The sequence below is a fragment of the Oryzias latipes genome, chromosome 20, assembly GCF_002234675.1.
Source record: "Oryzias latipes chromosome 20, ASM223467v1".
Classification (NCBI taxonomy): domain Eukaryota; kingdom Metazoa; phylum Chordata; class Actinopteri; order Beloniformes; family Adrianichthyidae; genus Oryzias; species Oryzias latipes.
The window spans coordinates 24,287,886-24,576,243 of NC_019878.2; the positions used below are offsets into that span (position 1 = coordinate 24,287,886).

The 288,358-nt window shown below is 41.2% G+C and overlaps 1 protein-coding gene and 1 long non-coding RNA gene across 3 annotated transcripts; one reads left to right on the forward strand and one right to left on the reverse strand.

Moving 5' to 3' along the window:
- Positions 1-11,873: 11,873 nt before the first annotated feature.
- On the reverse strand, positions 11,874-140,001 carry LOC110017287. Of its 2 annotated transcripts, none has more exons than XR_002292650.2 (3): positions 139,460-140,001; positions 137,162-137,210; positions 11,874-12,494 (listed from the first exon to the last, which is right to left on the reverse strand). It is a non-coding gene; the product is annotated as an uncharacterized LOC110017287 (long non-coding RNA). The 2 variants fall into 2 exon arrangements; XR_002292649.2 differs by lacking the exon at positions 11,874-12,494 and adding an exon at positions 25,156-25,634.
- A 51,263-nt stretch (positions 140,002-191,264) lies between these two features.
- Positions 191,265-223,434, forward strand: LOC101175517 (cadherin-10). The gene is made up of 12 exons (XM_023950286.1): positions 191,265-191,546; positions 195,888-196,201; positions 205,374-205,668; positions 208,113-208,232; positions 212,061-212,228; positions 212,379-212,560; positions 214,061-214,314; positions 215,073-215,209; positions 215,287-215,408; positions 217,460-217,571; positions 217,711-217,962; positions 222,170-223,434. The coding sequence occupies exons 2-12, from the start codon at positions 195,992-195,994 to the stop codon at positions 222,658-222,660; spliced, it is 2,343 nt and encodes a 780-aa protein (XP_023806054.1). The 5' UTR covers positions 191,265-191,546; positions 195,888-195,991; the 3' UTR covers positions 222,661-223,434.
- Positions 223,435-288,358: the final 64,924 nt, after the last annotated feature.

The window sequence follows — 288,358 nt, forward strand, 5'->3', positions numbered from 1 at the left end:
TTTGCCAGATTTATTAGAGTTTTCAAATCTTTCAAGTCGTAGCCTTTGTATTTGAAATTGTGTTTGTTTATTAATGATGTCATTTAACTGCAGCTTTAAATTTTTCAGATCTCCCAGTATGTGTTCCTGTGCAGAGGCAGCATAAGCAGTCTCCAGGGTTTTGATTTTATTTTCTAATTCTAATAAATCTGCTTTCTCTTTGCGTTTTTTGTGCGTTGAATAAGAAATGGTTTTCCCTCTCATGACTGCCTTTGCTGTTTCCCACAGAATGCACGGTGAGATCTCTCTCAGTTCTAACAAAAGTACCAGTTAAAGCTCGTCTTTAGCGGTGTAGCTTTCCACAGAATCCGGTGTCAGACCGTGGAACAAGTGAACAAAACAATGAAGCTTAGTGAAGCGAGTCTTTCTGCCAACAGCTGCAGTTTTTGCACTACATCTCCCATGATGCATTGGGTTAAAGTGACAACGGCTCAGCATAAAATGAGTCCTCCCTGTTTAACGTCTTTAAACCAGTAGCTTTCCACAGAATCCGGTGTCAGACCGTGGAAAAAGTGAACAAAACAATGAAGCTTAGAGATGCTAGTCTTTCTGCGTTCGGCGGATTTTTGCACTACATGTCCCATGATGCATTGGGTTAAAGTGACAGCGTCTCAGCGCACAATGAGTCTCTCCTCTTAACGTCTTGAAACAACAAGGAACACACATCAAACAGTTTTAAATATTTTAATTCCACTTTTTTTTACATCTTTTAGAAAAAACAGCTGCAGCTTCCAGCTTTTTCTGCCACAATTATCACAAAAATGCATGTGAGATTGCGGAGGGGCTGTAGACCAATACAGACTATGATTTTCTCCTTTTTTTTAAATTTTTGGATGCTGGTGTGCCGCGGGATTTTTGTCAAGGTTAAAGTGTGCCGTGACTCAAAAAAGGTTGAAAAACACTGCTTTAGGTAACTCTGTGGAAACAGGTCACAACACATCAAAATGATGCGGTAACACAACATCCAGTCCTCAAATAGTGTCATGAAATGCGAGGCGCATGTGGCGGGGACATCTTCTTTTCAGTACTAATAAAATGTCATTGCACATGTGATGAAAAAATAATAAAGACAGTTCCTCTTGAAGAACTGAGACTGGCTGTTTGGTTTAACCCGCTCTGGAGGCTCTGAGGGTTCGAACGCGGAAGTGAACCCCGAAAGAAGATCAGCCTCACTGTCTTGTTCTGTTCTGAATTCAGCGGCTCGTCTAGCAATGGATCTCTGCGCACGCTAAGGCAGCTGGGAGGGGAGGGGGTGTGGGCCGGTTAAGGTGATTAGAGTGACACGGCGCATGCTGGCTGTGCATTTGGGATGAAATGCATAACCGATGCTACCACAGTTTATAGTGGCTAGTGGGGTGGCCATGTGTCGGCCAGGGGTGCCGTGCCCACCCCTGGCCACCCCCTGGTGGTGCCACCGGTGGAACTATGAGCCCTTTACAACACCACAAGTTATTGCTCAGAGCGGTAAATGTTTTGGCAGAAAATGGTTTTAAAGGTTATGTGGTGTTTATCCAAGAGGCTATTAGGCTGAGAAAATCTTTCCAGTTTGGATCTTTTTTCAAATTTGTATTTACTGAGACACGGGATTTGTATAATTTTAGAAACTATGGAATTGTGGGAACTTCTTCTTTTGAAACCAGCTAAAACCCACCTATGGAAAAATCAAGCAGTTCATTTTAACTTTACTTTTTCTGTGAGGATTGTGTCTTGACAGGCTGGGTTTTCATGCCTCCCAGGACCTAGGTGACAAGTCAGGGTACAGCTGTTCAAATGCCCCCTGAGAAAATAAAGAAAAGTTCCGCTTTGTTGCTCTACTGACATCACCAGGGACCCCACCTTGGAGCCAGGCCTGGGGTTGGGTGACGGGTCTTGCTAGAAAGGCTAAAACCATGGAAATGGACTCCATCTTAACATGGAATGTCACTTTATTGAGTGGTAACGTTTTTGAGCGCATGACTGACTGAGGGGTTCTGATTAGAGGTGGAGATAGACATAGTGATAGCTTCCCTCTCAACACACTGAAAGCTCTGAAACCAATCTACTTGAGAGGGGTTGAGCTCTCTTCCATTTTAACCTAAGTTCACAGGCGGCAGGTTGGTGTGGGTTTGCTTATTACCACAAAGTTCAGGGGTCATTGTTGAGGTTCACCCAGGAGAGGGAGAGGGTTGCATCCCTGTAAGTCTGGGTCAGGAACACGTCTCTGTGGTCCTGACTTCAGGTAAAGAAACAGTCCATCTGCTGCCACTTTTTACTTTTTATCTGGCCTTCATGGGGTAACAATAAGCTCTCAGACTGGCAACTCCATTGTTTGGTTGGGAAACTTCAACACCGCTGTGGACAGGGACAGTGGAAGAGTAAGAATCAGCAGTAACAGCTTCCCTGAAAGTTTACAATCTATGTTTCTATCCTCATCTATGGTCACGATCTTTAGGCTATGGGCAAAATAATAAGACTCCATATGCAGGCAGTTGAAATGAGTTTCCTTTGCAGGGTAGCTGGACACACCCTTAGAGATCGGCGCACAAGCTCAGAATAGAACCGCTGCTTCTCCACATTAAGAGGGGCCAGTTGGTGGTTCAAATGTCACTTTTGGATGTTTCTGGGACATATGAGTAGGAGTTTCAGGCATAAAGGAGGCTCTGGGGAAGACTCAGAACACATGGGAGGGACTTTGTCTTTAAGCTGGTCTGCAAGTGTCTTGGGGTCCCCCCAGAATGATGGATAATAGATCCCCATTATACCATTTCCTCACAGCAGTACCAAGCCAGGCTTTTTCTTTAAGCTGTAGTTCTTCGTTTCTGTTAATGGCTAAATTAGGGGAACTGTGTGGGAGGAATCTGGTGAGGGAGGGGGGCCAATTTTGTGTGATTGTCCTATGTTTTCTGCTTTAATTAATTTTTAGATTTTATGACTATTTTATTTGTTTGTATGTAAGCTCTTTGTGTTTTTGGTTGAAATGAAAGACACTTGACAAATAAATAAAGTTTGAGTTTAGGTTTAGAAGTACTGGAAGACATTTCTGTGTAAAGGGAGAGTCTGGGCATCTTAGAGGTACACAAAAAATTGCAAGTCACTTGCAATTTTTTTTCACAGAGAGTGGCAAACCTTTCTCTAAACATACTCCAAGGAAATTACTACAAAAGTGTTTGAAGAAATTCTATCAAATGACATGCTTAAAAAAAAGGTGAGCTGGATGTGGCATGTCATAAAATGTAAAAATCAACAAAGTTTTGTTTTCATTTCGATAATGACCTCAGACATGGTGATACACACGAGTCAGCTGGATCCTCGAAGAGTGTCTTGAGGATGTTGTGATTCTTCTGCAGTGATCACAATTGAGCGGTCTCCAAACTGATGATCTGCCAATTGGCAAGCAGTTAGAGGTCAAGTGAGAAATTATCGGCATTTGCATTGCAGGTGCTGGAGGCGCAGACAGCAGCAGGTGGTCTCATCAGGTTGTTTTGCTCTACTGTTGCTTGTAGCAAGTCATGTGGAAAAGTGGAGAGGAGCACTTAGGGTTGTCTGTGTCTGATTAATAAGGACACAGAGAGGCAAATATGTGCACACAGTCACTAGGTAATGAGCCGCAAATGTGATTAGGTCTTTACGCTGCACCTGCTTCCAATTGAGCACAGAGCTCGGCAACCCAACACAAAAACCTGTGCCTACACACCCAGTGATAAACAACATTAGGTGTTTGTTACCTGTGGCAGGTGTGAGTTTTCTTAGCGCCTTTAAGACCATGACAGGTGAAAAGTCTTTTTTGACTTAACCAACAGATGGGAGCTCGTTGGCAATTGATGCTTCGGTTGTGCAATAATTCAATAAAAAGCTGTTATTACATCCTATTCACATGCATTAAAATCACACTAAATTAGTATTTCACATTTTGTTAATGGTGCTGTGCACATGTAGGATCTTTGAATGACATAAATTACGTCCTTTCATGACAGTTTTCAGAGCTTTGTGCCAATCTCGGTTAGAGAATTTTATCTACCTTTCACACCTGATAAATTGAAGCCAGGGACCATTAAAAGTTGCCTCCTGTGAACGCCATTTTACATCCATGAGATAAGCAAGCCCGAGATTACCCCCTAGTTTAGCCCAGACAGGACCAAAAAGCTGTTAAATTCATTAAGAGCTTCCTGCTCTGGAAGCTATCAAAGGTTTAATTGCAGGCCTTTCCCAGGTTAACACCATCTGACCCCCCACACCCCTAAACTCCTCCATGGTTACTGTTGGTTACAAAAAGCAGAAAAAACAGAAGTGTTGATTGAACCGCACTTATCTCTGCGTCGGGTGAAATATTTTAAGAAATCTGTGGTTGATTTTTTACCTTTTAAATTACAGACAAGCGGGATTGAGGCTTTGCTGAGAACACAGACAACAACTGTAATTATTGAAAATTATCAGATGTGAAAGCACTTCAGTGGGAGTAGAGCTTTACACAACATTTTATCTTTAGCAGATGCCATATTAGAAGCCATGATTATCTTGAACCTACATCATTTTCATTTGACAAGGCTTCCCGTTACCTGAGCCTGTGGCTGACTCACTTGTTCAGAGTTGAAAGTTGGAACAGGCTGGTCTCAAAATGGCTTAATGTTGCACGTTTTCACAGGATCTGTCTTTCAGAGCACGAGACACAAAAAATATGCTTTCTTATTAGCAGTTTCAATTATTTAATTCATGCTAACAATTGTAATTCCCCCCCTTTCTTCTAACTAATGAAAAGTTGACCTCAAAGCAACATTAAACATTACATACCTGAGGTCTTCTGGGGTTTTCTTTCTTTGAGCAGGGCTCCATCCACAGTTTCATCATGGTCATGAAAGATCATGACCTTTAACCTTCATACTTAAGTGCCCATAAACATTTATCTACAGAATCACATCAGCAAACATCACAGCATCTTTCCATCAATCAGAGTGACATACACCCACGAGCATCAAAATGTTAAAATTCACCTCTGGGTTGTGGGCGGGACCATTGGCACAGAGTAAGCCCGCTCCTCTTCCTATCATCCATCTGTTTACATGCTTTCCCACTAGCTTACAGCCACTCACATCCCCAACCTAACATGACCGGTGCAACAAAAATAGTGAGCAATACTAAAGCTATCCAGTTTTGAGCCAGATTCCAGCTGGGACGAAGAAACCAAGACGTACAGGGATCTAGTCGTCTACAAGTGGATGCATCAGAATGGAGAGGAGCAGGGAGCTTGTGGCTTGCTGGTCATAACACCTAAATCACTGCTAAAAGCTTTAGAGCATTATTTCATTTTCTCCTGAATTTTTATAAGACAAACAGTAGCTGTTTTTTGTGACTCCAGATAAAAATAAAATGATGTCCGCTCCGATGGCTTTGTACAGTTGCCATCACAACAATGTGTGAGGACCTGGTGTTTTTCTTTTTTTTTTTTAATAATTAGAGACTGCAGTCTAACGAAAATCATGTTTTTCCCACATTCTTTTTCTTTTTTTGCCTAGATAATATAGTGCAGTCTGTTAAAATGGATAACAGAGCTTTGGTTATGTTGTTTAACATTTATAGAAATGATAATTATTATCCTGAAGCCAAACTACTTTTAATTTCTTCACAAAAAAACACAAATACATATATATTAATTTTTACCCAAATTATTGTGAAGTGGTCCATTTGATTGCACCGTTCATAAGCATGTAGCTTGTCGTGGTTAGCATGTCTCGTCTGGCGGTGCCTTTTGATTTTAAACTCCATGAAAACTCTGCAGCCTTTTGGCATAACAGGCAGACACAGCTATTTCATATTTCACGCTTTGGAAATAGATCAAAAGATGATCGGAGTGGGACTTTAAAAAAAAACAAACAGACAGGGGAGGCAAACCCCTCATGAACGGAGCAGGGAGACCACAACGACTTTCCCCAGAGACAGAAACTTCAACAACTCTTCCCAGGAACAAGAATCACGAAAAAGGAAATAGACCAAGGACCATCCTCTGACACAACAAACATGAAGAGGAGCAACCTGACACACCTTCCTTACGGAGAAGACACAAGAACAGGAGCAGCCCGTCGTTCCTTCTCAGGGGCAGGAAACATGAAACGGTGTGACTTTCCCCTGAGAAAGAGGCAGGATCTTGCTTTTGCTTGGATTAAGCTTAGCTGAAGGAAAACCTCCTGGCATGGTATGGTATGGCATGGCATGGTAGTAATATGAGAAATGCAGCAAACCATCTCTTACTAGGTCCTGGTTGTTCTGGTCCTTCTGCCAGAAATTGGTGGTTTAGGACCCAAAATGCAGGATTTGTTCTGGGGACTTCCAGGTTTTAAAGCTGAACTTAGAGGTTAGCAAAGTGTGAAATAATTGAGAAATCACCTGAAAAAGATGAACTGAATACCAGACACACAAATACACTTAAGATCATTAATTGAAATTAGGACAGCTGTGGATAATGAACAACTTGAACCAACTGTGACAGAGAAAACACACAAACCTGACAACAGATCAGGATTGTTGGTCTAAATTCCACCCATGTTGAGTCAGTTAACGTGTGTGCGTATATGCCATGGTAAATGTGTTTTAGAGTGTGAATGTGTGTAAATATTTCTGTCACTCAGAGTTTGACCATAAATGACTGTGTGTAAATCTATGTGTACATCTATGTGTGCGTAAAAATGCAAATGAATGTGTGTGTGAGAATGGGATTGTGACTGTAAACCACTTTGGGCCTCAGATCCATACTGCATGTTTCTTGCAGGTGGTGTGTGGTTTGGTCCTGAAGGTTGGAGGCACCTGTGTAGTTCAGTGAACCCCTACAGCTTATGAAGTTACAAGCATTATCTGTGTGCATCTGATTTGGCAAATTAATAAACAGATTAAACTCTTGCAAACTTAGAGCTTCTTACTTTGGAATTGAGCATCACATGACCATCACAGGAGTGTTTCTCCAGTTTTTTTTGTGTCAGCCACTATTCTGCCGGTTGATGACTGCACAGCTGACATTCTTATGACCAAAAATGGCGTATAACCAGGAAGAAATGAAGAAGAAAGGTTACTTCTCCATCGCTTATTGATCTCATCTCAACAGATCATCCCTCCCACCACAACCAGACATAACAAAAGGTCCACAGATCACATGATCTTTGAGCTGCAGTGACTCTAAAGCTGAACTCTGAAATTTGCTGTTCCTCCAGTGACTTCCCATGACTCCCAGTGGTACAGCCTCTCTGCAGGTGAAGCCATGGACAGCAGTGCAGGTCAGAGCAACTCAACATTGATTGGAGATCCACCACTGAGACCCAAATCAAACAGATTTTTTTTCTGTACTTCACTAAAAGGCCATTTTCTAGCTGCTCCTTTCATTTTCCTGTCTCCTTTTGTTTCCATAAAAACAGAAATGGAACTGGAAACCATGCTGGTCTGGAAAATCTGGAGAAGTAAAGCATGTTTGCTTTGCTACATAGTATGGATGCAGGTTTTTATTTATTCAGGTGTTTTCTTTTTCGAGCTGTAAAATAAAGATTGTAGGGGGAGTGGAATGTGGTAAAACTACCACCGGACTGTTGTGAGAGAAGTCACGTTTGAAACATGTCCGTCCAAATATTGTCGGTAGATTTGACTGTCACTTCTGCTTTGTTAGATTTAGGCACACAGGCTTAGAATGAGGTTTAAGAGCTTTGCCTCACATCATGTAAAAGCTGACATTTACCAAACAGGTGGCAGGCAAACATGTCAACATTTCACGGAATCTCAGCTCCCATTTGTTGCACTTTTTCTACTGGAACTGAATAAGTTATGTATTAAATTGTTGTAATGAAGTTGTTCTTTTTTTTTTAACCACAACATTTATCAAAATAGTTTGGGTCTCACTGTCAAACCACTGGATTCAATTTAGAATAGAATTTTTACTTCAAAATAGAAAAAAATAAAATAAACAAATCAAATTTTACTCAAGATCGGCATTGCTTAATTTATATATATATATATATATATATATATATATATACATATATATACACACACACAGAGATTGAGAGATAAAGTTGGAGAAAAAACAGCATAAAACACAAAAAATTGCATTAAGTAAATGTTGATTTCTGGATTTTACGGAATTTAAATCCACATTTAATAAAAAAAAAAACATTTTTTAAAGCTCCAGCAGTATAATCTTTGTTTTTTATTTTTACATGAAGCACAAGTTGTTTCTTGACTTAGTCTCTATTGCTGCAATCAACTCACTCTGAGTCCAATTGCCAGGTACAACTGTTCATTAGACCAAATCACATCAGCGGGGCAACAAAGTGTGATTAGCAGCTTTCAGCCTGTGATCATGGAAATCTGAGCTGTGGTCGACCAACAATTATGCAAAGTGGCTAGTGCACAACCTCTCTGGTGCCCGGCTCAGGACCGTCTCTCCTGCTGTGTCGCCGTGTAAACTGATTTGGTTTATTTTTCTGATGTCGGACAGAATTTTTAGGTCAATGTTGTGTCCTTGAGAGAAAAGCAGCTCATTCTGTCCCATGCGGATGCAAAGTGAGGGATGCGCTTCTGTGATGAACCTGAACGTCTACACACCGACACTAACACTGCCGTCTGTTCGGCTGATCAATGTCAAAGCAACCAGAGTTCAGCTTCATATATGTTTTACATCATCTTCCAGTGGCCATGTCATTACTCAATAATAAATGATTGTTTTTCCTCACATCTCTTCAGTACAAACATTGATGTTTCCGGGCCTTTGTTCCGTCCTGTCGCTCCTGTTTGTCTGGAGGATGCCAGGAAATTGTTGGACCTTCTGTTTGTTCAGAAATGAACAAAGTACAAAGAAGATGCGCTGCTTAAAAAGGATGTGTCGAGCTTTGATGTTTTTCCTTCTGAGCGGCAGGGTTAAAGAAGTCCAATAAACCTGCTTTTATTGAGTTTTAGCAGCGTTCACGCCCACACAGAACACACCGAATGCAGCTGAACTTGGGAACCGCAATACTCAGAAATCTATTTTTACCTGGGCTCTACATGTCACTGCTGACATTAGATCATGTTCACCAACACACGTTTTTCCCTGGATTTAAGAAGACACTTAAAAGAGCAACATAAATGTCCCTCACTCCACTCCATAGTTTTTTTTGTTTTTCATTTGACAGCACTTTCATGAAGTTTGGAGTTTACTTGGAAAAAAAGAAGCAAATCGATCAAAAAAGTGAATAGTACTATATATTTATTTGTTGTTCTCACCATTTGGCCCTTCCCCCTGGGGGAGCAGTGAACTGTTTGGTGGCTAAGCCCCCCAACCCATTCATGCTTGGTGTCAAGTCTACTTAGTATTCACCCATTTACTTGGACGACAGGACAGATTTCAGTACTGAACTGTCTAATTGACCGGGTGCCGTTCTATTCCTCCTCATAATCGTGTTTCAAAAAGGAATTTAAAGCAAAATAAAATTAGCTGCAAACTGAATTTTGTACAAAAGACCAGATAAAGTTCGACTAAGGTCTGGGGACTTTAAAATCTGCAACGAAGAAGGAAATGATGGTCAAAGAAACTGGAAGTAAAGTATGTAAAGCATCAACAAGCGCGTCCAAAAACCTTAATGCTCAACCCCTTCTCTGCTCATCCTAGTTCCTCAGCTGCACCAATCACAACACAGAAATTCCCTGTCATTTAATGGTATCTAATGTTTCAGGACGGCGGCAAATCTTTGCTTTCCTGAACACAGCCTCCATATCTATGGTCATACCGGGAACAGATCTTCTTACCCGATGTGTTAAAGAGTGACTCGGACAAATCTATAAAATAATCTGAAATGAAACAACCTTTTCTGAAGAGCTTCTTTAACGTCTCATCAGTGCCACAATCCCGCTGTGATTAAAACCAGCTGACTCTGCCTCAGCATTATGACGTGTCTTCAACCATATATTCATTCTGAGCATGCAAACATAGAGCTGCAATTGATATTCTCCTAATAGATGCCGCATCCCATAATGTCAGTTTTTATGGGCTTCAGCGAAAGAGACGCCAATATCTGCAACCAGTACACGGACATAAATATCAAAATGCAAATCAAAGCGTTTAGCCTCGTCAGTTGTGTATTGGCAGCAGAGCCTGGATGCACGAGTAATTTGCCGAGTTAAAGAAGAAAGCCTTGGACCGGTGGGACGGCCTGTTTAAAATCTGAATCTATCGAAAAACAAGGATGCAATACTTAAAGCTGATGAGATCACTCTTTAACTTTAGACGGGAGACATGCAGCAACAATTCAAATGAATGGAAAAAAGATGATTGACTTAAATGTCCCTCTGGAGTTCACACTTACTTTAGAAAACAGTTACACAAGACGGTGCTGCGTGGTTATTATTGGATGATTTGTTTTTGAAGAAACCTCAAAAAAACAATAAAGATCAAAATTACACACATAAGCCTTACTTCAGATAAATACATTAACTATTGAAAGGCCTTTAGATATGAAGAAACTCCAGACATGCTCAGAATTTTACGATTTATTCGTCAAAGAACTGCAAATATCAAATGAAACGTCACCGCTGGCATAAAGCGCTTCATGGTCTCGTTCCAGTTTACTTAACAGATCATTTAAATGTTCACAGCCATTCTAGAGTTTTAAGATCTACCAACCAGGACCTGCACCAAGTGCCCGGACCACAAGACTGGATCACTGGTGTGGCTGTGCTTTTTCTGTTTTTTGGCCCCAATTATGAGATCATATTCCTCCAGATGCTGCACATGATGTCAGACCCATTTAGAATGAAGACTGAAAAATCTCCGTCTGCATTTTATCTGTGCTGGGGGAACAGTAAAAGTTTTAGTGCTATCTTTGACAACAATCGTGATCTTTTTGAATAAAAAAAAGACCATTTTTAAAACTGCAATTAAAAGAGACTTTTTTTTTTTTTAACAAACTGGAGTCCTGCTGCTGTGATGCATGTTCAATCAAACACTCCAGAGATTCTGCACAGGACAAAGCTGATAAAAGAAAATGCGTTTCCCACTTTTATTTAGTGTCATGTTTATTAAAATGTCATGATATTAAAAATCTGTCAAGTAGGAAATTTCTCACTGAGACTTTCAGCGTTCTTGCACCAGCAGTCCAAAAAGGGAAGCCCAACGGCAGAGGAACCAGAGAGCGACCTCTCTCTGCATCTGTTTAACCTTCGTCTGCAGTCGGTCCCTGGAGGTTTGAGACTCACAGGAGAGCAGCCTCACTCCACAGTTATCATACCTTTGGATCGGGGATAAAGGCAGCGATTGATTCATTATCTCTGTGCAGCAGCTCCCTGCAGCTGCAACGCTTACTTTCCTGAGCTTTGCTGCTTTTCATGGCTTCAAAGTCAAAGCGGCAAAAGTAAAATGACAGTTTGGCCTCTCAGATTCAGGAATCCTGACTGTGTGATACTTTGAAAAAGGAATTCACCGAGGATTTATGATGTGTTTCTACAGCGAGGGAACACATCAATGACTTAGATGCAAAAGAAAAATAATGATAATTGTACAACAGCAAACCTCACAGAAGTTCAAAGCAGCTGTGATCCAGTGACCCCAGGAAGAAAACTTCCTTTGAATTTTCTAAACAAAATACATTTTACTTTCTTTTCCAGCATCAGTAATTGAAAGTATTTTCATGTATGTGCAACAACAATGACATCCAATAACTGATCAGAATATTTTAAGCTCTCCCTCAGGTCTTCCGTCGGGGGGGGGGGCATGTACGCGTCTCTGTTGGCGAACGGCCTCCACCCGGCTCAGCACCAGCTCCTCACTCCGGTCGTTTCCACCGGAGCGGACTGCTCTTTTATGTGGTTAATCAGAAGGTCTTGGATTCTGTTGCAGACGGAGTGGGGGTGGGGGGTGGGGGGTGGGGGGGGTGGAGATCCATTTTCTAGTTCAAGGGAGTTCAAATAAGGGGAGGAAACGAGAGGCTTATCTGATCAGAACGAGGCCTTTGAACAGAAATGCTGACACCGTCATTAAATTTTAGCACACAGAGACAGTAATGGAGTACAGTACTGATACTTTTGTTCACCTATTGGAAGCATAAAAGATTAGAGGAGCCCTCAGACTCGACATGCTCAGCTTGCAGTTTTAGTTATTTAAAAGCTTGTGATCAGTATGTTCTGCGGATGGTTTTGATGGAATATTCATGTCATGAATACTTAACTTCCAAACTCTCTGCAGTGGATGCTAGCGTGGCTGCATGCAGTCCTGTCTCCGTTTTCCTTCCAAACGACCGCCCCCCGTCTGCAGACGGTTTCTGTAGGTGTGGTTTGTCTCTGCGAGCTGGAGACTCGTGGTGATTTACAGAAATGTGTTAAGATGCGCCGGTTTGCCGATTTTCTCCGTCTCGCTAACAACTTCCTGCAGCGTTCTGCGACGTCAGCCCTCCTCCTCTTCCTCGCTGTCCACTTTAATGAGTGCTGCTGCCACTCAGCGGCTCTCACCACTGGCTTTGCTTGTTTCAGTTTTCCTGCAAATACCCAGTAAATCAGAGTTGATGTGCATGCATCATGCAAGGAGAGGGCTTTCTAAATGTGAGGGAAAACACTTATGTAGTCAAATTTCTTTACAAAAGCAGTAATGAAAAAGTATATGAGCTGTGAGGAGGCAGTAATTCTCCTGGTGCGGTGGCCTCAGAGCCGATCTGAAACACATTGTGGGAGATGATCGAGTCTTAGTGTCAATACATCAGCCCAGAAAATTACCTCTTCTCTGCTTGGCCTACTTTAATCTCTAGCCTCCTATTGAAGCAATGAACACTCTCTCCTCCGTCCCATTGACAACGTAAAATGGGTTTGCCAGCTTGATTGACAACTTTGTCCACCTGACAAAATGTAATGCAGTGGAGGACAAAAAACAGATCAGGAATTCTTTGGACCCAATCTGGTTCTGCCGATTACATTTTCTCTGCTGGCTTCTGCTTTATTGTATCAGAAACGTCTTTTGAAGTATTGAGGTGGAGTGTGTTTGTGGGTGTGTGTGTGTGTGTGCGTGGGTGTGTGTGTGAGAGTGTGCGTGTGTGGAGTAGTTTGCAGGTGTCCATGGTAGTGTGTGCATGTGGGTGCATGATTTTCTACCTGTGTGCACATGTTTGAGTATACTTATGAGTGTGTGTGTGTGTGTGTGTGTGTGCGAATGGGTATGTGTGTATATTTGTGAGCATTTGTATGTATGATTGTGCATGTCTGTTTGTAAGTGAGAATATTATGAGTGTATATGTTTGTGAGGATATTGTTGTGCGTCTTGTCCAGAAGTATTTGGGAGGATCTTTTTTAGAGTACAGGATTCCACCAAGTCAAGAGAAACCATCAGCCTGACATCCCAGAGACAAACTCAGTGTTTGGTAGAGACTTTTATCCGGAGCGACGGCGAATAACAGAAACAAAACTCTATTCTTTTGCTACATAAATTCATTTGATAAAAGCAGCACTCACAGCTGAGCGCTGGAGCTCCAGAAACCTTTCTGCTGCGGGGATTTATTTTAGTTTTAATCGAATGAATTCTTCAAATCACAACAGTAAAACATCCAAAAACCCGTTCCACCAAATCCAGCAGGACTCTCACAGTAGCTATTCCAATTTGAGGAGAGTTTTTTGTTTTACTCTTATTAATATTTCTTTGGGTCAAGTTACAGAATCAAGGATGTTTTCAATCAGAAAATGATTATAAATGGCTTTCCTTTCACAAGAAAATCCATTTTCATGGTTCTCAACTTTTAAGAAAAAATACTAACTTTTTAGATCTGACAATGTTTCAATGTAAAAAGAAGAACTTTAGGTTTGTTTAAAAATGTCTCTTAGCAGCAGAATCAGATAGGAGAATCTTTTTCAATGTTCTAATGCTAATATAACAGACAATTTTCCTTCATCTTTGTTCTTTTATGTTGAAACGGGACATTTCATGTGGAGGAGGGGGCGTATGTAACACTGTTTACCTTCAGCTGTTCTGATGACAGGTTCATGACGTAATGGGACAAACGGACTTCTGGGTGTGTGAATGAACAGGAAAATAAAGTAGTGGTTCTTTACACCCAAACGTGTCTCTGAGCTCCTTATTTCACATTTGAAACACCGCTTTACCGACAGCAGACCCCTGAAAGCCGGCTACACTGACAATAATTTAATTTAAGTCCCCAAAAGGTTCAGAATTTCTTTGTTTTTCACAAAAGGCTCCACATCTGTCATCTTGAAGCTAGGCTAGGATAAACAGACAACGTTGTTGTTCTATCCTCATTAATTTATAACTTTTTCTGTTAAATTATGACTGTTGTTCTTGTAAATGTACAACTGTATTCTTGTAATATAACAATGACATTACTCGTAAAAGTACAACTTTAAAGTCATAGTTTAAAAACTATTCTTTCTTCGTAAACTGGTCCTAAAACTCTGTCGTATAGAACTGTAACAACCTGAGGAAAAAAAAACCAGAGCGATGAATCAACCTCTGGAAGCTGATTCTCATCAGGGTTTTCTATCTGGTTCTTTGAACAAGACAGTCCAAGAGACCCTAAAGATAAGTTTCTGCTCGTTCTTGGACGATTCCTCAATGAGGTTTCACACAAAGTGCTCACTCTCACTCTGCCAAAGCTGAAAAACTCTGCATTTAATGTTAAACTGGAGAGCAGAGAAAAACACAGAAATATCTGCTCATTTCAAAGGTCATCTTATTGATCGGTACAGAAATCTGTAATCACATTAAAGCTTAATTCAATCCACTTCCCATTTATTCCACAATAACACTGTCTGGTCATTTTCCCCCACAGCACCGTAAATACACAGAGCTTTTATTAATTCTGTGGATTTGGGAGCTAAACTGTGACTTACTCATCTGTGAATCTTTGTTACGATTGTTTCTCATCGCCATTTCTGAATTGTACTTGTGTTTGTTAAAGCTGCAAAGAATGAACAGCTTAAGACCAACGGTCACTTTAACTGTTAAGCTGCAGAACTCTATAAACTGGGTCATTTAGGATTTTAGGGTTTCTCTCCCCCCCGGCACAATCATGGACCCCTGGGGGGGGGGCTTCGGTTTAAAAAATACAGAGTACACTTTACTGTTTTAATCTGTAGAAAAGGCACAAAGTGGAACAGTTCATCAACAGGGAGATGTCCACTAGGAAAGAGTCACTGCAGAAATGACAGTGGAAGGCCAACACAAACCCCCCTGAGGAGGGCCCCTCCCAAGTGAGAGGATTGAACAAAATAAAAATCTCAAATTAATTTCTCATATATATATATTTTTTAAATATATATTTTTGTATTTGTGTCAATATATTTCCTAAATGTCCATAATTGCGACTCCAACACAAGCGTGTCCTTTGGTGCACGTCTTCCTCATGAAAATCACCAACCGATCATGTAAAAAAAAGGTAACACTTAACAATGAGGGTCCCTTTGGTACTGTTAATTTATGCATAATGAAGTAGTAATGTAGTAAGAAGGAAACTCTGTAGTCTGCAGTGACAATATACTGTCCTTCTTATCAAAGGGTCATCTACAGGAATCTAATGAGTGCAAAGAAAAAAGAAAGACTTTCATCATCTTTCACCTGGATGAACAACACTAACATCCTGGAAATAGTGAATGCTTTTTAGACCAATGAGGTGACACTGAATAACTTCCCATGATGCACCTGACCACCTCTCAAAGCACGCAGGTTGAATACCACAGCTTTAAATGACAGCTATGTAAAACTATGTTGTAGTAATGCAGTAAATGAAATGTATCGCTTGAAAAGTTCTAATACAAGAAAAGCCTTTTCATTCTAATTCTAGACTGTTATTGAATGTTAATTTATTATCACCCTTCACTTTTAGATTTCTTTGCATCAGGATCAAAAGATGCTGTGATGCTGTCTTTAAATCCTAATGAGGTTCACATTGATTAAACGTCATATGTTTTTATGTGCATATAACACTGAAGTGGGCCGTAGCATGAAGTTCTGTGCTGGTTTTATTTGTCAGGTCAGTTCAGTCCAGCTGGAATGGAGCCAGCATCATGTGGTTGTATTTGAATTGGATTTAGTTCCTCATAAAAACTAAAGAACTGCTTGGACTTTACTGTCAGAGACACTTGAAAGCACCAGTTAAGTGAGAGGGTTTATTTCAGGGTTTCTGCTTGCTCCACTCTCTGTCCCAGAGTGCTTTACCTGCAATATCAGTTTAATGACTGATGCTTTTGTTGTTTCACCTGGGAGAACCGTGACGACCACGGAGACGCACTAACCTTTTGTAAAGGTCACGAAATAATGAAAGCGGCTCAGCTGTAAACTGGAGGAAATGGTAATAGCGATCACGTTGACGAGAAATAAAGAGAACACGATTGGCTGACGCCGTTCCGGCTTAGCTTTGAGAACATTACGACTGAAAGCCGTTTTTGTTCAGGATTACATTTCACAGCCGTTTCTTTTAAACCTCCAACATCACATGACCCAGGAAATATCTGCATTTCAAATGATTTACTTTAACATTTTCATAAGAAGCTCCAAGACCTATAAGATTTGAGTTAAAACATGTTTTTTGTGTATAATGCTCCTCTAAAAGACATTTTTTTATTTCAACACATTTCTGCATTTATGTCTTTGACTTTTACATTTAGAGTTTGGTCAAAGATAACCAGAACTGAGCTTCAATAATTGACTTATGTTAAAAAAAAAAACTTGATTTAGGTTTTTCCTGAGTTTATCTAATATGTTATCGCCATTTTGAAGTTATAACCTTCTTTGTTGTAAAGTATCTTGTGTTTTTTTGTGAAACGTTCTCTATAAACATACTTTTTCAAAAAATATTTACATAGATATCTTCTTAAAATTGATTTTTTACTAAAATTATTATTAAATGAAACGTGGAGTCTGGTGACAGTCAGTGAACAAATATACGGTGTGATGAAATTAGTAAAAGTTGCACAAAACCAGAATGGACGTAGCATAAAACAACACTTTCTGTGAAAAATGTCCTGTTCTATTCTTTATGTCCTTCTGATCTGTTTAGGGGTTAAAACCGGCCTGTACCACCCAGAGGGCAAAGGGGGCAGCAGGGTCAGAGAATTGATCAAACCATAAAAAAGGAAAAAAGAGTATTTAGGGTCTGGTTTTCAAGGAACCTTTATCATTGTTTGCAAAAATGTCTTCACTTTTCAATCGAAAAACATTTCAATCTAAAAACCTTTGAACATTTTTCCTGCCAGTTTACAGCAGAGTCCTTTTTGTCATGAAAAGATACTAAAATAAATCCAGACTGAAAGTTCTTGGCTGTACGTCTCTCCAAAAGTATGATTTAGTTGTTTTTTTCTGTGCTTTTCTTTGGCCTGAAAATATGTAAACATATTCACTGGGAATAATCCTACTTTGGTTACCATTAAATCTCCAAATGGTTCCACTGCCCCCTCGGGGGGTGGGTCAAATGTGGGGAGCAGATTTCCACACTCAATCATGGGACTTTCTGCCACCATATTGCAAAACTCATTTTATTCCAGCAGACCTTCAGGTCTGCGAGAAAAGCTGTCTTTATTTGCTCGTGTGGGAATCTTCGGCAGCAGAGTCGGCCCGATCAGGAGCGCCTCCGGCCGGCAGAAGGTGTTGCGCCCCCCCGTTCATGCTACTGTCTTCTTCTTCTCCTACTGTTAAACACCAGAAGGCATATTCATGAAGGAAGCATAATTAAGCAGTCAGAGTTTGGATTGCTTCCAGATGGATGAGTTATTGTTGCCATTATTGATGCTGGCTGCCATGAGCCCCACTATCTGGGATTAATGCCGTTAGAATTTAGAAGCCCGACACCATTTTACCACTTAGTCCCATGATGAATAGTGTTAGGCAAAGTCGTTTGCTCTGACACTCACTCACTTCCCCTCATTTTATGTACTTTGCTTGCCTTATTAAGGCTCTTACCACTAGCTTAATTGCCTATTTAGAATTCTCCTCTTTGTGACCTGGATGTGTGTTATTTGGTGAATGTAATTAAGTTACCTGTAAATTTCCCAGTAAAGGCCCCATCCATCTCTGTTATGGGGGGCACTTATTTTTGTTTTCATTAATTTAATGGCCAGTGTGTCTGGATGCTCAGTGGAACCGAGAGGAGGATCGGGTTCGGTTGAGCCAAATTTAAGGAATCAAAGTTAAACTGGAGATGAATGTTTTTTACAAACTGTGCTGCCAAACTGAACACATGATTAGCAAGCAATCACAGCCTCTCTGCTGAATAATGCATCTTCCTGTGTTAAAAATGGGGTTCTAATCAATGTTGGAAACTTTTATAAACTGTTTCACTTTTAGTTAGTGTGTGTTCAGCCACTGCTCTTCAACCCCTTTAGCTGTGTTTGTCACAAATGTGCCGCTACTAAAACAGATTCAAATTGTCTGCTGTACTTTGAAGGACAAGCTCAAAAAAGTAGGAAAAGCTGTGATTTTCTGAAGGCGAGAGCTTTTCGGTTTGCTAGTTTAAGGGCAGCACTGATGTATTTTTGTAGGGCAACTTGTTTGTGGGGGCTAACTTTGGCTAGGAGGCATCATTTACGAAACACAGACACATTTAGGACAAAAGATTAGAAAATCTGGTGAATATTTGGAGGGATTGTCCACTGGGGAGCTGGCCCCGACTGGCCCCACGGGTTGTTGAGTTAGAGAGAGATGTTCTGCAGCTGTTCTCGTTTTGGTTTTTCCTGCCTGTTTGTTAGGAAGCATCAGACCAACGTGATCCAAAACCGACGTGAATGAACGTTGAGCTGAAAGTAGATGAAGACATTATGAAGGTTTGTGTGAGAAATAGTCTGCACACCATGCTGCTCTCAGCTTTTGAAATGAAGATGCCGTTAAAAAACACTTTTTTATATGTGTGTAGCCCTTTTATACTCGTAGATTAAATGAGTGGGCTCTGGGTTCTTATTCTCTGATCAATTTTACTGAAAGTAATAATATTTTGGATCGATGAAACTATTTAAAATAATCGTGAACTCCACAGTGAATATAAAACCAAATAATCAATAAAATCCCAACACAAGTTATAATGTGAACATTAACCCCTTTTTAATGAAAATTAAATGAATATAAAATAAAGCAATAACAAAATGGTGATTTTATACCAAATAAAGCAAAATATAGACTCTTCTACACAAATAAAAATCACACACTCACAGTGTAGGCAAAACGCTCAATCACAGTTCAGTAACTTTGTTTTATCTTATGCTAAAGCCGGCAAACCCCCTTTGAACTCCTACGTTGCAGGCCTGAATCGATGTTTGTGTTCGTAGGGACCAAAAACTCCACAGTCGCTTCACTGAACCAGCAAAATAAAATAAGGTACCTTGTGCACTTGAGTATTAATCCAACCAACTTCTCTTCTCCTCGCGAGGCTCCTGTCCGGAAATGGCATACTCCGACTCACAGCTCCGACTCCATTTTGAAACAGGCGTTGCCGTTAACAGTCACCACTTCCTCGTCTTCGTCTCGTTTGGAAACGTCCTCTGAGCTTCCTGGGTGGCTCAGAGTGCTATCTGGATCGAAACGCTCGTTCTCCAGTCCGGGAACAGTCTTCTCAGAGTTTTTCAATTCAGCCGATCTTGTGGACGGCAACTCAGTCCTTTGCTAAACCTGTTAGCGTCGGCTACATACGAGGCTAACGTCACAGTATCCAACAGTCACAAGTCCTGGGCGAAGACTTACTGTAATCTACCAACGTTTTCAGCCCTCGATCATTAAGTGGACCATCTCGTGGACGAACCACGGCACAAACTTATATTACTTGGGCATACGAACGAACGCATTCATTAGCTGCTCAGTCCTTCTCTGCCAAAACCGGAACTCTCCTCCGCTCTCTTTTTCCGCTCTCCCCCTCCAAACTCCTCATGCACGTAACATAACTTCAATCAAAAAAACTACAGTCAAACACTGTTAAAAGTACTGCAAATAACATTTCACTCATAATGCTTCACAAAGAACAACAAATGAGCTTCCATAAAGAAAATAAATTAACTAACAAAATAATTTATTTATTTATTTATTCATGAAATTTTCTATTTGTCCCATTTTTTACCCTGGCTACATGTGTATTTGAAAAAAAAATACCAAAAATTGTTCTTTAGCAAAAGGGAAACAATTGGTTCTGAGGAGGGCTTTACTCAACACAACACACGAGTCAACAGTGTTTGGATGTTGTCACTCTATCAGGTGTTTTTGTGAGTTCCTCACTGTGACGCTCTGCGATGGTTGCAGCAGAGAGCAGCTCTGTAAACAGCTGAGATGACCTCTGCTGAGCTGGAACCATCTTCTGAATCAGTTATTGTGTCCGTAATGCAAGGAGGCGATTGCATATTTTCTCTAAAGGGAAAACAAATAAGAGCTAACACATTGAATGTTTCCATCTTTTTTTCGGCGCCCGGCTCCATACCAGGCCTCCGCCGCTGCTCTGCTGTTCCCATCACTTTTTACTCAAAACAATTTAGCTTTTATTTTACATCTGTGCCAGCGGCAATGCTGAGAAATGCCAAACCAATTTGAGAATAGGTGCTTGAGCATGACTGGAGGAAGAAAACTCTCCAAGGCCGATAAAAAATATGTGAAAAATGTTGGTCTGTCCACTTTACACAGACCTAAAAACATCATTCAGCTGCAGAGATTGCTTTGAATTTAACATATATATATATATATATATATATATATATATATATATATATATATATATTTTTTTTTTTTTAAACAAATCACTTTGATAATCATTATCAAAACTGGAGTATAAGCACCCTTCACAAAGAAAAACAATAGTTCAATAAAAAAATATTGAAAAATATTGTTTAAGTAAATTTTTCTTTAAGTAAACTAGTGAGCTCTTTACAAAATCATCTGCAAAGATAAAAAAAACAACATGCATCGCTCCTCGAGGGAACGGTGATGTGTGGAGAATCCATTAAGGAATAGGACATATTCCTACCTCCAAACCCAAAGAGCGTGGAGGACATGGTGGATGCCCTCCAGAAACACTTAAACTACACGAAGGAACAAGCTCTTTCCTTATTAATGTGCTCCTTTACAAAGCAACACACCATGCACCGTTCCCCCAGGACAAGGCAGAGCAATGAGTGGAGCGAGCAGGTCTGTTCATTTTTTAAAGCCTGGTAACCTGTCCTCAAAGGTACTGTAGTACATCAAGATGCTACTTAGCTGCTACAGCGGATATTACTCACTCTTTTGCTTAATGCATGCAGTCGTTCATCAAGCGCTGATAGGAGCGACGAGAGGAGCTCAAAACCTTTTTCGTTTCACCAAATCAACTGGCAGCTTGGAAACAAACTGAACTTCTCTCTGAATTAGTGAGCGCTTGTTGAACAGGCAACAAAACGATGCTAATTTTTGGAAATAACAAGTGGGATCGATTGGCAGCTTTTGGTTAAGGCGCCTTCACAGTCAAGAGGACAGGGTTTGTGTCTCGGTGGTGTTGTAGCCATTAAAGGTGGTGCTTTGAATGGAGGAAATGCTTACTTAGACTTCCCCTGGGCTTTCTGCTCTCTGAGCAGAATGAGAAAAATGTACTCCGGCAACATCAGAGGAGCATGAGAGGAAAACACATTTATCCTCTAAACACTGACGTTTGGTCACGTGCACGCGGGCAGGAAGGCTTTATGGGCCCGCAGATTTTTTGCAGTTAAAGGATCTCTTCATTACACGGTGACCTTGAGTGCAATATAAAGCATGATGGATGCAGGGATGTGGTGCAGCATGACAACAGGATGGATGTGTTCCACCACAGAGTTAGTTTATGCTCTACTTCGCATTTCTGCTCAGGAGCTGGACAAGAGGACGGCATCAGAGATCCGTTTCGACTGCGAGGGGCCCTGTTTTTTGGCGGTCGCCAACTCTGGGGTTTCTGCAGATCAAAATGTCCAGACGTGTTGGTGTGACGCCCTGATCTGAGGTCTCTGATCCCTAATTGCGCATGGGCAATGTGAGCAGATGTGCTGCGAGGCCAGAAGCGTTTCAACTTTGAGTTTCAACTGGTGGTGGTGGCGTGTGGAGGGGCCGTGTTGGCTACTGGCAACTAACACGAGCTCACGCACCGCAGGTGGTGCAAGTTGTGGGAGTCCAAAGGTCTTTGTTTGCATGAGGCAGAAACGAAATGGCAGGCAGAAATTGCTAATAGCCATTCCCTTTTGTCACATCACACATAGAGCTACAGGCTATTATTAATCATTTAGCAGGTTTCATAGCTGGGTTCAGCGCTCATACACAGCACCTGTCAGGCCGCGCCGCAGCAGGCAGGGTTCCATTTGATTAAGTCTCTTTAGCCTCCACACCCTCGCAGCTAAAGGTCACCATGCATTCTCCTCCGACGCCGCCTCGCATGCCTGTCCGTCATTTACATTTGGCCTAAAAGTTGAGCTCATTTGTAGGATAAATGCATTTTTATGGTCACATGGACAGATGCAGAAAAGAAAAACATGTTTGTTACGACGTTGTTAGGGAAACTTTTGGATTTAAATGATTTTAACTTTCACTCTTGATGGCTGATTTGAAGTTTAGGGACAATCAGTCCACCTAAATTCATTTGTTCTTTCCTTTTTTTCAGATTTTCTGTTTTTTGTTTAATTTTTGAAATGATTCCTCTTCAAATATTGATGTAGACATACAACCACACGGGAGCAACTCTTAATAGGAAAATGGGAATATAGTATGTTTTTAAAAATGCTGTTTCTTTTGGATAGAAAGAATATCTTCAATTTTTTGATTAAATAAAACATGTCACATCATTAGACGAATCAAATGAATAAGAAACAACCACAACAAAAATAAATCTAGATTAAATTAATCTAAGGTTGCCCTACGACGGAGTTTTAGGGCCACGGTGAAGAAAAAAAATTCTGGCCAATGTGGCAAGATTAAAGTGACGAGAAAAAACTCGACACAAAGTTTCAAGAAAAAACTCATCTTGTCGAGATAAAAGTCGAAATAAAGTTTCGAGATTAAAGTCGCAATGTTGCGCGAGAGAGAAAAAAACTCTTAAATTCACGAGATTATTGTGGAAGTGTGCACGCAGAGCAGCAGGTGAACGCCGTGCAGCAGCAGAGCTGACCGACTAAACTTTGTTGAACAGGTGAGCTGAATGTTTATTGATAACGTTCCAAATGTCTGGAGGCTCATTTGATTGATTTACGATTCATCAAAGTCTTATTTATTGATGGTTGGTTTGCAGGATCACTGCAGCCCGATGATGAAGCCATCGGGTGACCCTGCAGCTGTTTGCTTGAATCCTTTCTTCCTCCACCAAAGACCAGATCTCTACGTTTGTGTGACGCTTCCGTCTGAGGAGGAGAAGCACTTTTTTTCATTTTCAACGTTGTAATGCTAATAAAACAGACTATTTTCATTCCTCTTTGTTGTTTAATGATGAAATGGAACGTTTCATCTGCAGGAGGGGGCGTATGTAACACTGTTTACTTCCGCATTGGTGATCGGATGACAGGTTCATGACGTGATGTGACAGATGAACTTCAGGTTATGTGAATGAAAAGGAGAATAAAGGCTGCAGCGGTCCTCTACACCCAAACGTGTCTCTGAGCTCCTTATTTTACATATGAAAGTCCGCTTTATCGACACCGAACCCCGGAAAGACGGCTCCACTGACAATAATCTGATTTTGAATCGCCAAAAGGTTCAGAATCTCTTTGTTTTAAACCTATAATCCGGAAATAAAAGCTTCACAAAAGGCTCTACATATTTCATCTTCAAGCTAGGCTCCGATAAACAGACAACTTCGGTGTTTTCTCCTTTTTAATCTATTAATTTTTCCCCGTAAATTTACTTTTTTTTGGTGGCCATAAAACTGTGTCGTAAACTCTTAAATACAAAGCCAGTAGCTCACTAACATTAGCCATAACACTGAATACTCCTGAAAGACTCAGCGCAGGGGGGGGGGTTCAGCGCTAGAAACTTTGTGTCGAGTTTTTTCTCGTCATGACGAGATTAAAGTCGACATGACGACTTTAATTTCATCATGTTGGCCAGAATTTTTTTTCCTCACCGTGGCCCTAAAACTCCGTCGTAGTTGCCCAGTCTTGCTCAATGTCAACAGTAATTGCTCCCTAAACCAAAACTTTTCTTTTTCTGTGAGAACTTTAACGTTTTTGGGATTAACTTTCCTTTTTTTTTTTTAAGATAATTAAATTGACATCATAGTGAATGGTTTAAGATACTAGTGATAACGAAACATCTCAGTCTGACTACTTTAGATTCAACAGTTTTGGAAGCGAGCCCATCTTTTCAGGTTTTCTCCATCACTCAACCGGTGTTTGGTTTGACTCATTTCTGCAAATTCATGGTAAGTTTAAAGATAAAAAATATAATTTATTTCAATAATCTCACCAAAACAAAAAGGTTTAAAAACACTAAAAGAGGAAATTCTTTTTTTTTAACCAGTTTTAGAAGTTTCTACAAAATTGGGGCTCAGTTCTTCTCTGCTCCACTGAAAGGATGAAATGTTACAGAAATATATGTTTATTAAGGCAGATATTCCTTAGGAGTGGAATAAGTTATCAATCTATGTTGGTCTGTCTGATTTCAAAGACGCTCCTAAAAAAGATGTATTTCTTCTTTTGTTTGTTCACAAGCATTTTAAAGCAGCAGCTCATTTTTCTGCAGAAAAAAGAAAAGAATGTGCAACTGAAACTTTGCATCACTGCTCCCTAGGGAGAAGGGGGCGGGTCTTCTGCTTGACCGTATTCCTTTAAAAAAAATGAACTCATCAATAAAATACAATAAACAATAACTTGTACTTTTGATAGTGTACAAACAATACCAGCCTCATGGGTAGAAAAATGCATCAGTTATTCACTTTTTAAAGTTACTTTTTTAACGTGTTTGGAGAATTGTTTTTCTTTATAAGAGATTTTTTAAGTTAAATAAACACATTGTGTAAAATATTATGATTATATAATTATTTTTGCAAAGTGAACATAATTATATTTGAAGTAATAACATTATTTAAAGTTGGCAACTCTACAAAACATATATGCTTACAAAAATAAAATAAAAAAATACATTGGAGGTGCAATAGACCAGGGAAATAAATTAACAATTACAGTCAAATAAAGTTGAATATTTGGAATGAGAGATAAATGGGACCAAAGTCTGTTTATTCCATAGATTTTCTAAAATTATTTTTATTCAAGATCATAGTTAACATTTAAAAAGGGAAAAAAATATTGTTCTTTTTGATCTGATCTCCCATCCAATCATCTGCACTGACTGAGTTCATTTACCTGCTTTATCTGAGACTCATATCTGCGTCGGTGAAAAGGACGAGGCCTTTGTATTCCCTGTGAAGTGGGATCAGAGAAGCTGCTCCATAAATGAATGAATAAACACCACACGCATAGATCCAGAGCAGCCCTGCATCATACTGATGCAACAACAAAGCAATCCCACGCTCATGCGCCGGAGCGGCGGTGCGCTGACGCGAGTCCAGGGGCTCACGTGTCGGGAAAGGATGGCGGCCACAGATGGAGTCACAGGGTGCACGAGTCCCCCTCCCCGAGTGAGCCGCTGACTGTTTCTTCATTTGGGGTTTTGGGGGGAGCAGAGGTCCACTCAAGGTGATCGCTTAGTTTATGATGTCATGGAGGGTTCACTTTAGAGCAACAGAGACAAAGAATACACAACAGAAAGAAGGTTGCAGGATTTCTGCCTTTGATCATGCTGACAGCTCAATCATCAGCTTGGCACAGTTTCAAACCTATTTAAAGATCTGCAGCTTAAGTTGAAGTTGAACTTTTAAAGATGTCCAGGTAAAGAAAACATCCTTCATCAGTTTAGCTTACCCTACAGTTCTACTTATTACACAATGTATTTCTAGATCTAACTACATTACATGTGAGCCTTATGGCTCTGCAGTAAGAAATGTCATGAACATGAAAAACACAAGTTAACATTCAATGAAGAAAGAGAAACTGTTTCTGGGAGGTTGGACCCTGATCTGAAGCCTTTACAAATCCTAAAACGCTCACTAATTCAAAAATAAACCACAGGACGAAGATGGGGAACAAGTTTGAATTTTTTAGTTGAAAGTCTTTTCCTACATTTTTTTTTACATCCCAGTTCATATCTAAAAAATCCTGAGTACCACTAAAACCAACATCAGAGGTCCAAAGAGTCGCCATCTTTTTATTGTCACTTCATTTTCATGTCCATTGATCTCAGGACAGTTTTAAAAGCGACATGCCTGCTTGTGTTTTTGGACCGACTTCCAGACAAAGTGACAAACCTGTTTACAGCTCCACCTAGACACTTGACTTCACGGACGCGCCGCCACGGTTTGATTGCAGCCCTGACTGTCATCACCGCGTCATCAACGGCTGCAGAGTTTTTATCTGGCAGGACTCACTTCTGCTGGATAATTCTGCATTTGCCTGGACTCTGCAGCCACAAATCAAATCCTTTACATTCCTCCTGGCTCTGATTGCATTGCTGATGTTGTCTGGAGACTGCATAATAAATCGTAAATTGATTAGATGTGGTCGTGTTTGTCATCGCGATATCGGGCTGTTTGAAATGCGTATCGTAAAAGTCGGTGTAAACTGCGATAAATTATTTCCTGAAATGTTTGCACACATGCTAAAACATTCTCAGGGAGTAGTATATTGAAGTATTCCACAGATCAAACAGACCGCTTTATACATCTGATCAATCAACTGGATCCCTTTGCATCATTGATCTACTGAATAGATCCCTTCATGTCGCTGACCAATCAAATAGATGCTCACCTCCATATAAATGTGGGTCATTTGCAAAATAGTTTAAGTTATGTTGACTTTTATTTAAACCAAACTTCTGAAGTGAAATGGAAATGGCGCTTTTTGGTTTTCCTTTTTGTTCATTCATTGTAAGCCACATTGTCATATTGATCACTATCACCGCACATTGGAAGTTTTCCCCAAATCATTCAGCCCTACCTGGAAGGATGGATTTTTTTAAGGCGATGTCTGTTTTGCAGAAGACATACATTTTGTGTCTGAATAGCAGGAGGACATATGTATTTTTGATTTACTATCAGTGCTAGATTTTTCCTGAATAAAAAGATACTTTTCTTGTTGAAGTTCACCTTTTCAGTTTCTGCATCATTTCTGGGTAATAGCATCTAAGAAGTTATCATCTGAAGAGCTTATTCTGAATAAGAAAAAAGGTTTTTCAGACAGCCTTGAGTTCATCACAAAGGTATTCAGTGGAGCTCAGATGATGAATATTGTTTCACAACAAACTCATCTTATTTTTTATATATATATATATATATATATATATATATATATATATATATATATATATATATATATATATATATATATTTGTTTCCCATAAATGCTGCTTTGTTGTCCCCACCTGTTCCTAAAAGGTTCTTCAGGGAATGGGGCCACTTTCAAGCTGACCTGCTTACTCAACAGTAAAGTCTGTCTGCTCTTTGTTTGGCAGCTCCAGAAGCTCCCCTGAACTTTGGTGAAGAACACACATGCTAACACGGATCCACATGAAAGGAAGGTTAGCTTGCAAGTGAACCCTGGTGTGGTTCACCAACAATGTCACAATAATCTAGAGGTAGAAAGAGTGGAAGTGAACCAATGACAGTGAGTGTCAAAACCAACAATGTATTTAGAAAATTAACAGGTGAGGAAAGCCGGAGTTTAGCCTTCAGGGTTGGATCGTGGAAGTTTACATCATTGACACCGCCGGTCAATGATGGTGACCACCATGGTGTTTATCAATGAGAATATTTTATATTTTTGCAGCTTTCTCTTATTCGTCTCCGCTAAATTGTTTAAAGCAGATGATAAATATGCAAGGATATTCTTTTCTGCCTGGTGGTGACAGAGGGTAAAAAGACTAGACAACTAATCTCTTCACAACTATCTGCTACATATCAAATCTTATTTAACCCTTGTGCCATCTTATATGACCCCCCCCCCCTCACATTGACGTGTTCTCCCTACCATGACAAAGGTGGATAAAGGTGGAAAGATTTCATGTAATCCATGGACACCAGTGAAGATCACAAATCATTGACCCACTAGACCCACTGTCTAGTGGGTCTAGATGACCCCACTCCCAAGGTTAAAGTCCCTAGGACAGAACAAGGGTTACAGAGTAGATAGGATGTGTAGGATCATCACACAAGGAGACAACAGCCATGTCTGCTAAAATATTTTCAGTTTGTCTCCTCAACATAATTTAAATGACATAAAAACGACTTAACTCAAGATCACGGAATGAAATAAAGCACCTATTCTTGATAATAAATAAATAAAAAAAGTTGAGAATACATATACACATGATTTTCTTTTTTTATTTGTTAAGTCTTAGGTTTAATTTTTACTTTTATAATGTATAATTATTTCTTTTATAATTTTCAATTATTCTTTGATTTCTTTATATTTTTCAAATAATTCATTCAAGTTTGCAATTTGTACTTTGAAGTTCAAAACTGTTTTCACATTTCTTAATTTTCATTTTCTTCAAATAGACAATGTCTTTTTCTCAAATTTTCTTTTCAAATTTACAATCTGGTTTTTCGTGTATTTTAAACAAATCCTAATCTGACCTATAGCTGCAGGTGAGGCAGACTTGTTTCTCCAAATCACCAAATAAAAATCTACTTCAGGGATTTCACCCTGCAGCTTTCTTTAAGTGTCAAAGCAATAAGTTCCTGACACAGGTTTTGAGGTTTAGATTTCAGATAAAGTGTCTCCAAAGCAGACGTGGAAATGCCGGCGAGTAATGAATATTTCATTGAAAAGAAAAGATCAAGCCAAATTGAAAGTGAGAGACGAGCCTGAGCAGTGTGGCAGTACAGGGATGCACTCATAAAAAAACTCAGGGCTAATGTTGTTATGGTTTTTATTTATTTAATTAGCACAGCACTCAATGGAAATCCTTGTTTGCCTACCTGGGGGGTTTCCGGATGCAGGAATGAATTTTATCGGATAGCTGTCAATATCAAACCCTTTCATTATACAGTAGTTTACCTCCAGTGATCTCTGAAGGATTCATCAACAGTCAATCAAAGAGAGTTTATGCAGAGCCCTGATTTTGCTTCCTCCTCCCTGCAAACACACTTGAATACCCGAGGCATCAACACACTGAACGGCATTATACATTCATGTTGCCCTTTCTCTCAGCGCCGTCAAAGACTCCCACTTCCTCTTCCAGTCATTTAGGGACGGTCGCAGAAGCTTGTTCATCTGAGCCTTGGAAGAGAAGAGGAAACTGGGCAGATGTGGTGAACAGGAAACAGAGCAGGGCTTTTCCTTACGGATGCATGGAAAGTTTAGGAAAAATTAGCTTACAAGAGAGCGTAAAGGCTCTGATGGTATGCAGATGTCTACTCTTTGATCGAGTCTACAATTTTGTTGTCATCCAATGCAAAAACAGCCCCCTCAGAAATAAGTCAAACATTTTTACCCCACTTGTGGAATTTATCAAACAAGCTAGGACATAAATAAATCTGCCAAAGGGGTAAGAAAAATGGTCCTACCAAGAATTCAATTAAAAGTCTTGTCCTTTATGCTACAGTCACAAACACAACTGCCACTGTGCGATGGGGAGGCATTGGCAGAATCAGATTTCATTGTTTTGTGAATATTGTTGGCATGGTCTTGAATGTAGACAGCGGTAGTCAGTTGGGTGAGGATGACGCCTTTGTGAAGCCACAGGGTGGTTGCAGCCAGATCGCTGGCTGGAGGTCACCTCAAGTTACAAAACTCCAGGGGCCTCATTTATAAAACTTTGCGTAGGATTTGCGTCAGAAGTGGCGCACGGATGAAACATAAGACGTGCGTACGCACAGAAATATTCGGATTTATAAAACCGTGCGCACGCACATCCTACGCATCTTTCCCTTAATAAATCCCAACCAATCCTAAATGCAGCGCAGCTTTTGCGGCTTCATGACACGCCCATAGCTGCCCATAAATAGTCCGTGAAACGCCCACAAATGAATATTCATTGATTGCGAAACCATGGCAACACAGAGAGGAAATGAAAAAAACGTAACTTCACTCAATGTGAAGTAGAAGTTATGGATGGCTTGGTGGAAAAGAGGAGAAAAGTGTTGTTTGGAGGGCACAGTGTGGGCATTACTAATGCCAAAAAGGCACTTGAGTAGCAAACGGTGGCAGTCGCCGTAAATGCTGTAGCCTCACGACCTCGGACCGTGGCCGAAATAAAAAAGAAATGGTCGGACATCAAAGTCAAGTGTTACGGCTGTGGCCGTATTTGATTTTGTTTTGTTTGTTTGTTTTTGTGTTTTGTGTAGTATTTCTGTATCAGAGTGGGACTTGTATTTTTTTGGATCTTTGTCTGTTTTTGTCTGATTATTTTCAGGTGTGGTGGAAAGGGTGTGGCCTCCCATTGGACCAGCTGGTGGAGGCAGCCTTTAAAGCCACCATTTGGACATCCAGTCAGGGGGAAGGGAGCCTTGCTGCAACAGTCTCCACTGCAGCTTGGCACTCTTCTCCATTTTTGTTTATGTCTTCTCCACTTGTTTTAGTTTGTGTTGCACTTCGTAGTTCTTTGTAGTTTTGTCTGTGCCCACTCTGCTTAGTCCTTTGGTTTATGATTTTGTTTAAGTGAAGCTGTAGGGGTGAACCTCCATTTTGTTTAGTCCATGTTTTCTCCTGGTTTTGTTAGGTTAGGGAGGTTAGCGTTCTGTCTTTGATTTCCCTTTTCTTTCTTTGCAGGTAAGATTACATGTTGCAGTTAGTTGGGGTTTTGTTTGTTGTTTTGGCCTGGGTTCACCCTGAAGCCTTTTAGCTTCACTTTTAGTTCTTGTTGGTTGTTTATTTGTAAATCAATTTGTCATATTTTATGGAGACATTCGTTTGGTGTTTTGTGTTGCAGTCAACTTGGTAGCCAAACCTTTACTTTTTTATGTTATGCCCCCCCTAGCACCCCTAGACACACAAGGGGGCGTAACACAAGGCAAAAAAACGTCTGGCGCTCCATCGCCAGAGTGTGTCTGCCACGGGTGGGCGGGGGGACACCGGGGCTGAACCCTCTTGATGAGAGACTGGCGGTGTAGGTACCGGATGTTCTCGGGTTGCCGGATGTTCTCGGGGTCCTTCAGGGTCCTTCAAATGAGTTATATCACTAGAGGAGACATCACATGGTTCCTCATGGGAGGAGAGCACCGCCATCTTGGTGAGGTCAAGTTTTGAAGACCAAATCACTTTTACAACATTTAATAAAGAGCTCTGTTTTTGCTTTCAATCACTTCATTATATGAAAAAGAAGAATGGCTTGAAATTGCTTAGTTTTGTTCAGAAATACAAACTTCACGAGTACCTCTAACTTAACTAGTATTAGACTACTTAGATTTATTTCTATGTTCCTTTATTTTATTTTACTTATGTTTTTATTTATTTGTATGTTATGTTCATTGTTTCTTTTTTCCCCCTCTATTCTTTATTTTCTATGTCAATATTTTATATTTGGCAATGGTGACTGATCTTCGAGGCAATATTGATTACATCGTTATTGTTCGTTGTTAACGTTAATGTCATTGTTAATGTATGATACCGCAATTGTCAATAAAGTTTTTTAAAAAACTTAGCGACGTTAACTCATTGGTCGTGGCAACTTACAGCCAATCAAATAGTGTGACGTCATCATCGGTCGAAGGACCCCGAAGGACCCCGAGAACATCCGGCAACCCGAGAACATCCGGTACCCACACCGGCAATTATTGGGGAATCCCTTTTAAGTGGAGTGGTGACTTAGGCGCAGGGGGACGCCGACGCGCCAGATGCACCGGGTGACACACCCCCAAAAGCCCGCAGAGGTCCAACAGGACGGATCGAGGAAGTCGGAACCGGCTCATAAGACACTCGTCCTCATTTTCCAGCAAGTCTTCTTGCTGTCTAAAGATGCATTCACACTGTCTGTTTTGTGTACATGTCGACAGGTGGACATTTTTGCAGCTAGCAGGTGTGTTTATAACATTTGAGTGTGTGTGTGGACAGGCCCCGCCCTTTTTGTACTACATTTGAACCTTACCATAATGATTAACAACCAGTAAACCTGTCTGCTCTATGCTGCTTCATGGTCTTACCCCCCTTCCCCTCCTATTATCACCCTCCTACCCTCCCCTCTCTAACGTCCCTCTCTCTTCTTCCCCTCTTTCCTTTTCCGTCCGGTCCAACACCAAAGATTTTCAAACATGATTGAAATTAATAAAGTTTGGCCTCAATTACAAAAGGGGTTTATTCAGACATACCTTTGGTTTGTCTGAAGATGAATAACCCCTCTTGTTAAAGTAAAATATGTCCAACCCAAGAGGCCCTCAGCTCTCATCTGTCTGCCAAGCTGTTGGACAGGACAAGTAAAGAAAAAAATAAAATAAAATAAAATAATCCACGTGGAAATGGGAAATTGATCAGCGCAAATGTAATTGGTTGAATGCTTTAAAGCATTCAACCCTTTGTTTTCCTGTTATGCTATCTTCCGCCGTTTTTCAGCACTTAACTCCTTCTAGAATTTTTATCCTATTTTAACCATTCAGCTTTTAAAATGTTCAGCTCCTTCATCTTATTGATGCTATGACTTTTGGTTTTTCAAATCCTAGTACTTTTTAAGATATTCCAGGTTTTCCGGGAATTCTTGCCCTATTAAAATACATAGGGAAGTTATGGTTCATGAGGTCGCCGGTTCAAGACCCCGTTCGGACATTTCCAATTTTTCCACCATTCAACTATTAAAATGTTCAACTCTTTCAACTTATTTCAGCTATGACTTTTGGTAATTCAAATCCTTCAACTTTTCAAGATATTCCAGGATTTTCCAGAATTTTCCAATATTTTTCTCCATTAAAATACATGGAGACTCCTTGAAACCTTTGTTTCTTTCAAAGATTACAACTTCAACATGCCTTTAGCTAGAAACACCGTTCAAACAATAAACTGCTCAAAAGATATTGGACTTCAAAATAAGTTTTGAAATTATTATGGGATGGCAACACCAACTACTCTTTGGCAGCCATTTTGTGCCTAAAATTGAGGCTATTTTAAACTTCAGTTTTTACTTATTTTAACCATTCAACTATTGACATGTTCAACTCTTTAAGCTTAATTCTTTCAGCTATAACTTTTGGTCCTTCAAATCCTTGAACCTTTCAAGATATTCCAGGATTTTCCAGGATTTATGCTCCATTTAAATACAAGGATAATCCTTGAAAACCTTTGTTTCTTTTAACCATTGTAACTTCAACATGCTTTCAGCTAGAGACACCAGTCAACATTTAAATGTTCACCAGGCTTTGGATTTCAACAGAGGTTTTGAAATTATTATGGTATGGCAACACTACCTACAGTTTGAAAGCCATTTTATGACAAAATGTGAAGCAAATATTGCAATAAACTTCATCCATGGCTGGAACTGAACATATTGAAATTCACTGGATCTGGACATATAAGGAATGTAGGCGTGGTTATCAAATAAACTTCGTTGCTAAGGACGTCCAAAGGTTTACTTTTTCCGATTTGTCTGAAACTGACGTTGATTTTTTCGTCATCCCCAGGCGACCCAAACATAAAATGGTTGCTATGGAGATAAAATTAATAGAAAAGCCGCCATTTTGAAAAAAGTGGATTTTCTATCAACTTAGAACATGTAGCTTTTACCAATATGATACTCACAATGTGTTTTTTTGAGTCAGTTGATGATGCTGATGCTAGCACTTTTAGCCATTTTAGCGTCATCTTCAAATTTTCAACAGTACGTCCATTTTTTCAACAATTTCAGCTTTCATGCTTAACTCCGTCTACAAATTTTGACCTGTTTTGGTCATTCTACTTTTACAATGTTCACCTTTGACTTTTGGTCCTTTAACTTTTCAAAATATTCCAGGATTTTCCAGGACAGTTCAGCCATTTTTTCAACAATTTCAGCTTTCATGCTTAACTCCTTCTACAATGTTTTTTCATCATATTTCTGCTTTCATTCAGCAATACAGCATTCAACCCTGCATTTTCTTCTGGAAATGCAGCTCCTTCTAGTTTCTTGTTGCTTTGTGAATGGTTGAGACATACGCCATACATTGTTTTATCAAAAATAAAACAAACTGAAAGCATATGCATGAACACCATAATTCCATAGCTTATGAAGAAATGTTTTACTATGAAAACAACTTTCCCCAGTGGACAATTAATATGTCCGTCTGTCTGTCTGCACCTATATCTGCTCCGCCAGACGGACACATTGACGGGAATATCAGTTTTGTACATTATTTCGTTCTGTTAACTATATTATTTATGAGGATGAATTGCACAACATGCCAATATTGCAGAACATATGTCACTTTTCTTTCTGCAAATAAGTGTTCATTTGAATTTCTGTTGTAATTTTCGTTTGATTTTTTTGTTTGTCTCACTGCTGATCGATCAAACGGGTCTTCGTGTAGGCTGTTAATTGTAAGACTTGCTTTGTGAAGTCGTCATGTTATTTCTGAGAGGCAGTATTGTCATTTTCACTTTCACGTCTTTCTTCCATCTGCCGACGGCGTCGCTGTTTCTCATTTCACCCGTTTTTGTGCGTACGCCTGGGTCAGAGCTTGAGTGAAGGACCGCACATTTTCCTGTCAAGTTTGCTTTTTATAAATCTCAATTATTGCGTAGAGAGTGGCGTCGGCCTTCTTTTGTGCGTACGCAACGTTTAGAAATGAGGCCCCAGGTGACTTTGATTTCCAAGCAGTAGCCCGAATTACTCGCCCCTTATTACTCTTATTACCTCGTCTGACTGACAATGTCGAGTCTTTTAAGGAACAGCTAAAGAAACTGCTTTTTAAGAGAGCTTTAAGTTCATAGTATTCTGCCATGTTCAATTTATTGCTTTAATCTGTTTTACTTTGCCTCCTTTTTTTCTGCCATGATGAGTTTTGTGCAGCATCAATGCCGTCTTCCCATTTGAAATCACAGTGGCCGTGATCGCCAGGTTGTCATTCGGTCATCGCCGGGCCCATGTCAACAGCCCTGCTGAGTGCCGCTCTGCTACCGTACGATATCTAACAATCAGACGGTGGCAGTCTGATTATTTTGGGAACCTTAGAGACCCTCCTATTAGTCCATTATTACGGTGGGGTCTTCCTACCACCCGCCTGCCACTGTGCAACCTTGAAATGTGCCTGTGCGGCCACTGACAGATGTAAAATAAATAAACAAAAAATAATCCAGTCGTCATACAAATTTAACTTTTTCTTAAAACGGCTGCTATGTGGGGTGTGAAAAAAGAAAAAAGAAGAGGTCTAAGACATATTTTCTTAAACCAGTGCTTCTCAATTATTTTTTGCCAGGCCCCCCCTAGGAAAAGAAAATGTTTCGCGCCCCCCCTGACCCCCCCCCCCCCCATAACCCCCCCCCCACACACACACACACACACAGACACACTCGCGCGGTGACAATACATCAGGTCAGTATCTATAAAATTTGTATACCTAAAATTGTATCTTTTAACACTAACAAAAGAAAAAAGCAAAATAAATCCACTTTCAACAAATATTAACTTTATTTAGCCACAGAAACCCTGTTCTAGTCTAAAACAGAAAAGAAGCTGAAAGTACCTGAAATAAAAAAAATCTGTCATTCCTTATTTAAACTAGAAACATTTTGACCAACTGAACCATTTGATGCTGAAAAAAATAATTCAATCAATAAATAATATTAAATCTAAATTGATCTGAAACATTAACACAGCAGCACCAATATAGTGTAGCGACTAACGTTTTTGGGACTCTGTTAATGTGTTCTGGGTTACATCGTTGCTCCAGTGTGATTGGATGAGCGGGAGAATGGGCGGAGGAGCAGACAATAAAGGAGGGGTCGTGGGTGCACGAGGGGGTTGGGGGAGGATGGATGCTTTGATGGAAAGTTCTGATTATCGTTGTGCTGTATTTGGCGTGGTTACGGCCGACAGTAACTGTTCCTAAGTCATTAAAAAGCCTCACGGTTAGAAACGGTCGCCTCCGCTTCATTATTGCGTCAGTGGGACGCTACACTGGTGTCAGAAGTGAAACAACGGCGTTTTCGGCTAACTCAGTCAAGCTAGCGCGGCGCGCGACATGGCCGTTCAGCGGGACAGGACCGGCGCTCGCCCAAAAATCAAGGAGGAGATGGAGTATGGTGATTATGCGACTTCTCCGGGACGAGAGACGGATTTTTCCCGCGAGTATGACCACATGCTTCGGCTGAAACAAGCGGCCAGGAGGATGGCCGCGGACGCTGGATTCGGCGCGCGCGCGGCTCACGTTGGCGCCGGCGCGAACACCGCCGCCGGAAGTGACAACAACATACCGGATGTAAATAAACATGGCGGCGCCCTGTGCAACCAGCTACCAATGAAAACGCCCAAATACTCCGGTAAGGCTGACTGGGAGGCTTTCTATGCACAATTCGAACTGTTAGCTCGGGCCGCCGGATGGTCGGAAGACACTAAAGCTCTCCAGCTGGCTCTGTGCCTCACAGACGAGGCCTCCCATTGTCTGTTGCTGCTTAGTCCAGAAGAACGGGGCAACTTCCAGGCTTTGGTTGGAGCTCTGCAGCAGCGTTTTGGACAGTTTGGCCAGCCTGCTATTTTGCGCTCAGAGCTAGCAAACAGACAGAGGCGAACAGATGAGCCACTGCGGGTTTTGGCTTCTGACATTGAAGCTCTTACAAGAAGAGCCTATCCCCACATGCCCGCTGCGGTCCAAGCTGAGCTGGCGAGGGATCAGTTCATCCGAGCCCTGTCTCCGAGGGACCTGAGAGTACAGACGCAACTGGCCCACCCCTGCACCCTTCGAGAAGCTTTGGAGACGGCGCTGGAAAGAGAACTGGTTGGAGCTGCTGCTGAGAATGGTGCCATTGGCTGCAACCCTGTTGTGAGGGTTGTAGAAAAAGCAGCCCCCGACCCAGAGGAACCAGGATGGGTCCAAGAGCTCACAGAACTGATCCGAACCGTGGCCGTGCAGCCCCCGAAAAAGGGTAGCCGCTTCCGCCGCGACGCCCCTGTCTGTTGGGTGTGTGGCCAGGCTGGACACATCAGTGTGCGGTGCCCCAAGCGTATGACTCCTCAGGGAAACGGCCCGGGGTCTGTGTAGGAGGGACGTCACAGACCCGTTTTCGCATGTCCCACCCTGATGATCTGCTAGCAGATGGAGCCCACCTTGACAGCCGGGGGAGGGAGGCTCAACTCCCCCCAGAAGCAGACGACAGTGCGGAGTGGACCAGAGTTGTGGGCTGGACCCATGTTGGGGACTTTTGCCACGTTCCCATAACCATAAAGGGGGTGTCCTGTGTAGCACTTGTGGACACAGGGTCCACTGCCACCCTGCTCAGGCCCGACATGGTCCCAGCTGAGATGCTACTGGAACCCACAGCTGTCAAGCTACGAACTGTGACCGGGGACTTGACTCCCATGCTTGGCCGGGGGACAGCGAACATTCGAGTGGGTGGCATGACGGTGGATTGTAAGGTGTGGGTTGCAGCTGTGCAGGATCAGTGCATATTGGGCTTGGACTTTTTGAGAGCAGCCCGATGTGTGTTGGACCTAGGGGGGAATACCCTGGAGTTCCCTGGGGGGCCTAAGGTGCCCATGGTCCGACCCATTCGGGCCCAGTGCTTACCCCGAGAGACATCAAGGGCGGTAGAGATGCAACAGGACCTGTCCCCGCCCTACTCTATTCCGCTGCCCACCACTCCTCAACCTAAGATCGAGACGCAGCCACTGCCCTCAGATCAGCGGAACGCAGTGGTTGAGGCTGACAGAGTGACAGCTGTGAAGGAGATCTGGAGGCGCAGCTGTGATGGGTTGCAGCCGGGACAGAAGGATGAACTGTGGAAGGTGCTGTTGGAGTATAGAGACATTTTTGCACTTTCTGAGGATGAGGTGGGGCTGACACACCTAGTTCATCATGAGATCGATACTGGAGATGCCCGCCCGATTAAAACACGCCCCCGCCGCCTCCCCCTTGCCCACCAAGTGGCTGCTGACAGTGCGATTGAGGAAATGCTGCGTGGCGGCATCATCGAGCCGTCAGACAGCCCCTGGGCTTCAGGGGTTGTAATGGTCAAGAAAAAGAAGGGTCCGAAAATGCGGTTCTGCGTGGACTACAGGCCGCTGAATGGGGTGACCAAGAAGGACTCGTACCCGCTGCCCCGCATAGATGAGTCTCTGGACTTGGTGTCTGGCTCATCTTGGTTCTCCTCATTGGACCTGCGCAGTGGATATTGGCAGGTGCCACTCAGCCCCGCAGCCAGACCAAAGACTGCTTTCTGCACCGGGAGAGGGTTGTGGCAGTTCCGCGTGCTCAGTTTTGGCCTGTGCAACGCTCCTGCCACGTTCGAGCGCCTGATGGAGAAGGTGCTGGCCTCCATCCCCCGTCAGGAATGTTTGGTCTACTTGGATGACATTCTGGTACACGGGGGGTCTTTCAAGGCTGCGCTGGAATCGCTGAGGAAAGTCCTGCAGAGGATTGCTGCAGCAGGTCTGAAGCTGCACCCTGACAAGTGCTGCTTCATGAGAAGAGAACTGGAGTTTTTGGGTCACAAGATTGGGGGCGAGGGCATCAGCACTTTGGAGGAGAAAGTGCAAGCTGTGAGAGACTGGCCAACGCCCACCACTCTAAGAGACTTGAAGAGCTTCCTGGGGTTAGCCTCCTATTATAGGCGGTTTGTTCGCGGGTTTTCCTGCATTGCTGCCCCTCTGTTTCACCTGCAGAGGAAGGACTGTGACTTTGTTTGGACGCAGGAGTGTGAGCAGGCTTTCAGCTCTTTGAAGAAGGCTCTGACAAACTCTCCTATCCTGACCCCCCCAGATCCCAAATTACCCTTCATTCTGGATACGGACGCCAGTGATGTGGGAATGGGGGCCGTGCTGAGCCAGATGGGGTCAGCAGGAGAGAGGGTGGTGGCTTACTTCAGCAAGACCCTCAGTAAAGCGGAGCGGCGCTACTGTGTGACTCGCAGGGAGCTCCTGGCTTTTGTGAAAGCCATAGGCCATTTCAGATACTATCTGTGCGGCCTCCCCTTCACAGTCCGGACAGACCACTCTGCTCTGCAGTGGCTGATGACCTTCAAGGAGCCAGAAGGTCAAATCGCTCGCTGGCTGGAGGAGCTGGCTTCATTCTCCTTCACAGTGGAGCATAGACCGGGCTCCCGCCATGCTAATGCTGACGCCATGTCTCGACGCCCCTGTGCCCTGGCAGGCTGCCAGTACTGTGAGAAAAGGGAGGCTCGGGAAGCAGTAATCAGCAGAGAGGAGCAGAGCCACACCGGTGAAAGCAGCTGGCCAGTTTGCAGACTGGTGCAGGGTGTGGACTCCACTGAATGGAGAGCGCATCAGGAGCAGGATGTTGACCTGCAACCAGTGCTGCAGTGGGTGGAGGCCGGCCGCAAACCTGAGTGGGGGGAGGTGGCAGGGTGCTCCCCCGGCTCCAAAGGACTCTTCGAAAAGTTTGATGCTTTGAGACTGAAGGATGGAGTACTTCAGAGGGCCTGGAAAGAGCCGGCTACCGGAGAAGAACGGTGGCAGGTGGTGGTCCCTCGTACGCTGAGAAACTCAGTCCTCCAAGGTTGCCATGGAGCTGCAGGGTCTGGACACTTTGGCGTGTCAAAGACCCTCCGTCGCATCCGCCAGGGGTTCTACTGGGGCCAGCTTAGGAGGGATGTGGAAGACTTTTGCCGCCGCTGTGACATCTGTACAGCGCATAAAGGCCCCCCTGATCGGTCCCGCGCTGAGCTCCAGCAGCTGGCAGCAGGGGCACCAATGGAGAGAGTAGCAGTGGACATCATGGGCCCGTTTCCACGCACAAACAGAGGTAACCGATTTGTTCTGGTTGCCATGGACTACTTTACAAAATGGCCGGAAGCATATGCCATCCCAGACCAGGAAGCAGTGACTGTTGCAGATGCCCTGGTGGAGGGCATGTTTTCTAGGTTTGGCGCTGCTGAGGTCATTCACAGTGACCAAGGGAGGAACTTTGAGTCTGCTGTGTTTTCCGCCATGTGTGAGCGTTTGGGCATGCGGAAGACACGGACCACCCCCTTACACCCCCAAAGTGATGGCTTGGTTGAACGTTTTAACAGGACCCTGGTGAAGCAACTAGCCATCCTCACCTCAGCACACCAGAGCGACTGGGACGAGCATCTTCCACTCGTTTTGATGGCATACAGGTCTGCAGTGCAGGACTCTACCTTATGCACACCTGCTTTGCTCATGTTGGGACGAGAGCTACGCACGCCAGCAGAAATGTCTTTTGGGAAACCCCCTGATGCCCTGGGAGCTCCGCCTGGACCTGAATATGCCAGGAAGCTGCAGGACAGAATGGACACGGCTCATGCCTTTGCCCGCAATCAACTAGAGAAAGCCGGCATAAGGCAGAAGAGGAACTACGACCTGAGGGCCAAAGGCAAAGACTTCAAGGCAGGAGACCTGGTGTGGGTGTACAACCCGAAAAGGAAAAAGGGTAGATGCCCTAAGTTGGACTGTCAGTGGGTGGGGCCCTGTGAGGTGCTGGAAAAGCTGGGAGAAGTGGTTTATAGGGTTGAGCTCCCACCTGGAGGAAGGCGTGTGACCCTCCACAGGGACAGACTGGCTCCGTATAGGGGTGATGCACGGCCACAGCAGTACTTTGGGAGGTCGTTGCCCCCCTCAGCTACCCCCACCCATGCTAGGGCTGGCCCCCCCGCCAATTCCCCACATGCACCCCCACAGCAGCAGGTGGTCTCGGGACATCACATGGCGCCATCCGTGCCGGCTCCACGGAGGCCCAGGAGATTGAGACAGCCTCCCCCCCACCTCCGTGACTTTGTGTGTGACCCCACGGGACGTGGGACTTTGTAGGGGGGAGGCAGTGTAGCGACTAACGTTTTTGGGACTCTGTTAATGTGTTCTGGGTTACATCGTTGCTCCAGTGTGATTGGATGAGCGGGAGAATGGGCGGAGGAGCAGACAATAAAGGAGGGGTCGTGGGTGCACGAGGGGGTTGGGGGAGGATGGATGCTTTGATGGAAAGTTCTGATTATCGTTGTGCTGTATTTGGCGTGGTTACGGCCGACAGTAACTGTTCCTAAGTCATTAAAAAGCCTCACGGTTAGAAACGGTCGCCTCCGCTTCATTATTGCGTCAGTGGGACGCTACAATATTTAACGTTTTTAGTCTGAAGAAATAGGTAAAAACGTGCTGATTTTTTTTTTCTAAATGACGGATTGTTTATTTCTGATCTCATAAAAGTGCAGCTGTTTTCCTGCATTACCTGCTGTCTTTATGTCTGTCTGACACCAACTAAACCACAGGCAGACAAAGAAAACATGGATGGAAAAAAGAGACACGTCATCAAAATGTCCACAATAGTTCATAAAGAATGACATTGTTAGCATGAGCTTAGGAATCTAAGGGCAGCGGTGATCTTGGGCAACAGGCAGCGGTAGCAGTGGTCCGCGTGCCCCGATTCCCCTGGCAGACAGGGCCCACACCACCCCTCCCCTTTCGTTCTCACTCGCGCAGCCGCGGACAGACAGAACAGACAATAGGAACCGAATAGTGGACCAGATTATTTTCCAAGCACTGAGCCGCTGTCACCGCTGCCCCCACGTTAAATTTGCGCACCGGACAAACCTGTGCCTAAAACCGCCACCACCGCGCGCCCCCCCTGGCATCGCTTCGTGCCCCCCCCTGGGGGCGCGCCCCACTATTTGAGAAGCACTGTCTTAAACTAAGATTGATTTGCTTTTGAAAACTTTCTTAATAATATTAGGTTTCTTGCAAAATAGAGAATAAGACACTTTTTTCTTGTCTGTTTCACTTTCTTAATATTCAGATTTGGCAGTTTCACTCTGGTGCTGCTTCTCTGAAGAGTCCTGCCCTGCACGCTGCAGGACAGTGAGTTCTGGTCAGGTCCAAAGACAGAGTCCTATGTGTAGATTTTTTTGATGCTCGTTATGTTGAAAAAAGAAATCAAAGGTAGATTTTTTTCAACAAAGTTGTAAAATGAAAATAATTTAAAAATGTCTGAATTTCTTTCATTTGTTCTGTCAACAAATATTTCTCCATTTGTACTATTGAACAAAACTGAAGTGATTCAGGTCAATTTTGTAGGCACTACCAAAGAAAAAGCCTCTATATATTTTGATTTCGTAAAAGTCATTATCTTTTTGGATATTCCTTTAACACTGTTCACAGATTCTTCCTCCAGTGTTTTTTTGTAAGAAAGGATTTTGAAAAGATCAGCCTTGAAAGTGTTTTTCTACAATTTTGCCATTAGAAGGTCAACAGATAACTTCCCTCCAACTTTCAGAGCTGCAGAGGTCCCTAATGCTTTAGAGAAGTTGTAAGAGAAGCATGTAGCCATTATATTTCACAGATTTGAGCCTTGAAGGCGATGAAGACATTGTCAAGGTTTCTCCCTGAGAAGCAAGCTGTCAGGCTGCTTCACCTCCTCCAAGGTCTTTGCTTTATGAAGTCAAAGATCTGCAGATAGATAGTTTTTTTTCCCCAACAATCATTCAATTCAGAATGTTCTGTTTGACACGGTATAGAGCCCACGAGGACAATGAAAAGGTATTTGTTGGGAAGAGACCAAGCCAGTTTTCTTGAGCTAAGAAAATTAGTTTTCCCATTTCTGAAATGTATTACTGTAATTGCATGGATATTATTTGAGAAAGACAAACAACAAATAGCATGAATGTAATATTATAACCTTGAATGATTGTCTCTTGGCGCTCACACATAAGACCGACTCAAAAGCTCTGAATGGGGGTTGAGAAGGTCTTTACATGGACTCTTTTGTGCTGTGAGGTTAAGTGACGGGAATATATTTCTTTATGAACACGAAGCTAAATAGTCATAAAGTACAGCTGCATAATAACCACACACAGCTGTGCTTTAGTATGCCTTTTTGTGATAATAACTTAACAAAAAAAAAAGCAGAACACCATAAAATCTGCTCAAGGACACTCACAAAAGTCACTTTTAAAGAAAATGGAAAACAGACCAACAAAAAAAAAGAAAAAAAGCTGTTTACAAAAATGGGGGTGGGGGGGGTGGGGGAGGCCACAATATTCTCTTACGTTGCTGTGGTCCCTGCATCCCTAATTTGATTTTGACCCGAGTTCATTTCTCGACACTTCAAACAAACATGGCCACTTTGGGCTGATGCTCAATGTTAATGGTGTGATTAGTGCTGGGTCTTTCCCTTGGTGTGGCAATTTATTTAGCCCCATTAAGCCTTTGAAGCTATGCCCTGCTGACTCAGGCGCTCTTAGTAACAAACAGTAATATTAAAACAGCTATTACCACCAAAATCTATCATCTGGACTGGCCTGCAAGGTCATAACAAAGTGCATCCACATTGAAATGCTTGAACAAAAAAGTAATAAATCATGTTTCCATCTATCGGAAATGTCCTGTTTTTTCATTAGAAAAGCAAACAAGAACTTATTACTTTGCCAACTTTAATAATTTTCCCAAGAAATGTAAAACAAGTGAAATACATAGGAGAGTAATACAAGTCAGAATGTGCAGTGACAAATTGATAAGAAGCAACTTCAGATGAGAAATAAAAGTGAATTATCACAGAGGAAAAAAGAAACACAAAAAACAAAACTTCAAACCAAGTGAAGATGTAAGAAGTTTTCTATTAATGATTGGGTGAAACAAAGATGGAGAATGTAAGAAGTGTTGTTCGCACCAGATTTGCACATGAAAATAAGACTTATCAAATCAATAAGTTGGTCTTCTGCTGGAGACTATCGGAGTCTGCCTTCCATAAAAATCAGCATCCTTTTCTTTAAACCACTTTTTGTAAACCCTGGAAATCTGAGCTTCAGAATCCCTTTCTATCATTAATTAGTGAAGCATTGTGGGATGAATAAAGTATCTCTCTGTCCGGCAGAACAAAAGTGTTGTCATGCACAAAGAAAATAGACGTTCTTAAACTTTCTTGGACGGCTTCCATCTTTAGTTTTGGATGGTGATTTTCCATAGCCAGTGCTTACACAGAGCTTGGAGCTATGGAGTTAATTCAGTCTCAATAATCAGAAATGCACACAACCGGTTTTACAAATGCACACGCTCCGATTCACAAATGTCATTTTATGCAAATGTGAAAAATAAATTCGGAAATACACACCCTGTGTTTCACAAACACACAGATTGTGTTTCACACATGCACACTAAATGTTTTACAAATGCACAATAAGTGTTTCTCACAAATGTGCACACTGTGTTTCACAAAAAACATTTTAGAAATTCACAATAAATGTATCAGAAATACACAGTAGGTGCTTCACAAACATGATTTTTAGGTACACATGTGATGTGAACTCACAGATCATTCGAATTGCAGAGTGTGCATTCAAAATCCCGTTCTCGTTTGTGAATCTCCCCGTGTGTGTGAGAGATTTTTCTACGGTGAATATTGAGACTCATCTGACGGAGCGGGTCGACTAATCTCACCATTGGCTAGTGAATCTGTCAATCAAACTCATCGGCAAAGCAGGCGGGTTCGCTTTTAGCCAATCGAATGGCCCCTTACACTCCTCACTTTCAAAGTGACGAGGGAGGGAGCTGTTCAGCACAGCAGTTGGGAGGACGCGGGCGGCAAACATGGCGGAGAGGTCTTCTGAACGGGATCAGTCTCAGCCCGTAAGTAATGCATTTATTTGATCATTCCCTCGTTGTACGTCCTGTAATGTTATTGAACACTAAGTTGAAGTGTTCTCCTTTGCCAAGTGACATGTGTGAATGCTTTATGAACACTGCAGCCGAGTCGTTTGCAGAGTACCCCCACCGCAAATTAGCTTAGCTTTGTTTTGCTTAGCCTGTGCAAGTTGTGTCTGTGTGAGTGTGAGTGAAGTTCAAGCCGGTGTCGGTTCAAGCTAGCGTCTATAGCCAATGATCTGTAGGTTCTTAACATGATTCATAAGGAACTAAGGGGAAAAGCATGCCGGATTTACAGCAGCAAAGAAAGTTTAATAAAAAGTATTGATTTGGAGACGGCGATTTGTTTAAACACTGATGCTATGCTATGCTAACTAGCTAGTTGTTCCGTGTGCTGCCTTTATGTAAACGCGATCCGGGTTAAAGTTAGACACAGCATTTTCACAACCCAGACTTTAAGATGGGGTGGATTGTGCAACAAAGTTAATTCATATGACATTCATGAAAACGGCATTTTTTAAATATAACAGACATGAATCCACTGTTGAATGAAAGAAGCCTCATTAAGTTTCTAACGTTAGAACCCGTATTGTGCTGAAAAGCCCTGTGAGATTGTGTCAGAGTGACAGACACTAAATTCCCCGTATCTTTACTTCCTTTAGTGACGTAATGACAAGAATCCCAAACATTATGTTTTTAGGCTGTTTTGTAGTCTATAAGTAGTCACAGAAAGGGTGGATGGGAGAAATCAGCTGTCAACAGTGATTTGAGTAGAAGTTACTGTAAGTATTACACACAGGCTTCCTGTGATCAGTGTCTTGTCTCTGATTTTTTTTAAAGGTGTTCTTTACTACAAGCTCAAGTAATCATAGCAAGAGTGTTTTAAAAAATTCCCCTTTCATATATTTGAAAATTATGTAATTTAAGATCAGACAGCTAAATGATCTAATCCATGTTTGTTGTGTTTTTATTTATTCTCTAAGAATTACTGAAGCGTGACAATCTTTTGTTCCTCGTGCCATCAGGCAATACAAGTCTCTGGCAGGGCATCTTACAAGTAATTTCTTTTAATTTTACCCACTGATTTTCCAATTATTTGCCTTTTTTTATCAATCTTTTTATTTTGTGATATTTCTATTTGTAATGCGTGTGTGTTTATGTATTTTTTTAAGATGGCCATTTAAAAAAATTTCCTCAGGGATTATTAAATACCCTTCTATTCTATTTCATATTTTATCATCCTATTGTATTACTGTTTTACCTGTCAATTGGGAATTTAGCATTTTTGCCCCTGTAAATATCTGTCAGTTGAAAGTATTTGTACTTGTATTCCATGTATCCTGTACCTGAAGATAGCAGACAACAACTGTGCAGACTTGGCCTTCTTCAGTGACGCTGTGAACGTTTATGGCTTACCTCTGAGGTATTCATGTTATTCATAAAGAAATATTTTATTCACATATCAGGCAGTATAAGTACTTGGTTTTTTGTACAAAAATAAAATTACTTTTTTTAGACTCCTCTCCATAAACAAAGGCAACTCTAAAACTCTTTCCCCTCATGAATAACATTTTACCCCCCCCCCCCCCCCCCCTTAACAGTCTCTCTCACCTCAATTTTTCCCCCAGTGATACATGTAACCCACTCCTGCAATTTTTTTAACCTAGAAATTCTTCTTATTGGCATCATACATAAGAACATTACATTTTAAACCGATGTGTACCGTATTGGCGATGCATTTGTAATTATGTGTTTGAGACATGATTTCCATGTTATTGTCAGGGTGAGAGGAGATCACGGAGGAGAAAACGTGGGCATAGCCGAGTTAATGCTCACAGTACGTACAACTGACACAAACGGCTTCATTGTGGGAAAAGTGAACACACAATCAACGGTGAGTTGAACCTAGTTTTAGAAGCTTTAATATATACACAGGGCTCCAGACTGCGTCCATTTGGTCGCATGTTGCGACCAAAATTTGAGAGTGTGCGACTGAATTTTACACCCAGTCGCACATGTGCTACCAGTAAATTTGCCTCCCCCACCCTCCGTATTTTTTATACATTAAACATGAAAGGAGCACGTCAATGATCGATGAAATGATCAATGAAATCATCAATGAGACGCGAGCGCACACGCACGCAGGCAGACACACACACTCGCGCGAATACTCATGAGACTGGAGCACACGCGAGCACACACTCGCGTTTCATTGAGTGATGCCTGAGGCGGCCAATGCGTGTGAGAAGAATAGGGAAAGTCACTGCAAGTGGCTAAAATATGTGGAGGGGCGGGGCCTAGAGATAATCGAGCGCGCGTAAACATCCGTGGGAAGGAAACGGAGAAAAATATCATGACAACTTGATATGTGCGTCTGAGCTATGAGCAAGCGAACTATTGAGTCGTTCTTCCGACCTGCAGCTAGTGTACCAGTGACAGAGTGTACAGCAGGGGTCTCAAACTCGCATGAAATCGAAGCTGCAGCGAGACTGAAAGAGACCAGGAATTAGGAGTTGTCCTTAACATTCAATTTCGTTTTAATATGCCTCTCCCCCTAAGTATGAGCTGTGATATTACATCTTTTATAATTATTTTAATGTTTTGTAATGGATGTAGCCTTTTTTTAATCAGTTGGTATTTTAAATTATTTTAATTGATCAGTGAACTACAAAAAAACCATCAGGACGCATGTCCCATAATGCATTGTTTTGTAGTCTGTAGGGCAGCTTTTAGTCAGTTCAATACTAAATTTCCAGCTGCGTTCGCTCTGATTGGTGTCTTGCTCTCACCCCTTTCTCGTGATATTTTTGTTTTGATTGACAGGTGATGTTGGAGCAAAAACAAAAATATACGTCACACACCAGGTGATCTGTGCAGTGTTGCGTCCATCTGGGTGATCTCAAACACGCTTATTGTGCATCTTGGCTGCACATATTTGGTGTCACCAACATGAATTTCCATCCTCTAATATTTACATACATTTAAGTATTGTTTGAAACTGTGAAATTACAAAAGGTTACTACGGTAATCACTTGTTACTAAAAACTTTTTTTTATTCTAAATGTATGGTATTTTTTTTACTATTTTTACTTAGTTGTACTGTCGTGACAGCGATGGTGATGTCAGTTTACCTTCATGTTGCATCTTCAAAAGTGCAGAATAAAATATGACACTGAATTAGAAACAGCACATTGTAATTTCTGCATCTATTATTAAAGTATTTATTCATAATACAGTGGAAATTAGTAGATTTGGTTAGAATGTTGATTTACGGTATGCGCCCCTAAATTTTCTGGTTGTGCCCCTAAAATTTTCAGTTAGGGGCCACTATGCTCCTAGTGAAAAAAGTTAGTCTGGAGCCCTGATACATAAAAGTGAATGATGTATTAAAAATAAATCTGACAATATAATATTTCTTTTTGCTTTTTTCCAAATACAGGATTGAGCTCCTCTGGTGTGATGTCTTCGTGAGTGTTACTGGTTTATATTACAACATCCTGCACTCTCCTGAGGACCAAGACTTGCTCAATATCAGTCACATCACGTATTCTGCAGCCATTACATTTTTCTACCACGCATTCAGGCCAGTTTGGATGTCTTTAGTGACGCGTGGGACAGCCATCCAATCAGGACGGAGCAAAGCATGACACCAAATCAGCTGTGGCAGTTGGGCTTGACCCAGAACCCTGTTTCTGATCCCCGGGTAAATGCTTTATTTAATCTCACTGTACTGGACAACTGATTTGTGTGCAGTTTGACTAAAGTGGAAAGTATCAAGAAGAGTATCATGAAATCATAATGACTACAGTGAATTTTCATCGAAAATGAATGAAAAGGATTTTTGTTGTGTGGTGCAAACAATTTCCCTAAATTGTTTGTTTGTAGGAAGAATAGCACATCTGCAAGTTCAAAATGCATCACAATGCATGGCCTTATGAGCCATCAGATGTACTAATGTCACTACTTTGTTAAGAGTCACTTATTTGCAAATTATAATCAGTTATGGAGATATGAGGTCTGCCTGCCAGCAACAATATAAGTTATTATTAGTCGGTCACTGTTCCTACATAATCTAAAACACAAAAAAACAGTGCTGTTCATAAACAGTTTTTTTTTTTTTTTTTTTTGTCAGGGTATGCTGGTTCCAGAGATTGAATGGGAGGAGAGTGGATCCATGACTGAACCTCATCCTGGGATCAATGTCCTGGTATGGGACAGTCCTCTTCTGGGTCCACAAATGTTGGAACTGCAAGACGACATCAATCCATTGTGGAATTCAGACCGTTTGGGAGTTGACCTACATCTTTACTGTCCAGTGTGTTTAGAACTTAATTTAGGCGACATAATTACATACAGAAGAAGAGAGACTGAGCGGGGCAAGACAGAGTTCAAATCAATACTGCTGTATTGTTCAAGGGACTTCATTGTATGTAAGGAAGTTATGAAAATTAGTTCCAGTTTAAATAAAATTCAAATCAGTAGAGATCCCACATTTGCTTAAATTTTGATGTTTTAATCTGTCCATGTTTTCACTTTTACTCTGCAATAAAGGGTGAATGTTTGCACTTTGTTGTTCTATGACCATCTTTTGTTGTGTAGTATTTAACCAGCTATAAAACCCAGAGAGATGAGGATCTTTTTGCAAGGGTGACCTGGCCAAGAGGTGTATATGTATATGGTTACAATATAAAATCAATGACATTTGAGTTATTAAAAAAATAAAATTAAGGTCAAGCAAAGTGACTTCGGGCTGAGCAGGGGAGGTGTATATTGGGCGTCTGTGATTGACAGTGAGATGAACTTGAGGTAATGTAGTCCCACTGCGTGGTACGGAGCAAAGTGATGCCAGTTTCTCCACAAAACCTTCTGTGGAAGTTGAAGATTTTTCTCCTCCACCTTCATAAGATCAAAACCGTGTCTGAGTGTTGAAATGACGCTAGCATGAAAGCTAAGAGAATAACGTACAAACAATCCCGAGTGAAACATTCATTTTAAATCTCATGACCAGTACAGAGTTCGATGGATTCAATGTCAACTGCATTCAACCACTGTTGCCTTGCTTCCAGGTCCACTGAAAAGTTGCACAAGCCAGTAATTTTTGACAACCGAAGGCAATAAACCGACAAGCCATGCTAAGGCTAACACGCTAACGACCGACTGGTACAGAATCAAATATGGGCGGGGCTTTTGCCACCCGCAGAAAGCGTAGAGAAAGTGTAAGGGGCCATTCGATTGGCTAAAAGCGATCCCGCCTGCTTTGCCGATGAGTTTGATTGACAGATTCACTAGCCAATGGTGAGATTAGTCGACCCGCTCCGTCAGATGAGTCTCAATATTCACCGTAGAAAAATCTCTCACACACACGGGGAGATTCACAAACGAGAACGGGATTTTGAATGCACACTCTGCAGTTCGAATGATCTGTGAGTTCACATCACATGTGTACCTAAAAATCATGTTTGTGAAGCACCTACTGTGTATTTCTGATACATTTATTGTGAATTTCTAAAATGTTTTTTGTGAAACACAGTGTGCACATTTGTAAGAAACACTTATTGTGCATTTGTAAAACATTTAGTGTGCATTTGTGAAACACAATCTGTGTGTTTGTGAAACACAGGGTGTGTATTTCCGAATTTATTTTTCATGTTTGCATAAAATGACATTTGTGAATCGGAGCGTGTGCATTTGTAAAACCGGTTGTGTGCATTTCTGATTATTGAGACTGAATTAACTCCATATGGAGCAGGCATTTCACTTTTTTCAGGTAATTTTTAAAATAAAGGTATTCCAAGTGAAACAAACACCATTGAACGGAGGAACATTGTTGTGTAAAAAGTCAGTAAAAACTGATTCTATTATTTTTTTCTCTACTTTTTGCTAATAGTTTTTCCTGTTGTCTTTCTACAACTGAGCAGATTCCTGATTTTGTGATTAGTTTTTTCATTACATGTTTGTAACTGTCACATAACTATAAACAAAACATCTTATATAAAGAAAACAAAAAGTAGTTTATGTGAGCTTTAGGACCGGAGACTGTATATGAAATCTGCATACAGCTCCTGCTGGGTGAAAACTCTGAAAACTGGTCTTCTCATCTTTATGTCCTGAGCTGGGCTGTCGCACCAGACCCCCCCCTCTCCCGAACATTCTGCTTTTCCAGTAAAAAAGCATCAAAGACTGCATGTCAGAGTCACCAAAATGCTCCAAAAACAGCAGTAAAAGTGGCTCATTTTGATGCTGCTCTGTTTTGCAATGTTTAAATGGGTCAAAAAAAGATTGTAAAAAATAAAAAAAACGCTGTTTTCTTTGTATTTTTTTTATCTTTTGTATTTTTTTAGTGGATGTACGATGAGTTATTATAAAAAAAAGCACTCCCTGTAGCTCATCAGGGTTTTTAATATCAAGCAGATTCCAAATGGCCCCCAAAATGGGTGAATATGTCCACAAACTCTTGTGGGTAATGAAAAAAGGGGCCTTTTTAACCCACTGAAACATTAAACCACAGGACAAAAAATAAGTCTGAATACGGACGCAGTTCATCTATTCACATGAAAAACTAAATTGGTGCATCTTTAGATTGTACTTCCTAAAACACACGACCACTGAATAAAAAAGAGCTTCATTCAAGGAACGTCCTTGTTAAGTTTTTTTGGCCCTGATCCGATTCCAAGTCATTTGATTTTGAGAATATGCCAATACCGAGTCCCGATCCTTCACTTTCTTAAAACATTGAAAAAATTAACAAATGTAAACAGATTCGGGTTGGTCCCTATTTTTCTTTTATCAACCTTATTATTTTCATTCAACACAGAGTGCAACTATTAACTAGGAACAACAGTTAAACTAAAAACTGACAAAAACGAAGTGATAATGAGCCACGAGTAAAGATTTGGTGACTGTCGCTTCAGTATTTTCAGAGCTTTTAAACATTTTTGATCATCTGTGATTCAAATCCCCAATTAAAATCCTAAAAATGAGAAATAATAACTTTCTTCCCAAATTATAGCATAATATGTGGATGAGTATTCAGGAGTAGCTCATATCATTGTAACCACTTATTATATTCAGTTGTTTTAGTACATTATTGATTTCCTATTTTGCTTGATAACTTTTTTCCAGAGCTGCTGTCACTTCAGGGCTTCAAAGAAGGTAGAAATATGATTTTATATATGTATGTAGTGCTCTCATCAGGACGTGTGAATCCTTAGACTTAACACCAAGCTTAACTCCTTTCAAAGAATGAGATGAGTCGTCGTGGTAAAGTTTAGCCGTTTTACTGGACTCTTTCAGTGAACAGGGAGTAAAAACTAAAATAAAAAGGAAATAATAAAAATCAATGTACAGATTCCAACTTCCTTGTAATAAGTAGCAATACTTCAATTTAACATGTAATTAAACAATAAATCACACTTACGACATTTGTGTGTCAATCTTAACTGCAGATGGCATTGGATGAAGAGAACCTGTGATCCATGTGCCTTTCCTTCCCTTTCTGGCTTCTGCAGGAAGTGACCTCACTAACTTAAATTAACTTTATGAATTAACTTTATTAACAATGACAACATGTCTTTTCAAAGAGAAACACATAAGTGGGGCATAACAATGTATACATATATAAACATATATTCATTCATCTTCTGCCGTTTTATCCTTTTCAAGATCACAGGGCTGCTGGAGCCTATCCCGGCCACTTGTGGGCGAAGGCAGGGTACACCCTGGACAGTTCGCCAGTTTGTCGCAGGGCCCCAATCACAGACGCATTCACACTAACACATAGGGACAATTTAGAGTTGCCAATTGACCTATGTGAATTGACATATATATTTGATAGATGCCAATCTTTTCAATGAGTCTAACACAGGTACGACTACACATAAGTTAAAATGGATCCAAGCAAATAACCAGGACTTTGAGTCCACAGTTTGGTTTAAAGTCCAACAAGATAAAAGGTGATGTTGTGTTTTAGCTCCACGGTTTGGTTTATAAACCATTCAGACATGGAAGCTGGAGATGTGTTTCCTCTGACTATGATGAATTGCCTGCAGCTCATCAAAATGACTTGGCATATGGTCCAAAGACATGACTTGATGGGCTGTCCATCAATCTGTCTCTGATGTGAATGTGGTCATCTGATTCTGTTTCCCCATGGTGATAGGCTTTCCCCAAGAGTTTTCCTAAGTGAGTTTTAATTCTTTGGCGGAGTATTTTCAGGTGGATTTAGCGTCTGTTCACCAATAAACAAAGCAATCTGCAGCCGTTCGACAGATTTAGAAATCTGCTGGTTTGTGGGAAAAGCACAGAACTCTTGAGTTTCATATCACTCAAACTCCTGGCCTTCACATTTAACTCTATTTTAATTGTTTACGTGATGTTTTTTCAGTAATGAAGACAATGTGTGAGAGCAAAGCTTACTGTATAATTTACTAGCTTTCACTTTGTGTCATGACCCAAAGGATAGGATCACTGATATAAGCAGCTAAAGTTAGTTTTCTTTCCAAGCTGGCAGGGCGCTTTCTTAGAGATGAGGAGCTCCATCATCCATGAGGATCTTGGAGAAGTACACCTGCTCCTTTACACAGAGAGACCAGTTAAAGTGGATCGCGTATCTCTTTGGATGCTCCCCTGGGGACCTTTTTTGGGGCGTGTCCCACTGGGGGGAGGAGCTTTGGAAGACCAAGGATGTGCTGTAGGGACTCTGTCTGTAAGCTGGCTCGGTAAGACTTGGGTTCCTCTGGCAGAACTGAAAGAAGTTTCTGTGAAGGAGGAGGTTTGGACATCTTTGCTTAGGTTGCTGTAACCGCGATGCGGTTCTGGCTAATGGAAGCATTTCTTTTATTTATTTATTTTCTTGCTATTATAGCCATTTTTCATCTTAACCTTAAAAGCCACAAAGCTCGAACACTTTGAAACACGAGTCATCCCTCCCTGCTGTGAGTCAAGGACCGCCAACCTTAAACAAGCCCCAACCAAAGTTCTCACCAAATCATTTAGACATGTATGCCAACAGTCTTCTACTATACAGAAAAAAACAAAGTTACTCCTCGTTCCACCTTAACGATAGTGGATAAGACAACAAACTGATTCATTTCTTATCTGTAATCCAGAAACTGAAGGGAAAACATTTTTTTAGCTTAAAGTTTTTAATGTAGTGCCAAAGTTTCCTCTATTGGAAAAGGGTGGTTTTGGTGAAAAGATTCCAACAACAGAGTGAAATCAGCCCCCCAGGACCAACAGTTATTCTAGGCAACAAGGAAGTTTAAAAGACATGAATATGCTAAAGAATGCTGTCATCTTCCAATCACAGAGTGCCATGGCCTGAAAGCCAGGCACCATCTAAGTGGCACTGGCTCCTCCAGGACTCTTCCCTTTGTTGTCATAGCAACATGTTTTCTTGGCACAGTTTGTTATTATTTTACAAAGATTAGCTCACACACACTTCAGATAAAGTCGCACTGCATTAAACGGGCTATTTGAAGCACTTCAACTGAGGGGATGAGAGTGTGTGCTTGTGTGGGTATACAAGTGTGTTTGTGTGAGTTTTCATGTGTGTGTTTGTGTGTGCAAATATGCATGTTTGAGTGTGAGTGTGCTCATATTTGGTAAATGGCATATGCTTCTATAGCACTATTCTACCTTCTCTGAAGACCCAAAACACTTTACATCCATAGTTCAATTCACACATTCACTCTCACACACAGACGTACACACGCACACACACACACACACTGATGGTGGCTCCGCTCTTTGGGCGCCAACCTACAACCACCAGGAACAAGGTGGGTTTCAGTGTATTTTTGCCCAAGGACACTTTGAAATTTGGGCGGGAGCCGAACCTGCACCCTTCCAATTAGAGGTTGACCACTCTACTACTGCACCACGGCCGCCCTGTGAGTGTGTCTTAAGGGTCAATTTAACCCATTTCGGTTTTTGTGTTGACCAAAATGTAACTAATAGAAAATATCTGGTTTTCATAGAGTTTCTTTACCTATAAATAAAAGAAAACTACAAATCTATAACCATGTGAGGTTTTTGAGATGACCCTGTGGTCATGTGACCCTTTGGTTTGTTTTGAAGACAGTTTTCAATCACTGCAGTAATCTTTATTTGTCTGTGTCGGGCTTGGGATCTTGTTGGTTCCCTCAGGACTTGTCCCTCTTTATTTAGTATCTAATTACAAGAAAACATGTTTATGCAGTCATAACTCTGACTGGTTTTGTGTGATTTAAATCCAAAGTATGGGAATTAAGTGTCCAACTTTTTTAAAAATCTCTTTTTCTGTAGCTTTATCCATCCATCCATCCATCTTCCTCCGCTTATCCGGGACCGGGTCGCGGGGGCAGCAGACTGAGCAGAGATGCCCAGACTTCCCTCACCCCAGCCACTTCCTCCAGCTCCTCTGGGGGGACCCCGAGGCGTTCCCAGGCCAGCCAAGAGACGTAGTCTCTCCAGCGTGTCCTGGGTCTTCCCCGGGGCCTCCGCCCAGTGGGACATGCCCGGAACACCTCTCCAGGGAGGTGTCCAGGAGGCATCCGGACTAGATGCCCGAGCCACCTCAGCTGGCTCCTTTCGATGTGGAGGAGAAGCGGTTCTACTCCGAGCTCCCCGCGGGTGACCGAGCTTCTCACAAGCTTCTCCAGCTTCTTATCTCTAAGGGAGCGCCCAGCCACCCTACGGAGGAAGCTCATTTCAGCCGCTTGTATTCGGGACCTCGTTCTTTCGGTCGTGACCCAGAGCTCATGACCATAGGTGAGTATTGGAACGTAGATCGACCGATAAATTGAGAGCTTTGCTTTTCGGCTCAGCTCTCTCTTCACCACGACGGACCGATAGAGCGACCGCATAACTACGGACGCCGCTCCGATCCGCCTGTCAATCTCACGCTCCGATCTTCCTTCACTCGTGAACAAGACCCCGAGGTATTAAACTCCTCCACCTGGGGCAAGGACACTCCACCCACCGAGAGATGGCAAGCTACCTTTCTCCGGTCAAGGACCGGAGAAATCTGTAGCTTTATTCAAAGATAATCAAACATAATAGACTCTCTTGCTTCCTATTCTGCAGATGTTTTCTTGATTTTCACGACATTTTCACCTTTTTACACAGACTTGGATATTGATGCTCAGTAAGAGGAAAACAGACTCTGGTCTTTGCAAATGTAAGAAATCCAGGGTGAGTGTCAGCTTCAGACTAAAAAAGTCATCGGTCGGCACAAAACAAGAATGAAAACCGTTAAGAAATCAGTTCCTTTAGAAAGAAATGTGAGACAAACAACAATGATTTTCGTTAGCTGTTTGTTCAAATGTGTGTTTCCTGTTGAGCACAATATGGAAACAGATGCATACAAACACCTAAATAAGATCAATTTGTCGTAAATTTGTCAGAGGATTTTGAGTTGAACTCCACAGGGAGCCTTCTGGCATCAGGTTAGCAATATCTGACTGCATTCAAGTGATAATATGACAAACCTAACAGGTGTTTTTCATGCAGAACTGGTTTTACATCCATTTTGTGGAGACGGTGTCGTTTCATCAGTCACCACCAATGTTCGCATTTGTAGATTATTTTAGATTTGAAAAAGGACACAGATATATAAATAACAGATGCCCATGAGGCTTCAGTGCTTGCCTTACACAGATCAATTCACTTTAGCATTAATTCTCTGCACCTCTAAAACAGTCACTCTCCACATTTATGGCAGCATTTGGCAAGAACAACACTAAAAAGCATTACGAGCCTGTCAGTGGAATCGATGTGGTTAATTAAGTTTGTCGTTTAAATGAGACACTTGGGTGCAGGTTGAAAAGAGACGTAGAAACATGCAAAAACAGGTTATAACACACATTTAATGAGCTGTGATTAAACAGGCTCTTAGTATATGCATATCAGAATTTAAATGATTGGCCATTTCAGCTGCTGAATTTTAATTCACTAATGCTTTTGTGGCAGCAGTGGCTGTGTTGTAAATCTGAGTTTCATTTGCTCTCAGATTATATATGAGATAATGGAAAGTATGCATTATTTTCAGAGGCTAGGATTTTGACTTGCTAGGCTAATTAATGAAATAATTGTCTCTGAGTGATCCCATGATGAAAAACTCATTTGAAAATTATTTATATCTCTATGTTATACTAAAATGAAAGACTCAAAATGTTTTTATATCGTTTTTTTGCTTTGTTTTATTGGTATTACCATACCATAGAGTCTACAATTAGACAGATTTAAACAAAAACACAACATAAAATCAAAAATCTTCACAAACAAACTCAAGCACATGAACATTGTGCAGCTTTCTTTTTCAGAATCCTGAACTTTTTCCGTTTGCAGTTTCTTCTAGAGCTTCACCAAGAGAGACAAAGTGGTTGTAGTTCTTCAACTCAGCCTGCAGTGAATCGGTTTGAGGGCTTCTGACCAAACCTCAGTGTGAGCAGACATGAGCCTGTGTGGACTCAACAGATTCATTGTAATGGGAACCTAATGCATTTCTGAAGCAAAGAGCTGATCTTCAGTGGTTCACTTGGGTATGGCATGCCTCTGTCTTTTAGAAGGGCCTCCTGTCGTTTTTTTAAATGTTAACTTTGTATCAGACAGTGAAAGAAGAAATAAAACACATGGTCAAGTACAGATTAAACTTTTTCTAGGACATAGTTTCTGCAGAGCGGCAGCATTTCATTAGAAAGTCCTTTTTTTTCAGGAATCTGTTCTTTTTTAGGAGTTTTTCTTTACAGAGAGAAAAAAAACCTGAACCTGCTGCTCATTCTTTTTTTTTTTTTTTTTTTTTTTTTTTTTTTTAACTTGTCCTGTCCAACAGCTAGGCAAACAGATGAGAGCTGAGGGCCTCTTGTGTTGGACATATTTTATTCTAACAAGAGGGGTTATTCATCTTCAGACAAACCAAAGGTATGTCTGAATAAACCCCTTTTGTAATTGAGGCCAAACTTTATTAATTTCAATCATGTTTGAAAATCTTTGGTGTTGGACCGGACGGAAAAGGAAAGAGGGGAACAAGAGAGAGGGACGTTAGAGAGAGGGGGGGGTAGGAGGGTGATAATAGGAGGGGAAGGGGGGTAAGACCATGAAGCAGCATAGAGCAGGCAGGTTTACTGGTTGTTTATCGTTACGGTACGGTTCACATGTAGTACAAAAAGGGCGGGGCCTGTTCACACACACTCAAATATTATCAACACACCTGCTAGCCGCAGAAATGTCCACATGTCAACATGCACACAAAACAGATAGTGTTCACGAACGCATACTTATGCCTTTAAACCAACTAGTGTGAAATCTTTCATTCATTCAATCATGCAAACTATTAGTGCAAAGGTGAGCTAACACCTGTGCTCAGGTGAGTGTTTATGTTCTTCTAAAATGGATGGTGGAATGTGAAAAGAAGGAGGAGGAGCGCCCAGCCACCCCCACACCCATACCCCCGCCGCAGCAGCAGCGGCAGCCGGAATTCCCCCAGCGCCACACGGGAACAGGCAGGGAACAACCGCCCCCCGGGCGACCAAGACCGCCACCCAGGCCAGGGCCAGCAGGACCGCCGCGAGGCCCCCAGAGCCAGAGAGCAGGGAGGCGCAGAGGGAAAGAGAGCGCCGCCCCAGCCCAGCCAGGAAAGCAGCCCCCCGCCGCGCCGGAAGAGCCCAACGCAGGGCCCCACCGGAGAGGGACGCCCACAGCCCCAGACGAGCACCCCACCACCACCCAGGAGTTCCGGGCATCCCCCCGCCCCGACCCCAGGTACGAGCCAGGACCCCCCAAGGGAGACCCGCTCCGCACTCCAGGCAGCCACCCACCCGGCCCACGGTTGGTCCAGGTAGGAGCAAGGCAGGGGCCCGCCGCCCCCGCCCAGGAGGGGGGAACCCCGGGGAAAAAAGGGCGGCCCATAAGGGATGTTATAAATATGGCCCGACCAGGCTCGGCCATGTTGGAAGTTTGGCGGGGCCCAGCGCCCAGGGGCAAGGACCAGGACCCACCCCCCAGGGACACGAACACCCCCGGCTCAGGTGTAATATGAACCCCCCCACCGTGCGGAGAGAGCACCGCCGGGCCCAGGGAGCCGGCACCCAAGGGACACGGCCGCCATCGCCAAGGGGCCCGCTCCCCCCACCAGGGACGGGGTAGGGGACAGATGGACCCAGGTCCCACCTTCCTTGTAAAATGTGTGTGCGTGTATGGGTGTTTGAGAGGGTGTTTGTGTGCATGTGTGTGTGTTTATGTTTGAATGTATATATTGAAGGGGGAGGGGTGTGTGTACTAAGGGGGGTGCAGTTAAAATTGGCGAGTAGGGCACTAAGGGGACATCTCCTGATTACTCACAGTGATGTCCCCTCACCCTCCACACCAAGGGGCCCTAAATGTCTAAGGTGCGGTTAAAATTGGCGGGTAGGGTGCCAGGAGGACATCTGCTGCTTGCTGGCAGTGATGTCCAAGCACCCCCCCTACCAAGGACCCTACGTGTCTAAGGTGCAAATAAAACCGAAAGAGGGGGGGCCCACTCCATACGGCAACCATAGGAGGGGGGCCACTCCCAAGTAGCCCCCCCCCAAGGCGCATCGAAGGCTAAACCCCCCACCCCCTCACCCTAATATGAGGTTATATAAGGAAGGGGGTAAATTGGGGACAGCTGGTAGACTGTCCCCCGGTGGTCAAACAGCCGTCCCCCAGCCCACCCCCAGCAAAGGGGCCAGGGCCACCCAGCCCAGGGGCCCACCCCCGGAGGCGCCGACACCCCAGGCCCGGCACCACCCACCCCACACAGAGAGAGAGGAGCCAGAAAGCGTCGCCCCCCCCCGGAGCAAGCCCAGGCCCCCACCCCCAGACGCCGGCCCTAGAAGAGCTCTGGTCAGGCCTCGACGGGACCGAGGAGGCCAACCGGCCAAGGCAACCACTGATTGCCTCAGCGGAGACCCCGACCCGCTAGCCCCCCCGACCCGTACTAATAATGGGCCCCCCCTCCCCCCCAGAACGCCCCCCCACAGGACAGGGCCGACAAGCCCCCCACCCCACCCCACCCCAGACCCCGCAGCCGAAGCGGGTGACACCCAGAGCGACCGGGGGCCCCGAGAGGGTTGTCCCGTCCCGTCCCAGAGCCAGGGAAGGGCCGATCCCAGCCCCAGGTGCAGATGGGCAGCCCATCCGGCGCCGCTGGGCCCCCCCCACCCGAGCAGGGCCCCCCGCCAACCCCCCCCAGCACAGGCAAAGGGACCACCCCCCCAAGCCAAGCCAGACCACCACCCCACCCCCCCACCACGCACCCCCACACCCAAGCCCAGAGGACCACGCAGCGCCCCAGCCCGCCCCACCCAGGCACCGGACCCGACCCCCCGACCAACGGAGCCCCCCACCGCCCCCGCCAGGCACCGGAAGCCCCGACCCCCACCCCAAACCACGGCAGAAGGGCAAGGAGCAGCGACGACCAAGCCCTCCACCCCCTAAGTCATGGAGTCAACCACAGGAGACCAGAGAGACTGAATTCTTTCAAAGTTACTTGAGCTTTGGGCTGACATTTTTTCCAAGCTGATATGATCAAACAGCAGATTTCTGTGTTGACTTATGTTTATATTTTTCTTGTTTTTCCAATTTATTAAAATAGTTTTTTTGGCAATACAAAGAGTTATGAAAATGATAGAAGCTAATCCTTCTTCTTTTTCCTGCTGCTCATTCTTAAACACGTACAACAGAATGGCGAGCCGGGCGTTGGCCCCGCCTTTAGCCCCTAAGACTCATGGGAAATGGGGCATCGGGGATGTAAATTTCCTCATCATAACTGAGGGATGTAATGTTGATTATATGGTTACTGTTTGTAATTTTATGTGTGATACCTAGATTGTCAATAAGTTAAAAAAAAATAAAAAAAATAAAAACCATAACTGAGGAACTTGTGAACAGAATAGAGGTGCATACTGTTTGGCAGATGCAGATAGACTCAAAGACATGAGCCTGAGGCAAAAATGACTCCACCCACTGTGTGCTAATAAATCACACTTACACTCTGAGTCAGGAAGTGATCCGTCAGGATGACAATGTTGCCTAATTCATGCGGCTTGTACCCCGACGCGGCTTGTGTATGTATAAAAGTAGTTAAACACGTGAAAATGGGTGGGTGCGGCTAATAATCGGGTGCGCTTTGTAGTCCGGAATTTACGGTATGAACTTTGGGTTTATGTAGCCTCCTGCTAGCTTATAGCCTTTTTCATCCCCAACCCAACATTTTCAGTGCAAAAAAAAAAAAAATGGCAGCAATATCTGTGCTATCCAGCCGTCCAGCTTTGATCCAGATTCCAGTTCAGATGAGGAAAACAAAGACGTTCATGGATCTATTTGTCTGCAGGTGGATGATCAGAATGGAGTAGAACAGGGAGCTTGTGCCCATTGTATGTTCTACGTCACAAATACATATTTTACAGAGTGCATTTTTCATCCACCTCTGGTTCACAAAAAATACTTAGGAATGCAGTTATGTTTATATTTTTCTTAGTTTATGTCCTCCATGGTCAGAAAAATGCTATTAGAACATAATAAAAACGGTATTTTCACCAGTGGGTCTTTGTTCACGTTTGATCATTTAAAACAGGCTTCTGCTCAAACACATGTGGGCCTTTTGGCTACACTACAGCAGTAAATCTTTGCATCACTTCCTGTGGCAGCAGCTTTTTACCACAGCAGTTTCCCGCCGTTTCCGATGGGCTGGTTTAAATGTGTCTATAGAAGCGGCGTCAGTGTTTTTTGATCTGGCTAAATATCAGCTTGGCATAATGTACAGTGAACGAAAAAAAAAAAAAAAAATTCAATCTTGAGGGACTCTCTTTTGGGATGACTGATCTAAGCAGCAATTACATTTCTCCAAAACATGGAAGGCAAAATAAATGAGTGGTGACAAGGTTTGACAAGAAGACACAAAACGGCAGGGACAGCTTCATCCTGCGCCTTCAGTGAAGGTCCCATTCATTTCAAAGGGAAAACAAGGAAAGAAAGCATCACAGTGTAAATGAAACCTGTTATTTAAACATGATCAAGGACAATAACATGATATCAGATGTGAAATTATGCGGTGAGCCGGTGTCTACTTGTTTCTTTTCTTCAAGCAAATGCAAAGACAAACACGCTTCTTTATGCTGACAATTTTACAAAAGCAGATCAGCCAGGAGTCATTTTCCAGCACAACTCAGCTAAAGTGTACAATCAAAGCTCATTTCATATGAATAAATATACATTACACTCAGCATTCCATGGACATTTTAATTACAATTGATTGCAAATTGTCAATGACTCACAATTAATTACAACATTTATTTCATGTTAATTTTCTTTCTAAAACTAAATGGTAAATGGGATAGACTCATAAAGTCCAAAGTGCGTCACAGTCCCAAACTCCCATGAACACATTAACACTCTGATAGCAGCTCCACTGCCTTGAGGCTAATTTCCTCTGGTCCGTTTGCATCGCGTCTCTGTTGCGTTGCCACGAAAAATAGAATGTTCCTTAATCAATCGGAATGTTTACATCGTCTCCGCTGTGTCTGAATCTGATGTCCGTCTCTCCGCACAACGCAAGCTTTACGCAGGAGTTCTATTTCCAGTCTGTTGACGGGTCAAGGTCACGGTAAAAAGCCAGAGAAACAGAAACAGGTCTGGGTTTCAAAATAAAAACCTTCTTTGTACTTTCAAAATAAAACTGAATAAAATTGTACTTTATTTTTCAGGTGACATGTCCACCCGCTAATAGATGTTAACACCATGGACGTCCCTGTCAAGTTGAATTTTGGAAATACAAAAGCATAATATCATTTATGACCAGAACATGCATTTTACAAGGAAGGAGAGGGCATACGGCCGGAGTGGTCACATTTTGGATGAGTGAAGAGAGCAGGACAAACCACTGGTCCGGGAGCCAAGGGGGGGGCCGGAGATGGAACGGAGACCAGTAAACTAACTGACGGTTGTGATTCTGATAAGTGAAAGGCTTGGTGTCATAGAGTTCTATCTGCATTCAATATCTCCTTCATGTTCAATTTCCAAACAAATGGCACTTCCGTGATTTAAAGAGGACTCTATCCATACATCACTACCAAAACAGAGTCCCTGAGTGGTCAGAGTACAACCTGGTTTAACTTTCAAAGTCCGTTCAATGGACGTGGGTTTTGTACTTAGAGCCAAAAAACTGACTTAAAACCTGGCATAGCAATGCGTAAACGCAAGAGTTTCAACGTGGAAACCCAAGACATGCATATACGCTCCTTTACATTGACTTTTCATTGAAAGTTGTTGCTTGACCGTATATTTTTTGAGCCAGGTGTAAACGTAGCACAACACTGGCACCGACCTACACTACAACCAGGAGCAACATGGGGTTCAGTGTTTTGACATCTGGATGGGCAAGATGGGAACCAAACCTTTAATACTCTGATCAGAGGCCGACTGCTCTGCCTCTGTACCACAGCAGGATAGAAAGTATGGATATAAAACATAAACTAACATTACATGTTGAACACTGACCTCACTGACGTAAACAACTCAGTCAAATGAACAGATTGTAGTGTAAAACTTCCAAACTGTGACACAAACGAGACAGACAATGCTGCAGAGCCAATGACAGTGAAGGACCAGATATGGCCTTAAGATTTGTAGAAGACCAATCGGATATATGGTTCAACACCCAGGAAATTCATGATTATCAGCAGTGAGGTAAGGACAGCTGAACAGCAAGCAGTCTTGAAGATCTGGAGGACCAGGGTCAGGAAGCTCTGACGGTCCAGCTAATAGCTGATGTGAAAGTCTCTGTTGGGTAGGGCAGACAGCAGCTGTATGCCTACAACCGTCGGCTGAACGAGAAGATGTTTAGCAATGAAGGACGGAGCAACGGTCCAGTAACAAGGAATAAAGCAAAAGCAGAATTTACTGTTGGAAAAGATCCATCTGCAGGATATTGACTCATGCAGTAACTCTTCCAGCTGAAGTCTGTGAAGAAGAATATTTGTTTTGTTTTCACACAAAAAGACGAGGCGTTTTCTTGTGGTGTTTCAGAATTGATCTGAAAACTCAACGATCGTCTTTACCGGCCAATGTTTACAGCAGCTTTCTGACCTGACGTGTCCATAGCACCCGTCAAAACTGTCAATACTCCAAGAACATGAGAAGAAAGCTGATAAAAGCCAAAGCTCACATTCCACCATCCAAGTGCGGGTGTGGATGGAGCTCTAATATTCTGTATGAAAAGAGAATTCAGGGATCAGGCCTTTATGACTCTCAGGCTCGTGTTAAACCCGGGCCTGCGGTTACACACGTATTGAACCGTAGCAACTTATTGATCCTTGGCCTGTTTGTAGTCTACACTTTAACACAAATGCAGAGATTTTAATGCTGAGAGCAGAGAGATATTCATTAGAATGAAATCCGGATCTCAGAGCTTGACCCCGAAACCGGGCGGTCAACCACTGGTGCAGATTCCTCCCATGATGATTTTTAATCCAGGATTTTTATTCAGCATAATATGTGAGTGTGTGTGGACGGATGGATTGCGACTGTAAAGCATTTTGGGCCTTAATGAAGGTAGAAAAGCACTGTAGAAGCATACACCAGTTACCATTTTATTCCCTGATTCACTTTAAGCAGCTTGAACTACGAACCCCCCCCCCAAAAATGGTTCTGTTTAATGAATAAAGAAAAATTATTTTCCGCCTATACGGACGTCATGTTAGCGCTTGGGATGAGGCCTCTCTCATCCCGCCACACGCAGTGCATCAGATAAAAGACGCTGCATTGCTCAGGTTTCCGTCTTTGAGTGTTCAGGACGGCCCGCTCTGGCAGTCTGTCTCCTCTGATCAGTCAGCTGAATGCACCGGGATCCAGCAGGAATACAGGATGTTAGAGTCCAAGCAGAGCAGAACAAACACATCAGGCCGGCGCTCTGAGAGGATCTCTGCTCAGCAACATGACGCTCTGCGGAAACCTCAAAGCATCACTTCCTCTAGGAAACTTCTCTGTGTGTGTGTGTGTGTGTGTGTGCTCTTCATATCTGGGCTGAATAAGTACACAGATGGCATCAGTCACTCTGCCGCTGAATGATTGTAGCTACCCGTGTTTGTGGATTTCCACCTCCTTCATTTGATTGTGTTCTTCAAACCCAACAGCTCTGATGTTTTTGAAATCCAGGATTTTTCATTGTTTGTTTACAGTTTTCTTCATCACTTAGAAAAAGGCTTCTCTAATCTGTGAGAGGATTTGTTCCAGATCTTAGCTGCCATTTCAAATGTTTTGGTATAAAATAATTGTAAGAGAAAAAAGAAAAACAAAGTCATTCTTAAAAGATTAAATGTTTAATGTTTCAAAATAAAAAAGTAAAAATTGAATAGAAAATTCTAATTCATAATTTCTGTTTAATAGTGCCGTGTATAACTGGTGTATAACTTGTCACAAAACGGGCAGACGGCTGGTTCCAATTGCAGCAGGTGTATTAGCTCAGCTAAAAGTCCACAAAGCTAAATCTGGGTCCGGCAGGCACGGGTCAATTATGAGCATGAGAGTATCAGAGAAAAGACAGGGTAGTCAGGATTCAGGCGAGATTCAGGGAAGGCGGCAGGCAAACGGAGTAAGAGACAGAAGATCAGATCCAGATGTAACGCTCACTAATGCACACAGAGTGACACAATACTTCGCACTGAGTGAGGCTCAGTACAGTGTTTGAGTTGACTCTGAGTGAATGCACATGAAAGCAGGTGTGTGACGTCTAGAAACTGAGCGCTAGGGTTGCTGGGAGTTGTAGTGCGTTCAGAACCTACGAGATGGTTCCTGTTAGTGACCAGAGGGGCAGACAGAGTTCTGACTTGACACTTTTTGCTTCATTTTAGTGTTTAATAAAAATATTGTTTGAGTAAGAAATCATGGTAAGACTCGGAACACTAATTATTCTGTATAAAAATCATGTTTTGGATAAAAAAGTGATCAGAAAAACGTTTTAACGATTCAGAAGCAGAAATGTTGAGCTTTGAACATTTTCTCACCATCAGTGAATGTTCGGGCTTTTGGAAGTAAATAAAAACCCAAAAACTCCTATCCTGGCCAAAAAAATAAAGAAACACATTCTCATTTGTGCTTCATTTTTGTAATTGTTTAGTTGTTTGTTGTAATTGTTATTGCTATGTTTAGAAAAAATAAACATTAATGTCAAAGCTCGAGGAAAAAAAAAAATAAATAAAGACAAGACAGTGAGAAAATGCATGCCAGGATAATCTCAAATACGTCTTTACCCCATCTTGGAGTTTAAGCGCAATGAGAACGTATAGAAAATAGGAAAAAAAAGTTTCAAAAAGATAAATGTTTTTGCAAAAGAAATAAAACCTGGCCGTGAAGTGAAAGAAAACACGACTTTCTTTTTAACTTAAATTAGCAACTTAGATGCTACATGTATGAGTTCTTAGTTTTGCCTCGACTTTGGTGTTTTGAACTCAGCTTCAGCTGAAATGTGATCAGATCCATAAACTGTGATGTTAAAATGCACAAGAGCTTGATGAGTGGAGTCTTAGAACAGATATGGTTCAGGTTTAAAGCTCTGAGGTTTCCACAGAATCCAAACGTGGTTACACGAAGCACCAGTTCACGTTTGAAAAAGGTTCCATCTCATAAACCAAAAAATGCTTTTTTTTCTATGTTAAAAAACAGGAAACATCCTCAGCTGCCAAACTATAATCGTAGAGCTGTTAAGAGTTCAAGGTAATTGTTCATGAGGCAAACCCCAAATTAAAATTGTGTTTTTGCTGTTGTCAACATGTTCTTGTTGCATTTTTTGGATGACGGAGGAGAAGATTAAGATTAGAGATTAATATTTGTGACGTAGAAAACATACCGGAAAAGTGGTAGAGCGCATAAGACGGTAGCGGTAGAGCCCATGACACTCTTAAGACCAGGCGGCACCGTTCCAGAACGCACATCTCAGGTCCGTGATTAAACTACAGAATTTGCCTTTTTATGATTTTACCTTTAAACGTTTCTGAGGTGTTGCATTATCCCAGTCTTTTGGAAGTTCTGGGATTGTTGAATAAACCTTGAAGTTTGCAATGTTTTGCTGCTGGACAGAAGATGAGCTCCCGCACTGTGGTAGCGGTCCACTGGGGGGGATTAAAGTTTAATGGCTCCACAGGGATTAGTGTGAGGCAGGGACTGCGAGCGCCCATTAAAAAAGCAGCAAAGACGGACGAGGTTATCCATCTTATTTATGTAATAAAGGCAAAATTGATCTGTTTGGGTAACAACGGGGCCATGAGGGGTCCAGCACTGTTCTGCATGGTTAACACCCCCCCACTTCAGAAATGAATGGGATGTGGGTGCACCTCAGAGGGTATGTTGAGTTTGGACAAACTTTTAATGTTTTTTTTTTATATTTCATTGTGTTTTCTTGACAGTTAAAATACATTTGATGCTAACACCCCCCCAAAAAATAAATAAAACAGTTTATGAGAGCAGTCATCACACTGGGTGGGGCCAGTAGACTGAAATGTGTGTGTGCTAGGGGAGTGGCTAACTCCCTGGAAAGGTCCGAGGCTAACGCTGCCTCACCACCAGATAATCGCTTTAAAACATCTGATTTAATCAGAACAGATGCTGCTCGGGGGAAATATTACCCTGTGATGGGCACATGTTTGGAAAGGGTCACTTAATGTTGGCAACAAAAGAACGTGGATCCAAACTGAGACCATGAGGGGAAGCTTTTATGAGAAGGTTCTTATCTAACAGGGTTAGGGGGTAAAAAAGGAGAATGTTTAGTTCATCCTATGCTCAGCATCTTTTCCCTTTTTGACCAAACAATTCCAATTCAGTCAGTAGATCTAAAATAAAAAGTTGACACTCTTCCACCCCTTTTATCCATCTTCATCTCTACAAAGTCTTCTCTTGCTCTGAGTCTTCTGCACCTTTGATTCAGCCCGTGAGAATTTCAAGGACACCGAGGCCCTTTTCCTTTGGAGAGCTTTGAAGCCTTCATTTTCAAATCATTTCTATAATCACATATTGTTTGGGCAGATGAATCTGAGACTTTTGGGAAATGCTGACTTTGAGAATCCACACATTTTTCTCAATTTATTTGATGTTTTAATTGAATTTTGACACAAGCACCTAAATGTACATCTATAAGTATAGACCTGTTACTTGAAATGGTTGTTTATTGGAAGCCTGAAAAACATCAAAAATGCTCCTGTACTTCACTGAATCATGGTAATGCCATAACTCCAGATGGTAAACTTCTACTGAAGCAAATGTACTGATGTTCTGATCAAACAGAAATGCTGCTCCATGTTAAATCTAACTATGTGCATTATTTGAATGCTCACATCTTGAAGCATGCGAGGTGAGGTGGACTGTGGCGTGTTTGATGCCGTGGGAGCTCAGCATCTAAAGCCATAATAACCTGAAGCAAATACGAAGAGATGAATAGATTGATGTCCTGCCTCAGATGCATCAACACACAGCCTTAGCTTTGTGTTAGTTTTTATTTTCCTTTTATGTTTACATGTAAGCATCAGGCCAGTAAACCTTTAGAGCAGTGCCCTTTTCGGACAGACAAATATTTCCCTCAATCACATTCAAAGAAAGTGGTGGGAGGAAGCCGGCCCCGAATATTTAGTTTGGCAGAACGCTGTCTATATTAGATTAGACATTTTTAATCCATTTGGAAAAAAGATGCTATTTAGAAGATGATCACAAGCCTGCAAAGCTCCCCTGCTGATATGTGCACAGAATCCCCCCCCCCAGCTGAGACCCACAAATAAAGACAAGTCCAGGTACCATCACAGCCTGGCAGTGATGGTATTTTTACTCTGTATTAAAGATTATTTTTGCACCAGAGGATAATTATTTTCCAGTTCCTTTAGCTCAGCTCTGGTCTGAAAGATGGTCACCAAGACAGGACCAAGAGGTTCATACATGTTTACACTGTGGATTGTGTGTGGAATCGGCATCTCGCTTTCTGTTTAAAAGTGGCATCTATGTGACATGTCCTGGTTTAAAAATGGAAGTAACTGTAAACCAGGTCATATCACCAAGTTAAGAATTTTACTGCGGTTTCAAAGTCATGCCTCTGGATTCGACTGGGACTGACATTTTTCATCAACTTCAGTTTATTCTGTACATTAGATCCAGACTGACTTGATTTTGGTCAGTTGGTAATTGTGCATCTGAGCCGACAAAATGTACATGCAGAGTTCCATAAGGCTTCTGTTTCACATCTGCATGACACACACACCTATATTACAATGACACCAGGAAGCCAAGGCCCTGGACGGTCTCTTCCTAAATGCATTAATTAAGTATAACTAACTTACATCAGTTATACAAAAACAAAACTGAGGTTGTTGTCTTTGGGGCTAAAGAGAAAGGGCTGGTCTCACCACAGAACTTCAGTCAGGGGTCGCCCCAGCCAATCACCTCCCTCCATCTAAGCCTGTCTTCTTCATCCTCTACTCTGACACCAGCTACCTTCATGTCGTTGTTCACTGCATCCATAAACCTCCTCTTCGGTTTTCCTGTAGACCAACAGTAGTCCAACTTCTACCGGCACCCTGTTGGTGAAGAGCACCAATGGCGGTCGTTGCTTACCCGAGCCTCAACCAATCAGGTGTGGATATCATAGGCTTGATTTGTATATTTGGTTTGGCAAAGATTTTACATCGGATGCCCTTCCTTCCTGACACAACCCTCTGTATTTATATATGCTTGGGACTGCACAATGACTGCACCTCTGCTCCAAAATTACCTTAAAAGTATTTTTTAAAGCTTTTTATTTTATTTTTTTTTAACAGTAGAAAATAAATCCACACGTGAAGAGCTTAAAGTTATTTTTCTGGTTTATAAAGCTTTGATTTGTTAAGCACCAAACCCTGTGATTGACCTTCTGACCCAGTGAGCACAAACCAGACCTCTCCAGTCATCTGAATCTGGTCTTTTGTCAGAGTCCAAACCAAACATGGAGACGCAGCATTCAGCTTCTAGACTTTAAAGATCTGCAACAGACTTCCAAAACCTTAGATGAGCTGAAACACTTGATTTAAATCCAGATTAAAGAGCCGCCTGCTCTTAGCTGCACTTGATTCAAAAGTTCTTCATAAGTTTAGATCTGCACTGGTCCTTTAAGCTAACTGTAAATTCATTTGATTTCAATTTTCTTTACATTCTTATTTTAATGATCATTCATTTAATATTTATGTTAGATGATTATTTTAATGCTTTATGTGCAGCACTTTGAATTGTTTTTGGACATGACGTGCTATTAAAACAATCGTGCCTTATTGGTCGAGCTCCACCAACTCTTTTGGCTTGTTTGCAGCAAAACTGAAAAACAGTCTGGCCATCCATCTCCAGAATGGGAGAGTCCAGCAGATTAAAATGTCTGCACACAAATGCAAAGCAGCATTTTTAATATGCAATCATTTCATTTAATAGTTACCACATATTTAAATAGTTCATATAACTCTGCTGCGTTAAAGTCAGCCCCCAACAGACCTCAAAAGAAAGTAACCGATTCAAGGTGACTCTGCATCCAAATGATGGATTTAACCATTATTTTGTAAAGGACTAAGCTTTTGCGAGTGCCACTTCAGACTCCCATAAGAATAGCGTTCCAGTCACTCCAAGGTGGCCATTAAATTTACATATTATTTATGCTCACCCAGCCATTTAATGACTTCACACCCCAGGGAGGGAAGAAAACACTAGTAATCCTGGAAGACACAACTCCCATAACAGAGAAATTGCTTTTTCATGGAATGAAAATGATCTTTATTAAGAGCCTTTAATTAGAGCGAAAGATACATGTTTGAACATTGAGTACAATGGGGTTAAGGTGGAGCCATCCTGCAGAAATGTCATGTTCTCGTGTGAAACCATCATAAACGCTTTAAAGGAGGACATTATGAGTGCACCCTTGGATTCACATTGAAATGGTGGCATCATTAGTTCCTCACCATTTGTTATTAAAGCTGCAGTACAGAGAAATCGGTCTTAAACGTTAACTAGAAGAAAAGCAAGAGAATATTTATGGTTTCACTTTATCTGATTCAAAATCAAAGAAGTTCAGAGGATTAGGCTTTTGTCTGCAGTTATGAGAACCGGGAAGAAAGTTTCCAGAGAGACCTGATCCAACAGAAAAAGCTCCTGTTCCACCGTTCCATCGACACACTCTGCCAGCGGTGACACGTTTTAATACGTGAACCGTTCAAGCCGAATGTGTTTACCTTTAATAATGAAACCATCACTTCTGCCAAACCTGACGGCTCTCTATGCAGACACGATGTGGGTTTAGAGGAGAACGTGTCGGTTCGTTGGGATCACATTTTCTGTAATATTCAATTTCAGGCCATGAACAGACGGATGAAGGGAGAACAGAATCCCAGATTCATCAGCCAAGGAAAGATGTGCTGGTCAGCAAAGCAGGCCTAGACCATCACACTCTCACCACCATGCATGACTGTTGTCAGAGTTTCTGATCTGATAGATTATTGGGAAAGCTCAAGTTTGACAGATGACTTATTGAAGTATTTTCACCCATCCATCCATCCACTCACCCATCCATCCACCCATCCATCCATCCATCCACCCATCCATCCATCCACCCATCCATCCACCCATCCATCCATCCATCCATCCATCCATCCATCCATCCATCCATCCATCCATCCATCCATCCATCCGGGGGCGGCAGTCTGAGCACTTTAGTCTAAGTATTATATTGATCCAATACGTCTGACGAAGACAAATTAAAGATGTGACTGGTAGAACTTAGCAAAAATACTTTAAAAATACAGTTATTCATGTTTAAGGACTTTATTTTTGATTCATTTATGCAACCTTTCTAAAAACAACAATTATGAATTTGAGTTGTAAAAATGCAAAAAATGAAAGCCATGAATTAAAGTGATGAAAATGAAGCAATAAAAGATTAATTTTAAGCTTGACATGTAATATTGCAAAATAAAACTGGTTTAGATTGAAGTGATTATAATTGATATGAATTTGATTTTGTAGTGTGCACGTTATATTGTTAAAGTGAGCATTATTTTGTGTTTGAACATTCAGAAAGGGAGATTCGTCAAACAAGAAAACAACTTACTCATCCCACATGTGTAAATAAGGAGAGACTTTGAAGAGGAGAAAGGCAGAGATGAAGGTTTGTTATTCATTGGGCGCTAAAGCTCCGTCTTCTCCATTGGCCCCACCCCCCAGGACCACTGTCCACTGCAGGTGAGGCTGACAGAAATGCCGTTCAGGCCAGTTTGGAGAGATAAACGATGTTTGTAATTGAGCTGCTGCTCCTCTTTAATCACACATAACAGCACGACATAGCAGTGGCTCCAATGAGTTTACTCCATCTCATCTTTGCCCCCCCCCCTCTGGCTTCATTAGTTACACAGAGCCCCTGCCCAAATTGCTTATCGACTGGGCTTTTAACTAAACGTTACAGATGTATATGCGGTGGATGTCCTCCAAATATCTTTAACACCCATCCAGCTAATAGTACTTTGCTTGTGGAGAAAATCACTTGAAAAGTTCTTGGAGTCTTTGTCACAAAGAAGGTAATGACGGCTCTTCCTGTCAGCTGATTGTCTTCTCCCCAGAACGGAAGCTTGGTATGAATTACACATGACAACTTTTAATTAGGATTTCATGAGAGCCTGAGAAGAGAATAGTAATTAGATTGCTCATCTGATGAGGATGTTGAAGCTAAGATAAAGTGCACTATTTCATTATTACTGCTTCTTTGTCAAAGAACTTTAGCTTACAATGAATCCTTCAACTGATCTGAGCAATACAAACCTTCAGAAAATTAAAAGTTTTTCTAATCTCATGCCCTGAGCATTAAATTGAAAGCTTTCCAGCCAATCGAATTTGTTTAAAAGGCTCAATATGTAACTCAGTGCAGCTTTGACATCATTATCCAGCCTGACTAGCAGTTAGAGCTCAGAAGGTCAGAAACAAACTATTCTTTTAGAATGACACCACCTGAACATCATGAGACATGCTTTCTTCTTTTTGTTGCATCACCGACACTGTCCTTCATTTATGCTTCAGTACATAAATGACCATCAATGCATTTTACTCCTGCTATGGTTTACATATTTGGCTTAGACAGAAAAGTGGACGTCCGATAGATAGCGGACAGTGACAGAGTGGTGATGACAGGAAGGACACAAACTCTGTGAAAATCAGTAAAAGGCTGCAGAGGCAGAGAAGGCTGTCTGGTTAGAAGGGGGGTACTTGAGTAAAAGGTAGTGGGGTTAATCTAATGAAGTTTTAAACTTAAATACTGAAATCTGGAACAGCTGTTGATGGGTCCCTTGTTAATGTCTGAACACTAAAAACGCCCCAAATAACCAGTTAGGTTGTTTTTAACCCGTTCTGAGGTTAATAGGGGAAAGAGCAACGTGTTGCTGGATTATTTTAACTCAGAAGAAAATAAAGAAATAAAACATAGATTGGGTTAAAAAAAGTTCTATAATCCAAAAGATCAGAATGGCTCCAAAAAGTGACCCAGAATCTCAACATGAATAGCTCAAGAATTGGGTTGGGGAAATAACCAACGTGTTTGGAAAGTCCAAGGTTGTTTCTTGTCAGTTTTTTTATCATTTGAAAATGTTTTTCCCCGCACATTAAAAAAAAGAGCTGCTTTTTTTTTGTTAATAATAGAAAATGAAAATAAAAAAATCCATGCAAGGTCATGTTTTAGCAGGAGAATCCTCCTAATATTGACTTATTTTTGAATGTTTGGCATGAAACTGAACTGTTGAATATTTTTGAATTTTATTTATTGTTTTTGTAACTAATCTTCTTTGAAATCAGAATTGTGATCATTTTCTTTCAAAATGAATTGTTGAATTTGTATTTTTGTTGTTAGATACGTACTTTAGTCTTTTTATGCGGTTTTTGTTCATTATGAAATGATCCCTTATTAGAAGTAGGCTTTTTAAATTGTCTGGCAGGTTATTTTTTCTGGATTAAATCAATTGACTTTCTTCTAGATTGAAACCTACATTGGTTTAGATAAAATATCACCAAACCAACTGAATAATTTGTCGTTTTAACACGTGATGTAAATGTTTTTTTCTTTTTCTGAGTTGATAGAGAGATGCTTTTGTGTGAAAGAGCTGGGTCTGGATGTGGAGGCATGAAAGATTCAGGGATGTTTTTGAAGACTCAACTAGTCAAATAATTGATAGCAGCATTTTCCTCGCAGCAGAAACAAAGACAGCCTGCGAGCTGGAAGTTACTGCCCACGAAGAACCTCAATGAAGGTTTGCTGATGAAGGTTGTATTCCTTCTGTTCTGTTCTGTTCTGTTCTGTATGCTTCCTGGAAACTGGGCGCTCCACAATAACGACGTGTTCAACTCCATCACCTGAATCCCTGCCCAAAAGCAAACATTTCTGCTTCCAGCGAGGACTCTCGTCCTGCAGGCCAAATGCAGAACTACGAGCAACCACACTCATTTGTTCTAACTTCAACCAACTCCAACCTGAAGGCTAATTCAATAGAGCAGTTTAATTGAAGATGTGAAACTGGTTTATCTGATATTAGATTAGAAAGTACTGCCCTCAGGTGGAAGGATCAATTACTACAAAAGGTTGAAGTGCCTCTTTGCTCTGTGCATAATAAGATGGATGCAGAGTGAGGAGGCGCATGCAGCCATAGATTTCTGGCACTCGAGTTTGTCGCATTCTTTTAAACAAGGTGTGCGGTAAAAACATTTTTCAAAAATGCATCCCGGATGAGCACAAAAATCGAACTTTCCTCTATTCATCTGCATGCTGTCATCAGCTTCTTTCTGCAATGTGACTTTCACATCATTTAAAGGCAGACAGAAAATAAAGCCTCTTTGACCTGTTATCCCAGTCTTTTCACTCCTCTGATATTTCTAATGAATGCATGGCAGCTTCGCCTTCAGCGTGGATCAAAGCGAGCGACTGCTGTTTTTGTCCACTGGGTGCAACTGTTGGATACACATGACTGCACATCCTGAGTGTATATAGTCTTAATGATGGGCACTCAGAGGAGGTCCGAACAGATGGTTGGAAACCGTATACCACCTTTAGGATATGCTAATGTGTGCCTGCAGGCTGGCAGTCCCACACAGGGTCAGCACGGTGATGTCGGTGCAATGTTGGAGCCACTGTCCGACAAGACGGATTCTTCCCGCCTCCTATCTGGTATTCCGCGCGGCCCACGTTTGGCCGTAACACCGCGGTCAAAGATTTCAACCCTGCCTCAGTGATTACCCGGATCACAGCCAGCAGCAACCGAGACGAGACGGTGAGCAGCTAGAACCAATGGTGTGCAGCATCAAGATAACACGGAAGCGAAGGGGGGTTCCACTGAAGGGTCACGTGGACTGAGGCCAACATTCACATCCACACAAAAGTCCTGTGGCTGTTCTGGAGGATGCGTATGGTGATCACTGCTCAGGGCAGGGCGGGGGGCACCAGCTCGCAGATGTGTCTGGATTCTGAAGCAGAACAGGGGCATAAGAATAAATCTGTGAACACACAAGGAATCTGAGAGATGGGTTTGACCCACAGACAACGTGGCAACAGCTGCTGGTGCAATAGGTGCATGGGGGGTGGGGGGTCATCCCACTTGTCTCCAGAGAAACGGCTGTAAGTAATCAAAGTGGGAGGAGGTGGTGTTTCCTTCAGAGAGGATCTGCATCCCCAAAAAGAAATCTGGATACAAATATAGTAATCCAGTCCAGCTTTATTACGGCGGCATCACCAGATGTATGAAAGGCTTCAACAATTCAGCAAATCAACTCTTCATTCATTCAGAAACCTTTATGGAACTTAATTATTCAGAAATCCAAAAAAGAAAGAAAACACAAAATATATAAATACACACCAGGAAAATATTATTTTATAATACTATTAAGGTGAAAATCTAGATTTTAGAGTTCCTAAAACATAAGTTGTCAGTGTGGAACCTATAAAACAAGCATGTTTGTGAAAAACCTTTAGATGCTTTGTGTTAGTTTTTCCAGCCATTGTACTGGATCAGGCTAATATCTGCATCCACTTTATGAACCTGCTGACATCAAGCAGTCCACACCCATGTTTGACCCATTGGTTGCCATAAAAATGTTGACTCAGACCAGCTTGGACCAATCACTGCTTACTGGCGTTGTCTGGCTCCAACATGGCGGCGTCCATATTGCACAAAGATGGCTGAATAGACTTAATTTGGTTGGAGCTGGAAGTAAACCTTTTTCTGTAGGTGATGTCACACTAAACTAAACTGAAAAAAGAACACAACCCAATAAACGTAGATTACTTTTTTTCATTTTGAACAATTTGTTTGTTGTAACACAAGTTACTGAACATGTAGTGAAGAAAAAAGGAACAAAAATGCATCAGTAATGCCTTTCATCATTTAGTTACATCAAAAAATGACGTTACGGTAATAATTACTTTTGTAATGAGTTACTCCAAACATTGGAGTCCATTTAGGAGGAACGATCACGTGAAGATTTGGTAAACTTTTGTGTTGTAAACAAAATGATTGTGACAGAACCACAAACAGCTGTTGATGCAGGGAAAAACATTCACAACGAATCAGGACTCTGCTGATTAGGCTGGCATTGGGGTGAGGGTCCAATCACTTAAAACTACAAAAACTGTTGCTGTTTTTCCAGGACAGTAAAGGCTCTACAAAATACTTTACTTACTTTAAATGTTAGAAACAAAAAAAAGTTTTTGTTTTTTTTAAAAAGGCCACAGAAAGCAGACCGTCACTTTTACTGTAAGAAAATGTGAAGAAAAATAACTTTTTCTGACAAGCGAGTGTTGATCATTTAAAAAAAAAAAAGAACATTCAGTTTCTTTTTTTACTTTTTTTTCCGGTCACAGTACAGGGACAATGTAATAAAAGGGACTAAAGTAGTGTTCTACTTTAATTAAAAAGTGCCTTTAGCTCAGGAGCTTTGTGGAGTTTCTCCTCTGTTCCAGTCCAGGACCCGGGCTCACTTAAGCTTCCCGCCGTGACGCGCTGCACACACTTCAGAGGTGGGTGGCTGGACGTCAGATGGGCTGCTTTTGGATTTGTATTTCCAAATGTAAGACTATATATCTGCAGCAGGTAGCATCTTTTTTTCTCCTAGGAAAGAGACGTAGAAGATGTGAGGCACTAACACGCTCCTGCAGCGCTGCACATCTGTGTGAGGTTTATATTGAAAAAACCTCCAGTGGTCTCACAGACAAATATATTGGCATTAAAGTCTGTGCTTGCTGCCCGCGGCTAGACTGATTTCCTGTTGAAACTGTAAGAAGAGGTCAGTTTTAGATGGGTCAAGATTGATTATAATGGGAAGCTCGAACTGCAGAAGCTAATTGCCCTGTGAGGGGTCATTTCAGCCATTCTGCAGTGAGAAAAGCATTTAAAAACATCTATAAGACAGAGCAGAACAGTCCCTGGCATCCATGACTGATGACTCTTTCCTTCAATGATAGAAAGGTACAGTGCAGACTCTTCTCTCTTTGTCAAGGACATGCAGGCAATTATTTGCAGAAGAAGCTGCTTGGGTAGCATCTCTTCCATATAAAAAAACATGTTTGTGAAATGAATATTTCATTCCAGGCTAAAGTCCAGACAATGTGCTTTTCCAGAAGCTCCAACAGCCACATCAATTCCACCCTGACATGCCCGTGTCGCCGCTGAAACCTGAACGTGCTCCATTTCACGGCCGATCAGGTATCGTGCTCGTTTACGTCCAATGATGGTGACTGCAAACGCCAAACGTTTGCTTTTTTTGTCAAAACTGGAAATGTTAATGAGGCCTAAAGGAGGTCCATTGAAAAGGTTAATGACCGCATGAACTCTTCCTGGTGACATTTTAGAAATATGGACGCCTGAATCACCAACACAGAAAAGAATTGCTGACTCGTACATATTGAACATTCCAGACACAATAGCAGCTTTCAGCTGATCTTAATAATAATAATAATCGATACTCTATTCATCCCACAATGGGGAAATTCTTATCCGCATTTTGACCCATCCCCTGGGGGGAGCGGTGAGATGCAGACTAGCCGCGCTTGTTTGACGGATTCAGACGTTTCCAGCTGATCAAGAATGAAAATTCCCATCTGAAAGTCTCTGAACTGCCTGTGAAGATTCAGGATTACGTTACAAATACAGAAGATCTCCTCTTTTTAAAGACTCGAACAAATCTCACGCTAACCTTATTAATTAGTCTTGTTACTTTTTGAAACGTTTGCTTTCCCGACGGAAGACAATTCCAATGTAAAAGCAACATTTTTTTATTCCAGTTGGAAAGATTTTTAATGTAGAATTATATTACGATACCCTCTAGCAATCTTTATTTACCATACGTGTATTTATTGGGGTGTAACGAGTATCCGAATACTTGTTTTTATCTGTAATATTTTGTTGACTTGGATCTCCTGTTCTAAAGTGAAGTTGTGAATAATGGTGAAAAAACCTTATTTTAATGTTCATGGATCCAGACATATTGACATATTAATTTGAAATGATATTGTGGTTCAACCTAGATGTGTGAATTGAATCGCCACCCCGATAGTGATATCAATATTTGTAAAGTGCAGAAAGGCTTTAGCGTTTTGATTAGAAACAGGTTCGTAATAAGCTGCTTTAAAATGCTGCTGATCAGAAACACAGGTGGGAATGTTTGAAGTCTGCGTCAATTCTTTGCTTCTATTGTTTTTACTTTCCATCTGATGTTGGTCTTTCCTTGATGTGAAGACAAACCATCTCATGCTCTGTGAGGGGGTCATTTTAGAGAGGTGGGGAGGGGATCATGTTTCTTCCTGCCTCCAGGAATACATTTTTTTACGTTAATACATTTTTTCATTGTAAATCCACTAAGGTTTTTTAGTTCTATGTTTATTTTTTAAGTCACACACACATTCACACATTGGTGGCGGCTCCGCTACTGAACACTGGCGCCAACTTTCTACCAGAGGCGATGTGGGGGTTCAGTGTGTTGCCCAAGGACACTTCAACACATGGGCAGGCAAGGCGGGAATTGAACCTGCAATATTCCAATTGGAGGTCGACCGCCCTACCACTGCACCGCGGCCGCACCACAGACATAAAGAAGCTGCTCATTCAAACCTCTCCTGAAGCCTCCGCATCTGTAACCATTCTACTTCACAACCATCTCTCCAACACAGATCCTGATCTGAACAAAGACGCTGTTAATGGAAGACTTAACATGAAAATGAGATCATTTGTCACAACATAGGCTACTAGTCAGGACGCCTTTTAGTAGGACGGAGGGCCTGAAGGAACTCCCAACAAAGCTGAGAACTTGCGTGTGATGACCCAACGTCTTGTAATGATTTGGTGTGTCAGATGTAGAGCACTCCTCCGTCTTCACTGAAAAGCTCATCTAGAGAAATATGCCTCAAATTCTGAGGCTCAGACAAACTGCAGCATCATAGCGTCCTTCGTGTTGATGCAGCTCGCTGCAGGAGTCTGTGTGTGACGATTGGACTTCATTGTCTCGGCTGCACATGTGAGGGCGTGGAAAAAGGGGGGCACTTACTTCTGCAGGTCTCTGCTGACCAAGGCGGTCGTTCACTCTCCTATTAATCATTTAAACTCTTGATTTGTAATCTCTGAAGGTTAATTCTGCATTCACACCGGGCACGTGTTTCATTCAACCCACGGTGTTCACACTGAACGAGCAGGGAGGGGCTTCTTTCTTTTTCTGCTTTTTACTGGCACATGTCCACCACCTACGGTTGGTAGGGCGTTGGTTCGAAATGTCGCAGCGGTGTGTATCTCGGGAATCTTGCTCCAGGCTTTTTCTTTGCCAGCTCTTTTATGATATAGGAAAGATTTGGTGTCATAGAATTCTCGCCGGCCACAAAGTTATTACATTTTTCGGTTGGGACTTCCGTGAATTAAAGGAGGCGCCATGCATATATGTCAATACCAAATCTGAGACCCTGATTGGTCTAAATTGGACCTAGTTTAACATTCAACACGGGTTTAAGAACTTCCGTGGCAAGTTGTGATCACAAGAGTGATGTGAATGTAGCTCTAATCTGAACTAATCAACCAATCAGCTTCTTCCTCCCGCCAGCAGCCAATATTCATGCTGCCTCTCACTAGTTACTTTAGTAACTTAAAGCTGGGATTACTTTCTGCCGTCAGTCTATCATGTCCTTATGAGAAACAGGTCTTTATAACTGCAGTGAACAGCAAAAAAAGGTTTAACCAGTCAGAGAATTTTCAACATTAGAGCAGTAGAACTTGAGAAGGATGTGAATTGCTACAATATTTTTTTTTATATATAAAAGCTCCAACTTTTTAAAAGGTTTCTTGTCTGACATCTTTGCAAAAGTTTGTTTCCCTTCCAGACAATTTGGTATTTCAGAAGCATAAAACTATTCTGCTTTTTTTTTTTTTTTACAGTTGCAGAAGTCCTGGTTGTAGATACCTATTGTGTTTACATGAGGAAAATATTTTTAAACCAAAAATAAATTTTTATTGAATATAACTCCATACAGATCATTTCGTCAGATGGTCACTGGTGTTTAGTTAAACAGCCAAGATTGTCTGTTTTCAATGACGTTAGAACTGATTAAATAATCCCATTTTTGGGAAAATAGCGGTTCATATATGTTGGACAAAGCCTGCTAGATTCCCAAACAAATGGTCAGTGGTTAGTTTTATCCCAGAGTAGTGCCCCTGAGCAAGGCCTCTGACCCCAGTTGCGCCATGACCACACGTGGAAGCAGCTCCCAGTAACGTATGTGGCACACGTTCACATTTATAATTCGCCATATTGTCCAAAGCCACGGGGGCTGCAGGGTTTGTCCCCCTTGCACTGTGTGTCCACTGATAGATCCATCAGGCTGCAGAGCATCATCACGGAAAACTCTTTCAGCCCGTTTGCCTTTTGGACCGCGTCTTCTGACACATCCACGGTGACTCATTGCTGCAGAGGTTTGAAAAAGGCTTCAAAGGTGAATTCTTGAGTTTGTCTGGCGAGGATGGAGCTTTCTGTTCTAAGGGACTTGGCTGGCTATTGTTGTGCTGTTCTGTGCTTATAGATCTGCTCTTTTCTCCAGTTATACGTGTTCCCAACTTGCTTTGTTGTGTATGTTGGTGGCCAGTGGGGGACAGTGACCGCTTGTTAATGAGGCTTTAACTGCAGCCCTCCCACACAAACACTTTAATTGTGATCGCAGCCTCTGCTGTTGCCATCTCCTTGTTGTGTTTAATGAGAGGTTCAACCCATGCTTTTTTTATCAGGAACCAGGGTAAGCACAGCTAGAATTATTAACAGTATTTGCTCTGAGCCTCAGATTCATCTCTCATTTAGGACAAAAAAAGAAGAAAAAAAAAAGATGTCTCCCGGTTCAGTATTTTGTCGTGTTTTACAACTTTAAGGGGCAGCTGTGTGAAATATCAGCTGCATATGCGCTTGGACACCAGCACCAATAGACAGAGGTTTCCAATTATCCAGCAGCACAGACAGAAGGAATGGAGGAACAGGTGGCGCCTTTAATTGCTTTTTGCAACCCCAGAAGCTCAGCACCAGAGGGAGCAGAGCTGTGGGAGGTCCTCTGGGAGGCGAGCCATTCACCACTGTCTTCGTAATTGGTTTTAGTGAAATATAATCCAATAGTCGAGATTTAGTAAAAGAGATATAATACGTTTTATCATGTTTATTAAAAGTTGAGAAAATAAAAGATGGCTGTTGAGTCAAATATTGGTTTGCTGCCAAGACTGATTTGTACCGCATGTGTTCCCATTCTGGAAAATCAACATCATTAGCATCAAAATGCTACATGGCCTGTACTCAACGGATGTAGCATTTGGTGTGACTGAAGTACTCCTTAGTACAGAGGAAATGGTTGAAGACCCACTGCCAGTGCCAACAGCAATGCTCCTAAGTTAAGTATTTGTCAGACCCGGATGGACGGCTGCTGCTCCGTCACACCAGAAAGAGGCCATGAGACGCTAGGCTCCAGCGCACAGCCGTAGAAACACTGCAGACACATGTGGGCATCTACTGTCAGCCACTGACTCACACCATATGAGGCATGTGCGAAGAAAGCCTTTCAGTCATACCAAGGTAACAATACGTCTTCAAAGAACATTTCACAAGTTCAGCAGTTAGACAACAGAGAGGGTTTTAAATGATGTCACGCCGTGTAGTGCAGCTGCTTTACTTTACACTTTGTGACTGTGGGTGTAAAAGCAAATGTAGCTGCTGCTTTCTCCATCGTGAGTTGGGTTCTCATCCAATTGACGACTTTCGGATAGTGTGACTTGAGGATGCAGACGTTTGTAGATTCTAATTTTCGTTCTAGCAGCAGGAACAAAACTCACCTCTCTTTTTAAAACGTTTCCTTAAAAAAAAGCATTCAGTTTCAAAGTGCTGTACTGGGTTTTCCCCTTTTAATTACTTTTACTTGGCATTTTTCACAAGTTATTCCTTCATTACAATTCTACTCACTCAAAATTGGAAGGTGTTTCCAGAGTCCTGCATTATTTTTAAGTTAATTTCTTTCAAACGTCTGCAGTAGTACAAACTCTGAAGTGACTTATGTTATGATTACTAATACTTCGGGTGGGGCACATTAATGTGTTCACAAATTAACTTTGTAATGCACTTTAATAGGACCACTGTGGACTTAGCTGTGCAGAAAGCAGATCAGGTGTTGTACCGAAGCTCATGTTCCCTCCCAGGATCCGTGATCACAAGTTCAGAAAACACTCGTTCAGCACATATTGTGCCCTGACAGGGGCATTCAGACGGGTTAGGAACACCGGAATTAATAAAGACATAAATCAAATGTTTGGGACATTGAAGGCAAACAGTAATTTAATGGTCTTTTAAGTCAATATCACTTCAGCTTAAAGTGACCAACCACAAACAGATAAACTAAACGTTCCTGCAATACAAGACCTTTGTAATGAGTTTCTGAGTTGCCTTTAGGTTTAACATATGTAGTCAAAGAGACAACAATGAGAAAATAATGACTTAAAAATAACTTTTTTTTTTGGTGAGGCTGATTTTTTAAAAGGCTTTCTACAGTGGAACAGTTATCCAGGACCCAAGCTTTGAAGGTTTTCTTTAAAACTCCAGATTTTCAGCTAGACGAAATGTTGAGATGGCAAATCTGCCCCAGTCATGAAATCAATCCTAAAACATAATTTTATGAAAACAGTCCGTCCTCCTAAAACTCAGGCAGGCCAGGTTCTGGTTTCCTTTCAGGAAAGCACATAGTTCTTCGCAGCTTCTGCCACCCGACACGGCGGCTAACACACCAAACCCGTGTAAACACCAAGAGTATAGAGAGAGGTGGTGTCATGTCTAATATTAGCGGTGAAGGCGGGAAGAGGCAGGTGAGGTTGGAGACGATTTAGTCACCTTTAGTGAAGCAACAACAGTTTTTAGCCCTGATTACTGATCTCTGGTTCTGCAGAAGTCCTGGTGGGGCAAGACTAGGAAATATGTGAACCAACATTTGAACAAGGAGAAAATTAAAACAGAAGGTTTCGAGTCTCGTGTCAGTGCGTCGACTTTTAAGAACAGACTGAGAGGAAACGTTCAAGAAAAGGTTAAGGAAGAAAATCTAAAGTACCGGCTGTTATTTGTCTGCTGCCCAGCGATTTTGGCCCTGACGGTTTTGTTTTCCTGTCTTCAGCTGAACCCATCAGAGAAAGATCTTAATTAAGCAGAATGCAGATTTTCTCTTCTTCCTTTTGGAAGCAAACAAACACTTGTGGTCATGGCCGTTCCTGCTATGAAGTGAAGGGTTCTGTTTGATTTCTTCAGGGGCCAAATAGTTTTGATGTTAATTGTATAATAACTCACTTCTGAAGGCTGGCCAGATGCAATTAGTCTGCACAAACACCGTTGATCCTGTTTTTCAGTTTTTCATCTTCAAGGCCAGACGCGACTGATGGGACGTCCACAGCCGCTTTCAATATCAAGAAGCTCTGATTTGTGTGGATCTGCGGGATCCCGAGGTTGACAAAACAGATGCATATTCATATGCTGAGTTCACAAAAACAAGAGGAAGAGCAGCACTTTATGTAACCTTTGGAATTCTTTATCAACACAAACATCATTTGCATAACAATAAGGGTTCAATGCTTCACATCTGAATGATTCTTAAAGTGCCAAAAAAAAGGCTTTAGATTTCTTTGTTACATCATTCAGTTTATCAGAAAAACTTGAATGTTTGCAATGAACCTGAGGAAAGTGCAGTTTCAAATGATGATTTTCCTGGGAGTGTGTGTCCGTGTTTGTCTGATGTGACACTGCTGCCAGCGATTGCCCTGTTTTCCCATTTCCCCTCTGGCTAATCACTAGAGTCCCAGTAAATCCTTGGTATCACCGCAGGATCAAGAGCAGGTCTCTAAGCCCCAGGGAGCCTATTTCCTCTGAGAGCAGAACACAAACTGGAAATCTCCTTGATATATTTGTTTGCCCAGAGACCATCCAGACTTCAGGGGGTGAAAGATGCGCCGCGACATCAGCCTGCTGCTGGAGAGTCCACGCAAGTTCACAAACCTGAAGGTTATTTTGAGAAAAGAAAAAAAAAATGTTGGAAGAGGATGGGGTCAGAGATAAGGATCAAGTTGTAATGTTTCAATCTCAGCTGTTATTTTCCAGCTCTGGTGGCTGTTTTCCAGCTGCTGTGGTTACACACAGTAATTAGTTTGGTTGAAACAGCACCTCGGGGGGCTGGATTTGCTCGTGGAGGGCAGCCCGGCGCTCTGATGAGAGCCGAGATACACCGTCATGCACTGAGAACCGTCTGATGGTTTTAAAAGCCTTAAGCAAGTGACAATTACAGCCTGAATGGCAAACAGGGTCAGAGGCAATGGATGTCGGAGCAGAAGGTCGCCGGGGGCACCGCTGTTGTTTTACAATGCAGAACAATGGACCAGAGCAGCAGAGGACCAACACAAACCAGCACGACCGTCCCCCTTTTAAGCACAGAGCAGTTTTCATGCAGAAATAAACCAGAAGAGGAAGATTTGTCTGCATCAGGAAAATGACAGACGAGTTCTGCCACATTCATCCTTCATCACAGAGGAATTATTTCTGACAAAATAGAGAGAAAACTCACAGCCAGGCTGCATGTCGAAGAATCATTCATTGTTATCAGAGAGTCTTTAATGATCACAATTAAATTTGATTTCATCAAGATTTCATTCAATCATCTCTCAGTTGAAAATGGTTCTTGATTCAGGAAAAGGGCTCATTTCAGAACCAATTACAGCGTGTGAGCGAGCGCCGCCTTGCACAGAACAAACTGTTTCCAGGTAAAAAGAGAAAGAAGGAGGAAGAGGAGGACGGATCTCCAAATTGGGCTCTTTTTTCATTTTTTCTCTCACTGCAGTTTATGAGCTGTAGAGAAACGCCAGTGTTGTTCACGCTGCACTATTGTGTTGTTTTGCTGCAGCAGCACAGCACAGCATGCAGAGCCGGCCGTCCTTATACAACACTTTCAACCGAGCTTCATCCTGGACTTCATCACCAACAGACCTGTTAAAGGCGCAGTACCAGAACGCGTTAGGATCACGCCGGGTTTTCTTCCACACTAATCCTGTTAAATGAAAAACATTACGTTCAACTTCTCTTGAAATATTGAAAAACTCTCATTTGCTCAGAAATGTGATGGTTTGTTTTTCCTTAATGTTTAGTGAAGCAGAGCCGGAGGCAGTGGGTCAGTTCTGTGGAGGCGCTCAGATGAAACCTAAACAACAATTCTATTTCAAACCTTCTCACTCAAAGTCTGAGAAAAACATCCCCTGCTGATGGTCTGACATCAACTCCTGCTTCTCTACACATCTGGCTCCTCCGTGCTCCTCTACCTCACCGTGTACTTCCTCTCTGCTCCAGCTCCTACACCTGGCTGTGGATCCTGCCTGCAGCTCGTCTCACACCCCCAGCCGTCCCCCAACTCCATCTGGATGGAGCTCGTCTGCTGGACTTTAAATATGTAGTTGTAGAGTTAGATAAGTTAAGTTAAGTTCTGGTACATTGCCTGTCCGTCCTGGGGGAGGATCCCTCCGTGTGGACACCCCTGAGGTTTCTTTGTTTTTTTTCTAAATCCAAATTTTTTTTCAGGAGTTTTCCTAAAAAGGAGGGTCAAAGGGCAGGGATGTTTGTTTGTTAGTTTGTCAGTCTGTTTAGTTAGTTCAGTTAAGAATTTTCCTATGCAATTACCGGTACGTTGGCGGTCCACTGAAGGCCGCCACGCCCTCCCAACCATGAGCCGTCTCCATCCTCCATGACAGACTGGTGATTCAATCCAGAAACGGCTTTCACTTCATTTGCCTCCGGCTGTGGAGTGGCGTCCCCCCCACTGTGACACAAACGCCGCTGAGCTGAAGGAGACGGTGACCCTACAAAGACCCGTCTATCAGAGAAAACTCCTAAGTCTGCTTCACGAGCAGCTCGAGGATTTTCCAGGTAACCACGTCAGAAACACACAGAACTCTCCGTCCTGAGGATGAATATTCAGCTCGTTTTGCTGTTTATGTTTTTCTAGGACATAAGTTCTGCAGGAGTTCATTAGTAATCACCCCTGAGTTGTGGGCGGAGCTATACTGACTATGTTGTAAAGTAAACAGAATGACTCATCAATCATTTAGCATAAAAACTGCATAGTAACATGTTCACCTTCTCATGATGGAGCGGTTTCACAGATACGGCTGCGACTGAAGCTTCAGAAGCTTTTCAGGAAAAACAAAATCATAGAATGTTTTACTATTTTTGAGCGATTGTCATCACTTTTGGTGTTTTATTTTGTGTTAAGCTTTTGTGCTGCTACACACTACTAATGACAGAAACAGTATTTACTTTGATAAAAGTTTTTTTAGGTTCTGTATTTTAACATCTGAATTTATTTAGCTGAAGTTCTATATTAGTGTCTCTTCTTCTGTCTAAATCTTTTTATTACTGTTCCAAGTGGCTGCAGTGAATATGTGACTGTGCATCGTTAACTGCATGTTCATAAAATCTTGTTTTAAATAGTACTTTCATTTGATTTCTAAACCATTTACCCATGATTTTATTTTTGTATTTTTCTAAAGGAAATTTGTGTTCAGGATACAGCCACAGAGAGTGAGGAGCATCTTCTGCAGGCAGCTTGTGTCTATGCAACCATCTCTGCAAAAAGCTGAAAGTTATAACGAAAATATGGATTTAAACAACAAAAACAAAACAAAAAAGAAATATGTGTACACAGAAAAGCTCCAGAGAGCATTTGAACCAAATGTTCCAGGTTGTTGTTGGAGCGATGGTCTTCGTGCCCGGAGGCAGACCTCCACGTCCGCTGAAACTGAAAAGAGTTCTAGGAAGAAGAAAGGTGACGCAGCAGTAATGATGGGATTCATTCTCACTCTTTCAAGTTGGTCATCTTCATCTTGAACCACATCTTTGTGTTTTGGTTTTATTCATGATGGAAAAAGAATTCGTCTTGGAGAAAATGAAGAAGAGTAATGAATTCATGTCAACAGTTTGTCCACAGAACTTTACGTTCAGTTTATCAATGTGCTGCTAAAATATCCACCTTTCAATCAGCACAGTCACAAAAACTGATCTAATTTACTGATTCCTTCCCAGGACTTTGTGTCAGGCTTGTCAGGTTTTTGCTGTGGCAAACATTTAATAGCACCTATTATGTATATTATTTTAGTTAATGAGTTTAAAACGTATTTGTGAATGAAAAGAAAACCGCGTGTCTGTCCAAAGCGGCAGATTTGCTGGAAGCTTGTCAAAATTTAAGTTCTAAATATCTCCTTAATTTTAATGTTTGATTTCTTTTGATTTTATTTTGATTTTACCTTTGTCGTTGTTTTGCTTTCTTCCCCATAAAGTAATGCTAAACGTGTTTTTGCTGCAACCTGAGGGAGTGGAAATTATGCAGGTCTGAAAGTCTTGCTCCTGTCTGAAAGCAATGCAGAACAAACAGAGACAAGGTGTGCAAAACCCAAGACCTTGAGGAGGAATTGTAAACAGGCAGCTGAACATGTTTACTGATTACTGAGTACGGGTCTGAATATTTTTACTTCAGCAGATTCGCTCATCCTGGAAGCGAGAAAGAAAAGAGCAACTGGAGGCTAAAAAAGGAGTCATTTATTTTAAACAAACGCTCACAGATTCTCTGCATCTTCGGGTAATTTATAGATATATTTTTTAAGAATTGTAAAGATTTGAATTTCTGCAGGAGCCTGCCAAAGATGCTGCAGTAGCTGTCATTGCTTTGCAGACGCTTAAAGGCCTCTTAAAAAAACAGCTTAAATGGAGTTGGTGCCCAAAAAAATGTGTAGTTTGGGACTAAAACGGGATATAAATGTACTCTGCTCAGCATTTACAGCTCTGTATGATGATGGGAAGATGGTTTGACCACAGACTACAGGAATTCACATAAACATGAATGTGCTTTTAGAACAAAACAACATCAGCATCTGTGATTGCTCAGGTTAAATAAGGTGACGTGAGCGAGCCGGTGTCTGATCGAAACAGCATGGAAATCAGGGATCGTTCCCTCCCACTCATTAGTTGTTATCAGCAGATGAAAACCAATAGAACGACTCAACGCCAGGTAGGGTAAGGTCAAAGCATTTGTAGTGAGCACAGACACCATATTGTTAATAGCAGTGAGCCTAATACAGCCATCATTTGTGTGCAGGCTTTGACAGAAAAACAACCCCAGTGTTTCTGTCCCCGCTGAATTCACTGGGCTTCAATTAAATCAGGGAGAAAAGCATTTAAAGTATCCCAGTCCCTTCAGCTCTGTGCTGAGCTCAGTCTCACACCAATTTCTCTTTGGCAAAGAGGGTATAGTAGCATGTTCTGCACTTGTAACTATCCAGTTTATCTTATATTCACCAGAGGCCAAACAGAGTGGAGACTGCACAGCCAGCTCTAATGATAAACTTGCAGGGCAGCATCAGTGGGAGGAAAATAGAATCACTATAGTGTGATGGTGGCAAATAAAGAAAACAGCAAAGAACAGGATCAAATCAAGACTTAAGTTATGAAAAGAGCACAGAACAGATAACCTCTGGAACTCCTCCCCCCAAAGGCTCAACTTGACCTACTAAACAGGACTTAATGTTCTGGCATTAAAACAGCTTTTTGCTGCTGCTGTGTTGTGCAGTTACATCCGCCAAGAATAAGAATCATATTAATCGTGGAACAGATCAAGACTGGAAGGTACAACAAGGAAACTAATAACAATTATAATTATAATGACCAGAATGACTATTATTCAAAATAATTTGCATGATAGAACAAATTTGTGGCCTTAAGCCTCAATCAGGCTTCCAACAATGTCCACATTTGTTGATCATTTTATTCCAAAAGCAGAAGATTCTCTTTCATCCAGGTCCCGTTTTTTCATAGTCGTCATCTTCTTCAGTGCACCTGGACTTAAAACGTTCATCTTAGGGACGTTGTCATGCTCTACTGAGTATCTTCTCCTATTATAACTGCTGATAGAACATTTAAATCAAGGTAATTAACTGATGTCATATGTGCGGATGCACATCCATCCTTCAGGTGCAGGTGAACTCCTGAGCCATGGCCTGATGTTACGGCTCTTCTGTCCTATGCCATCTTATTGGGGGGTAAGTTCGCCAAAACACAGTCTTCCTGATGGCACTGGACACCAGGGCATAACAATGCTTTTTTCCCAGTGGGACATTAGCCGACCGTTCATTAATTTGGGGAACGTTTTCTGTAGCAAAATACAGAAACAAGAACAGACATTTCATCTTTAAGGGAAAATAATAACAACAATAGACTGAATATATGTGCGCTTTCACTGTCGTAACATACTGATGCTTATTTAGCTTCATGAAACGTTGGAGTGTCTCATATGTATTAGCGCAACATAAGAACAATTATCTAGAAACCTACGGCATAAAGAACATGCCAACAAGTCAACTAAACTCTTTATCTCACTTTCAATGACTAAATGAAGTCTTCATCTTCTTTATCGCTTTAAAAAAACTTCCCGAGCCCGGTGTAATGATACGTTCTCACTGGGTATGTGACGCAATTTCTGGAACTTATAGTTTTGAACGAGTGTTAAGCATATGATGTTCATAATGGACTGTCGTTACCTGGCACTAGCGAAATGTGAAAGCGGTGCAAATCTGCCAGCCAGGCACTAACCACAATTATGCATTTCTCCTTAGACCAATTTTTAAACGATTGGCACTTCGTGAATCAAAAGGGACTCCATCCATACATCACTACCAAATCAGAATCCCTGACTGGTCAAAGTCTGACCTGGTTGAACATTCAATGCATGTTCAGTGAGCTGGTGTTTTGTACGTAGAGCCCAAAAATAAGCTTTAATTGCGCCAAAGCGACCTGTCTACACGAGAGTTTAAAACACCAAAGCCCAAAACGCGTCTAAATACGACTTTACATTGATTTTTATCGAAAGTGGTTGCTTGAACGTGCATTGCCGAGGGCGGTGTGAATGCAGGTTCTTCTTCTGCATGTCAATAGCAAATACTTTTTCTTTTGTTTGTTTTCTTTTCAGTGACTTATACAATAAAATAGGATTATAGCCACTCTGCTTTGTCACTTTAGGAATCTTCATTTTTCACCCCCAGTTTGTCATTAAAATTCAAAAATCATCAGATAAGACAAAAACATCTTCACCTGATTTATGGCCGCCGTCTGACAGGAATCAGGAATCGAGGCTTTAAAAAAAAGACCTTTTCTATACAACATCTACAGTATTAAAATAAATAAGCAGAAATCAGCGGGTCTGTGTCACAATAAGTGAAGCTGAATAATGGCTTCTGGAGATGAAGCTGCACATTGTTGGCCTTCAGTTCATGGATTATTCATGTACCTCATACCTGTCACACTCTTATCAACACGGCTCAGATGTAAAAGAAAAATCGCCGCTTCAAGCAGAGAAGACAGTGATCATCCTCTACACAAAGACTCTTCAAAGATCAATACTGCGGCTTAATACTCAGAACCAACAAACGCAACGAAAACCACACTTCCATGACGACTGATTGGATTTATTCCCATCTGTGTGCAATAAACTGCAGAAAATAAACACTTGGCATTTTCAAGGAGACAACAGGAAGTAGCAGTTTCTCTCTTAACCTCCCACACATAGGGTCTGGGGAGCCGCGCAGAAGGAGTGCTGATCTTATTCAAAAATGTGTGCAGTAAAGCAAAGGCTTGAGAGAAAGCCATACATTAATGCACGCTGGAATTTTCTTCCCCAGTCACTGTATTCATTATTACCAGGAGTCCCTCTTTGCTTAATAAGACAACATGATGCACATCCTTGAAATGCACAGTAACTCATTTTACCTGATTACACAATAAATCTGAATAATGTGATGAAGCACAAAGGAAAAAAAAAATAGCTCCGAAATGAGCGCTAGGCTCACCTCTGCAACACGCTGAAGCTCCTTTTGTGCTCATCCTGCAGACCGAGGCCGACTTTTGCCAACGGCTGAGATCCACGGCTCATATTTAATTAAAAGAAAGTTTTGGTGAGACACCCGGCTGTATCAGTCTAATCCTCGTGGACGTTCTCATTACCTGACAGCAGGCGTGTTGGCCCTGCGTGTCACGAGATTGTCCTGGAACCAGATGGTCACAGGTTCAGTCTTTTAAACAGCCAACCAGCAAAGTCATGGTGTCCTTTAGGAAAAAAGCAATCCCATTCCTGCACTGCTGTGTGAGTTGATTTGGGTAAGAGTGTCAGATGAATGCCTAAGGTGTTAGTTTAACATTGCAGAGGCAGGCAGAAGGTGAGATGGAGGTCTGGGCCTTTGTTTGAGCTGAGCAGCATCCTGTCTCCCGGCTTTTCTTCATCCCTGACTTTTGTGTCAGTGAGACAGATGTGATGGCCCATTTGTTTGCTCTGAGCTAAACAGTCGAAGCAAATCGTCCTGCATCCCGAAATTCTCCAAAATGGCTGTTTTTGGGTTTGCACTGAATGCCTGCATGTAGGTGTTGATCTTCACATCATTCCAGCTGCGTGTTTAGGTCTCATGATGTCTTTAATTGGAGATCTTAATCAAACCATTGTATGGGCATTAGCAGTGAAATGTTGGGGTTTGCTCAAAAGAACATGTGACTGTTGATGTAAAACTCCTAACTCAGTTAGAATATTCCAGTAAAAGCCTTTATAGTCACATCGATCAGTTTTCAGACTAATACATTAAACAGTCATTTCACTGACAATAAAGGACTCGCAAGGTTACAACATTGAATATTCAATACAGATCACCATAACAAATAAAATGTAATGGGGCTTATAATGTCTGAAAAACGTCAGCTGCCATTGAAGATTAATGGAAAAAACAAACTTGATCCAGGTAATCACGTAGTTTTTTTTTTGGTAAAAACCAGCCAAAAGAAAAGGTAGACCTCCTGCAGAATTCAAAACTTCCCATCTAGTTTAGGACACTAACCCAGATGTTTATGAGTTGCTGTTGATGCAGATCTCATCAGTTTCCGCTCAAAGTCATCAGCCACCGGGATGCTCCTGCCAGGAGAGCTCAGTGCGTCAGAACAGGAACTGAGGGAGTTCAGCAAAGCAGATGTCATGAAGGACAGATCAGCAAAAACATGGACTCTGGAGACCAACAGATGCTGTCCGTCAAATTGATACTAACATATCAGACTTTATGTCCACCACGTAAGCAGAATATGGTCTCCTTCTCATCTCTGACACAACCTGAGCCCTGATCACAAACTCCACTCTGAATCAGCAACACGTGCTGCTGCCTCCCAAACAAGGAACGAGCGACGGGTCGGTCGAGACTAAACAGTCTTTGGATGAGGGTTCAGGCAGATCACAGCCCTCAGGGGCTCCGGCTGCCGCTGCTGCTGCGGCGGGGGTATGGGTGTGGGGGTGGCTGGGCGCTCCTCCTCCTTCTTTTCACATTCCACCATCCATTTTAGAAGAACATAAACACTCACCTGAGCACAGGTGTTAGCTCACCTTTGCACTAATAGTTTGCATGATTGAATGAATGAAAGATTTCACACTAGTTGGTTTAAAGGCATAGGTATGCGTTCGTGAACACTATCTGTTTTGTGTGCATGTTGACATGTGGACATTTTTGCGGCTAGCAGGTGTGTTGATAATATTTGAGTGTGTGTGAACAGGCCCCGCCCTTTTTGTACTACATTTGAACCGTACCGTAACGATAAACAACCAGTAAACCTGTCTGCTCTATGCTGCTTCATGGTCTTACCCCCCTTCCCCTCCTATTATCACCCTCCTACCCCCCCCTCTCTCTAACGTCCCTCTCTCTTCTTCCCCTCTTTCCTTTTCCGTCCGGTCCAACACCAAAGATTTTCAAACATGATTGAAATTAATAAAGTTTGGCCTCAATTACAAAAGGGGTTTATTCAGACATACCTTTGGTTTGTCTGAAGATGAATAACCCCTCTTGTTAAAATAAAATATGTCCAACACAAGAGGCCCTCAGCTCTCATCTGTTTGCCTAGCTGTTGGACAGGACAAGTAGAAAAAAAAAAAAAACAAAAAAAAAAAAAAAGATCACAGCCCTCATCGAATTATGATCAATGAAAAGTATCATGTCAATAATGCTTTTTATACTCAATAACATAATAATGGGCTGGATTTAGCTGTGCTTTTCCATCTGCTCAAATCACATAAACTGTCTGTCCATCTCTCATTCATTCTCGGTGATGGTGTCTAATGATGTAGCCACAGCTGCCTTGGGGCAGACTGACAGAGGCGTGGCTGCCTGTGTGCGCCTTACGGCCCCTCTGACCATCACAGAGACATTCACACACTGGAGGCAGGGAGGGTGAAGTGTCTTGCCCAAGGACACAACAGTTGGCTGGAAGGGGGGAGCAGGGATCAAACCGTAGACCCTGCGATGATTGGTTGACCTGCCCAGCCACCTGGGCCACTGCTGCCAGTCTGAATGCGTCTGAATGTGACACCAGTAGGTTTTTGGTTTCTAACGTCTAATTGTAGTTTAGGAGGGAAAAAAACGTACTACAAATATGATTTATAATTACAAAAGTGGTGCTTTTATTCTTCAAAAAACATTTTAGTTTGTTTTACGGCATATTAAAGCGAGAAAGGAATCCTGAAAATTGCCACTGGTCCTGGAAGTGCGCATGCCGTACATGAGGAGCGTCTTCTGGAAATGATGCATTCCTGATGCCGCTTCAACAACATGTTGATGCTGAACTAGTAAATGTTTGCATAGTCATCTGTGGATTACTTTAGTACACAATACACAGCCCAAATAAAGCAGCCCACCGTGAGTATGCCTCCACTGCAGCGAGGTGAGCGCCAAAGAGTTGGACAGAGCGGACTTTCATCTGGACCTCTGTGTATTTGCAGCCTGCACTGTTTTCCTCTAAGTAGTATAGTGGAAGGTCTCCACATTTTCCCAGATAAAAGAGATGACAGAGTCCTTGACTTAAGGGTTTTGTGTGCCTAGTGAGAGGTCAACGGCATTGGATGACATCAGAAAAGGGCACCTTTGCTGTTCTTCCTCAGAATCGACCTGATTGCTGAGATGCTCAGGTGACCCTGCAGTTGTGGTGCATCAGTTGTAGTAATGAAACCTGCTTGGTGTAGGTTTTCACAGTTTCTCTTGGTGTAGAAAGTTTCTCTTTGCAGTTGTTCCTGTGTGGGATTTGGTGCTGCACGCTGCATCTGCAATGATTGTTTTTTTATTTTTTTTTGGTGAGCTCCTGAAGATGCATATTTAGATTCTTAGACTTATTTATATTTCGCTCCGCTGGGAACAAAAACAGAAACTGCACTAATTAACGTTAAAGGAGCACTGAATGTCACAGGCGTTCAGCGCTGACGGTCCTGACCCCGCTGTGTCACCTGTGGCCTGTTTGAATGGACAGAACGCTGCTGTCGTTTTTGCTTAGTAACACAATAACAGCAGTGGGTATCATACATGGGCTTTTAATTGTACACAGGAGAATTTGTGTCATGTCACATGATGGTTTACTCTATAAAGGTGATACATGTATGTAATTCTTTTTGGCCCAGAACATTGTTCAGTTGTTTTGAACAAAGGACAAAATGGATTAAAGAGAAACAGCTTTACATCATAAAATACTTACACATATGTATAGGTGTGCATTTTTGGAGTCAAGAGCAGTTCAATAAAACATAAAGCAGAACTGACTATAGAATATAAGTGTCAACATTGGTTTGAAACAGAAAAGAAACAAATTGCTTACAGCCTATTTTTAAGGGAGGATTGATAACAATCCTGTGTAATGGGGGTGTGGCCTTTAGATTGGAAGATGAACATCAAATCTGCAGTTTTAGCAGCTGTCTTTGGTTTTCCAGAAACTACCTGCTTGCTTGCCCTGTACGGTCTGCAACCCTTTACAGAAAAAGACAACACATCAGGGGTCAGGCCCCCTATAAGCTGGCGAAGAATGGGTCATGTGACCTCCCTTAGCATGAGTCTTTTTACCAGTCGTTGCATTTGCCGTTCTTCACTGTAACGTTCAAATTCCTACAATACCTTTATTGATACATACACTTGTAGGTCTTTCCTTCATTTCACTTATGTATTTGTCAAAATAACAGAACAACAGTTGTCAGTTGAAATGTGTCATTTTCCTGGCTGCCTTGTAGGATGTGGCGGCTTAGCGTTGGGATTTGGTAGGGATTGAACAGTAATGGGTGGGCAGTGTTGGGGAGCGCTCAGCTATCCCAAAGGATTCATCAGATGAGCTGAGATTGGACTCATCTGCTGCGCCTATCGATTTGTTCTTGCCACACAGATTCCAGTTTGAAACCTTATTTGTTCATATCCTAAACTGCTAAATCTCGTTTGATCTGCGGTGAACTTGTCTTCTTCCGATCTTAAGTGAAAGTAGGAATTGTGTTTGTGCGCCACGATGACAAAAAGCATGTACTTCTCTTGATGTTTTTCATTCCATCAAGTGCTGAAATCTATTTTATTATTAATAACCTTTTTTCCATGAAGTCCACATAATTATACACCTTGTAAAACTCAGCAAATACTCAACAGTAAACTGTAATCAGCTCTATGAATACTTGTCGCAGTGAATAAGTGTTGTGAATTGCTAATTTCTTTTCTTTCATCAAGACTGTTATTTATCTACAGCTGTAGTTACAATCTGTCTTGTTTTGCCACAAAGAGAAGCTCAAGCGGAATAAATGATTTAGCGCCACATGCTCAATAAAATTATGGAGGAGACTATGATGTGACTACAATACCCACAACCACTTCATCCAGCAAGTTAGAATTTCAGATAGATGTCCATGATTTCAAGCCTTTTGATAACAGTCTACAGCTGCTTCCAAAAATAATTTGGAAGCAGCGTTTAAGCAGCAAAACTTGTTTCTGGTTTTTGGTCAATAAATAGATTTCCTGCTGCCCCTCATGTGGAGCAGATCAGGAAGACATTGCAGCTTTTATGGAATTTTATGTTATGGAAGTCTGTGAGGCCCGGCTGTCCAGATAATAGAATATATTACATTTGTAATCCTAAAAACCAAAAACCAACATCTGAAAAGTTCCAGCATCAAAGGGAACATAATAACCAGAGATACCAGAGCTGAAATGATGAACAGATGTTAGAGCAACTGCAGGGAACGATGAGAGAAGATCAACTTTTTAACTTATCTGAAGTGTGGGGGTGGGGGTATGAAATACTTGGGGTGGACCTGTGTGTAATCCATGCACGCTCCATCCAGACTTTCAAAGTTATGATAATGATTTTAACAGATCTACAACAAAATAGCTAAAAACCTCTCCTGATGAGATTTTTGGACTGTGTGTCAGTGGACGCCGCTGAGTGTCTGACTTTCTGCGATGTTGGACAAGCGCCCATCAAGGCACTGGACATCCATACTGCGCTGGGTCTCCAGGGGGGCGTCAGGCTGCAGCAGAGCATGGCAGTGTGCTCGACTGTAGGCAGCAAAGACAGATCTCCCTAATCGAATCCAGAGTTTGGGGTTTGAAGCCATGACAGTGTGCTTGTTTGAGCGCAGAGCTTCTCTGAGCTGCTGCAGGAGTCCAGTAGGAGCTTCTGAATTCCGATGAACACCAGAGCAGCTCCATCTGTGTTAGCTGAAAAGAAACCGTCTCCATTTGGTTGATGTTCTTATTCAGGGGTAAACTATAATCATGGAAAGTTCAATTTGGCTCTGAAAGAAAACAAGCTCTTGGCCTGCGGCATGGTAATGCGATGTCTAGATCAATGGGACTAGCAGAAGGTACGAATTTGTTTTCACAAACACAGGTTTGAGTCTCACTGAGGATTCCCATTGAACAGAGTTTTTGTACCTCCTGATAAACAAGTGCAGAATTGTGCACACGCATTGCTGGGTTTGTAAGAAAATTCCCTCTGGACGTTCACAAAAGAGGCGGTATTGAGCCTCAGTGATCTCTGGGGAACCCTAAGGATCAATTGATGAAGTAGCTGAGTCCGGCGCTGCTCTGGTATGCCGGCCACGCTTCTATTAATTGACAGCTCAGAGACCTAGTGGGTGATTATGTGACGAGTGTGTTGCTTTACTCTATTCATGTACAATATTGGGCGAAGACACTTATTGTTTTATCTTGTCAGTTTCATTTTATTCTTTTATAAAAATTCATGCATGTGTCTTATTGGTAGGAAAAGATTTCACCTCTTTTCATGTCTGCCAATATTTCAAAGAAGCCCTGACATTTATGGTAAACCCGTGGAGTGTTGAAGGTCCTTTTTTCCATTCTTCCTGCAAACATGTTTTAGTATAATTCTCCATTCGTTTTCTAATGAGGACAGGTGATGTTTGCAGAGCAGTTCATCCAAGAGTCTTCCTCTCCTTTATTACGTCTGCAGAAGCTCTGACATGTTAGAAAAAAAGCAAAGAAAATCCCAGATATTATGTCTTTGAGAAAGCATTTGCTGCTTTAAGATGTCCGACATAAATCCAAACATCACAAAAGAATAGTACACTAACTTTAAAAATGCAACAAAACTAAGTAAACTCTTCATTTATAGTAAACTGTGAATGATTTTGATGCTCAGCTGCATCGTGTTGTATGTTAAAGTGTGGATGCCATGCTTTGAACAACTTTGTCAAATAAAAAAGCCCTTTAAACGCTGATTCTATTGATACCAATAGTTTGCGTCGAAAAAAATCCGAAGCATATGAATAATAGACATCTTTCGAAGGAATCAGAGATTTGGATCTGCCGCTAGAGCGCAGGCTGGAAGTGAACCCGATATGACCTGTGACGTAACGAAAGGGAGTTGCCTTTCGCAGTTGCGCTTAAGACAGCATGTAAACAAAACAGGTAGTCTTCGTTTCTCTCGTGTTTAAATCCGTTAATCATCAACATGCCAAGTCGTTGTGTGGCAGCTGGATGTAGCAATACATCTAGTGAAAGTGTATCTGTGTATAAAATTCCCAAACAAGAAACGCTGCTGAAAAGGGGAAAATTTAAGAAGGTGGACGGCGAAGGATTTTTCCCTCCAGATCATCTGCAGGAGAGAAGTCTGCGTTTTCGAAGGGACAAAAACCGGGACACAAACGAAGAATTTTGAACGGAGAGTTGGGAGGAGGATCTTGGCTTCTGAGTCGAGGAAAGGCGGGTGAGCTGGAAGCGAGCGAGCCGTTTTCTGGGTCGGACAGGACGGCGCTGGAGTCGGGAGCGGAGGCTGCTAAGCTAGGCTAGTGTGCATCACGATGGATCACATTGAGGCGAAGTAGTCGTGTTTTCTGTTGTCCTTGGATCCAACTGGAGTATTTCAACACACTCAATGTTTTGCAAGAGAAGCAACAGGCCTGCAACGTTTTTTTTTTTCTTTTGCTTTTGAGGTGCCGGTACCGTGAGTAAACTGAACTGTGTGTGTGTGAGCGCGCGCGCACGAGAAAAGGTTTCAAACTGGTTCAAACAGGTAAAACTGTTAATGTTCCACAGTTGTTAATGGTATACAGTGACTTTGTTAACTAAAGAGTAGTAATATCTGGGAAACTTTTATTTTGTGACATTTATTTTGTAAATTGGGTTGAAAACCAGTGTTTACCTTTGTTTAGATTAGGCCAAAAGGGGACATTTTGAGTATATTTTAGGGTAAGTGGAGTAATTTAATTTTATACATTTTTTAGACTTACTGGAGTCTAGCCGAATCTTCATGCTGGCTATCGTCATCGGCATCACTAGACCTACTACTTTCTGCTATACTATATCCTCCTCACTTTCGCAAAAGGGTTCGAATCGATACGGTTGCAAAAGTGACTCATCATCATGATAATCTCCGCAACCTTCCTCTTCATCTTTCTGTTCATCTGATGATAAATCGCTAATAGAGACGGTAGCATCACTCTGTGCTTCGCTATCGGTGCTAGCCATGTTGTCTGCCTTGTCTTCCTTTCGTTACGTCACAAACGGGGCGGCGCGAATTCGGCGGAATGCGTGAAGCCGGCGGCCGTCCTCGTTGTTTATATCGCGTTTTTCGCTATTTATTCTTTTTCGAAAAATATTAAAAACAATCGCAACATGAAATAGAGACTATTTACTATATTTTGGCTTATTAAAATAGGCCATGTCACCCACACTTTAATCTGTCAAAATTCTCATTTGCTATAATCCATTTTTTGATTGAGACTTGTTCAGTCAGGACCTTAATCTCTGCCTAAAGTTGCTTTTAAATTATTAATGTAACACATGCAGAAAGAGAAATGTGCAAAAACTTTTCAATCTCTCTCTTAGAAAAAAAAGAGGTCTGTTCTATTTGCTGACATATTTTCACAATCTTTGCTGCTAAAGCTTTTTATTGACACTACTCTCACACCAAGTCTTACTACAACCAATTTAAAGGTTGTACTTTTTACCGCTTGTTTTATTACCTATGATTTTTCTTTTAGAAAGTCAAAGTAGGATAGGTAGAAAAATCCTTGTGGAGTTGTTGAATAACTCAAGAGTCTCCAGTGCATAGGATAGGTATAGGATGCACATATGATATACTTGAACAAGAACTAAATATCATCTTTGTTCATTTGGTTCTTTTCATCTTTTTCAAACGTTTTGTTGGTTTCTATATCCAAAGACCGGGCCACATTTTCATTTTCACCGATTGTTAAATGTGTGACGTACGTATGAGAGTGTCAGGACAGACTTTCAAAAGCCTCAAGCGAGAAAGAAGTGGAGTGAGGCCGTCGGCGGTGGGCTACTGACGGAGTAAAAAGGACTTTCTGATTATGTATTTTCAGGATGAAGCAAGTCAGTAATTGGACCATGAAGAACATTAGGCCATTAATTATTCTCCAAAGAGACTCATATGCTCTGTATATCACAAGAAAATGAGCCCCAAATGCTAATATTGACTTAAAACAAGAAATTTGAAATCTGAATAAATAAAAGCCTTCTGCACCAGAATGACTTTGGCACACATTTGCATGGGCATCTAATTTGATTTGCATTCCTGTGATCCATAGAATGTATTATCTCTGTGCAATTCAGCATCCCTTCTTATCTGGAACACGCTCAATCAATAGAGAGCAGCTCTGAATATGGATTACAGATTGGTATCTATAGAGGAAGTCTTACATCAGCTGAGAAACGGTTATGAATTAAGACATGCAGTCCTGAGCCTCACTGTATTGTCACAATTTTTGATCTTATTTGACAAACAGGATGCAAATACTTCAAAATATACGGTATATATTCTGGGTGAAAATGACCTTTGAGTAATCATTTGCATTTTAAATGTGTTGAACTTACAGACGAGTGAATCATAGATGAAGATGTGTGTCGGACTCATGAAGCGTGCAGCCAAACACAGGAACAGAAAAGACTGAGAGCGGCTGAATATCTCCCTCACACACAGTCTTGGAGCGGCTTGATAAATGAGGCAGGAGTCAGAAGAATCTAAAGCTAGATAGCTTCCATTCTGCAACCCAGAGGAGGAAAGTGTCAGCTTTTCCATCCTCTGAGTGATTTAGACTGCCATCGGAGAAAACTGATGAGCGCTTTTCAGATTTATGGTGCTTTGCCTTCCACATTAAATATAGACTTTGTAACATGTGCTCAGAGCCGCTTTGAAATCCTAATCACCAGCAAGAGCTCTTCATAAATTTGGGCAAAAAAAAGAAAAGTGGCTGAAAAAATAACACACAGTTTGCTTTCATAATTCTCAATCCGTTACTCGGGCCGTGGAAAATGCACGCAAACCCAAAACATGCACAGCTCTTTAATGACGCAAAAGGAGGGATTCTGTGATTGAGGTTCACAGAAAAGAAAGACATGTGGACAATGGTTTAATCAGGCGGAGAAAGCAGGCGACGGCCAAATGAGGCCAAAGCAATATTGGAGGCTATTTCCAGGAAAAAGGTGTTGGAAATGGGGAGAGCGAGGTTTAAACGACAGCAATTTTCAATCCTATGGTGCTGGTTTACATGCTGTAGAATGTGGTTACACCATACATTAAAAACTGAATCAATACAACTTTTATTTAAACAGTTCTTACTTTACTGAGTGAGCAGAAAGACTGACCTTGAAAAGTATAAATCACACATTTTGTTGGCCGTGTGGAGCGTTTTTCCTCCTCACATGAAAAATACCAACACTTGATTTTGACCCAAAAAAAATTCTAATTTTGTGTTGATTAATTTTAGAAATGACACTTGCATGCATATCTTCCCCTAATGGCTTCGTCTGATGCCACTTGGTTCCCATCAGTTTATAAAGTGAGTACACTGGACTGTGACTCACTGAGGTTTCTATTTTTTTATCACCTCTCAGTCATTCATACTCTCTGGGATCCATTTTTAATCTCCTCACCTTATTGCCTACAGAAATATTGTCACCACTAACCGCGGCTTTTGGCCGGAACCTAAAATGCAAATCAATATATTCATTAGCATGTGCAGAATTCAAACCAGTCTTCAAGGGTAAATGGGTGCTGCTGAGAATGACATTTTTAAAATGGAGATGATGCAATAAAAAGGGTTTGGACTTGGTCACAAAAACATAAGAAGCTGTGGCTGGCAGCTCTTTGATCTGAGATGTAATTTGTTTTCTTTACATCATAGCATAACAATATTTTGCATAGGAAATCAATTTTCCAATTTCGAGTCTTAATTCCCCTTTTATTTCCCGTTAGTCACATTTCAGTGATTCAGATCCGACCAGCTTTGATGTTGCACAAAGACAACCTAGCAAGTACAAAACAGATGATTTTAGTGATATGCGGTCAGATGTTTAAACTCACATCTTTGAATCTTCGGGCTCAAAAGCACTTCAGCGCTGCATTAAAAAACACACCAGGAAGTCCAGCTCATAAACTCCAGGCTGGAGCGGTCCAGTCAAAGTTCAGTTTAGACCTGTTTTCTTCATCCAGGAGGTTATTTATGAAGAACAAGGATAACCTGAATATTTCTAATATGACCAAAAAAAAAAAAAAAATACAACAAATAGAACAATCAAGAGCAATGCAGTTTTTCCCCAATAACTATAACACCTGCGTATGACTACTGTTCGTGCACAAAATCATCTCACACCAACGTACCAATGAGGCAAATTGCTGGCAATCAGGTGTTAAATTCAGACATGTAATCTGGAAGGGAGGGGGGCACTGTTGCCGTGGTTTTCCAAGCAGCACACTGAGAGGATTGACAGGCTGAATATTTAACTCACAGAGGACTCCTCTCAAAAAGTCTAATTATAGACATTAAAACTGCAATATAATACGTTTTTGAGACAATTACTTGGATCAAATATAAACATTTTGTGTTTTCTGATTTTAGACTAAATGTCCCGTGTTCATGTTGTTTTATAAAACTCTTGGAGCTGAAATTGGAATATTTGCCTTTTACTCACATGTGTAAAGTTTAGAAAGCTGATAGAACAGTGAAGGTAAAACTCTGTGTTGCAAGGTCATTCTCTGTTTTGTTTGTCATTTCAAATGGTTTCTTTTTTTGTGTCTTTTTAACAAATTTCATTAGAATTCAGTTAATCGGCTTTGAACTTTGACATTTTTATTTCTACCAAAAAAAGGATTTGATTGGCAGAAAAAATGTTGAAACTTTGCCTTTTACTTTTCTTTGCATTCTAAAAAAGGGAATTACAGAAAAGTTCATCCGATCTCACAAGAAGTTGCTTCATTTTCCTTTAGATTTTTTTATTTGTTACCATTACTGTGCTAAAAGCTTTCATTATCTGAAGAGATAAAAGTAAAGAATTATGATACAAATTTCATGCAAATGTATTATTACAGATTGCAAAAATGTAGAGATGCAGTTCTCCTCCATCTCCTCCAGAAACCAAGTTTGTCTAAACGCACTTTGCTGACTTTGCTCCCCCGCTGCTCACTTTTATGCAGAGAAATTACTTGAATTTCTAGTGATGTTAAACAAAATAACTTTTATTAAGCCAAAATGTTCTGCAGCGTGGGACTTTATTTACTTATTTATTTTCCTCAGGTTAGGAGGCAGAAATCTGCTCTTCATTTCAAAAGCAGCTGAACTCACTGAATACAGCAAAATGATGGAAATGTTAAGGATAACTTTCATATTAATTGCTTTGTATGACTTTCATAGATTTAGAGAACAAAGTAACAAATTACCTCTTGTAAAGTTGAACTGGTTTCCGTCTGCATACAGGCCTCTTCTGTCCACTTCTGCAAGAGGATCCACGCAGGGATGCATGCGTGTGCTCGAGAGGATTGTTTCATATTACCATGAATTGCCGTGTGACTGCCAAATATCAATGTGGTTCAAAATCCCTTCTAGATATTCCAAGTAAAGTGGCAGCAGAGAAAACGAGTGGGGCTGGGTTTCCGGAGTTAGAGGTAGACAAATAAGATACTTCCACACGTGACGTCAAGCTAATATAGACCCCCTGAGCTTGCCTGGAAATAGATTGCCATCTGTAGAAAATAATATTTGCTTTTGGGCATTTTAGATTTCAGTGAGACTGGGGAGGGGTGTCCTCTGGGGCATCCGTGCGGTAGGCAGTGCTGTGCTTTGGATGGAAAGAGGCAGAAGAAAAACTTGCTTCTGTACCCTTCATCTTTATTATAGTTATTGAATTCGGTTCAAAAGGAGCCGACATCAAAGCGTTGCTCGGAGATTCATAATTCAAGAGGTTCAGTGTGTTTCATTGTGGATCCAGAAAAGGAATGTCAGAAACAACATAAAAATGAAAGGGTTTTCACACCTGAAAAGCAGGTGTTTCCTGTCGGAGATCAATGCTACGATGAGGCACATTTTCCAGGCGCCGCAGAACCACTGATACATGCGCTATGTAGAATTTCACATCCAATTTGATTTATAAAATTTGGACGACACCAATTTTCAATGCACAATATCCTCTGGCTTGAAATATAAGTCAATCTTCATGGCAAGTATGATGGGGACCCTGAGAAGTGAAGAAAAGGGATCATCTATTCCCATGTCTAGTTACCATAGAGATTATGAGAGAAAATGGGTACTTCAAAGCGGAATAAAGCAGGTAATTATATCCTCACAACCCTTTGAAAACCTATTAGGTCTTTACTGTACGTCTGCACTCATCCCGCACGGTCTGGTTAGGCGCTTGACTTTGATCTTCAAAGCTGACCTCCCTCTCCCCCTGATTGATGGATGGGTCCACCATTGATGCCTGCATATCCATCAAGCAAAGCTGCCCGTGATGAATGAAAGTGTCCTTTATCAACCGTGCATCACCTCATGAAGGATTGTCTGTTTTCACCCAGTGTATTTATCCTTCAGCCAGAGATTGATTAACCATGGAGGTGATTCAGTCAGCAATTATGACCTCTTCGCTAATCAATCTACTTCTAGCCAAGGGACAGCCCTACTTACAGTTTGGCACATGCACTCACATACACTCACACACACAGCAAAGTGTGTCTACTATCAGACACTGATCTGCTTTGCTTTCTTGGATCATGGGAAAGTCTTTAGCTTCAGTGGAATAATGGTGCCACCCAATCAACGTTTTGCTTCTCACCAAAGGCAGTAGAGACAAAGAGGGAAGTGGTGGTGGGGGGAGGGTTAAATGAGAAGCATTAAAGTCTGTCACAGGTCGAACTGTTTCTACACAACGTCACTAAAGATCCACTTCCACCCTTTAAGAGAAGGCGTACCAAAGCATTTCACTTTTTTTCAGATTTATATATAAAGTCAAATGCTAAGTTCACACCGGGCTCGGGAACACACGCTCGAGCAAACTCTTCCAATGAAATGTCTACGTAAACATGCGCACATGCATGTTTTAGCCGTCTACGTTCAAAACTCTTGTGTTCACGCATTGCTGCACATGTTTTTAAGTACGTTTTCAGGAAAATCAGAGGCATTGAACATGCATCAAAAGTTAAACCAGTTGAACTTTGACCAATCAGGGAGTTGGATTTGGTATGGGTAGCAGCCTCTTCAAAATGCGGAAGTGCCAACCATTCAAAAATGGATCGTGAAGGAGAGAAACTGCAGTTTGTGCCCAGCTGGAATTCTATGGCACCACGTTTTTTTTTTTTTTTTTTTTGTACACTTACGTGATTTGCACCACTTTGATATTTTGCACCAAGTCTCTTCCAGCTGTGAGATCACACGCTAGCATCGGGTAGCAACAGTCCAGTGTGAACACAGTATGCCAAAAGCATGTTCAAGAATGCCTGTTTAGCATGCCCAATGTCAACGTAGCTTTAGATGAAAAAATGTATTCTCACAAAGTATTGCAGTAGAGCATGCAAATGTGGTTTACCTTACGGCAAATCCCTTCAAGCGTCGCCACGATGAATCCTTTTTCAACAATTCAGTGGTTTGGCAAAGATTTTTACGCCGACGCCCTTCCTGACACAACCCTGTACTTTATCCGGGCTGGGGACCAGCACAGGGAGACCTTGTGGCTACATAGTTAGGCAGTAGTTCAAAGGGTCTTCCTCAAGGACTCTTATTGGATGAAGCTCAGCGTGCCCCCTGGGAACGAACCCCGGTTTGATGTACGCATGCAACTTCTCTTAAACATTCCTGGAAGACATTAAAATAAATCCTAGAAGTTCTGCAGGATTCATTTGATAAAACATCATATTGCAGCATTCACAAAGTTTTGGTTTTCCATGTACAAACACATTCTTCTGTGAGTTTAGTGGTTCCCACAATGGTAACAACGTAGGTCATGCTGTGCGGGACCTGTGCTTTTGGACCCTACTGCAACTGACTCCATTTATTCTCAATATACCTTTGATTGTTCACAGCAGGTGAGGGCCTCATAGAAGCCAAGGTGCCTCCCCTGGAGGCCCGAAGACCACAAACATGAAAATACAAACTGGAAATCTGAGTCCAGAAAGTCAGATGTGAAAATTGGCCGGCTGAGCCACAATGACAGAGGTGTTAATCTGCAGAGAGCCCTTTAGGGTATGAACGAAAGACCACCAGAACAAAACCATCAGACAACTGTGTCAGATCAAACCAGACAGAATAAACTGCCTCCCATGTGCCTTCTGCAACACAATAATGTGTATTTTATAAAATATGCATTAGGCTCTTTTGCTCTTAAACATGTGCCTCAGGAGAGCTAACAAAAACAATTGAGGATGCTTGTAACGCGTGATAGATCAGCGGCTCCAATAGTTTATGAGTTTAATAGCATAAATACTTTATGAGGAGAAATAAAACAACATCTTTCTTACTCTAGTAATATGGACCATTTAGCTATTTAAATAATGAGAAGGCATTTTATAAAATAAAAAACTGTTATTTGTGCCAAAACCAATCAAACTTTTGGGATTTCATCTTTATCTCCAGGTCTTACAAGCAGTTGAAATCTCGGCTCTCCTTCAAAGATTGTCGTGATAAATTGTGTGATTGGTCGGCTTAACAGTTTTTCGGCTGAGCTCCCATATCTGAGAAGAATCCATCTGCCACCAAAGATAGGCCACATCATCATGAAATCTGGAAAAGGGAAGTCCACAAAGGAGACAGTCCAGGTAGGAGTCTGGAGTTCTGTCCTCATGGAGCTCCATGTCTCTCACTTTGTTCACGACTCGATTAAAATGGCGCTCCCAAATCTTTCAGGAAGGCTCTGAATGGTCATAAATAACCTTCATATTTAAAGAACAGTTTGTTAAAAAGCTTTAGGTTGTTTTAGTAGGACAAAAAATCTTTTTTTAAATACATCCAACTTGTGGGAACATCATCATCTGTGTTGTGAAGGGCCAGATTTGTTTTTAGACTTTATCCCTTCAGGCACGTTTGTTTGAGAAAACTGCAGTTTATTGTTTTGTAAAATATATTCTTTGCTGTTTTCTTCGTGAAATAAACTTGTGGATGAAAATAAAAGTTTTGAGTCTTGAAGTCAGTAATGGGTTAACCCGGATCTCCAACTGCAATGGACCACAATCCAGCAGAATTTGGAAAATTCGATCAAAATGAATAAAAGGAACTTCAAATACCAAATAGGTAAAATGTATCTTCTGATGGTACATTCATTTGTGACATTAAATGATGATAATAATACTTTCTAACAGGCTTTTGAGTCCACAGACAAAAAATACAAACAAATGACATGAACGGATGCACAAAAAAAACTCCAAAAACCTCGACATTCATTAAAATGAAGAACACCAAGAGTATCAAGACAAACATGGAGGAAGAAAACTGTGCTGCAAAGAGTTCCATAGCAAGATAAACAGCAAGAAAATTGCCAGAAGCCTCTAAAATTAAATTCACAACAGCTGCAATTGCTGTTCTGAATGTCCGACAGGTAAGTTGTTTTTTCCAAGGATGTCTCAATCAGTTATGAAGTTAAAGCTCCGTCCGCCCCCACCCGACTCAGTCAACAATCATGCCTGATGCTGCAGTAAAATGGTACCAATTTCACATTAAATCTTCTGCAGAAATATAGTTGGAACAATAACAGCACTTGGCCACGGGAATTGAAAGATAATTGTATGGGCCTGTGGCATTGTTGCTTCATAAGCTTCCCGCTCCATCTCTGATTTTCACCCAAAAAGACGCTTCTTCTTCTTCTTTTTCTTCTTTCTCCTCCTCCTCTGCACGTGTTTATTTTTGACTTAATTCCATTCTCCGTTTATGTAAAATCACATATATTTCTCTGTCCTTGCAAAATGGAAATCGGCTCTGTAGTTATCTCCAGAACAAAAAATGAAAACAATGCGCGGCGCAGTTATTAGGAGCATAACAGCATCTTCAAAAGGGCAGTTTGAAAAGAGAGGGCACACCGATGCTTGAACATGCTGTTGAATAAATACATTCATTAAAAGGGGGGCGATGTGTTTGGCGCACGAGTTGGCTTGCTTTCAAGTGCCAGGGGTTCTCATAAATATACATTTAAAAGACATGTGGCAAGATCAAGAAGTAACCTCTTAACAGTGAACTTCTGTATCATTGTCTCTGCTGTGAACACCTACCACGCCGTCGAGAAAAAAACCGGAAAAAAACACAACGGTTTGACTTAATATTCATGAATGTAAATTCATGCTTTGTTTATTTGAGTTGAGAACTCTAACAAGTCATGGGACAAAGTCTGTTTCATTTTTAAACCTCAAGACGAAGGCAAAAATATCAAATTCCAGGGACAGACAGGGCTGTCGCAGCCACGTGGGATTTCCACAGCCACTGATTTTCTATCATCTACTTCCCATTATGAAAACACAGCTGCATTTTAAAAAGATAAATAGATAAATTACTCATGAAAGCAGTCCATAAAGCAATAAAAAAACGACAGAGCCCAAGTTGTTTTTAGACACATCAACATTAAAGGTCGAGAATCGTCTCGGCTCTACTAATGAACGGTTCCCCAAAGATAATGGCTGGTTTTTACACGAAGCACTTTGTACAGAACTGCACTTTTTAAAATGAGCACTGTATTTGGACAGCTTTTATGATGTATGGCCGCGCTCAACAGAAGTGACATTTTTTATCTTGGTTTGCAGAACATTTTGAATGCAGATGCTTTTAATAAATTGGCTCAGTAATGCTTGACATCACTGATGGATGACAGTGAGGTGAACGCGACGCACGGACCGTCTGCTTCACCGAGAAACGTCCGCTTTGGTCCACTTTTGAGAAAGTTCAATAGTCTGGAGGATTTTTGGGACTTTCTGTTCCTATTTTCCAGAAAAGTTTGATTCTTTGAAAACCAAACCCTAAATGATGAAAAGAGGACTCTGGTTTAAACATTTCTTTGTAGGTGAATGTCCAAATTCCATCGGGTATTTGTGTAATTTTTGGGTAAAGAACATTGTTTCCATGACATTATGCAAAAGTTAATGCTTCACTGCAACCGAATGACTTCTTTTAAGAATATAGGTAACACATCTGCCAAAAGAAAGTGAAAATTCCACAATATTTAAGGTGTGAGGTCATTTTATCCCAGCGAAAAATTACCCGTTTGGTATTACTGTCCTGTAAAGAATTTGCAGTTATTAAAAGCATGAAAACTATCCAGAGTTTTCTTTTTAAGCAGCTCTATGCTTGAACAGATTTAGCTGAAAGTCATGAACTTCAACCTTTTCAATGTCCTCGGTTTTGATCAGACATCTATGCGTCCTGAATGTGTTAGAGACCGAACGCTCCACCACAGCAGCGTATTAAAGGTTGACTTTCCTCCAGACGATCAAGCAGAACCTCCATTTTTACAGTTAGGTTTTTCCTTTCTATAGTACATACAGGATATCTAAGCCATCATATTATTCCGGTTCATATGGTCGAATACAAAGCCTGCTCAACAAAACCTAAAGGCAGTTGTAGAGATTTTGCTGCGTAAGCGAACCCAGCAGAACCTGAGCCCAGTTTTTGTTCTGATGCTCCAGAAACCATCAACGTCTTTTCAATAATTGTGCTTTTCAGATTCAAGTCAGAGATTTTTTTTCTTTTGTTTTGTTTTTTCTGCAGGGGAGGGAAGCAGTTTTTCTCGTATTATTTTTAAAAACCACAGCTTAACATGTAAATTCGTCTCAGGAGCCGAATCACTGTGGTGGGAGGAAGACCCCCCCGCTCCAAATCTTATTCCTGCAGCCATATTTTATGGTGCGACGGTCCTCTTTGCCCAGGGAGGGTTTCCAACACCCACACCCAGGTGTTTGCTGAAGCCCCGTCTGCTCCATCTGAGCCGGGGAGCCTCATCATGGCGGCAGCTGAAACAAAGAACGCCATCACAAAGTTCACAGCGGAAGATGAGCTTCTTGCCTGTTTCTATGGTTGACATCGTAATTTTTGTGATTAAATCTCCACTGACGTTGATTTATACAACAGATCTCAGCTTTATGGGACGTGTTGAAGTGGACATGCTCACGTTCGACCATCAAGGTCAGATATGAACAGTAGTGACATCACTAATTGACAATAAACAAAGCAAATGATTGTGCTGTGATCTGCCAGCATTGGCTGTGGCGGCTCCTTTCATGGACTGTGCATTATTTTCGGCTCCCTCCTCACAGATCAAGGCTGCAGATGACTTCTGTCAGCCATCAGCTGTTGTGTGGCAGTTGCCACAGCATTTATTGTCACAGTGATTTATTGCTTTAGCATGACCACAGCCACGGGGAGGAACACACAAAAACCCCGGGCCGCGGTGGCGAGGAGCTCCTCAGCGCCAGCTTCTCCAGCAACTTCCATGCATTCCCTCAGAGGACGCCGCGCTTCGCTTCTGGTTATTGTTCAGCCATCTGCTGTAGTCCAGACCTCTCCACTGCTTTGCTAAGCAGACGTGGAGCTGATGCCAAATACTGTCACCTTCCTTTTGCCCCCCTAATTCAGCCCTGCTGCGAGACTTCTGTACGAAAACACACAGATTTGCTTTGGAAGCAGAGAACTCACAGACTAAAATGTGTCCTTTTTGATTGCAACTACATATGGGAGTGAATTTGTGTGAATACTGAACGCATGCAGAACGATTCCCTTATTTTTGCTGTTTGTCAGTTTAAAGGTCCAATGAGTGGGATGTAGCTAACTGAAAAAAACATCTGGATAAGCTGCATTTTCCTAAAACAGCACGTTAAAAGAAAAAAATGACTGTGTGTGTCTGTGTGAACATAGCTGTCAGCACTTAAGTGTGCTTTCTGTCACCTTTCTGCCCTGGGAAATTTTCTGATGTAACATGTTTTTTTGTGTGGAAAATGTTCCCGCTGTTCAGCGAGATGCAACAAACTCCAGCAGCAGTTTGACAGCTTAAAGACCCACTCCAATGGAAACAGGGCTTCTTTCATTTTAACACATTCTTGTAGTTTTTGTATTTTATTTTAAATACATTAGGATTAAAACTGCATTTCTGAGTATTTCTTTTTTCAAATTGTTGTGAATGAGGAGCAGACAAAAATATAGTTTGATAAAGCTACGTAGCAACTACAAACGGTGGGCCATAAGCTCCCTGCTCCGCTCCATTCTGATCATCCTGCAGACAAATAGATCCACGAACGTCTCTGTTTTCCTGGTCTGAGCTGGAATCTGGATCAGAACTGGACGGATGGATGGATCTGATGTTGATCACCATTTTTGTTGCACCGCTATTGTTAGATTGGGGTTGTGAGGGCTGTAAGCTGGCGGGAGAGTGTGTATACAGGCAGATGATGGTAACTGTCCTGCCCACAAGTCAGAGGTGAATTTCTAAAGAAATCATGCCGCTCTGCAGAAACTATGTCCTAGAAAACGACACAGGTTTTTGGATTTTGGTTAAAAACGCCATTCAGAATTAAAAAGAAAACCCACTGGGAACAGTTTTACACTAGATCAGGAGATGATTGGAGTGGAATTTTGAGGAAATCAGTTTGTGTTTTATTGTGGAACAGCAGTCGACTCTGACAAAAGACCTCAGGAAAACAGGAACAAACTGAAACCTTTATTATTTCTGCAGAAAGCTCTGACCTCCACAGAGAAGAAACACTGAGATCCCATTCAAGACTAATACTCTTTATCCAACTCTCAGCTTTTTTCAAATAGATATTCAAAACAACCACAAGGCCAGTGTTGAAAAGCTCCTACCGTCAAACAACAGTGGAGAGAGTGTGAACAAACCTGCTTTGTTGCATTGTTGTCAGGCTGTCTCACCTTCATCTCCCCCCGAACATTAAAACAGACCCCGGCGTTCATTCAGCAGCGAAAGCGGCGCCGTGCTTTCAAAAGCAGCTCCGGAACATTTCCGTGGAAGCTGAACTGGCTTCAGCGGACTCTGCAAATGCTTGGCTGCCACTTAGGCCATGTCCGCTAAATGACTTATGATAGCACGGCGCTGCGCGGATGTTTCACCTTCAAGGCTGACCTTGCCATGCCTATTCTCTGCTGATGCTTGCCAGAGATAAAAGCTATGAGCCCTCCTCACCCCCCCATGCCAAGGACACACGCATCATTGCTTTACTGGCCTATCTGCCCAGGTGATGCATGGCTCCTATAGCAGTCAGTCTGAGGCAGTATTTATAACAAACTGTGTGAGGCAGCAGCCAACTCATCACAGTCCAGACTCAGAATCCTTGCTCTGCGCCTTCATCGGCCCGGGACTGGTGCTACGCTGCGGCCCCGTCATAAATTCTTGTTTCCTAATCCGTGGGAATGTAGATTGAACGTCAGAGAGACGAAATCCGGTAAAGATAGAAAGCAATATATTCAGCTAAAAAGGATGTTTCCGTAATTCCGTCACGCATCCTTAATCTTTAATGAATGCTGCAGAAAAGACAAATTTTGGCTCTCAGAGGGCGGCTGAAGTGGAGCCAGGCTTCAGAATAACAGAGTTATCCCAGAAGATACTTCAGTCCAATTTACTGCAAGTCTGCTAAAGAAGACGTGTGCATTAGTGAAGGGCTGGAATCAAATGAAGGGAGAGATAAACGCTCCCAACCTGCAGCATGCAATTTCAAGAAGAAAGTGGGAGGAATGCGCCGACTCAGGGCGTCCTGTGACTGGCGGGAAAGTGAACAGCAAAGAGCAGGCGATGCTTGAAATTCATTAGGAAGCAGTGGGAGACAAAGCACTGACAGGTGTTTATGCAAATCACCAGCCTTTAGATTCTTCTCCCCACAGGGAAAACAGCAGTCCCAGGATAAAGTGAATCATATCCACTTGAGACGTTATGAGCATATTGTGAGTCCTGCAAAGAGCAGGGGTCAGGGGTCACAGAGGCGGAGTTCCTGTTTGCTGAGAGCCTCTTACAGCAAATGCCCAGAAACTCTCGCGGCCTTTGAAATTCCTTTGTCGCACCAGCTTGACGTGGATGCACTTTTTCCTTCTTTAACAGAACAGAAAGAAAACCTTTACATGTCATTAGTTCTCTGTCAGGAAAAGCTGTGAAATGCTGCTCCAGCTTCAAACTCAGAGATGTCCGAAAAATAAACGCAAACTTCGTCGAGGGCCTAATCCAGGTCTTAAGGGGTGGGAAAAAAATGGGACATCTTAACCAAAAACAAGTGGCAAAACAAAAAAAAAACAAAAAAGGGGGAATCCTCTTTTAGTGTTTTTTTACACTATCACTAAATTTCTGGCGAATAAAAATGTAAGGAAAGAATTTCCTGCACTATAATGTTATATATGTTTCTACATGTTCTGCCATAAAACTTCAAGCTCAATTTAATTTGTTCCAGAGCTCATTTTTGTGGCTACAGGTGCACAGGTATGGGTAATAACCTGAGTTTTAAATATGTTTACCCTGATTCAGGGTTAGAAGTCAATCTGATTAGAGTTACAGTTTAGTTTAGTTTTTATTTATTTTTTTTTGACAGTGAAAACAGTTTGGTAATAACTTCTGGAAAAGCTGTTTAGTTCCTGTTAAAATGGTTCCACATTGGAGAGGCCTGACCACAAGTGTGACCATGATGGGGGTTGGATTCCACCAAATATTATTATAAATCTCATCATCAGCTGATGGACAGTGAGGTGGGTTTTTTTAAGAGTAGTGGTCATTTCTCTGAGTTGCTCAGTTGGCCGTTGAGAGATAAAAAGCAGGAGAAAGACATGTGCATTTGTACCACGACAGACCATTATATGCTACAGTCACATCTCCCAGAATGCAGCGCGTCATTCTAAATGCACGCATGTATACACGCTGCGCTGCAGCCGTGCAGGTTTAAGCTTTTTGACGCCTGTTTTTTTTTAAATACGCTGATCTTGAAGATTCTGCCGTTGCCTCCCCATCACACGGTGGCAGTTGTATTTGTGAGCATGGCCTTAGAAAGAACCAAAGAATGGAACAAGACTGTTACAGAACCTTTAGTCAAACAGATGGAGGGTCATCTGTGACATTTTGAAGCACCCATCATGAGGTTCAGAAGACCTGAGCAGCTGTGAGGAAGCTGTGCTGTACTGTGAAGCCTTTTTTTCTGATGAAAAATTTAAAAAAATCATAGTAAAAGTTAACATTTTTTGTTGTGTCTCCATTGCAGCAGGCTGAGATCTAACATGAGCAGATATATATGTGCTCTTTCAATTGAGTTCTCAGTATCTAACATGTAAGTGTGGATCTAATGTTCCCTTTATGTTTCATAAGCCTCAAAGTCCCAGATCCAAATATGAAAGAGAATAAATGAAACACAAAACGACAAATGGATGTAAGTTGAAGTGTGAAGAAAGTGAAGTGAATGTTTTTCTTTCACAAAAGATCTTTGGCTGAGCGCAGACAGCAGCTTGCAGAGAGTACACAGAGCAGACAACAGCCAAATGCTCTGGCCTGCTGTCAAATTACTGGAGGAATTAACATCGATTAGTGGCGAGTGATATGACCTGCTGCCGGCTACATTTGTCATTTTAACCAACAAATGTGACAATCAAAGACAAAGACATCAGCACTGCACGCCCAGCCACAAACTGTTTGTGAAATCTACTTCATTTCATAAGTCAACTCTAGGAATGTCTTTTCATAATCATTCTACTGTCCCAAACCCACAGTCTTCACATAGGTTGTAGACAGTTTGTGTCTTTAGTGTTGCAGATGAATCCGCGCTGTGTGAGACGATAAACGTACTTTTACAGATCATTAACTGTCTAGCCTGAAATAATTTGTACTCTGGAACATTTTTACTGACAATAACTTTTAATGTCTGCTGGAACGGAAATGACACGGAGGCCCAGGAGGTAATACGACCACGTAGAAAATGTGTCATTATCAAAAAAAAAATTCTATTTATTTTAGCGTCATTCCATGTATTCCCAAGTTTTGTTTTTTTTTAGTTTGTTTTTTTTCCTGGTAGTTTTTCCCTCAATGAGTTATTAGATTGTTAACCTCTTAGTGCTTTAAGTTTAACTAAAAGATTTCTTGTTGTTTCTAGTGAAAGCCTGCATGGATTCTTGGTCCACATGTGGACATTTTGCCAACTCTAAAAAAAAAAAACATGAATTCATAATTCTTTTGTGACCCGTCTTTACATGACAATGCTTCATCAGTGGGTCATCCTTTCCATCACTTTAATCAATCCACAAATCCAGCCAAGACCAATAAAAAATTAATGGAGATGGAGATAAATAGTCTCCACTGCAGAGCCTTACAATAATAGAAAAAAGAAGGAGCAGCAGACAGATTATCTGGAAATAGACGGATACTTCAATTTAAATTAGATGGACAGTTTTTCTACCAGCACAAAGACAACAACTCTAGATTTTGAATGACGCTGAAAAAGTACATCACACATCTGTAGAAGGTACTGGATACAGTATATACAACATATACGTATAAAATAGTATTTTCTCTGACTTAAGGAGGATAAACTAATTTACTACTCTATCTGAGCTGTGATTGATCAACCTGAAAACTAAACCCACGTAGGATGGTCAAGTTTCCAGTTTAACGTTCAACGAACAGTTTCAATTGTTTATATAATGAAAGAAAAAGAAAATTATTCAGGATTTTGATGAGACGTCTGAAACTTTTGTCAACACGGGTTAAGATGGAGATCATTTGATTTTTTTGATTTGAAATGGTTTATTTCAAGCAATTAAGATGAAATAATACACAACAGCAATATAATCATCAGTTATACATTCATACAGTAACTAATCAAACTACAGGATAATTAGTCATTTTAATAAATATTGCTTGAAAGGGAGTGGAAGGAAGCGAATTTATATAATCCCACCCCGTTATACTATAACCATTTTATTACATGATTTATCAATATCCGGTTCCTAGGTTTTATCAGACAGAATTAAAAATCATAAGATATCGATGAAGCACATGACAAAGATGAATTACTTAAGTATTACGTCAAAAATAACTATTTTAGAAATCAACATGGCAAATGCAGATATATATGGAGATTATGTTACTTATAAAAGTCGTTCATATGAATAAAATATAATACTATATCAGTAAAGTAGACACAACACTGTTTCAGGAATTTTCATAGCAAAATTTCATCAATTATCAAAAGTTAATAACATGTGCAAAATTATGCTACATTAGGAAAGATTTTTGAATCAATTTATCAATTTTTGGAGAAAGTGAAGTAATATCATTAAAAGTCAATCAATTTAACAATTTTCAATAAGTGATTAATCATTTGTTTTACTTTTTTAAATATTTATTTATAATAAAGTAATACTGTAGGGGAAAAATAATCATCGCTTACATGTCCATCACTGACATGCAGAAAAGATCAAAACTTTAAAAAAAAAGAAAGGTTTTTGCTCCTACAATATTTTATCATTTATTAAAGTACTTTAGTAAGACTAACAAAAAAATTAAGAGAAAATTAAAATTAAAAAAAGTCTATCCTTTATTTTATCATCATTCCATGTATCCCCAAGTTTTTTTTTTTTTTTTTTTGTTTTTCCTTCTGGTAGTTTTAACCTCAGTGAGTTATAGTTGTTAACATCTCAGTCCTTTTTTTAAAAAAATTTTCACAATAATTTATTGGTTCTTTAAATTAAAATGCAACTGTTGAATTTTTTTATAGTTTTTTCAAAATTCCCTTTAGACTTAATTTCAGTAAATGTGTTGGAGAAGTAAAGCTCAAAAATAATTACTTAGTTTGTCCACAGGTTTCTCTCTTTTATTATGATTTATAAAAAACATGCTACCACAGCTAATGTAGGATACCAGCAGTTGTATGTAGCAGTGGTTTAGGTTGGTTGGCATGGCAACGTTTAAATTAGGCAGCAGTTAGAGGGGATAAGTGTGACCTCTCAGTCCAGTTCTTCGGTACAGATTAGGGTCAGCATCATCAATCTTTCTAAAGGTCAGATTCTCAGTTGTTTTCAGAGCATCTATGCACCAGACCAGGACCTGAGGTTAATCCTATTTGGTCGTGATTAAATCCTATTTATAGGTTACATAAAATGTAGCTAAAATTTAAGGGATGGATTTCTCAACATTAATGAAATTAACAAACACGATCAATAAAGTTTATAGGCTGAATTCAAGTTTTTTAGAAAAACACATCTACAATCATTTCCATTCTGCAGTCAGCTAATCAATAAATCACAATATTAACGGAAAATCATGAAATTATTACCATAAAATATTTTAATTCTTGCCTCTTACTATTATATATACAGTTTCATTTATTCCTGCCTCTCCATGGTGTTAAAAAGTCAATTTATTTACTGTATATTTAACTTCCTAATTAGTCATTCTGTAATTCTTTTTCATTCAGTCACAGATGGTAAACTGATTAAAACAAGAACTTCATCACAGGAATTTTCTTTCTTTAAAAAAAATTAAGAGTTTGTTTGTTTATCACAAACCCATAAATGGAAAACCCCATACATTTCTACAGACCACCGGCTAAACAGCCATGATATTTTATGCTCCTGCACTTGCATGTTACCATTGAAATCTCCTATGAACGATGTTCCAGTGTTTTGGTTTGTGTCTCTTTCTGTGATCACATCTGTTTAAAGGCAGACGGCCACCATTAAAGCTCAGTTTGATGATTGCTCCACATCTCCCTTACCTAGGGGTTAGTTCTGGAAAGAGATGATCCACTGATCCACCTACAGTATGTGGTTCTGAACAAAAGTTAATGGTTTGGTGGACACATCCCCAGCTGAAAGGGCTTAATGCCAAAGGTCTACCCTGAGAGGAGACGTGACTTTAAGGATTAACATTCACATGACAAAACTTCAACATAGTGGTTTTCTGCCGTCCTCGAAGGCCCAGAGAGCGTTCCAGTCCCAGTCCCACACCTGAGTGGGACACTTTAAATGAACAACGGACCACTGAACATTTTCTGCATTTTATTCTCACGTAAGAACAGCGGTGGATGAAAACACATACAGGTAATTTCCCCGTAACACCGCATTCTCAGCGCTCCTCAAAAACTCTTTTTCCTCCTTCACGCTGCTCTGCACACTCCAGCATGACATCGCCCCTCCTCAATGCTAGTTCAACCTGCTGGCATTTACCAGTTCTAAAACATTTTTAACAAAGCCACAAAACAATTAAGCAATTTTGAAATGAAACTATTATAAAACACACTTAACAAGGGGAGTGGCTTACTTTTTACTGTCCTTACACATGGACATTGACACACTGATGGCGGCGCCACTGCTGAACACAGGCCCAACCTATAACCACCATGAGCAATGTGGGGTTCAGTGTCTTGCCCAAGCACATGTTGACATATGGGTGGGCAAGGCGGGAACTGAACCTAGGGTCCTCCAATGAATGATTGACGGTTCTACCTCTGCCTCACAGCCACCCTGGAACAACTGCCCTTCTGCCTGTCCTCCAATTCTCTCGGTGGATCTCTGGGAAACTCGCCGTCACATCCTCTCTTTTTGTGAAGGTCTTCTTCAGGTTTTGACATGCCTTTGTTGTCTTCCATCTATAAGTTTTGTCTTTTAATATCATGTTTAGACAACAAATCATCCAGCCTTCTGTGGATCAATGTGTCAGCGTTCTGTTCCGGCCTTTCAGAGATGCTAAAACTCCATCATCTCTTTGATGTAGGACGTTGTTTGGACCGTGTCCAGTCTTTGCTCGTTGACCACGCAACATCCGAGCGATGCTAAAAGCTACAGAGTGCCAGACAGATTGCTCTTCCTTTTAATTCACTCTTAACTCTTAAACATTCTTGCATTCTATGGATGTCTGTACATTGGAGTCCATTGCTGGGCATTAAATAGGATCTCTCTCAGACAAAGACAGAGACATGGTTTTCAGCCACCGGCTGGAACATCACAGATTTATTGAGTGCTGGATTGTTTTGTTTAACTAATCAAGACAACAAATTATCAAAATCAACCAAGCTTGAGTTAGCAACCCTCCTTAGATCGCCTCCAAGCCAACACAACTACAATTACAATGTGTGCACGAAGTGCTGGAAGATTAACAAACATATTGGCAGCTGCAATGTAGCAGCATCAGTCAACTCCAATGAGAACACATCTGACGGAGGTAATTGCTTTGATGGACGCGTTCAGTTAAATCACTCTGGAAAGAAAATGTGTTTTTGCCACTGAGCCACTCCACTAATCGAATCTGAATCAGTGAATTCAGAGTGGGGGGCATCCGGCGCTCACTAAATAATTATGGTCAATAAGCGGATGTTGAGCTCAGCCTGCATCTGCATATAATCCCCCACCTCAACCCCACTTCCCCTTTCGCTCTCACTCTCCATGATCTTGTTTGTCTCTCAGTGCTTGGCTAATTATGCATTTGGATGTAACTTTGGCTCACAGGAGAATGCTCTTCATTTGCATAATCTGGTTTCCAGGGCTACAGTAGTAGAACGGCTCCAGTCGGAGATGCACCACAGAATCAACACCCAGAGACGTGGTGCAAATGAAGAGTTCGCTTATTTCAGGGCCATTTAAATGCAATGAACTTCCTTTTTTTTTTTTTTTTTTAACAAATCGCTGTATATAAATGTGAATAGAGGCTGCAATAAATATCAATTTAAAGGATGAGAGAAAGACTAACATGTGACATCAGTTTAAGAAACAAACTGTGATCTTTTATGTTTTGCTTAGAAAAAACAAAGAACGATTTCTGGATTCCAAGATGGGAATATTTGGGAGTCTGGGGTAAAGCAATAAGTGATAGAGAATCATAAAGCACGGGCTAAACATCTAAACCCCCTAGCTGCTGTAATCCTGACCCAGGATTGATCCACTGCTGGCCAGGAGACCCTGAGCCTTAACCTGGCTCCCACAAGCGATGCTCAGGACACCCCCAGACTCAAAGCAGCCACTGAGTGAGGGCGGAGAACTTTTCTTTGCATGTCAGCGTTACCGTGTGTGCTGTACTGCAGCACACACACTCAGAAAATAACCATCATAATTTAACTGTTCTATTGTTCTTTTACATGGAAAAACAAACTGAAAGCAGAAACGTACAATGGCAGGTGTGGATATTGACGAGGTGAGTGTTGTGCTTTTGTGTGCATTTCAGCTCTATGTACTCCATACCCTTTTGTCTGCAGGCACTTCACAAGCCATTTGCCAGCCAGCAAAACACCAGGTACAGAAAGACTGTAATATTACGTACCCTTCTTTCACCTTTATTCTAGGCCAAGCAAAAGCAAAAGTAGTGCTGCTACAGAATTTAGACCACTTTCCAGAACTCTGTTGTGTTCCGCTGCCCTGACTTCAGCAACAACACGTCTCTGTTTCCTAACTTTACTTTTCAGGCAGAACCTGTTAGTTGATGACATAAACATGCAGCGTTTGAGGACAAACGGTCAAATCTACCTGACAGCTAGACTTGCTAAATGAAGACAGCATTTAGATGGGAGAGTTCTAGGAGAAAGACACTGCGGAGCAGCAAGAGGACAAAGAAACATCTGGATCACATGTGTCAAACTCATCATTGAATCATAGAGATGGCCCACATTATATAGTGTACTGCTAAAGCTACAAATTCCAAAATACTTTGCTAGTACGTTGGCGCGCAATCAAAACCGGCAAGTGCTCCTTTGATCTGTTGAGGGTCACTGACAGCAATGCTCCAGTCACATCGGACAAATAAATATCACCCTCCCCAAAAACGGCCAAACGAAAGATGGACAACAGGAGCTTTGAAGACACGTGGGAGGCAGATTATCTGCTCACGAATATAAAAGAGACCTGTTGGTCTTGTGGGGGGAGCTAACGTGGCTGTAACAAAAGAATATAACATAAGAAGACAATATGTGAAAAGGTTAAACATTACACATCAGTTAATTTTTCAATAAATGTTGAGTTTGGCCCGTGACTTTAATTCAGTGCCTGTTTTTGGCCCACTGTGAATTTGAGTTTGAGACCCCTGATCTGCATGATCCACAAAACCTCTAGAAGAATGATCAGAGGAAACACAGAAGGAACATCGGGAATCAAACCAACTGATGCTGTGTCCCAACAGTTGCTGGGATAGGCTCCAGCAACCCTGTAACTCTGAAATAGATTGAGTAGGTTTGGAAGATGAATGGATGGATAGAACCATCTAGATGACAAGATGACCCCCCCCCCCCCGCCCAGTCAATTAGCCAAAAATGATGGAATTAAGATTTCAATAACTTCTCTGAGAATCTTGAAATAGAAAATTGGACTTCTTCATGCTCCAAAGCACTGTACAGCTGAATTATGCCCTTTCTTGAATTATTTTACTTCAAAGTCTGATTTTTGTGGGATCTGGCATGTGCACAGTGCATAAACAAAGAAAATTAACTTTTCATTAATGCGCAAATGTCTATAAAAGAGAGGGAAAGTGAGATCAGTATTATGAAAAGTAATAAGTTAAAGGGATGAAAAAATGAGAAAGTGTAAATCAAATATACATTTAAATGGATTTGTAACCTTTGCAGTCACAGTTGTTTTTTACTCCTTTGCTGTCCCCTCAGACTTCAGGAGAGCCGTTTGTGATTAATTGGTGATGGGGTGACAGCAGGATGAACACAGGGATCTCTGCAGGTGCAGCTGCATTCATTCAAATATCAACCATACCTGTGAAGGCTGCCAGAGTAAACTGATGCTTTTATGCACCCAGTCGTCCTCATTAAGCTCCTGCCAAAGACTTAACCCTCATCATTTGGATTTGGTGAGAGGAGTGTGCCGTTTGGTTTGGTTGATCTCATGTTTTTTTGGTTCATGTTGTGTTCTGTTGTCTTTTCTTTGTCAGTCTCACCTGCTTTCACTTGACAAACATCCACAGCTGTCATCAGTTAGGTCAGTCATCCTTAGTGTCATTTTGGTTGTAGTTACTTCATCTCTCTTATTTATTCACGTTAAGAGCTCCTGCTATGAAACCTGGCCTCCGACACATTTACGTTCATTCAGCACTGCCCCCCGACCTTTGCTGGAGCTTAACCCTTTAACACCAAAGCTTTATAGTTCCAGTTTTTACATTCTTTCCACTACCACAACCTTCACAAATGTTTACACAATTACTGTAATTCCAGCGGCTTCTGAAGCAGAGAAATGAAGCCATATGCTGATATGCAGCACTTTATCGTAGTTAAGTGTTTAACAATCAGCTGATTCAGTTGTGGAGGATCAGCAGATGATGCAACACTTCCCTAACATTCAGTGTTGAAAGTCAAAGCCAATATGAAAAGCTGTGTCACAATCAGCTGAATTATGTCGACGGCGTAAACAGTTACGGGATTTTTAAGAGTGTGTGTTATTTAAGTGTTGTCTGTGACATATGCTGGGTTAAGGGGTCAAGTGGAACAGGTTTATGGACCTGTACCAGGAAGACCTTACCTGAAATAAAAATGTTAAAATGATTCCAAAAGACCACAAACAATGGAAATCCACACGAATAATGCTGCCATGGTGTTGAATCAGAAGGACTCCTCTCCTTTGATCAAAGTGGAAGGTCATGTTTAGCCATGGCTAGGAATTGGACTAATAGGATCCGGTGTGAGTTAGTTGACAGGACAGACATTCAAACAAAAGAAGAATCCGCCGTCTTTCTTCATCGTTCCAGTGCTCAGGAGGTCAAAAGGAATCACTGAACGCATTTCGCTGAACCAGATTCCCGACACTTTCACAAATCTAACCTGCAGTTGTAGCATCAAAGATTTATTTATGTCCATTGTTAGCTGAAATGAAACAAACCATCTGTTTCACTCTGACAAAAAAAGTTGTCACTTCTTTAGTGATGAAAGGAAAATGCAGATATTCTAATGACTAAAGGATACAGCAAAGAAACAGTCGCGGTAAAAATAAATGAACAAAAATATTCAGAGTTTTCAAACTTTGAGTGATTGGGGTCATTGCATAGAATAGCAGAAGAGTTAGGGTTGTGGAAAATAGCAAGACGACACTTAAGTTAACCGTCAATCATTGGTTTCTTTCTGCCTCCTCCGGAGAGACGGACACACAAACAACATCCTGAGTCAATACTGAAGTTTAACCGATCGTTCCACAGCACGCCTGAGCTTTCCGTGTGGATGACAGAGAGAGGCACTCACCAGGAAATGTTCAAAGACAGCCCCCCGTTGGCTTATGTGTTATATTACATTAATAACACCTCTGTCCTGTGGGTGGTGGAAACGTGACAGCATCCAAGTCCCAGGTTGTCCACCCCAAGCTGCTGCTGTTTGGGGCTGAGTGGCTCAGCGGGAGAAAGCCGAGCAGCAGGTGTTAGGACGATTACAGCAGGATTCACGCGCTGCCTGGCGGTTTACCTTTTAGTTCAACAGTTCCTTTAATGTCCAACTCTTCATTAATTTAAACTCACAAACAGAATACGTTAATGAAAGCTGGCCCTCCCAGGATGAACGGAACCTTTTCTACTTCACCAAGTAGAGTAAAAATTCAGACTAAATGTTACCCTATTATTATGAATCCATTTAAGTGCATAAAGGAAGTTTTAACCTATTTCAGCTCAACAATGGAGACTCCCTGGCTGTAAGCGAAGACTTGAGCAGAAAAATAGTCATTTACTCTTCATTATTAGCCAACACAATCAACAAAAGAGGAAAAAGTGTTTAGCGTTAGTACAACAAAAACCACCACTAATAGGTCCAATCGTGTCTTTTGGTTTGATTTAGTTTTATTGGAGAGATTTGGGGTTTTTTTCTGTTTGACTGCTAAAGTCCTGAAAATACAGCAAAATAAATAAGGCAAACCTTCAAACTTTCTGATGTATGGATCCCGGCTTTCATCCACTAAAAGTTCAGCTTTATTTGATCCCTGATGGACTGTTAGCATGAAAATCAAGTGTTACCGCTTTTCACAGCTGCAAATAGAAAGCACCTCACAGGGTTTTCTCCTCTCCTCTGAAGAAAACATCCATCAATACTTAATGGAGACATAAGCATAGTTTCTCTTACCTCCCTGCAGCCACACAGCCTGTTGACTGAAACCAAGGTAAATTGCCTCAATCCAAAGACTTTTATGAGGCAAATATTGCAGGTTCATCATTTCTTTGAACAATTCATCTTTTTTGTACTTCTTTTGTGCTGTGCTGAGCAGCCTGAGGCTTTTAGCTTGAAAGACTCGTCACATGTTCTGACTTCATACAAAAGTGGATGTAGAAGTCCACCGGGTTGTCCTAAACTCTCTCCTTGGGACGTCAGCCACAGTGATGGTAATTGCACACATTAATCAGCTGTTATCCATCTGCTCACTAATCAGTTTGTCAAAGTCAGCCAGGATTCTTTTGGAGACACAGCGGCACTTCCAGTACATCGTAGCAGCATTTATTCTTCTACTTGGCTTGCTGAGTTTTACCACAGGCCTAACAGAGATGGAGGATGCCAAACTCGGGGGGGGGCGCTACGACTGTGACGCTGTCATTGGGGGGTTAGAGTTACAGTTGTTGAGACACATGCTTCAGTGTAGTTGTTCTGGCATCTTCCTCTTCTTTATGTTGTTGCCAAAAGGTGACGCAACGAGATAACTCACAAACTTACAACACTTCATCAATATAATAGATTGGTCTACCGTTGGGTCGGGATTTAGTTCAAGCTCCGGGCAAGCAGCCCATCTATTATGGTCTCTGCTAATTTTCTAGATGTTCTTTTGTCAAAAACACTCACGCACACTCAAAGGCACACTGTGTTTGTGTATATGGATCATAAACACGACTATCTTACATAACTATGTAAGAAAGACAAATGCAACTAAATTCATACTTTACTGATTGAAAAAGCACCAACTGTCAATTTGGAAGAAATAATTAAATTAAAAAATATAAAACAAACACCAATCTAAAAACAACCAAACAAACCACTCCTCCAGGGGAGGGGCCAAGTGCGGAGAACAAATTTCAACATCTTTAAATGAATCTTTAATGATGGACAGGATTTGGGACACATTTTACCTTCAACAACAATGCTGACTTTCATTTGAAATAGTTTGTGGTCTGGGTTTCTGTTTGATACAGAGTGAACACATGTTTTAAACATTCTAATAATAATTAAGGAAATAATTGTTTGTTGGTTGATCCTCATGTAATGATTAGAGTTAATGGTGGATATATTTCTTCTATCAAAGCGAAAGAATGAAAGAATGCTTTGGATCACTGAAAGTGACGTTTAGCTAAAAAATACTTTTCTCTGCTGGTTTGTCCTTAGACGCCAGCAACAACGCTTGTGCAGGCTTGGTAGCTGTTACCATGACAACGTGTCACACCGCGTTTCGAATAGTCCACTTCTGGTTGAAAACGATTTCCATGTAAAAAAAAAAAAAATGAAAGTACTAATAGTTGATTTAATATTTATTTTCTTTGTAAGTGACCGTGCTTTAAGTGGAAAACTGCGCTTCGAGGCGTCCATTATCAGAAATTAATGGACTTTGAAGAAGCGTCCATCGTAAAGCGGAGGACGGTTCACGCCTCCACATCGTACATTAATTTCTGGCAATGGACACCTCGTCAAACATTGACCATTACTTATCCAAGTAGCTTTCATCTGTGTGGAAATGCATGAAGTTTATCCACTCAGAACCTTTGTTCTTTTTACAGGTAGAGTAAGGAAAGGTCCATTTTTGTTGTTTTCCATCAGATTTGCTCTGGACAGAAGGAGTTTTTCTTTGAGGTGTTGCTTTGATTCTGTGTCTGCAGACATGAACGTGCTGCTGGACTTCTGCATACGGAAGCAGGAAAACAAACACACAGATGTTGAAGACTCCACACGGAGAGCAGGGACACAGAATCCCAACCCTAATTGCATGTCTGCTGGCACACAAACAATGTGATCACAGCAGCAGCAGTAATGATGCTGCAAACACTGCGATCACTTCTGTCTGAATCTATCTGCTTATGGGGCTTCACACATGACAGTAGGCTAATCAAACACCGAGCAAATATGTGGCAATGAGTCAATAATAACTTGATTGTGTTCTTTTCCTACCGCACTTTGGAGAAAGTATTAGAAATGGCCAGACTTTGGACATGCCTGGGTTAAACAAAGCATCAGTTCAGGTAATGTTCACCACTTACCGCTTGTTTATTTGAAATGATTGTTTTAAAGAAATTCAGTCTAAATAGTTCGATTCCTCCTCGTGTCTTATTTCCTTCGTCTTAGACTCTTTTCCATCTTTCTCTTCTGCTGCATCAGTCTTCAAAATGATCAAACAGGTTAAAGGAAACTATGAATCATTCGTCTGGGGAATAAGGCATGATAACCTGTGCTTTTTATTATTCATCTTTTGTTTCAAATACATTCTATGATAAAAAAGTATATAATAGTAATATTAGTAATATCAGCTGTATCCATACTAGAGGGCTGCGTTCTTACTGGCTGCATTTGAAGGCTGCTTACGTCACAGCGCTGCCACAAGTTCTGTCCAAATTCAACGCCTCCTTCAAATGTGGCCAACGAGTACGCTCGTCTTTTCCCAGATTTCAAGGATTCGTCTGGCGTTTCCTTCTAAGCTGTCCATAACCCATGATGCATTGCGGCCAAACCCAGAGATTTTCTGACAACAATGGAGGTCTGGAAATAATTACATCTTTTTATAATTGCACCTCCAAGATTAACAGTTGGATCAAATAAGCCAGGAACATTTTGAGCTTCTTGCCTGCTTCACTCCTCCTCTCTGTTTGGGACCCACGGTTGCTAGGCGACGGGACATTCGCCGATGTAACGGCTGGATTTATCTAAAGGCTAGACTCATCCGACTTCACAGCCGTTAACATCCGGCCCACCCGCTCGACGAAGGACCCGGCCAACGTCGCCCGGGAAAGTCGCGGCCATTGACGGACGCAGCCCTCAAATGTGGACACGCCCATTGTGTTCTGAGTAATGTTGAGTTTCTGTCACCAACCAGCGTTCAGGCCAGCGCAATGATATAGAACATTTGAGCTATGTGACCGGAACTTCTTTTTTACTACTGTGTGTTCATTGTCACTGTGGTAAATCACACCTTACAGCCAATCAGAATCGAGTATTTACCTGGACTATGTTATAATAAAACAAAACCAAGATTCCTATACTTCTTTAATTGACTGGTAAAGCAGAAGATTGAGTTCTTAGTATATTCTCTGGGTGGCAGTTTAGCTCAGGCGGTAGAGCAGGTCGTCCAACAACAACCGAAGGGTTGGTGGATCAATCCCCACTCTCCCCAGCCAGTCGTTGCCCCCCGAGTGCGGCTAGCCCGCGGCTCACCACTCCCCCCAGGGGATGGGTCAAATGTGGAGAAATAATTTCCGCATTGAAGGATGAATAAAATCAAATTACAGTGATCCCTTGATTATCGCGGGGGTTACGTTCCAAATAGAACCCGTGATAGGCAAAATCCGTGAAGTAGAAACCTTTATTTTTTTTACAATTATTATACAATGAAATACACTATTATACATTGAAAAGAAAGAACAAACCATTTAACAGGCTAAATCAATTGTTTGTTTAACAAATAAAAGTACTTTAGAAACGTTTTTTCAACAAATAACTTCTGTAGTGTGCTGTCAAATAATAATTTCAATCATCGATAAGAACAGAAGGCTTTAAATTGCGGAGATTAGCCCCGCCCACCGCGACCCGAGTGGATTAAACGGAAGAAAATTTAAAATGATTATGAAAAAAAATAAAAAAGTACATTGGGACAGATAGTGACTCCGGTCTTCTTTTTCACTGCTCTTCCTACTGAGCCGCTGCATCCTCTGCAGCGTTTTTTCCTTCTGAAGCCCGCGGTGCAGCTGCAGGTGTGTTTGTTCGGGAGAGGAACATAGTGATAGGCAGTTGTTGTCGCTCTTTTTTCTTCTTTGCTATAAGATCCTTATACACCGACATGCCCCCATCGATTATGTTGGAGAACTGTTATGAACGGCTCATCAAAGGGTCCCATTCTTGAGCTACTCGCTGAGTGACTTTTTAGCCAATCAGAATGCAGAACACAATGCACAATCCAAATCCGTGAAGTAGCGAAACCGTGAAAAGTAAACCGTGATATAGCAAGGGATCACTGTATTATAATTATTTATTACAACTATGTTTGTTGCTTTAGGTCAAATCGTTTCAATCTTCTCTTAAAGATCTTTTGCAGGACTGCTGCCTTTGGGCGTCATTTAAAAGACCGCCCTGCCACCCCCCACCGTCATGTAAAGACGCAGAATGGAGAGGTCGGGCTAACCGGACGGATAAAAGCAAGAAATGGGATTGGCTCTAAAAGCTGTCTCCTAAAACCCCTCATTTCTCAGCTCCCGAAGAAACGTGAGCATCATTTCATCAAAAGAAATGAAATTCATGAGACGAAACATAAAACATCTCGGGTTTCCTTCCATCTTTCATAAAATAAAAAACGGAATTCAATGGAGGAACAGATGAGAGTCACGTATATTTGCAATCTAATCAGGCGCACTTTACTGCACGGCTTTGTGAAGGACACCAACTGTTGATGGACACACATCTACCTCAATGCCTTTGACCTCTTTGTGATGAAACATAAAAGCACAAGGTCACAGAGACTCCGAGCTTCTCTCAAAAGCGTCTTTCTTAAATACAGTCCATCCAGATGATATTACAGGAAAAATAAATCACTTTGGTTCTTTCAGTATGACTGAATAAACCCCACAAATGATCACAGCTGGTCAGAAAAATGATGACCATCAGTTGAAGGAAAATGTTTTATCTAAATTACTTTGACATTGTACACAAGCGCAAATAAAAGACCTAAAAATGCACAAAATCTTTCTTTTAAAAAATACTAACTAGTTACTTCAGAGAAAATATTTACCATTTTCTGGTTTTACCATTGTCTGAAGAAAATTGTGATCTGAATAATACAAAAATAAATAAATTGATCTTAATATAATTTTGAGTCACCTAAAATACATCATGAAGAATCATGAGACCTAATATTAACAATTAAAAGGATAAACCAACACCAGATATTTCTGTTTTTCTTACATGATCCTCGATTAGCATCTTAGGACCAGTCGGTACGGATGACTAACACAAACATCTGCAGGTGTGCGAAGGTGAGGACCCGATCTGACTGCCTCAGTCGAACTTAAATCTGGTAGACCAGTACGGACGGGTTATTAATTCTACTGAAAACCTGCTGTTAATTAAGAAAAAAAAGGATTGTGCGGCATAAAAAAGAAAATATTACATAGAGGGAAAATTGGACAATGTGGCTGTGACATGGGAATAAGCGTCTCTAAAACAATCACTGCAGTGGGTTACAAGATGACCCCTGATGGAGATCAAGGTGTTCACTTAGCTTTACTTGCTTAAATAATTTATGGCATCTGTAATTACTAATCAGGCACAGCCAAGTATGCAAACCCATTTCTAAAGTACAGTGAATGAGAGCGTAGAGTGTCCTGCAGTTGTGGGTCCCTCTGGAGTGATTCTTCTCAGAAGTGCTTTAAATCTGAGTCCTTTCCAACAATGGACCCATTTATTACCGTTTTGAAATGTATGGTTTATTCTGTAAAGGTTTCATTTGGAATCATTACAATCACTTTTAAGCCACTTATATGTTTTTAGAGTTTGATTGATGTGAATTTTATTCGCTTATGTAGTTTATATTCATATTCCTTCTTCTGTGCTGCACGTATGAGAAAAACAGTAACCATTGTTTTTTTTTATGATTTTACTAGTTGGCTGTGAAAATGTGGTTCATATTAGACCAACAATGACACATTATGCTTGTCACTGCACGCCACCACACAACCTCCAAATGTGTCTGGGCGACCACTGATTGATGTCAAAAAACGTTTAATTTGAAATCTTAAAACTTTCCGGTTGCTGCACGCCGTGTGAAATGCGACTGCATCTGCTAATTTTGCTAAAAAAACAACTTGCATTTAGGTGGGTGTTTGGTGGCATTTTGGTATATGGTCTAGGTTTTAAGGAAATTCTTTTTCTTTTCTAACCAGGGATTAAACAATTGGAATTGCCTTCCGTGATTTTTGCACAAAAAGTGAAAAATTAACAATGACATGATCGGGGCTCAGTTTAAAAGTGACAGTAACCGTGTATGGATTTGCATTAGCGGGCGTGTCCCTGCTTTCGTTTGGCATTTTGAGTCACAAAACAAGAGCTATTTATTCAAATCACATCAGTGTGGCTCAGGAATGGTTTGCCACCTTCTAGCAGCTTAGGAAAATCCAATCCTTCAATCACATGCAGATGCTAGAGCCTTATTTACACACATATTCAGATTAATATGAGACTAATGCGTGACTGAGAATCAGCAAATTAAAATGACTTATTATGTGATTAAATGTGGTGGATGCTCCCCAAAAGCATCTTGTGTAATTCTCTTATCATTTCCCAGATAACCCTTTGTCATTGCCTCAGGGAAATACTTGGCTATTTTGTGTATTAGTGCTTGAGGAAATCCCATTAGGAGGTAGAACTTGCCAGTTTTCCACTACAGACAAACCAAAAACAGATTAACTGCAACACAAAAAAAGGACTGTCTGCCAATGTTAATTATTTAGATAATTGCAAATTTGTCCAATTGAACAAATCCACCACATCTTAGCATCTTATCTGTTACCTGAGGGGCTTTGCCGTGTTGTTTTTCATTTTACTTCATTGACAATTTTTTTTCCGTTTGTTTGCGTTTACCGTGATTTTTCATAAACTTGTACTATTTTAGTAAACTGATTAGACTTTGTGGGCTAAAAATACAGAAAAAAAGATGATTAGCATTTGATACAGATATAGCAGCATCTTCAGTTTGAGCTTAACCTTTAACCATCACTCCTACAAGCAGGCTCCACATCTCTCAGGCGTTCTATACGGTGCGTTTCTGAGCACAAGCATGGACACAGCGCAGAAAATTACTAATCTATCTGTAAATCGTAAGGTGAAAACAGGACGAAGAAGCTGCACTATAGAGGTGAGTCAACAGTATCTGAGAGTAAAGACCAGCTTTTGACAATATTTCTAGAGAGGGAATCAAATCTACTCTGTGCGTTTTCAGGGTCGATGTACAGTCGTAAAATAAATGCTTGGAAACCGAAGGTTACTCTAGGAGGAAAGACCTCCAGCAAGGCCAGCCGTTTACGCCGTTTCAGTGAATGTGGACCCAGACATGGCAGATTCCTTCATTCATTGCCAATGCTCCAACTATTAGCCAGATTTAGTGAAATTTAAGGCCCTTTTCATTGACGAAAACACTTTTAACTTGGATCTGAATTGGTAGAACATCAAATAAGCATCTGTATTTAAGAAAACAAACAGTTTTTCTCTCAGCGCCCACAATGTGACATGCAGAACTTTCATCAAATCCCTTTATGGACACAGTGTGATACTTGAAGGAAGAAATCTTTTCAGCCGTACTACACCAGTTTGAACCCAGTGGCCTCACATTTCTGCCTGGGATAAGCAGCAGAATCCACTGATATTCATGAAAGAATGCAGACATGAGAGAAATTGGTGACAAGTGAGGAGAAAATGAAAGATGTGACACGAGAGGAGTTTCTGTAAATGAGTCACTGCAGTGCTGATTCTCCAAAGTGTGGATATTAACTTGGAAGCAGCGGCACAAGAACTCCGTGTCAGACAATACCCTGATGATTTCTATATTGAAAAAAAAATGCATGTCGCGTTAAGCCGACCAACAGAAGCTGCATTCAAACTGAAGGTCTACACCGCGTCCTTTCTCATGAATCGAGGTTTGGTTGTTTTTTTTTTCTGGGGGGGGATCTGGAAATCACCAGGAGTGCTACAAAGGCCTCTGGGGGCCCTAACCTGGGGCAGTTCTGCTTATGTTCACCACCCTTAAGCCATGTTCACACCGAACACAATTTGTGTGGCAGATTCGTCCAGTTTCAATGCTAAGTAAGTGTATAGTTGCGATCAGGGGTCCTGTATTGTGTTTCGTGTTGCAGGCCTGTCGGTCTAGTGGCAGCGGTGAAGTATTTTCGTCAAACTATTTTTGTTCAGATTCAATAAAGTACAGTGTGTCAATAAATTAAACTGAGCACTTAAATTACACCGGTTTGTTTTTGTTAAACGTACCAACACGTTTCGGTGGAATACCTTCTGCCTTCGTCAGGGTCAAAATTAATTGAAGTACTCCATTTTTGTTCATTGCTGTGTTAATGATGGGATCAGAAGGTGGAGTCCAAAACCAACATGGATCGTTTTCCTTCTGAACTTTACGTTTTTCTAATTTTTGTTGAGACATTATTAAAAAGGATCCTCTCATTTTATTCTTAGTTTTTTTCCCTCCTCTGACTAATGCTGTGACTGTAAAGTGCTTTGTCCTTGTAGGTAGAAAAGTGCTATTGAAGTATACGCCATTTACCATTTACCAATGCTGGACAGCAGATCATCAAACTGGATCACAGAGAGACAGAAGGATCGCAGAAAGCGTCCGTCACTCAGACGCAGCTCCTGGCGTCGACGGTAAACCTCAACGTTTTGGTAGAATCTCTGTCATGAACCCAGACATGGAGACGTGAATACCAAAGCTTCTGTAAGACACTTCACAATGAACAAACCTGATCTCTTTCTGCACTGCAAATGAAATAAGCAGACATACAGTCAATCCTTCCATGTAGCGATAAGGCTTAACGCTTTAGACCGTAGCTCCTCCCACACTTTAGGGTCACGTTTAGGAACAAACTTTTGGAAAAGCGTCGAGGAGCACATTTGATTATATGAATTACTGGTTAGTGCCCTTTTAGGAAGTCTAGTTATAATTTTGACATTTCTGAAATGCACTTAATTTGGCAGATTTCTATAATACTTTCAGTTTTTGCTGTGTTTCATTTTTCCAAAGCATCAAAACGTTAAATTCTGAAAATCCATGCAGGACTTTTATAGAAAGTACTGACAACATACAGTAACAAAAAGGTTCTGGATTCAGAACAGAACAATTGCTGGTAGTTATTTACACACAGAAAATACAAAAAGAAAAATGACTACGCAAAAAACACAACAAAAAACAGAATAATTGTCAAGATCCAATGTACCATTAGCGTGGTATCAGTTTTACTTTTCTTCAGGCTTTTTTTTCCCATGAAAGATGCCAGAGTCCATTTCTTCTTATTCCACTATATAATGATTTAATATTCTTCCTTTAAACGTGTTAACGTGTAATGGATTATAGATGATTTTTTTTTTAATAACACAAAATTGATTTAAAACAAAAAACAAAAAGAGCAACTAAATTAAAACTGACAATAGGAATCCAACCACTATCTCATCTGATTTGGGGGTATCTGCATATTTTTTGTAAAGATCTAACTTTAAAACATCTAAATGTGATGTGATTATCATTTCTGTTGATAAAAAAATAAAATTAAATTGAAAAAAACAAAACTCATGACTGGCAAACAAAAAGAGAAGAAAGAAAAAGGTGGTCATTGAGATCTTATGATTCTCTGAACATAATTTCCATATTAAACTCCTTTTGAAGAATTTCAGTCTGTAAACTTTTCTGAATAAAGTACATTTAAAAAGCCTTTCCATTAAAGGCAAGAACACCTTAAGTCTTTCATTCAGCTCCAAGAGATGCCGCCTCTTCTGGTCAAGAATGGACCAGACGTTCAATCTGTTATTTTATGAAATATATCATTTCCATCATAATCTGATTCAGACACGTTTAAATCCCACGGTTCTGGAAGATGTGACAGAGGCCAATCGGACAAAAATCTCACAACTGAGAACATGTAATTGTAAGATTCTTTTGGTTGTTATAGAAGGAGAACATCCAGAGATGCTGGATTTATTTGAATCCTTTAAGGTTTGCTAGAAGTTCTTTAGATGCAGAAACAAAAACCTCCAAATGCATCAATTATTTTCCACTTCCGGTTCTGACCACAAGGTTTTGGTGAAAGACAGCTTCTTGGCTTCTTTCTGCAGCAATTACGAGTTTTATTCTGCCTCTGTTGTTTGATCAGTGACAGCAAACAAATGTGTTTTATTGAGGCACCAAAAATATGTCAAAAGGCAAAAACTACATTTGGAAAAAAAACACCATAGTAATTTTGCTTCTTTCTTAGAAAATGTCATTAAAAATACACAAATAATTAGTAATAAAAACGAATTGAACAATCAACTCAAGAGTGTCGAGTACGCAGAGATGATCCTGCATAGCAGTAAAATAACAAACTTGGAAAAAACATGCCAACTTTAAAAATAAAAAAAGACAAGAATGCGACATACTTCTGACCTTGTCAGAGACACCACTGTGCTTCCATTTCTCAAATAAAGAAGAAAACTATTTTTTCAGACATCTGGGGTCATCTTTGTCTCTAACTAGTTTGTTAGCTATCTGGCAGCTGTCAGTCTTGATGTAACCGTTTCCAGAGGCCCCAGCTGGACACCTCAGCCTTATTTACGGGATGAAATTGAGCCTCATCCCACTCACCTGTTCCCATGCTCCCCTTGTTATCAGTTAATGTGATTGGATTGATGCAATGATGGAATATGATATATTATTTCTCTGGTTGACTAAAGCGTGACTCATTGAGCGGAGTTAGTCCAGCTTCTTTTTGCAACAAATGAACAATAATTTAGCTTCCCCCCCCCCCCTTTATTTTCTGATGTTTAGATATGTTGTTGAAGCAGTTTTGATTAAAAAAAATAGAAAACACAAGACAGCTTTGATTTATCTCTGGGGTTTAGAAAATCACAACAGTGACAGTTTAGTTCAATTGAGTTAGTCATAAAAGAAAAGTAAGCTAGAAAGGGAAATAATGACTCTATGCAATCAAATTGAATCAAATGCAAATGACCGACATGGTCATTTTGGCCATTTCTAGATGAAATTCCATCAAATGTATTCACATTTTTTTATTCAATTCTGCAAGGATCTGTTTGGAAACAAAGACAGCATTAAAGATGGTTCCCATCGGCTTCTCTAATGAATCAGGACACACGGATCACAGCAGTCCTCTGCCATTACGTCAAAACCAGATCCTTTCTTCTCACAGGAAGTTATTATTGGAGTCACATGGAAGTGAGCATGATCAAGAGTTATCGCAGCAAAATGATAGGACTGTAGCCAGTGCCTTTTCTAAAGGTCACCAGCGTGACATGGCTGATTTCCTCAAGGATGAAATGCAGCCACTGTTTGACGCCTTATTAGCTTTTCAGATGTCTTGTTTAAAGATGTTTTAAAGGGCTTGACTAATTAAATTAGTTTCCAAGCAGCTGGTGGATTGGAATCTGTCCTGCAGAGACGCCTCTCTCCACCAGGTGACAAATACCGGCTTCCTGAATGTCTCCATAATGACGGAAAGTGTGTTTTTATCTGTAGCTGAACATTTGATTTATATCAATATGATGAACGACAACAACTCCCGCGCAGATGCATGGGCATATTTCACACTTGTATCTGTTTTGAGTTTTATTCACATGACAAATGGCAGCTGGAAAGGTCATGTTGCCGATTAATTTGAGAGACAGGAGTTATTAGAGAACGGATTCATATGCATGACTGAAAAACAACAAAAAAGGAGAATACTATGAGAAAAACAGATAGTCTCTAATTTAAATGTAAGCAGTTCATCTATAAAATGCTAAACAAGTCTAATTACTGACTATTATTTGATATACTTTTAAGTATTTACCACTATGAATAATTTAGTAAAATATGGAGTTTATTAGAGTTCTGAAGCATCTGGAAAGTCATTTCTTTCCTACTGAAGTGCACAAGAGAGACCAAAGCATCTTGATAATGTGAGCACAAGGAAATGCTCACAGCAGAGGCTAAGAAAAGGTCACTTTGACAGAAAAGAATTACAAAATGACAGAAATGTCAGGAGGCATTTTTATTAAAATGCCAATATTTTACAATATCAGTCCAAACAGGTCATCAAGATAAGACCTTTATACTTTTTTGCCTTTCTGTCAAGTTCTGGCATTTTCCACAAGGAGAATCATATAATCTTGTTTCTTTATGGCGAGAGGAACGTTTGCCTTCAACACGCCTGTTTGTTGGGACCAAATGAAATCAGCGAGTTATTCATATTATATCCTAAACCGCTCCTTTCTTTACATATTTGGGGGAAAACATTGTGTCAAACATGAAATTGGTCATTTTTTTTGTGTCAAACATGCTCTTCTGTTCAATTGATATGTTCCTAAATTCATGTGCAGTTATTAGCTTCTGGTTTAGGACCATTTCTGGGTGGTACACAAGCCGCTCTGTTTACCAAATGAGTTATTCATACATTTTATTACCTCGCAGGTACATGGAAAATTGATGGAATATGTGTCAAATCATTTTCTGACATCTGCTCGTATCCATCAGTCTCTAAGTTTCTTGCATTGCTTCCTTCATTAGAGAGGTGACACAAAACTCCATCCAAACTTGATATCCCCCCAGCACCTGAGCTAAATTGGATTTTAAATAAATGTCAGACTGAGTTTTACATTAGCACTGGAGAGCAGGTACCTGGTTTGAGGCGGAGACAGCCAGTTTGTGTAAGATAATGCCTGCTAGCCACAGAAAACGGCATACATTACAAAAGTGACAGAATGTGGCTTTTGTGTTATCTCTCGCTGCTTTAAGGCGGCCTTTTTATACCTCAACTTTATAATTAATCACCGTGCGTTCTTAACACCCTGAGTGAGTGTTATGCCCCAACACATTATGTTAGGATAGAGGTGCTTAGAGTAATTGAAAAAAGACAGAGTTGGGTTGTGCTGCGTTGGATCCCTCAATTGTTTGAAATGGAATAAGACATTTAGAGAATTGAACTGACCACAGCCATTCTGCAAACATTTGGGACTGATCAGTGGTTCAATTCCCACCTTCATTTCTACCCGTTTGTGAGTTCCAATGGATGGAGGAGTATCGCATGCATCTGAAGCTTCGTCCCCCAGAAACAGTCCTCTCAGAATATTTCATTTATAGCAACTTTGTACATAATCCCAACCAGTGCAGAAATTTCCATGAATTTGTTCATCTTAGTTTTCAAAAAATGAATGAAACCGATAACCAGGTAGATAAAGAAAATTGGAGAAAAAAAAAAAAAAAAAGGTCAGAACAAAATTAAAATGGAATCCCAAAATTGTAAACCATTACTAAGAGAGTGCAAAGCTGCTGTGGACAGTAAATAAGCTTATATATCCACTCATGATTGAGTGAGCGAGGCTTCTGCAGAGAAATTGTCTAGCGCCCTCCCAGAAGGTCAATCCAATCACCCAATTTTCCACAGTTTTAATTCATGTTTTATTTCATGGTCGCCGCATACTTCTCATTTTATGTGTGGAGAATGTCTGAATTACCTTTTGATGTTCCATCTCCTCTGATCCAAACAGCAATTACTCCAGAAGTCTAGTGACAAAAAGAAAGAATGAAAGTACAGTAATGAAAGAGAGCAGAAAATTACATCTGCAGAAAGAAAAAAAAAACTGATTTGTTTCTACAAATATTCAGCATTTTATCATCACAGCACAAAAGGCATTTGTTGATTAAAACAATAACAGAGCAGAGTAATTGTCTATAATAGTGTGTGACATGGAATAGAGTTATGACTTCTAAAGTCAGAGGAATGCGTGTTGTGGATCCTAAAAGGCAGATTTTCCTGTTTTAAATCTCCGATCATCATTTTTAAAGAATGCACAGATTTCTGGACGCTGCACCTTTGATCTCCAGATGATTGCTTTGTATGCCGTCCTTTATTCTGTTTGCCTTTTATTGTTCTATAACGTTTAGTCTCTGCAAAAGGGACTAATAAATAAAATGTGTCGTTGAGCTTTTTATAGCAAGGTTTAGTGTTTTTTTTTACCATGTTCTGAAAAAAGAAAGAGTCAACATGCATGTAAAAGCGACAGCACAGACACTATATAAAGTGCTCGTGCATTACAGTGAATTTCTGTCCATTATTTTCTCATTACAGAACAGTCACCTCTGTAATGAGAGCAACAAAGGAAAGGCAAAAGGCTGATTTGGCAGCAACCTGAACATTGTTTTCTGTCTGTGCTCTGCTGCAAAAGGATCTTATTTTCTGGTTCATCTCAATGAACTGCCATGGAGGGTAGGCAGCCCAAAGAAATGTAGTATAACTAATAAGAAACTGAAGTGGGATGACACGCTGTAAAACATATTTAATACAGGCTTCCTTCGGTCGATAATACATTTGAGGTTTCAGATGCTTTTGAAGGTGGAAAATGTATCCTCTATTGTATATATTTGGATTTACTATTAATGTTGCTGCCCATCCTAATTTCTGACTCTAAAAATGAGCCACTATAATTATTTTCTGTGAGACACAAATGCCTCCACTCCTTGAGTGTGAGTCAACCGCTAGAATATCTAATCCTCTCTGGTAAGCCTGCAAAACCCAGACTTTGCTCATTTCATTTCTTCTTCCAACTGTTTCAAGTTCTTTCAGACCTGAAAGAGAACATTTGTGGGACAGAACCACATTTTTCCAACAACTACCTGCATTAGGAAATAGAAGAACTTGTTAAAGTGTCCGGGGACCGTGCACGCGTCTAGTACTATTACTCTTCTGTCAAAGGGTTTGATGAGTCTGCCATGCGTCCCACACTGCAGTCTGCATTTGTTTCCCTCTAATTATTATTTATGATCATATTGTCCATGAAGAACAGCTGAATTTGGCCTTCCTTATGTTTCCATTCCTCCTTAATGAAGTGCATTTCTCTGCATTAAAACTAATGAGCCAAATCAATTTACTCACTTAGATACAAACTGTTTTGCAAATGAGGCTCAACTTTAACTAACGCTTTGGAAAAAATACAGAAAGAGTGGCGGATTTGTTTGCCGTCTCAAAATGCTGCTGGAATAAAATAAATCACTAACACCGTTTTTCTTCTTATTACCATTAAAAATATTCCAAAAGCAAAATCATTCACAGGTCCTTCAAAAGAAATATGATTCATTTAGTTGAAAACTTGTTGCAAAAACTGCCACTAATGACGTTTTGTGACGAACGTCTTTGTGAACATATCACGTTCCAAAAGAGGATTCTCAGGATAAAGAGAGATTCTGCAAAATGCATTTATAAATACATGGACGTGTATGTATATTTCTCCTGAATCTTCTAGCTTTTTTGTGATTCTTGTGGCACAATAAAGTAAAGCAAAACAAAAGTTGCAACTGTTTTGTCAAAAACTTGATAATCAGGAGGACATACAGATTCTGAAGAGTTTGTTATTCTTCAAGTTTATAGGGTCAAAAGAAATGTACACAAATCAGTGAAATGTTTGATTAAACTGTGATTTGATCAACACTAAAGCAAACTTTTTTTTTATGTTTGTTTGAAAGCAACTGTAAAACCTTCTCAAACATATAATAGCAGCTTGTTTAGTGAGTTCTACACAGAAATGACCAACTTCAGACTGAAAGTGAAGCCTGACACTAACTCTGGGAACAGCATGCCTGTGTTGTCCAGTCCATGTTAAAATCATTTCTATTGGTCCAGTTCTTCCAGGGCTTTTCTTATTATGAAGTGGAATTTTGCATTCATTGGCTGCACAACACTGTCTGGCTTTGTTCTGTGTTCTTTGCTTGGTGTGGAGCACGTTGAACTTGTTCTAGTGTTTGTAAAGGGTTCTTACCTTCATTTGTAGTTCTTATAGCTGCGATGTTTCGTCTTTAATCCAATGATGAGCTCTTTGTTCCGAATGATGACTCCTCAGTCCTCGTTTAGTCGGTGAAAACAGCTTCTCTCGTTTACTTCTTTCTTTCGCTCATGGTGCTCTTGAGGTTTTGTAACTTTGGTAATTTCAGAAAACATTCAGAGATGTTTTAACCTCTTCCAGGTTTTTTTTTTGCTACCATTGTCTTTTGCAGAAATAATGTCCAGGTAGATAAAGTATCCAGGTAGATTTGATGTTTTTCCCAGGTTTACTCACAATGTGCTCACTAGGCTTTGATGGGCCTTGGTGCTCTTTCAGTAAAGATCCCAATATCCCACTTTACTTTGTTGATAACCTACTAGGAAATTCACAAATGTTTGCTTGAACAAAAGCAATAAAATATTCCAGATGGATGGCATCAACTCCCCGGGATTCTGGTTGGATTGAGCCGGGGCCTCTGAGCAGTGACATGCCAGTGCAGCCATCTTGGATTCCATGATGTTTATGTTTGAGCCTCTAATGCACCTAATCGATGGCGACCGATTGATGGTGGAAATTGTTCCTAATGAAAGTGATTTGCCAGAGTCAGAATTATTCTTCAAAGTTACTGAAAGAAATATGTGGAATTGCTTGAAATTGTGGAAATTCAACCAAAATTGTGAAATCCTGATGAATCACTTTGTGGTTCTGGAAATATTCCTAGTAATGCAGAAACACTCTCCAACTTCATCACTGCTTTTTATCTCAGATAAGAGTGTCTAAATAGCTGCAGGATTAACCTTTTTCAATTGAAGCACTTTGGATGATGATTTTACCACATTTGTTGTAAAACATGTTTTAGTGCCAGTGAGTGGAATCCTTTCAGATTTAAGAATACAGATCTGTGCATCAGCTGATTAAGAAGAAACAATCTAAGATTGATTCCTCTGCCTCTTCAAGCACATGCTGTTATTGCAAATCTATTTTTATGTCAGAATATTCTGAACAAAACGACCCTGAGTCACTACACAAGTCCTCCCTCCACATGAAAACTGTGCTTCTGATATTTTTGGCGTCATTAATGTGGAGGTAAACAAGCATCAGTGTAAAAGTGAATGATTGAATCCCATCCGCTGTAGTAGCAGTTCACTTTCAGGAGGAGTCAAGACCTTTTTAATTTGATTTTGATGAAAAGATTAGAGATTGTTCTGACTTTCTGGCAGCTTTCTTCCAACAGTCAAAGATCCGTGCTCCATCTGCACATCCGTGTTCCCGTCTCTGCCATCTTCATGCCAAGCTGTTCAGCAGTGGCAGGGAGAGCAGGGCTTTCCGGCCCTCCTCCAGCAAACACCATGCTTTCAGCAGGAGCTTTTGGGTCGCCTTTGTACTTCTGCCAGGTTAAATGATAAAATGTTTGCTGGGTTTTAATGAGACGCTGTATTTTATGGAGTAAAACGCCTCTACTTCATGTTTGTAAAGGAGTCTCTGCTGTACCTCTGAAACGAGACCAACATTTTTTATTTCACTGCTTTTCCTGACGTCTTTTATAGAAAATTAATGCAAACATATAATTAAAGGCCAGCTTTTCTATGAAAAGCTTTGTTTTAATGGCAGGTTTGACATTCAGGTCAAAATTAAGTTGTGAAATAAAATAGAGTGCATGTACTCGTTGCTGAAGGTGGAAATTCTTTTTTTTTTTTCTAAGTCAGTTACTTCAGCACAACAGTAAGGCAAAAAGCTAAATATAAATAATCTAAAAACACAATTCTGCTTTATATTTAAACTAGTAATGGACAGAACTGATTTATTGTTTGTCTGTGTTTCATCATTAGTTGATCATAATTCACAGCTGTGGAAAATACTACGATGGCTTTACTTGAGATGATGTAAGTTGAACTTCTGCCCTCATCGTTATATTTTAACCGGGTTAGTTTGCACTCTCATGAATGAAAACACGATGAACCTTCAACCATCTTACACCTTTCAAAGAGTCGTCCATCCTCACAAACAAAAGCAGTGGATCAGCCTCCTGGAAAACTATCCTCAGAATTTTAAAGGGGATACAATAAAACTAAAATTACGTTCACACACAAACAAAGGGATCCATCCTGCAACCGTCACTGAAAAGTTTCAAACCGACGAAATACGAGTTGTTGTGTCCGAACTGGTTTGGTCCAGCAGCTGAGCAAACAGGTGAGAGTCTCTGCTGTTGGACGGATTTCATTGGTACCAAAGGGGTTTTGGGATTTTTTTTGTTGTGATTTTTGGACTCTCAGATATAATTAGTGTTTGAACCTTAACTTGTTTTGAATTTTTGGATTCTCTATTTAAGTTTAAGGGAGAGGGTAGGTGAGGGGGATGTTTAGGCGGGGACAGGAGGGAAACCAGGGGTAACAGAGGGAAAAGGGGGTAAAATGAGGGAGGGGATGGAAAACCAACAAAAAACAAAAGAAGTGCCAAAAGTTGCTTCAGGTCTGTCATTGTGACAAACACGTGCACATATTCAAGGCAGGGAGGTTTTTGTGCACAAACACAATTCATCTTTTTGCTTCAGTTCTTCTCTAAAGGGGATTTAAAAACTGCCCCGAACAAAACCACACAGCAGCTGCCAGGCTTGCTATAAGCTAGCGTGTGAGTTGTGTTCACACAGCGGCTGCTGCAAAAGCAGGAGAACGAACGTCCGTCTAAAAGGTGGTTTTCAGCTCAGACAGATGAATCAGTCCCAGCTCAAACAGTTATCAGATAGGAGGTCAGTGAGTTATCTTAAAAAGAGCTACTGCTGCATTCCTCCTTTATGCCCACACCACCACCATCTTTGGAACTGTTGTATTCAGCTTTTCCTGAGTGTGTGGGAATGAGGTGCATTCATGAAAACATGTGCTTTACATGCAGTCGTTCCAACAAACACCATCCAGAATTTCAGGATGAGGCGTACAAACAAACAAAAAAGAGGCCCGTCTTTACCTGGGCCTTGTTTTCCTCATATAGCTTTATAATGAAGACCAATTAAAGTGCACAGACTGGAAATGGGCTTGGCAGGAGAAAAGAGAATATATTCTAACATGCCTCGTAGCACCAGGATAATTAGGTGAGCTGGATGCAAGAAAAAGGGCTGTGCACATTTTTGACTGCAAGCAAAGAATTGGCACCGACCTTTCGAAGGTAAGGTATGAGATTGGCAACAGTCACTGGAGAAAATGTTTCCCAAAGGGCAAAACAGCTACAGGCAAACAGAGCCAGAGGCAAGATGCTTCTGAAAAGGAATGAGTGGTACAGAAAAAAGTCATGTTGGCCTACAGGTAGTCTCACATTAAATAGGCTTCCCGCCACACGTACATTCCATTTTACATGTTTATCAGCTGGTAAAAAAATATGGGATTCGGCTGCTCCAGAGGAAACAAGAATCAATAAAATGAAAAATTATTTCCAGTGATCTCAGTGAAAATGCTTCTGAAACCAAATACAATTCTAAAATTAAATAGCACTATACCTGCCCTTGTGGCCCCTTCCTGACCCGCCCCCACTGGCTGTGCCGCTACTTGCCCCTCACTCTCCCCCTCTGCCCCTGCCACCCTGCAGAGCTGTATGTAATAAATTCATGATGGAGATGCTTTTTTCTATTAATAAATGGTGGCTTTTGTGTTACTTTTATCTCCATAGCAACCATTTTATGTTTTGATAGCCTAGGGATGACGAACAGATCTGTGTACATTTTACAGGAATCTGCAAAAATAAACTTTGGGATTTCCTTAGCAACAGGTTTTTCTGTTAACCACGCCCATATTCCTAAAATATTCTTATTTTGTGTCACATCATTTCAGCCAGCTGGAGCCAAGAAACTTTTGTCGTGGTTTTAGACTTAATCTGGCGGTGTGTGAATGTAATTTAGTGAATTAATTAAATTCATTAGGAAAATCTCTCACTCTCACTCTTTTTTTACGGCTTATCCTGCTGTGATATCATTAGTTTTTTAGGGTGGTCATACTCTACACCTAAACCCAAAATTCAATTTCACCGGTGAGTTTTTGCGTGTGTGGTGGGGGTCAAATCTAAGTACAAAGGTGCAGAAACAAAGAACTCTGAAAACAATGTGGTCCAGAACTGCTGCCCATATTTTTATGCCAGAACTCAACTTTGTTAAAAGGCTGCTTTTAATCTGAAAATCCCCCGTTCAGGTGTGCAGGAAGGACAGACGCAGATCCGACACATACAGCTGATTTTAAAATGGTCAACTTTCTTTCACACTATAAGGCATTCGAGGTGAAAGAAAAAACGGTGACTTCAAAGCGGGTACAGAACGTGGAGAGTGACAACAGATTGTATTGACCCTCCCCCAATAAAAAATGACTGTGACAGACAGACTTGAGAAAGAAATCTAACAGGGTTTTAACTACAGTTTTTAAAATATCCGTATCCTCTTGACGAAAAAAGAAACTCTGACTCTGCTCAAACGCTTTGCCTCCACCTCGGAGCAATCTCCTTTAGCAAACGCCAAATTAGCGCTGCAATTAAAAAGGCTGACACTGGCATTAATTATTCCATGCAAAACTACCAGCTTAGTTGTGCAATTGAAAAGAGATAGGAAGAAGAAAAAATCTCCACAGGGAAAAGTGGTCATAACTAAATCTATTCCATCACCAAACAGCAGAATGGATCCTACAAGGACCCCCGATCAGCCCGGCACAAAGGGGCTTTAATTGATTTGGAATTGTTTACAGGATCTCAGGGGAGCTTTCAGAGGACCGCTTGGCTCAGAGCCGCAAAGTGATGGTGACAAAAAAAGGAGTCTGAGGTTCTGGGATTTGGGAAAATAATAGTAGATTCGCTGGATGAGCCCGAGTGCTCACTTCAGCCCTCTACTTAATTGTAGACGGAAGTTTTTACTGTTACAGTGATCCCTCGCTATAACGCGGTTTACTTTTCACAGTTTCGCTACTTCACGGATTTGCATCGTGCATTATGTTCTGCATTCTGATAAAAAGTCACTCTGCTTCTACTCTATCTGTGCGTCAATAACGTTGCAGTTTAATATCTAAACGTACGTAAAAGAGCTTGCCAAATTTACATTAAGTACGTGAAAATCATCTTGCAATTTCGAGTTTCTCTAAAACCCATAGAAAAAGAGCAACAACAACTGCCTCTCACCATGTTCTTCTCCTGAACAAACACAGCTGCACCGCGGGCTTCAAAAGAAGAAAACACTGCAGAGCGGAGTCAGGATGCAGCGGCTCAGTCTGAAGAGCAGTGAAATACACCTGAGTCACTATTTGTCCCACTGTACTTTGTATTTTTTCATTATCATTTTACATTTTCTCCCGTTTAATCCAATTACTCGGGTCGCGGTGGGCGGGGCTAATCTCTGCAATTTGAAGCCTTCTGTTCACATTGATGATTAAAATTATTCTTTGTCAGTACAGTACAGAAGTAATTTGTTGAAAAAAACGTTTCTAAAGTACTTTGATTTGTGAAACAAATGCTTGAGCCTGTAAAATGTTTTGTTCTTTCTTTTCAATGTATAATAGAGTATTTAATTGTTTAATAATTGTAAAAAAAATAATAGAGGTTTCTACTTCACGGATTTTGCCTATCACGGGTTCTTTCTGGAAGTAACCCCTGCGAAAAACGAGGGTTTACTGTACCTATGTGACTTTAATCACTATTGTCAGTGTTGACGTAAAACAGTTGGAGACCAGAGTGCAGGATTACTGATGCGACCGGCTGACCGGAAGATAACCAGTGAGCCCAGCAAAAACACCAAGGAAACCAGAAGGTGGGCCCGAAGGTTAATATAATTAACAGCAACATGTTTTCTAACAGTCAGACTGCAGCGAGGAGCGTGCACGTATCACGTGGACATCTCTAACGGGCTCCTTGTTCGGTCTGCAGGATTCGGACAATTGAAAAAAGCAAAAATCTGTGTGACCCGCCTGCGTCCCCCCACCTACCTCACCCTTACTCACCCTCACGTATTGTACAAGCGTTCACTACGACTGCAGCACGCTTGTGAGAAAATTGTGCTGTAACTCTGTACTCTAAACATTTTCTCCCGATGAGTTCACCGAAGTGTTTACAATGGGAATGTTTTGTGAGAGTCACCAGTCTGTGCAGGTTTGACCATTTTTTTGCTTGAAGATCCACCCATAAAGGCAGATGAGAGTGAGCAATAGCAAAGGCAGCGTTCTGTTGTAATGGCGAATGCCTTCTTTAATCATCAGAATTCTGACTTCCAACATGTTTTCATTTGCAAACTCACAAGGCTAGGATCACTTAATTTAGGAAAGAACCACAATTATTCTTTAACTTTCTATCTAAACTAGTGAATTGGTTCGTTTTTCAATAGAAATATGTCAAGAGATGACGGAGAGCGACGGGCCAAAGCCTTTCAGTGCATTAAGAGGGACAGGAAAGAAGAGAAAGTAAAAGTGGTCCACAGCAAACTACAGAGGGTTGGAGGTTGTGTAAGCAGCTTTTAGCAGCACTTTGGGGATCAGACTCTTACAAGACTAGTGTGATTGACACACAATCAATTTGTTAAACTCCACTGAAGAAATGACAAAAGTTACTGTATTGGATACCAACAATTTCATTTTTACATTATTGTCTTCATATTTAACTTTTTTTTTAAATGAATCTGCAGTTTTTCAAGAGAAAACTTCAGCTGTGAACCAAAAAGATATTTAGCCAAAAACAGGAGGTTCTCCACAGACTGTATCATCTACTATTGTCTCATGACCTGGTTGATGATGCTTTTTAATTTGTTGTTTTCAGATTGGGAAGCCAGCTTTGATTTTGGTTTGTGATGACAATTCATGAAAATGGAGAGAAAAGGTGGCAGCACTGCTGAGCTTTTGGAGAGCCACACTAATTAGATGAAGCAGGAAAAATAAAAAGACCAGAAAAACTTTTGATTTTCTCTTGTGTTACCTGATTTCACTTTTGGTACAGTAAAATGACGGTATTGTTGATCAGTCGCCAGTGTTGGACAGAGATTGTAATTATTGTGATGAGCAGAAAAGGTCTGCCTGATTATTTCCTGCTGGGTTTGTTTGCTAATTGTTTGAAAGAGAGCCGTCATTGTCAGTAGTCTCTGATGGTAATAGCAAAGCCAGACCTCATGAGCACAAAAACACCTTTCATCCCTTTGGGTAGTCTTCAAACATTGCACTTTAAAAAAAAATGCTTTGAATTGTGACATGATTTAAAATAATTCAAACACATGGAGCCCAGAAAAGGGCGACAAAATGCTTCATGCATAAGTCAGCGGATAAATAAAGCTTTCTTGAGAGTTCCCAGGCATCCAGGTAAATATTTATCAACCATACGGCACAATATCTTTAGTAATTGTTTCTTTATTTTTTTGTTCCATAGACAAATTGATGAACAAAAACAGAAAAGTGCATTTATCCAACCACAGCTAGAAATGTGCACAAAACGTCTGATTTCTCATGCAGAAACTGCAAAACTTAAAATGACCCACTCCACATACATAAAGTGTTGTCATCAATAATATCAGACCTTGAATGTCTCACTCTGAGATAAATGGTCTGGAAGAAAAAATATTTAACAGCTTAATTACAAATACAGTCATAACTAAACTACTTAAATCTAATTAAGAGCTCTGTGATCACATTACAAACACTTGCAACACGTGTAAATATTGAATCACATCAGTTAATAAATCCACAAAATAGATTTTAATAGTTTTTGTTTTTAGAACTTTTTTCTTAGCTATTAATAAAAAAACAAATACTCAAACCGTGAATGAATTTGTAAAGGAAAAAAAATAAAAAATTCAGCATCTTCACAGCCTGAATTTAGGTTCAAGAAAGGAGGAGATTTTGTCAGAGACACACTGTTTTGTTTTTCACACAAAAGTGAGTTTTGGTCATGTCAACAATCAACCCACTGTGTTTCATTGTAATATTGTCATCAGCACCTTCAAAACAACCACAAATCTTTCTGTCACGTCTGACTTTAGGCACCTGGCAAATGCAGCAGTGATGCAAGAAAAGACTGACGGAGTTTATGCAAATAAACACCTCCTGTGTTCCAAGCCAGGGGCCTCCAACCTTTTTTAGGCCACAGACCGTTTTCATTTCAGGCAATACTATGACTGACCAGGCTGTCCAAGGCTGAAGTGAGCATCCGCTTTGGTTTGCCCCCAGTGTCTAGTAACTTTTGAGGAAAAGGTTTATCTCACTTATCCTCTGTAAAACATCTGCTCTAAACTTTGTTGGTTCTCTGGATTTCATGTTTTTTTCTTCACCCATAACTGTAAATTGTGGAAGCTAAAAAAGAAATGTAGAAAAAAAATGCAGACCGTCATTTCACAGTCGGTCCCGGTCTGCAGCCCGGTAACATCTGTCCACCAGGTTGTTCTAGCAGGACAGGACAAGATCCCAAAGAATCAATGATGCAAGAAAAAAAAAGTTTGATATTTTATTATTATTGATGAATTATGGCTATAAATACTTAAACTTATAAGAAAAGCCGGGATGTCATTTTGAAATTCTAACGCCTTATCTGAGCTGAGAAAGATCTGGAAGTAAGAAGAGTCTTACTGGTGTATGAGAAAATCTTTGTGCAACATTTGTGCGATGCATTTTCAGGGATTCACATGATTTGTGGATAATTAGAGAAAGTTTGTCACAGATACTTTTTTTTTTTTAAATTTTGACTCACAGAAGCAAAGCAATTGAAGACCACCCACTTTGATACAGTTGTCTGATTAATTTACTGAAAATGTTCACATTTGATTAAACATGGAAGAAACTGCTGCTACTTTCAGAAAAAATCTGTATCAAATGTAATCAGCAGTAGTGTAGACCAGTGAGATACGGCTCAATGCTCAACATGTTCAGCAATCTGAGCGTTAAGTTGGAGGCCAAAGGGGCGTCGGGTCAAGTTATGGCCAACCACCAAAACACACTTTTTTCCAAATTCCTTCATGTAAGAGTTATGACTACAGACACTCTTTAAATCCTTTTGTGTGAAAGAAGCGAAAAAGGAGGCGATCCCGAGGAGCAGGAAGAATATGCAGACCGACACAGAAGAATCGATGAAGAGGAGGCACACGGACAGAAACAACACTTTATTTTAACACTGTTGCTTCACAAAAATCTCAAGATTATGCAATAAAAATCAGAACAAAATAATATTCTACTGTCATTAGAAATAGAGAGGCAGTTATCATTCATTTAAACAAAAATGTGTTCCTTTTTAGTAAAATTATCTTTTTCTCAGACCAAGGTGCATGCACGCCATAACATACGTGATGGAGTCCTATTCCCTTTTGCCAACGCTAAAAAAGTTTCTTTTTAAAGAAAGTTTTGACGACATCACCCCCTAATGTGTTTTTGAACTATGTTTTAGAAATAAATCTGAGGTTTAGAGATGGATCTTCCTCCGTTTGGTTCTCGTTCAGGGACCACTTGACTGTGCATGATTAGTCAAGAGACCCTAAAATGAATCGGACAGTATTTCATCGCACACCAAATGTGACCCTGCATCATTTGCCTTTTTCCATATTTCAAATTACATCCTGTTAATTTGTGGATGAAGCATATTAAATGAAACCTTGAAACCATGAAGAATAGAGGTTGAGACCAAGAGAATCACTGTATTTAATTTGGGGAGCCAGTGGCCAGCCTGAGAAATGAATTAGAGGTTCAGGTTGGCACTAAGTGTGTAATTGTGTTTCCCTGATTTATTTTCAATCAGTAAACTATAAAAAAGGTCACATAATTAGTTTTTTTTTCCCCTTTCCATAATAATTGATCACCCAGCTTTTTCCTGGTTGAGGAAGAATTTGTGTTTAACCCTTAAATTATCTAAAGAGTAGAGGGCTTTTTTTTGCTGTTGTCAGTCCAAATATCTTCCACAAAAAACAACAATAATAATAATAAAAGTTTAATAATCTGAACATTTACCATTTCTGAATTTCTCATGACACGGAGTTCGTTCAGAAAAAGAATCTGTCGGTGAATTAGGTTCAACTGGTTGACCGTGAGCTTTTTAATTAACGAAGGCCTCCCGTACATTGAATAACACGGGGTTATCGTATTTTCTTTGAAACATTTAATGATTATTCCAGCCGTGAAATTACTCGCCTGAGAAACAACACTGTGGAGTGACAGCCACTTTGTCAGGCGTCTCCCTCCCCTCGTGGTCTGGGTTGTCCCTTTGCATTGCAGACTTGGCTGGTATAGTAAATGGCAGCGGCGCTTGAAGGCAGCAAAGGGGGAGAACCGCGGTACAGTAAATGTTAGATTCATGATGGGACAGGCACTGGAACTGTCAGATAAGCGGGGAGCTGAAATTGTGGCATGTTGGCAATCCAGCGGGAATTGCCTGTGTGTCAGTAAGATGGAATAAAAAATGACATGGGGGGGCAGCTCCTCAATGAGCCTCGCAGAAATGTTGTGTATGAACACTAAATGGTGTTTGGATTAAAAATCCTTATCACACATAATATAAACATTTCAAAATTGAGTTATTTGGTTTTATATGAAGCCTTTTTAGCATTTTGTTTGGGCTCCTGGTTCCCATGAGAGGAGCAGCGAAGTGAAGAATACGGCTGATCAAAATATCTGGCCTCTCTGTGCCTCTGCAGCATTTGTGTTTCTACAAGTCCGTACAAGTCGGAAGCCTCTCAAGCGCGGAGCAGATGCCCAATTCTTGAGTGGTGGCAGTAAACATCAGCAGCATTATCAAAGGCTTCAGCTTGCCCTGCTCTCCGTCAAATCTCCGCTCGGCTAATGCCTGCATCTGTAATGTCCCAGAGGCTGCCTTATCTCCCCCGGCCACTTGGATTCATTGCCAACCTCTGGTTCATGGCAAAAGCTCTGATCTGAAGACAAGCTAGTGGCGTGCCAAGGTGGGCAGCAGAAAAAAGTCACCTCCCGCCACCAGCACTCTGCTCCCCCACTCTCCTGCTGGATGCCAGCGGCTCCCATGCACGCCGCGACTGCGGGAACAAATGCTCCACTCTTTAGGAGATTTCCCTGTGCTGCTTTTTGTGTTGCTGTCAGTGCAGTGATTGTGTAAATGTTCACGTTAATCGAGGGGGACAGGACTTAAACAAATGTAATCCAAACATTCCAGGCACTTTTACTACAGATCACCACCACACCTTTACGTTTATTATTCAATTTGACCACAAATGATAAACTTTCAGCAAAGCTGCCATCACACGTCATGCTTCTCTGCGGTCACTGGTCCCACTAGGAGCGGCTCCACCACAGTCTGCCTCGCTAAGCCACCTGTTGAGGATCACCAGTCTCAGCAGAAGCTCAGTGGCCGTTAAGAAGGAGCCCCCTTCCACTTCTATGCACACTAGTGCCCCGTCCACGCAGCATAAAAAATAAAAAATAGAAGCTGGCTTATGTCCTCATATGCTGAACCCCTCAAATGTTTTTGTGATGCACATAAGTACAGGCTCTGTCCACCCTCAAAAGGGCAGTGTGAAAGGACACAAAACAGAGAATTATGTGAAATTATTTGACTTCCACAACACTATTGAGAAATAAACTGTATTTATAAAGTACTGTAAAACAACCACAGCTCACAATTTTTGTTTTATTAAAGACAAAAGCCAACTCTCAGGAAAACCGCCCACTCCAACAGAGTCTGCAGGACTCCCCAGAGTTTTGGATTCAGCTGTGGATCTATTCCAAACCGAAGTGTAGTTTTGAAACATCCATCCATCTTTAGAATCCCTTTTGGGGTCGGGGGCAGTTGGAGCCAACACAGCTACTGTTGGGTGAAGGCAGAGTTCCCCCTGAACAGATCCCGCGTCCGTTGTAAAGGCCACACACCTGACACTTTTTTCTGGTTTTTTTTTAACTCAGGAAAGAAACTGAAAAACATAAATTGGGTTTAAATGAAACAAAGATAACCCAAAACATTAGTATATCTCTAAAAAACAACTTAAAGTTATATCCCAACATGAACAACCCATAATTTGGGTTGAAGAAATAACCTGTGTTTTAAAGGTGCATGCACACCTACAGGCAATTTAGAGATACCAAATAACATATGAAGCATGTTTTTGGAGTAGGAGGAAGACCCATGCACAAACACGGGGAGAACATGCAAGTTTTACATAGAAGGAAGCCATTTGAACCAGTGCCTTCTTGTCGTGAGGCAAGACCTCTTATCACCACACTGTACCGACAACTGCAGATACAGGACAAATTAGGCATATAAGACATTTGCTGGATCCCAACTCTTCAGCTTCATTTATTTTGAAAAAAATTCATGTTAGATTTAGTTTGTTTAGTTTTTTTACTTTTTCTAAAACAGCTTAGCTGTAAACAAAAAGTGAAGTTTCTCCATGACTTTTTTTTACCAAATGACCTTTATAATCTAAATAGTGACTGTACCTTCTAATGCTATGCAGTATATTTTTGTACTTACATAACAGTTTCTTTCTCTAGGTGTTCTTTATATATAAAATACCTCTATTTTCTTATTTCCCTCTTGAGCTTCATCCAGCATCTTCCTCAGGGATGTAACCGAACATCCAGGCCGTGAAATGTTCATGAAAACACCGAACAGCAGAGATAATTGTGTGGAAAGAGGCCCTGATCTCACCGCGGTTCAGTCACCGGAGTCCTCTGAGGAAGGGCCAGAGGTCAAGAGGGCTGCTTCGGACATGCAACCTTTATTTTTCTCGGTTCAAAAGGATGAGTGAAAAGTCGGCATTATACAGCACATTATGTATTTATGTGAATTAAGTAATTGAGACGTCTTGTACAAATTAGAGGAGCTGTTAACTGAACAGATAAATGTTGGTTTGACGTTGAGAATCCATCTTTCCATTTTTTTTTTTTCTTCTTTTGACTTATGTAGGGTCAGGCAGCAGTCGAAGCAAAGACACCCAGACTTCCCTCTCCTAGGCCACTTCCTCCAGCTCCTCTGGGGGGAGACCTTTGGGGCAATACCAGGCCAGCCAATGAAGTTTTCACCAGCATGTCCAGGGCATCTCTGGGGTCTCCACCCAGTGGGACATGTCTTGTAGACCTCCCCAGGGAGGCATCCAGACCAAATGCCCAAGCCACCTCAAAAATTCCTCCCGATGTGGAGGAGCAGCGGTTCCACTCCGAGCTCTCTCCGGGTCACTGAGCTCTCAGGGAGTGCCATGGGCACCCTCATTTCAGCTGCTTGAATCCAGTACCTCTTTTATTTGGATCGTGACCCAGATCTCATGACCACAGATACGTGTTGGAACAAAGATCGACCTGTGAATCATCTCCATTTGCACCACGATGGATGAGTACAACGACCACATGACAGCAGACGCCCAACCGATGCACGATTTGAACTTGAGAAGTCAGAGAGAGTCCAAAGTAATGACAGATTTTGGATTGCCCTTTTTGAGTATTACATTCATGCACGGTTATTGACTTGCACATGAAATAATGTCACCAAACATGTAGTCTGTCAGTCGATCGATGACAACAGGTTCCATTATTTATCAATAATGGGTTGGTGTAGGAGTTTTAGGATTACCAAACTTAGTTTAGTAATTACAAGAAACCTAAGAAAGCTGAGTCTGTTTAAAAAAATGAAAGAGAGAAAAAAACAGCAACTACTGTAAAACGATGTCCCGAATGAAGCACTGGTGTAATTTGCTGCTGTCTCAGTCAGCAGTGCATCAGTTGTTGGTAGAAAATGGGCTCTGGTGGATGAGGCTGAAGAAACGGCTCCACGTTAACAAGATGCCTGGTCAGGCGTGTAAACTAGCGCTGGATAATTGGGCACCATCCTGTGAACCATTAACCTTAAAACAATGGATGGATATGGAGAAACCCATCAGGCCGCAGCTCGGTTTGACTGAAGGGAAGACAGCGGAAGGGAAAGCAAACAGGCGGTCCACATAACGTAAGCGATGCAAGATCACCACCAGGCTGCCCAAGCGATCGTTGTTTGGACCGCCTTAAATGTCATCTGCCACTAATTTTACTGTGAATTTTGATAAAGAACCTTTTATTCCAGAAGTTCTCAAAGACACATAACGAGGCAGATGCATTCAAGGACGCCTTCTCAAACGTGTCGGTAAAATGGACTGAAAGGAAGAACTAAAAATGTCCTTCAGAGGCTCGTCATTACTATGACAACGGTAGTATTTTCCAGCATTTTTAAAGTCTTAAAACAGTGGATTAACCTTAATTGTCCTCATTAATTTTTTTTAGGAATAATGCAGGTGTTGTGTGATATTTACAGCCACATTAATTGATGTTTGACATCATTTTCAGCATCTGCCACACACATCATACTTAGAGATAACAGGTTGTAAAGTGTATCAGTGACACATCAGTCTGAATTTATGCTGCTTGATGTGGCAGAAATTCATCAAAGTCAGCAAACAGGAGACGACACAGACTGTTTTTCAAATTGCTAAGGATTTGTTCAATGAGCCGTGCGCACTGGGGACACATTTGCTCATTTTTCAAGGAACCGAGTTGTTTCTTTAACAGCTTCAGCACATGGGAACAAACGGTTGAGGAAGTGCTACAGCGAAGACGGCCAAATTAATAACATTCAGCGTATTTTTCACTCTCAAGTCACTAAATGGTTTACAGTTCTGTGGCATACTCTACAAAACAACACAACAATGAAATAAAAGCAGGCTAGACTATTACTGAGCTGCTCTACTTATTACTGCCATGCTTTAATAGAAACAGATGTCAAACCAACAGACATTTGCTGCTGTTCCCGTGTTCAATCTCTGATCAGTGTTATGGATAGTTTTAATTTGATGCTGCTTAATGTTCTGGTCCCCGTTACATGCAGGCAGTGTTCAAACAGCCAAAGGAAATTCCTTTGGACTGAATCTCTGCAGCTGCAGCATGCACTATAAGCGGCGATAATTCAAGCTGACAAACAGTGTTGTTTGCTGCCTCACGTCGGCCTGATATGGATGGATCAGCAGACCAGAGCAGCTATTTCTAAGAACAATTATCGAGAACATTTCACCTTAAATGCTCCGCCATCGGTCAGTAATGTTCCTTTGGAAGGCTGCTGCACTGCTGCTCTAAAATCTTGTGCACAAACTATTTTTTTTCCTATTGAGAAATCCCACGTGGGAGAGTCTTTTTTAAGCGTCCCTGCATAAACGTTTCACAGGCTTTCTGAAGGTCTGTCAAAGTGGTTCCTTTCAGTCCTTGTAGCTGACCATTCTCCAGCAGATTTGCTGCTTTGTGAAGCCACTCGACATTGGCCTCTGAACCATCGACTGTGGGAAAAACAGCTGCGTCATGGATGAATGCATGCTGTGTGTACGCACACGGAGGTTTTAATATTGGTCACCTTTTTATTCCTTCATTCTCCAGTTATTTCAACTGTAAGGACACTACAGCCTAAATTTTTTTATTTTTATTTTTATTTTTCAATGGCAGCCGTTTGGAAAAAAAACTTTTTAGGACAAAAACATTTTACAATAAAACTTTTTGCACTTGATCAAGTTCAAAGATACATTGGACATGTTAGGTTTCATAATAAAAGCATCTTGCTTTTTATCAGAACTACCTATTATACATTAAAATGCCACATTTATTTGCATTTTCTTTGTGAATATACATTTAAGACTAAATAAATTTGGGCACACTGATGCCAAATCCAAACACCAAACACACTTACAGCTGCTTAACATTTAAAATTGGACTTCATTTTATTTATATCTATGTAAATAGAGACGTTAAACATAAAGATATGTCAGGATAATACAAATACAAATCTGAAAGGGAAATTGAACTTTGAAATATTTAATTCAGATTATTCTGTTTTAGGCGAGGATGAGGCTGGATGAAGAACGATCACAATCATGTTGGATAACTTCCTCGATGACTTTTACTATAAAATATTTTGGATTTATTCATTGAATATTCTTATTAAAATATATATATAAATATACACATACATATTGAGATGTAAGATTTTCATGGGAATCATTTTAAGCTGTGTCCTGAAAACCACACAAAATTCCTCGTATCTTCCTCCAGAGGGCCGTTCCATCTTCAGCTGTTCTCTTCTCAAATAACCATCTTTGCATCTGGGAATTATAATCCAGAAACTGAGTTGCAACATTTCTGTGAACTCCAGAAGGTGTTTAGCCCAGATTTGACCAGGTGTTTGTGCAACACTGAAACAAATTCACTCTGTTCTCATAATTGTGTGTCTCCCATTAGTCTTTAAGTTCCAACCAAAGACAAAGCATTGAAATATCCTGGTGTTACACACACAGTTAATTCATCAATTTACAGTCATTTAATTAATTACTTAATAGTGTTGATGATCTTGTTTAGTGAATGGAACTGTATGTTTGGTAGAACTTGGTTTGTCATTTTTCTGTGAAATATTTGTCTTTGACATGAGTGCAGTGAAAAAATCTCCCTTCCATTAAAAACTCAACACAACAACTAAAAAGGATAAAACAATTAAAATAGTAAATTATTTAATACATGACATAGTAAAAATAACAACACTGACAAGAGAAAAACACACCTGCAGAGCACCCTAAAGAACAATTTTTTGAATGAAATTTTTGTTATTTTCGCAGCTCATATTCCAACCCGGAAATAAGACAGCTTGATGTCTGAGGCGCCCTTCTCTCCTTGTGGGTGTCGCCCATTTCATGTCGTCAACTTTACTTTTACAAAGATGGATGTGCAGATTGTTCAAAGAACATGAAAGCGTTTTAGCCGATCACTACTAGCTCCAAGGACAAAGTGGGTGTGTCTGTTAGCCTATGGGGAGGTGCGGGCAGCGCAGACTCTTCCTGGAAGGGGCAGTTCCTCACTTTGTGATGTCACAATATGAGGACCCACTCGTTTTCCTGGGTTGGGAGGGGCTGGTGCACAGAGAGCAGGTTTTTAGAGGAACACTCAGACAAGCATGAATGGATCCACAAACACAGAAACTCAGAGAAGTGAGAATGGGGCCGAACTGCTTTTGGCCCATCTTATTGTCACAGACTCCTCGTCAGCTTCTAACAAACTGATTTAGGCTTTTTTAAGCCAAACCTGCTGCCTTTGCTTTCCTTTGTATCTTAAAAGCTTCTCTCTTTTTTTTTTTGGTTTGTTTTCAACTTCTTCCACTCTTTAGTCTTTGGTTCCATCGTTGATTCATCTGAAGCATTCTAGGTTTTCTTCAGTAGAACTCCAAGTGACCTTTTAAAAACATCTATTTTTTCCTTTCTTCTATGATTTTAGTATCAGTTTTACTTTCTTCTATCAAAGTTTCTATTATGTGAAAAGGGTAAAAGCAGCTGGATGGAAAGACAACAGGTAAATAGTTTCCCTAAAGGCTGCCGTCTGGGCTTTGCTACCAGAAGATGGGCTTTGACAGCGACTACAACTGTGTACTGACATGGAAAAGTAAAGGCAAACATCAGAGGAGGAGACAGAACAACAGGGCGAATGTTTTGACGTGTTTGGGCAGATGATCTGACAGGAAATGGAGACAACATTTCGTCGTCCCGGCCCTTCATTAGAAAAGCTGTCAGCTGACGCCTCTCCGAATGTTGTGTACGTTGATGGCTGCCACATAATGTCCCGGGAAGAGTGTCACCTATGAAAAATTAAAGCGGTCCTCATCTGCCGTCCTTTAATTAGCAGAGATGCACCACCCTAACCCATTACTCTCTTCTGCCTTCATCCACGGTCGCCATTATCTGTAACAACGGCACAAAAACATCGCAGAGCACAAACATGTCTGTGTCGGTGCACAAAAACAAAGACTGCATCAGTAATATCTCAGGGTAGAGGTTGTGTTTGTAGACGCCATGGACACATTTCAACCCAACTCTTTGGTGGTGAGTTTATTGGTTTTAGTCTTTATATTCCAGGTTTTTATTTGAGATGAGGTTTGTGAAAGTGCCTCCAAGTCGTGGTTAAAGTACACGTTTGTGTCAGTTTTCTGTTAAGTCGGGTAGAAAAAAGATCACATCCAGGCTTCTGTCTTTTTCCCCACAATCTAAACTGATTCTGTAAAAGGCTAATAGATGGCATCCGATTTGCATTTAGATGATTGTGGAGTCTCTGGTGATCTATGACTCTCAATCTGATTTGGTGGTGATGGAACAGCAGGGGAGGAGCTGCTGTAGACTCAAGGAAATTGAGAGGAGGAAGAGTACAGGAACCAGTACTTTGGAAAACAGTTCGGCTCTTTTTTTTTAAAATTTATTTTAATCATGGCTCAGATTATCGGACCTTTTAAATTTGTGCAGAAAAAGTCTCAGATTGTACCAGGTGCTTGTCAGCTCAGGTCTTTTCAGGAAACCGGTCCAATGAACTTTGTCTGAAGACTTGATTCATGTATCAGCGAGCTTTGTTTAGTGCGGTGCAGCTGGGTTGTCAGCTCCCGTTTCTTTTTGTTTTATTTTTATCGCAGTGTCTCACTGCTTCATATTTCATAGTGATCAAACGGCTCACATCACAAACACAACACGTGTGTGCGTGTGTGTGTGTGTGTGTGTTTGTAACACAGATTACCTCCATTATCTTTCTGAGCTGACTTTAGTTTGTCCGTGCAGCTCTTTGAATATTATTTAAAGCAGATTTCATTCTGCAAAAATTCAAACAAAAATTTTCCTATCTGAACTCTTATTCAACTCATATTGCTTTTTTAATACTGCCAACATTTAAAGGTTCACCTCAAACCAATTAGTTCTTTTTTCCTCCTTTTTTTTAAAAACAAACTTATGCATCATTCCAGTCTTGTTTCTACACAGCTCATTTGTTGAGCATATCGTGGTTGGAGTCATAAAGGTATAATGGAGGCAATCCCGTGTAAATGACGTGAAAGATTGCATGAATCATTGTGCCACTGTCAGCCGGGCACATTGTAATCAACTGCGGGACGGGGGCTGTTCGCTGCAGAACGGCGGGCGTCAGGAGCCAGTACCGGCAGCTCTCATGCAAATGATATCGCTTTGCGTTCAGGTCCACTCAGTAACTGCTGTATGATTATCTGCTGCGGTACAGAGTTCCTTTCAGAAGTGCTCATATTTATTTATGCTGGATAACACATTTACTAGCCTGCAGTTTTTTTTTGTTTTTTTTCTGCACATTGTTGAGTTACAGAACAAAGCTTGTATACATTCTCACCATTATAGGTTATTTCCCATAATTTAGCCATAGCTGGTGCAACAACAAAGCGTGGCGCTGCTCTTTGAAGCTGCAGTTTGGATCCGGGTTCACTTCCTGTTGATGCCATCTGTTTCGTGTTTGCTGCAGCGGTTTGACTCCTCATCTCTGCTGAACCGAAGAGATCATGTGGCATCAATGCAGAGATCACACCAAGTCCTACTTCCTGAAAATCCACACAGCACCAATACAATCTGCTGCATCTGCAAATACTTCAACACAACTTTATTAGTTCCACTAAAGAGCAAGGAGGTAACGTTCACCTGTTCAATGCGACAGTAAGGGAATTCATAACATGCTAATTGACCAGTGGCCTCTCACTATCGCAGTTCATTTTCCACGAGATTTTTTGGTGTGAAATTTGGGATTTTTTTCTTACAGGATAGTGTTTCCTGCATCCTGATTGGCTGTAGACTTTGGTCAATCAAACTCCTCTTTACGGAAAGCGTTCAGCTTTCCACATTCACATAAATCTTCAATTATGATCAGATCTTTGTTTTCATTCTGTAATGTTAAGGTTTAAACTTTGAGAGCTTAAACAGGAGAAAAAAGGGTGAAAATGTTAAGTTATGGACACACTGCGCGTGTCACATGCATTCATGGACCTGCGTTCAGCTTGTTCTTGAACATAAAGCCCACGCTTTTCACACTGGACAAGCAGAGAGGGGCTTCTTTTCCTTTTCCTAGCTCTATACCAAAATATGAAAAAAACTGGTGCCCTATAATTCCAGTCTGACACATACTGCAATTATTATTTTTCCTCCATAATCAATATTCAAACAGTTGGCACTTCTGTGAATTAAAGGGGACACCCTCCATCTGTCACCACCAAAGCCGACTCCCTGATTGGTCAAAGTCCGACCTGGTGTAACCATCAATGTTCATTCAATGCCCACGGGTTTGGTACACAGAGCTTCAAAACAGTCGTAAAAATGTGCGTAGTGATGTGTGAACACGAGAGTTTTGAACATGGAAGCCCAAAGTCTGCATTAATGTGTGTTTACCTTTTCATTGGAAGTGGTCGCTTGAACGCGTAATACTCAAGGTGGTGTGAACGTAGCTTTAATGTATGTCTGAGAAATGTGTATAAAGTTTGTAGTTAGGGGTTTACCAGCCTTAATCCTATAGAAAATAAATAAATAAATAAAATACAGAGGATTATTTATTATATAATTTAAAAAATCAGAGATGAAGGGGTTAATGCATCTATAATCATTGCAAAAAAATGATTTCAATGCAACTCCTGCGATAAACGAGGGACCACAGTATATGTACAAAAAAATCATCTCTTCTCTTCCTCATTGTGATAAAAGCCAAAGCAGTTTTAGAACCTTTATTCAGCTTCACGCCTACACCTGAGTAAAGTCACAGTTCACATGAACAAACACGCTACAGACTCCTGATGTTCCCTGTGTTATTCCAGAATCCCATCATTCTGCTCAGCTGCCTTGGATGCAGCTAGGATTTACCTGGATAGATTTGTAGATCAACTCTCCTTAACCCTCTACCATCAGACCATTAGCTCTTTAATTACAACAATTATTCAACCGTCAATCAATTCCAACGGATTCTGAAGCTATTAAAATGATCGTAAAACGTTCCGTATCGATGCAAAGCTACTTTTCTCTGCAGTCAAATCTGTTGGAACCACGATCATGTGAACAATCTAATAAATCAAAGCATTTGTTATTTTGGTTTCGCTGGCAGCTCCAGTGTAAAAGGGTTAACCAGGGCTAACCAGGTTGCTATTTCTAAGATGCTAAGCACCGATGGACGGGTGTGTGGACCGTCTTTGACGGGACAGTCTGTGGGTTTACTGAAGGCCTTCTGACTTAAAGGCGGCGAGTTGAACTGAGTCTGCTCTCAGGTTTCACACCAAAACCAATCACCAGGATGAAGAAAATAAAATAAGCCTAGAAGAGTCTGTAGAATTAAAACGACTATTGTGACAGTCATCAATCCACAGCTCTGAAGAAACTGTTTGATAATAAAAAACAAAAACAAAAATCACACAGATATTCATAATTTTTCATTTTGTTCTTGATTCTGCAATGAATGGTTGCCGTTTGTTCACCAATTTCAGGACTAAAAGGATTTAATTTGATAAAGAGACTGACAGATACAACAGATGTCCCACAGTTTTCAACAGAGAAAGTGGTTTGAAGCTGCAGAAGTCATTACAAATATTTTTTTGAAGTCTTTAATTCTGACATATTTGTTTTCATGTCTATTCAGGAAAATAAACACAGTCAATGCAGTGTAAGTGGATGAATGTGTCCCACTGTGTAAAAGTTTACTGAGATGGTCAGCTAAGCTAGAAAAGCTCCATAAATCAGTCCATTTACCATTTAAGGGGCGCGTCCCTCTGCACACAGCTACATAAAGTTAAACACACCTTATGACTCCAATCTCTTTCCAATCACACTGAAGGGCATCCAGTCGATGGAGGAAGCAGTAAAAGTGACCCTGAGGGTGAGGATGATGAGCTGGATGGATTCAGACCTGAAGCTGTGCCTCCCTCCCTTCACGGTGGAGCCTACAGTACCTGACATGAGTCGACCCAGTCACAGTTTGGAGAAGGCGGAGTTCACCCTGAACAGGTCACCACACACACATACACATACACAACTGGGGGGAGAGGGGGGTATAGGGCCATCAATTAACCTATGAAGCATGTTGTTGGACTGTGGGAGGAAACCCACACATGAATGAGAACATGCTAACTCCTCACACAAAGGTCCCACCTGGAATGGAACCAGGACTTTCTCGCTGTGAGACCAGAGTTACACCACGCTACACCCCATCATGGACGAGTCCCGGTTTTGGTCGCTAGCTCCTGGACGGATCCCCTCCTCCATGTGCTTTTGTTCTTGAACTTCTTCGGTTGTTGTGTCACAATCTTTGTCTTGACTTTGTCACGGCTAGACATGAAAGGATTTCCTGTCTGTGATCAGGCCTGGATGGAGAAAATTACATTTTGGAAACAAAAGTTCTTTAATAAATTAGAAAGAAAAACATGTTTTTACAAAAAAGTGAAGAAACTTCATGTTTTTCCTTCAAAAATAACTTAATTTTGGCATTTAATATTAATTTAATATTAATTCTAACTATATTTAGTATTTGTGATTCATCAAGAATTTTCATTTTGTCCATCTAAAAACATCTGAAAGACATGACTGGTGCTGATATGCTTTCAGCTGCTCTTCATACATCAGATATTTGGAGACGTCTCTGCTAAAGATCAGCGTTGATCGCTTGTGGAGGAACACCGAATTCTCGACACATCAATGCACCAAACGGCTTTGTCAGGAGCTTCTCTCGTCTTCCAACACGCCGCTGAACCCAGATGGAACCAGAACTGATTGCTTCGTGTGTTTCTTGTCTGAGAAAACTTCAGAACCCAAAGACCTCTGTCAAAAAAAGAGGCGTCAGCAGGAGCCGTCTTTTGTCATCCGTGAGCGACGCGATGCCGCTCTCTGAGAGCCGGCGGGAAGTAAGTGCTATCATTTCTAGATGTGAATCTGAATTTATGAATATTTAATCTGTACTTTGGGTCATGCAAGCCAAACTAATTGGAAAACACTTCCACGCGTCAGAGGCGGTGAGTAGAGTAACGCTGAACATCCTTTCCAGTTCTGAGTTTATGGATTTCCTCATTTTCTAAATGATCTGATTTCTGACAAACATAAAATCTTGTTTAAGTTATTGCATCTAATATTTAGTGTAAATATTTTGAAAAGGTGTCAAAACAAAGCTAAGCGCTAAGCCTGCCATGCTCAGCTTTAGTTACATATGTTCTCATTTCCTACATTCCCCTCTTTTCCTCACACTTTAAGGGAAAGTTTAAAATAATGTGAGGCAAATTATCCATTACAGATTAATTAAACGGACTAACCCTTTGTCAATCTAAATCTAATTGACTCCTTATGAAATAAATTGCCTAAATTAATGGTCTAAAGAGTGCACAGAGGAAAATAAAAGCTTGTTCCATTCTGTGCAGCTTTGAGGAGAAAGGTGGGGGGGGGTTTGGTGCATATGGTAACATTATACAGAACTCGCTTTTGCCTGCTTAAAGTGGGTTATATTTATAAGAAGAGAGCAGATTCCTTTCACCACTGGAGCTCCTCTGCTGTTGGGCATTTATGATTAAACCAGAAGTGATTGATTTTTTTTTCCTCTTAATGACGGCTAGCAGAATAATTGACAGCGAGGTAGCGTCTTCCTTTCATTGTGTGCAAAGACTTTCAATAGTTAAACTGAAATGTGCCGAAAAGTCAGCGTTTAAAAAGCAGTGAACACTCACTAAAATGAGGAGAACCTCTGTGGATCCTCCACGAACGCTGCATCATTCAGGAATGGGATTTCTATCTGCCTTAACCAGAGAGGAGGGTCGACCTCTGCTCATCATCATCAGGACGTAACGGGGATCAATAAGACAAGCAAATGATGAACTGCGTTGACAGCTATCATTACTGCAGGAAGCTCACATGTTCTCTTGCAGTTCATTAAAATCAACAACAGAGTTAAATGAAGTTAGAGTCACTAAGAGGTTTCTGCAGCTTTCAGACTTCAGAGAAGCGCAGAGAGATCCATCATCCAAACGGAGGAGAAGCTCTTCAGGAGAAAGATGCTGAAAGGAGTCCAAGAACGAGGAGGACTCACCCGGGAGGTCATGAAAAAACCAGACGGATCGGAGTATGAAGATCCAAATACAGAGAACACTGTTAGGAATGGATTTTCTGTCTTCTCTGACAAACATGCAGCAAAATAAAAAGTAGTTTTTTTTCTTTTACAGGAACGAACAACATTTCAACCCTGAAAAAACTGGAGGAGGAAAACAGATTTAATTACAGGGATTTTAAATCCGGCAAGTCTTTGCACTATATTACGACACAGTAAAGGGATTTTTGCACAGGTTGTATCTGTGCCCCATTTTTTCTTTTTTTTTTCTTCGGTGCACCAGCACCAAGGTTTTTAGCACCACTTTTTCAACGCATTGCATTTACTTTAGCAGTTTTACACGGTCACTTTGCTTTTCAGTTGCTGTCAACAGCATTGAGGACTTAAACGTGAAACAGGGACGACGGGCAGGATTCAGCATGATGATGTCATCCCCCCCTTACGACCATGAGTTAGACTTTTATTACTTTCTGATAACCAGAGCTTAAACTCAAAGGGAACTTATTAACATCATTGACTGAGCCACAGAACGGCTTTGTGCACCGCGACCGCATCGTGGATTTTTTAGGTGCACCATTAATAAATTTAGGTGCAATCAAGAGTGGCACTCTAAAGCCCTGTATTAGGTCCACCATAAAAGGTAAAAAGAACCTATGCATTGTCGAGAATTATGAGATCATGAGGAAAAGTTGTAATTTTACCAGGAAAGAGTCATGCTTTTTGGAAAATATTGATGTGTGAACCGCCTCACCCGCCGGAAATCCACTCCTTGCTGGTCAAGAATCTTCCTCTGAAGAGGCCCAGTTTCCTGAAAATCCTTTACAATGTCCGTATACTTAAAATACAACAATGTTGATTCACTCAAAAGCTTGAAACCAATAAAGTAAGAGAATAAAACGCGCTCTACACCTCTCGTATTAAAACATTGATCCTTTTTGTTGTTGTTGTTTACATTTTTCTTAGTAGACAGAACTTTGCCTCAATAGTTTATGACTTTGTCACAAATTCTCCTATTGTCATTTTTGAAATTATAACTTTACCATTGCAAAATATTGAGTCCTTTACTTTAATTCTACAAGTTTATTCTTGTAAAATTTAGACTATTTTCCTCATAACTTTATGACTTTATTCGCGTCTATGAAATGAAATGTATTTATTCTGTTTTTTTTAATTTTATTATGGTAGCCCTAATACTCTGTTGTACTGAGTAAAAACTAAATATGTAATTTAAAACTATTGAATACAAAGTTCCCCAAATGACAGATATGATCAGGTGATGCTGGGCCTAAGCAGTAACACAAGATGATTGACAAGGGCAGTGGCAGAAATAAACGAGCTCCTCATGTAAAATGACCAATCATTAATTATGTATCTGCCTTGATAAGACGCTTTATTTAAAGAGACCACTCACATCCCAGAGGCATGACCTTTCTCTGGAGCCAAACAGACAGTCTGATATTTATTAGGCATTTAGAGCTGGAGGACGTGAAGACATGTCTTCATAAACTGTAATGCATTTATTGCTCTTTATGGAGACTCCATCTGGCAGTTTCCCAACTGTAATTATTCTTTGAATACTTTTTTATATGTTGTGAACTTTGATCCACAATGACAGCTCAGTTTTTTCATTATGAGGACATATTTCACCTCTAATGCAGCATTTCTCTTATTATTGCTATCTGTGTGCTTCGCTCTCCTCTGTTGAATCCTTCCATTGTTATCACAATGGTGCAATTTACCGACAGGGATCAATAGATTTAATTGGGTTACGCACCTCCTCGTGTTCTCATGCAGTTATATGATCCTTTTAAACACGCAGTCCAACAAAAGGAAAAATGTTCGACTTCTTTCAGGTAATATTTCATCTGTAAGTCAGCGTGGAATCATGGAGAAGCTTGAACTCTGGAATGTGCTGACCTCCAGCTGTACGCACGGCAATCTCAGTAATGAGGGCCCATCAAACAGCCATCCCCCTCAGGTCAGACGTCCACGATTAAAAAGTCATATTGTGTTTGGGGGCACATACATGTGGGATTAAACAGGCGAGGAGACGTGGCACTAGTGTAGTTATTTGCAGCCCGTCACCCTTTTCCTTTTACGCAGCGTCTACTGTATCGATGGATGATTCAATGTGGTTCATGGCGTTATCGTAACTTTACTTGAATGTTTATTTTTTAACTCCAAATTTAAAACCAAAGGGGACACATTTATCCTCTTATTTTTGTCTAAGGGTATGTTTAAGATTAAGATGATGAAGGGTATGTTTAAGATGTTTAAGTTTAAGATCTAACTCCACTAAGGTGAAAAGAAATTACACAGCAGGAGGATGAAGGTCTGTTGCACAACAATCCTTTTTGCCCCCCAGCTTTAATCCTGCTGAATTGTTGGGAATTTTGCGTCTTCCTTAAATACTGTCCTGCAAACAGCTGCCTTTGGAACCCACAGGGGGGAATTTAGGAAAAGTATGGGGCTTTCTGTTAGTTTGAACTCTTTTCTGATGGTATCACTGGCCGTTTAAAAAATGTCTCCAGCCCAACTCAGAGACAGAGATTAACAAGCGGCTTTATTCTTCAATGAACAGAACTGGACTGGCAAACCAAGATTAAACACAGAAAATTACTCCTTTAATTAACTGCTCTTGAATTTGGCGTCTAACACTTGACGACCTTTGTTGTTAAGCTACATTAACAGTTTAAGAATAAAACAGTTTAACCCCTAAGCAGCTTTAAAACAAGCAAAACAGAATAATCCTGTATAAACACACGAGGGTCTCCGTATAATTTGGCTTCCTGATGCGTGCCGACAGCCTGAATTAGGATAGATATGCAGTCATCTCAGACAGACTAAGAATGATTGATGACTGCTGTTTTTTGTTTTTTTCCAGGCACATAAATGTCTACCTGAGCCCCAGAGAGAGTCACTGATGCTTCAAGCTCAAAGTTGTTCTGAAACGACAGGTTTGCATTTGCTTTGCAGCTGATTTTTTTTGTCTGCAGGAAACAGATCCAACAATGGTGAATCTCACTTTTACCAAAAACAATGGCAGATTAAACATTAAGGCCACAAAGGAGCCTCTCTTTGGAACATTTCACAGATTCCATGTGGAGCTTTCTCAGGATGGATCTCTTAAGATTTCCAAATTTAGTTTCCTTAAGCCAAGAACGTCTATCATCTGCCCCCCACCAAATCCACGATTAGCTGAAGAGGAAAAACAAAAGAAAAAAAAATTAACACCCATGTTGCGTTGACACATGTTGAGATGATCCAATGAGGAGTGAAAGGATGCATCACCGGCTGGTCTAAATATGTAGACGTGAATCATTTGATCGACTGTTAATGAGAAATAAAAGGAAAGCATTCCTCCTTATTGCTCCAATTGTAGGGATATTTGGAGCTGTAGTGGTGTCCGAAATTGTGTTGTTTTTTTTAGGGAAGCCATAGCGACTTAAGGCTGGGTCTCCCTCTGCCGGTAGGATGATCTTGTGACGTGGAAGAGAAAGGCATTTCCTCACTTGGCTGTGCTCTGAAGCACAGAAGTTTACATTTAAAGTAAGTAATGACATTTTGCAAGACTTCTTAAGGTAATAAAACCAATGTTGTTATGTATTTTCCGACCGCTGGCAGCCACGTAGATGACCAACAGGTATTGATAATATTGTTAACGTCAGAATTCGAAAAAAACCTTTTATTCCATAGGTCTCCACTTAGAGGGATACATTTAGAGGTAGGGAGAAACCAGAGGGATATGGGCAAATTTTCTGACAGAACTGTATTGGTTTAGCACTGGAAGTCACAAACCGGAGAAGCAAAAAAGATTCCAATAACACCAGAAAAAACATCATCTTTTTTGATGATATTTTCCTCTCAAACCATTGTTATTTAAAAAAAAACATATTTTGTTTTTGGTGCGTAAACAATTTCATCTCACAGTCTACAAACATGCTTCTTTGGTGATTCTAGATTGTTTCTAAGGTTGCATTTACACTGCAGGTCTTGATGCTTAAATCAGATTTTCTGACTATATCTGATTTTTTTGATGACCCGCTTACATCATCTTTTAAAAGTGACCCGTATCCTGTTTTTGCATTTACACTATACAATGCTGAAACTGTCAAAAGTAGACGTTCTGAGGACTACATAGCATTTCCGCCTTCTGTGGACCTGAGCACTGACCGCACGGATTTAAAAAATTATATGCGAGCAGGCCCTTAATAATAATCATAACAGTAATAAAAGCACATTTAGAAGATGCGTGTTGGTCCAAACGGCAAATATTTAGCATGGCGAAAAATTTCCCCTTTTTGTTGTGTTTTTTTGTGTGACTGGATGAGGCAGGAGAGGGGATGGGTGGGAGAGGAAAAAGGAGGGCTGCTCAGCCGGCTTATGTGCTCTCTCTGAGTTTTGAATGAGGAAGTGTTTGCAAAAGTTGTGCTGGACTAATAGTTTGATCCAAGCAAAGAAATAAACGGCTTCTAGCCTGTTCTAGAGCAAAGGTGTCCCGCTTGATTAGTTACCGTTTGCGTCCCGACCGGGACCGGACCGGAAATAACAGCGGTTTCCGACTACGGTCTGCCTGAGGCTATAAGGTAACACGCTGATGGGGCTCCAGCTGTCCTCGAACAGCAACATCAGCGCACAAAAACACCTTAATAAGTCATGTGATCTCAGTTGGTGGTGTCCTGAGTTGACGTCACTGACGTACGACTCGTATTTACTGAGGAATATCCGATTTGTCCGCTTACATGGCACACGCAAATGCACGTATCCGATTCATTTCCACACATGAATGAGGCCTGAATCCGATCTGAGAAAATTGGACTCCATGCGCTTTTGTCCTGCTTACACGTTCACCGGTCATATCCGATCTGCGCCGCATGAGAGGAAAAAATCGGAATTGGGTCACTTGAACCATGCAGTGTAAATGCGGCCTATGTGTGTTTGTGTGGGTGTGCGACTCTGCAACAGACTGGCGACCTGTCCCAAGTGAAGCCCATCTTGGCTCAGCAGTAGCTGGGATAGGCTCCAGCAACCCTGTGACCCCCAAAGGGTTCTGAAGGTACAAGGCTTCATGGATGGAAGGATCATCACCAATAGCCTATAAAGATCTCCACATCCAGATTAAAAGACTAAATTTACCTTAAAAACAATACACGGTTAGTTTTAAACACAAGCTTGTTTTATTTGTATTTGCGCTCTGCAAACTCGTGTCACTTAAGCTCCTCAAACTGACAACCCACCTGTCAGCAGGGGGTGAGGCTTACCCATTTCTCAATTAACACTAAAAATAAAACAGCATGTGACTAAAGGTTTAGACAGTAGGACAAGTATCCTATCAGCACACAGGGAAAGAGCAGTTTTCTCAAGTAAAATCAAGTTTGCATTTGGTGAGAATCTTTTTTTTTTATCTCCAATAAACACAATTATGAACATGTGTGGGTGTTCCTGTTGTCTACCTGCTCGAAAACCTAACGGTTTGCATCAACATCTACTCCACTGCAGAAATGATCTTTTTCAGCCCAGAGCAGTAACCCATAGATGCGTTACTTTACTGCATCAGTCATGAATATGGAGAAGGACCATAAACACTGTAAATACAAAAGCTCCCTGTCAGCTAAATGATGAGATTTATTTAAAGTAGCCAATCTCCCCTCTCTGCATGCAATTAAGGGTTCACGAAGTGGAGGAGGCACCAACCATGAATAAATCTGGACCATAACTTTAGTTTAGGATGAAACTCGTACGACTCGTAGTGGTTGATGGGCTGACTTGATATTTGCAGGGAATAGCTGCATAAAACTGAAGTTATGCCGTGGTCATCTTGACAACCAGCCCATTATTCAAAGAATTCTCCAAGCAAACTTATATGTGATAAGCCTGGTATGATGGATTAGAACAACTAGTGAAGAGAACAACAACTTGGAAATTCTTCCCATCAGTAGGCATGTCCAGAGTCTGCAGGCTTTGATGCTGAGCTTATGGGATTATATTCAGGGTTCAGTGACTGCTAATCAGAAACAACCAACAGATACTCTTGATATGCCAGTGCGCTTGTTAAAACATTGTTGGGAGCTGCCACTACAAATATGGATTAAGGAGTGAGTGTGTTTTTGACTTCTGAGACAATCCCTTCAAGCTTTTTTTTTCCAAAGTCCTTCTTTGTGTTCGCTCAGTTGACTGATTTTTTTCTGCGACTGAACTGACAGAAGGTCTGAAAGTCTCACATCAGTGATAAAAAAGTAACAGAATAATAATTTCATTCATGTCATTGTCTTGAAATGCGACTTCCTGTGACCCCTGACAACAACGGCGCTGACGAAGAAGTGAACTGTCACGCTGTTTGAAACGCCTTCAGTCTCTTCACACCAAACAATGCATCAATCGGTTAACGTGAAACACACTGGAAAGGAAGAAAAACTGTTATTGTGTGCAGCAGCAGCAGCCTCTGACAGGCTGGTAATTGTAAGTTTTATCCAGTGAAAGACAAACATGTTTGGATTGTGCGCGTTATGGCTTTCCTGAGCAACCCGATGGTTGTAGTTTTCTTTTACTCCAGTAGCAGAACACAAACACCAGATCAGAAGAAAGACGGGATTTACCATCCAACCCAACCAAACCTTTAAAGCCACAAATCAAATCAGAACCAAAGTGAAATGTAAATCCGACTTAATGTTAACTGCTGCTGGCATCTAAATACTCACTGATGCTCAAATGTGCTGGTTCAGTTCTTTTAAGTGTTGAGCATTTACGTAAGTCCAGCTCCCATCATCTTCTGATCTATTTTTAAAGCGTTCCCAGTGGTCTTTTAATTATGAATATGCCGTCTAAGTACCTGTCGTTTTCTGGGACGCAGTTTCTGCAGAGCGGCAGGAGTTCATTATAAATTTACCTCTGAATTGTGGGCAGGACTGTTGGCATGGAGTGAGCATGCTTTTGTTATGTTCTCCTGCTTCAATTAGAAGATGGAGACATCTGATTGAGCTAATCACCAGCTAGCATGAATGGAGACTCTAAGCCCTGCTAGTCTTCCACACCTTACCTTTGGTCACACGTCCCACCTGAAACCTTCCTCCACCTGCTCCAACCTGTTTGCCCCCGCCTTTCCACCTCTTTCCCACACTCTGTAAGTATAAACACCAGAAAACTGTGCTTTGTATGTATAATATAATAATACTCCGGTAATAATAATACTTCACAGTAGTGAAACTTTAAGATCCTCACTGAGGACCTTCAGGATCAATCCCCAGTTTTTGTTTTTTTGTTTTTGTGGAGCTAAATTCAGTCTGAGCTTGAACCTGTTGGCCTAGTTTTCACTCATTTCACTGGAAAAAAGGAATGATCTTTATGTCTTCACAGAAACAAATACTAATATTCAAATTCATGCTCATAAGCCACAAGAAAGTTACACAAACACACTATTTTTTTGGTTTGAATTACCTGCATGTGGTACACATGCTCACATATTCTTATAGGTGAGTTTCCACTCTACAATTTGCACCATTCAAACATTTGAATGGCACAGATAAAAGGACTGGAGACAGACGTTAATACAAAAGGGGGAGGGGGAGTGAAAGACGCTCCACTAGACTGAAAAGTGCCTCTCTTGTATACTTCAGAGCTTTTCATGTTCATTTCTCCCACTTTGGTCTGCAATTTCACAGTACACAGAGAAGTAAATTTCACCCAAACTTAAGAACAACATGAACTGTGACTTACAGGAAATATGAAATAGCTTTAACTGCTGACAGAAAGATGTCAGGGGAACATGGAAAATACAACTGTGAAAGGTGATGGATGCAGGAGGCTGGTCTCTGTGGTGACTGCACAAAAAAGGCTTTCAAATACTTCCAAATGTTCCAAGATTAGACTCTGGGATTCAGCCTTCAAATTTTTGACAAAAGACTAATTTTTGTAAAAGGATTTTCAAAACGTATAATTTGTCTTCATTTAGCTGGTTTGATAATGCAAATGTATGAAGAGTCTGACCGTCTTTTAACTCCATCCCAGTCTGGTGTGTCGGTTCAATTACACAATTTCTGCATTTTTACCATGTTTTTTTATAGATTTCATTATGAAATGAAGACACAGCTGGGTTAGCAGTGGGAAGTCCAGCCGCATGGCCCATGACATTAGTCACCTCCTGCAACTGTCCCCAAGTAATGAGCAAGAACCACCTCAGGGCATCCAACACACCCCACCTGCCCACCCTGGGATGGCTGTGCTCTTAGTTCAATGGGGAAACAATGGAACAGAAAGACAAAGTCCAGACCCCCTCAGTGTAAATCCTCAACGATGTTTGTGGTAAAGATTTAAATTTGAACAAATTCCTTCACTAATTTGATATTTTGTCACTGTTTTTATGAACTGTGGATTTGACTTTTAAGTGGGTCTGAATCTAAGTGGAATCGTGTTTTTCCAGAAGCGAATGTTGTGATGCTAAAAACACTGCACTTAAAGGTAATACAGATATACTGTTTTATGGATTTCATTTTAGACTTGATTTACTTTTATATATTTTTTTAATTTTCACAAGTTTATTTATTTATTTGTTTTTCTTCCTGAGCTAATAATTCATCAGCACTTTCACAGTAAATCAACCTGATTCTAGTGAGACAGTCGTATCTACACTAAAAATAGGATTATTATCTGACTTCTTGAGTTGCTTAGTTATTACTGGGCCTCTCCAATGCTTCCTAAATGCACATTACACCTGAATTACTGCTTTTTTTAATGCTGTTTTAGAGCATGCTGGTGTAATTGTTGAGGTGTTTGTGATTTAGATTTAACATTCATCTTTAATTTTGTATTTAGCATTTCAACCAGCATGCTTTAAAATGACACATGAAGCACTTTTGTTTGTAGAAACTTCTAATATAAATATAATAAAAAGACAGTAAATATTAGAAAGGTTGACAAACTGTCAGATGTTTATGTACTACAGTTTTTATTTGCTGTTCTTTATCCTCATAATAAACAGAAAAATCATGTTTTATCAAATAATCTCTAGTATCTGATGACAAAAAAAAGAAACAGACTCCAGTTTCTCCTCAATAATCTGATTTTGATTTTACGTGCACCTGTCCGTCTGCTTTGTTTTGTCCAATCTCATCTTAAAAGTTGAAGAAGAAAAAAAAACAGATTGAAAATGGAAGTGTGAATGGAATCCAAAAAGGGCAGATGATCGGCATACGACCGTCATCCATCATTTTCTCTTTCTGGGGTCCAAACAAAGGACAGCTGAAGTGTGAGGTCAGTCATATCTGCAGACCTTTATGAATGGTGGGACCCGACAGACGCTGAAGACACGCCTCATTTTAACAAGATGTGACCTGAAGGTTAAAAAGGCAGCAAAGAGTTTGTCTTCTGGATCTGAGTTAACACTAAACCTGAGAAATGTGACTGGATTGAAAAAAGCAAACTGAAGATTTCCGATCTGCATGGAAACAACTGGTTAGTGCAACCATCAGATTTCTTGCAGTTATCAAATCATTAGCTGCGTTTAAATGGACTCAAGTAATCAGATAGATCAGAATAAAAATGTTTTACGTAAACACACTATGTTGAAAACTCTGCAGCTACTGAGACAGGTGGGTTTTGCCGTTTGTTAATCCGATTGCGGTGCGTTTAAACATTTATTCTGATTGTAGGCCATGACTGTGCTGGCTTTTACGTCATGTGTAGCGCGGTCTGGCTAGCTGCTCCGTGCGAGTGAGCTGCCTCAGAGGGGGCTTTTGAATGCGGGAATGTCGCTCCAAGCAGTCCTGTGAAACAGTCCCAACTATCATGTGAATTTGTTCAAATGAAGGGTCAGACTGCTTCCAGTCTGCTCCTCAGATTCATCCTGTGGCTCCTTGTCTTTGGTGAAAGGAGGGGGACTAAAGTTGTAGACATTCTCATCCTGCCTTCACTTCCTCTTCAGCATATGCCCACATTAACATTGTTCAGCTTTCAAACATGATACATGCAGTCAAGATGCACATCACCGCATTGCCTGCACGTATTTTAAGTGCGTCCAAGTCTAAATGTTGTTGTTGTTGTTGGTTGCACATTTGAACCTTATCCGAACCCTTCCTTCAGGTCCATGCGGCCAATAAAAAACTTGAGCATTTGCCGCATGTATTTGGAAAATTCCATGCGAATAGTCACTTAAAAAAAAGAAATAAACAAAGGCACGTTAGAAGATCGTCTCGCTCCATGTTAACTGCAGTTTGTTCAGAACAGAACTCCGCTACCTCTTTTTTTATGGCCTTTTCCGGTATTTCAGACAGTTCTGCGCATGTCAAAATGACTTATCCCGGTCGAACGTGTGACAGTGTAAACATTGTGATTATGGAATACACAGGTGCACAGTTCAATTCTAAACGTGTCTTTCATCAGATTACAGAAATGTTGCATAAGTACAAGCAGTTATTGTGGTCAGGTAAACAGACGCAATCCTGAGTCTCTTACTGTTCTGGATTTCCACTAAGATTCATTTCTTCTAGAGTAACTCCAAACCGCCCGCTTCAGTCTGGGAGCTGCAGCTTCTCCCAGCTGTCATCTGACTGGAAGCAGGGTTAGAAATAATTTTTGAGCGTAAAAAGAAACCACAGATGACTCATGTAATTCTTTGCTATGTCTCTCCTTATTCCAGCAAATCTGATTGCTTTAATCTCTTCATTATAACAAAAGTGTTTCCTGCAGTGTAATCTCATTGAGAGACGAAATAACCTCCTTTCAAGACTCAAGTGTCATTCAACAAAGGTCATGCCTCAGAAACTATTCACCCAACGACAGCTTGCTTTTTTGGTAGTTTTCACTTCGTTTGCAGTTTATCTCAGTCTATAATGTTAAATCTAGTGTGTCAAAGTGAACCGGCCCTAAAGGGAAATTATGCTTTATATTTCATCCTAGAACTAAGCCAATACCTCATAAGGGTGTGTAGTGATCTCAGGTGATTTTGCCTCCAGAAAAATACTTTAAATGCAATCTGAAAATGAGACAACATTCTGCTGAAGACATCGTCTCAGACGGGCTACTATTTTCTGGCAGAGCTTCGGTGTAATCCTGGCTCATACTTCATGTTAATTGACGCCACCCATGCTTTTTGGTGTGCATGCTGCAGGCGGTGTGCAGCACACGTCGTGCAACTTTGAAAGGTCCCTCAATGATTGTTCAGGAACTCCTTTCAAACCAAACATTGGATGATGCTTTAGGTAAATTCAGGATTACTGGGCCTCATTCACAAAGGCTTAATTAAGATTTTTTAAAACACATTTAGCCTTAAGAAACGAGAAAGATTGATGTCAGATTCATGACGAGTTTGTGAACCACAGATTTAGGAAGCATATTGATTGTGGGTATTACTCCCACCAAGGTAAGAAGCAGCAGGAACATTTTTTTTTTAAATAATTTAGTCTTGGTAGGGTAGTTAAAGGGTTAGAGTTTGGATTATTTTTGGATGGGCTCTCATGCCTCAAACGTTGCTGACCCCCGTCTGTAGACCTCTGACTGTTCATGAGAACTGGACTGAGCGAGCGTCACCCATAGAAAAGGACTTGCTTCCAGCTCCAACCAGTTGCAATACTGACACCGCCATGGTTGAACCCGAAACATCACTAAGCTTGAATAGTCGAGTCGGTCCAAGTCATCATTTTTACGGAAACCACTCTCACCAATCAGGAGTGAGCTTGTTGGAAGGCCACACCCCTACGACTTGAAATTGGGCTACATGATTCTGTCAATCAAACACTTTGAATATTCGATGTCAGACCACCTACTTTTATTGAGACATCTGATTGGTCAGTTTATAATTTGAATAACCTGAAAAAAACGAGGATTATCAAGAAGATGTTAAAGAAAAGGCATCAGATGAAGAATAGTTGTTTGGACCAATAGAACCACTGAGGAACAGCTGTTTATTTATCTGTTGAAGTCTATGGGAATTTGGCTTTTTGGAAACATACATAACTTTTCAGCATCAGTGTTGCACAGAGACTTTCTTTGTTATTTTTTTCCCTCAAGTCCCTTCCCAACACGAGTAAATAACTGTCGGTCCTTTTTTTGTTCCCTCGCCTCGTTTCTGTTACAAACCTCCTTTTTTAATCACCAACTTTGAAAGTATTTCTTTTTTGCGCTCTCTACTATAATGAAATGAATACATTTTCGAAAATAACTTTCCCAGACTGTGCATCATTATGATGAACTGTGCTAACACAGCAGGCATAATATCACCACCAAATTGCCCTTGAGAATAAGCTTTTCTGTAATATATCCTAAAATGGAAAAAAAAAAAACATATAACACAGGCTTGCATCCATTTTCTCCTGAGAATCTGCACTCCTGAGCCAGAAAAGCATCTGGTGGAGAAGTTAAATCCATCCAGCAGCTACTGTCAGAACAGGCCCCACTGGGATGTGTGGGAATCAGTGATAGACATCCACACCTTTAAAACACCTGCGCTCTCCCTGTCCTCTGCCACAGACTCACCACTGTTTATTTCATTGGATCCAGCAAACCAAGACGCTCCTCCAGCCTGGGAGGCTGAAAACAAAGCTTTATCTATGATGTTTGGGAGAACATTGCATCCTCATAAAAGGACATGTATCTCATCTTCTGTTTTCTTGATCAATATTTTCCTTTAAATTTCCCAAATAAAACTGAACTTTGATTTTTTTTTAAACTACATTACCCCCCACATGCTTTTTTGTCACATACATCTCTGCCTGTCTGACTGAGTTTCAGACGTAATATTTAGTCAAACTTCCTCATTTCTTTCTTGTTCTCACCAAACAAGCAAAGGCAGTGAACAGTAACGTTGATCCACGTCTGTTCCTACACCTGATGTGTCAGAATGACCTTTTTTTGTTGTTGTTACACAACCAGCTGGCAGTGGGAACGCTGCACCATACCCCACATCCAAAGTGTCACAGGAGCCTACACATGAGAGCAGCGCTGTTCGATACCTTATGATTTGACTCCTCAGAACCTGGGAGGTTTCAAAGGGAAACACGGAGACAGAAAAGACGGCTGGCAGCCTGAAGTGGAGAAATGTGAAACCTCCTTCATAATGGGGGAGGAAAGATCGACAGTTACTGTGTCACCACTTGTCAGAAAGAGGAGTGCAGGTATGCTTTGGAGCACGAGTTGTTCTCAAAGCAGTTTTACATGGGAGCGTGCGCTAGCTGTCAAAGCAACACTCGCCGTGAGGACGAGTTCGTTAAAGGCTGCAGGTCAGGGAAACCGATAAAGTACCAAAAAATGATCTTCTTTCAAACTTTAAAGTGATGGTGTGCAAGCCTCCAACTCCACATGTTTCATCTGAGGGATTTATTCACTAATCAATGATCTACGTCTGAATCCAAGTAAGGAGCCTGGCTAATTAACTTTGACACGGGGGGGGGGGGTCCATACGGAGGAGGTGGCGGTTAACCGTCTGCAAAGATGCAGAATCTCCTTCAAAATAAAACACATTTTCTTTATATCAGTTTCTTTAAATCTGCTTTCTGCAAACGTTGAATCACAACAAAGTGTTAAATAAATCATTCATTTTACTATAACCGTTTTCTTAGAATGTAATGACTTGATTTAAAAAAGTTAAAAAAAAAAAAAACATCTAACGGTCTCAGAAGCTTTCTAGCATATTCCAAAAGTAACACATTTTTACCAATAATAAAAAAAAAAAACTGGTTTCAGATGACCGTTTGTTTCATGGGTCAAGATTTCCCAGCATGACCATTCATTTTAATCCAATGCATAACATCAAAACATTTTTGTTAAGAATTTGTAGCCGTAGACTTTACCTGAGGTTCAAAAAGAGAAAAAAAAAAAAAAAAAAAAAAACTCTAAAAACAGATTCTTCCTCAGCCAGAGGCTCTGCACGTTTCATGTGTTTTTTTCTTTGCACACCTACAATGACAATATTCATGTCTTTGAAGTTATTTTCGTTCAGAGCACAAACACAGAAAGAGAGAAATACTTTCTATTGATGCAAATCAATAAATCTCGTTTTTGGGAACAGTTCACCTTTTTACCAGACAGAGTGGACTATTTTTCCTCAAAGAGAGCCCAAAAGGTCATGTGGAGCTGACAGAAGTGTCCCTATCCATTTGCTCTGAGTTCATGAGCAAAAATGTGCCAAAGCTTCAGCCCCAGAAGACTCTAAGAAGTAGGAGCTTCTGTCCAATAGGTCAGATATAACCTTGATATTTTTAGAAACGGGCAAAGCAGACGTTGCTACTGAAGCACATCGACATAAAAATTATATATATATATATATATATGTACACAAGATACACTGCAGAGGGTTTGTATTTTAAAAAAAATTAAAGACCTAAAGGTTACATAAAGCTTAAGAGAACAGAAAACTACTAAACAAAAACCACACATGGAACAAATGAAACAGAAGCAAAACAGCAAACCAGAAGTGGAAAATGATCATTTCAGAAGAGGGTTTATGGTCAGTCAGGCCATACATGCATGCTCCTATGTTTGGTGCACCCTGCTGTTCAACACCTGCCTGCCCATCAGGACACAAAGACACAAACCTACACCTGTTCATGATTATTCTTAAATGAAGGGTAAAATGATCACGCAAACATCCGCTTCTATCAACTCTCCACAATCTGGCAAAGCTGTGTTTTCTTGTAACCGTTTCTCATCATCATTTGGTGAAGGGAAACAAACCAAATGTTAAACAAACATGTCATTTTTTATGAAATGCTTTTTTAAAACAATCATTTGGAAGCTTCACATTCTCTTGTACCAGAGTTAACACACATGATTGATTTGAAAGATCTGAACAGTGCAGTTAAATCCAACGTTTAGTGTTTTACAGAGCTTTCTGGAAAAGCTAGAGTTCAAACGGGCGAAGGTCGGCTGCAGCACAGACGGATGGATTAGCGTTTCAGTGAGAGGTCTGTATCGGGTGATTTCTGTTCTTCTTTGTAGAACTCACGCAGCTTTCATTAACATGCCACACTCGTAGTCATTAATCAGTCATTACGGTGATGAGGGCAAGGCCGCCGAGGAGGAAAAAAGGAAATACTGAGTGGTTGGATTTAAGGTCATCTTTAGTGAAATGCATCAAGCCATTACAGGCCAGTGATGAAAGACTGTTCGGCTTTGTTCGTCTGTTAAAAAGATCCTTTTCCGTGTTTACTTTGAGAGATCTGTAAGAAAGGGTGGGACTCATACATTGTGGGTACTATTTTTTAATGGGAAAACGGTAAATGGCGTATACTTATATAGTATTTCTCTACCTTCCTTCAAGGTCTAAAGTGCTCTACAGTCACAGACCCATTCACCTTTTCACACTGATGGTGGCAACTGATCGTTGCATAATGTTGACTAACCTTATTCTTATAGATAAAGCTAATTTTAATGTTGGCTACATTAGGAAGGAATTATTTTCATAATTATTGTATTTAATTTAATATATATATATATATGTATATGTATAAACATATATATATATGTATATATATATATATATATATATATATATGTATATATATATATATATATATATATATATATATATATATATATATATATATATATATATATATATATATATATATACTATACACTTCTTTCAAAATGGCAGCATTTGTGATGATTTTATCTCCACAGCAACCATTTCATTTCATGACCGTCTGCAGGTGACCAACACCTCTATGGAGTTTATTGAAGATTCTGCAAAAGGAAACTTTTGGATTTTCTTGGCAACTGAGGTTTTTTTTTTTTTTTTTGGCAAACCACGCCCACATTCCTAATTTGTTCATATGGTCTGTCATATTATTTCATTTAGCTTAAGCCAAGGATTCATGAGTTATATTTTCACAATATTCCTGTAAATAATGTGCAAGCAATAGGGAAACATTACCTTTGTGTGCTCGCCACTGTTAACGGCGTTCAAAACAAGTGGCTTCCCTTTGATGCTTGTGAAATTTCCCTCAGATTTATAAGCAGAAAAAAGAAAACTAACAGATGTGTCATGTTTTCTGTTATGGACCAACAATGCTGGAGAACAGGCTTGGAGGCAGAAACTTCTACATTTAATAGGTTTTCATGACAAAACAGGAACTGAAGGAGCAACAAAAGTGATGATCTGACAAAACCCAGACACTTAAATACACCAGGGATCATTAACTGAAATGAAGACAGCTGTGGATGATCGGCAACCGAAACAGAACATGACCAAAACCAGGAAATATCACTGACAAACCCAAACGCCCCACCTGCGACACATGGAAGCACCGTTACTGTGATCAGGGCTGAATGTTGTCCTGCTAGGCTAACGCTGTTCACACAAAGGCTCAGACAGACTGTTTAACATGTTTTATTTATTCTATTTGTTAGGTTTTATTATGTGAATCATTCTAGTGTTGCTAGTAAAAACATGAACAAAATCTTTGTTCTTCAAAAAAAGATCAACGTCCATTATTTAGAATGTCATTGGTGACTAAAATCTACAAAAAAAGGTATGTTAATTGCTTTTGCTCTTGTTTCATTTTCACAAAATGCCACACTAATAAGGCTTCTGCCTCCATAATGACTGTATTTAATGTGGCAAATTCAATCCAAGTCATGCCATGGCAACAGCGTCTCCATGTAATCCTCATGGGACCAAACAGGCAGCAGGAAGCCCGGACGCAGGACCAACTGAATGATCAGAACAGAGTTTTTGCAAAATAACTAATATAAAAAAAATACATTAAAACACCAATATAGAGGTAAAATAAATGCTTTGTTTTATTTACCTTAAAGCAACTCCTCAATATAACAAAAGAAATGAGCTTTGTGGTTCAGATTAGCAGGAAAAAGCACATGGATTGTTTGCTGGGGGAAACGCACACATATCAATGTGTTATTTATAATAGCCTCCTACCTCTCGGCTGTATGTGGTTTGTCCACACATAAAGCAGTTTGCCACAATAAGAAGTTACATAACAAAAATCCACTGATTAATAACATCAAATGATATTTGGGTCGCCCGGTGTAAAAAGAGAATGAAGCCCAGCGGACGGAGTTGCTCTTCATTTCTTCTATTCATAAACGGATGCAAAATGAAGCCGACATGCAGACAAAAAGGCTGCTCTCTCTGAAACATGTAATATGTTCCACACAACTCCCTGTCAGACATCCCTTTTAGTCTGGTTTCAAATCAGCGTCTTTTGAAACATTTGTAGATCGTTCACTGCAGCAAAATCGACGGTATGGAGCGAGAAAACATGGAAGAGAAGAATAGAATATTACAACACATATTGTTTGTTTTTCTCCTCTCATGAACTCAGGGAACATTGAAGAGTCTTTGGAAGCGGCCCGTCTGCTGAGAAGGAACACAGTAAAATACTTTGATGGCCTCTAAGAAGCATAACACGCTCAGATGCTTGTGAAATGAGCAATTGATTCTCCCACTTCCAGTCTTTATCAAGTATTGGGCCAGTGCCTTTTCCCTCCAGACTCATCCTCCAGTCCTACTTGGCGATCCTCGGAGGCTGAATGGGATAAGCGGTACGATCCGTGCAGTGTGTTCTGAGCTTCTTCCAGCTCCTCTTTCCGTTTGGGCACCTCTACAAGAGAGAATCCTGATCAGACACCATCTGGCTCCTCAAACACAAACAGTCAACTCTTTTTTTTGTTCTGAGAAGCTTTTAGTTTAAGTACAATTTTAAATAACGTCATTCAGGTTTGGAGATATTTCTAAAAACACAATAGACTAAAAGGGCTGCCATGATAGAAAAGGAGCAGACAAAGTATTGAGTCACTCAGATACCTACAGAAGCAGTTTGTTTTACCTCATACCATTTTGATTTTAAGCTTTTTTTTTCCTTATCAAATATTTTGAAAAAACAGAATATTGTTGGAAACATGTCCAGTTGGGCCAAGTATGCGGCTGAGTAAATCAGCAGACTTTAATGTCCCAGTATGGTGAAAACACACCAACGGTGCCATCAGACGGAAATATTTAAATGCAATGTGTTTGGTACCACGGTGGGTCGCTTGGACCGGTGCAGAATTTCTAATTAGAATTTAATGACTAAAAATGCTGCATTTAAAAACAGAATTTTTTGTTTTGTTAAAAGTGAAAGTGAATTTATATAGACTGTCAGCACTACAACCTATTCATAGGTCACATACTGAGTTGACTTGAACTGCACTTTAGTCACACTTGAAGTGACCAGAGACGTGACTTTAAGTGTAAATTCAGAACAGACAATTTGTTTTTAAATTGTCTGAATCTCCTATCTTTACTTGGTGATGAAGACATAACCACAAAACTTTTCATTTTCCTTTTAATTTTCCCTTCATTATTGTAACCATGTTGATTTTTGCAGAAATTCAGAAAAAAAAGACTAAGTGTAGTAAATATTGGAAAAATGCAACTGTTCAAAGTTTTACAGTCCATCATGTAAAAACATGATGCTTCCTTATGGTTTGGTCAAAATTGCTCTTACAAGTCGATACGGTCTCAAGAACAAGAAGACGGCTGGATCCAAATGCAGCAGGTTAGTTAGCTCAGCTAAAAGCCCACAAGGCTAAATCAGGGTCAGGCAGGCAGGAGTCAATAACAGGCATGAGATCATCAGAGGAGAGACAGGGTAGTCAGAATCCAGGCAAAGGTCAGGGCAGGCGGCAGGCAAACAAAGTCAGATACAGAGTCAGAAGACAGAACATCAGGTCCAAATACAACAAAGGACGGCAGAGAGGCACAGACAAGACTTAGCACTGAGCTCAGTGCAGTGCAGAGCTTAAGTTTGCTGTGGTTGTTTGAATGAATGAGAGTCCGGTGTGTGGCATCCAAGTGTACGCTGGGGATGCTGGGAGATGTAGTATGGTTAGAGGCAGTTCTAGGCTCACAATGTCCTTTTAAACACTAGCGAATGACTGATGATAAAAATGAAAGGAAGCATGTTAGACCCTTCTTGAGATACATCCTGGAGCATCAACTGTTATTTACTGACTGGTTTTCTTGTTTGTTTGTATATAAAGCTACGACACATATGATTTCTCAGCTAAATCCTTATGATTATGTTTGTGTGTTTTCACAATAACAGTTAGAATGAACAATATTGTCTTCCATTTACTACATTTAGCTGTTGTATGATTTACTCACAGCTAAAATCCAATATCCGGTCTTGGATATGGCTGCATTGTAGAGGAGCAACTGTGAAGAGACAGATTCTCGCTTTACTCTGAGCTGAAAACGGCAGAAGCCTTGTGATGAGCACTTAAATAATAGAGCCTCTTTAGGTTCAATTTACAAGGATCATCAGAGCACAGCGTGCAGCCAAAGTACAGAAAAGAAGTGAAACAACACATTATCACTACATGTTGTTAAGGCTACCATTAGTCATGACCAATCAAATCACCTCTTCCTCTGTGCTTTAAAAGCAGTAATTAGGGCTGCAGCAGCCCGTTTTGGCGAGAACACAGTTTGGAGAAGAATTGCCATCTGGACAAAAAGTCTTTTCATGGTGGGAGGCAGAACAGAACCGGCACTGCTGAGGTTTGGTTTGGAGAACGCTGAACAGCGGCGGGCTGCATGGGGAGGGGAGAAGAGAGCCAAAAAAGCTGCTGGAAAAATGGTAAAATGAAAAATTCCCTTGATTCTCAATCCTTCTTTACTAATCCATGAACTTTTTTGTTTGTGTGTTTGTCTCTGAGGGTTTTATCGAGATAAAGTTTTCACTCTTGGTTCCAAAAGTGAACCCTTTAAAATATGAAGCCAAGGCGTTCAAACGTTCTTGTCAAGAAGAAGACAAGAATGTGTGCCGTTCTGTTTCTGTGCAATCGTAAAAGCCAGCAAGCCACGCCCACTGCAGAGTGTTCTACAATCACTGCTAACGAGTTTGGCGACGGAAAGCAAAACCTCAAAGCTCAAAACTGAAGCTAAAGTTAACAATTTTCAAGAAAGGAATTCAAACTTTCTCTCCAAAAGAGCAAGAAAGCTGTGATGACATTTGGAAAAAGATGAAAGGCTGATAAAACTGCTTTTGTCAAATGAATCCTGTGAAATTGTTTCTGAGCTTCTGCTGTTAATCAGCACAAAGACGTTTTGTATAAAATACATGAGAAAGGAATAAAAGGCGCAGAATTATTTGATTGTTTAAGATAAATATTAATGGCGGTTTCCGTTGTTTTCAGCAGCTTTGTTCAACACAGCTGTAATCCAGCGTTTAAATTATGTTTAATTACTCCAGTTTCTACGTTCTACGTTACATCAGTTCTACATGTTGTTTAACTCCATAAAATGTCTAAAGAAACAGACTCCTTTGGATCTTTGACTCAGCCTCCGTCCATGAATATCAATCTATTAGCAAAATAGAAGCTTCCTTTCAAGTCACTTCCTCCAACAAAGAGTCCACTTCATTTATTTCGTCCTGTTTCTGCTCTTTGATGAGTCACTTTTGTTGTAGTATTGAAGCTGAACTGGTACGAACGATGCGCTTTTGTTTCCTTGTAACGAAATGGTTTCGAGTGTTCGCCTGAAAGAACGCTGAGAACGTCACAGAACATCAACAAAAAGGAGGAGATTGTTTTCTAAACGACATAGAACAGCGTGATGATGAGCATTTCACACACCAGAAGCCTCTGAGAACCAAAGGTTTGCATGTTTACAGAAAATCAACCCTTTTTTGATGGGAACGGTTCCGTTTGAGGTCATTTCTGAATCAAAGAATCTCCCTTATTGAAGCCTTTCAAACTTGAAGCATGAAAATCAGCCGAGCGTAAGGCCAAGAGTTGTGTTGTTGTCAGGAACCTTTACTGAGCTCGTCACGCCACAGCTTTCGGTCGTGTAGTCTGACATATTTTTTCTACAGCTTTCTCCTGTCCTAAAGATGTCGAGTGAAGCCATGAACTGGTTTCTGAGTGATGACTAATTTATTTAGTCACAGAAGGCTTCAGACGGCTGCGGGTTAAACAGGGCTAATGAGACAGCGACTCCGACACTGACAACCTGTGAAAGACTCTTTAATGCGAAGCCCCAAAACCTTAAACAGAAACTCTCAGCATTCAGGAGTGGCATCTCTTATGAACCATCTGAAAACCTCCATTAAAAACAAAAGAAACAGAATAAGTTTCATCTTTGGAGCTTTTTGTTTCATCTTTTTCATCTCTGACCAACAAGCCCTTGCATGGCTTTAACCTCCCTTTCCTGCTCAGCCTCATCTCTGCTCCTGAAGCTCCAAGATACTGTGCAGCATCTCACTAGACTGCTTTAAATATTTCAATGGGTGTCTCAAACATGAACAGAGAACCAACAGGAAACTGTTCCTTGTCGAGTCTCATCAGCAGGAACAAGAGTTTGCAGTGGGGCCACCACCCAGAGACCAAGCATCGGCCTTCACAGCTTCGGCGAAAGAGACACGCCTCATGTTTCTCCTGGATTCATCTCTATAAGTGAACTCAGGGTCAGAAATTCAACAGATGAACAAATGTTCTTGTACACATTTTCCCCCTAAAAACACAATTCCCTTTGACGGATCGCCAATTAGAAGTGTCTAAAAAAATCCAGTTCAAGATAGAGACGTGTGTCTCAAGAGTCCTACAGGAAACAGGAACTGTTCACATCCTGTTGGACTTTCAGAATTGTTCCTCTTAGACAGAAAACTTCGTCGGGGAACATTTCTCTCCAGAAAGTGATCAAATGTTGATAAACCTCTCAAAAGTAGGATTTTATTTCTTGATCCTGCTTCACCTGGAGGAAAGCCCACCTTCCCCTTCTGTAACAGTTTTGCAGATGAACCTCAAACCTGGGGGGGGGGGTCTTTCTCGAAGTGTTTACTTACACTATTTGGTGAAGTGATGGACAGAAAGCAATCCTTTTTGAAGGAGCATGACTGTGTAACCTGTAGAGTCGAAAGAACAATGGTAGATTTAAATGTTTGGTTAATTTAAAATTGCATCTTCACGGACATTTTGGCAAATCCAACATTTGTTTAAATTTAAAATCAAAAAATCTAAATACGAGGTCTCCCTACACAATCTACCTTTAAGGGGAAATTAAAAGCAGTTGATTGTGTCTCTCTTTCTTTAGTTATTTTACTTTGTATCTGTCACATTTAATGGTGTTTGTCACTACTGCCCTTATGGCTGGATATGGGCATTCTGTGAGTGAAAACTGGTCAAACCTGTGCAGGGCATGCAGGTGACCCACACGAAATATCAAGGTCGTAGACCGCTCGATGAATACACAGAATCTTCTCTACGTTCATGCTGGGGGTGACAGGGCGTGGTGAACACTTCTACAACACATAGGAGGAAGTGAGGGGGAAACGGGTGAGACGCAGGCGTGGCGGTCACTATTCACAATGCATCACAGAGAAGGAAATAACACCAAACCATGTAAACACAAATTAAAACTGACTACAGATATCCAAAACTCAGTCAACTTTTGTTTTTAATACACAAAAAAAAAAATGAGCGTGGCAGCCGGAAAACACTGCATGACTTAGAGATTTCTCAGAAAAAACTGTGGACATGAGATAAAAATAAAAATGATAGCAATAACTAAAACAACACACATAATGCTGAACTAACATTAAACGCTTCCAAGCACTTACAATGAACTATTGACAACTTTTTAAAAAAAGTGCAGACACAAAGTCAGGCACGTCTCTCCTCGTCCATAGTCCACAGCATTCTATGCGGATGCTCGCCAGCGCGTGCTACATGAATGTGGTGATCTCAACTACTATCAGACATACAGGTACAAGGTTTAACAAAGAGAACTATTTACAAAGAATTTGGTGGAGCTGAACCACTAAAAACTCACTTTTGTCATGACGTCCCTTTAGGTGGTCGTATGAGCGTTAAGGGAACCGCAAGACACACCAGCGCTTCCCTTAAGATGCGGTCGCTTTTCTCTGACCCTCCATGGTGCCCACAACCCAAATACCTGCATGTGACTAAGCTCATTTTTCATGTACCTTTTTTTGAACAATAAGATATAAACTGCAGATATTGTTGCAGACTAAAAATATGGACCATGTTTTCATATAAACGGTTAATGGTGCTTTTCTAGCTACACCGCCTTTCAGTCACAATCCAATTCACTCATTCACACACTGATGGCGGCGCCGCTGCCGAACACTGGCGCCAACCTACTACCAGAGGCAAGGTTGGGTTCAGTGTTTTGTCCTAGGACTCTTAGACATGTAGGCGAACACGGCGGGAATCGAACTTGCAATCTTCCGATCAGAGGTGGACCGCGGTGCAGTGGTAAGGGTGCTGTGGAGGTGTCAATTCTAAGCACCTTAGGAGAACTTCTCTTTAGGCCACCACAATAAGCTGTTAAGAATTTCAGAATCTTTCAAAAGAAAAACTTGCATAATCATGAAATTGGCTCCTGATTACGATCCCATGCTGAAACCAAATGTCTGCAACACGTCATCAACAGGAGCTTTTCCTTGCAGAACACTTCCATAAGTGACAGACTGAGAGAAGTGTCATCTCTCTTGGTTGTGACAGGAGCCTCCTCTGGGCTTTTCCTGTTTTCTCTTGCATCTAACACTTTGCTCTGCTCAGAAACAATCTTGTTCTGACTCCTGCCCATTAATGGAAGCAAAATGCTGTGAGATTCTGATTTAAATGAATGTCTCAGACTGAGTGTAGACCTGCGTCCTCCAGTTAATCATCGTTCCTGTGGGTGTGGCAGTGGCTGTAAATATTCCCAAACTCCTCTGTACTGTGAGACGGATGTCCTCATATGATAGATTTTGTTGTTTTTTGAAGCTTTTGTTGTGAGAACATCCTCATAGAAAATATAGATTTTCAGTGAAGAAAACCCAGATGTGAGTGATGATGCCTTAAAGACATATCTGCTACCAAGCAGCTTGTGTTCAGGTGCTTTTATTTTGTACAAACAATGCTTCTTGGTTCGAACCACATAAAAACAAGAACTAGAAGGATGTGTCCTCTTAACCCTTGTGCTATCCTAGGGTCTTCAACATTGGGAGTGGGGTCATCTAGACCCACTAGACAGTGCTCTGAACCTTTTTTCTTCAACGATTTGTAATCTTCACTGGTGTCCATGGATTACATGAAATCTTTCCACCTTTATCCACCTTTGTCATGGTAGGGAGAACACGTCAATTGAAGGGGGGGTCACCTAAGATAGCACAAAACAGATTGTCCACATGTCGGTGTGTGTGAGCTGAAGGATCTCATCAAAACCGATGGACCAGGTTTATCCACAGAAACACCCAGTATTCTGTTTTTCAATCTACTCCTTTCTCCAAACCTGGATTTGATTTTCTTTTTGACTCGTATTTATATTTTGCTCCAAAGAAAAACACTGATCAATACTTTGAAAAAGGGGATTTTTTTTCTGATCTTAACTTCAATAAGACAAAAAATTGGGGAAAGGAATCAAACTACCACGAAGGCACAGTCAGTGTGTTTCACTTTGGTCTTGTTGGAAATAATTGTTTCTTCCAAACATTCAACTCCCAGAGTTTTTCAATTTGAAGATTTTTAGCAGCTGCTTGACCGAATAATCCAAACTCTCTGGGGAAGAAACATAACCAAGTACCTGAAAAGTTGCCTTTCTCCCAGCACCAGTTCAATGTGACTTGAGAAGCTGAAGCCTGCATCATCTGCGGTTTGACAAAACCACCTCTTTTGCTATCATATATCAAATGTACAGCTCTCCCTTTCAGTGTTGGTCACTGTGTGTGAGCAGCAAACAAACAAGCAGCATGTTGGTTCAGCTGCTCATTATTTTGGATTGAGCTGCTCTGACACTTTCAGTACATCTGCAAGGCCTGACAGTGCACACAAACACCGGTTCTTACAGATGTTGTCTGAGAATTTTAGATTTCCACTTAATTATAAATAACTTAGGACTTTAAGAAAGGGTGTGTTGTTGTTGCAAACTTTTGTATGAACCCTGTTCACACTTTTGATTTGGCCACAAAAAAGCTGTCAGAGATGGAGAGATAGAGCATCGAGTCTCCCAACTGATCCGAGCTGCCAAATGACCTTGGCTCAAAGTTTTGAAGTTTGCATCTATTGACACAGTTGTTTGCTGTTTTCCGTTTCTGTATTTCTGCTTCACTCTCCACACAAATTACAAATGCTTCGCTAAAGAATATGGAAACAGCCGGACAACAAAACACATGGACAAAAACCCACACTTAAACCTCAATCTGCCCAGACAGGCAAAGGGAATCGCATCCCACCATTCCTTGCACTGCCAGATGTGGCAGCAGGCCCCGTTTGCCTGTGACCATCACTGGAAAACTTATTTATATTCAGTAATTCAAACAGAAGTCCTGTTCAACTCCATCTGGTGTCTAGGAGAAAATACAAACCAGGGTGAAATGACACTAAGTCAACTCAAGTGTGAATATTAATTCTTGTGCAGACTAGAGCAAACTGCTCCAGTTGTCTCAGGTTTCTGGAACCCGTCAAACCTGAAACAACTGGAGCAGTTTGCTCATGAGGAGGGGGCCAAAATACCTGTGGACAGGTGCAGAAGGCTCATTGACAAATACAGAAACCGTTTCATTGCAGTGATTGGCTCAAAAGCAACAAAATTTTAAGTTATGGGTCCATCATTTTTGTCCAGCCCTATTTCATTAGTTTGTTTTTTTAAATAATTCTGTTAATCAACAACTCAAAAGTAATGGCAGATTTTGATTATTTAATTTTCAATAAATTTTAATTTATTGTTACTTTTGAACGTTTCAAGTCATTTCAGTGAACATTGTGGACTTTCTTTCTTTAACTGAGGGGAACCAACTATTTTGTCCACCACTGTAAGTTATGATGGCAGACTTCTGGTGTATTTTCCTGTTGTCTCTGTTTCTAACCAGTCTATTCTTTCTTCAAAGTTCTGGTTCCTCTCTCATCTCTTGGATATTACACTGAAAAATTAAAGTCAAAGCCGTGTTTCAAATCCTTCTGTTGCTGTTTGGGATGATTTGGTTTCAAATTTGGGCCAAATAAAGCCAAATGAGTAAACGTGTGTCTTGGCGGCATGACGGTGACTGAAACCCAAAATGTCTCAGTGTAATGTGGTGGAAAAATGTTGAAAAATGTCTTTTCTTCAGCTCAGAAACAGCTATCATCAGGTGCACAAACGGGCTTCAGCTCTGTGTGTTGAATTCTGGATTCATTTACTAAATCTCCCATTCTTGATTGTGACATTTCTGTTCATCATGAACTGAAACAGTGAATCAATGTGCAGTCAGAGAAATGGAAAGATGTGTTGATGCTTCTGCTGAAACAATGATGAGCTGAAAACAAGCAGCCTCGCCGTCTTCAAGTAAACAAAACTCTCAAATCAAATCAGATAAAATCCAACCAATATTAGTGTTTAACTATCTGTTCCACTCCAGCAGGAAAATAGCTGCAATGTTTAAAAAAATGTAGCAAAAAAGTGTATCCTTGGTTTCCAGATGGTAAGAGATGTTTTCATATGATCTCTCTAACAAGCGGAGGAAGAACTGATCTGATGTCCTAGCCGTGGCGAGAACTGTATCAAGAGCCTATCAGATGCTCCGCAGCAAACAGTGGGCAGACTCCAGCATTCCCCTGGGAAGGTGATGGAAATCAGAGCTAATAAGCGGCAGCAAGGACTGTGGAGGTGAAGGCTAGTGCAGCGTGAGGTGACGCTGATGGGAGCTGGCACAGAGAATTGGGAAAGGACCAGGAGAGTCTTCTTACTCAAGGAAGCTGCATCTTCACCCTGGAAACATTTGATTTGACGTAATGGAGTCTTCATCACAAAAATAAAGATAGTGTGAACTGGAAAAATTCCGTAGTTCCCGAAGCAGTTGGCTAAAATGATTGCTGTTGTGTCTGCAGAGCTGTTTGGACTGCGTAACGACAACGTGATTACCCTCCCGGGGGAGTGAACGGCAAATAAATAAATACTAATTCTATGCAGAGATGTACAAAATTGCCTCCTTTCTTCCTTGTTAGTGAGGATCACGCAGACCTTTAGTGGTGCACATCCACCCTGAGCTCCCATGTAAGTAAACACACTGAATCCCCCCACCACCCCCATGTGCACGTGCAGAACCAAAGCACAAACCAGCATACAGTCAATCCTTCCTCTCTCAGTGCCATGAGCCCAACAGGGGGGGTGAAATATGAAGACTTGGCCTGTGCTCTGGGAGGGAGGACACTTCCCCGCTTGTTTGGATGTTAATGTTGCCCCAAATGCATTTGAATGTCTGTGTTACAGGGAGTTTGGGGTGATAATCTATTCAGGCCGATACCAGCAGGTAAAACCTGAGCTCAGACAAGGCTGGGAAGTACAACTACAGCGTTTTCTAAATTATTCATCCGCTACGAGTGTGTTTGAGTCAATCGAGCGTTTGTCTGGTTAAGCTGAGCTGAGGATGGATAACCGGATCCCCCCGTGATGAATTGTTCTCCCTCTGTTCTCCTCGGCTGAAGTGAAATGTTGTCTCGCTCTCGCACGCCGCAGGGAGACTAACTGCATCCAACACGTCATGAGAAGACAGGACAGAACGCCTGGACCGGCCGGAGGATGAAGATGTACGTGGTAACCCGCCCCAACTCCATGATGAGGGGCTTGTTTACAAGTTTAGGCCTTCATCTCCTTTATTCTGCTGGTTTGGGAGAAGAACAGATAGCTGACGGGTTTTGGACATCAAACATCTCACGCTGGATGAGTCAGAGAGGAGCTTTCGTGCAGTCACACAGTTCACCCTCTTCTTCAGCCTCTAAGCCCCCCTGTTTCTCTATTCCTGTCTCAACTGATGCTCACTGGGATGCAAGGGCACGGTTCCCCTCCCCCACCCTCTTTTTTTTCTTTATCGGTAACTTGTGAATGGCAGCCAATCAGGGGCAGAGTCGCCTCAGCTTCAGCCTCGGTGACATCCACCGCCACAAGTGATGCTCTGCTAGGAAAAGAAGAAAAAGCAGAGAGGGAGGGAGGGGACAGCGCGGGAGGAGGAGACACAGAACGAGAGACCCAGGGAGAGCAGAGCAGATGAGAGAAAAGAAAGTGTAGAGGAGGAAAGGGGGAGAGGAACCAGAGAACGGGGAGGAGAAATGGAGCCAGGGAGGGAAAAGAGAAGCAAAGAGTGAGGGAGTGGAGCCGGCAGGAGTCTCTCTGTCTTCAACACACACACAGACACACACGAGCGCTCGCATTCGCACCAGCTGTGCTGTTGTCAGTCCTGGAATGTAAGCTCTGCCGTGAGGAGGCAGATTCTCCGCCGCCGCTGCCGCCGCCAAGCACGGCTGAGGAGCAGCACTCAGTGACACAGATGGATGCTAAGCTGTGAGAACCAAAGGTAAGTCCTTTCTCTGCCCTCAGATTAAGGCTTGATGCTGAATTCAGATTTGACTCTGGGCTGTTCTGTGACAAAGGGATGAAAAGAAGTGCTGCAACTTCAAAGAAAACATTGACTCGGCTAGAAAGCCATTTGGTTTGGTCTTCAGCAGTCAGCTCTGAAGCTGGATAATGAGAGAGGTATTCAAATAAAATGCTTCTCAAGTTGAACTTGTGCAGTTGTCAGGATGGTCAGAATTCCTCCCTGTGACAGAAGAACTTGAGGGTTTGCGTCATCAGTGCATCAGCTTTTTGTGTGCACATGCACCTGTTTACGTGCACACATGCAAGATGAGTGACTGCCTCTCCAGCCGGGGTGGATCGTACTCGTGATTTGCTCGGGGCACGTTTGTTGGACAGGCGCCGTTCCATTCATGTCTGTAAAAATGCTGGAAGGTGGTTCTGGTGCTGCTGGCGCGGGGGCCGGCGGTGCTCACAGTGCACGTGCTCCTCAACTTGATCCACAGCCCGTTTCCCGCAGCCTCACTCACTGATTTATTGGGGTTCAGTGGCACGCTGAGGGCCGCCCATGCAACGCCATCATTGTTTAGTGCAAATTAGCCATTTACATGCAGCTTGAATTATTGTCATCTGTGAAGTGACCTTTCAGCACTAAAATAAAGAGAGGTGGGGATCCAGTCTCCCACGCAGCTAAAGAGACGGTCCTGATCGTCCGCACAGCAGGTTTACAGGCTCAGACAGGAAGATTCGTAGAAAACTGGATAAAAACAGCTCATTGCTGTTATTTTCCTGCATTTTTGTGGGTGGGGGGTCCATCTATAGGGGCTGCAGTAGTTGGGCAGACTGTATTAAGGCCCTGTTAAAATGCACCCTCCCTTCAAAAAGCAGCCAAACACAAACTGTGAGAGCTTTTTTTTCTAAATAATACATAAACTGGATTGTATGTTCTCCTTTCATTGTCAACATGCCCTTTTCAAGAAAGCACCCCCACCCCCCAGCACTGTAGCTGTTCAAAAAGAAAGTGTGCACTGTATCACCAAATTGCTTTGAGGATTTCAAATATGAGCAAAGCTTGCTGAGGTTTGCCAAAGACCTCGTCTGCTGAAGGCCGACTTGGAAAGGTCTTGGGCTCCACCAAGTGGAGGTTTGCTCAGGTGCTGCATGCTGGTGCATCAACGCCCCTCATGCTAGATTTATATTCTGTCAGGGCTGTCAATAGCGTCAAGCAATCACTGGAGCCGCTCAAAGTGCCAGTCAAATAACACTGCTCTCTAAAACTCACCGGGCACTTTGGTTTTGTTTCTCCCCCACATAAATGATGCATCCACGGGCTTTAATGTGGTGGGGACTCTGCAGAAACATCATTGGGAATAATCAGGAGCTACGTGACCTTGTCGACTTCATCATTAGTCAACCTCTGCATCTGCACAAGTCAAACCCATATTCACTTGTTGAATCCTTCCATCCCACAACTAAAAAAGCAGAATTTAGATGTTTGTTTGGGGGGGGGGGGGGGGGGGTGGTACATCATTTGCTTGGATCCTTTTTTTTTTTTAACCACATTCGTTACCAGCTTTTCCCGCTGTATTTTATTACATTTATAAAAACCTGACACCTGATGCTAAAGGCGTGGAGACAGAATCCACAACTACAATTTTCAACTACATTCTGGAATCAAATGTCAGTTTTTAGGCTCCCATATTTACAGGATTATTCTGTATGCAAGACCTCCGAAAAGGGGTTTACAGGCTGAATTTCTGCTGCATGTTGCACTTACAATCATTGTCCTCCTGAAGCCACAGAATCCACAAAACTGCTTAGTTGCAGAGCTGAGGAAAAATATTTTGGGTTGGAAGCTTGAATGTACAATTTTTAGATGCATATGCATGAAAATTCATGCAGACCGATGTGCAAGGCTGCGTTTTTCGAGGAAGCATATCCTGATGAACAGCTCGTTCATATCTGATCAAAGATATTCTTATTCAGCAAAACAAGAATGTATAATTTGCAGATTAGAAAACTAGAGCACAGCAGAGTTGTTGCCAGCCAGAATTTGTCTTTGCCAAGATTAAGAATAACACCCCTAGACGGCCCTTTAAAGCATATTTAACTATCCGCTCCCTTCTAGTTCATGTGTTTTCATGCCAAGCCGCATAAACTTGCTAGTTCTTCTAGTCATAAACAACTTTTAATTTTTCTTCCCAAATTACACCTCAGTATTTAAAAGGTTAAAGCAAGTTGAAATAATTCATCTGGGGTCTATAGAATCTGGTGCAGATTCCGGGTGCTCATTTATCCTTTAATGGGGTGTTTGGACGGAATCTGAAAAGAAACCCTGGCCTGATGCTTAATAGGCGCACCGCATCAAAGATTAATATCCAGAATGCTATTAAAGCTCAAGGACAGGCTGGAATGATAATTAGAAAATGCAATCACAAGCATCAGACAGGATTAATTGCAAGGCGTCGCTTTTTGACAACGCGTGTGTCACATTTGTGTCAGAGGAGGGAAAAAAAAGGAAAGAAAATGTTGCAGAAATAAAGGATTTCCACCACGACTTCAGCTCACTTTGAGCACTTCTTCATAGGGCCGTTATTTGCACATTAAAAACTCATATTCTTCTAATGATGAACATCAGCAGTAAATCCAGTGCAATGACAGAATTTACTTTACTGACCTGATTTGAATTCATGAATTTCGCCCTACATTTATGTCATCAATGGGACCATATTACTAATTTTGTTCATAGACAGCAGCAGATCCTTTGTTCATGCAGGCTTACTCTACTGACACAACAGTACTTTGTAAAGCTGTGAACAAAAGCAAAAGTGTGCGTCTCTAGAAGCATTCCCAGAGGTACACAGCAAGTGCTTGTCAGGATAATTCGCGTACTCTAGCCTTTGCACAGGAAGCCCTTCTAAATGAGTTCCTTTGCAAAGAAAGAAAAGATTTATTAAGATTAACTTTCAAAAAGAGCATAAAATATGCATGCACACCCAAATTACCTATCGGGATCAGTCCTGCTGGGGACACGGTCTCAGTGAAGTATTGAGAGACGACTGCCAATAACACAAAACCGCTTATCGCAGGCACAGGGCTTGACGGATACCTGGGGTGGTTTTGGCAATTCACTCCATTCTCAAATGGATTTTCTTCTTTTAGAGAACATTGCAACATTTTATGGGCAGAAAAATCAATGAAATAACCCATCAGTAATGGATGCAAAAAAAATGAAGTGGAGCTAAAAATTGTGAGGAGGTGTGGAAAGGGAGATGATGAAGGAGATGAGAAAGCCACGTCCCTTCAGCATGACAATCCATTTCCTGGTGGTGGTGGTGGTGGTGAGGGGGGCTTTGTGTAACGGCTGTGACTGAATGAAGCAGGACATAAAAAAAAAAATTGTGTTTGCATGGAGCGTGGAGTCTCTTCTTCATGTCAGAAGCACTTTGCTCCCACAGACGCTTGTGCTGAACTATTTAAATGTGCTCACTGGCTTTGAAACACACAGTTGGCCTAATTCAACTAATAATTAGTGAAATGCTGCTCACTCCTATTATCCATGCATGCTAAACTAAAAGTCATCCGCCTCCTCAAAGTGGACTGTTGCAGAAGAAGCCATCACAGACGTAACGGCCAAATGAAACCGGATTTCTGTTCGATGTTTACATTGGAAAGGATCAATGCAGCAGCTAAGAGAGTCACGTGAAGAATGTAATGAGAATACATTAGCAGGAGATCAATCATTGCTTCTGGAAAATAAAAATCTCATCATAAAACATTAAGACAAAACCATAATGCTGTTTTAATACAAGACAAGGAGCGTGAGTGATTAAAGTTAATTGGAATTTGACATTCACTTTGTCGGTAACACACTCAGAATATTGCAGCCATTTGATGATACTGCAATAGCTTGAAATTCTTTATATCCATTTTTCCTACAGTCACGCCATTTCCTCTGAAGTTTCTCTAATAAGTATTGCTGTTTTTGCTTCACAACATTTCTTATAATTTAGTAATTATTTAAAAAACAGACACTGAAGTGGGCACCTAAGTATGATTTGAATACTTATCGCTTCCTCGTGGTGACAAGTCATGCATTGACAATAGTTTAGTGCTCCAACACAACCGTCGAATGAAGGACTTGTGAGTGGATTGTCCCCCCAGAAAAAAGCTTTTGTGACTCCCCATTTACCCTCAGAGAGAAAAGCTGAAAGAGTAACAGAAGACACAGTAAAATATCCCCAAGCTTCTGACTTCACGAGTGTTTCCAGCGGTGTGGATTGAGTTATACATTCATCTTTTATGAGTCTTCCTAAATTCAGTTTCTTTTTTTTTTTCACAGAGCTCCACAGGACATCAGGAGAGGAATACAATGCCTCAATCTTCTAGTGCTGATCCCCTCAGAAGCTTCTTTCCTTAAATTTGAAGTCGCACAGCTCGGATACCATGATAACCAATCAGGTTCTGCTTCTCCTGATGCTCTCTGTCCTGTGGCCCAGCACTGCCCTCCCTTTCACTACTGGGAATATTGAAAACCTGTTTGGGAAGCCAGAGAGTGATGGGCGCGTTCTCCAGCGCTCCAAACGTGGATGGATGTGGAATCAATTCTTTCTGCTGGAAGAATACACAGGAAACGACCACCAGTACGTTGGAAAGGTAAGGAGTCCGGCCACTCTGTCTGCAGACTAATTACAGAGCTGTGTAGAGATGCTGCTGGATGAAATTAGGGGGAGATGGATGCTCTGCCAGGAATCTGCTGTTAAAGGTGCAGATATCAGATACACGAGTGCAAACAACAGCTCTAATGCCGGCTTTCCAGAGTCTTGTTCCACACTGAAAGTGTAAGAAGAGACTCGCACAACTTACACTGTGAGCTTGTACTGATTAGTGATAGTTAGCATCAGCATACGCATCAGCCTCTGTCTGCTTTTTTGTGCAGAGAAAAAAAAAATGAAATGAGGGATAAAAAGAACTGTCATCTTCAGAATGAAGCATGTGCCAAACGCCATGAAGTTACACTCCTTCTTTTTTTGTCTGTGTTTTGACTTTACCGCACAATTTAAAACAATACTGGACAATACAGTGTTGTAATAAAATAAAAAAATAGGCAAAACAGAAATGTAAACAACTTTATTTTTAAACCAAGTAACCGGGGAAAGCACAGTTTATTAAGGAGGCAGGCATGTCCAAAGTCTGGCCCATGGGCCAAATGCGGCCCACATTCAAATTTCCACTGACGTTCTAGAAGCTTTGCGTATGATTTCTTGGTTTGATAGTTAATTCTTATTATAAGCCTGCTGCATCAAAGTAGCTGGATCCTTCTGTGACACGCTCTAACCCATTTCTAAAATTCTGACTTTAAACGAAATGAACAGATTTGTTTCTGATTAAAACCACAGTGGTTTGCACTTCTGAATAAAATAACCATTATGGTTATTTTCCTGTTCTCATGATTTACATTTAGAAGTTTACAACCTTTAACAGGGAATAATATGTAACATTTCATGTGAACCCAGATTTAATGTTGAATAAAGCCCCCCCACAGACAGACTTATTATTATTATTTTTTTCTTATTTTGGGGTTCTCAGATATGAAATTTAGAGTAATTCTGGTGTTGTCAATGTTTTAGAAATAAAAGTAAACCAGTTAATTTGCATTTAATGTCATTATAAGGGTTCAAAGAATGCAGGTGGATTGGTTGGCCTCTCAAACTTTACCAAATCTCGCCCTCTTTGCAAAAAGTTTGGACACCCCTGCACTAGGGGCTACGACTTTACCCAAGGGTCTAAAAACAAAAGATCCCAATCAATAAACAAACCCTTCCTAGTTTTAAAAATATTCCTTTGCATTATTAAGAACCATCAGAACCACCTTATGAATTCATTTATCTTAAAGACCCACTCTGATGAAAATGGGGGTTTTAACATGTTCCTGTGGCTTTTTTCTAATGATAGACATTTTATAAAGATAAGATTAAGCTCAAAATTGCATTTCTGAGTAGTTCTTTATTCAAATCGTGAATCAGCAGCAGACAGAAAAAAAGCTGTTTGAAAAAGAGCTACTTTGTGACGTGGATAATAAATATGCTGGGTGGGTCACAAGCTCCCGGCTCCGCCCCCTTCTGATGCATCCACTTGCTGACAAATAGATCCAATCACGGCTGGTTGTCTCGCTGATATTGCTTGTGCCATTGATCTTGCTGCGGTAACGTTAGGTTGGAGTGTAAGTGACTGTAAGCCTTTAGGAAAGCGTATAAACAGTTAGCTTGGTAAAGGGTGATGGGAAGCTGGGCGGAGTTGCTCTGCATCAACAGTCCCACCCACAACTCAGAGGGGAATTTCTGATGAACTCTTGCCACTCTGCAGAAACTATGTCCTACAAAATGACACAGATTTTTTTTTTGGCTAAAATGGGATTTTTGGGGATTTTTAGGATTCATCCTTTCGTTTTTGTTTTTATAGTCTAGTATAGAAATTAACCGCAAAAAGGTGTGCGCTTTGTTTTTGCCAGGTAATGGTCAAATATTCTTCCTTTTCTTCTACCTCTTTGTCCATTTAAAGCAGGCCAGAGAGAGCTATTTTATCCTACATCAATGAATGGATAAAAACTGCCTTCAGAGGAGCCACGTGAAAACCACTGAATAGAGTGTGAAATCTCACAAAACAGAACTGCTGCTGAAAGTCTTCCCCATGCATTCTACGTAAATGTGTCAAAGAGAAGTACATCCGGACCCTGAGGTGACCATATTTGGACGGGGAAAAGCCTTTTTATGCTGTCTGAATCACGAGCCGTCGTTTCCTTTGGCCTGATGACTCAGCTTGTCACCAGCTGAAACTAAATGAATGTTGGAGCCTTTTCATCCAGGAGGTCTAAACCCGACTGCTCAAAAACAGCCACTAGATGCAGAAAAACATGTATTTTAATGTATTCATAGCCTGAAGAAACAACATATATTGATTGGTTATTCAGAATCAAGTCAAAGCTAGAAACAGCTTATTTTATTTTTATTTTTTTTATTATTTAGACTACATGTAGATGTTTTTAACCAAATGTGATAAAAGTATAAAAGCACCCAGAAAGACAGAATTCTGCTGGAGTACTGTGCTACTCCATCCCCATTCACCCAGATCAGAAAGGTTCCTGTCAGCTCACTCGTGCAGCCACTATAAAGACAGGTGTGATGGGAACGCTTCAGTTATCAACTCGCAGGGAAATGAGGTGACTGTCGACAGCCAATTTTCTCGGAGGAAGCTCGCTTTCATCACACACCGCATTCTCTGGAGTAAACAAGCGTCTCGTGAAAGGTTGAGTCGGAGGATGACAACTTCTTTTGCAGAAACCGTCATCCTGATGTGGATGAAAAGAAGAAAAAAAATCCAGCAAATAATAAATGGAGAAAAAAAACGCAGGGAGGAACAGATCAATCAAAAAAAAGCCAATGAATTCACCTTCTTCTGATAAGTGATGATGCAGCAAAGCAAATTCTGAGTCTAAAAGAGGCTGTCCCATGACATGTCAATAATGGGTGAGATGTTGCTCTTTTCTCCGCTCTTTGAGGCTTTTCGCCGCCCGACTTCTGGGGCGTGACAGCAATCACATTTACCGGCTCCACACTCATCTGGTTTCCAATATCTCACCATTAAACTGTCAGGAAAACACAGGCTGCAGATTAATAGTGGTGGGGTTGGGGAAATGGGGGACATGCTGGTATTTATGCTTTGCAGAAGAATGTGGGGTGATGTACGTTCCTAATTCCCTCAGTTTAGTTTTGGAGGTTTAACACCCAAAGCTGCCTCCAGAGGTAACAAAGGACCGGGTGTAACGTGTTGATGAAGAATGTTTTTATTTATTTATTTTTTTCAGTTTAGTGAGATTTTCATTAAATCAAACCAAGGTTTCATCATTTTCAGTTCTGCTTGGACCTCTGATAAAGTGTTGGGTCAGCAAATGAGATAGATTTTAACCTTTTGGATGCACTAACATTGTCATTTATATACAGACTGAATACTTTGGGTCCTAGGAAAGACCCTTGAGGTACTCCAATATTTGGTTTAGTGCTGTTCATTTGTTTTAAATAACTTGTTAACCATTGAAGAACTTTCCCTCTGACACCATATTTATTGTTTGGACAAAAAATTGTTGAGTGAGGGTCTTGGATAGTGTAAAAGTGACACTATGGTTTCTTGCTTGGTAACAAAAAATTAAAAGAAGAAGAAGAAATTAACTCATAGAAGTTGAGTGTTACTCAATAGATCTCATTGGCCTTTTAGATTTTGTTTTTACCCTAAAGTTCAATCTTCAGGAGTGACTGTCAGTGCCAGGGGTTTATACAAATATACACCCCATTTGTCCAACGTTTTAGAGCCGCCTCTGTCCAACACTAGAGACTTTCAGCTTTCATGTTTGCTCGGTTGCTGAATACAGAAGCAGTTAAAGAAAAAGAAAAAAAGGACTAGGACTGGGATTGACATTTTTCAAAATGTTTGATAAAATTCATGAATGAGAGAAGACAAACTCTCTTTTGAGTAATTCCTTCTGAAAAGTAAAATCCAAAGAAAGGAAATTGTAGCAATTAAACTAAAACTAAAATCATTATTTTTTGAGTGTCTAATAGACAAAAGAACAACTGGACCAAGAGTCAAATAAAAATGTAATGTCTAGCTTTTTGTCATGTAGAGCCAGAGTTCTTGACGTCATATCTATGGAGTATAGTGCTCTAGTGCGTTAACGGTCATACCACACCTCAGCCCTTTTATTTCTGCTGGCAGGCTGGTTAAGCCACCTGTGGTGTGAGAGGCTATAGATGCAGAGTTGGACCGGACCGATCTCACTTACCAAAGGAGACAAACCTTGAAACCCTTTTGTACTGGGTACTATACAGATTTAACACGGCCTTAAACAATGGACTGCCCAGAGTCACCTTTCCAGCAGCTGGGTTAGTGGGATTTGGAACACACATCCGGGTCAGACCTGTTCTCCAACCAGAACAGTCTGGTCGTTCCATATTGATACTTTGGATGGCCTTTAAAGAGTTTCGTTTCAAAAAGGTTTGATAAAACTCTCAGAACTCCAATGGAAAATTCCTTCAACACAAAAGGAGTTCATTGTGGAGTTTTCACAGAAACAACATTCAAAATTATTCTGATTTGGGTTCCCTGGGGAGTAAATTATGCGCCTAATATGCAACCTAAATCTAAACCATAAATGACATTTATTTTAATTCAATCATAACAAAAGAAGGATGGAAGAAAGAAGATAGTAAAAGATAGTAGAAGATAGCAAAAAAGGAGGAAAAAATAACTAAAAACAGACTTCTATGCCCAAAACAAAGCCATCTATTTCTCAACGGTCTCCTAAATAAAATCACTCCATGGTGTTTTGAAATGCCCTTTGGGAAACAATGTATGTTTCACATCCAATCAAGCCTCTCCAATCACCCCGCACACACTCACTAACCCCCACTTCAGGTTGATTTCCTGATTATGACAATGAATTTGGATGTAAAGAACATTTCCTCACAACCAGACATTTTGCTTTACTGGAAGGGAAAGCAATGCTCAATAATAACTGTAGTTCATGCTGCTTATCGCAGCGTTCAAAAGACGGCGGGCTCCGAGGCTTAGCGCGCCGAAAACCGTTGACTGACACCTCACAGAATGACTGAAGAAAAATAATTAGTAATTAACTGACTGAGACTTTGAGCACAGCATTTCTTACACATCAGAAAAAAAAGAATTACATCACACAGGTTATTTGCAGGTACCCACAAAGTGAACCCCCCCCTAAAAAATCTCATTTTAACTGGCTTTCACGGGGCCATTAGTGAGTGTGAGCCCTAGCTGTCTGCAGCTGTTGTGCCCTACTTATTAGGCAGAGCTGTGAAGTGTGAACACTTGCAACGTTGGGCAATGCAACTGCAAACTTTGGATTCGGGAGCATTCGAGTGTTGTGTTTGAAGTACACTAAATCCTATTAAATTCTTGCCTCCCTGCATTGTGTCGTGCTTTGTAAACAAAATGTGCTGCCCTAAATTAAAATATTCAAGGTAGCGTCTTTGTTGTGTTAATATTTGGGCAATGGGTAAAGCCTTGGGAATAGGCAAGGTCTTGTTTGATACGTCTCTGCATAAATTTGGTGTCAGTAAAGGTAAATATTAACCGTGGCAGCAAAACAGTAATCTATTACTGTAACTTGCCTATCTCACAAATATGTTACTGTGCTCTTGTGGTGGAGAAACCCAGGTTAGGACTTAAAAGATGCAGGCAGGGAGGAGAAAGAATGATTGTTCTCTACCGTTCTGCAGCCTATTTTGCTATCTCCTCTTCGCAGCAGCAAGCAATGCTTACCAGAGACCTGACAAGAATTGCCAATGATTTTGCTGCTTTACTGACAATTCCTCAGTGTTTGTGCAAGGCGCTTTAACTCATCAAGGCTCTCTTCTGTGCTGCTTGTGTTGTGAGGCCTTGAAAAGGCTGTGTTTGTGCTGCAAGGCCTTGAAAGGAGAATCACTAAATCTCTGCAAATATGCCGTAGTAGTGCAAACATTTGACTTTGATAGGGCTAGAAAAAAAAACCACTTCGTGCCACAGTTCCTGGAAGTATAAAAGGATTTTTCATTTCAAACTGTAAGAGCAGATTTTTCTGAAATCATGCACACATGTGGACATGGGAAAAATGATTGCTGACACTTGTCGGTTATTTCTGTGTTTGGTCCTATGTTTTAAGGAACTTGAGGGAATGGTTCCTGCGTGGCTCTCTTACGCTGTCGCAGCACCTAAATGATGGCGAGCAGCAGCATTATTACGTTTAGGCTGCATTTCTAGCTTCTTTTGCGTGGTTGTTCTGTCTTTGCTGCAGCAGCACTCTAAAAACAGATATGGCCGCGGGTAGAAAAGTTTTACCCATATGATTAAGAAATCACAATATGAGGACATCAAATAGCTGGTACAAAGAATAAGGTCTTGCAGGCAACCGTTTGGACTGACAGAGGGAAAAAACAAACAAACACCGATTGTAAAACTCCATTTATGCTACAGGCATTGTGAATACGTAGGTATACATTCCTTTGATGGATCTGTGTTTGTTGTTTTTGCTTGTAGGATTTTCTTTATAAAGGATTAACGACCGAGCCTGGGAAATATGGTAATGATCAGATAAAAAAAACTGCTGAAAAGTATAATCAAAAAGCTTTACAAAAAATGCAGTTGCTGTGGTTTGAAATTGCACTGGTCTAATTATCATAGCGTTGGCCCAGAACTCTGTTTGAACAGTCACAGTTGAATAGCAATGATGAAATATGTTTTTCTCATGTGGCTGAGGAGTTTAGTCGCGCATAATGAGCTGACCTCCTACAGACAACACAAACGACATGAACAATGAGTTCCAAAGTGGAGAAAAGGTGACCGTGAAGTTGCGAGATTGGCGAGGAAGAGTCATTTCAACCTGCTGGGGCAATAACCACAGCATATCTCACTTAAGAACCCTTTCTTTCAACTTAGCCTGAAGGCCAATTCCATGAAAAAGATCTAGTTTATTTCATCAAAGTGTGTTTCTTAATTAAGTGTCAAGAAAAAAAAAACACCAGCTGTGAAAATGTATTGAAAAAATGCTGAAAATATTATAGGAGCAGCAAACATTCTTGAGGATATCAGTCAAATTAGTTCACATAAAACAATAAGAAACACTTGCATTTGTGTGTGTTAACTCACCAGTCAATTGAAATTTATCTCACAAAAATATATTTTCTACACACAATTTTCTGTTTCAGCAGCACTCTGATCCAGGCCAATAAATAATTTAAAAGAGGGGTGCCCGACTCCAGGCCTAGAGGGCCGCCGGCCTCCTGCTAGTTTTCCAGAAACCCTGCTGTTGACAACCTGGATCAGGTGTGTTCAGCCAATAAGAAGCTGCAATGGCAAGTGGTTAGAAAACATGTAGGACACCCTACACTGCTCCAATGAAAAATGCATTTTTGGTGTTTTAAACATGTTTCTGTGGTATTTTAATGATGATGGAGGATATATAATAAGAAAATTAAGCCTGAAATTGCATATCAAGGTATTTTTTTATATAAATCACTGTGAATCCGGATCAGATGAAAAAAATCCAGGTCCTTGCTTTTAACGCTCTCCAAAAAATATGATGAAAAATCCACGGGCTGTGTCGTGATTTATGTGCCCCCTCTCTGTGCCAAACTAAAAAACCCAAACTACAACAGGTGACTGGTGCGCCTAATGACGTCTCAACTTATCACGTGACAAAGGAGAATTATAAATAAACATGATCATGGCGGCTACAAACCCCTCATATCTGTTTTTGCTTTCGCTGACATCCTGGTTTTAATGCAACAAACAAGCCAGAAAGACGTATATTCAGCCATCACAGCTAACGGCACATTTGTTGTCTGCTTGACTACTGCATGGCACTTTCCACTTCCTCAAACTCAGAATGAAGTTGTGTGCAGCTGTTCTGTCAAGGGCCTGGGAGCCGACATCAGTAGGAGCCGTCACGCCCATAACGCGTCCTAAATCCTCGCTTTACTGGCCCTAAGCTCAGGACAGAATTCAAATCCGCAAACACTGAACGGTGGAAATCCCGGCAGACTGACATTCTTCTTTAATCGACTCGGATAATGGAGTTGATCTGCATGAAAAGACTTTCCAATGCAGTGCCAGAACGGGCAAGCATCACTCATTTGAACTTGACGGCATCTGGTTTTTAGCCCCTCCTTTTTAAATGCTTCTTCTGCAAAGCTGACAATACATTTCAGCTCTTCATCCAAAGTTGTAGCGTTGACATCACTCCACAAACTGTGTGAGTAATAATTACTTCCCTGACAGCACACAGGCACCAAGAAGAAGAATTTGTTGAGGCACATTCTGCACCCCTAACTTCCTGTCACTGCTAATGTGACCCAATGAGGTAGTGCTCCAGATATATCAGCTGACAGATCAGGTGCAGTAATGAGCTTGAGTCAGGTGTCTGTTGCAGAGAGCTGCCACTGCTGCCGACTGCTCGGTGTGACGGATGGGTCAGAGGTGACTAATTTTAGCAATTGTTGCTGTGGGTCAGGTTTTGGTCATTTTTCAAAGACGCTATCTGGAAGAAAATCTCTGGCTAAATTAGCTGGTAGTAACGGGCTTTGTCTGACCTGACACTCTGAGTGTCTGAGGCGTTAATCTGATGAAGGCCTGACTCGTACGGTAGGGAAGCGTTTCTGTCGCATAACTAAAACTAAAAATCTATACCAGAGATGCTTTTTCATTTTAATTTTGAGTCAACGAATGCAGCTTCATTTTAAAAATGACAAAGCATTTCTGATAGTGACTTTTAGTTATGCTACAGAAATGCTTCCATAGTGTGGTTAGTTCAGTGTTTACGTCAGTTTCCATCAGACATTAGTGATTCTGGATGGGAAGATTAGCTTCAGTGTAAATTAGGGAAAAAGAAAGACACCAGGAACTGCATTACTTTAGTTTTAAATTACCTACAAAGGAAGAAAAAAAAAGAAAAGAAGTATAATTGCAAATTCAATCATTCTTCAGTGGACGGACTGACAATGGCTGCTGCAGTTGGAAAGCAGGCTTTTCTGGGTTCAAGGGCCATTTTCATTTGGGTAATTGATTTATTCCCAATAGAATTTAGATTTGAATGGTTGTGTATTGTTGCTAAGGTTATTCAGAGTGAACCTGTGACTGAGAGCCGGAGCTGCTCTGCTGAGTGCCTGACAGCCAGCAGCATGACAAATACCTCATTCGATGCCAGAGAATTTGCACAGTTCTGAGACTCACTGTACCACTGTGTCTGATGGCTCTCTGGAATTTTCAGCTGCACTCCAACATGGACAAAGGTGACGGCACCGTGAAGTACGTCCTGACCGGAGACGGGGCAGGAACACTGTTCCTGATCGACGAGAAGTCCGGGGACATCCACGCCACCAAGAGGCTGGACCGAGAGGAAAAGGCCATGTACACGCTGCACGCCAAAGTCCTGGACAGAAACACAAACGCAGAACTGGAGCCAGACACAGAGTTCAACATAAAAATTCATGACATAAATGATAATGCTCCAAAGTTTGCAAAGGAAATTTACTTTGCCAGCGTTCCCGAAATGTCCGAAGTTGGTAAGTTTTGTTTTATCTTACATGGAAATTCATCAATTTCATCAATCATCAAAAGGTTAAAAGTGATGTGACGAGTCTAACGGCAAAGGAAAAAAAAGACAATTGAAATTGGTCTTAAATATATTTAATTCTGCTATTAAATGTATTTATTTGTTTCTTTTTTCATTTTAATTGTGTTTCCTAAACCAATTCATTTTATTGTCATGTTGCAGGATACTATTTTTGTTGAATAGTCCAACATTTAAAAGATGGCTGACAGACAACATAAACTTAACACCTATTATTGTCAAGTTAACACACACACACACACACACACACACACACACACACACACACACACACACACACACACACACACACACACACACACACACACACACACACACCATTTAATTCAATTCAATTTTATTTGTTTTGCCCAAATTCACAAGTCGTCTCAATGGGCTTCGTACCGGTAATTGTGAAGTAAACATATAAAGGATCATGAATGCATAGACTTCAATAGTAAATACTAAACTGAACTAACGTAACAGACTAAACTCAACTGGACATCCCTGCCCTTAGACCCTCTTTTTTAGTAAAACCCCTAAAAAAACAGATTTCGGAAAAAGAGAAGAAACCTCAGGGGGGCCCACATGAAGGAGGGATCCTCCCCCAGGACGGACAGGCGATTTACCAGAACTCATAGAGAAGAATTAGCTTATCTGACTCTACAACTACAATGCTTAAATAGTCCAGCAGACGGGCTTCATCCAGTTGGGGGACGGCTGGGGGCGCCAGACGAGCCAGAGGTGGGGGGATCCACAGCCAAGCACAGACGAGCTTCTGCACTGCTGCTGCTTTAGAAAAAAACCTGCAGCTTTCCCGTCCGTCTCTGGGATTCGAAAGCCGAGGCGTTTCAGGCGCTCTGATGTGTTCGGAGTCATTGTGGTCAAACGGCTAAAGCAAAAATTATTATTAGTGGCAGAAACTTTTATACTCCTATTTTTTATGCAGTAATCTACCATGTTATCATGTATCTATGATATCGTGACTATTTCATTCCAACCGTTTACACGGATATGTCAGTGAGGTTAAGACTAAAGCATTTTAATGTCCTGCTTTGACTTTAACCCTGATCCAGGTAAATACAGAACAGACCATCCAGTGTGTGTTTACAGAGCTCTCCTGTTGTTGTTCCCCGTTTTGTTTTTGTTGTTTGCGTGGTCAGCCTCATTAGGCATTCTTAACAAGTAATGCCATTTGCCATTTTAATAGGCAGCACAAATATTGAAAGTTTAAATTGTCACAGTCTTGCCAATTAAGTGCTTGCTTCATTGCACTCCATCCCATTCAAGTAATATAAATAAATCATTTGGCGTAAATATACAAACAAAGCTTATGAAAATAATGCATGCAGGCTGAAATCAATCCTCAATTATAGAGCTGCAAATTAATACACGCTAGCAATCAAGGGTAAATCAAAACCCAATTGCCTATATGACAGATAACAATGCTCAATTTGGAATTCATAATACGGCGTCCTCAGCTTCCCGCGCTGCATGGACTCAGGAAGGAGGTGGGTCACGGTCACCACTTCTCATCTCTGGACTAATAAACGGCCTCACATGTTCAGGCTGAGAGCGCTGCTTTATCAAGCCAGTCAGCCATGAAAAATCAGCAGCTCCTCTTTACACTATCAGTGCTGGGACTAAGTGGGACAGATGTTCAAAGGTTCATTAGTATTCACAGAGACAATCAGACCCAAGCAGGACACAACAGAGGTCTCCTGAATGCCAAGGACAGTATTTACAAAGTGGAGTCACTAAAACGCTTCGGTGGATAAAGCAGGGATTTCAAAATAAGACATTTCATTTGGGACTTTCTTTATAACAACAAAAGCCATTTCTTTGCATGCAACAGATTACAAAATTAGCAGTCTGATTAAAGCTGTCTTTTTCAAAGGCTTCATAAATCCAACAAACTCTTTTTCAAATTAAAATTGTAAATGCTAGACTTATTTTATTTACCGACATTAATTTTACCAAAGGGCAAAATCAAAGGCTTTAACCGAAGAGGTGCCAAAAATGGATTTCTTTTAAGAGGCACGCTCCTTCTGTTGTTCTTTTTTATTTATTTATTTTTTCTATCTCAAGCAGCTTTTCACTGACATCACTGGCTTTTTTTCCAGGCCAACTAATCACATTTCTTTCAGATGCCTCAGGTTTGCTTTGAAAGTTAGAGATTAGTCACTGGCTACCGGTTGAAAACATGACTAATGTTAGGCACTGCTGGTTTGAAAAGCTGCCCGTTTGAGCTGCTGCATGGATGAAAACCTCTCAGGCCTGCAGGCAAACCGTGGAAAATTGAAAGTGAATGAAAATCTGTTGCCTTCGTTTTCTGGATTGGAACTGGGACTTCATATCTCAGTCAATTAAATTAGATTCCATGTTTTTGTTTGATAGGTACGTCGGTTGTCACCATAACTGCAAGTGATGCTGATGATCAAACCTACGGGAACAGCGCCAAGCTTGTGTACAGCATTTTGGAGGGACAGCCCTACTTCTCGGTGGATTCAGAAAACGGTGAGACGGTCTCAGAGAGACAATTACAACATTCTGGGTCAGTTAAAGGAAAAAAATCAATAGTTTTTGTTCCCAAATCAAAATTCTGTTGTTTCCATTTGGAGAAAAAAAAAACAAACAGTTAAACTAGAACAAGTTTGGTTGAGGCTCGTTACTGTAAATTTTATCAATTTTTTTTTTTGTACTCATCTTGAAAGAAGGCACTCACTAATGAACCATCCAATTCATCTCTGACTCAAAAGCCTGAAAAGACGGAGCTTTTTTAAAGGTATTACTCACATTATTTGGCCATAGATTGTCTACATCTGGCTCTGGCTGACTTTTTGGGAGGTGCGCTGATTGGCTGGCGCATCACAATTGGGACGATCAATGCCAATTTCTTCACCACATTTTCCTCCCTGATTGCATGAGCTTTTAACAGAGCAAGTTGAATGCAGAGGGGGACTTTTTGGCTCTTTCAAAGTGAAATTCCTGCTTTGCAAGCTGTGGTATCTGACCTTTTTATAAGATGAAGTAACATAAAAATAAGATCATAGAATAACTGAGCTGTGTGCCGTTTAAAAATTTTCAGTTCTGTAAAATAAAAAAAATAATTTGATGCATGGATCTATTGTCCATACACTTTGACTTTATTAAAGTCAAGTAAATAGTGCAAGTAGTGACAGGGTGCATAAGTGCCCTTGGGAGAGGTACGTGCGTAGGATGTCCTCATAAATCACACACTGATTATCTAAAGTCCGTGAACACGTAACCCCGTGAACAGCACTAACAGGCTCCTTGTACAGTCTACAGAAGCTGGTGGGGGTTAAAGAAAAAAAAGAAAAAATGACATCTACTTCCCTCTTGCTAACCCTTACGCGCTGTATAAATGATGGCTACGACCTGTCACCCTCAGCATACCCATATAAAATTGTATGGCCCGCAGACGCAACCCGACTTCCACGCCCAACTCTACGCACCACCGCCCTCACCGCCCTCACCGCCCACTTTTGATGAAGGCTAGTCAAAACTGCATATGCTAATTATGCTAACTATGCTAGCTATGCTAATGTGGCTAAAAGTGCTAGCATAGCGATCAGCATCATCAACTGACTCAGAAAAACACATTACCTAAAATGCTACTTATGCTAACTATGCTAGCTATGCTAATGTGGCTAATAGTGCTAGCCTAGCGATCAGCATCATTAACTGACTCAGAAAAACATATCACCTAAAATGCTAATTATGCTAACTATGCTAGCTATGCTAATGTGGCTAAAAGTGCTAGCCTAGCGATCAGCATCATTAACTGACTCAGAAAAACACATCACCTAAAATGCTAATTATGCTAACTATGCTAGCTATGCTAATGTGGCTAAAAGTGCCAGCATTGCGATCAGCATCATTAACTGACTCAGGAAAACACATTATCTAAAATGCTAATTCTGCTAACTATGCTAGCTATGCTAATGTGGCTAAAAGTGCTAGCATAGCGATCAGCATCATAAACTGACTCAGAAAAACACATTCCTCCATTGGTGAAAGCTATATGTCATGAGTTGATAAAAAAACAACTTTTTCCAAAATGGCGGCTTTTCTGTTGATTTTATCTCCATAGCAACCATTTTATGTTTTGGTCCCCTCGGGAGGACGAACAGATTGACGTCAGTTTCGGACAAATCGGTAAAAGTAAACTTTTTGTCGTCCTTAGCAACAGTGGTTTCATGCTAACCACGCCCACATTCCTTATACGTCCATATCCAGTGTTTTTCAATGTATTCAGTATAAGGCCTTAATGCATGCATTCAAATTTCACAGTGGTCCATTAAAAAACATAGGAGTTATAACAGTGCGCCACTTTGCTAGCTCGCCACGTGCACGCCGTTCAAAATCTACAACTTCTAATTCCAACATTTTTTCCACAGTAGCTTGCCATTGATGCCCAAAAAGTTTCGAGACGATCGATGAAAATTCCAACGACAAGTTTACGTTTGAATCCAGTGGCACAGGTGTTTTTTATAGAAAATTCAAGATGGCCGCCTTTTCCCGAGGTCAAAGGTCGACGAAACTCCAGAGATGATTGTAGACTTACGCTAGGGACATGCGAGTCAAATTTTGTGAAAATCGCTCGAAAAAAAAGTTCCGTTTTCCATATTGTGTAAAAACGCGAAAATCTCAAAATGGCAGATTTTGGCACAAAATGGCCGCCAAACCGTAGGTCGTGTCGCCATCACGTAATGATTTCAAAACTTTGTTTGGATATACCCGACAAAGTTATCTGGGTTTCACTAGCCAATTTTAAAAAAAAAAATCCGAATTTTTTTTTTTTAGCCGAGTCGGCACATTTTTTTGCGACGGTTTTTTGCTTACCACGTCCACATTCCTTTATCGATCTTGTCGTGCGTAGCATCGTTTTGTTCAGCGCGGGCCAAGGAATCGCATATTTCCTCTTTACGACATTCCGATGAAAAATGTGCGAGCTAGCCAAGATGGCAACGGTTGCTAGCTCGCCACGCGCACGCCGTTCAAAATCTACAACTTCTAATTCCAACATTTTGTCCAGAGTAGCTGGCCGTTGGTGCCCGAAAAGTTACGAGACGATTGATGAAAATTCCAGCGACAAGTTTTCGTTTGTATCTGGTGCTAAAGGTGCTTTTTTGAGAAAATTCCAGATGGCGGCCTTTTCCCAAGGTCAAAGGTCAACGACACTTCTGGGGTGTTTGTAGACTGGAGCTGGCAGCAAGTGTGTGCAATTGTGTGAAAATCCTTCAAACAAAAGTGTCTTTTCCCCATATTGTGGGAAAACACGAAAATCGCCAATTCTCAGAGTTCGCCACAAGATGACCGCCAAGCCGTAGGTCGTGTGGCCGTCCCATAATGATTTCAAAACATCTTTGGGATATCCCCGACACGTGTGTCTTGGTTTCGCGACTGTATTTTGAAGTACATTTTGTTCGGCCCCATACGCGATTTTCGGCCCATTCATTTTTTTGACGGGATCGCTGGCCGTGATGTCATCGTCTTCAGGGGGGTGACGTTGACTTTGTGGAAAATTCATTTGCAATTTATCCCAGGTGTGTGCACATTTTGGTGACTTTTCGAGCATGCGGCTGGGGGTCAAATTCTCGCTGAAAGGCGGCGAAGTCGTCGTTCCAACTGCGAAAACAATATGGTCCTTGCAGTCAGTGACTGCTGCTGCGGGCCATAAAAATGTGCATATTTTATTTCGAGAGTGGTCTACGACCTTGATATTTTGTCCAGGCCACCTGCATGTCCCATACAGGTTTGACCATTTTTAGCCAGCCCATTTCCACCTGTAAAGCTCAAGAGTCTGCCCTTTTTCCGGAAAAAAAGGACCGAAAAACCACTTGGAATGCGCTGTCAGACCTCCCAGAAACCATGAAAGAGAACTTCACTCTAGTTTGGCTTCATGCTGCCAATGTGAATGCCCCCTGTGATCTTTTGTTTTGCTGATAGCTCGTACCTCAAATGTGGCTGTTTTAGGCCAAAACGAACCATTTCCAAAATTCTCCTTTATACCTTTTAGAATTTCAACATCAAACCCATAATAGACTTCAAACCAACCCTGAGAACTGTGACTTTCTATGCAGACAATAAAGAGGAGCGATCCTGATTCTGGCACAACATTGCTTTAGAAATAAATCTAATCAGAAATTTGATTTCCTTTAAAAACAGGCAAACTAAATCAGTCGCGCATAAATGTAATTGTGCTGGAGACATAGATTGTAATGGAGACAGATTGATCTTGATCATATCACATTTTCAGTGAGACACTAAATAAAAACGAGGAACATATTTCAGTTAGTAAAGCAGATGCTTTCCTTCCAGGCACCATAAAGACAGCCCTACCTGGCATGGACAGAGAAGTCAAAGAAAACTACCAGGTGGTGATCCAGGCCAAGGACATGGCAGGACAGATGGGAGGACTTTCAGGAACCACCACCGTCAGCATCACCCTCTCTGATGTTAACGACAGTCCGCCGCGCTTTGCCAACCGTGAGTAGCTTTTCCTGAACATACATTTTACATCCCTAAAACAAGTTGGTGCCACTCTCTTGAAAAGATTTTTCTTACATCTCCTGATTACATTAAGCTCGCTGGCAGATACGTCTGGAATGAGTTTTCCTCCATTAATGTCATGCTCAGATTCCTTCCGCATGGCTGCTGTGGAGTCGACAGAGATTGGTGGCGCCGTTGGACGAATTAAAGCTGATGATCCCGATGTGGGTCGTAATGCTGAGATGGAGTACACCATTGTTGGGGGTCACGACACTTTCAACATCATCACTGATCAAATGACACAAGAAGGAGTTGTCATTATTAAGAAAGTAGGTCCCCTTTTTGCTTTGAAACCATATTTTCTGTGACTCGCTATAAAACTGACATTGAGCAAAAGATTCATTAAACTAGAAATGTATTTCTAAACGTGCTTTAGCCACACATATTGCTACTTCTGGTGAAAAACAAGTCAGGAATCTAAGGGTGTGTTCATACTGGACACATTTAGCTCTCTTAAGGGCAATCAGAATTCTTTCCGTCAATAATCCGGAACATATTTTCTGTCTTAATACACCAAAGCGGACCCTAGTCCGGGACCAGGAAGTGCTCTCTGACCCATTTTTCTAAGTGGTCTCTGTTAGTTTCCAATAGGATTTAGCTTTGCTTTGCTGAGTTTCTCAGTTTGAATGGGCCATGTACTCAGAATGGAACAACTGGACCTAAACGGCCACTGTAGCCGGGCATTACGAGGTTGTAGATAGAAAAGAATGTAGCAAGCATGACGACAAGAAACAGCAGCTCATTGAAGTGTGGTCGGAGGAATGCAGGCTAGTTAAAACAACCTTTAGCATGATCCACATAGATTCTCACGCTGTTTTCCCGACAATCTATCTGTTATAAACACTTATCAACGTACCTTCTTGGCAGTGGTCTCCTCAGTAACCTCCTTGCACATTCCTCTGCCATACCAAAGTAAAAACTGTTGAACCTGACGTTGATACAGACGTTCAGTGACAAGAATTGCAAAGCGCAAGAATTCCATTATTCTTTCTCTCATTACTTTGCCCCACCCTTGTAATTCCTGGCCATTGACTAAAGATATCTTTAGTCTTGTGGTTTTGTTAACAAGCTTTGGTTAGAATCATTAATGTCCTGTAGACTGTAGTCTGAATATAGACTACAAACGCACGGTTCAGGACTCAATCTGGACCAAAATAAACACAGACTTGGCCTGGACCAATGGATTTTCTATACACCCAAAAATAAGGAAAAGCCATACGAGCTTCACAGTAAACATGGAATAAAATCAACGCATTTGCAGTGGCTTTGGTCATGTCAGAAGTAAAGGTATGTCCTCCTTTGGTTTTCCCTGTTTAGTCAATATTCATCCAACTATTATTAATCCTGAACACGCGGGGTCTACAAAACCCTTAATGGGGAGTTGAGTCTAAACTGATTGCACGTTTGAAGGGAAGTCAGACTTATCACCTCATACTTTTTCCTTTCCAGTAAACTTCCAAATCAGTGGAAGCTAGTGAAAATTATTAATAAAGGAAAGATATGAAAACCTTTTTTTTTCTTTTTCTGAAAATCTGATACTATAAGCCCACAAAATGAAAAATACGTATCAGTCTTATAAAATAAACTTTTCATAGTTTTTCTTTAAGATCATCCAGACCCTGACTTGGATTTGTAGCTCTGAACTTAGAGGCACACGAAGACAAAGGCAGACAAACGAAATGTGGTAAATTGCGTATCAAAATCCTGGAGGCGGCTGCTCTTCTGGAAAAGTCTACAGCTTTTCTCTTCTGGTGTTCTTTCATCCTTAGACGCTGGATTATGAAAGCAAGAGGGACTTTGAGTTCAAAGTGGAGGTGAGAAACACCTACTTGGATGCAAGGTTCATTCATGGTTTACAATTCAAAGACTACGCCGCGGTCAAGGTGACGGTGGAGGACGTGGACGAGCCCCCTCTGTTCAGCATGAACCCCTACATCATTGAGGTGCACGAGGATACAGCAGCTGGCAGCTTCGTGGGGGTGGTGTCGGCCAGGGACCCCGACGCCGATGACAAGCCTGTCAAGTACGTTGCACTGAAAGCGGAGTGTTAAACTCGACAGTGTGCCAGACGCAAACAAGTAGACTAATAACTTGTAAATGTCCTCAAGAGTTAAGTGGGCGTTTTAGCAGCATTTTGATTGTTTCAAAGCTTATTCTTCCTGCTTTAATTATACAGGGTAAAAAAAATCAATTCAAACACCAGAGAGCAGTTGTACATAAAGAAAGTCTTTCATGCGCTTTTATAGAGCGCTAATAAAAATGTGCGCACGCTGGTTTATCTAATCCATCAGGCAGCCGTGTGAGCTCAGAAAAGAGAAGAAAAGCATATTATTCATGTGTCCCTTCTGGTGATTTCCCCGTGGAACATGCCGGCAGTCCTGCTAAGTGCGTACACACACTGTTTATTTCCCAGGATTATGTAAGCCCTCTGTGGCTCTGCACAAAGTCAGAGTCTAATTTGCTGTATCGGTTCACACAGCTCAGAGCCGCCGTTCTGCACATATGGCGCCCGTCGTCTCCAACACAGAGCTGTGTGCTTCTCGACCCATAATGCACGGCGCATTGTGATGCATATTCACTACTTCACATTTGGAGTGAAGGGTGACTATGACAAATGAGCTGGCTCAAGGAAACGCACAGCATCCTTTGTGGATGGGGGGGCTAGAAAGAGTTTAGTAGAATAAACAAAGATGAATTTGATGAGAACAAAGGTTGTTTTCTTGAAAAGGCACATCAAGTGCATACATGGAGGTAATGATGCTGATGTTGCTGTTGCTGCAGATACTCCATCGATCGGCACACAGATCTGGAGCGGCTGTTTAACATCGACTCTGTGAACGGCACCATCACAACACTGAAGGCCCTGGACAGAGAAATGTCCAAATGGCACAACATCTCTGTGGTGGCCACAGAAATCAGTAAATAACCATTTCAGTTATGTTACAAGTACAATTATTATTGCCCACTTTAAACGTTTTGACCAACTTTGTTGCAGACAACCCTCGTCAGACCACCCGTGTGCCCGTGTTCATCAGAGTGCTGGACGTCAACGACAACGCCCCCGAGTTCGCCATGTCCTACGATACATTTGTCTGTGAGAACGTCAAAGCAGGACAGGTGCTTGAAACTCACAGCCTATGAGTTTACCCTCATATCTGCTATGAAGCAGATATGAGGGTTTGTTGAAAGGAGGGAAAACATGGATCAGTCCAGGAATTGCCAAAAGACACCTGAATTCATATTTATTCACACACCACTCTTAACAGACGTTACCGTGCTGTAAAATAAATAAATACATAAAAAAATACACCCCCCCTCTCGCACAGGATAACATTAAACATTAGCCTGATCACGGAAAAGCAAACAAAGTAAATGGGTGGAAACGCTAATAGTAAAAATTCCTCTGGGGGGTAGATGTGTAGACAGCTGAGTGCAGCAGCCCGGGGGGGGGGGGGGGGGGGGGGGGGGGGGGGGCAGCCTCACCACAGTACGGGGGGAGATCCAGGTCCCAAGCTAGAGCTGCAGCAGCTGGTACAGTGAGAAGATTCAATTGAGAAAAAACTGGTGGTAAAAACCTGACGTAATGTTTAAAACTATTTAAATGGAAATTGTGTTTTTAGAATTTTAACACGTTCTTTTGTAAATATGGAGGACATACAGTATGTAAGGAGAATTAAGCTTGAAATTTTATTTACAAGTATTTCTTTATTTAAAATTGTTGTGAATCAGGAGCAGATGAAAAAAGGCATTTGAAAAAGCTGATAGTTGTTATGGACAAACTTCAACTGGCTGGCCACCAGCTCCCTGCTCCACTCCATTCTGATGCATCCACGTGCAGACAAATAGATCCATGAACGTCTTTGTTTTATTCGTCTGAGCTGGAATCTGGCTCTAAACTGGACGGCTGGATATCGCTTGTTAGGTTGGGGGTGTGAGGGGCTGTGAGCTGGCAGGAGAGCATGTAAACAAAGGGATGATGGGGAAATATGGGCAGGCTTACTCTGCACCAGCAGTCCCTCCCAACCCAGAGGTGAATTTCTAATGAACTCCTGCCGCTCTCCAGAAACTATGTCCTAGAAAAAAACACAGGTTTTTTAGATTTTGGCTAAAATCTGAATTATCATAAATAAAAGACCATTGGGATCGCTTTGGAAAGAGATCAGAAGATGATCGGAATATAAAATGAACAATATGTTTAAAATGTTATTTGTGTAAATCAATAGAAATAATGAAACCTAATGTACACAAATATAAGAAATATGTTATAAGTTGGATTAAGAAGGACTTCTTGAGTCAGGTCCTCCATCAGGCTGCTCCCAAAACACTTAAAGGAAAACTTTTCCATAGGTTTGGTTTTTTACAGTGGGAATAGTTAACAGACCGATTCTGGAGGAACAGGTCAGAAATATAAATGGGAATATTAAGATATTTGAATACTTGTAAAATACCCTAAAATGTGTAGACAGCTGAATGGGAATTAATCCATTGATTCACATCAAATGCATTGTAACTGAGCGGGGTGTCCAGCTAAAAGTATCAATGGAAGTTTTTGCAGTTCATTGACACAACTAGAATTCACTTCCACTTAGTGTTTAACATGCAACACTTTGGTGTTTAAAGTCTTTACGTGACAATTTGGTGAAAACGTTGTACGCGTTTAATCGTGACGACTTCAAAGCTTCACAAGCAGAGAGAGACTCAGCGGCTGCAGCAGAATCTGTACCTGCTGTTCCAGCTCTAATGGAGTATCCGTGCTCTTCTGCCTCTTCAGGCTCAGATTGGTGGGTTTTCTGTGGGTGGGTGGGAGCATATCAATAACAAGTTAGCAGTAAGATGTCAATGTCTGTGGTCGACCTGATCCTTTCAGGCTATGTTGAACTTGTTTTAATTTCTGTATCTACTCCTCATACTTCTATTCCCATGACTGCAGTAGAATGTAGCCTCAGCTTTGGTGAATACTTGAAACCATTAAGTCTAAATAGGAAATGTGATCATTCCTATTATAAACTATAATAATTAGACTTTGATGTTTCTGACATCTAAGCAGTAGAATAAATCGCTGCTGTCTGTTTTAAGTGTTTTTGTATAATAAGTAGAACTACTGACCTTTAGTTCTTTTCTAATGTCTAACTAACAACTCATTTATGTTTTTTATTTGCATTTTGCAGCTCATTCAGACAATAAGTGCTGTCGACACAGATGAGCCTCTCGTTGGACAACACAAATTTGTCTTCAGTATAAGTGCCTCCAACCCAAACTTTACAATCGTTGACAGAGAAGGTACGATCTGATCTTCTTCCTGAATCATCTACCGATTATTGAACCAAATCCTTCAAATCTAAATGGTGAAACATGACATACTTGATGCATCGCCCAACTGCAGAGCTTCTGCGCTTGACTAGCTCATAATGTTCCACAGACAACACCGCCAATATCCTGACGAGGAGGGGAGGTTTCAGCCGCCGTGAGATGAGCATGTACTTCCTGCCAGTAGTGATCTCTGACAACGACTACCCCATCCAGAGCAGCACGAGTACCCTCATTGTGCGTGTGTGTGGCTGTGACAGCCGTGGAAACATGCAGTCGTGTAACCCTGAGGTCCTGCCCTTCTCAGATGGTCTCACGACTGGAGCTCTGGTGGCCATACTGCTCTGCGTCATTATTCTGCTGAGTAAGTCCACTCAAGTGTGAGCAGTGACCTTTGACCTCTGCTTTTTTTGTCAGCCATAAGGGAAATCGCTTGGAATTGTTTCTGTTTCAGCTGTTTGTTATCTGCTTACCTTAACTGGGTTATTTCTGCGGGGAATTTGCATGTTCTCCTGAGTCATATGTGGGTTTTCTCCAGTTTCCTCCAACAGTTAAAACAGGCTTCATTAGTGATGATACAGTCTTCGTAGATGTGACTCTGAGAGTGTGATTGTTTGGACAATAGACTGGTAACCTTTCCAGGGTGAACGATGCCTTCACCCAACAGTGGATGGGATAGGCTCCAGCATCCTTGTGACCCTGATGGGGATTCAATAGGCTTGGGTAAATGGATGAATAGCGTGGTCAGAGGTTTGACGTGATCAGTCATGTTTCCACAAGACAGTCACACAAGACAGCAATACCTCCAAAGACAAGTTCCAGTCACACAACGTAGATCCTCAGTCATCTCTTCCCTCCACATCGACCAACATTACCATGACTAAAATGATTGCCAAGCTGCTGCTGCTCCAGACAGGACTTACTTCCATATGCTTCATTTTGCAGCCAATTCAGGGTGAAAAAGTCAATAGCATGGACCACAGAGAGTTGCTTGCTGGAGGACTTGCTGCTGAGTGGCCACATGGAGGGTAAATCTTTGCTATTAAAGGTCCATCACTACAATCAGCCGATCGATTAAGAGCCTGGACTGCCAACTTACTGCAATCAAAAAAGAAATGCTAGTATAAAGATGTGATTCTGTCAGTGATCGCTGCTGCGGCTGACAGCGGCTCAGCATCGGAGTATATTAAAAGAATGTTTAAAACATTCAACACAATGATGAAAAGAAATGTAGACCTCAAACAACACTAAATCACTGCACTCATGAAAGATTAAAGCATCCAATAAAATATCACTCTTTGGTAAAATAATGATGAAAATATTAACCAAAGGGAGGTGAAGTGGAGATGCCTCACAAGGCTCACATTTCAGGGAAAGCTTTATTTAACTCCGTGCTTGATCACCTTAAAGAAAGACCAAGTGAGTTCTATCCTAGTACTTTCTGATTTGTTCGTTTTTTATTTGTTGTCATTTTTCAATTAATTTTGTTTTTTTATATTTTTTCATTTACAATTCAGGAAAATAAGTAAAATATTTTGACTTCATAAGAAAAAAAACAATACATCTCTTAACCATAAAGGGAGCAGACAGAAGCAAACTTATATTATCTTTATGAGCCACTTCTTTTCCCTTTAATGTTTTACATTAAACACTAATCGGCATAACATGTTTAATTTATTTTCATTTGAAAAAATCAACTTTTAAATTAACTTCTCTTACTGATGTACTCTTCCTTTATTAATATTCAGAATCTCCCTTTTAAAATTTTTAGCTTCCTGTTAAATTATAGTAAATAAAACGTAACTATCAAAAGTTGTTGGCTTGTGGATGAACCTACCATTTTCAATGGGAAGGAATTACAAGTAAATATATGAACATGTTCTGAGGTTTAGACACAAAACATGTTAATATATTTACTTGATAGTTTAGACTCCCAACCATCATTTTTGTTAATGTTTTAAATAGATTGAGTTTAAAAAAAAAAACTGTACACATCACAGAAATCCTTTAAAATAGGCCAAAATTTAAAGTCTGAACTCCTAGTTAGCTTATATGTTGATGATATGCAAGTATTTTTTGGATGTTAAGTAATTGATAACACAATGAAATTTGATTTTGTTTTGTTATACAATTATAATTTGTAATGTAATTGAAGCAGATCACTGACTAAACATCATGTTGGACGGCTCCTTTAACATTTAACAAGACTTCTTCGACTTTATCTGTTAACTGATTTAACTCTTGACAGTTCTCCTACACGCATCATTACAGCTTTTTGACCCAAAACAATATTTAATCTTACTGGGAAAATTCAAAGACTGACTAAATGGATAAAATGTCAAAAGTCTTGTAAAAATCAAACTGCAGCTGCTAAAACTAACCACACGCACTTAAGATGTACTTCAGTTTTTGATATTCAGAACTGTCATTAATTAACGTGATGTAGATAAGAAATCACAAAAACACATAGACATGGTATTCAGTCATGTCTGTGGATTTAAATATCCATAAAAAGGGTTTATAGTAGATGACCAGCATTATTTGAAACACTGGTGTGGGATAACTAAAAATAAATTTGGAACTCTGATGGTGTAATTCGACTGAATAAACAGCCGGTTGCAGCCAAGTCCGCCTCAAGTTAACTGTTCACAACTACTCCAATATTTGCTGTAACTTTTATTGCTTAACATATAAAAGCAAATGTTCCAATAATTTTTCCTCGTAAAATCAGAACAAATACATGCTTTTGGTCAAGGACAAAATTATTTTATAAGTCCTTCACCCAAAGCAGAACTTCAACCATTCTGAACCCTCATAAATATTGTGGATGTAAAAGTGTAGACAAACACAAAGTAACAACATTTCACTAAAGTAGATGTGACTGGTGAACCATCCAGGATGTAGCTCGCCGTTGTCCTTCAGTAGCTTCCCTGTGACCTCCAACACGGAAAAAGGCAGCTTTAGTAAACAGATATTTATTGGATTTTGTAAATGACAGTGGTAAAGTCATCAGTAACAAATTAAAGGAGTTCTTGCTACCCTAATGCCAAATATTTGTACATGTTTTATATGTTAAATGAAATTACTAGAAGTCATGGATTCATGGTCACATTTTATTGATCTCAATAAATAAATGCTCTTATGTTGGTAATGTAATTAATGTTTTCTATTCTTTTTTTAACGCTTTACTTTTTTTTTTTTTAAATGGGTTTTATCTTGGATTCATTCCTGCACGTTTTCTTTTATTGAAGGAATGCTTTTTTGTCGTAACATTGCTTTTAGGTGGTGAGAATTAAAACTATGTGGCCAAAGGAGGATAGCAAAGCATTTGTGTAAAAGCTTACACAAAGCAACAACATAATATGAATACAAAAAGTGGCAACACAAATTTATAAAACAATTCTAGAGATACGACAATTACAACTCTATCACCATCATTTGGAAAATGTTATCTGATGATTATTTACAACTCTATGTATATATAAGAGTTAAACTACACAAACAAATTCATAGTCATTGATGCACATGAGCAAAAAAAGCTTTAAAAAATCTGAAATAGGTGTTGCTGCTTGGTGATCTGGTAGAAAATCCTCCGATTCTGATATATTGTCAAATAATCTGTGCATCTTTTGGGTTTAATAAACTTCTTCCGACTGAAACTTGACCCAAGTCTAATGTTCTACTTGACTGACTGAAGAACTGACACAAGAAATTCAATTTCTCCCATCTGTCCATCTTTATTTCAAAATACATAAGTCTGCCTCTGCTGGGGAGTAGATCTCCTTCAGCATGTAGGTGCACTGAAGGTTACACTTCATGCTCTCCTTTTGAGCAAAATATCATGACATCTGCTCATTATCTGATGCTTTTCTGTGCTTGAAGCCCCCTGACAGACTGTCTCTCTCACCTCTGTTTGACTCCGATGGGCCGGCGCTGAGCTGAAACGGCTCGCCATATCTGGCAGATTTCACAGCAGGCTTTAACACTGTATGAACCCAGGCGATGGTCAGTCCCATACTTTTATAAAGAATATTTTAAATAGCCACCTCCAACCCCTGCTGGAGGCAGTGTAATCAGCACCCAGGTGGGGAGGCAAGTAGGCAACTGGCACACCTGCTGTGAGAACAAAACATGAGGATGAAGAAGAGGACCTCAGGTAAAAATAGATTTATCCCGGTGCTGAATAAGAAGCTGTGTCCTCTTTACAGAAACATCACGGCTTTATTTTCAAATGTGCAATCACGTCATTGCACGCTGAGAACATGTGTGCTCCGCATGACTGTCTTTTATGCCCCAGATGAAATGAGGCTTGAGTCGCTGAAGTGTGTAAAAAGGGATCCTCCAACCGCAGAGCACTTTACAAAGTGAATGTGCCATTCAGGAGGAAAAGGCAGAAAAAGCTTTCTCACTGGTTTTTTAATAAAAGAAGGTGAAGACCTTAGGAAGTGTGAGGGATTTGTCGCTGCTAGCAAATGTGTCTTCCCCACGCGACTGTAATCACCCTCCCTAATATACATGACGTTAGGAGGCACAAAACTTATGCTGCCCTCCCTCTCTCTGTTTCTGTGCAGTGATCGTGGTGCTGTTTGCTGCCCTGAGGAGGCAGAGGAAGAAGGAGCCTCTGATCATCTCCAAAGAGGATGTCAGAGACAACGTTGTCAGCTACAACGATGAAGGCGGAGGAGAGGAGGACACGCAGGCCTTTGATATCGGCACGCTACGCAACCCAGAGGTGATGGAGACTAACAAGCTACGCAGGGACATCATACCCGAAATGCTGTTTCCTTTTCGGAGGACATCGCCCATAAAGGATAACGCTGATGTGAGAGACTTCATCAACGGGAGGCTTCAGGAGAACGATTCTGACCCGACAGCGCCCCCTTATGACTCTCTGGCCACGTACGCCTATGAGGGCACTGGTTCGTTGGCTGAATCCCTCAGTTCGCTGGAGTCAGCAGCCACTGAGGGCGACCAGGATTACGATTACCTCAGCAACTGGGGACCGCAGTTCAAAAAGCTGGCCGAGTTGTACATAGGTAGGAGCCCCGATAGAGAGACCTAGACCAGCCATCAGTCTCTCTTTTGCCCAAAACCATCTTCAGTGTCCGTTTAACTTACTAGCATGACAGCTAGCTGCGTCTAGTTAGTTAGCTAGCCAGCTAGTTGACTGTCTGTCTACTTATCTATCAAACTATCTATCTGTCTAGTTTGCTAGCTAGCTCGCTAGTTAACGGGTTGTCTCTTTGATTTACATAGTTGTGTGTGCACATGCACAAACAGACGTGCACGCACACATTGGATGGAAACCAAGACCTGAACTGAGCTTGATTTTTTTTTTTTTTCCATTCATGGACTAAATCTATAAATCTTGCTGTCTTTGGTCATAATCAGTACAGATGCCTTTAAATTTTAGGATTTTTGTGAACAATGGTGTGGACAATGTGTTTTGTATTCAACCTGAGAGATAGTAGTATTGTATACTATCGGTGTTCAATGGTACTGGCTTGGTATGGGGGTGGGGGGGTTGTTAGAAGGCTTTTCCAGCCAACTCCATTAACTGCTGTAAATGTACAAAGTGTTTTTAAATGATGGACATCCTATAATAATATTTGCTATCTCTGTTTGACAAACAATGTTCATGTGAATGGTTGGTGCAGTTTATTTGTCAAACTGTGAATTCATTTCATCATATAGGTGTAACATGTAATGGAAAGTGTATGTTGTAGGAAAGGTGTCATACACTGATTTCATGCTGTTCGAATGCCAGGTCATACTGTTTTATATTTATATTTTTATACTTATTTTTCTAATAAAATAATATGTAAAAAAAAAAAAATTCTGTCACATACATTGATTTTCTGTCTAAAATCCCTTAAATGTACCCGTTAGTTACTATTCCTTTACATGTCTACATGTCTAAGAACATAGATATTTAATGAAGCATTTGTAGAGTGTGTGGATTTTGCAGTTTGGTTTGGTTTTCCGGTGATGGGACCTTCACACAGAGAATGATATTATTCAACCCTTTAACAGGTGAGCTTTAGCTCCAATGTTGACATTCCTTCGACTACCGTAACTATTCAACCGTTTACGCAATTAATGTAATTCCAGCGACTTCAAAGCAAAGAAAAGCAGACTTGAGCTGATATGCAATACTTTTACAGGAGTGAAGTTTTTACGGAATCTACGTAAATCTGTTTTTTCTGTCTCTGATAAAAGCGTGTTTTCGCCAACAGCTTACGTAAACTATTGCAACAATTTAGTAACCCTTGTGCTATCCTAGGCACTTTAACATTGGGAGTGGGGTCATCTAGACCCTCTAGACAGTGCTCTGAACCTTTTTTCTTCAATGCTTTGTGATCTTCACTGGTGTACATGGATTACATGAAATCTTTCCACCTTTATCCACCTTTGTCATGGTAGGAATCACATGTCAATGTAAGGGTGGAGTCATCTAAGATAACACAAGGGTTAACCCTTGTGCTTTCTTATGGCGCAAAGCCACTCAATAACATGCTGAACGCGTGTTCTTGAAGGTGCATTTACCTCACTGTATTCACACTGGACAAGCTGGGAGGGGTTATTCTTCTTCTACAGTACTTGTTCTTTTCCTACTGTTTACTAGCGCATGTCTGCCACCTACAGTTGGAAGAGGCCTCGTGTGAAATGTGGAAATGTCTTTCTAAGCTCCATTCCAGTAACTGAAAGACTTGTTGACGTATAATTCCGGCTGAACACAAACCACAATCATTAATTTCTCCTCGATGATCAATTTTAGACGCCATCCATGCATCACTACCAAAAACACATTTACATGCGTTTTCTCTGGGGGAGGCCACTTGAACTCACGTGGCAGAGGGCGATGTGACTGTATCTTCTCAATCCGCTGATTGTTCATGTATCGGTTGAAGATTTGCGGTATGACAAACAGCGTGTGGTACGTAGGTGTCACAGGCAACATCTCAGGTGTTAAAGGGTCAAAAAGACTTGTTCATCTCTGTGGATTTTACCTCTTCTGTGATCTTATTTTATTTTTCTTGTGTTTCTTTGGTCTCTGGGACAACCAGGGTGCACAGGTAGAGTGGTCGACGTGTGATTGCAAGATCACAGGCTTGGTCCCTGCCGTGTCTGCCCACCTGTCGAAGTGTCCTTGGGCAAGACACTGAAGCCACATTGCTCCTGGTGGTTATCCCCTTTCCAGCCAAGAAAAAAATAAATTCCTCTAATGTTTTTGCTTTTAAGTAGATGCTACTTTTAGGATTTTTTTTAAAGACAAAGTGGTTTGTTGCATATTTGTGACAACAGGCGCTGAGTGGTTATAGGCTGGAGCCAGTGTCCGGCAGTGGAGCCGCCATCAGTATGGGAACAGGTGAATGGAACTGTGATGGTAAAGCGCTTTGGGCCTTCTAAAAAGGTTAAGTGCTATATATATTCATGGTCGCGATGACGAAACAGACCCAGTTGCTGAAACCCGGAAGGAGGCTAGGACTCAGGGACTTGGTTGTAAGTTTAATTAATATTAAACTTCCAAGGAATAAACGTAGAGCACGAGAGTCTGGTAGGAAGTACCAGAGGGGTTTCCAGAAGAGCGTCTGTGGTACAGCGGCGAGAATCCTGTGAGCGCGAGGACGCGCAATGGCGGATGATCCTGAGCGCAGCGAGGAGGACTGCGTGGCTTGAACGGCCTGAGGCGTGGAGGGACCAGCGGCACCCGTGGAGAGTAGAACCTGAAAGCGTAGGACAAGACAAGGTAAGAGCGTGACTTGACTTTGGAAACACGAGACTTAGCTTGAAGCCAGGCATAAGCACCGGAGAGAGTGTAACGGACTGGCATAGACTGCTGGGATGGATCTCCTTATGAAGGTCTTCTGGTGATGAGGTGATGAGGTGCAGCTGGTTCCAATGAGCAGAGTAGGGAGGAGGGAGGCAGCTGACGGAGGACCCGTGACAATATATGATGGGGGCGCAGCGCAGTACCACCTTTCACAGCTATACATTGGGCTTGTTCACCAACACAGTTTATGGCTCCAATATGGCTCCAAAATATCCATCGGAATTCAGTTCTAATGGACCTGGGCCTTTCACTTAATGGTTAATGAACTCTAGAGTTGAGCAATGCAAGATTCCAAATATTAGCCCCGCCCCCTCACAGCACCAAATGTTCTGTTGGTGCCGTGAGTCAATTAGACTTTTTGTCCATCACTCCTTAGTCTGTGCATCATGTGACCAGACTGACACGGCAGCTGCAATTATGTTATCTTCTTGTCTCGTGTTACAAATTTCTAGTAAGTAGAACTAATCGTTTGGCCATAAAAATGCAAAAATGTTTTGTTAAACAGATTTGCTACTAAATCTGATTAAGTTTAAACAACGTGGTCATATTTCTAATTATATGACACATCCAGAATGTGCAGTTATTGGTCAGATGCGCCTGTGGAAGCAGCATGAAAGTAATTAAAGGGAGAGGGTTTTGTGTTCAGAGCTATTGTAAACGTCAATGACACAAACACTGCTGTGAAATTTTACCCAGACTAATAGCACGCTTGGCTTTTGCTCTTAATTGTCTTAATTAAAAGTGGAAGATCTCAGGCAAAACAATAACAGTTTAATGGCCAATGTCCTCAGTTAATACATTTTGAAAACAACAAACGGCCTCTTTTCTGCTGCCAGATGAGCATGGAGCATGTCAAACACACAACGAAAAGCATAATATTTCAATCTCCTCTGAAGAAAATGTCAAAACACCTCTGCCTAACTCATCCGGCGTTTCCTTTCCTCTCAACATGAAATCATTGTTAAAAAACGGAGAGTTGCACTGGCTTTGCAACGCTGAATAAGTTCACTGTGAAATAGAGTTTCTGGTGTTAAGTGGTGATTAGTTACACCTGCACAAGCTAATGCATCCAATATAACAGCCAAGCAATAAATCTCATCCCTGTGAAGTTTTTACCACCCAGTCATCAGGAAAAGCATTAAAGTGTTCGTCAAGAAGTTTATGGAAAAAATATAATTTCCACTAGATTTGTAACCTCTGTAAACATTTTTTAAATTGGATTTTACTCTAAATTGTTATTTCTGGTTTAATAGAGCACGTCCCTTTCTTTGTGAACTTCGGCTGCATTTGAAACAGATGAATGTTTGCAATAAATTAGAGGAAACCTTTGACTGAAAAAGAGCTGACGGACATTTCGATCCAGGTCAGCCAGTTTGCAGTTTGAAAGGACCAAGACGGCGTCCGCCAATATCAGTAGGTTGAAACTGCCAGAGTAAAAACAGCTAGGTAACATCACTTGAAACGGCCCCACAGCTGACTTTCGTAGTCTTCAAAAAAATCATTAAAAGGAAGAGAAAGGACAACTTGTTCATTTTAAACATGGTAGAAAACATAGCTCGATTAGGCTAGGATGTAGAAAAAGAACCTTTCTGATTTTTGGCATTTTAGCTTCTGCGTTCAGTTATACTAGGCTGAAAGGGTTGGTCTTCCTTAAAGATGCTTTGAAAATAGTAAATTCATTAAATTGTGTATTTTTTAAACAATATTGTTTCTGTTCCACACAGTTCCTGCCAATCTCCTGACTACCTTTGTGACATTAATGTGCTGTGGCATTCACACGTTTACCTTTTTGATGACCAAAACACAATCTGTTCTAGGCCTACACAATAAATCGCAAATTTATAATTATCGCAATAGACTCCGTGCACGTAACTAAGGAGTTCTACTTCCGCCGCCTTGAGTGTGAGGCCGACCATTTCCGGCTTGCGACTTCTATAGCAGCGACACAGCAGATTTTGATTGCGAAAGATGGCATATTTCACCCGTTGTCTACAAGGTCTCCCGAAAATCAACGTGAACGACATCTACAGGATTGTCAACCAGTGCGTGGTTACATGGGCAAAATATCGTGTCGAAAAAATATAGTGTTGAAAATACCGGAAGGGAAATGTGTCCCGTTGTAAACAAACCTTTGCTGTCACATATATTTATGCAGCAGCTCGGTTATATACGAGGAGATCTTCCAAACGTGCTTTTATTAATGTTATAAATATTATGAAGGGCCTGTTCGCTCATCATTTTATATTTAATCCTTGTGGTCAGTGCTTTCTTTGTGGAAGAAGTACGGAGCTGGAAGAAGAACCCAGTGTTAGGCTAACAACACGGGCTAACAACATTCGCCTTTTGATGGACACAAAATCCAGGACAAACCATGCGGGAAACGCTGCAATCCTGGCTGCACGTAAATGTCTGGGAATAACATCAGCCTTTATTTTGTCGGGGCACAACTAGAAACGCAATTCCATGTGATTTTTTGAACAGTTTCTTAGGACTTAGCGGCATTTCTGCTCTGAAAAGCTAACACACGCTGTGTGCTCTGCTCTGTCCTCGCAAGTCCGGCAGCCGCTAACCCAGAGCGGCGGGTCGGCTCGCAGTCCGAATTCTCACACATAACAAAACAACAAAACGCACATGTAACAAAGCACCCTCCCCTCAAACACATTAATAAATCCAGCTGCTCTGCTCAGAGAGGCACCGGAGCCCGAACGCAGAGCTCGGATGCCGGGTCCAGACGTCAGTGGACACGCATCCCCCCGCATCTCCCTCGTGAGGGGTGTAAGAGAGCCGAAGAGCCAGCGGGGCGAGAGCGGAGCGGCGCTTTACGCGGGGCGTCCGCAGAGCAGCTGGTCGGTCCTGTATGAGCTCCAAAGCTTTCTCTCAGCGAAACACCGTCTATGCATGACGTTAAACCAGAGCAGTAGTGACACACGATCGGAATGACCGTTTACATGAACAACGATCGGTATAACCCACCTATCTCGATCGGAAAGAAATTTTGATCCGAACGAGTCTGACCGGGGCAGAGTATATATATACGCATTTTCTTTCCGATACGCATTTTCTTTCCGTTTCTTTCTTTTCCGATTGCTGCAAATACGAAACACGACTCGTCTTGCTTGGGGTGAAGTCCTCCCGCCGTGTTCACTGTCCATTCGGCTCTCACCGACACATATACTGGAAAGCCATGAAAGCTTATAGTACTGTTGTACTTTGACAAATTCGCACACGGGTACACAACAATGTTGTGATGTCTTTGTCACGAGTTGAAACACCAAACGCCTGTCTTTTACCCGAAATCCGCTCCTATTTACTCAAAACTAGCAACTCAACAAAATTCCCCACAACAATAACACAACCAACAGGAAGTTGTCGTCCTTACACTCGAAACACGGAAGTTAACCGGAAGTTCTATCGTGCACGTGGGCTATATAAAGCTGTGCGATATGCAGTTACTTTACATGTAAATAACTGCAATAAATGGTTACTTTAAATGTGCTAAAACAATCGTATGGCAGCTTGAAGTATTTAACGTATCAAATAAATCCATTTATGCATTTGACCAATGGAATGGACCTTTTTTGTCAGATGCTCGCCTCCCATGTAGACTAATATCATTTAAGGTATGATGACTCTTATTTAAATTAAACTGCAGTGAAATGGAAATGATGTATTCAGTTGTTTTGCTATTTCTACATGTATCACAAGTTATATCGTCATCGCAATATTGATCACAAATACCACAAATCACTAGTTTCCCTCACATCAGGCAGCCATAATATGTTCCAACTGGAATCAATAGAATCACAGCAGGTTTCACATTTTATGTTAGAACATTCCCCTTTGGTCATTATTGTCTTCCACCGTTTGCTCCACACTTTAGTAAAAATCCATGAGTAAATGCATAAAAGCTGTTTTGTTGAACATTTGTCTCTAAAACAGGAAGTAGGGTCAATGTTTTCTGGGGTAGGAATAGAGGAGGTGGGTTCTTTGCTCAGCGGCTTGGATGAAATGTGCTTTATCTGACGTGCAGTGCAGGGACCTATGAGCTCAGAGTGAGGTGTTAATCTCTCATCATTGCATTGATGCTGCATCACAGTCAGGTTTCATGTGTTCCTGCTAATTTGACCGCAACGACCTGTCCTGAGCGCCGAACATAGGAGGAGGACATCTGTTCTCCTTGGTTTCTGATGGGTTTCTAGGCAGACAGGGAGATGATTTTTACAAACCCTGCCGCCTGTTGGCATGGCACCAGTGGGGGAAATCTAATATGCACAAGTATCTACATGTCACACAGAATAATGCATAATTATGAACAACTAAAGCTTTGTACGCTGTAGTCATTTTTAAAGAAGAGAGTAGACAAAAGGAGACAAACATTTGATATGTTTTATGACTGACACATGGTACACGGCTGCAGCCAAGGCTTGGGTTGCACTGACAGCCTGTTGGGAGCTCTGTGATATTATCCAGTAACCTGACACACCAGATGGTTTGGTGCACAGATCAACCTCATATCCCCTCAGTAAAAGGGGTTTGGAGAAAGGAGGGTGCTACCAAACCTGGGATTTATCAAAAAGTAGAGACTGCAGAAACACAACCTCAAATCGGCATCACTTTGATGCACATTCAGGTCCTGTGAAAAACAAGCTACCAACTGGTTCTAAAAAAAGGAACCCTCCCCATCAAAATGCAGCAGAGTGCAACAAAACACAGTGATGCATTTTTTAAAATGTGCTTTTTGTGCAGCACTTCTGTTTTACACTTTGGTTCTCCAGAGTCGTCCAATTTCCCACATGTTTTGACATAATCCCCAAAATGGTTTCTGCATTTCTTCTCCTCGAGAACAAGTTCAACTAACATCCAGGCCACAAACCAAAACCTTCAAATGGTTCACGCCGTTCCCGAGATTTGACCCTTTTTAGCCTTTATCCTGCTGATGTGGCACAGAGAAAATAGGCGGAGGGGGGAGGGAGGTTGGCGACTTTTGCCCACCCCTCCACAAGCCTCCTGTCTTAGTTCATAATGCATGATGTTGTTATGCGTGTATTGTGCCTTGAAAAAAAAAAGACTTAAGAGACACAAAGTAGTGCAATCAATAATGCAGGTGACATATTGGTATGCAGACCAGATGTGACAGCGGCAGTCGACCACGCTCAGCTCCTCTTCCTCACGCCAGACTCTCCTCATTCTCTGTTTTCTCAGACAAGTTACGAGCAGATCACCTTTCATATCAAATCCGCTCAACGCGGCTAACAAGAAGTGAACGGTCACTCTTTATGGCGTGCTGCAGTCACATAGCTGTCCATTTGTTTTTCTGTACAGCTTTGGCTGCCCCCCCCCACCCCACCCCTCCCTCGAATGCAAAACATATTTTACCACAAAATGACTTTAAGCATTTGAAACAGTCACATGCCAACACAAGTCGGCCTCCAAAAACACACTTTGGGGAATGCATATAGTTATAAAAAAAAACATCTTAAAACCACTGATTATTCTGGCTACCCCTCCCCCATTCCCCCTGTCCCCCTTGAGTGGCCTAATAAGGAGGACTGGAAGGCTTAATGAGTCCTGGGGTCCTGAAATGTGATGACACCTGCCTCGGTTCTTCCACCCTCAGGATGAGCTTCTCACAGAGCCTGAAGCTCCTTTCATGACTTTTCTGTGAAAAGGAACTGAAGGGATTTGACAAATTAAGCTACATTTCAATTCAATGAAGTTCATTGTGTCTCCAAGTTTAAACTGAGTTCTTAAATTATTTTTTATCGGACACGGTTTGTTTTTGTCAAGCGTACCTTACATGTTTCGGAGGAAAACCTTCCGCCTTTGTCAGAGTCGTCATCAGGCGGTGGTGATATGACGTCTTTAAAAGCAGATGGTTGTGATTGAGGCGGAGTCACCTATCAGATTTTGACAAGTGACTCCGCCCCTTAAGCAAGAACACAAAAACACCATAAATGATAAATGGATCTGCAATCTATCAAAACGCACCCTATCTAAAGCTTAACGCAGCGTATTGTCATACGGATTAAACTACGCCATAAACCCAAAACAGATCCCGCATGAGGAGTTCATCGTAGCCACCGAATTAGCATGTTAAAGAAAACGGGACCCAGGAGAAAAAGCAGCATTACGCAACGAAATATCAGGCATCCTCAGAACCGCAAAACTACCACCAAGCAACGTAACCAAAAAAGAAATGGCAGCCATCCACAATCTGAAAAATAATAGATAAATCACAATATTACCAGCGGACAAAGGCAGAACCACAGTCATCCTGGACACAGAACAATATGAAAAGCAAATGAATGAGATGCTTCAAGACCGGAACACCTATGAGGTCTGAAAAGAGACCCCACAGAAGCAAAGAAGAGAAAACTCAAGACTATACTGATAAAAATACAGGAGGAAAAGAAAATAGACAAACAAACCTACAACCACCTCATACCGACAGCCAGCATTATCCCCCGGATCTATGGCACTCCAAAAATACACAAACCTGGAGCACCACTGAGGCCCATAATAGACAGCATGGGATTAGTAACATACAACCTATCCAAATTCATCACCGATATTTTGAAACTCAATTCAATTCAATTTTATTTGTATAGCCCAAAATCACAACAACAGTCGTCTCGATGGGCTTCGAAGTAAAACATGAACTCAAAAGGATCACGAATACAAAGAGTTCAATAGAAAAATACTAAAATGAACTAACAAACTGACTAAGCTATACTGGCATCCCTGCCCTTAGACCCCCCTTCGCGGTAAGGAAAAACTCCCAAAAAAACCGGATTCCGGAAAAAACGAAGAAACCTCAGGGGTGCCCACATGAAGGAGGGATCCTCCCCCAGGACGGACAGGCGATTTACCAGAAATCTTAGAGAAGAATTAACTTATCTAAATCTACAACTACATATATAAAAGTCCAGCAGACGAGCTTCATCCAGCCGTGGTTGTGGGGACAGTCAAAGGCGCGAGTCGAGCCGGAGACAGGAACCACAGCCAGGTGTAGGAGCTGGAGCAGAGACGAGGTACTCGGTCAGGTACAGAGCAGAGACGAGCCAGAGATGAGCCAGAGGCAGGATCCACAGCCAGGTGTAGGAGCAGGAGCAAAGGCGAGGTAAACGGTCAGGAACTGGAGCACGGATGAGCCAACTGGAGTCTGGAAGCACTCCCACTCCCCAGGAGGGGAAAGGGAAAGAGGGACAATACATGAATCACTGCACCAAACAGAGGCATGGAGAACTAAATGATAAATGATGATCAAGAATAGTGGAGAGAGGAAGGGTAGAAGTAAAAAAAAGGAAAGAGGACAGAACCCCAGTGCACCATAGTTACCCCAGCTTCAACTTCTAGCAGCCTTTTAAAACAAATAGTTATTATTAAGTTTAATTTAAACAAATTAACATTAAGTTAAATAATCTCTGAATACTAACTAGTCTGACAATAAGCCTGTCCAAAGAGGAATGTTTTCAGTCTAGCTTTGAATGTAGAAACTGAGTCGGCCTCTCTTACATGAGCTGGGAGTTTATTCCATAAGACAGGGGCTTGGTGGCTAAACGCTCTACCTCCAACCGTACTTTTACTAATTCTAGGAACCACAAGCAGTCCTGCATTTTGCGAGCGAAGTGTTTTCATTGGATGGTAAGGGACTATGAGGTCCTTAATATAGGACGGGGCCATTCCATGTAAGGCCTTATAGGTTAACAGGAGGATCTTGAACTTGATTCTAGAATCCAGTGAAGTGAAACTAACACAGGAGTGATGTGATCTCTTCTGCTAGTTCCAGCTAACAATCTAGCAGCTGCGTTCTGAACAAGCTGGAGACTTCTTAAGGAACTCTTAGGACACGCTGCTAACAAGGAGTTACAGTAATCCAGCCTCGACGTAACAAATGCATGGATGAGTTTTTCAGCATCACTCTTAGAAAGTATATTTCTGATCTTAGCAATATTCCGCAGGTGAAAAAAGGCAGTTCTACACGCCTGAGATATGTGAGCCTTAAATGATAAATCCTGGTCAAAGAAAACCCCAAGGTTTATAACTGTGGAATTGGGGGCTATACGTATGCCATCCAGGGAGACTATCTGAGCAGACAGAGCATCTCTGAGGTTTTTAGGACCAAGTATAATGACCTCAGTTTTTTCTGGGTTCAAGAGGAGGTAATTAATTGTCATCCAGGTCTTGATGTCACTGATGCAGGCGTTCAGTTTCTCTCCTCTCTCCTCCTTGGAAACACAGACTAGGCAGAAGAACTCAAAATCATAAAGATTACAAATAGTGCAGGAATAGTTAACAGCAGACAAATCGCTAAGGAAACGCACAAATCTCACAGTTAACGACACCACACTTCTCCGTTTAATCACTACATCCACGTATTTAGAATTCCGCAACACAATCTACAGATAGAAGGAAGGCTTTCCCATGGGCGACCCACTATCAGCCACAATGTGCAGTTTCTTCATGGAGGACCTGGAAAAGAAAGCAAAAACATCTGCACCAGAGCACTGCCGTCCAACCCTATGGAAACGTACGTTGATGACATTCTGGAAAAGATCAAAGCTGGACGCACACAGGAGATCACAGACCATCTGAACACTTGGACGATACGGGAAACATCAAATTCACACATGAAGAGGAAAAAGACAACTCCATCAACTTCCTCGACATAAAGATCACGGACGCCGAAAACAGGGACGTAAAAATAAAAGTATGCAGGAAACCAACTCACACAGACCAATATTTATTATGGACCTCAGAACATCCCACCACCCACAAAATATCGGAAATAAAAATCTTGTTTGATCGTGCAGAACTGGTAACGGACGGGGACGACAAAACGGAAGAGAAGAAACACAAACAAAATGCACTAACCAGGTGTCAGTATCCCCAATGGGCCATAAAAAAGGGACAAACACAGGGGGAGCAGAGAAAATACAAGGAAACAGAGAAGAAGAAACGGACTAAGAAATCAGAGAACAGAGGAATGGTCACATTGCCGTACATCAGAGGAGTAACAGAACGCATCCAGAGGGCCTTGAAAAAACATCACATTACCCCCCCAGTTAAACTGTATAAAAAACTCAGGCAGCTACTGGTTCACCCAAAAGAAAAGATCGAACAAAATAGGAAATGCAACGTCATTTATGAAATACCATGAAACACCTGCAATAAAACGTACATCGGAGAAACAGTAGGCACCTTCATCACAAGAAAAACAGAACATCAAAAAGAATGTGAAAAGGAAACAAATAAAATACTAACAAGAGCCAGACGACAACAGGCAGTTCAAGGAAATATGAAATCAGCCATAATGGACCACTGCAAACAAGAAAACCACATCATGGACTGGGAAAAGGCCAAAGTCCTCCGCACTGAAGACAACAGACACCACAGACGGATCATGGAGGCGGTGGAGATACGAAAGTGAGCCCACACTTTCATGAACAGGAATGAGGGGGCCTCACCGCTCTCTCACACCTGGACTATTGTCCTCCAGCAAGAAAAACTGACATCAAGGGGCGGAGTCACTTATCGAAGTCTGTCAGGTGACTCCGCCTCAATCACAACCATCTGTTTTAAAAGACGTCACACGCAACCACCTGATGACGACTCTGACGAAGGCGGAAAGTTTTCCGCCGAAACATGTAAGGTACGCTTGACAGACACAAACCGTGTCTGATAAAAAATGATTCAAGAAATCAGACTACATTTCAGTGACCAAACACGTTGAGTGTTTTCTTTTTTTTCTTTTTGAGAAGGGGCAGTCAGATTGATTTTTGTTTTTCACAGCATTGAAATTATTAATTCTAGTTGGGTGTTTCCAGAGGAGCACACAGCTGAAGATGCTCCTCTGCTGATCACCGTGGGTCACATGATGCTGCAGGACTGCATCATGTCATCATCAATAAATAAAACACAAACATTTCTCTTTGGCTATAAGGCTATTTTAGGTTATAAAAAATGTTCCACAGTCGTCAGATGGTACATTGAACTGTCGCACAAACCAGAGGAGCTCTTGAGTTGGTATTTGTCTCCATCTGCTGGATGAAGCACTAACAACAAGCTCACTTTGGAATAATTCAATGAAGGAAAACATTTTCTACAAAAACTAATAATAGATCTATAAATAAAAGCCTATTTTAAAGTAAAAATCATTTCATAATAAGCATATAAATGTTGATGGAGCTGCTATGTCTAACAAATACAAAAACACCCTTTATTTGGGGATGAAAAGTTGCCGCTTTCTGCACAGTCTGGTATCAGAGGTGGTTCACATTTTTGGATTTTTATCACCACTTATTATCATTTATTGTTTTCTTTTGTGTAATTCCTTTTTTGAAATCTTTGAGGCTATAGGAAATGTCATGTCAGCTTCTATTAGGTCCTGCAGATGTTCTTTGTGTTTTTTTCTTTTTCTTTTAATTGCAGCCGACGTCTGTTCAGATGCTCTGAATCAACATCTCCAGGGTTTTTATTATCCTCTACGCTGTTTCCACTAACTGCTCTCCTGTTACTTTCAGTCGTCCGGGTGCAACAGCCTGTTAGGATTCTGTCAGCTATTGCGTTTAGAAATGCAAATTACCCTTTTATTTCCTTTATTAGGTGTCTCCAAGCTCAAACTCTTTTGGGAAAAAAGGAAGACTAATCATCACAGTGTTATAGGTCACTTATTGAAATAACAACAACAACAAAAACACAATTTGCAGGATTTGCATGAAGTTATAAACTTTTCAAAGGCTTTTGGGTTTCGGTTGTAAAACGGTTTGCATCCTTCCAAAAAAGTTAAATACAGATATGTGTTGTTTTTTTTAGTATTCACACACAGACCTACAGACACAAACTGAAGTAACAACCTCCAAATTTGTCAGGAAAGCTCAATCTGATCAACCAATCAGCTCTGTGCTCCAGACAAATACAAAAAAAGGAACTTAGACTTTTCAGCATTGATTACAGAAACATCCAGCAGATCTTCTGAACGTCTGTCTTTGTTCTTATTGTTCAGATTTCTGACTGAGACACTTTTTATACAATGAAAATAACACAGAATAAATATGTGTTTATCAAATGAATCCTAACATATTGTAATACAGGATTTTTTGGATGGTTTTAGTGGCACAAAGTCCAGAATAGATCAATTTGGACACAAATTTCTTCAAAACGTTTTCTTCTTTGCTTTAAAAAAACTTAAATGACCAAAAGCATCAACATTTCCTTAGTATGGTTTATGTAGTTATTCAGTATTTATTTGAACAGGGAACATTTGGGTGAATGTGCCAGTATGAGCTGCAAAGGTAATGTTCTACTGTAGTCTTTGTGCATGGTGTAGGTTTGCCAGCGACAAACACAAAAAACACAGAAAACGGACAAAATAAATAATGCAAAAGGGCAGTTTGGAGGTTAAATCGGATCGTCTCTCTACACAGTATATTGCAAACTACATGTAAATGCAAATTAAAATATATCTTGTAACCTGTCATGTTTGTGGTGGTGGGGTTGTTGTCTTACACTTCTGGGGGGGGCGGGGGCGGACATGAGTTGTAAATAACAGAAGTTTACATGTAACTTTATGAATTTAAATGGAATAAAGAATCATTCTCAGACCATCAATCTGATCTGAAAAGAGCTGGCGGTCTGCTGAAGACAGAGACCTCCAGTCACAGGACGCTGAGCAGCAGCAGTACCCTCCTGAGCCAGCAGGGGTCACTGCAGCCTCACTGCTAAACAACAGCACCAACAATGGCGGGGGAACTGGAACATGGAGGCTCAAAGTATAAAAGACAACATCGCACAGAAAAGTAGAGACTTAATGTTCTTGACTCAAAGGGAGTCACGCTGCACGAGCAGTGAGGAAATAAGACAAAATGATCAATCAAGTCCATAAATGAAATGGGAACGAAGCAAAGTGAATCCACAGCAAACTTTAAACAAACTCGCTTAGATGAAAATTGGATTTTCCAGCTAATGGCGACGAGGCCCTTCAGGAATGCGAGGAGGTCCTGGTCCAAACCAAGATGTGGAAGGAGTCCCTGTGTGGAACCCCCTCCAAGGGTAAGGAGACCTGGAAAGTCTGCTGAACTTTATCAGGACTTTTATAAAAGTTTCTTCCACTTTTCAGTTTGACACCAACATGTGCAGAGAGAGCAGAAATAGACAGAAACTAAACATGTTTTCTTTCAGGAACCGACTCTGTGCATGCTAGTAGGCTTTCTCATTTCTTTTTGAAATGAGTGTAGACTAATGTAGACTAACATATATGCAACTAAATCAACAACAGAATTTTTTTATAAATAAATATATATATTCATTTCTGCCTTATCCGTATATTAAAGTCTACATATAGAACAACCTCATTAGCAGGTTACAGCTCATCTGCACACCCTCCCCTCTGACCAAAATGCACCAGCTTTTCATTTGGGTCCAACTGTTTTCTTGGAAATCTGTCTAGAACTCTTCAAAACCTCCAAACACAACATCACAGCCTGATTCACATTTGTCATCTTTAGCTGCCTTCAAACGGGCGAATGGCCTCTTTTTTCAAACAGATACGATTGCTGTCAGTTTTATTTCTTATGCTTTCTCCCTCCATGTGGATCCTGTACATACTCTATACTTTGAGTTGATCTTTAATGTAAATGACATGATTTCTGACATTTGTAGGCTACACTGATGAAGATGGAGATACTAAAAAATGATAAGGATGATTATTTTTACCGTATGTTTATTGTGTTTAGAACTACACATTTTGATGTTCCAAATGAAAAAAAAAGCTCTGCTCAAAGTGAGTTGTTTTAGGACTGATCATTAAAGGCCGTGCCAGCATTTGACACGTATCCCAATGTTCATCCTCTCCCTCTCAGATAATCTCTGTCAGCAGCCTCGTGCCTCTGTGTCGGGTTGTACCAGAGGTCAGCGCTGATCTCATCTTCCATTTTCTGCCTTCGTTAAGCTACATTCTGCTAAGCGTGTCCAAATTGGGTAATTCTGTGTTCAATTAAGCAGGGCAGACACAGGACATTCAACACAATGTCAATGAGATGCCACTAAAAGTGAGCTATCAATTTGATAGACAGTCAGAGGGGTGGATAATAAGCTGTTTTGTGTCCCCTGGTTCTGCACCACCCAAGGCCATCCGTACAATTGAATTACACCGCTGACTTGCTAAGTCACAGCTGATAGGGTCTCATGCATTGCAAATACTTCCACGCAGTCGCTGCTGAATTTGTTTTATCATGGCGTGATACGCTGCAGCCAACATGGCAGCGTCTCCCTCCCATCTACGGCAGCAGAGCCAATTGAAAGAGACCCGCTAGGCCACACAAAGTACTGCAGTTGGCTTTAGGCAAATGGCCAATGAAAGAGAGAGGGCTAAAGATGGGAATTATGGGATGGGGTGATTCTGCTATGAGCGGGGAGCCAAATATCCCTGGGTCACCTGCCAAGTGGACAGGAACGAGGATGGCGTGCCAAGAGAATGCCATCCGACCAGGTTGCAAGGCCAGATAAAATGCTCCGCAGGTTCCCCTGGAACAACACATGCATCCTCTTCTCCTCTGTGCTGCAGCTCACAGCAATACAAATGTCCTGAAACTGCTGCCCAAAAAAAGCCGTCTGTGATCTTGATAGAACTCCACCCAGGTGTGAAAATAGCAGTTTAGCTTTGGGCTGACGAAACACCGGAATCGGAAATTCAAAGTTTTGCTTCTGTATTAAGATAATGCCCAAAGCAGGTACTCTGACATTTGTTGTTCAGCTTCTGCAGAACATTCCCTGAGGTGTCCACACTTCTACTGACTGCATCCCAAAGGAAAACCGAACTAGAAGGATGAAGCACTTCAGAAAAACTTTTAGTCGTGTTCAGATCAAAGTCGACCATCCATGTGATTCACATTCTCATGTGCAAAGTGACGGAAAAGGCAGCAACTCAACACTTTCAGAATCCATTACTGTTTGGTGATTAGTGACAGGGCTTCATAATTCTTCTAAATGAACACATTCCCTTTGCCATTTTCCTATCAGACATCACCAAAACAGTTTGAATGTGGCTCCATCCAGGTGAGCTAAAAGAGAAAATCCATGTTTCTCTGACATGAAAGACATTTTTCTTTGTGTCAACGCTTTAGCTAAAAAATAATAAAATAAAAACCTGAACATTGATCAAATAAACAGAAAACTTGTTCTCTTTTTGTAAAAATCCCAAGATAATATAATTAGTGCAAAAACTGTAAACTATTTACCCTAAAACACTGACTGCATTTACACTAAACTACACCAGTAATGCTGCAGCCCTGAAGTCAGACCAAAACCGTCCCCATCACTTCCCACGATGCCGGAAGTGATGGAAGGAGCACCGGATTCTAGACACAGCGAGCTGGAAATGAAGCATCTTTTCAAAAAACAAAGGTGAGATGCATGAAAACACAAATAGACAGTTTACACTTCCTCTGCAGCCAGTGACATTTGGAGCCGAGAAGTGTCACATTCCGGAGCTGAAATCCCTTTGCTGCTTGTTGACCTGTCATTGATGTAGATATGTGAGAAGTGCCCCCAGTCGTTAGAAAAAGTTGATTCTTGATTCACAGTTTGACCTGCTTTTTTACAGAATACAAACAATCTCTGCTCAACTAAAGTTTAACAACAGGAGCTCAATGGAACACAACCATTTGTTAAACTTTTACAAATACAATCTTTCTGTGTGTTTATTTTCCCTAAACTCCCAGTGTACAGAATTTCCACCTGTTTTTTTTTTTTACTTTAAATTGGATGATGCACAGATTGTTCTAGGATTTGCCTCAAATTATGTTGAGTTAACAATTCGTAGTTTCTTACATAGTCTGGCCAGGGGTGCGACTTATATGTGTTTTTTAAAGCATAAATAAGCTCATATGTACATTATTTTTCCACTAACAACCAGCTTAACCCTTGTGCTATCCTATGACCCCCCCTTCCATTGACGTGTTCTCCCTACCATGACAAAGGTGGATAAAGGTGGAAAGATTTCATGTGAAGATCACAAATCATTGAAGAAAAAAGGTTCAGAGCACTGTCCAGTGGGTCTAAATGACCCCACTCCCAATGGTAAAGTGCTTAGGATAGAACAAGGGTTACACTGTCGTTTATCAAAAACAACCGGTTGCCCTCTAGTGGAAGTTTTCCACTAGCAACCACTAGAGGGCACTGTGGATGTGTCTATCATACTGACAACAACACAGAAGAAGAAACGCCATCCAAAACAAACGTGTTGGAGAATCTGATCGTTCTCCTGGACTTTATGATATTTTTTTCTTATTTGCATCAAGACCTTATTATTGTATTTTTTTTTTCCTTCATGCTGGACAGCGAGTCTCCTCGGAAATACCACAGAAAGCGCCGTCTTTCATACGCAGCTCCTGCAGTAGATGGTAAAGTTCACCATAGAAAAAACAACACTGAATGATATTATCAACAGTCACAGAGATGATGCTTTTGTAGAGCAAATGAATCCAATCTCATCCATCTTCCATTATTGTAAATGAGACAAACAGTCAGTGCTCCCATAACTAAAATGAAGCTAAACACTTGACGGTAGCTCCTCCTACACGCAACTGGAGCGTCTAGTGTAAGAACACATCTTTGGAATTGATGTGCGTCGAAATAGAGGCCGCCGTCACGAGTTTGCCGTTAAGCCAGGCTTGGCGGATTTGTTGGAGGATTTGTTCACTTTTCTCCCAAAAGAACCGGAAGGACAAGTGGTGGCAGAACCAAAAGAACACCAGAGAGGCGGCCTCTCTCAGTGCTCCTAGCTGTCCTGGGAATGCCGTCCATTGTCCTCTAAGAGCCAGATGATGGAGGCCTGGACCTTTTACCTGAAACCACCCAAATCCCCAAAAAAGGAAGGATTGAAAAGGTCATTTATATGCTTCATATAAAGATGTTATTCAACTTTTTTCTACTTATTTTGTTGCAGCATTGTATCTATTTACAAAAACCCTTGAGTCCCTGATAGAAAGTAATATCTGTAAAATCTCCTTGTTTTATTACCGCTTAAACATCACAAATGCAGACAAAGTCTATGATTTTGTTTCAAGTTAATATTTTTGGAGATTTAACCAACTCACGGTTTGGTTTGATGTTGTTTTCAAAGAGAAGATGGCAGACAAATGTCAAAGGGTTCAGCCAGAGGTTGGCAGGACAACAGCAGGAGGCTGTGGAGGATGAAGCCGTGAGTGACAGAGAAATTACCACACAGAGGCGTCGGAAAAACTATAATTTTTCCGTGCATGACACCAATGTCCTTAAAAAACCCATGATTCATCAATAAAAAAGTGAGAACCTTTTTTTTTCTCCCTCAAAAGACTAAATAAAGGAGATAATGGGGGGGAAGGGGGGGTTGCTGAGATGCATTCTGCCAAGTCAGCAAAAAGGTCGTCCTGAGAGCTTGTTCAATCTTTCCATGTTTGTCTGCTGTCACGCTGTTTTCATTGAACTTAAAGGAATACTTCTTTAGAAGATCCTTTTCAATTTTAAAAAGAAATTACAGATTACTGTAAATTCCATCTTTTTTTTTTGCTTTTAATATGTTTTAAATACAAGTAATTTTGTTTGTTATCGTTGTTGCTATTAGTTTTATTGTTAGTGAGATATTGTCTAAGACCTCTGCCTCACATTCCTGTTAACCTGCTTGTTTCTTTCCTGTGGTTGTGAGTAAATTATCATAAAAGTTATCATTTTCGCCCGATTTGTGTCCAAGTTTAAACTGAAGCTGTTACGGTTTGGTGCATTTGGGCCAATTAAAACGATCTAGAACTCATATCTCTACTGTTTCTTTATTCTCTTTAAAGCAACATTTGTTTCCGTTTCTCTGCACAGCATTTCACACAGAAGATAAACAGGTGGATCAACACAACGTTGCTTTCATTTGAATCCTTTACAGAAGCCCAGAGCTTAAACCGTGTCCCACATCCAACAGTGGTTGAAAAAAATATATAACAACTTTATCCAAAAGTTCAGATTTTACTCTGATCCTTTTTCAGTTTGTTCATTTGACCGTCTCCATCCAAGCATCCACCTTCACATGATCAGATTTTTACACCTCAAAGCCACCGATGGTTCTGAAGAACAGTCTCATGTCCCAAACTTTTTATGCGTGGACCAACTCCACAGCACAAACATGAAGCTATAATGCAAATGTAAGCTTTGAGAGCCTCGAATGAAAGTAATAATACGATCTAAGATCAGTGTGGAGGGGAAAATCAAACTGCATGATGGGAAAGCAGCTACATCTCCAACTCTGTAAATCCATCTCAGGTAGATTTGTATGCTGATGCTCGATTAAAAGCAGCAAAGAGGAAAAAGTGTTGTGAAAATTAAACTTGGATGTGTTAGTCTAGAGCACAGGTGCCCAAATCCAGGCCTTGAGGGTCGGTCAAGTTTTCCAACCAGCACGCCATTGAAGCTCCTAATTGGCTAAAAACACACCTGATCATCATCAACAGCAGATAAGGCAGGTTTTCTATGCAAACAGTAGCTCAGAAGCCATGGCTTTGACTTCAGTTGAGCAGAAAACCTGCTGTTTTTTCCTCCCTTTCTCTGGTTTTGACAGTCTGAGTGGAGCAGAAATTATTTAGTTTTCTTAAATGACCAAATGGGTAAAAAAATTGGCCAAAGACTAAATAAACTTTATTGCTGCAGATGTGTTGAGAACCTTTATGAGGCTCATCAATCACTCTGTCCCTAACTCATCAGCGGAGTGTTGGTCTCATTTTTGTTGAGAATGTAAATCGTTAAACAGTCATTGCTGAGTTGTAGTTTGGCTAAAGGAGAACGCTCTGCTGATGCCATGTTATATCTGTCATGTCCGTTCCTGTTTTTGCAAACCATTCAGCCTCAATGCTCTCAGAAGACCTCATCTCTTCAACTTAATTCTATGTGCAACATTTTTTTTAAACCAACAAAAACCTCTTTCCATTACTGTGACTCAATATTAATGCTGTGCAGCAACAAAACGGATTTCTTCTGTTCTGTTGAATGCATGAAAAATGGCCTCAAACAGCCTCAGTTATTGTGCTCCTTGTCATGTTTAACATTAAAATATCATGAATTTTTAATCTCCATGGTTGTAACAGTTGAGCGCATGTATCTGTAACGTGCTATGTTTAGCACTCAGCTAAGCCAGGGCAACAATTCAGCTGACGGGAGGTAATATGACCTTAATGTGTCAGACCCAGAGACCTCACCTGTCAGAGGTACAACAGGATCAGCATTTTTTTGAAACATCGGGCTTCCCCACCTGAATCCCTCTCCCTGCTCTGCGGCAGAACTCCTGCCTCGCTTGTATTCTTCCGTCGCCTTTCGCCTCCTCAAACATCTTCTTCAAGACCAGCGCGCGTTTTTCAGGCTGGCCACGATAAGGCCATGTCAATATGAGATTTATTGGAGACAGGATATAAAAGATGGTGAAACTAGTCAAACAAAGCAGCTTGGCACTTGCCATACATCAAAACCCAGTTATCAGCAACCACATCAAATTGCTTCTTGGATATTAAACAGCAGGTCCAACTTTAAGGGCTGAATATGCTGAATAATTAAGGTCTGACCTTGGTTCAGTCTCAGGTAGATCCTCCTGATGCATACCTTATCTCTTTAAGTAATCAGAACACAAGTTTTCTTGTCGCCTTTATATTCATGTAGAGATGTACCCCAGCTGAGGGCACAGCATTCTTTTTAGGACCAACAGACAAACATTCATGGATAATAAATGCCTTCCAGCCCCTCAGCCGAGGTCTGACGATTGTTCCCTTTTGTTTCCTCACTGGGACGAATGCTCACCTTATAGCAATAATCATCAGGTTTGGAAGTGCATCCGACTGTTTTCAAATGTTGGGATGCATCTCATTTGGTGCCTAAAAAGTGATGCAGCATTTGAAGTCGGAGTCATGCTGTGCTTATAGCTTTGAGCTGGAATTCTGCAGACGATAAATGATTTTGAAGAAGTTTCATTACCTTCTGGTTCGTAAAAAGACGACGGCTCCTCTGCAGCTCTGTTTTCTGCACTCAGGAGGACTCTGAGCAGAGGTCATATGTGGAAGTCAGTAATCCAGTCCTGAATCAGGATTTATGGCCCCTCTCTTGTGTCTGGTGCTCAGTATCGGGGCACACATGCATTTTCCCTGCAGTGCGATCACAGTTACAGCATCCCACAGTTTTCTTGCCAGGCTACAGCCCCGGCAGGTTTGTCCAGGTGAACACGAGCCACGTCTGGATAAATTGCTTGAGCGCTGAAGGTATGAGAAACTCCAACAGAGATGAAGCACCTCTGCGGAAACCGTACCAGGCTGCTCGTCAGAGTGAAGCTCACTGAACACCTCTGCACCGCGCTGGAACATGCAGGACATGCAAAACAAAGAGGAAATGGTATCATCTCCGTTTGGCTATTAATCATTTATCACTTATCTTGTTCTTGTCAAAAGAAAGGCAAGATACATTATTTACAATTACAGAACATCCAGAAAATCTTCCTCATCTTATATAATTTCTCCTGAACCTCGTTGGGATGAACTACAGTCCTTTTCCATCACCATATTTTTTTCTTTTTTAAGAAAAAAATGTTGAGCCAACGAAAGAAAGAAAAAAAAAACATATGAAATGATAGAAAATGACATTTAAAAAGGTGAATTATGTCATGATCATGTTTGGAGATTAGGTAGTTTTACTGTAATTTTGTTGTCCTTCAGTTTTCATTTCATTCCTCCAATCATTTAGTTGTCTTTTGCCTTCCTTTCTTAATCTTTTTGAAACCATGAACACATTCAGTAATTATATATAAATAAGTTGCTAAACATTTGTCTATTACTGTCCAAAAGTCCTTTTTCTTTTGACAAACAGCCCTCTGGTGACTTTAATAGTTTGAAAGCCTCGGTTGGCCTGACTTGAAATGACCCAAAAATCTGTCCAGTTGGAAGTAACTTCAATTTCACAAGCAGAGCAACAGAACACGTTAGTTTGGTGACAGGAGGAGAAAGTCTGCAGAAAAATATCGAAAAAAGTCTTTTCAGCTGAAAGAAAATAAAAAACAGACCGAGTCCCATGAATGAAAACGAATGTTTGCCCTTCTGCACTGAAATAAAGAGCTTTACCATGTTTATTAGTCCATGCTTTATTATATTCCAGCAGATTCACGCGGCAATGCCCCCCCCCCCACCACCACCACCAAAAACAAATAACATCTGCTTCTGTTAACGCCACCTTCACCACAGCTGTGTTGATTCCCATAATCCCCGAAGAATAAGAATACACCTTCTGCAGAACTGTTAACACACAAGCCGTCAGTGTTTGGCTCATATTAATTCATTTATTTAATATCGGACATCAAATAAACCTGACTTAGTCCATCTCCCCATGACGTCATGCTTTTGCTTTCAGATGTTGAGGGAAAAGTCAAACATATGTTTCAGCTGCTCGGTTCCGCTTCAGAACAGGGATATTTATTTGGCAACAGTCAATCATTTGTTTGCAGTGTGACAGCTTGGAAAGCAACAATTATTTTCTTCAGGACACTTTGCTTCTGCATCTTTAGCCATTGAGGTTCCTCGACTCTGGACTGCAGTTTGTCAGGACAAGATGACCCCTGCTGCCATCCGGGCCAACGGATATTTCTGTGAAATTCTTGCTCAGCAAAGACCTAATCCAATGTGCATTTTAGCTAATCTCAGATGAACACACATCACCTCATATCCCCTACGTGTAAAATGCTCAGAGCATTAGATATATGATCCTATAGTGGCTTTCTGATGCATGCAACCTCAAAACACAGAGAAAAAGACCATGGTTAAATGCATCAGTATGTGATGCCCACTGCTGATTGCACCTCGCTGAGCATCGGCTCCTATTTGTGATGCACTTCCGTGCTTCGACAAGCAGCCAATTCCCACAGCACTCTGTAAATTGGACAATCAGTAATGGTATTTGATGGCATTAAGAGCAGAGATGAAAGGAAGGACACTCCAGTTATCAACAGAATAATGGGGCTGCTGCCTTGCACTTTGTGTCCAATAAAATGAGACCCAGTTAATTATCCTGGCCATTAATTGGACCATCCCATCAAGGAGAAAGTGGTAGCCCTCCACAGACAATACACCGCATTATATTGAAATCCTGTCATGGAGAAGTGTGGGCTGTTTGTTTTTGCATTGAAGCAGGTACATCCTCACAGAGATTCAAGCCTGTGATTAAAGCTCAGAGTACAGCACTATGTCTGCGTGTGGAGAGCAGAACAGAGTATAAACACACACCCAAAGAGGGCACTGCAACTTTTAGATGAAAATCTGGCACATTTAGGAATTATTTCCGCTAACCCTCCGTACGTGTGATGTCGCAACAATAAAAACTCAATTATTCATGCAGAGAAATTAAAAAAATCTTCAGTTTTTAGCTCCAAGCATAGAACAAAAAAAGAAACATAATGCTGGGTTCACACTGCAGCGTTGAAGTGTCGCTAGTGTTGCTTCCCATCGACTTTGAACGAGGTGACATGAAGCACTGCTGAGCTTATATCAAGTCCTGTGAGTCTTGGGGAATGTGATACTCTCTGCCTCAGTTAGAAAAGTTGATCTCAGTTGTAAACACGAGCATCAGCCAATCAAACTGCAGCTACGCCATCCAATGCTGTAGGCCAATGCAGACCAGTTTCATGCCAGATGATATTTTCACGGAGCATCCTGTACGGGACTGAAGAAGGCGTCAGATTTTTTCCCTTAACTTTTAAGGGTAAAGTTTATCTTCATCCTCTGTAAAATATCTGCTTTTAGCTTTATTAGTACACTAGATTTTATAGAAATCATTAAATATGATTTAGCAGCATTCAGCCGTGTCCGACCTTCAACGTGCGACAGATTAAAAAAAAAGGTCACTAAAAGTGGAAAATTTCAAATATATTAAAAACATAAATCCAACACATCTTTGTTGCCAGTCCCCTTGTAACATTAGACAGTTGATGAATATTATGAATTATTATTATGGTTATTGTAAACAACTGTCGCACTAAATCTGACGTCCGAATTCCTTCCCTACTCACTCTATAGCGCGTTCTCCATGTTCTAGTGTGTCTGAATCTACAATTCCAAAATCCAGAGCCCTAGAAATTTCCCAGAAGTCTCTGTGAAAAACCAGTGTGTATCAATGCTCACTAGATCGGTGAATATAGACCACAATGCATTGCGTCTGAAGAATTTTTGCCAAAAAAATGTATTTAGATGTATTTGTATGTATGTATTTTTTAAATGAACCTTCAACGTTTTTATCTTCTGAAGACAGTGGACTCGTTAAAAACTGTGTCAAAACTTTCATGTCAATTAGATTTTAACTTTGTGAAATTGATGACGTCATAACTGCCGTTTAAGTAGTGACCATGGTGTCTGAATCGCTTTTAAAATTCAGGGCACTACTTAGTGCCGCACTCTATAGTTATTTAGTAGTTATGGCTTAGGGCAGGAATTCGGACTCAGCCCATATTTTGGATACAAAATTCTTGATTTCTTTTTTTTTATGTGGAAGGCTCTTCTTTTGTTTCCCCATTTTTGGCCAAAAGAAACTTTCGAAATACATTTGTTTTTCGTTCACTTTGGAGGTTTCAATTTAGCGGTTAGTGCAGCTACTTTAAAAGAGCGGCGGTTGATGTTTTTCTTACTCGTGACTGAGTCTCCTGACACGCGTCAAAAATCAGTCGAAGGTGGTGAGGAGAATCCAAAAGTTTTCCAAAATAAAACTTACATAAACTTACTTAAAATGGAAAACGAGTGGGTTGTTTGTTTTTATCCCTGCGGCCTGGAACCAACTGTCCCACGGACCGGTACTGGTTTGTGGCCTGGGGGCTGCTGTAGTTTCCAACCTTATTGTGTGTTTGATGGGTTATTAACAGTGTTTGTAGTTAAAACATCTTTCCATGCCTCCAGATGAATGAGTGACGCATCAGTAGCCCAGAGTGTTGACTCACATGAATGTCGGTTACCTGCCGCGGCAGAGATCCAACGCTTGCTCTGCACTGGCAGATGGAGCAAAAAGAAGTTGGCTTTTGGAGCTGCTGCCAACTTCACAGGAAAAAAAAACTGACTGTTTTTACTTGAGGGCAATGAAAGTTGTTTGCTTTGTAGCCAGCTGCTAAAAACCACATACAAATGTTAACTCGAAGTCGTTCTGAAACTGACAGAAGTGCTTTGAAAACTCATTAACATTTGGAGGTGCAGTCACACCGTGCATATCTATAACGTGTTTCTGTCAGGTCTGCGCGGCTGTCAGGTCCTACATATGTTCCTGCAACATGGCGTGACAAAACAGGCGGAGCTTTCCAACCTCCTTTGGATCTTCGTCTCATTAGAACGAGAGCAACGGACTTCATTTTGACTGACAACCTAAAAACTTACACAACAGTCCTCTGGTGCTGACGGTAGAGGTGAGACGTGTGTAAATCATTACGCTGAAACGAATGCGGGCTTAAATGTCAAGAATCACAGCAGTGGAGTGTTAAATGGAAAAATCCCAGGAGGGCTAGATTATGGAGCATTCTGCAGGAAGCAGCACTTCATTGCTTTAGTTCTTTAGTTTGTTTTCTTCCTGCTAGATAATTCACGGACAGAACCGAATCTTGATCATGTAAATCCATGACCTGCGACCATGTTCACAATTTAAATTAATATTTGCCTCAAAATACAAAAGAAGAGAAATTAGTCTTTTATTTATTCTTTTCTTTATATCTACTTAATTTGAATCATTGAACAAATGGTAATATTTCACATCAATAATGACTGGATGGAACTCAGTAATTCAAAGCTGGAGAAAGAAGCCATAAAGAAGACTTTATTTAGTCAGTGAAACAGAAGCTGACCTTCAGAGTGAAGGACGCTTAAAAAGTACTTCTAAAGAAATTTACCGGGTGAATTCATCTTAGTCTAGAAAGACGAAGAAAATCTTTCTACAGACTCCAGACAAACACAGTGATCCATCCTTCACAGATGGAGAAACTGGGCAGAGGAGCACCCGAAAACGGTATTTCACCACAGCTCTGTTCAGTTCCTGTGAATATAAACACACACAGGTAACCAAGAACTGTTAATATCCCAGAGCCCAAAATAAAAAAAGTTAAGCCAGTTAATCCGCCTCTGAGTTACAGCTACGGTGAGAAGTCAGCATTTATGACCTTGAAACAAAAACTCCCAGGAATCAAAGGTTCCTCTGTGACACGTCGGCGGAATGAAGCTTTTATTCTGACTTGATCAAAGCTCATCCCTCCAAAGCCTTGATGAAGTGTCTGTCCTAAAACCTTGCTGACGTCACATTGAAGTGATGTGGAAGCTGGGTTTTCTCCACATTTACCTCCATTTTCCTCCAGCTAGAGGCTGGTAATGCTATTGTCCTGCTCCACGGGCCGTATGACACACGCTCTCAAAAATCTTTTGCTTCTTTTTCCATTTCACATCACCTTGACAACACGGTGCAGAGAAGAAAGCTATAAATAAACAGAGCGATGCTCGGTGTTCAGTTTAAGTTGCCAGCAGCTCCGTGGATTCCCTGTGGACAAACATCAGGTGCGTTTTCTGGGACTTGTGTTTGTTTCAGAACATGAACAGCTGAGAACAAAATCTTTGGCACTGATCGAGTCAAGAAAAGTACTAACTAGTTAAGGATAAGTGAGTGTTTCAGGTCACTCCTGTGAAAGCTGGTTGATGACTTTTATTTTACAATTATTCTGAAAGTACATGAGCTGAGAAGACATTACATTTATGCAAATGATCTGCTTTCTTGTCAGTGAATCATCGTGGACCACACGTTGGTGAATTTAGAGCATAATGTGACACATGTTTCAGATGAAAAAGTCCTTTTTTCTGCATGTTAAATCTCAAATGTTCCTGTGTTGTAAGACAGTCTTCTTCAGGGAGAACCCAGGAGATGGACAGACATGGCAATTATAATAATGAAAGGCTCATGAGAGGACTCCAATCCTTCCACTGACATGCAGATATGTTGCCCCAAGTGGGCTGCCAAAAAATGGGAGAATAATTCATTTTTATTATCAGCAATCAAACAGGGTACACTGAAGGCTTCAGAGCTTCCCTTTATGTCTTCAATTTATCAGATAGCGCTGTGTGCAGATTGGTACACACCCAAGCTGCGATGAAAAATGCAAATTGACTAGTTCAGAGGGTGTGGTAACTTCACTTGCATTTCTGCACAGACTTTATGACACGTCTCTGCTTTAAGGTGGAAAGCACTGTTGCTTGAAACAATAAACGTATTTTAATTCAAACTCAAATTAGCCTCTAGACACTTCAGAAGACTGTTTTTCCTTATCTGTTCTGCAGGAATCACTCTCCCAACCCCAGGATACATTATATATTAATCTGGCTACATGTTAGGAATTATTATTAGGAACAAAGCAGCAACCCAAGGCAACAGAAAAGATTCAGATTTCCAACACATTGCTTGATTTATGAGATTATTATTTTAGTCATCAACAAATGCTATTTCTTAGTGTTTAAGTATTTGAAGTTAATGTAATGAACATAACAGGTCATACAAGTATTTAAATGAGAGCGCTACTGTCTTAGGTTAGTTGGTGAAGACACTTAATTTTCACTTAAATGCAACTGTGTGGTCTCTGTGTCGTCCTGGGAAGGACTATCAGGGTGAACCTCAACAGTAGCAAGAAGAGTGAAGAGAAGAGCTAACAAGAATTAGCGAGAGTTAACTTTTAGATTTCCAACAGAGGTTTTTAGGTTAACCACGCCCAGATTACTAATACATTCATATAGTATATCATATCGTTTCCTTCAGCTTGAGCCAACAATTCATGACCTACATTTTCACAATATTCCAGAAGAGTACAAACAACTTGGGAATACCACTTTTGCAAGCTCGCCACTCTAACGCCGTTGAAAATCTGCAACTTTCAATTGCAACATTCTTTCCCAAGTATCGGTAGCTTTCCAACTCGAGGAGTTAGGAGGCGATGGATCCGAATCCCTTGGAGAAATTCTAAAGATGTTTTTTTTTTTAAATTCTTTTTGGGGTCAAAGTTCATGCAGAGAAAGTTCTGTATTTATAGATGTAACCTGGTGGGATGTGTGTAAAATTTTCTGACGTTTGCTTGAACAACAGTTTTATTTTCCCATATTGTGAAAATGTGTGAAAAATCACCTAATTTTACATTTTGCCACCAAAAAAGGCCGCCAAATTGTAAGTCCTGTGGCCATCCCATAATAATTTTAAAACTTCACGTATTTTGGTTTTGTGAGAAGATCTAAAAAATCTTTTGAGCCTCATAAAAGATTTTGGCCCCATTGTGATGTCATCTTTTTATTTTTTTAGAAGCCCAAAATTCATTTTCCCCGCGTTACTAGGTGTGTGTAAACCTTCATCCAAAATGTTCAAACCTGAAAGCTCAGATCCTTAAAGCTCAGATCCTTTTTTTAACTTAAGGTATTTGCGATTTCAATTTGAACAAGTCATTAAAAAGCCGTTTAACATTTTTCTCAAATGCTCAATCAAAGAAATGATGAGCTGAGACGTTTCAGGAAACTTTCAGCAACATGACAGACGTCTGGACAGCATCTCGTTGAGGTTTGACACATTTTTGGGAGCTGAATTTTCTTTGTGGTCTGTCTTCAGAAGGCACATCCCAGTCAGATACCCATCTAACCCACGTCCACAGTGGCGTTGAGAAAGGTTCCACTGCCTTGAAATGAAGAATGACCTGAAGAGGCTAAGCTAAAAGTAGCAAAACTGAGGAAGACATTGGATTATTTCTGAGATACACCCACTCATCAGGTCAAACTATTTGTTTCCATTAACTCATTCCGTGTCCACTTCAGCTGATCATCATTGGGCCACACAAAGACACAATAAATGAGAAACACTCCAAAATTAAGAATCTGAATCAACCAAACTCCCATAAGAAGGAGGAGAAGGTAACAGGCACGTCCAACCATCAATGAAAATGAACCCAGCAGGGATTCAAACCCACAGATCCATGCTGTGAGATGACTGGGCTAACCACTGCAACACAGTTTATTTGTTCATTTCAAATGTGTTCACATGTTATTAATGCATGTGCTGAAGTCCTGTGCAGAACTCTGCAGGGGTTTGGATCATGTCTGCTCCAGCTGCACGTCTTCGTTCCCATTCCAGCATCAGCAGAGCAGCGTTTGCTTTCTAAAAACACGGCCGGCAGAGAGGAAAACTAAAGGATTTGTTAGTGATGCTGACTGACAGAACAGCAAGCCGCACAGTTCAGATCACAACTTTGGTACCAGGCTTACCCAGAAGTCCCAGCCTAAGGCCGATAAAACTAAATGTAATTTGTCGAGAACATAAACACATCAGCTGGTGAGTAAGCAAAAGTAAATAAACAGGGACGTGTCCACTTTATCCTGGATTAGCTGTTAGTAAAAGTAGCAGCTGCTGCTGCTCTACCATCCTTCTCAACAGTTTGCCTCTGAATTATTCGGCTGTTTAGTGTTTCCTCTCATTTTAAGACAGAAACGTTTTTTACCGTGTGAAACCCGTGCATCTGCTCTGATCCCTCAGCTGTAAAACAACAACCTAAGAACTGTGTTTGCATGCAGAAATATTAACAGCGTGTCTGACAGTTTATAAACACAGGTTTTGGAATTTTAAACGGAACGCTGAACAAAAACGGACCGCTGCAAACGCCTTTGAAAAGTTTCACATTAGGGACTCCTCCCCAAGAAAAAACGTGAAAGCTGTTAAATTCTCACATGGTTACACATTTTGCTTTGCTTTAAACTTGGGCCGGGAAGCATCATGATGGTGTTCAGCAGAATCCTTACAGCTGCAGACACTATAGTCAGTTCAGCTGCTGCATTTATCCCTCTAAATGAAGGCAATAAACATGGCTTCATGTTCCTGGTGTTTTCATTACATGAATCATTTCAATCACTGAATGCCATCAGGGCAACAGAAATTGTTCATCTCTATTGTTGAGTATGAGAAAGTTCCCCGTCTCCATGGATGTCACCTCAGCAGCAGCTGCCGCAGCAAATAAAAAAAAAACTTCCATTTGACACCTAAACGCTCACTTCTTCCTAAAATAGTGTGAAGTAATTCACTCTCCTGCTGAGGCAGCTGCATAAGCAGCAAATCCGACATCTGCCAACACCTGGACCCGATATTCCCTCAAGTAGTTAAAATTAAAGATTCATTATCTTTGCATCCATAAAATACTGAGAGTATGAAAGCAGCCTTGGAAACTGCAGTGATGAGAAAACCTGCAGGATTTTAGAGCTTTATTGTGGTGCCACTTTTCAATATAATAATCCATCCTTCTAAGAAATGGTACAGTATGCCAGAAATGACCATGCATTTTGTTTTTTGGTTAGGGTTGGACTACAGTATGTTGGGGATGGGCTAGGGATGTGTGTTGTGTTCACTGCACATCTATTAACTGTTTCTTTTTCACAGCACTTCAAGCAATGCCTGAATAAATGAATATGACACACTTTATTTAACCACAGAGAACAGAACTATCTTAGGGTGTATTCAGACTGGAAAAATCATTTGGTCCGGACCGAGTCCGCTTAATTTGGTGCGGATCTAGTCCTAAACCTTGCCTTTCGTCTGTATTCAGACTGCTGTCAAGCGACGTGTAAGCAAAACCATGCGACTAAAGATTTCTTCAGTATTGGCCAGGAATTATGAGGGCGCGGCAAAGCAACTAGAGGCAGAAATTATGGGAGTCCTACACGTTGCAGTCCTTGTTGGAAAAATTCCCGGATTCAAACTTTTTATCTTATTGACCAATTTTGAACGTCTGTATCAACATCTGGTACAACTACTTTGGTCCTGCTGAGGCATCCTGCAAGGGGGGGGGTCACTGAGGAGACGGCTAAGAAAGTACGGTATGCTGCTAAGTATCTATGACATCTGACATACAGATCGTCAGGAAAATGGTGAGAAGCAATGTGTGTCACGTTAAAAGTTGTTTTAACGAGTCTGCATTCATCCAACCACATTTCAATGAGTTGCTGTCTCATTGTTGTGGTGTTATGACAGTATTTCCAGAGAATTATGTTAAGGAAATACAAGGTAGATTTCAGAATGACGTCACAGAAGAGGTAGTAAGTTAAGTGTTGGTCCAGTTGTTCCGCTCAGAAAACAGACTGAGGAATCTCAGAGCAAACCGAAGTTCAGTTTGATTGGAAACGAACCGAGACCGCCTCCAGGGATGGCGTCAGAGAGCAGTTCCTGGTTCTGGACCAGGGTCCACTTGGGTTTTTTCAGACTGAAATTTGTTCCATATTATCGGGGATTACTTGGTTATCTTTAAGCGAACCCATGTGTCCAGTCTGAATTCACTCTTAACCTCTTGAGACTTGCTGTCCACATGTGTGGAGATGACTTTTTTGGTTATATTTCCACAGTAATACATTTCCCTTAACTGGGTTCCTGTGACCTCTTGTTTAGCTCAAATATTGGCTCGGGTCTCAAGAGTTTAAGGACCCAAAATGCACATTTTAATGTTTGAAGCTCTGATGTCCTTCAATAATACATTTGTAGATTGTATCCATTTAAGTGAAAGAACATTGTATTGCCATAAAAGTTAGTTGCCTTTTATGAATCGATGTGTGGACCATGCATGGAGATGCACACAGAAAGAATCATGTGAGAGGGAAATATATACACCCCTAATTAACTTTATTTTCTACACGTCTTTCTGCATTGCAATGACATTTGTACTTGAATTTTGACCTAGTATTAACTTTTAAAACGTCTTCATATATATGATTCCAAAGGTAAAAGCTTTCAGTTCCTATTTTACATGTGAAGCACATGTCTACACGTTGGTGTTCTGATGCCCCTTTGGGTGCAAATATTGGACCGTATGATTATTTCCTAATGAAGCTGCGAGAAAACAGATGCCATTGCTGATGGATGGCGTCAAGCTCTGCACTCTATGATTCAATAAGCAGTCATCGCCTTTCAGCAGCGTTGAGTCTCTTTGTGTCTGTCTTCCTGCATTTTCCCCCAAATATCACATTCCTCTCATGCTGAGAGAATGGAGTGACCTTGAAAGTGTTTTCTCGCAGTCAAAACACACGTAATCATTCACATTTCTCTGCACACAAGTGTTTTTTGACAAGTTATCACATAAGATCCCCCTTATGTAATTCAATTTTACACTTTTTTTTCTTTTTTACCCAAGAACATTACGCCCGTTTCTGCGTAAAGATATTTCACCTTGAGGAAGACATTTAAAAAAAAAGACAAAAATGACATTTCACAAGATGGACGATTGCAGCCTGCAAACCGCTTCAAAGTCACAAACCTTAAAAGTGGAAGGAAAAAAAATGAAGACGACACCCCATCAGTGGAGGATGACTTATTGCTGCGAGGCAGCCTATAGACAATCTGTACAGCACCATAATATGTGTGTAAATGATAATGTTAAAGGTTATTGTCATGCTTCACTGGTAACTCAAAATACATTGCCTCTCTGGAAGCTCCCTGATCATTAACTCAAGGTGTCAGGAGACACACATTTGCTCACTGGCATTCTCCAAAGCCAAAAAAGGTGTGTTCTAATGCATTTTCCCCAGAGAGAGACATGAAGGAAATTGCTGCAGTTGTCTGAAGTACAACAGTGCAGAATATTTCAGAACTCTTCCTTTCAGCTTCTTCAGATTTACTTAACCTTGGGAAGACCACTTTTGTTTCTTCTACATTATCCAAATCTAGGTGTTACATTGTATATGTTCTGTATACATTTTCCAACAGTAATTTAAGCAACAAAAAGCTTCCAATTTCATAGTTACAAGCAAATATTGACTTAATATCTAATTAGAACACTGATCGACAGCCAAAGGTGAAACACAAAGAAGACATTTGTCAAAATCAAGGCTATTAAGAGAACATGGTGTAAGGAACAAGAGAGCAGTAATTATGGGATGTAATGTAACATTGAGCATGACCTTACCCAGTGATGAATGGTGCAAGGAGTATCTATGACATACAAGCAAAGAGTCATCAATGTTTAAGGTAACTGAAAGGCAGACGGTAATTAATCATGCAACATGGTCCTGATTCTAATTAACAGCCAAACATGTGCTTGTGTGTTTTGAGGGAGGCAGGGGGGGCAGACAGAGCCTTTGTAGTGTAAAAGCATCATTTGCTGAACAACACCCTGAAAGAAGAATCCAACCTTAATAATGCTTTACCTTCAAAAAGGTTTGAAATTCAGGAAATTCTGTATGACCTGAAAAACACAGTAAACCTTTAGTCTCATCTAACATTAATGAGGCCCAGTCATGATTTGATTTAAAAAACCTCTAGTGGTGGGCAGATGTTACTGTCACAACCTATGCTCTGGTGAGCAGTATCTGTGCTATCCAGCTAGACAGTTTAGATCCAGAATCCAGCTCAGGCGAGAGGATAAAGGTATCACCAGACCAGCCAAATATCGGTCTTCCTACCACCCGAGGTCCTGGGCGAGGCTCCACCCATCCAAGAGTCCCTACAGCCACAGACAAGGAGTCCACCACCAACTGGGAGCAATTTCAATCTTCATCATGAAAATTAAACACGAGGAAGAGAAAGCAACAGTCTCCTAAATACAGTAATTAGAGGCAAAATGGGAAATAATCTCAACAGCATTTCCCTTCCTGAAGAAATTATAGATATTCTCCATAATGACAATACCAAAGAACCAATAGACTCTGCAGAACAAGCCCTCAGACTTTCCTTTCTATCTAACCGACCAAAAGCATTTTGGCAAAGTAAAAGCGGCTTTTGCGTTTAATTACAGTCGAATGTTTTGGGGTCAGGACTGTTCTTGCTCTGGTTCTGGTGGTAGGCTGATGCTCACAGCTTCTACAGTAATGTAGCCCCGAGGCATGCCTTCAAGCAGAAATGAGAGGAGAGGTGCCGGAGTCAGTTTGGCTTTCTGCGTTTCTTTTTTTATCTTCAAATGTGTTGTCCTCAAGTGGCGTTTGCTTCAGGCAGTTTATTAGATTTTGCACAGCCCCACTGGTACCACCAAATACATTTCAGGCCTTTTTTATGAGAATTCCCCTGTAAAGGGCCGCAAACAACCTCTGTTGTAAATATTGTCTCTTCGAGTAGATTAACCTGTAAAACGTCCACACTTGACTGTGAAAAAACTGGTCAGGCAGGACATGATGTCCGCGCCACTGTGTTCTTTTTAGGCTTTGTTTCTTCAAGCAAAATAACATTTTCGATGAATTATTTATTGCACCTAATGTGGTTTATTAACAACTGAAGGCACCTTATGGTCGACTGAAGATGTAAATCAAGTACGATGGTGCATAAGGGCCGGCTGTGGTGCAGCGGTAGGGCGGTCGACCCATGATCATAAGATTGCAGGTTCGCCCATGAGTTGAAGTGTCCTTGGGCAAGACACTGAACCCCACCTTGCCTCTGGTGGTAGGCGGGCGCCTGTGTTTGGCAGCGGAGCCGCCACCTGTGAGTGAATGTGTGTGTGACTGGGTGAATGGGTCTGTAACTGTAAAGCGCTTTGTCCTTGTAGGAAGAAAGGTGCTATACAAGTATACGCCATTTACCATTTACCATAAAGAGCAAGATTCCTTCATGTGTTTGGACAGCTTGTGCATTTTTATTGACCTTTTTGTATTTGTAATCCTGAAGAACACAATATATATATATATATTTTTTAAAATTTAATCATAATTGAAGTTTAAGCCTTATTCACATGCACCTGGTGCTGTGGGTTTGACCCCCACACACGGTTTACCACATAGAGGAAATACGCCTGCCGGGCAACCGCGTCTGGCTCCCAGACCAGGGCCAGCGGGTCCCCCATAGGTGCCCCCAAACCCAGAGAGCAGAGAGGCACAGGAGCACAGAGAGTGGAAGCTCCAGCCCAACCAGAAGAATAACCCCACCGCACCTTGTGGCCCAGCACGGGGCCCCGCCCCGGAGATCACTCCCCACCCCAACCCCAGGTTCGAGCCAGGCCCCCCAAGGGAGATCCATCCCGCACTCCAGGCATCCACCCACCCTGCCCATAGGAGGTCCAGGAGAGAGCAAGGCAAAGTAGACAGACAAAACAGAGGTTTTTTTCTACAAGCGCTGACCTGGCGCCCCTTTTGAATTGCTGCCAAGGGGCAGCTGCTCATACCTAAAACCATTACTGCCCTCGAGGCTCGTACCCTCTCAAGGGCCGTCATGAAAATGGACTGTACCATTGTTGTGCGTGTGGTAAGTGTACCGTGAAGTATTTGTAAGGATTATGGAAGTTGTATTTACAAAATTGTCCAGGTCCTATACTAGGTGTGACACAGGTTCCTGGACTTGGCGCCTTTACACATTTCAGTCAGCAGCTGAAAACATCCAGTAAGTGTCTACTGTCTACAGCAAAGTCTTCTGTCTGCAGCAATAAGAACCATGCAAGTGTTGGACAGCAGGCAGAGCCCTGAGCAGGTGGACCACTGAGTCATGGCGTGGGAATAATGGATTTCAGGAAAAACACGGGACGCCGTGGTGTACACATGAACAATGGGCTGAAAATACAGCAATGCTTACAAGAAAGCCAACAGTTCCTGTGGAAGCTGACATGCCTCTGTGTGAGCAGCGCAATCCTTCATGTCTTTTATAAGTCTGAGCAGAGTGCAGCCGTGGAAGGGGGCAGCGGTGACAGAGTCAGTCAATCAGAGAAACCAGCGCACCAATAAATAGGGCTAGCCCTGTTCTGAGGACAACCAAAGAGCCCCTAAACCTGACACTGAAAGGAAGAATGTTACTGCACCTGCAGAAAATAATGGGCAACACTGAGCACATTTTTCTCAACATCTTTAGCCTGGTGCTTTTTCAGACCCGCTGTAATCGGAAACAACAGGGGGTCAATCCTACTCAAAGCAGGGCTTTTAAATGATTTCAAGGATAAAAGTTGAATTTCAAAGATGAACTCTGTTTCGGGAAAAGAAAACCATTTGTTTTGGTCAAACTCTTTTTTTTTTTTTTTTTAACTTGTCCTGTCCAACAGCTGGGCAGGCAGATGAGAGCTGAGGGCCTCTTGTGTTGGACATATTTTACTTTAACAATAGGGGTTATTAATCTTCAGACAAACCAGAGGTATGTCTGAATAAACCCCTTTTGGAATTGAGGCCGAACTTTATTAATTTCAACCATGTTTGAAAATTTTGGGTGTTGGACCGGACGGAAAAGGAAAGAAGGGAAGAAAAAAGGGAGGGATGTTAGAGAGAGAGGGGGGTAGGAGGGTGATAATGGAAGGGTAGGGGGGATAAGACCATGAAGCAGCATAAAGCAATAAGTTTACTGGTTAATTATCATTACGGTAAGGTTCAAATGTAGTACAAAAAGGGCGGGGCCTGTCCACACACACACTCCAATGTTATCAACACACCTGTTAGTTGCAAAAATGTCCACATGTCGACATGCACACAAAACAGATAGTGTTCACACACGCATACTTATGCCTTAAAACCAACTAGTGTGAAATATTTCAGTCATTCAATCATGCAAACTGTTAGTGCAAAGGTGAGCTAACACCTGTGCTCAGGTGAGTGTTTATGTTCTTCTAAAATGGATGGTGGAATGTGAAAAGAAGGAGGAAGAGTGCCCAACCCCAAGACCCCCGCCGCAGCATTAGCGGCAGCCGGAATACCCCCAACGCCACACGGGAACCGGCAGGAAACAACCGCCCCCCGAGCGACCAAGACCGCCACCCAGGCCAGGGCCAGCAGGACCGCCGCGAGGCCCCCAGAGCCAGAGAGCAGGGAGGCGCGGAGGGAAAGAGAGTGCCGCCCCAGCCCAACCAGGAGAGCAGCCCCCCCGCCGCGCAGGGAGAGCCCAACGCAGGGCCCCACCGGAGAAGGACGCCCACAGCCCCAGACGAGCACCCCATCACCACCCAGGAGTTCCGGGCATCCCCCCGCCCCAATCCCAGGTACAAGCCAAGACCCCCCAAGGGAGACCCGCTCCGCACTCCAGGCAGCCACCCACCCGGCCCACGGTTGGTCCAGGGAGGAGCAAGGCAGGGGCCCGCCGCCCCCGCCCAGGAGGGGGGAACCCCGGGGAAAAAAGGGGGCCCACAAGGGGTGTTGTAAATATGGCCTGACCAGGCTCCGCCACAGTTGGAAATTTGGCAGGGCCCAGCACTCTGGGGCAAGGACCAGGACCCACCCCCCAGGGACACGAACACCCCCGGCTCAGGTGTAATGTGAACCCCCCCACCGCGCGGAGAGAGCACCGCCGGGCCCAGGAAACCAGGACCCAGGGGAAACGGGCGCCGTCGCCAAGGGGGCCACACCCCCCACCAGGGAAGGGGTAGGGGACAGATGGTCCTAGGTCCCACCTTCCTTGCAAAATGTGTGTGCGTGTATGTGTGTTTGAGAGGGTGTGTGTGTGCATGTGTGTGTTTATGTTGGAATGTATATATTGAAGGGGGAGGGGTGTGTGTACTAAGGGGGGTGCAGTTAAAATTGGCGGGTAGGGCACTAAGGGGACATCTCCTGATTACTCACAGTGATGTCCCCTCACCCTCCCCACCAAGGGGCCCTAAATGTCTAAGGTGCGGTTAAAATTGGCGGGTAGGGTGCTAGGAGGACATCTGCTGCATGCTGGCAGTGACGTCCAAGCACCCCCCCTACCAAGGACCCTACATGTCTAAGGTGCAAATAAAACCGAAAGAGGGGGGGCCCACTCCATACGGCAACCATAGGAGGGGGGCCACTGCCAAGTAGCCCCCCCCCAAGGCGCATTGCAGGCTAAACCCCCCACCCCCTCACCCTAATATGAGGTTATATGAGGAAGGGGGTAAGTTGGGGACAGCTGGTAGACTGTCCCCCGGTGGTCAAACAGCTGTCCCCCAACCCCCCCCCCCCCCCCAGCAAAGGGGCCAGGCCCACCCAGCCCAGGGGCCCCACCCCCGGAGGCGGCGACACCCCAGGCCCGGCACCACCCACCCCACACAGAGAGACAGGGGCCAGAAAGCGTCGCCCACCCCGGAGCAAGCCCAGGACCCCACCCCCAAACGCCGGCCCTAGAAGAGCTCTGGTCAGGCCTCGACGGGACCGAGGCAGCCAACCGGCCAGGGCAACCACCGATTGCCTCAGCGGAGACCCCGACCCGTCAACCCCCCCGCCCCGCACCAATAGTGCCCCCCCCCCTCCCCCCTAGAACGCCCCCCCACAGGACAGGGCCGACAAGACCCCCACCCCACCCCACCCCAGACCCTGCAGCCGAAGCGGATGACACCCAGAGCGACCGGGGGCCCCGAGAGGGTTGTCCCGTCCCGTCCCAGAGCCAGGGAAGGGCCGATCCCAGCCCCAGGTGTAGATGGGCTGTTTTGGCCAAACTCTTAACACGCTTAATTTCTCTTTGGAATCCGCTGTATTATTTAATTTTAAGATTTTTGGGCCCAGGGCAGACAGAGTTCTTTGTAACTCTCAATTTGCATCATAAAATTATTATTTTGAAACGCTGTCAAGACCTGTTCCAAAGCAGACCCAGTCCTGCAGACTGCTGCACGGAATGACTTTCACTGCTCAGTGTTTTCAGCTGTAATGAAAAGTGGCGGCTGCTCACTGTCCCTCCGAGTCTCAGGTCTCTTCTGCAAAAGCGCCAGTCACAGCAGTTTGTGACAATGACAGCAATCAATTCCTCAGATGGACAGGGCAGAGGTATTGATCCTGACATGTGGTGGTCACATGGCTCTGACCAGGCCTGGGTTTGGGCTGAAAACGGAGAAGTGGAACTGCACTCTTCCAACATTTACTGAATGATTGATGCTCATTCACACATCAACGGAGGATTCAAACTTAAAACAGAACCCCCCCCCCCCCACACACACACACACACACACACACGCACACACACCCAAAAAAATAATGGGAGTATCGATGCCAGGGTATCGTAATATAGATACCCATACATTACCATATTTGGTATTGAATATTATATTACACCATTGAAAAAGTGACAAAATAAAAGGTCACCTGCCTTACTCCAGTGTTGGTTACACCCCCCCCCCCCCCCCAGTCCATCAGTCACGTGACCAAAGGAGGCGCAAGTTGTGCGTGTTTTACTCAACAACACATCACGGCATGAGTAGTTGAGTTTAGAAAGAACGGTTTTGGGTTTGGCCAGTTTTTGATGATGTTTGGTTTTAAGATAAGAAATAACATGGTTGAAAAAAATAAGGAAATAGGAAACAACCAGTAATCGCTACCAGTATTTGGTATCATATATTTAACAGAAGTACTCGGTATCATATGGAATCTTATCACCAATTATGAGCCCCCACCTTTAAAAACAGCCAGTTTTACAAAAGGTGGGTAAAATGCCGATTTACTGCATTGGGTCCCCACCTTTCAAAGACGGTTACATTACTGGGAGTCAGTTTATCACATCCACACTATCAGTCATATTGTGGCACCCCAGTCCAGACACTGAGTAAGGACTGGGACACCACACAGCCAAGTTGCAGGTGAAGTTATTGAGCCAAGGGGATAATTGCATCAAGAGTGAAGGTGTTTCGTGTTTTTGTGCTGACACCTGTCTCAACCACAGGCAGCTGGGCAGCTGGAGGAACAGAAGGCCTCGATATGAGGAGAAAGTAGATGTTCTTTAGTTGGCTGACCCTAAAGCTTGAGCCGAATTATTTTTAATAAAAGCCCCATGTCATATCTGTTTAAGATGCAGGAAATGAGTTATGTACAACAGTGGTGCTGAATACTAATGGAAAAAACGTTCTGCTCTAAACGTGAGTGCACAGAGTAAAAAGTTGAGACAACATGAAGCAGCAGATGCATCACTTTCAGCGGACATCAAGGTACTGAACCTGATTTTCAGCAAGTGACATGATTACTGCAGATCTACTTAACCTCTAAGAGGTTTTTGTCATCCATTTATTTCCAACACATAATTGTGCACAAAAAAAGCAAATATCTGACAGATTTGTGTCAAGATGTGCTCCTTTTTTTCTGTTTCAACAATGTATCACCAGCAGGAAATAAAGGACTGAATGATGTGGTTTGACTCCTCAGTATAGCTCAGGTCAGCAGAACAAAAAAAAAAAACTTGTCAGTGCAAATACTGGCAAGCACTTATAAATGTAAGGTCAAATGCAGAAAGGAGAGAAGTGTACCAGTCGATGTCCTCACTGTGTTCAAATACTCAGGGTCAAGTTTTACCGAGTGCCTCCAAAAAACCAAAAACAGAAGGAGACTCAAAGCAATGCGGTTTGAAAAACATGTTCCCTGCAGATCTACTCCAAAGCTCAGCCTCACTGAGGGATCTGCCGACAAATTAGTGTTGGCTCTGAAAAACACTCATGTCTGGGAGCATGACTGTTTTGACTGACATGTCTGGTTGGGTGTGATTGACAGGCTATTTGTGTGAGGCGGGCAGGGAGAGCCATTCACCGGCGAGGCGAAAGCATGTACCCGTTGTTGTGATTCATTTTCTTATGACCGTCATTTGTCTTTGAAGTCAGAAATACATTTTATACAGGCTGTTCTGTTTTTCAGTCGCTTGCTTATCAATTTTTGATTCTAAATAATTGCCCTCTTTTGTTTGGTTTATTATACAAGAAGTCCATCCAGGAATTTCCACTCACACATCTATAGGCGTGTGTGAGTGTGTATATATATATCTATCTATATCTATCTATATATATATCTATCTATATATATCTATATATCATATATATATATATATCTATATATCATATATATATATATATACATATATATATATATATGGGAATATAGATAGATAGATACATATATATATATATATATATATATATATATATATATATATATATATATATATATATAGATAGATAGATATAGATATATATATATATATATATATAGATAGATAGATAGATATAGATATATATATATATACAGTATATAGGCAGCAAACAAGTATGATACAAGACTTCAAGTGAAATAGCTTGAACATTTCTAGAATGCATTTCGTACATTTCATTTTTAACTTTATCAATAATTTACCTGGTTAAAGTATCATTATTTAAATTTATTTTAGAGGGGAGCCAGTTTAGCTCGTGCTGGTTTGCGGCGCCTTCCATCCGTGAAACCAGGGTTCAACTCCGGGCTGCTCCCTGTTCCCTTCTCTTCCTCTGCCGGTTCCAAGCCCGGCTTGAGAAGGTTGCGTCAGGAAGGGCATCCGGCGTAAAACATTGCCAAATTTACCATGCGACTTGTTCGCTGTGGCGACCCCTGATGGGAAAAGCCGAAAGTGGAAGATTTAAATTTATTTTAGAATTTAAAATAATTAATGGGATTGATGTTATTATGAAAAAAATAAAAAACCGCTCTCAAAAGGTAAATAAATACTCAGTTTTAGGAATAATTAGTAAGCTAATGAATGTGCAGATGGATCAGTAGTCTTTGTTTGCTGCAGTGGGACATCAGTTATGGATTTCTACATCAGCCAAAGGAACATTTAGCCATTAGCATTAACCACAAGCCGTTCTGTGGAGCATATGAAAGGGGCTGCTGCACTTCATTAGCATAATATGGTCACTCATTGTGCATCAATCTGTGCCCATTAACATTGCTCACCTCTTCCTACGTGCAGGACTATTGCAACAGTGGGACCGATGGCGAGGACAAATATGACTGCTCTGCTCATCAACTTTGAAGTGGGGGTGTGATGGCAGATGGCAGAGAAATGGCAAGCTACATGACCAAGCATGCTGATTGAAACATAAAAAAATGGAAGTAAAAATATTGGCAAAGAGAAATAGGAGCTGGAGCTGAAACCTTGACTGGAAGAGTCCAGCTCCATTCTGGATGTGGGCATACGTCCTGACAGTTCTGCCTTTATTTACCTTATTTGATTATCTTGATTAGATTTGTTAATTTCTGTCTGCAGTCTCGTAGCATATCCGTTACATTACCCTCACATCTGGCTGTAAGCTGGCAGGAGAGCCTTGCCTGCACAGAAATTCAATAATGCAGTTACAGGGTTCACAAAGGATCTAATTTCATGCTAGACCACTCATCAAATTGTTGAATAAGCTACTGTAATTTCAAAAGCACCATTATCCTTTGAAGGCATTCTCTGCGGTGTTTCCAGTTCAGTTTTAGACTGGAAAGCAGATGTGCTGGTCATCATCATAACATCCCTGATTGGTTGCCGTTTTATTCAGAGCACACTTAATGGGAAGCCATCAGTTGACAGCTATGGAGGTCTAATCCATCAGTGAAAGTGGAGATCTGGGATGACACGTTGTTAATGTTCAGCTGATTCGACACCAAAGGAATTTGAGCAACACCACCAACCTTCTGACATGGTCCAGACTTGACCAGCAAGCCTGTGAGAGCACAAACATTCCAGAAAGCTTTTACATCAATTAGCTTGTCTTGAAACGTAACCTCAACAGAAAGGCATCTAAAGGCAAAACCTATTTAACCCTGAAAAGTTCACTGCAAAGAGTTGTCAAAAATTAACTAAATAAAAATAAATTCAACAAAGATGCTCTTTAAAACATTTGAGGAAGTCCAAAAAAATAAAAATATATAATTGCAATAACATGTTGCATAAGATACAGATAATATTCATTATGATCCATTGGATCCAGTGTTCAGTAATGAAGCACCTTATTTATTCATTGTCTCAAATTTGATCCATACATTCTGTATATGCTTTACAGGTTTAAAATAATAATTCATTATTAACTAGTTTGTTTCTTCTTTCAATACAGCAAGTAGAAATGCAATACATTAAAAAAATATTTATTTGAGTTCTTCCAGCCACAAAGTTTAGAGAATCAGTTAAACTGTAAGGTATTTTGAAATAAGCAGGACAAGTCCTTCTAGCAGAAAATGGACCAAATTGTAATCAGTGAGTTTTTAAGGACAGTCTGGATCATGGTAATGTGATGGGGGGTTCAGAAATGCGTGTATCAAATATGATACAAAGGGTTATGTAGAACTTAAAATCTCACAATAGCCACATGTAATAATACTGTTATTTTGAAGACAACATTTTGCTTTTTGGCTTTCCAATCACTTACTTTTTGTTTTATAGGAAATGAATGTGATTTGGTTCTGCTGTATTTGACTCCTATAAAGTCATTTGGTTCAGAATGAGCAGTAGGTCCTTGACTGCCAATGGAAAGTTTGCTAGAAAGAAGAGATTCTGTGGGTTCCATCCACAGTCTTAGCTCTTTAACATGAAACACTCATTTGGATAATGAGCATTAATGGCCAATATGAACAATCATGTTCACACCTATAGCTACTCTCCACAGTTTTACATTTTAGTTAACTTATCTAGATTTATATTTGTATTAATTTGCATTCATATTTAGCTTCTAAATGGGCTTCACTTTTTAAGATGTATTTAACACCATCCAAAACATTTTGAAGTTTATAAAATGAATTCATCTTTCCATTTGCGTTCTATTCTCAAGGACAGCACATGGGCAACAGGGAATATACCCAGGGGCCCCTGATGTACTCAGGGCCCTATGTATGATTGTGTCTCATTGCTGCAGCTGCCCAGCCTTGTGGCTTTTACAACCTGAAGGCTCAGACCCATCGGAGACATAACGGTAACAGCGCAAATAGCCATCATTCAAGTCAGTGAGCTTCCTTTGCTGTTTTTATCCTGCAGGTTACAGCAGGGAAGGACCTCCTCCTCATAGAGGAAAAGCATGTTAAGGATTTTACGGCACCACAGAGTGGGTTTAAGATGAGCATTCACCCAGCATTCTGTATGTTTGCTGAATGTGCTGGTCAAGTTGAGGCTGGACCGCAAATACTTGATACGTGATGACATTCCCTTCAACTCCAAGAACGGAGTCACCGTGGAAACGTGATGTGTGTCACCAACTGGCCCAGATGGTGGAGGCCGTGCAGACATCTGCCTGAAATTAAACTGCTAAAGTGGTTTAAAAAAACATTAAAAATGAATCCTATCAGCCACAGCCCAGCGGATGAACTGGTTGATCGCAGTTGAACATATGTGCTAAATTTCATCAGGGACAAAGCCTGCCTACTTTTATGAGTCAAGGGAATTTATGGGTATGTAAAACAATGTAACGACAAAGCAGCTCAATTAAAAATGTCAACATTTAAACAAAATGTAGTTTGGAAATGTGGGATGTCTTTTCTGCTGCCATTGGCTGAAGTCCTACTAATCAAATAACGAACACACAGATGCATCAATTCATTCCACTTAGATGAATCACATTAACGTGTTTAAATATCATTTGATTCTGTTGGTTAGCAGAAGGGCACCTGCCCATTCAGAACGGATATTCAATTTAAACGACAGTCTTTGGCTTCAGTTTTTAGATGCCATTTGACAGAATGTCACACAGAGGGATGCTCAGCACTGTAATGGCAGTACTTAACACTTCTCTCACAGGTGTTATTAGGGAGACACAATGACCTGACTAAAGCGGACCAATGAGGGCAAATCATTAAAGCAACCAGTAAAGATAAAGGATGAAACAGTGCTTGGTATGATTTAATACATTGTTAATGTTACTTAAGTAGCTGTAGTCGTGCTTTTAGTTATCCACACTTATGTGATTTATGCTGTAAAATCTTACATAAAAAAAAAACATTGTTTAATTTGTTGTAAATTCCACCTTAGTAAAAGATTCCAGCAGCAGAGATACATAAAGCATCAGAAACTGGAGGTGAGGAAGCCAAAATGCAGGAGATTGGGCTTGGTGGTAAAAATTAAACATTTCATTAATAAATATGAAAAACCTGCCAAAACCAATGGAGCAACAAAAGAGTGACAAACAGATGCCCTGACAATGAAGAGCTAAAAACTAGACACTTTAACAGACTGAGGGTCTTTAACTGAAAAGAAGACGGCTGTGGGTGACCTGATGTGTCTGATGGGGGGGCAGAAGAACAAAAAAAAGCATCTAGAGTGCACAGTCCTGAAAAAAAGGCAGTTTTGTGTTGGTTTTAGTGGTTGTTGTTCCCCCCTTCGCCATATTCGCCACAGCAAATCAGCTTTTTACAGATTCGCAGAGGTGGTTTGGCAGAGATTTTTATGCCAGATGCCCTTCCTCACAGCCGGCACAGGCGGACCCAGACTTGTGGCTACCTAGTTAGGTAGTAGCATGAAGGGTCTTGCCAAGGACCCAAGAAGGACCCAAACAGTGAACTGTACTATGTGGGGTACCCAGCCTTTTATCTGTGGTCCTTTCAGATACCAAGAGATAATTGTCTCAACTGCAGACCACTGCCCTCCCCCACCACAGTTTGCGTCTAAACGCCAAAGGGCCTCCCCAGAAATGTGATATTTGTGAACGTGATCTCAGATAAAAGATAAAGTTTGCTTAACAGGAGTCAGAGTTTTAAATATGAGGCTGGTCTTTAGCAAAAGATGCTTCCTCATATTCAACACATTCAGCCATCCCATGAACTTTCTAAAAGATCTGATGAAGTTTTATTTTGAAAAGCGTAATGTCTGTTGAGCTCAAGAAAGTAAAAGACAAGAAAATAAGAGGATTCCACCTCCATTCTGTTCAGAATACGCTTTGGTTTTATCCATCACCAGTAACAACCACATGTGAGACAGTCCCAAGAATGTGTTTAAAAAAAGATACCAAAACCGGACTAGGGACATGTACAAGACAAGCTGACAATAAAATCTAAGACAGAGTTCCTTAAAGATTGTGTGGCTAATCAGCAGCTGTGACAGCTCATAAGATTGACAGGTGAATAGGCGGAGTCACAGCCAGCTTGCACAGGAACGCCGGCGAACAAAACAAAAAACAAGCAAATCATGACATTCATCCTTTCATTCATTTATAAGTTAATTTCTGGCAATAAAAATCATTTTTTGTTTTAACTGTATGAACTTTTATCTAAACATCTTCGATGTGAGCAACAAATAATCTGTGCTTTTTGTAGCAGAATAATAAAAACAATGTTTCTTTTTCAACTTGTTTTCATTTTATTTCAATATAAAACTATGCAGCCCCAAAAAGACAAACTGGTGCTGTTCAATAAATATTTTTAGACACTATTTTGCCGTGAATCATACTTGCTGTTTTCTCTCCATGACTCAGATAATATTAGCCTTCAGCCATAAAGAGTGCCAACCACGTTTCATTAATAACCAAAAATGTATGTTTATGTCTGTGTGCAGAAGCAATATGTTTGATGCACCAAACCACTCTAACAAAGTACACACTGCAAAAACCAAACAATAAATATGTACAAGTAAAGAACGCGTTTGACTGAATCCTGAAAGCTGACACTTTAGCCTATTAGAGTCAGCAGTTACAGCAGCAAGAAAACAACATATTTGCATATGCAGGTGTGCTCGGTACCGGTTCTCACCATTCTGAATTGTAGGTGAATTAGAGTAATTATGAAAGCCTGTCTGCACTTCTGAGGGAAATCAAAGTGAATTCCAACCCGAACTGTTCCAAACCGCAGAGGAGCTGCAGAGCCAAACTGTGCTGTAAGCACTTCCTCTGTTTCTGAGTCAAAACCTGTTTAAGTCATGTTGCAGGAGTCTCTGAAGTCCAACAGAAACTGTCTATTTTAGCTTGGCCTAACTTTAAGGTTGAGGCTAGTCGTCACACACCGTGGTGAGCAAAATGTGCTCTCAGAATTTGACCAAACCCCTCAGACACGCTGAGGGACCATTTAGTAGTTTGAACCCCCAATCCTTTCTTTTAATGCCAAGTGTCGAGCATTGGGACAATTCTTACCCGTGGATTTAGACCCACAACCTGCTCTCAGGGGGCTCTGAATGTGCAGGTGGACTCTTTAAATCCATCCTGACACAGGAGATTAGTTTTACAGCTTGGCTGTGGAATAATAAAGGTAAACATAATTAGGAAATTGAAGCCATGATTAGCTGACTGCGTCACGGGAGTGGCTGCTGGCGAGTCACTTAAAGGTTTGTTAGCGTGACCTTGAGGTGGCACAATAACGAGGGGCTTAAAATTAACTACCAAGAAAAATCCCAGATGATTAATTAACAATAACCTAGAAATACTAGGTGTGTTACACACAGTGGGTTTTTGCAGTGTCCATTTCCAAAGACAGAAGTCTGCTTCAGCGGTTTCTGCCTGCTCCATTAATGACCCCCAACCCCGAAGAGAAGGGACTGCAATCAGACCCCCAAATGCTCCCTTCCCCTGCTACCAAAGCAGCATGAGATTTGGCACCTTGGAATATTTTCAGCCGAGAGATAACTCCATGTCTGATTCCTTTGCAAGGCCATCGTTTATGATGAGCAGGGGAGAAGCCCCCGCCCCCCGCGTGGATCAGACTCCCCAGGCGTGCAGCTGGGGGGGATATCAGCCTCAGATCTGTGCCATCAGTACATCGTAACCAGGCAGCAGCACCGGCGCGCCACAATCCCAGCTGGAAAATGAAAAGAGCGCTGAGGCAAACTAAGTCCAATGCTTACAGATCCACATTTAGCAGCGTGACGCTCTTGATGGACACAGATGTCAGTAAACATTGATTCACTTTTATCTCTTTTAATACCATCACTTTGTGACTTGAAATTCACTTTAGCAGAAAACCAATAGTGCTTGGGTTAATTTAGTATGAAAGATAAAAGCTTTACTAAATTGAACTATTTCTTCAATATTGACTTCAGACGGCAGGAGAGAAACTTTCTCACGGTTATGTTTTTAAAGCAGATCAAGAGAAAACTGAAATGTCACCTTCGCTGTTTTGATCCCACCAACAATTGTGGACTTTCACAAGGGGGAAAAAAGCACCAGGTACTTTCAGGTTTTCATATTTTAGATGTTCAGAAGTGATTTATTTTCCTTCATTGGTAAACAGCCTTAAAGATGCAGCTGCATGAAGAACTTCTCTTAAGTAGTTCTCCAAAAGATGATCCACCTTTTACAGACAAATCCATGATGAGAGAGGCACCGATCGATCGATGAGTGACTGGAATCAGACGGATTCTGGTTTGACCGGCCATGACCGGCAGCCGGCCGGTCACATGTCTGATTCTGTGCCGCACAAGTTGAAGGTTTCTTTAATCATGTGTGCAGAAACTGCAGCATGAAGTTTTCTTTAAAAAAGAAATTTGTCTTTAAAAAAATGTGAAAACAGAAATTGCAGCCTTGCTCACCCACTCGTGTCGTCAGTGCAGATAATTCTGCAGTGAATTAGGACGTTACGACGTTTTCGCTCCTCTCGCCTGCGAGAAGGTTCCCGCCGTGCCATCTTTCCTTTTATTTGCATTTTAACAGCATTTTTTAGTATTTGGACCATTTTCCGATTTAATAAGTTGTTCACCTCTCTCCTCCACTGAAAAGCTGGTTTCATTTTCATTTTGTCTGAGCTGGTCACAGTTATAAAAAAACAGTTGGTACTGAGTGGAACTTTTCATGGTCTCAAAACAATGTGGCTGCTTAAATGAAAGATTTTAAAAAGCCTTAATACGCTAATATGTTTCTATATCACTAAAAAAGACACAAAGACCAAGCGGGGGGGGGTATGGACTAAAATGGGAACATTCAAAAACCTGTCTGAAATCTACCCTCATGTACTGCCCTTACAGGTGGATACGGGCTGTTTGGGGGTAAAAAATGGTCAAACCTGTGCGGAGCACCGAGGTAGTTTGTACCAAAAATCCAGCTGTTAGAACTCAGTGACACAGAACAGAGAAAGTATTCATGCACATGCTTTTTCTAAACAATTAATACCCCCCCCCAAAAAATCCTGCAGACTGTAAAAGGAGCCTTTAGTGCTGTTCACGTGATACGTGCACGTTCATGACTGTTAGAAATGAGGAAGTCAGTCAGTGTGTGTGGACGTCCCACTGTGCTGCAGTTGCAGTCAGTAAGGAGCCAGTAGTCGCACCTTACTAGCGACTAGGGGCGTGTGGCGTAAGGACGCCGTACGACAGCATCACCCGTACGTCATCAGTTGGTTTAGCGTCCATTAGCCTCACGACTATGTCACAATACTTTTGTCACGTGCACGACAAACGAGCAGCAAATGGTGGCTTTGTTAGGTGGTTGTTCTACGAGGAAAATGGCCGTGTTTGTCATGCAATGTGAGTTCTAAGTGTGCCTTTGAATTTTAGTTCCTCACATTGAATACAAGCTATAGGATGTGGAAAAAGAACTGACCCATTTTCTGATCGTCAGAGCAATATTCTTTTTTCTGCACAGCTTCATAGGTTTCAATAGTTTTATTTTCCTGTTAATTAATCAAAAACTGAGTTTTGTTTGTGTTGAATCATCCACTGACAGTCCAGTTGAGGGTCACATGGATGCTGGAGCCTATACCGTCCGTCACAAGGACGTTTTGTTTCTCTGCTGTGAAAACAGCATCACACATACAACAACGTGCAGCTCTCTGGTCAGCTTCCTCACAGTGATGCTGTCTTTATTAATGAATTCTCTTTCTGATATTAGAAAGAATCAGTTTTGTGTTGTTTTCTTTGCCTCAGTCTCACCTGGTTTGAATTGCTAATTATCCACAGCTGTCTTTATTAGTGTTAATCATCTTTAGCGTATTTATGTGTCTGGTCTTCAGTTCAGCTTCCTTTTTTTTCTTTTTTTTGTCTTAATTTTTTTTTTTCATGAACTTATTTTGAGTCGAAATGTTTTTATCAAGTTAATTCCTTTGATTTTAAGTTCCCATTATGATCCTGATCTCTGATCATTTCCGTCCTTCACCGTCTGTTCATGACAAGAATCTGTAAAAAGAATCATTTTAGTTGGTATTTTTAAAAGTATCTATTAAATATTAACAAACACAATTAAATTCTTAAAAAGTTGCAGTTTGTCAAAAAGCAAGCTACAAAGAACTTACTATCATTTTCAACTGAGACTTTTTGTTTATTTTAGCTACAAATAATAAATAGAATAGAGCGCAATAAAAAATGTTATCAGCATTTAATTACTTTCGTTCACTAATTATTTTCTTTGAGATAAAAAGCCAGATGTTTAAAGGGATCTGTAATTATAGATTGCTCACCAGTTTCTTAATTTTTCTTTTTTTCTCCAAGATAAGACATCAGACCAACTGTAGCCTCCAGAATACCCAAAAGTCTAGTGTGTGTTGGAGTCCTAGTTGCTCAGATCTTTTTTTTTTTAGTAGTCACATTTTTGTTTTACGTTTTTCTGCACTAAATTTGACACGGCGGGTTCTTCTGCTCCAGCTAGCTCGCTGCCCACAGGGCTTCTGTGTCCATTCTGATTAGACCAAAGAAAAAAATGCAATTAAAGTGGCAGGTAGCTGCTTTTTCTTCTTAGATGAACCTAAAAGAGATGTGGATTGTCACAGGCTCTGGTGCCTCCACTGCTGGGAAGCTCCCAGGAGAACAAGCAGAACTCCTGCAACTGTGCACTCTCTGGCAGTAATTTCTTTGTTATATAATCTGCAAATCAACTGAGCAGACTGAACACAAAGAGGGGGCTTTAAGGATGGGGAGTACAGAAATGTGACATAACCGCTGACATTGATCAGAGCCTGAACCTTTTTCAAGCTTCAGTCACATCTCTGGGTTGCCCTATGTCAAATACATCTTTGAGACATTGAGGCTGAATCACTGGAACAGTGTCCATGCAGGGTCCCGGGGGGGGGGCATTTCAAGTGGACTTTCCATTAAAAGAAATGATGTTAGGAGGAACTACAGCGTTGATTAAAAAATTAAACGAGAGAGAAAAAGAGAATTTCAAACTGTTGAAATTATTCAAATGACTTTTGTTCCTGACTTTATAGTTTTGCTGAGTCAAACAAACTTTAGTTTTTTTTTAAAGATTTGCCCCCAATGTTGAAGCTACCACCTACTGCGTAAATGCAGGGTCTCTATGCTTCAAAAAAACTCTGTGTAGAGATTTATAAATAAGGTCGATGACTCGCCATCAGTCGTCACAGATAAAAAAATATGAGGCAATAAATTATGATTTTTCTAGAGTGAAACTGCTGCTCTTTCTCACTCACATGTTGTCTTTGGTTAAAATAAAGTGTCTTACAGTAAAATAAACTGATGGAGATCTGCTGAACAGGTCTGAACTCAGACTGATCACATCCACGTCCAGCTAATCTGACCGGACAGCAGCAGCGGTCATTAAAACCTCCCATCAAGCCCCTTCGATGGAGAAGGAAGCCGTTCTGTCTGGTTGGAATCCATCGCTAACAGTGAACTCCAATCAATGCAGACGTTCTTCAAGCTGTGGATAATGTTCTGCTTGATGGAGCTGCACTGAAGGGTCTAACGTGCCGGACAGACGCCATTTTTTATTTTTTATCTGGGGATCCTGCTGTCAGCTGTGAAATCTCTGAAGCTCTCCCTCCGATTTTAGGCTCAGCAGGACTTGCTGACTGTTGTGCACCCCCCCCCCCCCCCCTCATCTATTCCATTGCAAGTTGCAATCTAAATGTTTTTATCCAAAAGATCTGCTTCTCTATTCTAGTTTACGTCTGTTTGTTCTTGAATCCAAGCTGCTATTCCTCATTTCTGCAGGAGCCCTTTCTTTTCTGTAATAACAATCGATAGTTTCGCTTATCTTTTGTTATCTCAGGGAAGTAAAAGCAGAACAAAAAAAAAAATTGTCTGGCCATGTTTGTCTGTGATAGAATAGATTTTCAAGATGCTTTTCTTTATAGGGAATGAAAAAGTAAATCACTGAAACTCTGCAGATGTGACCTTTTGAGGAGAACCTTGTAGTTTTATGAGAAATGCCCTCTGACAGTAATTACACTTGAAAAAAGAAAACACTAAAACTGTTGGTATGGTGCTCCTCAAATGGTAACATTTTGAACTTTGTCATTTGAAATTTCACAAAGAGACTTGATTAAACAGGCTGTGATGAGTGGAAGCTTCTTTTGCCCTCCCGACAGTTGTACATCTTTCATCTGCCCCTGTAGGTTCTGCCTCCGTCTCATTAGCTGCGTTTCCATCACATTCATGCACAAAACTTTATTGAAATTCTATTCATCTAGAATAACACGAAATGATTCAATCATAATTATGCGAGTAAACACAAACCGACTCAGGCGATTAGTCATTTAAAAACATGACGACGGATGTGAACAATACTTAGACAGCAGAGCATTCAGATTTCTGCCACCGCGCTAGCGCTCATCATCATCTATCAAAGGATACATGGCGCCTTCTTCAGGCCGGGCAGCGGCGAGGTCCTTACACGCTGGAGCCACGAAGGACAAAGTCAATTTGGGAAATGGTGGTTGGTGATTTGAGAGAGGAACTGTGGATTCAGCAGTTCCACATGACGCGCTCAACTCTGGATGAGCTGTGTGACGCTGTGGGACCTCTAGTGGCGCCCGCTGTGCAGCGCCCAAGGCCGCCGGTTCCTACCAAGAAGCACATCACCATCCAGTTGTTGGTCTTGTGACTCAAATTACCTTTTTTAAATAAATGCAAGTTTTTTTTTATTGTCGTGTTTCCATTTGCCGATTTTATTATTGCAAATCCAATTTGCAGAATTTCATAGTTGATGGAAATGTCGCTATTGTCTCTCTGCTTCCATTACCAAAGTGAAAGGACACAATTATCAGGGACATTAGTACTTCTCCACTTCACCCACACAGGCTCTTGCTACATGTGCGCTGCAGGTTGTGAATGAGAGGTTAAGATCATAGATACAAGCGGTGGAGACCAGCTTTCATCAGGGGGGTCTCCCAACTCCCAAGGAACTATTGAGATGGTTCAGACGTCTGGTAAAGATGCTGCCTGGAGGGCGTCTTGTTGAGGTGTTTCATGCATGTCACATGGCTATGCGGCAGGTTTCAACACCTACCTGCCCCTGGAGGCCCTGAGAGTTCAGTAGTGGAGGATGGGGGGGAGATGGACCTGAACCTCAGACAGGCAGCAGTAAACTGATGTGTTTATAGTTAAAGTTGGGTTTTTAAATTGGTTCTCTGCATTTGCCCCCTCCCCTGGGGGTGCCGTGAGCTGCAGACTCAAGAAGCATTCGATGGTTTAACCCCCCAGTCCAGCCAGAGTGCCGAGCGTCAAGCTAAGAGGCTTCGAGTCCCACTTTTGGAGTCTCTGGTATGATTGGATTGTGAATTTGAACCTACAACCTTCTCAGGAACAACAATGAATGAAGTGATACGAACCACTTTGCATTCACGTCTATGTTTAATCCCCACAATTTAAAATGACAACCCAATAATCTGTCGGTATAAAAATATGGTAAACAAAGGGTTCAGAGTAAAACTAACTTCATTTTTATTGCTTAATGACTTGACAGGTGTTCTGGTAATTTGTTGAAAGCATGCAGGTTCATAAACGGCTCAGCTCCTCATAAAAAAAGAAAAAAATTAAAAAGCAGATTGAGCTGGTAGGTGCACATTTCAGTTTTTTTTTTTCCCCAACAAAGTCTTAACTGGAGCTATTTTTACAGCTTTCAGCGACGGCTGAGGCAGAAACACTCAAAGCAGTTTTATTGAAAAACTGACAATAAAATTAACAGTCTATAGAGACGACATATGCACGCATCAGCAAAAGCAGGTCCAAAGGAAGGAAGCCAGCACTTCCACTTCCAGAGGAATCAGAGGGAACGCTGTGATGTGTTCATTAATTATACTGAGGCAACGTGAACAGAAATGACTTTTAAATGGCCAAACAACCACCCAGTTCAAAGCAGCGGCCAGCGTCTGTATTGATGGCTCCTCGGCGTGTGTTGCTGTGCTTCAGCTTCGCTCGTCTCTGGTGATTTTGTGTGAATCAGTCTGTCTACAGAGCACTATCTTGTACTATTGCCATGTGACCAAACGGCAATTTCACTTTTAAATTTAATTAGCATTTCAAACGCATAACAATCCCCTCTGCCAATCCGTGTCTCATTAGTGGTCTCCTCTGAATTAGCTCTGAACTTGCTTCATTAACATAGGTAAGTTCCTGCGAGTTTCAGCGGTTCTCAGTGACACTGCTTTTCTCCTGATGCTACACAGAATAATATTAGCTTGTAGACGTGCTTCCAAGACAAAATGTTTTCCTTTTCTGTCAGTTTGTTTCCCAAAGGATCAGAGCACATGAGGGAGTTGAAGCTACACGTGACTGCAGAAGGAACTGCAGACGACTAAACATTTCAGTAAGGGGTTGGAATAGGAAAAACTAAAGGTGTTTTTATTTGAGAGCAAGTGTTTTAAAAAAGTGTGTGGCAGTGCTTCTTGTTGCACACAGAAAGACCCTTTTTCCAACTTTTTTTTTTTTTTTTTTTGGAGGGGTAAATTAACTGAAGTCCGCTCCAATTAAATCCAATCCTATCCAATAGATCTAACAGAAGAAGTCAGAAAACAGCAAATCAGTGACGTCATAGAGAAAGATGAAATAGAAAAATGTGAGAAAACATCTGGACTGAGAAGAGAGAAAGATGTTCAAGCAGAAGTCCCCGTTCTGTTACCCAGAAACACGACTTTCCTCACATCGTCTAGTTCCACCTTAACAAATCCTGTTTATTATGACAATCTTGTCTGGCCATTAGTCTGTCCTTCACTTCCTCCTGGAACCCCCATCATGTTCCTCCTCTAAGAGGATGCTCCAGCATCATAAAGGTCATGTGACCTCAGTTATCCTAGCAGGCTTGCTAAAGAAAAGGATTGGTGGCCGAACACTAATTGTGTTGGCATCTCCACGATGTTGCTATTTACTAGTTTTTAAGTCCCACTCTGATCATCTTTTGATGTATTTCAAAAGCATTATTGGTGTTTCAATTGGGATTCTAATGCAGTTTTCTGCAGAGAGGCAGGAGGTCATTAGAAATGTACCTCTTTGTGGTTTCTCTGCAGAATGCAGAGTAAGCCTGCTTCCATTTCCCATCTGTTTACGCTCTCCTAGCTTACAGCCCGTCACAACCCAAAATTAGTGGGGCAACAAAAACAATACTTTTTGTGATTAGATGAACAAAGCGTGTGCTCTTTTAAAATTGCTGATGGTTTTTAAACTTTTTGTGTAAAAGGTTCCACAGCCTTTGAGCTGAGTTTTTTCTAGTCTTTTTCAAATGCTGCATGATGGAAGCACAGCAGCAAAACCTGAATATAGACTCATTTTTCCTAAGCGTATCCTAGTCAGATTGACTGTAAATACGTTTTCTCACCTCTTCTGTTTATTATTTGTTTGATATACAACAGTCTGATCAATAGTGTCAAAAGACATAAGATGGGAAGAAAACATTCACAGTCAACTTAGATTGAATAGAGTTAATAAAAATACGGTTGGAGCAAAGACAACGATGACCCAACAGCCAAGTCACACACAAACGGGAAAACTGTGATCCAGCAGGGATTTAAAATGATCTCATATCTGACCCGACGTTAGCAGCAGAACGTTCCTCATTCTGACACCGGCCTCACAGTAGACTCTGTGACCGGTCAAAAGGTCACATGTGCAATCGCCTCAGGATAAATTAAGGCAGAATCGTCAAAGCAATGACAATATGCTCCTCATTCTGAGAACTAAGGCCATTAAAGAAGCTTATGGAGGAGGAATGATAAAACACTAAAGTAGCATGAACTGAAGCAACGAAAATAGGTCAGAAATCAGCAGCCAGGATGAAAAAAGGAGCTTAGAGTGAAAAAAAAAACAAAAAACAGCTGTTCATAAAAAACAACAAATGCCCTCAGGACGTTTAAATCCTTTAAAAGTTTTTATTTAGCAACAGATTATATTGTCTGGTTGAGCAGTGATGCTGGTTCTTTCCAACTGATTAATTTAGCATCGGCTGGGTTCACAAAGGGACGGATGTGGACACATGGATTACATTTTTCCTGCTGCCAGATGGAAATCCACCTCAGATCAGAGCCGTCGTTGGTTATGGAAAGTAGACGGAAAACATCAAGTCCCATAGTTCCGTTCTTTGTGAGAAACAGGTATTTTATGGCATTAAAAGTGTCTCCACTCCTTGCTGCTGGTATAACACATCCCCAACAAATGGAAAAAGAAAATAGGTTCATTAAAAGTTTGCATTAATGTTGATGCATTATTGCAAAGTTGGTCTTGAAGTCACTCACCTTAGAGACTCCACACTGAGGAGTTTTCTTATTTAAAACTTCAGTGAGTTTAATGAAGAGAAGTGTGATAAATCGCTAACGTTCCATTTAAATGCCTCTCTGCTCCTCCGTTTGCATGTACTTCAAGTGTTAGTCGAGTTCTGACATAAAAGTGATGAGGATTTAAGAAGTTGTATCCCTGGAGCTCCTCGGTGGCTTCCAGTGCCGTCACTCCAGGACTGTCTGGCTCTTTGCTCTTAAACCTAAGCTCATTATCTCAACGACTTAAAGTGAAAAGTGATATTACCACAGGACCTTTCTCTTTTACATGCCAATTTATAATTCACTCGTCATATTTTCTCCAGAGAAGGTCCTGCTCGCCAAGGACCTGGAGGAGGGGGTAATTCAATTAAAACCAGTTCAATTAAAGGAATGACTGAATGGTGCCCTTCAAAAAAAGTCCGTAAAGAGAAGATCCAGAGACAAACTGGAAACTCTCCCCCCATCCCAGCGCAACAGAGGCTGTTCTGAGTGCGGCCGAGCTGATGAACAGAAAAACAATTTCTTAGGCAAGGCGAGTCAGTGCAATGGGTTCAAATCTGGCCTGGGAAACTCACAGATTCCAATCTCATTTGCTAAAAATGTTGCCGTTCTAAAATAGCACAGATGGCATTTTATTAGAAACAATTCATTTGTGTCATCAGAGGTGGGGAGGGGGTAGTCTGCCCCTGACGGTTGTTGAATAAAGGACAAATCAAGGCAAATAGATGCCCCACTTACTGCAATCAGTGGCTCTTTATTGACATTTCATCCCAGCTGAATTAGAGAAGAAAATAAATAATGCATTATTGATTTTCGCTGCGTTGTAGTTACGTGTTCAGAGGAAAATGGAGGTGAAGCTTATCACTGCAGAAATGGGCTTGTCCATTTTAAATGTCTCCAATGAATAAAGGTGAAGTTCAGCTTTAACTTAGAAGAGCTTCTTTTTTTAGTGCATCCCAGAAAATCCTCTGTTAACAAAATAAAGCCGTTTTTTTCTGGGTAAATAAACCCTTCCTTCATGTCTCCATCCACACATGATCAGCTGAATATCATGCTTGAAGTCAGCTGGGAGAAGCTGCTGCAGCTGCATTCTGGGGATTCCCATCTTCATGTCTCACTGGAAAACATCATTTAGGCCAAACAGAACAGAACCAGTTCTGACCTCCTGAGGTTCAACCACATGCTCCTGCCAGGAATCACTTCAGATGGAGCTAAACCCAGCTTTTATTTTGAAAGAGCACTACTGCTAATTGGAAAGTTTATTAGCATGTTGGCTAAATATTTAGTCAAAAGCCAAACAGTTAATTAGGGCTTTAATATGTTTTTTTTTTTTAGCAAATAAATACTTAGTTACAAAGCTTACATGTTTAGTTTGGAAAATAAATATTTAGGTCAGGTCTAAATATTGAATTGGCAAACTAAATGTTTGAATAAAATTTTATTTTTAGTTTACAAACTAAACATATAATAATAAAAAATACTTAACTTTAAATTAAATATTTAGCTTATTAAGCAGCACTAAATATGTATTTGTTCAAACACACCAGGTGGATTAAGTTTGTCATAATCAAACCAAAGGAATCATTTAATTCTATACATTAAACCCTCTTCTGTGGACGGGGGAGGGAGGGGAGGGGTCCATTAATTGACATTGAAATTAGCTTCAGTTACATGTCTTAAGGCCTTCACCTTGACTTGCAGTTGTCACTCTTCCTGCTTTTATTTAGTTCTGGTTCATTTGCGTGATTGTGTGAACAAGTGTCAGCGCTCAAAGCCTGTGTCTACACAATAAAAAACACAATTATTTGTCATAATGAGCAAACAGTCTGGCAGAGTAAATACATGTGATCTGATTGTCACATGGCAGTTTTCCCATGCAGCAGCAGCTCTGTTTTGGGGGCTTTTGGCAACAATACTGCATAATTTAAAACAACGCTTTATGAAATTATTATTTATTATAAATATCAAAGTGTTGGTTTTCTGTAATCATTCTTTATCAAACGGTTTGGGGTTATTGGATTATTTCAATGGAGTTTTCTTGTGTTTCTAACCCGTCTTTACCGATCCTGTTTGTGAGGCGAGCCTTCCATCCTCGCCACACCGTCATGAATTCCGTCTTCATGGCGGTCAGGAAAATAAAGTGCAGGTCTGGCAGTAATACTGACTGAAACACACAGTGGGGCTGTTTCACGCAGGGCTCAGCTATCAAGCTCGACCAAAACGGATCGTGTCGGGGAAGTTAGACTCCAGTCGATGCCGCCGATTATGTGGTTCTGCGATTACATAAGTCCTGCTTGTTTCCCCCCAATAGGCCTTTTCATGGAGCGGGACTTTAGGGGTTTCATCTGAACCTTTACGTGAAATCTTTACTGACGTGCATGAAGGAAACATGGACTTTCTTGGAGAGTATTCTTGCATAAATGAGACTGTCCTTCAGGATTTAGCTGTGTTTTTATAGATGACACTAACACTGCAGCATCATGGACACTATGCTCTGCCTGGTGCTCCTTACTCATCACGGCATGATGGTAATCAGAAGAAACGCCTGATCAGAATAAAAATACGTCATGGAAACCCGCCGTTCGGAATATTCTGCCCGATCAGACTTTTTCAGATCAAAATTTCCTTCCGATGGAGATAGACGGTAGACGGGTCATGCCGCTTGTTGATCCACGATCGTGGTGCATGTAAACAGTTTATTCCGATGGATCACTACTGCTCTGGTTTAGGTCATGAGTAGATGGTGTGGTGCTCTGAAGGAGGCTTTGAAGCGCCAACAGGACCGGTCTGTTCCACGCGAGCAAACCGTGTCTCTTGACCGAATGGATTTAATTTAATCCACGGCTAAATGTTGTTGAGGTAGGAGTCGTGTTAGCCGACTCCTAACCATTCTACCGGCTCCGTTCCACCTGTAAAAAAAAAGCACTGACCACACGTATTTGAAAAAAATTATGAGCGAACAGGCGCTTAATAATAATCATAACTTTAATAAAAGCACGTTGAGAAGATCATCTCGCTCTATGCCAAAGCTTTGCTTGTTTACAACAGAACTCGCCATTTCTACTTCTTTGGTGGTTTCCGGTATTTCAGAGAGTTCTGGGCATCACCAAATGGTTTATTCTGACCGCGTTTGTTAGAATTGGACAAAGTTTTTCTGGGCCCATGTATTGTTTGTTGTAAACACTATTGTCAGTTGATTGTAAAAAAAATATATATATAATTCTTTTTTACGGTTTCTCCCGCTGTGATGTCATAAGTTTTTATTTCTTAGGTGGGGGGTTAAAATTCCTTTTCACTTGGCACTTTAGGAACTACAGCACAAATTAAACAGATGACATGTAAAACATGTGTTTATCATGTGATAAAGTGTTGGACGGTTTCTGCTCCAGCAGAAGTTAAGAGTCAACAGACATAACACTCTGTAGCAGCTGACAGACAGCTGGAGACGGAAAACAAAACCGGTTGAAATCCATTCCTGCAGTGCACAGAAACCCTCAAATACAGAAAAACAGAGTAAAGACCGAAGCATCATCTATGTAAGCTAAAGAGTCTGGGAAAGTTCTCAGTTCAATTGGAAACAATGTCCTAAACTCTGTAACTGATCATGGATAATGTCTAAGACGAAGGTTTCAGGGTTTCAGACCCCACCCCACGTGGCGAGGTGCCTGCCACCTCTCCAGCACACACTCACAACCCAAACCCTGACAGCTTAATTGAGTGCTAAATGATTAATGGAGTCAATCCATCCAGAGTTTGCACAGCAGTCCTGATTAGGAGATTGCACTGACTTTTGTTCATGGTGGACAGTCTGACCTACAGCTGAACCCACGCTTTAACGATTCATGACTAACCTCACCCCTAACCCAACCTCAATTCTCACCTCCCCATTGACCCCGCCCCCACAAATCATGTTTGACTTCATTAGGAAGGCTGCTGCTGCAGAGACCATGACCCAGAATATTCAGAGGTCCACGAGTTGTTTTGTAATAAGTGTGTCTGCTTAACCAGAAGAAGTTGATAATTAGGAAACCACCAGCTAAGGAGTCTGAGAGACGTTCAAAAGCCTCCAGGAGCTCCTTAGAAGCTTGTGTGCAAAAACTGAGGAGCAGCAGAAAAGACTCTTTGGTGGTCTGACAGCCTCTCAGAAATCAGAAGAAAAGGCATCTTATGTTTGAATACTTTCTAGCAAAACTATTTTTCATTCCTCTGAATTTTGAGCTGCGTATAGAGATCCCAGTCAGGTTGGTTAATAACCTGAATTTACCTGAATTAATTCAGTTCTTCCATCAAGTTTCTGATTTTGTTTCATGGATTTTAAGAGAAAAGAGAAAAAATGACCTGATCCATTTTTTTTACTTATTTATTTTTTCTTCCAGATGTCAGAAGCGAATGCTGGAATGCCACTAGAGTCCAGTGTGATACCTGCACCTGTACTATACGCTTAACCATGAAAAACGGCAATTAAACTGAGTTAAAATTAGAATATAGGAGCAACAATAATGTAAATAAGTAGTTTTTCTTTCCCTTCTGTTTGGAGGTTGGTTCTTCATGACCCTTATTTTGAAGGGCTACAGATGTTTCCTCCCAACCTTCATCCAGGAGAGAACTAGGAAACCGCAACCTCATCAACCAAAAGGCCCAGAGGTTGAAACAAACGTCAGAATCTGTGTGAATGTTTTAGTGTTTTAGTAATACTATGGACCTTAAATCACTGACTCTTCCCGGTGCATCTGAAGTCCAGCATTTGGTCGTTACAGATGCTGTCAAAAGGAGAGCATTAACAGAAGGGCCTGCTGGCATCTACCAACCTTCAGAAGTCTGCACTTTGGTGGATCTGACGCTGACTGATGCCCTCCACTCTTAAATGATTGCCCGGCACGCCATATTTAAAGCCCGCTCTCAACATTTTGTGACAGGTTCAGTTGTTATGCCCTCAGAGCAACATCAGAAAATGGTGACATGTCCGAGGATTTGACTGACGGAATCATTCTACATCAACTTAGCAGGTCACTGCCAGATCTTTCTTCTCTTAAAGTTCCCAGATGACAGACAAATGACAGATGATGATAGGAAACAGTCAGATCCTACAGAGTCAGCAAATGCTAACCTGAGCCGGAACAACTTCTTTCTGACTCAGTAGAATCACTGCATTTATGCATAATAATGCACATTAATGCATTTAAAAAAAACATTAATACCTTAAAAGGTGAGAATTTTTTTTTTCAGCTGTCTTACTCTAACATACATGGACCAGGGCTGGACTTTCTGCAAAGGTAAGCGTCTGCCTCGGACCCCCAACACTCAGGGGACCCGAGCTGGACGCTTAATAAAAATGACTAAAATAATCTGTCATGAGAAACCAGATCACTGAAACAGCATAAAACTGCTTCCCTCTGCAGCGATGGACTCTTCTGCAACAGGACGTCAGCAGCAGAGAGAGATTCTTCAAAAAGTTTTAAAACCAGAAAGCGATGAAGCGTAGTCATCTGAATGGCAGTGTCAATGATCCTATTCTTTAGAGTATTGATCTGCTGAAAGACAAAAAAAACACATCCCACACAAAGTTCTAACAATGCACGTTAAATGATGAGAAAATTATTGTGCAGAAAAAGAATCAAAGGAACCTTAAAAGAAGGAAAGAAATACAAGAAGGAGAAAAGTGACAGAAGGGGAGAGGAAAGGAAGAGCGGAAGTGAAGACAGAATCATTGAGAATTTTTTTTGACACCACCCTTTAGGGTGCTGTTCTGATCAATCATTCAAATACATATTTTTTTCTTTTGCCTTTTTTTTAGTAAAACCTGACAAAGTATATAAAAGACAGAAGACCGTCATTTAATCCCATAGAAAGTGAGTGGGTTACAAGTTAGTGCATTCAGAAAATTCATTGTACTTTTCCAAGTAAAAATAGTGTATATAAAATACATTACTTTGATACTTAAATGGGATTTTACTTTTTAAATGATTTTTAAAACATTTGGATTCTTGACATTGATGCTTTGAAAAAGTGGACCATTGAATAAGTTATTTAAAAATATCTAAATATGAATACAAACGCTGCAGAGGGCCCCATGTTATTGCTGGTCTGGGGCCCCTCACTGCTGAGTCCAACACTGACCCACAGCACACCGGCTGCATCAAAGATGGTGGAAAAGACTTGACCCTGTCGCCACATCGACCCCGACCCCAACCTTCCTGACAGTATTTTTGAGGTTTAACAATCAGCATTAGCACTTGGCTCTCAGATTCACTTTTGTAATGACGATTTTCTCCATATTTACCTTCCAGACTACAGTGTTGTTAATCCATCCTCAACAAAAACACAAATAACCGTCTGGTGATGTCAGAAAACATGCAGACTTTTGCTCTTCTGCATAGAAACACCAGGGTAAAGCCCCGTTTTTCCATCCAGACTGGTGTGTGTGTGTCATGTGACTATCAATGGACGGCATTCACAAAGGCCACACTTCCTAAAGCGTCTCCACTGACCGAGCTGAAAGTGCAGGCTAGTCTGGTTGATCAGAGCCTTAACCCTTTCCGCCATCCTCCTTTCAGTCTTATAGCAGAGGGATTTGAAGGGAGATCAGGTTCCACTTAACAGAAGCCAAAAGACGTCAAGTTTCTGGGATCAAAGCCGTGGCAGTTATTCCAGACAACTGCCAGCGATGTTTTATGACAAAACGCTGGAGGATTTGGGCTAAAACTTTACAAAAACAGGCTACATGTAACAGAAGTTTCATTAAAACAGCCTGCCAGAAGACTGAGTCAAATGAGTTTCCCTTTGGCCAGAAAAAAAGAATAAAAACAAAAAAAACTTTTATTTTATTAATATTAAATGAATGAAAATGTTTCAACAGATTTGGGAATAGTGACAGGACCTTCACTGGTGAACAATGTGGGAACTTTGTGTTTGCCAGCAGGTTTTTTTACCCAGTTTGAGGTTTTTAAACCGCGTCAGACTTAAAAAAAGTCAGAAACTCTCAAGTTAAAAGATGGTTAAATATGTAAATGACATGAATCCTAGCTGTGCAATCTGTCAGCCTCTATTATAATGAGAGCTTTAGAAAAGGTAAACAAAGAAAATTAAAAGAATTCTGAATTCTAATTGAGGAAAAAATCCTTTTGAAGTAACTGTGGGATCTGAGAAGCTCTTTTTTCCACCGTTAAGGCTAATTACGGAGCCAAGGCACAGATCCTATTAGAGCAATGCTAATGAGCCTTGTTTTTCTCATCTGATGTCAAAATAAAATACTTTGAAATTCAACGGAAGGTGCTGGCATTAGCATCCTGCAATGGTAGATTTGTCAGCAGTTTTGAAGATAGTTTTTTTTTTTTTTTTTTTTTGTAGTTGCAAACATCCAGACTGGAGAGTTGAATGTGCTGAAGTGTGATATTGTCAAACATATCTTTGAAGAATCCTCAGACTACCTCTATTCAGCGGTTTGAAATTTGCATGAAAATCCTTTTAGCGCGTTTCAAACACACACGTCTGGTTGTGGAACAATTTCATCAAATCTCTGCAGAAACCTGAGCGATGACCGCTGCACAGCTGCCTCCTCGCTGAACCCACCTCAGTCAATTTGAACACGACTTCAAAAGGAAGGTTCCCATCCTCAATGACCTTCAGCAAACACGTCCGGGATAATGAAGGCCTGATTTCCATCAACAGAAAGGGGGAGATGTCAGGCTGACGAGTTCAACATGAAACCCAGGCTCAAAGACGGGAAAACGGTCCGTTCAGGATGTGTGATGAGCTAAATGGAAATCAAAGCAAATATGACAAGAAACATTTCCACAGAGGAGTAAATGAGCTCTTTTAAGAAGCACAGTGAGATCATGATAATGTCTCCGATGTTAATGGAAATCATGCCACTGATCTCTCCATTTAATGGGCTGTTGGGCTTTTGAGAACACATTAAATATTAGAAAAGCTTATTACCAACACTGTAGTGAGCTCTCTGAGGGGGCAGTGAAATGAACTTAACTGGAGACAGAGGCACAGAATCGCCCCAGAATCCTTTAAACTATTGTCCTGGAATCAGTTAAAGAAGGTTCATCAGTTCACTGAAGGCGTCACAACAGGCAATCCGACTATTTCCAGACCATAATCGTCTCAAAGTAGACTAGAATTACACATTTATTTGTCTTAAAAATGCTATGAGTCAAATAGGACTGTAGTTGAAGCTATTCTATTCACAAATGAAACTTCTGCTTAAAAATATCGTTAATTAAAAAAAAAAAAAACATGTCATTTTTCGATATTACTTAAACAAGAAATGTCTTGAAAGAAGATGTTGAATCTCCGTGAAAGTTACCCGCTTTGTCACCAATTAACTGCGAGAAGATATTTATGTTTTTTGCAGATTTTGGGAGCAACAAACAGAGTCTGAACCTCAACCCAACAAACCAAACTGCCTTTTGGAACGTGGGACATGGATTGTTGATGGCTTTAGACCCAGCTGCCTCCTGTTAATGCCAACGCTGGACTTCCTTCCATGGTCCTGGGGAAGTGGTGCTCATGTTGGCTTCCACACTGACTCTGATGTTCCTTCAGGAACGAGCTGAAGCTCTTTCTGGGGTTCAGACTTTTTAGACTTGGCGTGCTGCTGGATGGTGCGTCACAACACGATGACATTAAGATGAAAATTACTCAAACTCACGACGAGAGTAATGGTGACATTCAGATTTTAGCCCTGCTGTGCGTTTAACTTTCAGCCAGCAGCCATAACCAAAGGGATTTATAAAAAACAACATTTCTGCTAGAAGTCTGCTACTGTTGTTCTTGTAGTTTCGTGACAACACTTTCCCTCTCTGCTTTAATTATGACGAAAGCACTGGATGACACCGTCGATCCTCAGCTCTCTGACATCCGCTTGGATCAGGACACAAAGACAGGGCTCGCTGTAACATTTTCCAGTCGTTTTGTTCACAGTTTCT

What these genes read in the sequence shown, in the direction of transcription:
- LOC101175517 (XM_023950286.1), top strand. Translation starts at nt 195,992, where the DNA reads ATGATAACCAATCAGGTTCTGCTTCTCCTGATGCTCTCTGTCCTGTGG. An exon ending in GAGTTGTCATTATTAAGAAA is followed by an intron (nt 212,561 to 214,060) that starts GTAGGTCCCCTT and finishes TTTCATCCTTAG; the next exon opens with ACGCTGGATTATGAAAGCAA. An exon ending in GCCGATGACAAGCCTGTCAA is followed by an intron (nt 214,315 to 215,072) that starts GTACGTTGCACT and finishes CTGTTGCTGCAG; the next exon opens with ATACTCCATCGATCGGCACA.